The 243,793-nt window shown below is 43.8% G+C and overlaps 5 protein-coding genes across 26 annotated transcripts; 3 read left to right on the top strand and 2 right to left on the bottom strand.

Moving 5' to 3' along the window:
- The first annotated feature begins 9,625 nt into the window (after positions 1 to 9,625).
- Positions 9,626 to 142,927, top strand: CIT (citron rho-interacting serine/threonine kinase). 19 transcript variants are annotated; one of them, XM_020811615.3, is made up of 48 exons: positions 9,626 to 9,709; positions 12,056 to 12,186; positions 13,424 to 13,565; positions 15,473 to 15,648; positions 16,440 to 16,541; positions 17,853 to 17,995; positions 20,673 to 20,766; positions 26,088 to 26,291; positions 27,973 to 28,126; positions 37,070 to 37,250; positions 57,242 to 57,344; positions 58,179 to 58,322; positions 59,164 to 59,283; positions 59,587 to 59,757; positions 60,427 to 60,480; positions 64,749 to 64,802; positions 67,651 to 67,791; positions 68,299 to 68,424; positions 78,374 to 78,469; positions 84,624 to 84,740; positions 86,140 to 86,249; positions 88,588 to 88,762; positions 90,230 to 90,427; positions 94,663 to 94,716; positions 104,485 to 104,682; positions 108,287 to 108,480; positions 110,911 to 111,046; positions 111,694 to 111,798; positions 112,216 to 112,356; positions 112,505 to 112,612; positions 113,271 to 113,388; positions 113,641 to 113,805; positions 117,845 to 117,982; positions 119,239 to 119,419; positions 119,614 to 119,705; positions 120,756 to 120,860; positions 122,942 to 123,111; positions 125,738 to 125,818; positions 126,021 to 126,156; positions 127,125 to 127,264; positions 130,830 to 130,922; positions 131,159 to 131,267; positions 132,456 to 132,584; positions 134,960 to 135,040; positions 136,916 to 136,994; positions 137,121 to 137,300; positions 139,852 to 140,155; positions 140,763 to 142,927. In XM_020811615.3, exons 2-48 carry the CDS (start codon positions 12,094 to 12,096, stop codon positions 140,784 to 140,786), a joined length of 6,159 nt encoding a protein of 2,052 aa, XP_020667274.3. In that variant the 5' UTR covers positions 9,626 to 9,709; positions 12,056 to 12,093; the 3' UTR covers positions 140,787 to 142,927. The 19 variants fall into 19 exon arrangements, 17 of the variants coding, with proteins under 17 accessions (XP_020667274.3, XP_020667271.3, XP_020667269.3 ...); XM_020811612.3 differs by having other exon boundaries at positions 113,226 to 113,388; XM_020811610.3 differs by having other exon boundaries at positions 113,226 to 113,388; positions 139,822 to 140,155.
- Positions 142,928 to 148,486: 5,559 nt separating this feature from the next.
- On the bottom strand, positions 148,487 to 159,548 carry PRKAB1 (protein kinase AMP-activated non-catalytic subunit beta 1). Of its 4 annotated transcripts, XM_078381619.1 has the most exons (9): positions 159,418 to 159,530; positions 156,959 to 157,050; positions 156,284 to 156,455; positions 155,754 to 155,920; positions 153,770 to 153,863; positions 152,326 to 152,440; positions 150,798 to 150,931; positions 149,860 to 149,928; positions 148,487 to 149,684 (listed from the first exon to the last, which is right to left on the bottom strand). In XM_078381619.1, exons 3-9 carry the CDS (start codon positions 156,440 to 156,442, stop codon positions 149,607 to 149,609), a joined length of 816 nt encoding a protein of 271 aa, XP_078237745.1. In that variant the 5' UTR covers positions 156,443 to 156,455; positions 156,959 to 157,050; positions 159,418 to 159,530; the 3' UTR covers positions 148,487 to 149,606. The 4 variants fall into 4 exon arrangements, with proteins under 4 accessions (XP_078237745.1, XP_020667283.3, XP_020667282.3 ...); XM_020811624.3 differs by lacking the exon at positions 156,959 to 157,050 and having other exon boundaries at positions 159,418 to 159,548; XM_020811623.3 differs by lacking the exon at positions 156,959 to 157,050 and having other exon boundaries at positions 156,284 to 156,483; positions 159,418 to 159,539.
- Positions 159,549 to 171,719: 12,171 nt separating this feature from the next.
- On the bottom strand, positions 171,720 to 193,137 carry TMEM233 (transmembrane protein 233). The gene is made up of 3 exons (XM_072983440.2): positions 192,697 to 193,137; positions 183,791 to 183,925; positions 171,720 to 173,125 (listed from the first exon to the last, which is right to left on the bottom strand). Exons 1-3 carry the CDS (start codon positions 192,928 to 192,930, stop codon positions 173,114 to 173,116), a joined length of 381 nt encoding a protein of 126 aa, XP_072839541.2. The 5' UTR covers positions 192,931 to 193,137; the 3' UTR covers positions 171,720 to 173,113.
- Positions 193,138 to 197,061: 3,924 nt separating this feature from the next.
- Positions 197,062 to 206,410, top strand: LOC144584805 (cytochrome c1, heme protein, mitochondrial-like). Its single transcript, XM_078381914.1, has 5 exons — positions 197,062 to 197,072; positions 197,160 to 197,331; positions 197,582 to 197,702; positions 197,930 to 197,992; positions 205,198 to 206,410. The coding sequence occupies exons 1-5, from the start codon at positions 197,062 to 197,064 to the stop codon at positions 206,193 to 206,195; spliced, it is 1,365 nt and encodes a 454-aa protein (XP_078238040.1). The 3' UTR covers positions 206,196 to 206,410.
- A 14,791-nt stretch (positions 206,411 to 221,201) lies between these two features.
- Positions 221,202 to 242,455, top strand: HORMAD2 (HORMA domain containing 2). Its single transcript, XM_072983386.2, has 12 exons — positions 221,202 to 225,685; positions 225,796 to 225,940; positions 226,126 to 226,189; positions 226,420 to 226,456; positions 228,668 to 228,688; positions 230,053 to 230,079; positions 230,764 to 230,831; positions 232,491 to 232,642; positions 233,717 to 233,982; positions 234,633 to 234,738; positions 236,711 to 236,769; positions 240,151 to 242,455. The coding sequence occupies exons 1-12, from the start codon at positions 225,635 to 225,637 to the stop codon at positions 240,256 to 240,258; spliced, it is 1,104 nt and encodes a 367-aa protein (XP_072839487.2). The 5' UTR covers positions 221,202 to 225,634; the 3' UTR covers positions 240,259 to 242,455.
- The last annotated feature ends 1,338 nt before the right edge of the window (positions 242,456 to 243,793 follow it).

Genomic DNA, 243,793 nt, shown 5'->3' with positions numbered 1-243,793 from the left:
GCTGTGTTGGCATTAAGTGGGTCTTTTAAAACCAGCACCACAGAAAAATAACATGTTTGTGAAACAGTAGAACAAATTACCAGCAGGGGAAAATGGTAGGAACAAGCGACCTGAACTAAGTCATAATTGTAGGAACAATAAAAATACATTTCAAAAAAAGTATCTCAGGGCTAAGGGTGACAAAGTCAGCTGCACATAATTACTAATTTGGGGACGTAAATAAAACAATACGTGGGAGGACTCTGACACATTTTTCTGAGACAGGACTATATGCAACTACTTTGGGGGAAAATAGCTTAATTGCACATAGGAAAGCTGGTAAAAAGCTGTGATTCAGAATGCAATCATATCCCTATTCTTCAAACAATTTTCCCTGGAATCATATTTGCTACATCTTAGAAAAATGCAAATGTTTTCAGAGCACAGGTTTCTGTCCTCTGAAGATGCCGGCCACTGGGACTGGCGAAACGTTAGGAAGAACAACCTTCAGAACACGGCCAAAGAGCCTGAAAAACCCACAACAACCATTAGATCCCGGCCGTGAAAGCCTTCGCGAATATATAGAATGTTTTCCAGTTTTTGTTCCTGACTCATGTTTGCTGATTTTTAAATGTTTTTCTATGATGTTTAAAAAGTTAAAGTTTTTGGATTGAAAATTTTAAAATCATCTGCACAATATGTATGGCTTTGAAGAGCACTTAATAAACCCTTTGTAAACCAAATTTGACTTTGTTCTGACTTTTTTGCCCATAGGAACGCATTAATTAGATTTCAATGCATTCCTATGGGAAAACGTGTTTCGCAAGACAAATTGTTCACAAGACAACATTAACTGCGGAATGAATTAAATTTGTCTTGCGAGGCACCACTGTATATGTATCTGAGTGTCTGCAGCTTAAGCCAACTGCTCTTTGCATGTTTGTTCTTTGGAAAAATAAAGTTGGTTTCAAACTACCCTTTTAGGGCTACAAGCTAAATGTTTTTTCTTGTTACTGCTGATTTAAGGAATGGAGCAGATGTGAATTGGAGGAACAGGAAGACAGGGGGGTAATTTTGGTGTTTTGAAGAAGTATTTGGAAAGGCTATTTTAAGAGGGCAAATGTAGTTTCTAGATTTAGAAATCATCATGTACGCAACAGATTTAGTCGACTATAAACTGGACCATTTCAGACCATAGGCAGGGAGAGCCGTTTTGAACCCTCCTCTCCTATAAATGCTGTAATTTAAAAATTGTACATAAGAGAGGAGACCTGTAGCCCAGCTGACTTCCTTCTGTGCTGCATATTGACTTGCAGGGAATTTTTCATAGAAGAAACCAATGTTTCTGTGCACTGAAGCTACTATTTTGACATGGAGTTACCCATCGATTCTCGCTCGGGTCCTGAACTGTTTATGGAATAAATTATTTAGAAATATAACCCACCCTTTGTGTTTCTAAATGGTCCCTTTAGCAGCTTCAGACCCTTGTTAACTTGTTTCCCCTTCACTCTGTTGTGTGTGTGTAGGCATGGTGGCAACTCACACACTACCGCAAAAGAAGGTAAAAGGGAACCACTGAAGTTTATAATATGGCCCATGCTAATTTATATGTACAAATGGGACATGATGATTGTAGTTCAAACAGGATTGCAATATATCTTGCCCCTGTGGAGTAGACTGTCCTGAGATGACCCTCGTGCCCGTTGCACAGTCTGTGATTCAGGTCTGGAGTCACAAGGTCAAGAGCCCTTATGGTTCTTAAACCCAAATTCAATTACGTACTGGTCTCATATGCATTAGACTCATTGAATCAGTGGCTGAATGGTAGGCCAACACTTATATAAATCCCATCGATTCAATGGGTCTGCTTGATTGATTACTGCCAATTGTATCCAGACCTTTGAATCAGATTTAGACCAGACAGCTCTTCAAAGACAAGAGATTCTTTTGTAAAAGAGAATAGGTTGAGCCTTGAATTTTGGACAAGGGAACATTTTGAATATATAACAGCACTTTGAGCAGGTGGATCTGGCTGCCATTTAATTTTCTCAGCTACATTAGGGCCCAGTATAGTCTCATCTATTGGGTGGTGGAAAGCTAAAATGGTGGCTGCCCTCCACTCATAATTCCTTGGCAGGCCTTGGAAAATTCCTTTTAAAACTGATAAATGTAACAGCATGCTGAAAATCATCTGCAAGGTGGTAAGATGATGCTCTGAGACTGAGAGCTGTCCACAAGCGGAACTGATGCACTTAGGTGCAACGAAAACAATTAGGAACATTTGAGTCTTTGTTCCAGCATCACAGAATGATTGAGTTGAATGGGACCCATAAGGTCATCGAGTCCAACCCCCTGCTCAATGCAAGAATCCAAATCAAAGCAGATGGGACATGGGGGGGGTCCACTTTGCTCTTGAATGCCTCCAGCACTGGGGTGCTCATCATCTCCCAAGGTAATTGGTCTCATTTTCTTGCTGCTGTATCAGATAAGACATTTCCCCTGATATTCAGCTGAAATCTGGCCTCCTGTAACTTGAGCCCATTATTATATGTCCTGCACTCTGGGATGATCAAGAACAGATCCTGCCTCTCCTCTGTATTACCTTTCATACAGTGTTATAAACATTTCCTTTCTACATTACGATGCATACATATATACGAAGTGAGAGTGAAATAGCAAGTAAAAATAGCAAAAATTTAAATATGAAGATATATCTCAACCCACTAAAGAACTTTGTTTCAAGAAGTAATCATCTTTTGTGGGTGGTGGGGGCGGCGGGGGGAACCCACACAAAGGATCTTGGCTGAAATCCTGAAACAACTTACTCATGGATACGATCAAAAGGTCACCTGTTGCAAGTATGCACTCTTTTTTTCCCCTTTTGCACAGGACTCTGGCTGGGGCCCAAAGGACCACTTTTCTTGTGCCCAAGGGATTACAGCCTGGCCAGTGGGGATTTTCGAAAAACAGTTTGGCCTTTGAATAGCAAATCATGCCATGTTGAGCTCAAACCCGGCACAAAAGGCATCCTCCCCTCCCAGCCTTTCCATCCTTCCTGTTTAATGTTTAGCACTTTGGCTGAATGGTCTTCTGCAGGCCCTCCTGCTTGATTTAATGGGCCTGGTTGGGAATGTGCATTAATGCCTGCATGGGCAGTTCGACTTTAAGACAGAATGGAGCAGCGGGTCAGGCACCAGACGGGGAGAGAAACCTCCGCCGAGGGCTGTTGTCCTCCGTTCGACAACAGTGAACGTTTTAGCCTCACAATTCTCACCCAAGTATTGTTAGCAAAGCAAAGCACGCTGCTTATGTTCCACCCCATAGTGCTTAAAGCACTCTCTGGACGGTTTACAGTTTCATTACGCAGGCCACCCACGGCCACCACGACCCCGCATGCCGCATATTCAGTTTACTGACCTCAAAAGGACAGATAGCTGAGTCAACCTCGAGCTGGCTATCTGAGTCTGTTGCGACTGAAGTCCGGTCATGAGCAGCGTCTGGGCTGCAGTAATGCATCTTAACCACTGCACCAGGAGAGGCTCCTTGTTAGACTTTAACATCTGCCGGCCTCGGGAAGGATTCAGTATCCGGACAGGTACAGACCAGCATCATTTGGAAAATAAAATGTGAGAACTCCTGTTCTGGACAAGCTTGTTTTTCAGGCAACCCTATCCTGCCACCTACCTCGGATCCTGTGCCATCACTAGTGTGATGTACAATTCGGCTGCCGGGACTGTAGGCTGGACTGGAGGAATCCCAAGCCGGAATTAAGATTGCTGGAAGAAATATCAACAATCTCCGATATGCAGACAATACCACTCTGATGGCAGAAAGTGAGGAGGAACTAAAGAACCTTGTAATGAGGGTGAAAGAGGAGAGTGCAAAAAACGGCCTGAAACTCAACATAAAAAAAAAACTAAGATCATGGCCACTGGCCCCATCACGTCCTTGCAAATAGAAGGGGAAGATATGGAGGCAGTGAGAGATTTTACTTTCTTGGGCTCCATAATCACTGCAGATGGAGACAGCAGCCACGAAATTAAAAGACGCCTGCTTCTTGGGAGGAAAACGATGACAAACCTTGACAGCATCTTAAAAAGCAGAGACATCACCTTGACAACAAAAGTCTGAATAGTCAAAGCTATGGTTTTTCCTGTAGTGATGTATGGAAGTGAGAGCTGGACCATAAAGAAAGCTGGCCGCTGAAGAATTGATGCTTTTGAATTGTGGTGCTGGAGGAGGCTCTTGAGAGTCCCCTGGACTGCAAGGAGAACAAACCTCTCCATTCTGAAGGAAATCAGCCCTGAGTGCTCACTGGAAGGACAGATCCTGAAGCTGAGGTTCCAATACTTTGGCCATCTCATGAGAAGAGAGGACTCCCTGGAAAAGACCTTAATGTTGGGAAAGTGTGAAGGCAAGAGGAGAAGGGGATGACAGAGGATGAGATGGACGGACAGTGTCACCGAAGCAACCAACATGAATCTGACCCAACTCCGGGAGGCAGTGGAAGGTAGGGGGGCCTGGCATGCTCTGGTCCATGGGGTCACGAAGAGTCGGACACGACTAAACGACTAAACAAAACGAATGCCGGCATGCACCCTCTGTTTTAGCCTCAGAGACCAAAATACCTTGGGTTGGCCGCTCTCACCAAGCTTCCACTATGCTGTGTCAGTCCCACTGCATTTAAGGTATGGTGGGGCCGAGCCAGAGGTCGGGTGTTCGATTCTCTAATGTGCCTCCTTGACAGGAGCTGTGCTAAATGACCCACAGGTCCCTTCCAGCTCTGCAGTTCCATCATCATCATCATCATCATGATAGTGCTGCAAATAACCCCAGCCCCTGGACACTTGCCCAAACCTTCTGTTCTTCGCTTGCCTCAATTTTCTCTCATCTCCAATACCTTAATGCCTCCATTTCTTTGGTCTTGGCGTTGTCCTCCCCCCCAACCACCTGTATGTAGTCCAGAGATCTTCCAAATGACTCCACCTTTGCTCATTTGCTGTTCCTTAACCCTGCTGCATCCTCTGAGAAATTTCCAGAAGGTAGCCGTTTAAGTCTTGTGCTGCCTTAAATAATACAAAGTTTTATTTGGCATAAACCTTTTGTCACCTGCAGCCCATTCCTTTAGAGCCATGTCTTTGGTGAAATGGGCTGCACCTTATTAAAGTGTCTGTTGTACGAAACTCCTTCAAATTGCTTATCAACACAACCTCCTGTAACTGAACCTTCATTCCAGTACTCTCTTACTGAAATTAATGCATATTCCTCCACTGTTCGCCGTCGCTTCCACCACCATAAGGATTTGGTTTGTGCTCATGCTCAGTGTCTAATAGTTTTATAGGATTATTGTATAATCGGGATAACACAGGGCATATTGGAAGCTCTTTCAGATATCGCCCATACGTGTGGAATACTGTTTCCAACATCCCAGAGATTACCAACTTGTTTTTAAATACATAACAGCAGAATCCTATGTCTACAAACCTGTATGTCCCTTCAGATCATTAAAATCAATGGATCTTATTCATCAGGAGTCTCATAGCACAGTGGTTAAACCGAAGCACTGCAGCCAAAACTCTGCTTGTGGGTTCAATCCCAGGGAGCCAGCTTGAGGTTCACTCAGCTTTCCATCCTTTTGAGGTCTGTAAATTGAATACCCAGCTTGCTTGGAGGGGGAGGAATGTATAGCCTGCATGATTCAATTGTAAACCATCTAGAGAGTGCTTTAAGCACTGACTACGGGGGTGATATCTAAGGACTAGTTTTTAACTTTCTTGTTTTTGAACCTTTTGCCTTAACCCATTTTTGCCTGAACCACTGGGCCCAATGACTTACACCCTGCCTTCTGCACCTACATATCTGTCTAAGAATCTACATAGACCAGGCTTTTGCCATCACCAAGGGCTGCAGTAGGAGCTGGGTGGGAATCAATTTTCAGTTATGTTGTTACAAGTAGACATACTGTACACCATGGAGTCTTAGCCTTTGGCTATAATTATCTTGGCCTTTGGTACCTGATGTGATGTGAATCATAGAATCAGCTACTCTCTCTTGTTTACTTTTAAAAAATTTATTGATGATCTTCCTTGATCTCTTTGCATGCCTTTGGAAAGATCAAAGAACACAGCTTATTGACAGAATGGGAACGATCATCTAGGTTTTTTTCTTTAGGCACCAGAAGGGTTGCAGGTTGCAGGCTTGTTTAGAGAGGGGATGTCTGCTGGTGAATCAAAAGGATTCGGTTTCTGGGGGTTATTCGTTGGAGTCAGCGCATGCTGGAACCCGATAGCATATTTCTGAAGATCGTCGTTCAGCCAGCCCATCACGTTGCCTTTTTCGCAGAGGCCTGGTTTGAAAAAGCAGACGGCTCCTTCCGTGTTGGTGGAGTTTTCGTTCTCGTCTTTGATGACGACGATCTCCTTCTCTTCCAGATCAAATCCCTCCGCAGGCTCCATATCAGTTTTCTCACCAGGAGATGGATTCTGATCTCCGCCTCTTTCGTTGAGCTTGGAGACATCAACAAAACAGACCAGCTTCCGCTCCTTGTCACTTTTCAGTTTGTCATTGCTGAAGAGATTTACTTTACACAGACTCGCCCGACAGTGTAACCAGTCAATGTCCTGGGCCATCATATTGGAATCGGATTCAGGGTCTTCTTTTTGCTGAAGAGTTGCCATGATCCTGTGAGATTAGTGCCTCTTCTTTCACCTTTCCATGCCCTTCTGATTTCAGGATATGTCTTCCCAAACATAGACACCTGGTTTCTCAGGTAGCAGTGACATCACAGACCTTTAACATCTGAGGTCAGCCGCGTGTCAGCAGTACTGTATTTTTAAAAGGCACGGTGCTTAACCTGTAAAACCTGAGGGGGAATGTTAGCCTTACAGGAGCTTTGGACAAAAATTGCCAACCATTGTCAGCATTGACCGCGCTGGCTGACACTTCGTGGAACTGAAGTCCAAAACATTTAGCAGCCAAAGGTGGTTTTAAACTTTTGGATTAAAGTTGTTGTATGTTGGTGAATTGGGAGTGTCTCCTTTGTCTTTCTTTAAATTAAAAAAAATTGTAGACCACAAACATCTGGCCTATAAGATGTTTAGATAGGTAGTACACATCTGGCCTACAGATATTCAATGTAGACCATAAATAGATGGGCTGCTAATCTGTCTTGGATCCTTGCTTTGGGGGAAAGGTGGGAATAAATAAATACATTTTAAAAAACCTGACACCATGGTTGTAGCTGTAATGGTCTCAGATCCATAATTTTAAGCTGCCTGGTTCTGTTGCTGAGGATGAAATTGAGTTCAAAATAGGGTGGCCACTAAGAAATTACAGCAAAAGGGGATGTGACATGCATATGTCATCAACCAAGTAGACAGAAAAGGCACTAATTTCCATAAAGTGCATGTGCCAATTTATAGATACATTACTTTTACTTTTATTATTTAAAAAGATAACAATACATCTCAACAGAGTGGGGGAAATTGCATCTGGGGAATGTGTGTGCTTGAAATTCCCTCCACAGCCCCAGAGCTGCAAATTAAGGATGGACATCTTCAAGGACTGTGATTTCCCCCCTTCTGATTCTTATCTTTAAATAAGATTAGTCTGGATTGTCCTTCAATTCCTCTTCAAACAGAGGATTGTTGTTCTTGCTGTTGCGGCTGCTGTTATGGCAACCCTAGGAATGAATGAATGAATGATTTCCAAAATGTCCTACCATTAATAGCTCTCCTTAGCTCTCTGAAATTCAAGGTTCTGGTTTCCCTTAAGAAGCCAATCCATCTCATATTCGGCCTTTAGTTTCTGTTAAACTGTAGTCAACAGGTATAGACTTACAGTACCTGTACTGATGAAATTACTGACTCAAAAGAAGTTAATTTAAAATGGTTTGGGCAGTTTGATTCAAGGATGGAAACAAAGCACTTCCTAACTCTTAAATAAATGGTATGATATGACACTGCCTGTCATTTAGGCTCTTAATAAACAGATAAGCATTACTGTCCCAATGTTTTTTCCCTTTCTTCAGTCACACCTCTGTCGGTTTCCAGCTGCACATTTTACCCTGTTTTCCCGAAAATAAGACCTAACCTGAAAATAAGCCCTAGTATGATTTTTCAGGATGCTCGTAATATAAGCCCAACCCCCAAAATAAGCCCTAGTTAAGTGAATCCCCACCCTCCACCATTGTGCAGCAACCAGAAGATGACATGACTGTAAAATAAAACATGCCCTGAAAATAAGCCCTAATGCGTTTTTTGGAGCAAAAATTAATATAAGACCCTGTTTTATTTTCGGGGAAACATGGTATGTTAAAATGCATGTTTTTTTTTTAAAATCTTAAAGGAACAGAAAAAGAACTTGGAAATGCTGCTTTTTTTTTTGGACTACAACTCCCAATGGGTGGGTGGGGATTCTGAGAGTTGTAGTCTAAAATGTAATATTTTTATGCTCTCGGGTTATGATAGCAGTTTCTGGGCAACAAAAGTGAACAGTTCCTGGCTTCTATATTAGTTTCCCAAAGTGATCTGGCTGCCACTGTGGAAAAAAGAAAGATTGTCTAGAGATTGCCCAGGAAATGAAAACAAATATATAAGGATATTGGGGCCACCACCTTGGAAGCCACCTTCACCAGGTTCTGCTTCTTCCTAAGTGTCATCCTCCAGCAGCCACTCCATCAGATTGGAGTTTTTCCAAACTCTGGAGTTTTAATAACAATTTAACGTCATTTCAAACCATTGAGACTGAAAGTCACTATGGTAGAGCAGCCTGGAATTTGGGGGGGGGGGGGGATTGACACTAAAGCTGCCACTAACCCATGAAATTCACTGGGTGATCTTGATTCCAGTCCTGGTCTCTCAACCTGTTCTACCTCACAAGGTTGTTCTGAAGAGAAGCAAGGACAGGATAGGCCAAAAGACTGCCTTTATTTCATAAGAGGAAAGGCCAATGATGAAATAATTAATTAATAAAAATAACATTAAGAACTTGAGAGGAAGGATTCTCGTGTTCTGTGCCTGTTAAAATTGCAAGCCTTTGGGGGGAAAAACCCTTAAAACTGCACTCTCTCTTGCATGCAGCTGAAAATATACTGTATATTTATATATTTATATATTATTTATTATTGGTTCCTTAGCTGCTTTGAAAGCCCCTACAGCCCAATACATAGATGTGCAGTTTTCTATCTTCAGATTTTCCTAATTGTAGCGCCAAAACACGAATCTGTGCGTCTCTAATATCTAATATAAACATTGTAAGGAGATACAACAGATTAGGAAAAAGCGCCATTCATAATGTTTCCCTGTTTGTGAGGGTTCAGGGGGACCGTCCCTGAGCTAAGCAGTTTTAGGATATGAGCTAAGCAGGACACATTATAAAAACAACACTGGTTTTTATTTTATTTTATTAAACACACAAGAGGGGGGGGAAGAAAGAAAGACAGGCTCTTGAATCTGACAGGAAAAAAAATCCGTTAAATCCGTTGGGCTGGCTTTGGACACGCCCCCTTTTTTTGGAGAGGGGAGGAGGAGGAGGAGGAGGAGTCAGAAAGCCGGCTGGGCTTGTAGTCGCAGCCCGGCTCGGAGATTGGCGGAGGCGGGGGAGTCACGTGGCGGGAGAGTCGGCGCCCGATTGGCCGGGGGCGGTCGGTGACGCAACTCCTTGCCTGGTTTGTTCAAACCTTCATGGCGGGAGCGGCTGAGGCGGCGCGCGCGGAGCAGGGCCTGAGGCGGTAGGTTTTGGGTCTGGGCCGGTGGCGTCGCTTCTTCCCTCGTGTTATGGGGCGAAGGAAATGTGTGGCAGCCTTCTGAGGGGGTTGCGGGGAGGGAGGGCCCCCCACCCCAGGCCGTGCTCGAGCCTTAATGGGAGTTTGGTGTTTCTTCTGAGGCGAATGAAGTCCTTGCTCTCTTAAAGATGCCACAGGCTGTAGCGGGCTGACTTTTCTCCTCAGGAGTCTCACCTTTACCGCCGTATTGTTTTCAATCTCCGTCATTTTTGATTTTGTTTTATTTTAATGTTTTTCGGAAATATTTTTTCAGGTGGCTAGGTTGTTAGGGTGGGACAGGTTTATATTTATTAAGGTTTATGTTGGTTTTAATCAGTTTTTATTTATTTATTTATTCATTTATTTATTCATTCATTTACTTACTTACTTACTTACTTTCAATATTTTTTAGCCACACCATTACCAGAAGTATCCAAGTGCAAGGATATCAGGCAAAATCCAAAGGGGGGGGGGAAGGAACAAAACCATGTGATATTTCAAGGATTAACTAATGGATTTTAATGTGAGCTTCTGTGGTCCACATTAAAATGTACAGTAATTGTTAGTCTTTGAGGTGTAATGTGTTTTTGTTATTTTTTCCCCCTTTAAATTTTGCCTGATAGGCTTGCACTTTACCATATTTAGTCTTTAAGGTGCCTTTTTGTTTTGTTCCTCTGGATTTTGCCTGATATTTATTTATCTTTTGGTAACTTGCCTTGAGCACTATCTTTTGGGGGAAAGGTGCTCAAGGCAAGCACCTTTGTGTGCGTCTTGGGAGAAGAGCCAGCCTGTGTGGCCTTGGGCAAGCTGCACAGTTCCAGGGCGCCTCCAGAAGAAGCACATGGCAAATCACTTCTGAGTATTTCTTTACCTGAAAAGGATCGCCATTAGCCCAAATTGACTTGGTGGCACATGTTTTACAGCTGGCTGGAGAGCTCAGTGGTTTAGGTATCTGGCTGTGGACCCAAAGGTCAGGCGTTCCAATTCCTGACTGTGACTCGCAGGAGAGGAGCCAGCCTGTGTGGCCTTGAGCAAGCTGCATAGTCCCAGGATGCCCCCAGAAGAAGGGAACAGGGAAACTCCTGTTCTTGTTGGCCTTCTGCACATCCTTGTCAAGGGTGTGTGTTATGCCATCATTGCTCTCTATTCTTTCCAGAGGGTTGGTGTGTAATGGTTGCAGTGCTGGTTTATACCTCTGTTCCTGTTTAGGCTGGGCAAGAGCCCACAGCTTTGGTGGTCCTTGGAAGACCTACCCCATTTTGGGGACAAGTTTTTGCAAATAACCAATTGGTTTAGCAGCTTTTTGAAGAAGCAGCTGTGTTAATATTTGCAAATGTATCAGGCAAAAAAACAAAACAAAACCCAAAGCAAAACAAACAAGAGACAGAGGCCTAATGGCACCATAAAGTCTCACTTTTAATGTGAGCTTTTGGTGGTCAAGTCTACTTTCTACTGCTTCAGGAGCTGACACACTCTTGTATTCCACACACACCATTCCCCCCTTCCCCTCCAAATCCTTTTCATGTGTTTTGTGACAAAATCACCCACAACTCTAACCTGGAAGGAGAGCATTGGCAGGATGAATGTTCAAAATGGCATGTCTCAGGATAGGGTTCTCCCCCCACCCCCCAGCTGCATGTTTGAGTTGTTCTTTATGTTCCTCTTCCTCTTTTTGGCCAATGCCTTGAAGAGATTGTCTTTCCTCCTTACAACAATCCTGTGAAGTAGGTCAGGCTGAGAAGATGCTCAATGGGTTTCATGGTTGTATGAATTTTTGAATCCAGATCTCTCAAGTCATAGTCCAACATTCCTAGCCACTACACTGGCTCTTAATGGGAACTCACTTTCCTTTTTAACACAGTTATAGTTCGAAATGACATAATTCTTTCTGTAGCCAGCTATAGGCAAGCGAAATGTATTAAAGGAAGTCTGATGAAGCTCCCAGAAAACTCTACCTCTGCCATGTGCACTTTTACAAATTTCTAACCACATTCCTCATCAGATGAGAAGCCAGCTAGAGGTGGATTCAGGAATCTTCCTGATCTTCTGATAAGACATCACAATATTTTTCTAGGACTCAATGTTTTCAGTGAGATTACAAAGGATGCATGGTAGATTATGGAAAGGTCTTAAATGGTGGCTCAGTTTTTCAAAGCACATTTTCCCCTTCCTTGCTGCATGTAACACTGGTTAACTTTCTTTCAAAAGTATAGCTGGCTTTTGTAAAATTATAGGATTCAAAAAGATCACCAAAGATGTTGCAACCTTCTCTTAATATTACTCATTCTAATCAAGTTTTGCAGTGAACCACAGCTTTCATCATAGCTGCCTTTGACTGGTGAAATTTGAAGATGTTGAAGTTTAAGTATGGTGCACGTAACACAACAGAGCAAGGCATGGAGTCCATTGCCAGCCGTGCTTCTAAACTTAATATGCTTTTCCAGGTACTGTACAAATTTATTCTTCTGTTCATATAGTGTAAAATGCATTGGTTTTGCATCAGCACCTACATTTCATGCATTTTGTGCTTCTTACTATGGATTAACAAGTCTTCTAGCCAAATATTTTCTGCCTCTCTGTTCTTTTTTCAAAATAAGAGGTAACGATCTGTAACTGGTGACTTTTGGGACAATCAGGCTCATTGATTGGAGTCATCAGCCACTAGTCTTACTGTATATGTAGGCAACCCAGAGATATTGCTTTGGCAATGAAAGTTGACAAGAGATTATTTTTCCTTAAGTACCTTGGTCTTTTAGATTCAAAAGAAAAAATCCTCCTTCCTTAATCTTTCACCTTATTGTTCAGGCTTAATGAGGAATCCAGTTCCCCAAAACACCAGGAAGACCACAGTTCTCCAGCTCTGTTTTTTTTTTGGGGGGGCGGTTAGGGGGTTGAAGTATTCTACTTTGAGCCTGACCCCTATCTTTGTGAAATGATTTTGGTAAAACTAGTTGCTGGTCAGGCCAATAAACTAAATTCATTGTTTAATCTGCATGTGCACACACACTCTGGAACTATGCCAGAGACATGCCTGTTCTTCAACTCTCATCCTGTCTTTGAAAAAGGTATGGTTCATTTCTGAATAGTCATCTATAATATAAGCAAATCCAATTCCAGTTAGTAGAGGGAAGGAGGTGGAGATAGCGGTGCTGAACATTTTTCATATTTTCCCCTTTCTCATGGGACTGTTATATTTGTATGTAAAATGACCAGTCCAACCTTATAGAGCAGCAGCAATTAGAGATGGCAATGGAAGTATTACATTGCCGTCAAATAATTGTATTTGAAACAGACGTGGAGAATGTGTTGTCTACCAGCATGGTTGATGTGTCAAGGGTGGTGGGATACTTAGTCCAACAATGTTACAGGTACATAAGTTCCTTATCCCTCTTCTAAAATTTGAAAAAGAAGCCAAGCTGTTCTTGATATATATGGTGGCCTGGATAAAACATTTTCCAAAAATAGGAGTGAGCAATGTCCATCAGCCCTGTAGCAGATACCTAGAGATTAATTTGGAACTCTGATTGCCAGGAGAGCTAACAGTAAAGGATGATGGAGATTTTGGACCAGCAGCATTGAGGAGGGCTGCAGGTTGCCCCTCTTTTTGTAAAAACATAGTGTCTGAATCATATGCAGATGTTCTTCAATTTTGGTCTCACAGGCATTTATCTTTGTTATCAGGGAAAGCTACCCTCTATGGTACAGCAGCAGATGTTTCCACTTTCAAGAGAAGGGATTTTGGACACCCTAATGGTGCTTTTTGAAGAATGTGGCAGCCCTGCTTTAATGAAAATGAAGCATGTGGGGAACTTCCTTAAAAAGTGTATGTGTTTTGGTTTTCTTCAAACTTAAAAAGGCGAAAACAATTTTATTCTGGAAGGATGTTGTTCATACTGCAGTAGAGAAAATGAATGTGTTAACATGAAGGTCTATGTCTTCTACTGTATAGAATTTCTTTGTATAAAATTAATACAGTGGACCCTCGACTTACAGACGGCTCAACTTACAGACTTTTCGAGTTACAGACTTCTCTGGCTGCAAAATTTAGATTCGACTGGCAGCCAGAGAATCGACTTACAGACCAGAAAAAAACCAAAATGGAATAAAAATAGAATAAAAACCACTGGTTATGGGATTAATCAGTTTTCAGTGCATTGTAGGTCAATGGAGATTTGACTTACAGACTTTTCGACTTGCAGCCACCATTCCAATACGGATTAATTCCTTAAGTAGAGGGTCCACTGTACCTGATCATTACATGCACAGATATTTCAAAAACAGGTATTTTTTATATGCTTTCTTCCATGCTGAAACGGGAGTAGTTAATCTGGTGCTCTTTGCATGTTCTCGAGTAGAGTTCCCAAAATCCTCTCCTGTAATCCAGGAATTTTCAGAAGGCATCATGTTGGCTATCTGTTCTTTGTATATATGCTAGCTGGTAGCTTACATTTCAAGATGAGCATTTGGCAGCCCAATTTTGTACATGTTTATTCAGAAGTAAGTCCTACTATGTCCACCAGCGTCCATTCCAATGCATTGGATTGCAGCCTCTCGTGTTTCATAGTGTGCATACTTTTTACAATAATTGCCATCTAAAATAAAGATTGATGGCCCTTCTCTGAAGAGGCAGTTTTGAATGTACACTTTGAATCACTAACTGACTCCTGGATGGATACAGAGATTTGCGTGGTATAAATGGTAGGTGCCATTAACCCACCAGCGTTAGGTTACCTATTAGTCTTACCTTTGATTTGAAGGACAGAAAATTGCTTCTGTATTCCATAATGTGCCAGGCTCATTTATGCACTATATAATCAGCCTGACTTATGTTACCATTGCCTCCATTTCATATATTTTTAGCTTAGTGCAGCACAAAGCCTGCAGTTTCCTCCCTTTCTGATTTGAAACCATTGCTTATATAGCAACAAGAGCACTCTATATGGTGTTTTACCAAATAATGGAAGCAAAAGACAGGTTTCTGCTCCAAGAACCTTACAGTCTAAATTTAAAGAGAAGAGACTGGGTAAAGAAGTCAGGAGACCTTTTTTAAATATTTGTATCAGATTGTTGCACGATTTAAAATTATGGATATATAGGAAATACTGTATAGGTAAAGTTCAAACAAATTCAAAATGTTAAAATGATTATTTTTGACCAGAAGTGAGCTACTTCAGTAGTTTTCTACCACCCATTTACTAGATCTTTTTTAGTGTACCTCTAGAAGACAGGAGATAAATGTGCATGAGTGCAGTGGTGCACACTTCAATTTTAATTCATTGGAGAATGAAGACTAAGAACTTAAGAAAAATGGATATGAAAGGGGTGGGGTTGGAGCAGGAATCTGAAGGAAGTACGGGAGGTGATTCCATGGAAACATCCTGAGAGTACATTTTAGAGTGAGGCAACTGAGGAGAAAGGCCTGGGTTGTTCACTTCAGCAGGTGGCATTCAGATAGTTCAGAGGAGTCGGAGTCATGGGTAATGTTCAGAATACAATAGCAGAGAGTTAAATGCCTAGGCTCTGGAAGGCTTTGTGTGTAAAGATAAGGTCTTTGTGCTGGGGTGGGAGGAAAGGGGAAAAAACTCCAGTATGGAAAGAAGGGCCACCAATTTTTCTGGAATCTGAGACAGGTGGACAGCTGATACAGGTGATCTGGGAAGAATGGAGGGGCCATGTTATTGATGAAAAATCCAACATTATTTGTGTACGGTGCCTCTTAATCTTGTGCAGATTCGGGTTCAATATCAGAGTTGCGGGAGCTTCAACCCAGCGTGAAGGATTTTGAAGTCAGGAGCCTGGTGGGATGTGGTCACTTTGCAGAAGTGCAGGTGGTGAGAGAAAAGGCAACTGGTGACGTCTATGCCATGAAGGTGATGAGCAAGGGGATGTTGCTGGCACAGGATAAGGTATGCTCCTTTTCTGATTTTATAACTTTATTGTTGGTGTTACCATTTTAGTAGCAATGAGAAATCTTGCTCAGGATGGGTAGTCATCAGGATATTGGGACTATTTGCCATGGACTGTGAGGCATGGGCATTTTTTTAAAATCAGAAATTCTAAGAAGGGTAACTAATAGTTGAAGAAATGAGCATTTCCTCCTTGCTCAGGATGCAGCAATGACATAGATTCCTGTGCTGCTCAGGAATGGCTGATTAGGGAGAAACTAATACAATTTGTAAGACACTTTACGAAGAAAGACTATAACCTGAAATGGAATTCAAGTGCAACTGTACATTGCAAGAGTGTAGATTGTGCAGATGGTGATTTCCCTGAAGAAAACCCTCCATCCACTTTGGCAATGTTTGCAAGACTTTTAATTCATTAGAAGCTCATTAGGATGCCGGCCAATATAAGCAGAACTGTGTTCTCTTATATTGTCAGTTGTGGATGTTTGATATTTTAATTTTTTGTATGGATCACAAGTATTGTTAGGAGGCATGAATAGACGCCATAAATACTGAAATCTAAACACAGTTTGCACAGTTTTAAAACTTATCTCCAGAAGGACTAGAAACCTGTTGTTAACTGTTGAAAGTTGATGTTTCCTGAAAAGGAATACTAGCTGAAAGTTTTACATGTGGACGATTGATCCTTTTGAAGTTGAAATGCCAATCTGTGCCCACTTTTGTTGTTGTTGTTGTTGTTGTTGTTGTTGTTCTCCTCCAAGGTTTTAAAGGTGATTGATATTTATTTATAGGTATCATTCTTTGAAGAAGAGAGGAATATATTATCCCAGAATACCAACCCTTGGATTCCACAACTGCATTGTGCATTTCAGGACAAAAAGAACCTTTATTTGGTGAGTTTTGTTTTTGCAGGCTTCCAAGTTGGCTGATAGCTTTCACCTTCACCGTCTAAGGAAGTTGTTGGCTACTGAGGACCTTTGGATAGAGTTGGATCATGGTTCATTCACTTCAAAGCAATTACGGAGGCAAATTAAATTAAATGTTAAATCTTTCTGCTAGGAAAGGTGAGAGCCTTCTGCAGAATAGTGAATATTTGAATCCAAAAATGAAGAGTACTTGACAGTTAATTTACATTTTTCAATTATAAGCTGATATTTAAATATTTTTTTAAAAAATAGCTTTAGGAAGAGAGACCGCAAGTTGAAATGGAATGTAGGTATCTTTGTGCCTGTGTGAATAATGCTTCTCCCTGTTTCATCTGTGCACAGTGACATGGAGAGTGAATCTCGGTTTTGTACTTTTCTGTGTGTCTCCTTCATTTTTGCAGAAAGTTAATATTTCAGCTGGGAAGTCCTGTATTGAAACATGCATGGGTGTTTGCAAAGTATTTTGGGAAGGGCAAATGTGTGAGCTAGGTTTCTCTTCCTGATCTCATTACTTTCGGTGATGGAAAGACTGCCTGATCAGGACATGGTTTTTTATTGTTTATATTGTTTTAAATTAATTATTAGATTTACCCCAGAAATGCATGCTTCCACACACTAGAGCAAGACCCCGCACACTGTTTGAGAGAAGAAATCTTGGAGGCTTCAAAGAGCAGCAACATTCTTTTTTTTGTATCCCCAGTCTGTTTAGGGATGGGGTGCCCAGACGTTGTCCAAAGAGCCTAAAGACAAGTGGTGGCCACGTGTAGCTTATGTCTCATGTATATGTCAGTCCTAACCTAGTGGAAAACAAATTGTTGGTTCATCTGTCTTCACAAACAGCTGTTTCCCTTGCCTGCTAAATGCTTCGGTTTGAGTTGATTGGTCAGCAAACAATAATTTTTTCAGTAGTAATTAATTTGCTCAGAAAATAGCACAATGTTGGATCAGGGGTTCCACACCCCACAGCATTAGTTATTTGTTGAAGAGGGTAGTGCCTGTAAGTTTCTTTTGATAGTAGCTGTGCATTCTGATTCCTGTATTTGGCCTGGTGTTAACAAAGGCTTTTCTCCATGATTTCTTGTATTCTTTTGTTAGTGACCTAGAAATATATGGATATTTTTGCTCTTCAGATGTCTGCAAAATATAATATGCTAGAACACAGAAACTGTTCTTTAAATTATTGTTTATTTGCTAATAATGTATGTCTCCCATAGCATAATAACTTTTTAAAAAAACAAATCTTATTTTGTTTATGTGGTGTAACTATTTTGAGTGCAGGTTATGGAATATGAGCCTGGAGGAGATCTACTGTCCTTCTTAAACAGATATGAGGATCAACTTGATGAACATACTGTTCAGTTTTATCTAGCTGAGCTAGTTCTGGCCATTCGGAGTGTCCACCAAATGGGCTATGTGCACCGGTGAGTGAGTTCTTCCCTTTCACAGCTGTATGTGTAAGTAGCAGTAATGAATATATTTGCAAGATGTTGTCAGGAGCATTCTGGGAATTTTAGAATGGTACTTGTTACTACATTTGAAGGCAGAAGCTTGATGTAATTGTAGGATTTCTTTACAGCTTGCCTAGATCCAGACATCTACTTTAGGTATGCTCAAGGATTTTGTCCATGTCCATTGGATTTTAGACTTCAAATGTAAACCCCGGTGTTATATCTAAACCACCATATGTATGGTGTATTTTATGTGACAATTCAGTTAAATAGACCTGAATTGTTAGTTCATCCCCATACTGGGCAATTTGTGACCCTTGAGATGTTGGTGGGTCACAGCTTTTACCATGCTGGTTGACCAGGGCATCTGGGAGTCATGACCTAATAATAGATAGAGCAGCACAAGCCATCCACACACATTTTAGATGGAAAAGGGGTTTGTGGAGATGTGAATTCTTATGATTCTTTTATTGTGGTTGAGGGACTGAGATACACCCTGGTACCGTGGACTCTTCCATGCCTATCTTGCTGCATAGTTCAGGCTTATTCCTGGTTAACAGCAGAGCTCCAATGTAAAATGAATGAATTTGATAATGTAATTGAAACAGTAGTGGGATTATGGTCTTAAATCTCAGAGCATCATTACCTTTGCCCTACTTTGGATTATTTTGGTGTGCCACTAATATTTATCCTGAAAGCAAACTCCCAGATTCTGCTTAATGGAAAATTAAGGTCTGTGCTATGAAATGAGGACTTTCTTGGGAAATAAGGGAAGTTGGAGGAGGGCTCTTTTGACTGCTCAGTTCCCTCACTGAGTTTTGAAAATGTATATTGCAATTATGTTTCTATAATAACACTAAATTTGTATCAAATAAGTGATTTGTTTGGTTTTCAGATACACAGCGTACAGACTTTGTATGCAAAAACTAGGAATATTAAAAAACTTCTTGTTGCAAGAGGAATGTAATGTTTCATTGTAACCTAATAGAGACATAATGTCTTTTTGTTGTTGTTCACTTCATTATACAGTGTAACCCAGTGTATACAAGGTTAAAAATAGGGTATATAGAATAAGCAAGCCAGGCTTATCATCCTTCTCTGATGAGGAAAGCTCAGTAGCTTTACTGTTTGAGGTCCAGAGAATGAATGAAGCTAAAGCAAGAATTGTGATGAGGTAGGTATTCATGTTGATATCCCAGGGTAGATGAATACGAATGTCACCACCATAGATGGCTGGGTCAATTGGACCCTGAACCAGGCTGTCCACTTACCACTTCCAGCACAGCATGCAGGGCTGTCGTTGTTTGTACTGCGCGAATCGCAGAAGGCTGGGGCTTCCCCACCTCCCTGCGCTGCTGACCACCGAGCAGCTGAGCGGGGAGACTCGTCATCCCTCCTCCTTCCCGGACTGGTCAGCAGCGCAGGGAGGTGGGGAAGCCCTGGCTGGGCTGCTTCTGCGATAAGCATGGCATAATGACAATGGCTGCATGTGTCGTGCCACAAGTGGTAGGTGGATGGCTTGGTTCAGGGGTGGTGGTGGTGTTTCACATTGGCTCAGCCACCTCTGGTGGCGATATTTGTATTTGTTTCTCCCGGGAGGCTAACATGAATACCCCATCTCTAATTGTGAACATTGTAGGTGTTCCTATTGGGAGTATATAGAGAAGCCTTGCTTAGAACTTTGCATTGTAGAATGCAGTCTTAACTAGCTCAGAGGGCAGTTGAGTTGGAAATCGACTAGATGAAACTGTGTTGAATCCATACCCCTCCCAGTTTAGGAACACTGGAAGTTACACAGGATTGCCTTGGCTTAGTGGCTGTGTCCCTGGATAGGTGGATGCTTGGATTTGGTGTAATTTGGTTTCTTCTTCACTCTCTTCTTTGCCTCTTTGCCTTCTTTTTGTTTGCTTGACTTTTTGGGGGGCCTTACAGTCAGCAGAGCAGTTCTGCCGGCAGACTCTTGCAGTCGGCCAGTGAAAGGCATTTCATCCAGCAGAAATGGAATTAGGATTGCATGTTATGTGGAGCGGGAAGCGAGTTCCAGGTGACTTACTGAATCACTGGATAGTATGATAGCACTTGCTCCCTCTGCTGGATTGTATCTGTAAAACTCTGTCCATCCCTCCCACCCACCTTTATACCACATCATTAGTGTTATCACTAGAGATGGGCATGAATCTCCAGTTTATTTATTGGCTGAACAGATGTTTGGCGGTTCCCAGCCCCACCTCCTCTGGCAGGCACCCACTCAGAGGCAGCACCCTGGCTTCCCTTTCCTGCCTCCTCTGGGCACTGCCTCCGAGTGAGCTTCCACCAAAGAGGTGGAGCTGGTAACTGCTGAACACCTGTTCATCCAGAGGATGAACAAGTATGAACTGCCAAAGCAGCAGTTTGTGCCCTTCTCTAGTTATTGCTCTCAAGGTGGTTCACAACATACAATAAAACCATACAATAAAAAACACAGTGTAGTAGATACTATAAACATACAAAAAGTACAATAAATTGTGTATTCCTTTGAAGAGCTGCAGTCCAAATTGTTCTGGGAGTTGTGCTCCATTCCCTTAGTTTTTATTATTCTCATGATTTCTGTAGTACATAGTAGGGGAAGTGTTTTTATTCCGATGAAGTGATAAGTGCTGTTTACTTACAGAGACATTAAGCCAGAGAATATCCTCATCGACCGAACAGGACACATCAAACTGGTGGACTTTGGGTCAGCTGCCAAACTGACAGTGGATAAAACGGTATTAAAGTTCATTGGGTTTCCCAAGTAAAATGGAGAAAGTAAACATCTACCATTAATATTGGCTTTTTGTGCTTGTAATTCTGTCTTGTTTTGTATAGACAGATAATGGTATTGGTATTACTGAAAGCTGCTGCAATTGTGAATTACATTTTCTTTCTACATTTATTGTACATGTAGTTCAGTCTATAGAATAATTGTTAGGCACTTCACTTGGTATGGTGTGTAGATTTTTCCTCCCTTTTAAAAGTACATTTTTGACATGACTTATACTATTTGTGCCTGAAGGGGGTTGGCAGTACTTAGCTTGATGCAGTCTTTTTCTTTCCAGTAAAGAGCCATCTAACAAACATGCAGACATACCTTAAAGAAGTTGTCCTCATTTCTGTATTATTTTTATGGTTTAAAACTAGGGCATACATCAAAGAATGGTGGTAGATTGGAATGTGAACTTGGTCCATAGCAGACATACTCACGGTGCATACAAAAAGCCAGAGCAGGCAGGGTCTAGCACTATTTTTCCACTGGTACGATTTTGGAATCCAGTGGAATGGGGGGGGGGTGCAAATTCTTCTCCCCATGTCAGCCTTCTTATGGACCCTGAAAACCTACTGTAATATGGAAAGTTGTGAAACCATTTGGAGGTCATTTTGAGGCAAGTTTGGGGTTCCAAAGAAGGGTAGAAAACAGAAGCACCAGCTTGACATTTGAAGTGAGTCAGTATTTTCCTCAGGAATTGAAATTAGGTGAATGTGATATTTCATTTTTAGGAAACAAGAGGGTGAGACCCTTCACTCTAAATCACATTCAGGCTGAATGGCAAAATGTGAAAATAAAAGTTTTCTGGTCAGGATGGTTTCATTAAACTTGAACTTTAGTTAAAGTTAGTTACATTACCATCCTCATTTTTTGTTTATAATTTTTCACAGTCCTGAAAAGTCACAGACCTGACTCCTTGGGATAAGTCCTGCAATGAAGGATGTTCGTTTTCAGTTGTTTTGCCTGCCTGGCAGCATTAGCTTTTCAGTTGATACACCTACCAGTTCATGTGATCAGGTAGAAAGGTGATTTCCTTTAAGAACTTTCAATTCTGGGTTTTGTTGTTGTTTTTTTGGTAAAAGATAAAACTGTAGTGCAGTTGCATTTGGAAGTAGTCTGAGATGAATTTTTTGCTTTGTGCTAAGGTTAGTTTGAGATAATAATAATTTTATTAGTAGTAGTAAAAGCTGGCTGGATAGTTCAGTCATTAATTAATAATCTTAATAAGAATATTTAACTAGCAAAGTTCAGGACTCCATCATTTGAGAAGCCAATCTCTGAGTGCATGTTTAGAGAATTCAGGTGAGATGTAGGAATTAAACCGAGGTGGGTCCCCAGAGAGTTCTTCCCAGACTATTTTTGCAGTGCTGGACCCCCATTTTATTTGGAGTCAAAAATAAGAATTGCTTCCTGAAACCTCTAGAAGCAGCTTTCTTCTCTAAAGCAAGAGGTGCTCACTCCTTGTTGTAGCAGAAAATCTCCTCCCCTCATCCCAAGTAGCTTTTTCACACCAGAAGTAACTTTCCAGTCACTTTTCATGGAGAAGCTGCTGCAGTTCCTGCAGGATCTTAAGCTGGAAAAATGCTCTTCCAACCTCTGGAGTTTTTCAGCCCATGGCTTCAGAAAATAAGGCCCCTGTGCTGCTGGAAAGCCCACCACAGGTATACGTTTCTTCAGATTTACTGTTTTGGCCTTTCCACCTTCCAATCAGCCTCTAATAGGGCTATCCCTCCATCAGGAGTGAGTGAATCATAGAGGTGATTCCCTTGTGGAGATGCAACAAGAGGACCTGCCTTCTGAAGATGCTCTATGACTCACTTGTCTGGGCTTCCTTTTTCTCCTACTGGAAAGCATGCCCAGAACAATGACTCATGCAGGACGTGACTTCTGAGGACAGGTAGTTCTTAACTATACTTGCCTGATAGCAAACTTTCTGGGGCTGTAAGAGTGTCAGCAATCATCCTGTCCGTTTCCAGCATTCAGAAGTAAGGGTGGATACTTATGTAATCCAATCAGAGCCACCTGCGCACTCAAAAATGTGGTTGACAGATTTGGTTGATCCTAAGATTTGTAGATGGTCAGAAAGAAAATTTTAAAAAAATATCCAGATGAAAACCTTTAAGGGGAGGGGAACAGAAAAACAGTTGGGCACAGAAATGGAATGGAGTATTCTGAAGGAGAACAGCTAAATGACTGGAGCAGGAGCACCTCACTATTACAGTTTGTTGCAGGTATCAGTTGTTTTAACAGAAAAGGGGAGAAATAGATTATCAAAATCTAGGGGATATAAAAATGGTACACAATTAAAAGCAGGAGGAACTGGTGTTATAATTCAAAATATGTATTTAAGTTCAGGCGACAAACTAACTTATTTCTTTTACTGAGTGATAAGGTATTGATCTCCTTGGCCTATGTGACAACTAGACCAAAATTTAAATTAAATGTCTGTAAAAGTGTGATTGTGACTGGAAGATGTTGTGGCTGTAACAGTTTAGGAATAGGTGGAAGCCTCTTCTTTTGACAGAAATCCTCTTATACTGTACTAGGACAGATGCTCCTATGCTGGCAGAACCCCCTTTGGCAAGCAGGGACGTTTGCTAACAAATCTGCTGTTATCACCCACAAATTGTCAGCAAAAGAGCTAAAATGGGAAGTGGGGGAAAGATGCACTAGACTAGAGCAAAGTTATCTAACTTATGCCAGATCCAGACCACCTCCAGGCCAACTTTACTCTGCTGATGCAAAGTGAGGGTAACATTAAGGAATTTCCAACATTCCTAGTAGGGAATGTGTTTGGAATTCGCACAACATCAGCTGGTCTAGTACCAGTTCAGATGGCCATGTGTCATCTTGAGCTATTGCAGCTGTGCTCTGAGAGTGTACATTCGTTACTCATTTACAGCAGTTTAATGTCATGCTTCCATCCTATGGAATTCTGGGATTTGTGGTTCAGAGATATACTTAGAATTCTTTGCTAAAATACTGTTGTGCTATAGTGTGGGGGGCAATAGATATGTTCTCAATTTTTTCCTGTTAAGGAAGAAACAACTATCCATGTTTCGTACTAGTAAAACTGGTTACAGTAAAATGGCATGTTAAGCTAGTTTCTTGATGATTGACCCTCGTGTCAGCAGTAGACTGATGGTGAGAGGCAATAGTTTTAGCCAAAAAAAATCTGAAGTTTCAAGGCCGAGAAGGGTACTAAAGCATTGTTTAGGGGAGCATTAATAATTGCTATTACAGTATTTTGGCCATACTCCCTTCTCTTTCTGTATGCTCATGAAAAAATAGTTCAGAATGTTTAGCTACACTTTTGGTTAGAACTGCTTGTTGCGTTGTTTAGAGCTGAAAGTCTAGTTCATATTTAACTGTAGTTAGTTTTGTCATTGTCATTATGTGCTGTCAATTTGCCTCTGACTGATGGTGGCCCTATTAATGAGCAATTTCCAAAATGTCCTCAGTAGCCCAGTTCATCACTGGGCAAACTCAAGCTTGTGACTTCCTTTATGCAGTCTATTCATCTCATATTTGGTCTTCCTCTTTTTCCGCTGCCCTCAACCTTTCCTATTATTGTTGTGTTTTCAGAGAATCCTGTCTTCTCATGAGGTATCCAAAGTAGGGCAGCCTCAGTTTCAATATTTTGCCTCCAGAGAGAGTTCAGGCTTGATTTGATCTAGGACCCACTTGTTTGTCTTTCTGGCAGTCCGAGGTATCTGCAAAGCTCTCCTCCAGCACCACATTTCAAAGAAATCAATTATTTTCCTATAAACTTTCTTTACTTCCAGCTTTCACACCAATACATAGTGATCTGAAATACAAGAGTGTGGATGATCTTGGCCTTGGTCTCCAGTGACACATCCTTACACTTGACGATCTTTTCTAATTCTTTCATTGCTGTTCTTCCAAGTTTTAGTCTTTTACCTACTTAGAGAATGTAGGTTTTGGAAATTAGTATTTGCACATTTAATTATTTATAGGGGTTTTCATTGAAACTAGTTATGTGGTGTTTTTTATATTGCCATATTTATTCCGAAAGAGAGACTTGTGTCTTTTGATTGGAAGAAACTGAAATAGCAGATAACATTAACAGATCACTGGTGCCAGTCCTATTCTTTGAGTTTAATGTTGGGCCTGCTAATTTAGGAAGCATTTGGGATGGATAATTAAATAGCTGAGGTCTTATGGATGGTGAATAATAGCATTCTTGATTACATTTAGAACTGCTCGCCTTTTATGATGGTAACAAATGCCTCTTGATTGAACTAATATGATTCATACGATTTGCTATAGAAATGAATTCTGGCTTATTACACTTGCATTGATTTTCCTTTTCTAGGCCCAAAATTTTCTTTTTTAACAATGCAAAATTATAATTAAAGTATTATTGCATTCTTTTGCCAGCTTTCTACAAAGCTATTTTTTTTTTGCTTCAACTAGCGACATATGCTAAGTGGTGTTTCAGAAAAGCAATGGTTCCTTCAAATTCTGATTCTCTCCTGGAAGTTTAGCAAGAGCTTCTTTCTCAGCTGCGGTGGGTATGCCTTTCTTAGAGATGTGGAAAATTACTTTATCTGGGCTACCCCTTCTAAAATATCCTAGCCAACCCGGCTATTCATTACTCGTACTGGCTGGGGTATCGAAGAAAAAATTGCCCACTGCAATTAAGCTCAGTTTTCTGAGTCATATCTGCAGTTTCAACCTGCAAACAATGAGGCCACTGTTTCTGAGTATGACACTGTTTATGTTGGTGAATTTTGATGCACCTAGTAATATTTTTTGATATTTTTTACCGAAATTTTTACAGTCCCAATAGCATCTGCTCCCCCCCTTTCCCATTCTTGTTCCTGTTAATTCTATGCTAAATATGCAATCTTTGCATTCTTTACTAGTACATAACATCCACTTGGTCAATGTCCTGTTGAGGTTCTGTAGAGCAGAAAATCCTGCTAATGTAGCAAGGCAAGATTGTACTGTTCACACCATTGTTGCATAAGTGGAGGTCAGGATTCCTTTAATAATAATAATAATTTATTGTCATTGTAAGTATATACACATACAACGAAATTCACAGACACCCAGAGACCAGACACATAGGACTTGCTTTTTTGCTAATTGACCATGGTTTTTTGCATGCTGGCAGAAACTCAGTATGATACTGTCTGTTATCTTCTGTTGATAGTGGCAGACCTTTTAAATTTTGCTTCCAGAAGTAATGTGTCAAATCTTTGATTTCTGGAGTAGATCAGAACCTGAACTTTCATCTATTCTCTTTCTTCTCCCCAGGTGAATGCTAAACTGCCAGTTGGGACTCCAGATTATATGGCCCCAGAGGTGCTAATGGTTTTGAATGGTGATGGCAAGAGTTCGTATGGATCAGAATGTGATTGGTGGTCTCTAGGGGTGGTTGCATATGAAATGATTTATGGAAAATCTCCATTTGCTGAAGGAACTTCAACCAAAACCTTCAATAACATCATGAATTTTCAGGTATAAATGGGGCTTCCCCCCCCCAAGCACAAATGAAACCAGAGCTTTCTTATTTTGCCACATTCAAAGTTTTATTTAATACTGTCCTAAATCTTTCATACATAAGTGTTGCTTAATTTCCATGAATTACTTTCTATTCTATGACTATATTAGCAGTACAATTTTTGGGGTTTAGTTTAATTCGCACTGATCAGCCAATAACAATACCTAATTCAATCATAACTTGAATTTTACCCAAAGCTGTATGTATTTTACAGTTTAAAATCAACAACTCTTGTGTTATAAACTGATATTTTGCAGCATCGAACAGGAAATTTTATTGCCTGTATCTTAATAACACAGATTTTCAAGATTGTTGTTATTTGCATGGTTTAGTCTACTTCTGCTAACCTTGGGAAAGCACAAAAGTCCCATCTTGAAATACTGGAAATTTTTGTAGGGCAGTCCTGTGGTATCTCAGAATTCCTTACTTGTAGGGCAGTCCTGTGGTATCTCAGAATTCTGTACTTTGAAGTTTTCATTTGCATAGGTGCCAGAAAAATTATTTTCTATAAAAAATAGCTAAGATTCTTATTTATTTATATTTATTTATTTATTTTATTTATATCCCGCCTATCTAGTCAATAGACCACACTAGGCGGCTCACAACAGGGGTACAACAATAACTAAAAACGAATTTACAAAGAAGAAAACTTTCAACCATGAAATTATAAACTAAGAAAAAGAAAAAAGGAAAATCAGGATTAGCTAAGGGGGGGTGGGGGGAAGGCCTGCCGAAACATCATTGTCTTTAATTGCTTTTTAAAAATACCCAGCGAGGGGGCCGCGCGAATGTCCGGGGGAAGGTTGTTCCAGAGGCGAGGAGCCACCGCCGAGAAGGCCCGATTTCTTGTCTTCTCCTTCCGGGCCTCCCTCGGCGTTAGGCTCCTCAACCTCACCTCCTGGCTCGCGCGAGTGACATGGGTAGAACTTGGTGGTAGAAGGCGTTCCGCCAAATATCGAGGCCCTAAACCGTTTAGGGCTTTGTACGTGAGCATCAACACCTTGAAGTCGATGCGGAATCGGATGGGCAGCCAGTGCAATGCGGCCAGAGTGGGCGAGATATGTTGGAATTTTCTCACCCCACTAAGGAGTCTGGCCGCCGCGTTCTGCACCACCTGAAGTTTCCGCAGCAGCCTCAAAGGTAGCCCCACGTAGAGCGCATTACAGTAGTCTAATCTTGAGATTACGAGTGCGTGCACCAAAATGGTGAGCGCCCCAACATCAAGATAGGGCCGCAGCTGGGCCACCCGCCTAAGATGGTAAAAGGCGGGAATCTGCAGTCTGAGGCTGTTATTCTGTCGCTTCCTTGCACGCTTATGGACAGTTATGTTTAACTAATTCTTTAACTGCACCGCAACAACATAAAAGTTTATGAATAGAATCCAAATAATTATGTAAATCATCTGTGTGTCTGAAGGAAATACAGACTTGTATAGTTTAACCAGTGGTTTAATTCCTGTTTGCATAATTAAGGAAAGTGTGAAATACAGTTTGCTGTATGGCCTAAGAAGATACAAATTCAAATGGTCCACTGGGTGTCTATAAACTCTTTTGCTTGACTAAAGTAGCTTTTTAGGCAGCAACCTTTCACATTTGAATTCTTTCTACCGAGTGAGATTTATTTTTGTTTGAAATGCAGAGGTTTCTGAAGTTCCCTGAGGATGTGAAAATCAGCAATGAATTTCTTGATCTACTGCAGAGTTTGCTGTGTGGGCAGAAAGAGAGACTAGATTATGAAGGCCTTTGCTCTCATCCATTCTTTTCCGCAATAGAGTGGAATCACATTCATAATGGTGAGTAGCATTTTTCAGTGATGTGATCGATCATGTTAGTTTGTTTGAGCAAGCATAATAAGAACAAAAGAAAACAAATATGTTGTGGCATATTAAAGATTTCAGTGGGTCCCTTTGTGGTTTCTGAAAAAGCTCACACGGAAATAAATATGTTAGCCTCTAGTCTGGCACAATACTTCATTATACACGGGAGTAACATGGTGCTGATAAAATATAATTGGAGTTACCATATTCTCTGATGGAATCCCATCCAAGTACTAGCCAGACGTGGCCCTGGCTAACTTCTAAAATAAGGCAAGGTTATTTATGTTACACTGTTATAGTTCTAACCTCCGGTGAAGGAACTAACTTGAGAAAGACAATTTAGACCCCTTCTTTGGTGCAGACAAAGTAAAATAAAGAACGACAAACTCCCCCCCCCCCACCCGTTAATATAGCTAGCAAACTAGTTCAGGGAAGTTAATAATACTAATGTGTTGTCAAGTCAATTCGGATTTATTTATTTCAAATATTTTACCCCACCTTTCTTCTTAAAAAGGCCTCATATGATTAAAAGACAATATTTAAAGCTAAAAAGTAAGTATACAAATGCTAGGAAGGATCAGATACCCACACAACAAGACTGTAAGGAAAAACAAGACAAAAAATAGATTCAAAGCAGGAAGGCCCAACAGTGTTTAACAATGCCACTCAGGCTATCAGTCACGAGGGGAAGCTGGCCTGCAGAGAAAGGTCTTTGCTTGCTTGCAGAAGGACAGCCAAGATGGAGCCAGTCTGGCCTCCTGTAGAAGAGAGTTCTAAAGTCTGGGAGCAGCCACAGAGAAGGCCCTCTCCTTTGTCCCCGCCAAAGCACCTGTGACGGCAGTAGGACTGAGAGAAAGGCCTCTCCTGATGATCTTAACAGTTAGTAGCAGTTTCCAGGGTTTTATAGGTAGAGAATACTCAGACGGTTTACCATTCCCTTCTTCTGAGGGCATCCTGACCGTGTAGCTTGCCCAAAGCTACATAGGCTGGCTCTATCTTAGGAGGCGCAGTAGGGAAGTAAATTCCCAATCGCTGACCAAAGACCTACACCTCTGAGCTATCCAGCAAGCTAAGGGAAGTCTAGTCTGCAAATATTGTACGAAGCTGCCTGCCAATTCATGTCCCAACTTGTGCAGAACATGGGATGTTATTTTTAAAAGGTGATTAGTTACTGTTACAGTTTTAGGTGGCAAAGTAGGTAGCTGCTTACATAGCTACAATTTTTGAAGAGTAACTCTTTATAGATCAAAATAACATTTTTAATTGTATGGAAAAGAATCCTTTGCTATATGGGCAGCTGACTTGTGATACACAAAGTTGCTTTCTGTCCATCTTGTCTACAACTGTAACAGAACACCAGACACTGGCAGAGCAGAACATGGGGACAGTATGAGCCGGCCCTTGCAACATACGACATTCTTCCTCTTCCACCTAGTGAAGCCACACTCCTCTTGTTGTAAAATAACTAAAAAGTAATCATTTCAGCACAAAAGCAATGCAGTTGGTGTTGGCTCAGTTACAAATGTAACCGAATATACCTTCATTACTTGGGGGCGAGGGGGAGAATAATTTGCAAGCAACTAGTCACTTATGAGCTTCAGAGCTGTTGGATCATGATCTGAAGTCCTTTGTGTTATCTTCCTGATCTCCAGTTCAGTGGATGAGCACAAGAGTGAACTGAACCATGAATCTTTTGTAACTAGGCAATCTAGAGGGCGATTTGCCATTCACAGGAACTGCCCAAACTTAAACCATCATCTGAGACATCTCAGTATCTCCTCTTGCCTTGGTGACTTCAGCAACCTTTTCCCCCCAGTCTACATCTTGTAATACGTTTTTATCTGCTGTTGCTATTTTGTGTGCTTTAATGATTTGTATACTGAATGTGTTTTTTATGACTCAATTCTTTACTCCATATATTAAAGTTTGCAATAAACAGCACTGTTGGGGTTTTTAGTTTGGATAGCAAGTTGGAAATTGTTTTAATAACAATAACAATACTCTAATTTGTAGCATTCAACCAACAGTAAAAAAAAACAGTGTTGTTCTAGCTGTTGTTGGATTGTACTTCCCATAATTCCTCATTGTAGTCACTGTTGGTTGGGATTGATAGGGTGTGGAGTTCAACAGCATCTTGAGGGCTGTACATTCCTCATGTATTGCAGAGAGAGCTGGCGGTAATGCATAACAATTCAGAGCAAGTTTTTGATGCTCTAATCTGTCTCATTGGAACTGACTTGATTAAAAAAAGAAAAGGAATCCAATGAAACAGGACTGCAAAAGCTGGGGAACAAATGCTGCCCCCGTGTAATGTTTGCTGTGGACTCAGTGAATAACAAGGATGCAAAGAAAGCTGTAGTGCTTGGTTCATAACAGGAAAGAAAGCAAGATGGTCAAGGTAGGGAAACCCAGGATGATTTCTATAAACCCAGGTCTCTTGCAGATCAGTGACAGGAACTAGCTCCAAAGCTTGTTTTACTTGAGCCCTCTAATTAGCACAGTGGTTCCCAACCTTGTGTCCCCCAGATGTTCTTGGGCTCAAACTCGCAGAAGCCTTCACCACTAGCTGTGCTGGCCAGGATTTCTGGGAACCACTGGATTAGCAGATAGAGGCAGCACTTTAATTTAAAATCTTGCTTGTCAAGGTGCGGGGAGAGGACCTGTGTCTTGGGAGAGTACACATTTGCAAGAAGAACTGATGTGTTTCGAGACTCATAAAATGTAGTCTCAGACCCCTATGAACTCCATCTAGAAAGCTTGACTGCTGAACACATTTTTATAAGGAAATCAACACATTCTCGTTCTCAAGATCATTTTTGAGACAGAAAGACATAACTCTGAATTACTTGAAGATTGACTAGACTGGGGCAGTGAATGTCTGATCTTCCAGATGTTATTAGATTGCAACTCACACCATCCTTTCCCATCGGCTATGCTGGCTAGGTTTGCAGCACTATACTTTCCCCACACCTGGATTAAGCAAATACATTCAGGAGCCGCTGTGAGGAAGAAATCATTCACTGATCCAAACATTATCAGAACACTGCTCTGGAAGGCTAAAGAGAATGCAGGCTTCTAGTTTTATTCATTTTACTTTTTTGAGGAAAATGCAGAGTTCTAACCTTCTACTGAAGTGTTTTGATTGTAATCGGAACCTTCCATTTAATGCTGTTTTTCCTCTGAAAAGAAATAATCTATATCCCCACACCTAAAGACGATGACTTGCTTTAAAACTAAATTATGCCTTATTGATATTACAAATAAGCTTTAATTATGGTGATTATGAATTTTCTTACATTGGAGTAATGAGGTTGAGGGTAGTCTTTATTGCTTTTGTGGCAATTCAGACTCGTTTGGTCACTTAAACCTATGGTAAAGCACATTTTTCCACTCCTTTCTTTGTACAGTGTAAATGGTGTGTTTAGAGGGGTTAATGTGGCCCAGCCTTAATTGCATTCCTTCCTTTATTTGGCTCCAAACCTTGCAGTTGAACTACTGGTATAATGTTCAGCTTCTCACAGACTTTTGGATAAGGACCTGCCTTTGTCCCAAGGCCTGGGCATCCCTTGGACCTCCGAGATGGACCACAGCTTCCTAGCTTGCCGCAGCAGCCCAAGCTGTTCCCTCTTTTCCTCCTCCTTCTGTTAGCTCCAGAAGCAGCAGTGGCAGAACACACTATGGAACTGTGACATGTTAATTTTCTTATGCCCTGTAAATACCTTAAGCCTCCAATCACCGGTCAGTAAGATTGGAATTGAAACATTTGATTGGGGAGAAAATTGATTATAGACGGGATGCAAAAGTCAGTGCAAGAATGTGTGGCAGAGAAGCCGCTTTTTCCTAAGTTATGAAAATGAAGTAGTGTCAGAAGTGGCCGAACTAAAACCTACCCCATTATGCTGGTGCGACAGATATCTTGGCAGTAGACCTACCTCTCAGTCAAAAGAAAGGGAGGCCTGGTGTATCCTCCTTTCCCAGGAGACCTATCTAGTGGCAATAGGAGTGATGGTGTAGTGATGAGCATTTTTTTTGCTATTGTATCCTATGTCCCCACAAAAAAAGTCCTTAAGGATGCTAACAACATTAACAGCAATTTTAAAATGCAATATTAAAATAGCTGGATTTTGCACCATAGAATTAAACTTTTAATGTGATTTTAAATATTGAAAAAAACATTTACTAGCAAATTAGTACATATTTAAGATGAAGTTAGCAAACACTCAGTTGGTTTAACCTTTATGGAAAAAATGGAATACTGTTTACATACTGATTTGAGCTTACCAGAGCAATGAGGATTTACATTCATTATGCAGCCATGACTGCTTCATAAGGCGAGCCACCTGAAAAAAGATAATTTGAGACTGATATTTTAATGGTCTAGTTTGGTATTGTACTGATTTGTTATTTTATTAATTATATTTATGAAATATAGCATTTTAGTTAGTTCTCTGATGTTAAATCAGAACTGACTTGTAGCAGCCCTAATAGAGCTGCCAAGGATATACAGTATTTAAGAAGTTCCGCTCCTACAGGGAGCTTCCATAGCTGGGCAGGGATTCAAACCCAGACCTGAATCCTAGTCTGTCACTCTCTTCACTACAGGGTACCCTGGCACATTTTTAAAGAGGCAAAATTATAGGACTTAAACCTTACCATGATGGTAAACGTTCTGCAGAAAATGTTCTTGTCCAGTATTAGCACCCCAAACAGCTTGTAGAAATTTGTGTGTGCATGTTGTGGATGATTGTTTCTGTTTATTCTTGCCCTGGTGGCTTCTCTGTTTGAGACATGATCTGTTGTGGCCAGTGCCCTTCATAAGGGCCTCTCCTGGCATTCTCCTTATATACATTTAGATGGCAAGCTAAGACCTCCCTCTATGAGTCAGGGATTTAATCTTAAATGTGTTCAGTTTTTATTATAAGGTGTTTTTTTGTGGTCTTTTTAATGGATCAAAATTTCATTGTTTTAATACAGTTGATTACAATATTTGTTATGTTATTGTCTGTTCTGAAATGTTATGATTGTAAACTACACCAATGGAAATTGCCTATTTGACAATATCCGTTTTTAATGTGAGCTTAATAAACAATTAGGAATTTTGTTTCCTGTATAACAGTGAGTGCAGTATGTTGACCTTTCGTGACAGGAACCACTGTATGTGAGGATAAATTCAGTTGACTGTCCCAACCAGAGTAATGTATATTAAATGTTTTTAATGAGACTTATTTCAGAGCAAATGTATCTAGCAAAAGTGCAATGACCTTTGGTGACTTTATTGCTTCATTAGTTTCAAATGAACATGTTTATGGGACAATCACCATTTGTTTCATTATGTCGTGGGTGTGATTGGAACACACCTAGAGTTTTGGTTTCTTGGTGGGTTTTGGAGGTGGAATAATAAAGAAGTGAGAGAGGCAACCAAAGTAATTTATTCCAACCGGTGGTGGTACCCTCTGAAAGAGGAGTACAAAAACATGGATCAATCACACAGCTTTTATAGCATCTTTGATCAAGAAGTTGGAGGGTAGCAACTAATCCCAGAAATCAGCAAGTTACATTTTGACACTCCCCAAATAAGGCAGGTATGTCCTCCTTATGTCTGCTGTGTCCCAAGCCATGTACACAGGACAGTGGAATGTTTCATAATAAGCATTGCAGGTCATTCCCCTAAAAGGGGAGGTCTGATCGGATTAGACACTGTGGGCAGCCTGTCTGGTTATCCAACTCTGTGTGAGGAGACTGGCTGGACTGGTAGATGCTGCCACTAGTTAGGTTAAAGGGTTACATTTCACAGGGCAATAAAATGCAACACAATTAAGTACTGAGGGATATCAGTCATGGGAATAAAGCCATAGAAATAGAAGCATTGATCAGACAAATATCTCTTTAGACAAATAGAAGTGTTGCAAAATAATTTTTCTGTAACAGTTCTGTTCTCCTCCAATGTTCTTTTAGTGCTTGGTTTTCTTTCTTTGTCTTTCCCTTCCTGTTCTGGCACTGAGGCGCAGTAGTCTAGGAGCATGGAGGAACATCCCGCCACAGAAGATTGTCCAGATTAAGAGTAGTTGAAAGATCTGAGAGCCTTTACTGTCACCAGATTGGTCCCTGATCTTCCAGAGTGTGTGAATTGTGGACACGGATTGCCCAGAGCTGACATTCTGGTTATGGGTGTATGTGTGTGTGTGTGCCAGTTGTAGTTCAAAAAGTAACTTTTCAGAGTTCTGAAATGCCCTGTACTTCCTCCCTTTGACCAGCCTTACCTGATAGGGCAGAGAACCAGTGGCTGCTCCCCATGGGTCTTTGTTCAGTCTATGGCACCTGCCACTGTGAAGAATAGCAATGAAATAAGGATGTCTGTTTGCTTTGAAGCAACAGGCATGCTGATCAAGTACTAGGGTATGACTGGAAGGTGCTCCACAGTATTATGAGATCTGTAGAAAGAGGATAGGTATAAGTTCTTGAATACTTAGTATGTGCCAGGATAGTCAGAGAACTTATGTCCAGACACCAAGAAGAAATGCAGGCTATTTGATGCTGTATTTTATTGTTTAAAAATCATCTACCCAGTCCTTTATGGGGCATATATGCTTCTTGAGCTCTTTGGGTCAAATTATTATTGCATCTTAACCATGCCCTTGGCTGGGCCTTGATGTTATATTTTTCTGTCTTTTAAGGATAATTAGAATGCCATATTAGTTTGTGTCCTTCCTTTTCCTTCCTATGTGATAGAGCTGTCTCTTTCCTTTCTAGCATCAAACATGGATGAGTTTTATGTCTGTAATGGCAGTCATGAATTGCTTTAACCTAGGGCTCATGGTTGGTTTTCAAACCTGGTTAAAGGTAACCATAGTGTCTTTTGAACTAACTCTGTATTCACATTGCCTAAAAGTAGGGGAATGAAATAATCCTCAAGGTTAAAAACATCTGAAAACAATTAATTTGCTACAGGCCTTCTGAATTTCAAGACAATCCAAAGCAAAGATTCATGATTTTATCTTTCCCAGCAACTGACAGAGGAGAAGCACTCCTACATGCTGCTATCTTTGCTATTAGACTTTTGGATGAAAGAAGAATGATGGGGAAACCAAGGGGAATGAGTGCCTTTCGCTCTGATTTGAGTTGCAAGTGAAATATTTCCAGAATCTTTTTTTCTTGGTATGTTTAAAACTCGACTAGAAATGATGTTGGAAGTGATACAGTATTTCTATTGTACATTTTTTTGTTTTTTACGTTTTTTTGCTATGTGGGGTTGCATTTGTTTTACTCTGTATACTGCCTATGAGATCAGATATGGTACAGGATGGCATTTTAAAAACTTAAATAATATTATATCTTAAAATAAAACTGACATCATCTCAGATTCAGGAAAAAAATATCAACTTTGATTTTTAAAATGTGTCAAAATAATTTTATTTCAGTCCTGATATATACATTTTTAATCAAAGCAGTGCATAATATCATTGACTTTCACTCACCCTGCCACTTATTCTTAGTTATCATTAACCTCTGGGAACAGCAGTTTGCTGGTCCATCTCCTTTGCAGCATCAGCATTTTCCATGTGAAATCCTGCCAAAGTATGTGAATTAGGAAGAACCTTTTTGAGGGGGAGTGGAATGTATTAATTCTAGTCACTTGTGCTGGTTTCAAAGCAGCTGAGTTGAGAACCGAAGGGTTAAAACTCTTGCCTGCAAAAGGCTCTGGCAGCCTAGAGGGAGCTCGCAAGCTCCAGCAGTGACTCATTCTGCTTGTATCTGTCAGATAACTATCAGCATCTGTCAGGAATAGAGGGAGGCAGAGTTAAAACTCTGGAGCATGCACAGAGTGAGAAGCAGGGTGCCTGCACTGCAGGGACTGTAATGCTGGTTCCCAGTGCTTCATTTCCTCTCAGCCCTTCAGCTGCGAGAGATCTATACGGAATCCATGGTAACAGCGTTGGCACACGGTACATCCATCAGCTTGTGACGGTGAGCAAGCTGGCTGGAGGGATGTCTGTTTCACAGATCCCTGGCTGATTTGCATTGTGCGACAGCTTCCAGTGATTAAATGCATATTTAAAACCAATGAAGGTGCATGATTTTAGTGAAGGAAGCTCTTGCATGCAGGCAGTCCAGCAAGCGGTTCTGCTGCTGTGCATGGTTAGGGGAAACTTCCATTTGCAGGATTTTGCTGTTGCTGATGCTTTTATCTAAAATTGCAGCAAATGTGGATGGGAAATGAAGCTGAAATGTGGGATGCAAGAGACCGTAGAATGCCAGTTGACAGTTGAGGAAATGATTCCTGTTGTTGCCTATTAGATCAGAGTTGGTAGCATTGAAGCTAGACTGCAGTGGTGTCCCATCAAGAGTGTTCAACAAGCTGTGGGGTGGTGGGTTTATTCCTTCTGAAAGGACTGTTGAGATTTAGCCACTGCAGCACTTCTCCAGGCAAGGTTTAATGTACTAATGGGAGACGAAGGTCCGTAATCTGGGCTAGGTTACCACTGCTGCTGTTCAGCTCACGATTCCGTTCTGTAGGTGCAGAGCATCTGGTTTATTTTGTTAGGCAACATAAATGAATCTTTCATGTTCCAGAAAGATTAGGAGAAAGTGTCCTGTGAAACAGAGAAGATTGGGACTTAACATTTTATATCATGTTTAGATGTTGGCTTATTTTTGTTTTTAAAAGGATCAAAGCTGGTTGAAAAGCAGCAAGAGATGCTCTGCCTGCAGAATGGTGGCCATGTTGGTAATTGAAGGGTTAATCTCTTGTTGCTGTAATAGGTTGGAGAGCAGTGGCTCTGCCTGCTGGTGTTAGCAAGATTAAAGGCAGGAGCTGCAGTGCCATTGAAAATGCTGAATGAGAGGGACTTTGACAGCAAACTGCAGCTAATTTTTTTTTAATTCCTTCTTATACTTTATGTTTTTCGGCAAAATCACCAGCTCCTCCCCCCTTTGTGCCTACTCTCAAGTCTGATGATGACACCTCAAATTTCGATGAACCAGAGAAGAATTCACGAATTGTATCCCCTCTGTGCCAGCTGAACCCTGCAGGCTTCTCAGGAGAAGATTTACCATTTGTGGGGTTCTCCTTCATCAAGGCATTGGGGATAGTCCGATCAGAGTAAGTACAAATTGCTGTCGGGTCATGTTGAATAAGACAAAATTTGTGCTTGCTATATTCGCCTGGGTGGTGGAGCGGGGGGACAGTTTTGACTGGTGTTTTTTCTGTTATAGCAAGATGATTCAGGTTTCTCCTTAGCTGTGATTCATGGTATTGGCTTCCTCCTCCCCTTCCTATTATTAACATAGGGTAGGAAATATTCACTTTTTGAGACCAGTTTTATCAGAATAAAATCTTGGTGAAAATCTGTTTGCTGTGTCCTGCAGGAAAGTGAGTGGTTGTGACTTCATGCATTTATGCGTGTGTGCATGTGTGTGTGTTGGTTTGCATGAATTTAGGAGGCATGTCAGGTACTTTTAGATGTTCAGGATAGGGGTGTGTTCTGCTGGTGTGAATGGGCAAAGTGTGGGACATTGGTAAACCTTGCAGCTGTGCAAGATTGGTCAAGTGAGCCATGGAGGTGTGGAGTTGGTTCATTTTGGGGGTCAACCCATAGCCCATTATGAGAGTGGGAACAAGATACTGACAGACCTCATGGTCAAAAGAGACATGCAGAATGAATGGTGCAGAGGTTCATAGCAATTAGCCACCTTATGGGATGACGGAAGGACCTGTGCAACTGTATTGAGAGAGTACAGTGAAGAGTTATCAGCTGTATAATGATGCCCCTTCTGGCTGGTGGGCCCTTGATTCTTAACTGCTGTTGATCAGAAGAAAGCATTCGCATAACATGCCCAGTTGAAGAATGATCATTGGAGTACTAAAATGGATGAGTAAAAATGTAGGGATTTACTTGCCTTGGGATTCTGTGTATTCAAGGTTCTGTCATTTTTCCATGTTGCAATATCTAGGAAGCGCTGCTAAAGGGGAAAAGTCTACTTAGATTGTGTTTCTGAATTTTGAGTGTGAACTCTTGCCAGTATGTGTGGATGATGATTCGCCTAAAACTGAAGCCTGAACGCCTTGGTTTCTGTCCTGGCACCAATGATGTTCCCAGTGTTATGAGTCAGAAAGGAACCTTAAATAGGCCAGCAATTAAAAGGGAGCTTCTTGACTGCCTGTGGTGTCCTCCTACTTGCAGGTGTCGCTTTTCTTGTGGGGGTGGAAGACAAGGGTACACTAAACAGGAATTCGAGGGTGGTAGTGTTGCCTGTCTATGGAGAAGATAATTCTCTCTCAATTAATTTGGTTTTCTGTTTTGGCCTTGACGCTCCTAAAAAGCATTACAGAACCCCCAAATGTGCCTTCATAAGAGCTAAAGCCCTACAGATGTTGCTGGGCTGCAGTGGCTATCATCCTTCACTATTGGCTATGCTGGTTCGGGCCAGTGTAGTTGTACTTCAGAAACATCTGGAGGGTCACGTATTCCCCACCCTGTAGTTTAGAAGAATGGTGGCAGATGGGAAACCTTGCATTTTTCAATGAAAATCTGCAGAGAGTCAGTAAGTTCCTATCTAATTGATGAGGTATTGGTAAACTAATTCACAGAGGCTACATTTTCTAATAGCTATTTTCTGAAATCTCTGTTAAGAGACATTGTATGTACATGGATATCAGATGCTGGTGACAGAGGGAAGACCATATGTCATTCATGCATAATATACTTTCGTCTTGATTCTGGAAATTTTGAGACAATTCTGATTGTTAGTCCCAACCAGAGTAATTGACTTGTTCAGTGAGGCTTATTGAGTCTTGTTTTATTTATCTTAATTTTAATTTTAGTCTTATAGTTTGAGTGAGTCTATCCCCACAATGGAATTTGGCCCTTCATGTTTCTCTTCAGGTTTTTACCTAAAGATCCCATAGGATCCTTCATTCAAGGGAGCTAAATACATTAAAATGCAAATGCTGAGAATGCTGAAGATTAGGCTAAAAAGAGAAATCAGCTTAACAAATGATTAGTCTTCAAAAGAAATCTAAGAATATGATAAAACTGTCTTCCTAAAAAAGACTTTAAACTGTGTATTCTGAAGTCTTTCCTAGTGTTACTAGAAATGCAACATGATTAAATGTAGCAGGCAAGATTCAGATGTCATTTTTTACCATGGAGACTTTAACCGACTTAAGGCAAGCCATTCTCTTTCACCTTCAGATCCCTATTTGCAATATGTGTCTAAAGGCATTGGCCCACCCATGTAGGGTGGTTGTAACCAAGATTATATAGAAGTGCCCTGAGTATTTGAAAAAGTCTACACAGGTTTTATTTTTAATAATATATAATATGATCTTGTTGAAATACTGGACTGGAAGATAACAAATTAAAGGGCTGAGACTGTCTGCTGAGACACTTGGGCCATTTGAGTTGCATTGGAGGTCCAGAGGCACACCGTAGCAGCATAGAGATTGTATTGTGGTTCATACCTGGAGTCAGTGACAATAGAGGGTGAACAAAACAGTTTTGGCATCATATGATTTTCTGCAGTTTTACTATTGGTGTAAATTGCAGAAGAGATAGTAATGGTATTGTAGTTAACTCTCTTCTGCATGGTTGTTAGGGAATTTCTGGTGGATGCATCAGAATTTTTAGAATGCCTTGGAAATCATTTGTTTGACACTTAAGTTTAGGAAAATGTTCTCTCCTTCTAATTACAAATATTGCCATAGGAGAACATTTTAAAATGTAAGCCAGTCTTCATAAGTGATTGCTGAATTCTATGAGTATAGTAACGGTTACAGAACGATTGGATAACTCAGTTGTTTAGACATCTGGCTGCAGAGGTTTGGGAGTTCGATTCCCTGCTGGGCCTCTTTGACAGGAGCTGGACTTGATGATCCATAGGATCCCATTCTGCAGTTCTAAGATTATTATTATTATTATACAGGACATTCCATATCAGAAGCAGTGAATTAACTAAGCATTTCTTGCTGGATCATAGTATCCACAGGTGATGTCATTAAAAAGTAATTAAACATAATGCGAAGATCAGGCAGATGTGATGATTTGGATAACTGCTCAAGGCAGTTAACAATTACTGTATATATTACAGAACTGTGATTCTGTGTGTATAGCTATGCTTTGAACATATATTGGTTTTATCCCAGTTCAAGTAAAATGGCTTCCTTGGAAGAACTGTAGGAATTGTAGTTTAGTGAGAGTGCTGAACATTCCCTGTTACAGATTCCTAGCCTTCCTCATAGAACTACAGTTCCCAAGGTTCCCTTGGAGAAGAAATGCCTCTCCTGCAGAGTGCACTGCATCTGTACTGTTGATATACCTTGTGTTACTGTCAGGGAACAGTTTGTGGTATGGTAGTTAGTATCTTGGACCTGATTCAGTCATCTGGATCTTCCAGCTACTGTACTAAGATGAAATCAGAGTCCTAACACTGTCCATGGAAATGCCTTATAAGCTTGCCTTTCAAAATAATGAGAGAGGTCATTATCAGAAATTTGTGCATCTGGAGCAAATGATGCTAATTGCCCTTCACATTTCTCGCTCTTGAAAATACTTCCATTATGCGTATTAGACACTGTAAAGATGGCTGTATATTTTATGTGGTAAATAGAAATTGAATTTTACAAAAAAAATTTAGGTATTCCTATTTATGGATGCTTGAATCACTTGGAAATATCAATAGTAAGGTATTTCTGCTTGTTATCAGATATTGCATAATACATTACTTGTCAACTGAGGTGTTTTAGGTGTGTTCCACTACCTCTCTGTGGTAGTATATGTGAAGAACAGAACTGAATGCGGAGATGTGTACATTTCCATTGCTTGGATTTGGATTTACTTACTTACTTGCTTGCTTACTTGCTTGCTTGCTTACTTACTTACTTACTTACTTACTTACTTACTTACTTACTTACTTACTTGTGTGTGTGTTTAGTCGTTTAGTCGTGTCCGACTCTTCGTGACCCCATGGACCAGAGCACGCCAGGCCCTCCTGTCTTCTACTGCCTCCCGGAGTTGTGTCAGGTTCATGTTGGTTGCTTCGCAGACACTGTCCAGCCATCTCATCCTCGGTCGTCCCCTTCTCCTCTTGCCATCACACTTTCCCAACATCAGGGTCTTTTCCAGGGAGTCTTTTCTTCTCATTAGATGGCCAAAGTACTGGAGCCTCAGCTTCAGGATCTGTCCTTCCAGTGAGCACTCAGGGTTGATTTCCTTTAGAACTGATAGGTTTGTTCTCCTTGCAGTCCAGGGGATTCTCAAGAGCCTCCTCCAGCACCACAATTCAAAGGCATCAATTCTTCGGCGGTCTGCTTTCTTTATGGTCCAGCTCTCACTTCCATACATCACGACAGGAAAAACCATAGCTTTGACTATTCGGACTTTTGTTGGCAAGGTGATGTCTCTGCTTTTCAAGATGCTGTCCAGATTTGTCATCGCTTTCCTCCCAAGAAGAAGGCGCCTTTTAATTTCAGGGCTGCTGTCTCCATCTGCAGTGATCATGGAGCCCAGGAAGATAAAATTTGACACTGCCTCCATATCTTCCCCTTCCATTTCCCAGGAGCTGATGGGACCAGTGGCCATGATCTTAGTTTTTTTGATGTTGAGTTTCAGACCGTTTTTTGCACTCTCCTCTTTCACTCTCATTACAAGGTTCTTTAATTCCTCCTCACTTTCTGCCATCAGAGTGGTATCATCTGCATATCGGAGGTTGTTGATATTTCTTCCGGCAATCTTAATTCCGGCTTGGGTTTCTTCCAGTCCAGCCTTCCGCATGGTGTATTCTGCATATAAGTTAAATAAGCTGGGGGACAATATACAGCCTTGCCGTACTCCTTTCCCAATTTTGAACCACTCAGTTGTTCCATGACCAGTTCTAACTGTTGCTTCCTGTCCCACATATAGGTTTCTCAGGAGACAGATAAAGTGGTCAGGCACTCCCATTTCTTTAAGAACTTGCCATAGTTTGCTGTGGTCCACACAGTCAAAGGCTTTCGCATAGTCAATGAAGCAGAAGTAGATATTTTTCTGGAACTCTCTGGCTTTCTCCATAATCCAGCGCAAGTTAGCAATTTGGTCTCGAGTTCCTCTGCCTCTTCGGAATCCAGCTTGTACTTCTGGGAGTTCTCGGTCCACATACTGCTGAAGCCTACCTTGTAGGATTTTGAGCATAACCTTGCTAGCGTGCGAAATGAGTGCAATTGTACGGTAGTTGGAGCATTCTTTGGCACTGCCTTTCTTTGGGATTGGGATGTAGACTGATCTTTTCCAATCCTCTGGCCACTGTTGAGTTTTCCAAACTTGCTGGCATATTGAATGTAGCACCTTAACAGCATCATCTTTCAAGATTTTAAATAGTTCAACTGGAATGCCATCACCTCCACTGGCCTTGTTGTTAGCCAGGCTTTCTAAGGCCCACTTGACTTCGCTCTCCAGGATGTCTGGCTCAAGGTCAGCAACTACATTGTCTGGGTTGTCCGGGATATCCACATCTTTCTGATATAATTCCTCTGTGTATTCTTGCCACCTCTTCTTGACGTCTTCTGCTTCTGTTAGGTCCCTCCCATTTTTGTCTTTTATCATGTTCATCTTTGCGCAAAATGTTCCTCTAATATGTCCAATTTTCCTGAACAGATCTCTGGTCTTTCCTTTTCTGTTATCTTCCTCTATTTCTTTGCATTGTTCATTTAAGAAGGCCCTCTTGTCTCTCCTTGCTATTCTTTGGAAGTCTGAATTCAAGTTTCTGTAACTTTCCCTATCTCCCTTGCATTTTGCTTCCCTTCTCCTCTCTGCTATTTCTAAGGCCTCGTTGGACAGCCACTTTGCTTTCTTGCATTTCCTTTTCTTTGGGATGGTTTTCGTTGCTGCCTCCTGGACAATGTTACGAGCCTCTATCCAAAGTTCTTCAGGCACTCTGTCCACCAAATCTAGTTCCTTAAATCTGTTCTTTACTTCCACTGTGTATTCATAAGGGATTTGGTTTAGATTATACCTGAGTGGCCCAGTGGTTTTTCCTAATCTCTTCAGTCTAAGCTTGAATTTTGCTATGAGAAGCTGATGATCAGAACCGCAGTCAGCTCCAGGTCTTGTTTTTGCTGACTGTATAGAGCTTCTCCATCTTTGGCTGCAGAGAATATAATCAATCTGATTTCGATATTGCCCATCTGGTGATTTCCATGTATAGAGTCGCCTCTTGTGTTGTTGGAAAAGAGTGTTTGTGATGACCAGCTTATTCTCTTGACAAAACTCTATTAGCCTTTGTCCTGCTTCGTTCTGAACTCCAAGGCCAAACTTCCCTGTTGTTCCTTTTATCTCTTGGCTCCCTACTTTAGCATTCCAGTCCCCAAGAATGAGAAGAACATCTTTCTTTGGTGTCAGTTCTAGAAGGTGTTGTAAATCTTCATAGAATTGTTCAATTTCAGTCTCCTCAGCAATGCTGGTTGGTGCATAAACTTGGATTATTGTGATGTTGAATGGTCTGCCTTGGATTCGTATTGACATCATTCTATCATTTTTGAGATTGTATCCCATTACAGCTTTTCCCACTCTTTTGTTGACTATGAGGGCTACTCCATTCCTTCTACGGGATTCTTGTCCACAATAGTAGATATGATAATCATCTGAGCTGAATTCGCCCATTCCTGTCCATTTTAGTTCGCTGATGCCCAGGATGTCGATGTTTATTCTTGCCATCTCCTGTTTGACCACCTCCAGCTTCCCAATGTTCATAGATCTTACATTCCAGGTTCCTATGCAGTATTTTTCTTTGCAGCATTGGATTTTCCTTTCACTTCCAGGCACGTCCACAGCTGAGCGTCCTTTCGGCTTTGGCCCAACCACTTCATTAGCTCTGGAGCTACTTGTACTTGTCCTCCGCTCTTCCTCAGTAGCATGTTGGACGCCTTCCGACCTGAGGGGCCCATCTTCCAGCGTCATATCTTTTAGCCTTTTGTTTCTGATCATGGGGCGTTCTTGGCAAAGATACTGGAGTGGCTTGCCATTTCCTACTCCACTTACTTACTTACTTACTTACTTACTTACTTACTTACTTACTTACTTACTTACTTACTTACTTGGCACTTAAAGTTAGATTATGTGAGATGCTAAATAATTTGTTAGACACAACATCTTTTCTTGTCAGCAGTTTCTTGAATAATACCTATTAGAGAGAATAAGTCTTGAGTAATACTGGTTTAACGCATATCTGAAACAAAAATTTGGCTTCTAGAAAAAGTCATAGTATGAGACATTCAATGCATCTACAATAAATTTGTCAAATTTCAGAACCATGCACGTCGCTTGGTTTATGTTGATCCAAATTGGGTGTAATTTGGTTGGTAGATGCTGTCCATTGACTGAATTGGCAAGGATTGATCCAAGACAGTGTCACCTCTACAATAATGTGAAATGTATATTCTATCCTAAGAGACTATTAATCTAGTGCCAGGAAAAAAGGCTGTACTCACAGAGTCATGTTGGGAGGTGAGGATGAAAGATAGCAATGCTGAAAGTTACTTCTAACACTCAAAAAACAATGTAGAGCTCCTGTAATGTGTATGTCTGTGCACGCGCGCGTATGCCTGTGTGTGCATGCATGAGCAAAGAAACAAAGTGTTCCTTCATACAAAATAAAATAAACCCCTGTGCTTAGAAGAACAGGATGTTAGGAGAAGGACTGACTTGTTAGTTTTTTAGTGCTTAGGTTATCAGATAAATTGAAAAAAAAAAACCACCTCTCTGAACATTTCTGCCCATGGAAGCTAGGAGCAGCACAGTGGACACAGAGTTAGATAGATGAAAGTAGAAACTGGCTTTTGCGTAGTCCAGACAGACTATCAGGAGTTCTGGACTTAGCAGTTACAGGTGTATTAGTTTGCACATGTGGACCATTTCTGTTTTGCTTCTGGTAACAAAACGTCTTGGGCTAGCACTGCCGAGAACTAGGCCATAGAAGAACTGAGATGATGGTAGGTATGTGGGTGGGTATGCACTTACTGGTGTTCTCCTTATAGTGAAAGAACCATCCAATTGATTCAAGCTCTGAGAAAAAATCACATTACTATATCTGTTAATTTATTTAAGTTAATTAAGACCATTGGTTCACAGGGCATAATAAGGTCTACTCTATACATTAAAGGCTGAGGTTCTCCAAGTTTTCAGGCAGGAAAAGCTGGGAAACTTCTGCATGCAAAGTATATTTACAAGTTGACAAGGTGGGATTATTCTCATCTCTTCATCCCTTTCCACAATGTTTGAATAGCATGAGTTTTACAGCTCAAAATTAGGCATAGTGACACAGAGGATGTGTTAGGCCTGTGCATGCTGGTGTCTTTGCACATCTGTGGCATGCAGAAATTACAGCAGATGCATATAAGCTGGGCTTATAGACACCTGGACACTGTTGTGTTTCTGCACCATACACTTAATTTTACCTGATTTTGAAAATATAAAAATTGGCCTGCTGTCAATGACATTCCGTATTATTGTTTGTAACTGAAGTTGATGTGCGAGTTGTCTCCCCCCCCCCCCCCAAGCCTCTGAGAAGATCTTGGGCAACCCTTTGAAGTAGTCTGCTAACTTGTTTTTCAATATCTTTCATCCTCCAAATGGTTGTAAGGGTACTTTAAAAACAATAATCAACAAAGACCTTAAAAAAAATTGAAGCCTGTTAAAATTTTTGAAGACATTTACCAAATTTGTAGCAAAAGTGAATTCAAGTCATTTTCCAAAGATGATAAACAAAAACAAGTTTTCCTTCATGTGTCAACAACACTGAGTTGGCCATGGATTTCAAATGAATGAGCATTTGATGGGAAAGATGAAAATGTCTTTTTCCTAGGAGAAGCTTTAACACAGAGTTGGGTGACGGTGACCAGTCATCCCTCACTTCTCTTTTAATGGCGAGGATTGATAGGAGCTGCAGTTTAATAACGTCTGAAGTTTTTTTTTTTTTATCTTTGCCAGGTAGGATGTGAGCAAGGGCAGGATGGAAGAAAAGCTTACCTGTTGAAGTTGTGGTATCAAATACCCCGGACCACTTTAAGAGGTTAGGTCAGATAGTTTATCTTATCAAAACAGGGAGTCATCTAGCATTTTTCAGACTCAGAAATTTATTATAGCATGAGATTTCATGGTCCGTTTTCTGTGATAACATTGATTGTTATCTTAGAAATTATACTGAACCAAATTTTAAAGTTTTCATGGTTAAAACCAGTATGTTGAATTTCATTTGGAAGCAGATTATCAGGTTCTTTTAAAAATTGGTGTAATGCTATCCAGTTGACTAACACCAGCTGGTTATATTGTGTTGAAGAAGCTAAAGTTGGTGAGCTGTCTTTTCATATAGTTCCATATAAACAACAGGTGCATCTAAGATTCTAAGGCTTTGCCTAAATTGCAGTAAAAAATTAATTGGTCTGAAATGTGTGGCCAAAAAGGGGTAGTACTGTTAAATTGGAGTCATTTCACAAAAAGTTAGTGTCTGGAAAAAAAATTCTCCCCAGGTAGCTTTAAACACTTAGATATTGTACAGAACTACTATTACGTGGGGGAAAAGATTTTGTGGAAACCGAAATGGGCCATTCATCAGCTAGCACTGCACAGTGATGACCTCAATCAGTTTGCTTTTCTGCAGAGTCCTTGATTAGTACTATGTGCTTTGGGAAAGAAATAGGGCAGTCTGTGCTCCAAGGAATTTAATACACTGTTAAAGTCAGTCTTAAGCACATTTGCTGGGAAGAAAGTTCCATAGATTTTTACTGAATTTCCCTCATGAACCAAAAGGCCAAGTTGGAAAAGTTTTCCCTTGAATGTATGCATTTAGAGATACAGTGGTGCCTCGCTTAACGACGATAATCCGTTCCAGGAAAATCGCCATTAAGCGAAAACATCGTAAAGCAAAATTAAAAAAAATGCATTGAAACCCATTCAGTGCGTTCCAATGGGGTAAAAACACCAGCGTCTAGCGAAGATCCTTCATACGGCAGCCATTTTCGCTACCTGTATAGCGAGGAATCTGTCCCTAAACACAACGGGGAGCCATTTTAATTACCTGGTGGCCATTTTGAAACTGCTAATCAGCTGTTAGAAAAACATTGTTTTGCGAAGAATTGGTTCCCGAAGCAGGGAACTGATCATCGCAAAGCAAAATCCCCCCATTTAGACCATCGTTTTGCGATCACAATTGCAATTGCAAAAAGTTTGTCATGAAGCGGATTCGTTGTAATGCAGGGCAATCGTAAAGCGAGGCACCACTGTACTTTTTAATGACTGTCATTGTCCTCAGAACTGAAATGCTTTAAAGTTATTTCAGTTAATAACATAATTTGATGTTAGCTGCCCCAAATGCTCTTGATGTTGTCCATTACAGGGCAAAAATAATCTGATATATGTATGTATACTGGGGACAAAAGGGAAAGAAAGGAAGAGTGGAAGCTGAAGGTTAAATGAGTTTTAAATCTTTCTGCAGGAGGAATGGCAAACAAGAAAGATGTTGCAATTAGTCCAAAGATTAGCCACTATGTAGAAGAGCTTTTAATAGGAGGTATAGAGAGGAAATGATGGAGCCTGGAAATCTTGAAAAGAGGGACCAACATTTGGCAAATAGAAAACTTAATTGGTTTATATTTACAGTTCATCATTTTTACCCTGTGCTCCAGCCAAAAACCCACCTAAAGTAGCTTTCACATAGCAAGAAAAATAGTATCTGTACCATTAAATAGGTGGTGGTAGTAATCGTTTCTTGTCTTTTTGGCTTGTGCTGACTGTGTCCTTGATTGCAATGACAATGCCTCAATTGAAAATAAGAAGTGAAGGAAACAGCTGGAGGAGAGAGTGAAATTATTCAGTGATAGCAGTGGATGCCAATAGTTGAACACCATGGATCCCTTATTGAGCGTGTGACAGATATGAGTCAATAAAGGAAGCAGAAGAGGAATGGACGATTGAGATACCAGGAATATGAGTGAATTACAGTATAGGTGGAAAAGAGATTATAGTAGTTCTAAACTGACTGGAGTTAGTGAATGTGAATTCGATTTATTTATTTATTTATTTATTTATTTATTTATTTATTTATTTATTTATTTATTTATTTATTTATGTGCCGTCCAGACTACCTGAAGGTCTCTGGGCAGCTTACAGCATTTAAAATACAATAAAAAGGCAAAATAAAAGGGCAAAATAATTAAAATGCAATTAAAATATATACTGTAAAAATTGCCATGAGAGCCACAGCTGATATTATTTCAATTAAAATCCTTTTGGAACAGGAAGGTTTTGACCTGGCGCCGAAATGTCATCAGCGTCTGCACCAGACAAATCTCAGTCAGGAGTGCATTCCATAGTCTGGGGGCAGCTGCTGAAAAGGCCCTTTCTCTACAAGCCTTCCCTCTTATCTCCTTAAGGGACGGCTCTTTCAAAAGGGCCCCCTGGGTAGATCTTAACTGCTGGGCAGGTTCATATGGAAGGAGGCGGTCCTTCAGGTATCCAGGGCCCAAGCCGTTGAGAGAGGAGAAATCTGAGCAGAAGTGAGTGAATTCAACTGTGGATAGACTATGGCATTTTTATTCATCTTGAGAGTCTCTGAGCAGCTTGGGAGGAAGTAAGGAAGCCAAGACTAAGGTTTGGTGAGCATAGTTTGGTAAGAGTCCCTAGTTTTAAGAGGCTGTTGAAGATGCTTCTTGTTGGGATGAATAGTCCCAAAGATACAGTGGTGCCTCGCTTAACGGGTGCCCCGTTTAACGACGAATCCGCATAGCGACGAATAAACCATTGCGATGGTTTAGATAGGAAAAAAATCGCTTTGCGATGATCGGTACCCTGTTTCACATACCGATCATCGCATAGCGGTGATTTTCTAACAGCTGATCGGCGGTTCCAAAATGGCCGCCGGGTAAAAAAAAATGGCTGCCCGCTGTGTTTTTGCCTGGATTCCTCGCTTACCGGGCAGAAAAAATGGCCACCGTATGGAGGATTTTCGCTTAAAGGTGAGTTTTAAGCCCATAGGAACGCATTGAAGGGGTTTCAATGCATTCCTGTGGGCTTTTTTAAACTGCATAGCGACGAAATAGCTTTGCACTGATTTTTGCTGCACGGATTATCGTCGCTATGCGGGGCACCACTGTATCTGAAATAATTGTTTAAATAAATCTTAATTTCCTGCTAATTTAGATCTGCTAAACTGTTTTCTCATTTGTATTGCATATATACATTTTAAGAAAGCATAAAGATTAATATAGTAGTTAAAACATACTGGTTCTAGGAACCTAATCCTTCGGCCATGCAACCTTTACACATGACAGACATATTTCTTTAGAAAAAAGAAACAGTTTAAAATATTTTTTTCTAATAAGTCCCAAGGCTACTAACCTATCTCATTTATTAAAAGTAAGTCCTTTTGATTTCCAAAGTGGGGCCAACGTTTGAGTGAATATTTGTAGGGTCAGGCCTAAAATATATATAACTTTCATGGGAAAAGAGCAATTTGAGGTGGGTTTTTCTAGTGAGGTGAAAAAATTAGTTTAGCTGGTAGAATCATAAATATTTGCAATTTGAAAACTGGAACTATTGTACATCTTAGTTATTTAGAGAGCAATAAAGCAAGAAAGAAATCATCCTCTCACCTAGGATTCCTCTTAAAATCAACTCAGTTCTGGTTGTCATTCTCAGAAAATGGCTATCACTAAAAACTATAATACTGTGTACTCTTTGGCAAATTCAGCCTTCCCCATCCTATGGCTCACCTTTTGTAGCCCTGGGTGAAAATCAAGATGGTATCTAAGGTGATTAATTTTCACAGGGGCTCGTGGTAGGCATGGGGAGGAGTCCACTTGGCTCTTGCCACGTATTTGGACACGCTTTGTGGTAGGCTGGGTTTCTGGTCTCTGATACTAGCAGGAAACCTATCATGCTAAATGACTTGTGCCACTTAGAATAGTTAAAGTCTGAATTTGCATTTGTTCTCTATTTTTGTTTCCACATTTTAGAAAACAAGCTTTAGTGTAGACTGTTTGAGAGATGATAATCAAAGGTTGGAGGCTTTTAGCCAAAGCTCCATCCAGGTGCGATCATGGAAGTTTACTTTAGTTTGATCTGCTTCCAGGTATGCTAAGTTTCTGTGCTCAAGAATATCTTCCCTGCCATCTCAAATTGAGTACAGTATTCATTTCTATTGTTCCTTGTCAGTCTGCAGCGGCAAAGCTAGAGCTCAGAAAGAGCAAAACATGGGTATTGGTGTCCTGATGGTCTAACTCTTTGCTGTAAGTTAGAAGTGCTGAAACAGCAGTAGCTGAGCAGCATTTTAGTGGAGGTCCTGCCTTCTAGACTGTGCATATCCAGCAGCTTTTCCTCCCTTAATTCAGCTCTTTTCTTTGTGTTGAAAGAGTGGTATCATTTGGAGATTTCTCCTTATTGTTAGCTGGTAGCTGAATAGTAAACAACTCCCCCCCATATTTCTCACCCCCTTCTCCATCTCTCTCTCTCTCTCTCTCTCTCTCTCTCTCTTTCTTTCTTTCTTTCTTTCTTTCTTTCTTTCTTTCTTTCTTTCTTTCTTTCTTTCTTTCTTTCTTTCTTTCTTTCTTTCTTTCTTTCTTTCTTTCTTTCTTTCTTTCTTTCTTTCTTTCTTTCTTTCTTTCTTTCTTTCTTTCTTTCTTTCTTTCGGCCTAGGTGTGGGCTGTGTCTTCTACCCCTGATTCTATAGACAACACCAAATGTAAATTACTGTAATACTAAAAGAATTTATTTCAGCTAGGGTAGAAGAACAAACACACAAACATGATTGCCTTTAGGACAGCTCCCTTCACCTCCCACAGGTCCTTCACAGGATTTGATAGTCCTCTGGTTGTAGTCGCTGGTGATGCCCCAGTTCTTGTCATCCATAATGGGGTGTTTTGTTGTGTCCAGCCCCTTGTGGCCTGTAGACGGTGGAGATCAAGGGCAACGACGACAATCCCAGGTCTTCCTGTCAGACTGTCCGCCTTTGGTCGAGGGCTGGTGCTCTTGCTGCCTCTTCCTCCTCCAGCATCTCAACTGGGTTGCTGTATGTTCATTGGGTTGAACCTTATATTGTTGTCATCTCTGCTCCCAGTGTTCCTATTTTGCCAAATAGAACATTTTTCCAAGTTTCTTAAAGAAGAAACATTTCCTCTGCATAGTGTTAGCCTGCCCACAATATATATATATATATATATATATATATATATATATATATATATATATATATATAGATAGATAGATAGATAGATAGATAGATAGATAGATAGATAGATAGATAGATAGATAGATAGATAGATAGATATAGATATAGATATAGATATAGATATCTATAGATATATAGATATATACACACACACACACACACATATACATATATATATATATACATACATACACGCACACACACACACCAACAACAACAAAACAAAACAAAGAAACAAAATAAGACTAAAACTATATCTCCTAGTTAGACATGCCTGATTCCCTCTCATACAACTATAATCATTTAAATTAGAATTACATAAAATTGATAACCACCCTAATTAATAATTGCTCTGGGTTATAAAATAAATTCAGTAACACAAACTCTACTCCCTATCCCTCCCTCCCCACTAAACTCAACTAGCCCACCCCCAACTTCCGACTCAGAAAAAGTCTCCTAAGGCAAAAGAGACCCGTTCAAAATTAGGGATTAAAAGAATAAATTAATGTACATTAAATAAATACATTTAAGTTAAATAAATAAGACGTTGGGGCCCTGTCAGCAAAATCAAGTAGTAACTATGGGATGAGCAATTAACCAAGAGGAAACAACATTGAACTAACAAAAGAAACAAACACAAACTGGTATTGCAACTCTCACTCTTCTTAGATTATTTTTTTTTAAAAAATCAGGAGACATCAACTAATAAAATCAGGCTTAGAAAGAGGCTAAAACCAACACTATAAGAAAGCCAGATGGAACTGCAGTCCAATAATTAAAATTAAAGTCCTTAAATCTTTGCCATGCTGACTGTTAATGGTTGAAAGATTCAGTTCATTCTGCTAGTTGTTCCAGCACATAACTTGCCAGATATCTTGTAAACCTCCTGAAAGGTAAAGTTGGAGAAAGAGACAATAAATATTGGAATGTCTGATAACTAAACACTTCTTCAGACATCTCACTGCAGCATAGCTAAGGCTTCGAGGTCTGGAAGGAGGTTAATGATATCAGCCAGGGGTCCAAGAAATATGATAGCTATTGTTCCTCTTAGATACCAGCTGAATTTTGCCCTTGGGTTCTTCAACTCTGCAGTTCACAATGAAGGAAGTAGATCTTCCTCTATTAATTATCCCAAAGGAAGTAGGTTTTCCTATATTAATTATCCCTCTCAGCACTTTCTGACAGTAGGGCTCACACTGGGAAATACAATTCTTTCCCCTCACTCCCGAAACACGTCGTCCTGGGATCCGCTCTACCATCCCTAGGAAAGGGGTTAATTTAAACCCTGTCAGAGGTTGCCAAACCTCCATGAGCTAGTCGAAAGAAGCTTCTGTGAGGGAGGATGGTAGGAGGCAGGCTGCAGAATGTGGGAAGTCAGCATTTTAATAAAGAGAATCAAAAACCCATGAGCAGCAGACAAGACAGTCATGTCATGTTGTCACATTGGGAAAAAAAGAAGTCATTCCAGCATTCAAAGTTTTAAAATAGATTTTGAGCCGGCATAGCAGCAATGAAGCTTAATCCAAATAAGTCGGAGGATGGGAGATAGGTTTTAACAGCATACCTAGGACTGGCGAAAGAAGGGATTTGGTTTCTTTGAGAGTTCCACTTTTGTGGTGCCAGAACTGAAAGGTCTTTGTTCTCAGGTAGAACTGGCCAGGGAGCAGGAGATCTGTAGCTGACCTTGAGCCTCTAGATTCACAAGGGTTTTGGTGATTATTTTTGGCACTGCACAGGTGTCAGAGGTAGACAAGAGTGCACAGCGCACCAGTAGGACCCATGCTATGAGATGTCCAATTTGATCAAGTTGCCACATGATTTAGTTATGCACTGCTTGGATTACTGCAGTGGGCTGTATGTGGGACTGTCTTTGAAGATTGTTTGGAAACGTGGTGGCCTTAAAACGCTGCAGCTAGACTTCCGACAGGCACTGGTAACTAACTCTTCTATTACAAATGATTTATGACAGCTAGTCTGTTTCCAAGCCCGGTTCAATGAGCTGGTTATGACCTATCAAGGCCTATATAGCTTGGCCCCCAAGCTATCTGAGAGACCATCTCAAACCCCCCCCCCCCCCCCAAAAAAAAAGCTTTCTGGCTTTTAAAATATTCTGATGAGGTCCTTCTATTGGTCTCACAGCCTTAAAAGCTTGCTTAGTGAGGGCACAAGACATGGTCTTGTCTGTGGCTGCAAAATGCTCCTGCCTGGGAAGATACCTTTGTTTCTTGCCTTTGTCCTCCCACTAGCAGTTAAAGACATCCTGTTGAGCCAAACCTTTTATTGACTTGGCCAAGTAAGTGTTATTAGGGTATGCTATACCACTTATACCCCTCCTTTCTCCTTAAAAAGGACCTAAGGCAGCGTACATCATTAAAAGAATATTTAAAGCTAAAAACAGTAAGTATAAACATGCTAAAAAGAATCTAACAAAGACTACATTAAAAAGTGATGAACAAAAGAAACACAAAAACACATTCAAAGCATTAAGGCACAATCATCAAAAAGCCCCACTCAGACAGCCAGTGACTAAAAGGATAGCTTGTCTGAAGAGAAGGGTCTTTGTCTGCTTGTGGAAGGACAGTAAAGATGGGGGCTCCTGTGGGAGGGAGTTCCAAAGTCTGGGAGTATGTGGACTATGATTTAAAGTTTTTTAAATTGTACATTGGAAACATGCTAGAGATCTGTCCTTGAATGCATGGTATAAACAAATATGGGATCTTGTGTTATTGAAAAGATTAATCAGAAAAAAATAAGGAATGAAAATAAGATTTTTAATAATTGTATCTCATTCTGGTTTCATTTTATTACTTCTGTCCAGTCATATGAGATTAATATGATGAACTCTTACAAGCAGTGCCTATAGGATATGTGGGATAATATGCTGGAGGTCCTCAGATCCTCTCTGTAAACCCTGTAACACATTTAAACTTAAAATATATCTTTTTATTGATGTATATTTAAAACATGTTGAATTCAAATTTTAAAAATATACCAGGAAGATATGTGACTTGAGGTACCGTGTTTCTCTGAAAATAAGACAGGGTCTTATATTAATTTTTGCTCCAAAAAAGACATTAGGGCTTATTTTCAGGGTATGTTTTATTTTGCAGTCATGTCATCATCTTCTGGTTGCTGCACAAGGGTGGAGGGTGGGGTTTCACTTAACTGGAGCTTATTTTTGGGGTAGGACTTATATTACGAGCATCCTGAAAAATCATACTAGGGCTTATTTTCAGGTTAGGTCTTATTTTCGGGGAAACTGGGTATGTATCTTCCAGCCTGACACAGAGCTTGGAAAATTTACTATGGTGTTGTAGTTAAATAGTAGGGCAGTTTGCAGGGTTTATGTGAATTATAAAACATCAGCTTTAATAATATAATTTAAACAGTAGTTTAGTTACCAGTATTGGGTCCAGATTTTCCTCGTTGGGTTTAGCCATTCTCCCAACTAAGATGGGAAAAAAATGCAAACTAACACCTACAGGGTCTTGTTGAAAAGTTTATTCTGCAGAATAAGGAGTCACAAGAGCTCATGCTCACAAAGAACCGTGTGTCTTAAGAAAAAGACAAAGATGACTTAATTTTTGTACTTCCGCTCTCCAGCTATATGTTGCTCGATTATGTTTTGGGGTGAAATTCCTGCCAGGTGGATTTTCCACCTACAGTCACCTCTCTGTATACATCTCAAAAGCAGTGGGGTCTGCCAGGTCTGTTTCATGTATGATAAGGCCCAAGAAACTGTAATGTTACAAAGCCGCCTAGAGTGGTCGAAAGACCAGATAGGTGGGATAATAAATAAATAAATAAATAAAGCAAGCAAGCCAGCCAGCCAAGACACCTGGGAAGGAAACTGCAGAGATTTTTTCTAAATCATTATCATTGTCCTCTTAGAACTGCAGAGCTGGAAGGAACCCTATGGATCATTGAGTCCATTCCCTGTTAAGGAGGCCCAGTGGGGAATTGAACTCCCAGCCTCATGACTCTGCAGCGAGGTGCCTAAACCACTGAGTTATTCAGCAGCTCATATTCTCACCTTCTAGTGTTCACAAAGCCAGAGATCAAATGATCCTCTATGTCCGATAAGAGGGAGGGAATTGGGCCATGTTAATAAAACCACAGACAAGCTTTTGGGATGCTTCAGACTTCTAAGGGCCCGTTTTATTTGTAGGTAACTCCTGTTTTATCTCTCTAGTGCTAGGCTGGGTAGAAAGGAAAGAGGCTGGTTTCAGTCCTGTTGAGCTTTGTTAAGGTAACAGCAAAACATCTCATTTCTTTCCAAGCCTCTGTGAAGCCCAGAGAAGGTCACAGCCTTTAGCTGCTGTTGCACTGAGCCTTGTCGAGTCCCCAACATCAGAGGTCAGGAAAACCCCTGTAATTTTGGAGGGCTCTTGCCAGATTGAAAACTGCTCACCAGCAGTGAGCTGGTGTTTGTACCTCTGCACGTAGGCAAATGCCCTGGTCTTTTATTAGCATTTTCATCTCGTGCAATCTGGTCTAGTAGTAAACATTTGCTATTAAAGATACCACTAGGTATTTATTTACATGGCTGGATTCCCTCCTTGCTCCAGGGATCTACAACAACTTTATTAATTGCCTAGTTAAATAGGCTTGTGCCGCTCTGAATAGCTTTAGTGTGTGTGTGTGTGGGGGGGCATGGATGTGTTTTGTTTTTTTTTTAAATTGTATGCACTTAAAGAGCAGGAAAGGATTTATTAATATAGCTCCCAGTATGCAAGGTGTGTTTTAATTGATCTTGTTCTAGAAGGAGTATTCAAAGGTTTATACGGCATCTAGTTATAAAAGTACGTTATGGGGTGCTGGGCAAAAAGAGGACTAAGCTCCCTGGAGGAAATGCAATTTATAAAAAATATAATAGGCCAAATCCAGTTGCTACTCACAGCATAAGTATTGGCGCACCCTCCAGCTGTTGATTCAGTGGGTCTGTTCTATCTGGAACTAGCAATTGAAAGCATTTTTAATCTTTCCACTGACTTTTGAAAGGCTAGATTCAACTATTAGATTATGTTTTTAGTATTGTTTTGAAACTGTTTTGAATTGTAACACTTGTGACTTGCCTCCTAGCCTTCAGAGTAAGATTCCGTGTAGGTTCATAGTTGCCAGGACATCCCCATAAAAATTATGCCCCTTTATAAAATGATTTACTGAGGTTGAGAGAGTCAGTGTCTCAGTCAACATGAACCACATCGGAGCAAAAATCCTTTTCCATACCCTGCTTTGACAAAGATATCCTGTTTTTTTAATCGATAGTTTCTTTTGATATCTCAAATGGGAAATGGTGGTTTAAAAATTTAGTGTTTTCAGTGGCATCGGGCACTACATGGTGGGGAATGTGAGTGAGCTGGGAATGCATGGGACATAATTCATTCCTGATCATTCATATTGTCAGATAAGTCTATCCAGATTTTTTTCAAAGGCATCCAGCATATCAAGAAGACATAACCCCCCTTCCTCCATGTAGAGCCTTATCACTTACTCTTCTAAGGCTTTACCAAACTGAATGCAACTTAGAAGAAATGCCTCTAGGTTAAATTGCTCTAATGCACTCTGAATTAGGGTTGCACTTAATGCTCAAGAACTCCATGTGGTATTCTTCTTTTCAACACTTTATTTTTAACTTTTGTTTGGCTTTTAGCCTGCAGTCATCATTAGGAATGTCATGTACTGTGATAGCCATTGTACAAATAATGATATAGCATCTGGTCTCAAAAAGAGATCTTTGCATGGCACTTTAATGGTAACTCAGTGTGAGGTTGGCTATTGTAACTACTGTATTCTTGCATTCATCCTGACTTGCTTCTAAAGGATGTTTTATGAGCTAGACCCCTGTGCCTTCCAGGTTCTGATATGTAAGTAATTTGGAGGTCTTCTTTTGTTTTTAAGGTCTCTTTTGGGTTTGGATTCTCCAGTCAAGATAAACTCCATGGAAAGCAAGCTCCTTCTTAAGAGTAAAGAGCTACAAGACACACAGGATAAGTGCCACAAGGTATTTATTTACATGGCCAGCCTCAATCGTTGCTCCAGGGATCTGCAACCTCTCTGTGCCAAAGGACTTGCCAGACACTGCTGATGGGTTCACGGCTTCGGCGAATTGGTTTCCTCATCAATTAGAGGGAGATGAGTGTAGGCCATGTCTTGTTCTAGATCTGTTAATTTAACAAGAGGAAGCTCTGGATCCTACCTAGACCTTTCCTTGGCCTGATGCTGACTGTGCTTTCCAGGAGGTGCCGTTTCTTCTTGCAATGCTCAGCTGCTTCGGTTCTATTTTGAGTACTACGGAGTCTTTCCCCCCCATGGCCCTTCCATTTCTGCTTATATAACTCTTGCCACTTGATTTTTATCCTGAACATCGTCTAACTGTTGTTGAAAGAAAGCTCACTGGAATACGTTTGAACTCCTCTCTTTGTATTGAGGGACATTGAAGGAGTGTGCCATTTCTCTTTCTGTTCTGTGCTGGACTTGACCTCTGCTCCCTCAGAAGGACATGGGAGGGAGCCCTTCTCTGGTTCAAGATGGATTTGGGATAAAGTTAAAGTGACCTGTCTCTGGGGGAAAAATCAGGTGAAAAAATGATTGTGGCTTCTTTGCTAACTGGGGTTCGAAGAGTGACTGAATGTGAACAAACGGCTTGAATGAATGGGGTGACTTAGAATTACTGCCTTTCCTTGAGAAGGAACTGTGAATTCCCAGGAGCAGAAACAATGGTATTTGCATTTAATAAAAATTCTGGCCTGATCTCTTCTCGAGATGGGCTTCTTCCCATGTTGTGGCATATTGTCCCTTGGAAAGCGCTTTAAAAACCTTTCAATGTTTGTTGCAGATGGAGCAGGAAATGACGCGCTTGCACCGCAGAGTATCAGAGGTGGAGGCTGTACTTAGCCAAAAGGAGGTGGAATTGAAAGCCTCCGAGACGCAGCGATCCCTCCTTGAGCAGGACCTGGCTACCTACATCACAGAATGCAGTGTGAGCCTCTCCCTGTTCCCCTGCAGCCACTCGCCCGCTCCCAGTTTGTCGACCCAAGCTTTTCTGTTTTGTGGCTTTATCAGTAGGGCCTACAGCCAAGGGACCATTAAAAGGGTAGCATTCTGATTAAATAGGGATGGTTAATTTGCCGAGCGCTATAAGTCTGTTACATGGTTTTAATTTATTAATTAGCTAAAGAGTTGACGGCGTGACAGAGCAGGCAAAGGAAGTTCAAAATCAAGTCTTTCAGGCAGAAAATGACAGTTGTATATTATGCTTGCCGTAGTTACTTTCTTCAGGCTCTTTTCTTGATGAAATCCCAAGCAAGGTAGCTACTTCTCAGGGCTTTGTGCAGGACCTTCCCATGCTGATCCTGTACCTTGTGTAGCATTAACAAGTATGAAATGGCTTTGTACTTCAACAGCTGGTTTCCCAGACCCTTTGCGTTAGACTTTCTCCATGACTTCCTAAGGACTCAAATCTTCATCTAAATGGAAGATAGCAGAAGCTGACCTGGAATCTTCCTTTTCTTAATCCATGTGGTCTGCTACTTTGCTAAGGTTCACTTTCGTTCTATGTATTGGTAGGGCTAGTGCTTTTTCAATTTAAGCAGATTTTCAGGTTGCGCTCCTCAAGTAATTTTTGAGTCATAGTATATTTAAATGAAATACAAGTGTGTGCTAGAAGCTGTTGTTTGCTGTTGGAGTAAAAGACAGAAGTTGAACGGAGGCTTATTTAGGAGCTTTGGCTTTCCTGTTTTTTATGGTCTTTGCCTCATGAGGATTTCCTTAATACAGCTGCATGCAAATTGGTCTGTGCATTAAACGTTACACTTTTGCAGAGCTTAAAGCGAAGTCTGGAACAGGCCCGGATGGAAGTATCTCAAGAGGATGATAAGGCACTGCAACTCCTTCATGATATCAGAGAACAGAGCCGGAAGCTTCAGGAAATCAAAGAACAGGTATGTCTGACTGTTGCTTCGAGGTATAGAACAGGGGATAATAGACAGGTTGTTAGCTCATGACAGTCAGTTCTCACACTAGGAAAAGCTACAAAGGTGCTCTTTGAATATAACAACTGTTTGTGACCCTCTGGGATGTTCTTCCTTCACACCTTTTTTGAGATGGTAGGGGACACAGAATAATCTGTCAATATTTCATAGTTTGTATGTATGCTTCTCTCCCATTGTTTTTATTTTCACGATTGGCTTGTTGCCATTTTTGTGTTTTCTGAAGTGTGCAGTACCTCTCTTTTCTCCCACCAGGAGTATCAAGCCCAAGTAGAAGAGATGAGGTTGATGATGAACCAATTAGAAGAGGACCTTATTTCAGCTCGCAGACGTAGTGATCTTTATGAGTCTGAATTGAGAGAGTCCCGACTGGCTGCTGAAGAGTTCAAACGTAAAGCCACAGAATGTCACAACAGGCTCCAGAAGGTAGTTAAGGTCAGGTTTATAGAATTTTCTGTATTAGAATCCATCTTCGCAATCAGACATCCCACGCTTTGCAAACAATGTGTAGAAAATTAGATTAGAAATTTTTTGCATGAGCTTTGATTGCAGAAAACATCGCTGTAACATACCTGGAGTTTGCTTTTTGGTATTGAAAGGAATAATAATTAGGATGAAGTGGAAAATAATCTCTGTGTTGGTGTTGCTTAAAAAAAGCTGAACTGAAAGTTATTAGATTCTGCCCTAGAAAATAATACTTTGCTTTTCGCTTTATTATCACCTACGTTTCCTAGGCTGAATTTTAGGAGACCATGAGAGAAAATTTTGTGTAAATGAATCAAAACCATCTATACTACACATTCTTGTACCCTCTGGAGGAAATAACTCCATTCTCACCACTCTTGTCATTTTCACCTCTTCCTTTCCAATAAACCACTAAATAATAGAGTTTCTGACTGAACATGCAACTGTAGTTTGGAACTAGCAGTTTCATCTTGACCGTTTTAATTTAGTGTGAATATCAGTAATTTTAAAAAGTCATCCACTGAAAACTGTGTTTTAAAATGTTCATTATTTTTTAAAAAAGAGAATTTTGCAACTGCCTGTTTAGATCCTGATACTGAGTTGTAAATTTGTTTTATCTTTACATTAAAGGTTAAAGATCAAGGGAAAACAGAAGTAGGAGAGCTGTATTCCAAGCTGGAGAAGGTATGGTTTCTAAATGCCATTCTTTTTCTTTCTTATTTCACTGCTAGTAAAGTAAAATGGTATTTTAGAAATCTCTTTGTTCTGTGATGTTATTAAAATGGAACTTGGTTAGCTGGTCCCCATGGGACCTGGAACACGTGAGATTAAAGCATCAATATAAAACATACTCTGTTGTAAAGCCTTTGTAATGAAAATTCTGCTGAGCTGATGAAATTTTGTGGCATTGTTAAGAAATGTTGTCTTCTGGGATATGGCTGCCAGCCTTGAGCTATTTGTGAGATTTCATATATTGTAATTTGAAGTACATATTCAGATGATGATGAAAGAATTTTTACACTTGCTCTAGAACAAGAACTGTGTGGTTAAGGCAGAGACACAGACTGGAAAGGTCACTGGGAGAAAGAAATCTAAGATATAGATGGTTAGACAGTAGAGAATCCATATTGGGTGCGTGGCTGAAGGGAGGTGTTCGTCTGAGAAGAGGCAAACTAAGGGGAAAAGGCAAATGTGTAAAGCAGAAATATTGAGGGAAAAGGAAACAGGAAATGGAAAGTTGGGGAAATGAGGCATCAGTGAAAGGAAAGGTATAAGAAAAGACCTACAAGATGTGAAGCTGATAAAATAAAAATGGGATTTTTGGTTTGGTTCTATGATTCAGCTTTAAAACAGAGCCTGGTTTTACAGGTGCCTTATGGCATCTAGAGACATGTGGAGATGTGAGGCAGACAAGTGGGTGCAGTGACTAAACCTGTGAGGAGGCATCGGATGGTTAAAAGGGGCGGGGGAGACACTTGTTTGAGAACCAGATGCTTAAGGAAACGGTGTGAGGTAGGGGCATGGGAGATGATAAGGAAGTGGCCACAGAGAGACTCAGATTGTGGACGGAACGCCAGGACAGAACAGGAAGAGGATGGAGTGAGGTGGGGCGTAAAGAACTGCCACCTGCAGCACCCCATCTACAAAGTCTCCTCTGTTTTTCAAGATTCTGTTGCAGCAGTATAATTGAAGAGGAGTGCTCATTTCTTTGTTATCCCTATTAAGTGTGAAGGGCCTCTTGGCACTTCTGAAGCCTTAGGCTCAGGCATCCCGGTCATGTTCCCTGAGGGAAATGTGAGTGAATTGAAATGCAAGCTTCAGGGCTGCAAGTCAAGCTGCTTTTACATAGTGAAAGGAAGCAACTGAACATTCAGCGTGCCAGGATGAGCTTCGCTTGGCAGATTTTAATGTGTGTGGCTGACCTTGAAGGCACAGCAGTAAGCCCAGTTTAAAAAGTGTCAGACTCTCTGCTGGGTGTGGGATGTGCATGGGAGCATGGGCTTGGAAATCTAGCATTAGTTATATTTGAAACTGCCCAACCAATGTGGAGAATTAGTTCACACAGATGGCTTTTCACTCAGCTTTCTATAGCTACCCATTTTGTTGTTGGTTAAGGCAATAGTTCTCAATACATTTGTTTTGCACTTCAGCTGCCATTGAGTCTCTGACCTTGCTACATACAGTATGTGTCTGGGAGCAGAGGTTCAAAATATACTATCTGTTAAATTTCCAGTTGTGCTAGTTTTAACACAGTGTTGCCCACTAGATGTTGCTGGACTGCATCTCTTTTGAGTCCTTGCCACCAGTTTTGTTGGCTCTCCTTGATGGGAGTTGCAGTCAACAACATCTACAGTGGTGCCTCGCTAGACAGTTACCCCGCATGACAGTTTTTTCGCTAGACATTGACTTTTTGTGATCGCTATAGCGATTCGCAAAACAGTGATTCCTATGGGGGAATTTCACTGGACAATGTTTGGTCCTTGCTTTGCAAACCGATTTTTGCTAGACAACAATTTTGATAGCTCCCTCCGTGCTCGCAAAACGGGTGTTTTCGGGACCTAAGCTTCGCATGACAGCTATTTAAATAGCTGATCAGCCGGTGATTCGCAAAGCGGCTTTCCTATGGCCGATCTTCACTAGACAACGACGATTCTTCCCCATTGGAATGCATTAAACAGGTTTCAATGCTTTCCAATGGGGAAATGCTTTTCGTTAGACAATGATTTCGCTAAACAGCAATTTCAGTGGAACGGATTATCATCGTCTAGCGAGGCACCACTGTACATCTTCTTCTTTCCTCTATGTGAAAGACACCAAGGCTCATTTGTGGATGATAAGTGGATTCATTTCTAGCAGTACAAAAGGATAATTAAGAGTAAGAAATAGTGTTTTTTGTTTCTTTGGCCCTGGCAGAGAACAGTGGGTAGGGTATGTTTTTAATGGGAAAAGAGTCCACAGAGAGATTCATTAAATTCTACTTTATATGTTCAGTGAAATGGTTTAGGAACTGTAGGGCCTGTTTCTTGCTGACTGTATATTTCCCATCTTTGCCTGCCTGGGAAGCCTGTTTGGCTAGAGATCCAGTTAGATGGAAACTGTTCAAGCATGCCCATCTCTTTTCATGCCAACTTCACAGCTGCTGATGGTGGCGTCATTTTCAGAGGGGATGGCCAAGGCTGTGTTCACATTACTCTGTCATCCATTCATTTGAATGAACAAAGGTATTTGTAGTGCCCAAAGTGCAAGGTTGTGATGAAGCTCATCTTCCCTGATGTCACAACAGGGTCGAAAAGACTCAACATCCTCTGCCTTCTTGCCTGCCTCTGCAGATCCTATACAAGAGAAAAAGGGAGCCCCTGAATCTCCAGATGTTGTAGCCCACCTCCCATAATCCCTGAACTTTGGTCAGGCTGGTTGGGGTTGACGGGAGCTGGGTCTCAACCAGAGCTTGGCAGTAATACATTCATAGACCACAGCAGCTGATTGGTTAGAGAATTCTGGGAATTGTAGTCCAAAAAATTATAATATTTCAAAATTCTGGATGGAACATCTTGCTATAGAATGTTGAGGCAGGCAAAAAGGGGAATAGTAAGGAATGGAGGAACAGAAGAAGCTAGATCCAGAGACGTTGAGGTAGGGCTTCAGGAATTACGTTAGAAAAATCAGTGCCCTAAAAGAAGGATTGAATGGGCAGAGAAGAGAGCGCATGGCTAAGGGTTGCAAAGTGTGGAATTAAAAAATAATGCCCTCAAAAGGGATGTTGTTCATTGGCAGATTACATGCCTTGCATGAGGCTGTAAATTCATTCTGTCACACTTGTGTAAAAGGCTGCAGAAGACCTTTCCCTGAAACCCTGGTGATACCAGCCCTTGTTTATAATAATGAGGGAGGTGGATCAAGGCTCTATTAAAGCAGCTTCCCACATATACTATTTGCATGCATCCTTTCCCCGTTTTCTAGGCCTCTCTTATTGCTGTTATATCCCATCAAGTTGCATCTGACTTACAGTGATACTGACAGGGTTTACAAGGTATGTAAGATATTCAGTGTTCCCTCTAAGGTGCGCACACAGCGCTCCACTGGGACTGCTGACGGACAGCTGGCAGCCGGTTTGTTGGCTTTCTGTTTTGGATTAAGCCCTGCCCCTCCGCGTATGCATGGGGCAAGTCTCTTGTGCAGCAGGAATGAAAATTAGAACGTTGGAGATACCCAAAGAGTGGTTTACCAGTACCACCCCCTAGTGAGTTTCCATGACTGAGCAGGAGTTTGAACCTAGGTCTCTTAAGTCTCAGGCTGCTGCTTTAGCCACTAGACCACACTGTCTCTCTCTGGGTGTCTCTAGGCTTATAGTAATAGGATGTTTCTCTTCGAAGATGATTTCTTAGCAGAATGGGCAGGAAGTAAATCTTAATATTCCAGTTTTTGCTATCAAGTTCCCTTTAAAAGCTTTAGACCTTCCCTGCCTTTTTTTGGTTTAAGCATATGGGAAGCGGTCTTTTTCTGAATCAGACTACCGCCTCTCAAGCTCAGCCTGGTCGGCAGTGACTGGCCGAGTTCTCTGAGGTTTCAGATGGGAGTTGTTACAAACCCTGTCCAGAGAGGCCAAGGATTAAATTTGGGATCTAGTGTATGCAAGACATTGATTCTGCCACTGAGCCAGGAAAATGGCTTTGCCTTGAAGATAGAAACCTAGTGCGTTCCCTGCAACATAAAGTGGCCTGCTCTGAGTCAGATCGGGTCTCCTTTTCTTCTCTGTATTCTCTTAAATAATCAGAGGAAAACACTGCTGTAAAGATGTTGGTGCCAACAGTGGAAGGCTGCATATTTATTGCACTGAAATGGAAATAAAAGGAAAATGGAAATTGGGAAATGAGGTTAAACATGGCCTTAAAGCTTTCTTGTGATTCTAGTTGTTTTAAAACTCATTTTATTCCATTTAAATCCCTTTTTAGATCAACGCAGAACAACAGGTCAAAATACAGGAGTTGCAGGAGAAGCTGACAAAGGTAAAGGTTGACATTGGCTGTATTGAAGCATCAGTTGCTTCCTTTTTAAGTTTAACATCAGGGTGGAGAGTCCTTTATATGTCTACGCAGTTTATAAATCTCTTCTTTAGACTTTCCTACAAGTTGTAATGCAGGGGAGGGAGGAACAAGTCCCTTGTGTTCCAAAACATGATTAGTCATTGTACTGTGGATAGGAGAAGGGTGGCAGAGGGGAGGGGGATTGGAATCAGAAATCGTGATGATCTCAGTGCTTTCTCCTCTTCACAACATGTCATCTCATGTTTATTTTTAAATAAGATGCTGAGCCAGAAATGGAATATTGGGTAGGAATTTAACTTTAGAAGGCCAGTTTGGGCATGCTGCACCAGGTGTGAGCTTGCTTCAGCACGGAGGTCCGCATTGCAAAAAGAGAATGAATCCTTAGCAACAGATTGCGACGGCTTAATTTCGATCTAATTTTCATGAATGAGGGTGGGGGTGCTAAGCTGTAACTTGCAGACCATGTTGCATTTATTCCATATCTGTATAGTGCATGAGTGACACCTGCCGCTTGGAAGCATTACAATTTTGGACTGCAGCTCCTAGAATTACACAACCGGCATTGTTACTGGCCACCCTGAGAATCTTTTAGATCATTCTAAAAACCATCTTAAGATGAGCTTAGGAAAAAAAAATGAGCTATTCAGTCTGAATGTCATGACCAGTTTGTGTGCATTACACAGGTTTTTGGGACTTGGGCCAATTAGTCTCTTCCTGTTTAGTCAAGAAGCTTAGTGAGTGGCTCAAAAGAAATCGGTAATCTCTCACAAGGTTTTAAGATTCAGGTGAAATAAGTCCATCTATGGTTCTCATACCTTCATAGAAGGAGAACTTACTTCTCTTGTAAGTTAGAAAATCAAGGATCAGGAATTAGAAATTCTCAGCATCCTTACAGTTTTTGGTATGAATTCCTATGAAACATAAAGTTCCCCTTTGATAACTTGGTAGTATATCATTTGCCTACATCTTAGCAGAGCAAAGTAACTCAAGGAAAATTTGCAGGGATGCACTGGTAAAAAAAAAAATAGAGCTATATGCCTGTAATACATATTTGCTTCCTGTTCTGCAAAGCGATGTTCCCACTTGTATTAGTTCTGATTTGATGACTCTTCATTTGTCCTTTGTTTGCTGTGGGCATGATGACTGCTGTATTAGTAAGGCTTTCTGGTAGAATGAAAGAATGTGAGTCCATTAATTTTGGAGGAGGAGGAACAGCATACTACATGTTAATATGTCATATGACGTAATGGCCAGTACCCTTTTGCAGAGCTCCGTTGGTGCAGCTGGATTGATGTTACCATCAGGAGAGGGTGGCCACTGGTTTTAGGGTTTATTTTTTGAATCGGGGCGGTACACAACTTCATCTGATTGCATAAAGTTAAGAGCAACCTTAAACTAAAAGAGGAACTCTTTGCTGCTGCTGCTGGTGATTTCATTCCTGCTATTCCAATGGAATTTGACCAAACTCCGGGAGGGAGTGGAAGACAGGAGGGCCTGGCGTGCTCTGGTCCATGGGGTCATGAAGAGTCAGACATGACTTAACGACTAAATAACAAAACAACAGCAATTCCAATGGAGCTCCATGAGAGCACGCTGGCTGCTATGTTGTATAAAATAACAGAGCAGATGTGACAGAACATGCTTCTGTAGCTATGCTGGCTGACTGCTGAAAAGTTTATGTCATTTCGGTCTATGTTGGGCATTTCTTTCTTCCTGTGGAAAATTAGTATCAATTATCCACATGGTTGGGCTTGAACGCATTTCCTGGCAATCTTTCAGTGAGCCAAGGATGTTTTATCATGCTTTGCTCAAGATACAATCTGTTTTCACTAGGCTGCATTCCAAAATCAATCGTTCCACCAAGTTGCAAGGAAACAGACCACTCAGTTTTGCTTCACCTTCTCACCCGCCATTCCCTCATTGCTCAAAGCGGCCACTCGTGCCTCTGTCCCAGGGCAGACTGAAGCAGTCCAGTTGCCACATACTGTAGACAGACAAACACCACTGACTAGGACAGGCCCATGACATTTGGGTGCTAATGCTGCAGGAAAACAGAAGATCTTATCATGTGCTCTGCAATTAAGTTAATATTCTCAACAAGGTTTTTTTTTAATAAAGCTGGAAAACAAGAGTGGGTGACATCTTTGTTAGTCTACTAAAATTTCACAGACAGAAGCCAGCTTTTGAGAACTGCAAGACCTTCATCAGGGTGGGCATTACAGAGCTAGGGGTAGTGCAAAAGAAACAAAACATTCCAGTTCCCCCCGCCCCCCCCATGGCCAAATGTGCATGTCACTCTCCTTTATTTCAAGTAAGATGCAAAATCGGGACATTGGGGTGAGCCTAAACCTGGCAGATTTAGGTTTTCACCTCTGGTGACGAGAGAGAAATCTGCCCCCACGTCTTGCCATGTACCACACCCAACATCCGGTCTGATGAAAGGTTGTTCAGGACTCAGAAGCTGATATCTGCATATGAGGTTTTAGGGATGTAATAAATATATCAATCCCCCTTGTTTTCAGGTTATATACAAGGACACATGACTCCCCAGAGCAGTCATATTGATTTGTACATTTGTAGAGTCTCACACCGTTTAACATGAATTTATTTTGTGTATAGTTGTGGGAGTTAATATAAGTGATGTTGTAGCATAAGGTTCAGAGTATGAGAATAATTCAAGGAACAGGACAATGGATGTTGATGTTCCCACAGCAACATGCCAGATTAAACTTAATGAAATGCAGAAACTTTTGTACCTCTAGAAGATGACAAGCACTTATGCTTAGTATTACTCTTCCCATTCTTTCAGGCTATGAAAGCCAGCTCCGAGGCCACTGAACTTCTCCAGAACATACGTCAAGCAAAAGAGAGAGCAGAGAAGGAGCTGGAGAAATTGCAGAACCGGGAAGATTCAAATGAAAGCATGAAAAAGAAATTGCTCGAAGCAGAGGTTAGGAAAATCTTAACTTCTAAGATCATTGCATAATTGGAAGTCCAGCCATTAAAAAAATAAGCTTTTTGTCTGATAAGATTAGCTTGTTATCCAGTTGTGGATTTCTGAACCACAGTTTTTGGTAGCTGGATAAAATGTAAAACTAAGGTGTGAATCTAGCCAGCACTGAAAGCTTTAGAAGTCTTCCTCTTTGCATACGAAAGTGTGGGAGAGAGGACACATAAGCCTGAGGATTAAAGTGATTTGTGGCTGTATCAGTAAATCATGGTTTATTATTACATTTGTACTGGACTGAAATGTGTCAGTTTCTTCTTAAACAATCAACTTGTTTGTTATTTATTTCCTACCTGCGTATAACCTCCAAGGGGAAAAATTATTTGCTTTATCTCTTTGCTTGGATTTATCTGGGCAAAGGGTGCCGAAACGATTGTCGGGAAGTTGTTCCTTCCTGTGTGAATATCAGAGTTCTTTATCCTCAATTCTACTTTCCTGAATGTTGGGCAGGAAAGGCGCCATTCTTTGGAGAACCAAGTGAAGCGTCTGGAGACGGTGGAACGCAGGGAAAACCGGCTGAAAGAAGATATCCAAACTAAATCCCAACAGATCCAGCAGATGGCAGATAAAATTCTGGTGGGTTGTCATTAAAAAAACGATAGACTTTTGTGTGGAGGAGTAAGAGCAGGCGTTGACTCCAAATGACAGGGTGGGAAGTGTTAAATGCAGAAAATGTTTTGTGGTGAAGTTTTTTTTTTTTTTTTAGGAAGGATTGGTGGGTAATACATACCTACTGTTAGTGACAGGTAAAGTCTATGAGAAGATATTCATGCAAATACCTGAGCTGTTAGGTGTTGTGGCTGAAAATATAGTGCTCCTAGTCCTTGTCTGAAGATGTAGGAGGAATTATTTTCTGCCATCGAGGAGAAGAGAGTTCTCCCTCCCTCTTCCTGGTGGTGTCTGGCAGCAAATCAATTTTGCATGCAAAGCTATATAAATAGCAATATTCTGGCCTTGATATAACTTGAATTTGCTGCTCTTGCCAAGGAGCGACTAGAGGCTGTCTTTCCCCAGGAGCTGACACATGGTTAGATCTGTATTATTAGTATCATGCAGACTTCAGATTAACTTAAGCATGCCTAGTCTAATGAAGACTCGGGCGGAGTCAAAGGCAAGGAAAGCCGGTCTAAGAAAATATATTGCTTACCCTTGTTCCAGGATTTTATGGGGATCTTGATGGTCATCCCAATTTCTTGTAGAAACAGGGTCCCTAGTTTGGCTTAGTGGTGCATGAAAAAATACTTCATTTTGTCTATTCTCAGTCTCCCACTATTTAGCATTGTTGGAAAAAGTCTTTCAGGGCTGTTACCCTTCCTTGCAAGGAAGTTGTTCCATCTTATTTTTCTGGTTAATCTTTTCTGCACCTTTTCTACAATATCTTCTCTTTGGAAGGCACTAATCTGAGCAAGGCTGTGTAGCCTGTGATCAGGAGTGCATTTGCATAATTAAAACTAGTGCACCAGCTATGTCCATCTCTTGAGAGATCTCATCTGGCCACTGTCATACACATCCTAATTAATTTGTGAATGGATTACTGTAACGCATTCTAAATGGGGCTGCCAATGATAAGTGTCAGGAAAGTTCAGCAGGTCCAAAATGCAGCAGCCAAATTGCTGACTGGGGCTGGTTACAGGGATCACATAAGCCCCACACCCGGTTACAGCAGCAGCTCTGCTATCTGCCAGTCAGTTTCTGTGCACAATTCAAAGTGCTGTTTTTAACCTATAAAGCCCTAAATGGACTGAGTCTAAGCTATCTCAAAGACCGTATCTCCTATTATGCCTTGGGTGTTAAGCTCATCAGGAGAGGCCTTTTTTTCAGTCCTGCCATATTCACAGGTACAGTGGTGTGCCCCGCATGACGATGATAATTCGTTCCGTGAAAATCACTGTTTAGCGAAATTATCGTGTAGCGAAAACCGTTTCCCCATTGGAATGCATTGAAACCCATTTAATGTGTTCCAGTGGGGAAAATCATTGTCATTTTGCGAAGATTGCCCATAGGGCAGCCATTTTGCGAAGCGCTGATCAGCTGTAAAAATGGCTGTCCTGCGAAACATGGGTCCCGAAAACATAGGGAAGCCATTTTGCAAAGCCGCCGATCAGCTGTAAAAATCGTCGTCTTGCAAAAAAAAAACGGTCCGCGAAGCACGGACCAAATCATTGTCAAGCGAAAATCGCCCATTGGAATCACTGTTTTGCGAATCGCTATAGTGATCGCAAAACCTCATCATCATGCGGATTCGTCGTTTTGTGAGGTTGTCATTTAGCGAGGTACCACTGTATTGTTTCATGCAACACGATACAGGCCCATCCCTGTTGCTCTCCCAGACTCTGGAACTCCCTCCCACAGGAGGCCAGTCTGGCCCCATCTTTACTGTCCCTCCACAAGCCAGCAAAGACTTTTCTCTTCAGGCAAGCTTCCTCTCAGTAACTAGCTACCTGTGTGTGATTTTTAGAGGGGTTGTTGTTATATTTCCCATTTTTGGGTGTTATATTTCTCGGAGTGACTTTTTTTCTTTTTTAATATTTGTATACATATTTGTTCCTAGTTTTAATACTGCCTTTTAATGGTGGAAGGTGCCTCTTAATACTCATTGTTCTTAGCTTTAAACATTTTCTTTTAATTATGTTAACCATCACTGTCTACTCATAGTTTTTATCTTTAAATATTGTCTTTCAGTGTAAGCCACCTTGAGTCCTTTTGGGGAGAAAGGAGGAGCAAAAATATTTTAAATAAATAAATAAACAAACTGGAAGCTATTAGAAATAAAATAGATTACAATAAAACCTCTTCCCCCTTTTAATCTGCTGGTGGCACTGTCAAATCCCCACTAAACGCTGGATTTGATAGGAAAGCTTTCTTCTACATCACTAAGGTGCTCCGTCAGGCTACCACTTGCCATCTAAGAGAGATAAAAATCCAAGTCACTGCAGCAGAATCTTTGGAAATCAAACAAAGCATGTTTTGTAAGTTCTCTTCGACTCTTGTGCTGAGTTCTGTGACAATAAAGGCATTTTGTGTTTCAGAGACTTAAATTAATATGTACCTCTGCCTTCCCAAGATTCCAACTCGTGATTGTATGTAGCCAGTTTGAAGCTGGTGTACCAGCTTGAGTTTCTGCAGTAAAATGAAATGTTTGAACATCTCAATATCCAGAATATCATTATTTGAAAAAGTAACTCCTGTTAAGTAAACTTTACATATTAAAAGAAAGGAAAAATAGTGCATGGACCATTTTGTGATTCCAACAGATGTCTGAACTGACGGTGAGATTAAACTTTTTTGGGTGAGTCAATATTTACTGCTTATATCAGTAGGTTGCAGTTAGAGGCTATTTCTTGACCTCTGTGGTTCAGTGATATTCCAGTTTGAGCAGCTGAGAGCAGATTCAGCTAAGTCTGAGGCAGATTAAGGATAAAGGCACATCTCTGGCCTCACTTTTACAAAGCTTTGAAAAAAAGTTGGAGCCAGGAGTTGAGGGGGCAAGAATCCCTGGGGAAATCAGCCAGCCAGTTTCCTAGAATTTGTATACTGACTTACAAAACCTCTTATGACCTGATGTGTGGAGTGTTCAAAGCTGATGCATACAGTAAAATACAAATAATAATACATGCATGATTTCCATGCTTTTGCCAACAAAAGGAAAGCTTTTTATGCGGAAAATCTAACATTTGAAGTGGTCCTCAAAGAATGAGGTAGGGTTGGTATTGGAAACGGCACAAAGACACATTATAGGCCCATTTTGTGTAATGAACCTCTGAATCATGCTGGGTGGAACAGCCTCAGCACTAGCTCCATAGCAAGAGGGAATTATCATCATAATGTTTAGTTGATGCTAAAAGCATCTTTGTAGTCTGATACAGGAGATGGATCATAGCAATTGCTGATGACAAAAACCAAACAAGGAGTCACATAAGGCCCTGTTACAGCACTCTGCTGGTTGACACTCTGTTGCTGGTCAGTATTTTAACCCATAAAGCCCTAAATGTCTTGTGTCCAAGAAATCACAAAAACTGTATCCCCCTTTATGAGCATTCACAGGTTTTACTATCATTAGGGGAGGCTTTTCTGTTGGTCTCACCATCTTAGCAGGTGCGTCTGGTTGGGACACAGGAGAGGACCCTCACTGTCAATGCACCCAGACTCTGGAACTCCCTCCCACTGGAGGCCGGCCTGGCCTAATATTTGCTGCCTTTCCACAATCAGGCAAAGGCCTTTCTCTTCAGTCAGTTTTTTTCTTAGTGACTAGTGTTTTTTTTAAATGGGAATGCTGTGTTTTTATTGGTTTTTTTATTACATGTGTTTTACTACTGTTTTTATCTACTAGAGTTCAGTTTTTTGAATTATTTTTAGATTTTTAAAATATGGTAATACTAATCATAATATAATAATAGCTTCTAATTTCGTTTCTTTTAATACTGTAAGCCACCTTGGATCCTTTTTAGGAGACAGGTGGCATATAAATTTTGTTGTTGTTTAGTCGTTTAGTCGTGTCCGACTCTTTGTGACCCCATGGACCAGAGCACTCCAGGCCCTCCTGTCTTCCACTGCCTCCCGGAGTTTGGTCAAATTCTTGTTAGCATATAAATACTTATTCAAAAAAACTCAAGCTAAAATATATATTATAAATGGTTACATTTACTGGAACAAAGTGCAGATTTGGAGAGCTGCCCAAACTGGAAAATTCTGTGAGACTGCTACCTGCTTTAAAAGATTAAAAATGGAGACAGGGTCTTGTCTCAAGGCTTGAGTGTGTCACACATTTTTCAGCATTGCTGGATGAGAAAAAAAAAACAGCAGAGCCTGGAACAGTCTTGTAATGCCCAGAATCCATTGCCTGATTAGCTGGTTGACCATGCTAGTTATAGTCTTAAAAAGTTACTTTTCCCGCCTCCAAAGAAATAACCAGAATATCTCCATTGCCTTGATATCAAGGCATCAGGTTAACCTTTTTAAAAGTAAGTTCCAAAGTGGGAATGGTAGAATGTACAGTGGTGCCTCACACAACGATGTTAATTGGTTCCAAAAAAATCAACGTTGTGTGGAACGGATTGCCATCGTTCAGTGAAAATCCCCATAGGAAACATCGTTGAGTGAAACAATGTTTCCTATATTGGAATGTATTGAAGCCGACTCAATACATTTCAGTGCCTTTGCGAAGTCCTTTTTCGCTCCTGTAAAAGTGTCTTACAATGTTTGGAAGCTGTTTTAAATGATTGCAATGAACCCTATGCAAACTGATCTTGGTGTTGTTCTGACACTTCGTTAATTTATGATGATTTTTTTGAATTTTCTCCATTGGAAACCATTGGATGGTCTGTCTAATGGTTTCCAATGGAAAAAACAAAAAATCATCATAAATTAACGAAGTGTCAGAACAACACCAAAATCAGTTTGCATAGGTTTCAGGAGGTGGACTAACCATTGCAATCATTTAAAACAGCTTCCAAACATTGTAAGACACTTTTACAGGAGCAAAAAGGGAGATCGTTGTGTGAAAATCCCCCCATAGGAAACATCGCTGTGTGAGGCAGCAAATTTAACAGAAAAAGGCATCGTTGTGTGAATTCATCGTTGTGTGAGGCACTCGTTGTGCGAGGCACCACTGTATCTTGTTTAAACGGTGAATCAACACTCCTGGGATCTTCACCCAAACCTTTTCTTTTGGCTGGTGGGGAGTTCGAAAGGAGGGCTGGGGGAGGCGCGGGATATCCATCCCTAATTTACAGCGTAGGCTAGGAACTCTGGAGACATCCTTGTGAGTTGGAGCTGCTCGGAGGAGACGGGGCAAGGCCGAGAGTTGTCCTGTTTCCCCACCCTTCTGTTTCGTGGTCTCTCTCCTGTGCAGTCTAGAAATTGATCATCTTACAAAATGCTGCTTAGCCCTCTGTTCTAATCTAATGTTGAGCCACCTTAATGGTTCTTGACGTAACTGAATTGAGCAAAGATCAATAAAGCTCATTATTCTGTTTCTGGAGAGGAAAGGAAAAGTAGCACAGTAGTGTATAGTCTATTCTATATAAATGACTATACTGTAACTGATATTGTGTATTGTAAAAATAATTCATTCATGCAAAATATTTCTGTGCCAGCTAAGGTAAAAAGGTGAAACAATACGATATAGTTAATTAAAACAGCGTGAAACATTGAAGTCTAAATGTAGGAATAAAAAAAAGTTATATATTCAACTAAAAACATGACTTCTTCCAGGTTCCACATGGGAGAAGTCATGTGCAACCTGGAATGGCATTCTGTATGCGTGGAACTGCTTACCAAATGGTTCTCAGTAGGAGGCATCTTCTCCAGTGTAAGCTGTAAATTTCTGTCCCAAAACTAGGCCAGAATTGCAGCTGATTAAAGTAGTAAATACCATTAAGACCATTTGGATTGGAGATTTCCTTCCTCCCTTCCTCCAGATTGGTTCATTGGACAGTGGACTGTAATTATCAAGAGCCACAGAGTCCTCCTCCTCCTCCTCCTCCTCCTCCTCCTCCTCCTCCTCCTCCTCCTCCTCCTCCTCTTCTTCTTCTTCTTCTTCTTCTTCTTCTTCTTCTTCTTCTTCTTCTTCTTCTTCTTCTTCTTCTTCTTCTTCTTCTTCTTCTTCTTCTTCTTCTTCTTCTTCTTCTTCTTCTTCTTCTTCTTCTTCTTATTATTATTATTATTATTATTATTATTATTATGACTTTTAGTAAGGATTTTACTGTAAGTGCATACCTTAAGAGAGGTGTTAAGGAACTCTGAAGACCGTAAAGCCCAGCTCTTGCTCATTTTTAACACCCCAGGATCAGCATGTATCCAATGACCAGTTGGTGGGTCTCAAAATTCCTGAACAACCTGTCCATATCATCAGGATACACAGCTTAAACCTATCCAAAAACACATGAAGATAGAATCCTGGCTATATTTATTCTTTTCTCTAACTATTGAAGTTACAATATCAAAGTAAGAATGAATGTGAGCAACTTTGTCTCCAAGATGTGATGTAAATTGATCACAAAGTTTCCATCTGATCTTGCAAAAAGTTTTGCTAGCTAATATTATGTAGATGCAGATGGAGATGTAGATGTTGATAGAAAGGTAAGATTTCTTAACTGCTGTTATGATAATAAAATGTATGCTAATGTGTTTCCCACTTGCACTTCACTGTGGTTTTTACAAATTTTTGGTGCCTGAATTTTCATTGTTGAATCTGATCAACAGGTTAAACTTGACCAGATGGTCAATTGGTGATAATATAGCTGTCTCTAGCTGTCCCACCCTAGGATCATTATCCTGCCAACCAGTACAGAAAACCAAATCCATCGTATGTGCTACCATATGCACTTTCCTAGGTCCGAGTAGAAACAGACCTGTGATTGCCATAACAGCCACAAAGTTCCACACCACTCCAGTCAAGGCAATACCAGGACATAGGCTGAAGTTGTCCAAGGCTGCATGTTTTGGAGTCTTTGACACCAACTCCACCACCAGTGCTATTAACTGATCTTGGGAGCCTTGGCAATAGGTAGATGGAAGGCCCCAGGATGAATCGATGGCAGGCATTGTTTAAAATGTTCTTTTTAAAAATTCTGCCTGACACACCCTTGAGAACTAGCGCTGATCAGAATCAACAATGTTGAGCCACACGGAGCAGGTAGCTCCCCAAGTTCTTACGTTACTAATAAGCAATACTACTTCCCTGTAAAAGGAAGATTCTGCTTGAACTAGAGCCTGCTTTGGAAAAATATAGGAGCTGGGTGACTGAAAGAGTTGCCAAGTATACATTTGTCTGAGCTTTTTGAAAGTGTAGGTGGATAGTGTCCGTGGCTATGGTAACAGAGACGGGGGCAATTGAGTAGGAGTTGCTGAAGAAGAATTCTTCAAGTGATTTATCTGTGCCCAGAGTTTATATTGACTTTAAACGTAGGGTTCCTTGGCATTGTGGGAGTATCCTATGTGCATATGTGTGTTCTATTGGACATACCTTAGTTTAGGACATAAGTCATATATTTTAACAACATTTTCAAGGGATGCTGTGTTTTGTCTACTGCTTTTATCAGACACACTGGTAGATGATGGATTTCTTCAGGAAATCTTAGAGTGATCTGAAGCTTTTTTCTTACCATGAAATGGTCATCATACACAAACTGTATCTGTCTTGCCTTTCCAACCTTCCCAAGGGGCAGGGGAAGTAATTTGGTTGAAGCTAAAGCTCAGGTTGGAGTGGCAGCCCTGCATCCTCCCCCCCCCCCCCCCGTTTTCCAGATGATGGGTGAGGGCTAGGCTGGTCAGTGAGAGGAAATGAAGACTGTTGGAATCAAGTTTCCAACTATGGGATGGTGATGGCAGCAATGTGTGTTGCTGATGCAGCCCTTGGAAAGGGACATTTAACACACCTTTTTCTTATAGCAGAGTGACCCATAATCTGAAGTGCCTTTGCCTGCCATCTACCCCTTGACCCCTTGAAATTATTAAGCTGCTTAACCTGCAATGAGTCCTGGACCCTCTGTGCACGGCTGGAGAGGAAGCTGAACACATCCAATATGCGTTGGCATCACCTGGCAGGACAAAGTTCCAAATAGTGTAGTCCTGGAACAAGCTGGAATTGTTAGCATGTATACATTACTGAAACAGCGATGTCTACATGGCTTCGGCATGTCGTGAGAATGGCTGATGGTCGGATTCCAAAAAATCTCCTGTATGGAGAATTAGTGCAGGGAAATTTCCCCAGAGGGAGACCACAGCTACGATACAAGGAGATCTGCAAGCGGGATCTGAAGGCTTTAGGAATGGATCTCAACAGATGGGAAACCTTGACATCTGAACATTCAACCTGGAGGTAGGCGGTGCATCACAGCCTCTCCCAATTTGAAGAGACCCTTGTCCAGCAGGCTGAGGCAAAGAGGCAGTCCTGAAAGCAGCAAAATCAGGGAGCTGGATAGGGGACAGATTGTATTTGTCTTCAGCATGGAAGGGATGGTCACTCTCGAATTGGCCTTCTCAGCCACTAGATGCTGTTCCAAGGCCTCCATACAGAGCACGTGGTCATTGTCTCTCGAGACTGAAGGATGCCTACATTACCTTGCAGAGAGTTTTGTGTATTTGTTGTTCCACTTGGACACTAGTTTAATAGAAAGAGTGTCTGAGCTTGTTCTATATGGGAATTCAGTTCTAACATAGTTCCATTCAGAACACATCCTAATCACAAGCAGCTAGAGGTAAAGTGGAATAGTTTTGGTGATCTCCTAGCACCTTTGAAGTAAATGCTAGAGATGACATGGAAGTTCTTGTGTTGGTGCTGTATGGCAACTCTGGTATAGCTATGGGGATGAAGTGGCACAAGATGAAGTTCTAAACTGGGAAGTTGAGCCTGCCTGCCTACCTACCTAATTCTAGAATCAGACACCTTAAAAAATTTCAGCTGTAGTAACTTCCTTCTTTGCTAGAAATGGTGCAGTAGACTTTTGAGAACGAGAGACATGCTTGAGTTGTAGGAAACAGAAGTCATGTGGCTTTTGTGTATAATCTAAAGATAATCTTTGTGTGAGATTTTAGTAGTCTAGTAAAGGTGTCGTCTACTCTTGTCTTTGAATTCTAGGAAAGTATCTCCAGGCATATAATCCTGTTGGTACTCCCAACTAGAGTAGATCTGTTGAATCAATTGGATTTACATAAGTATTGACTTTCCAGTTTGACAGTTAATTCAGCAGTTGGGACTAGCAATTGGATTAAGGCTTTTGATTAAAACTGGTGCTGTGCTGTCTAAATCATATTTGCCACTATGTCCAGCCCTAGATGATTGCTCTCTTCTAAGAAAGAGCTACCTTTTAATCAGCTAAACATTTATATATTCCAAGTCTTCTTGCACTTCCTGGCAGTGAAATATATCTTGACAGTTTCTGTATCCATAGCAGTGTAACCCCACTCCAGGTAACCAGCATTTGCTAGTCTCTCACCAGTGATTGTCCTCTTTGTCTTCATTATTGAAAAACACAAGGAGCAAAAAAAATCACAACACACATATATAATTTTTATGCAACTGTGTGATGTTTGTTTTCCTGTATTTTTTTGTGTTTCCATGATGGTGGTATCCTTTGTATTCAAGAAGGCTGTATGTTTCCTTCTCTGCAGTCTCACTGACGACCTCAAGGTTGTTTCCTGTGCTTTAAAGAAGCCATTCATTTTGAAGATTTACTGATCAGTCAAGTTCATGTGTCTCTGCTGCTGAGTCCACTTTTGACTCAGTGTGATTGGAGAAGAAAGCAGGCAGCCTGGGAAGAGAGATGAAATCTTCTGCTCTCAGAATCTGTACCGTGCCCATTGTCAATATAGTCAGTGAACTTGCTATGTCAGATCTCAGTTGACTTGGGACTTGAGCGATAACAATGAAATGCCCAATCTGGTGTACTTCCGAACTGGCAAGCCAAGTGCCATAGGCTGATAAAAGAAAATGAATATAGCAGCTTGTGTGTGTATGCTTCATGGGTGAGTGTGCGTTGTCTACCCCACATTTCCATTTATACATTTAAATCCTTCCTTCTAGGAACTGGAGGAGAAGCACCGAGAGGCACAACTTGCAGCCCAGCACCTCGAGTTGCATCTGAAACAGAAAGAGCAGATGTATGAAGAAAGGATCAAAGTAAATATACCTTTTGTTATCCTTCAAACACAGCGTGAATTGTTTGGATGAAGGCTTAAGTACTTACAGCTCTTTTAATACTCTGTTTTCTTGACCTTAGTCCTCCATTACTGGAGTATTGCAGTATATGAGCCTGGCTTGTTGGCCTTTGCCCTCCTGTTGTTGCCTGTTGGTTAGGAATATAAAATGGCATGCACAGAGCCAAGTTCCAGAATATTCCCCAGCTAGGCTGTTTAGTAGTAACCACACACATGCCCATCCTTGTGCATATAAAGGTGCCTGTTGGCCAGCAGCCCTCAGTTCCTTTTTCTCCATTTCAGAATGAAATCAGATCTTCTGCAGCTGGTACAAGTTCTTAACATTCTTATTTCTTCTAAGTTACTTCTCCCTTCTGTTATTTTTTTGTCAACCCTGATTTGTTTTTCTTTCCAGTCCTGTCTTTAATTTATTTATTTTCTTTTGGTTCCTGTTTGTGTATGGGTTCCCCCCCCCCCATGACTGTGAGCCTGGCTCAGCTGTATGGCCAATAAGACCTTATCTAAAAAATATATATACAGTGGTGCCTCACTTAACGACGATAATCCATTCCAGGAAAATTGCCGTTAAGTGAAAACATCGTAAAACGAAATTAAAAACCCCATTGAAACGCATTGAAACCCGTTCAGTGCGTTCCAATGGGGTAAAAACTCGCCGTCCAGCAAAGATCCTCCATACGGCAGCCATTTTTGCTGCCTGTATAGTGAGGAATCCATCCCTAAACACAGCGGGGAGGAGCCATTTTAAGCACCTGGCGGCCATTTTGAAACTACCGATCAGCTGTAAAAAAACCACATCGTTTTGCGAAGAATCAGTTCCCGAAGCAGGGAACCGATCATTGCAAAGCGAAAAACCCCTATTTAGACCATCGTTTTGTGATTTCAAAAAGATCGTCGTACAATGATTTCATGAATGCGGGGCAATCGTTAAGCAAGGCACCACTGTATGTCCTGTGTTGGGAGCCAAGCCTCAATTGTTAAGCACTCTAAGTACCTCTTTTGCTCGAGAGAACCTCACTTTTCCCAATCAAGTACCATTCTCATATGGGGAACCTACTTCCATGAATTGAAACCTTCCGTCACTGTGACTTCAGATGGATCTCAAGCTGGCTGGGATGCACAATGATGACATTTTGCCTTCCATCTTGAGAGTCCCCCAGAGACTATTGACTTCACGTCAGGGCAGTAAAACTCCTTGCTATCTTCAAGGTGCTTGGGAATTCCTCCAGTTGTTCTCCAGGGGAAGAACAGTCTACGTCGTTACAGACGATATGATTGGCATACATTGCATAAACGAGCAGGGCAGCACTGTTCATCTGTTCTGTTTTGTCTCACACCATCCCTTTGTTGGTGCTGCGTTCGCAATACTATCCATCCTGTAGCTATTCACCTGAGTGGCGACTGAAGAACTGCATCTGATGCCCTAAGATGATCAGCCTGCATGACTCACAAGTGGGAACTCAACCAAGAGGCTTTTACTTACCTGACAAACACATGGGCTCCCCCAAAATAGATTTTTTGTGTGTCCAGAAGGCCAAATGCCCCCTCTTTTGCCCCAGAGCAGGAGTAGGTAAGGGCCCTCAAGGAGATGATTCTGTGATTCCTTAGAACAAGGGCTTTCTGTACACATTCCTGCTTTTCCCATTAATCCTCTGCACTGTAGCTCACCTTACCAGGTTCAAGACCGAGGCCAATCCTCATCGTAGGGTGGCTCAGGCAACTTTGGTTTGTGACCCTTCTTTAGATTTATTCATCTTCTGAATAGAACAGACTTGTTGTCTCAGGCCTGTGGCTAGATCCTTCACCCGGACCCCCAGTCTCTTTGGTTGGCTGCCTGGAGGAACTCTCATTCTCTCTGATCTAGAATTAACAAAGTAATTCGAGCTGCCAGGAAGCCTTCTACCCACCAATCTTGAGTCCAAATAGATAACTTTTGTACAGTTTGCTTAAGAGCACAATTTTTGGCTATTTTCCTGAGACATTTCTGACATCTTTCACTTTTTTCTCTTCCTGAAAGACAAGGGACTTTCTTACTTGCCTGTTAAGTATATCTCTATCTCGCTGCTATATCAGCTAAGAGATCTAGTCCCATAGACTCCTCTTTCTTATTCACCTACCCAGATCATTCAGAGGTTTTAAAAAGGACTTAAGAATTTGATTCCTCAAGTTCGATCTCCACTACTAGCCTGGTCTCTAACTTGTTTTGTCTCAGCTAATGAAACCTCCCGTTGAGCCTCTTGCAACCTGTATTCTCTGCTTACTCTCTCGTAGTCTTCTTAGTGGCTATTGCTTCTGCCTGACACACATCCAAGTTTTGCACACTTTGTGTTGATTTGCTTTACCTGTCTTTTCAAATGGACAAAGTTGTTCTCTACCCTGACATATCTTTCTCCCCAAGGTGGCTTCAACTTTCCACCTCAACCAAGACATAGTATTGTTGTTCTTTCCCCACAACCCTACCTCACCTTTGAAGCATGCCTTACACGCGCTGGGTGTTAAATGAGCACTCACGTTCTATCTGTCATGCAGTGCTACTCTCTGTAATTCAAACCTCCTTTTCATTTGTTACGGTGGTTCCAGAAAAGCACCCAAATTCATCACAGAGCTGAGCGTATTGGATGACATTGTATCACTTTGTCAGTTAGCAGATTTTCCAACACCTTTAAATTTAAAGGCAAATTTGACAAAAGTTCTTGCTTCCTCTGCTGCAGCATTCAAGGCCATTCCTCTCCACAGTGTCTGCAAAGCTCCCACCTGGTTCCAACCATCTACTTACATCAAGCCTTATTGATTGGATGTGAGAGCCAGAGATGCCATTTGTTGTGGGAGGGCTGTGCCTTCTGCTTTTCATGGATGTGCTCATCTTTGATAAGTTAGCTTGTAGTCTACCTATTTGTGTGATCCACAGAGACCACGAAAAAGGACAGCTGGTTTGCCTAGCTGTAACTGTTCTTTCAGTGATTGTCTGTGGATTCATGCATCCCACCCTCCTCCCTTCAACGTCTAGTTACAGTGGACACTTGACTTACAGATGGCTCGACTTACAGACTTTTCGAGTTATAGACTTCTCTGGCTGCAAAATTTAGGTTCGACTTACAGCCGGAGAATCGACCTACAGACCAGAAAAAAACCAAAATGGAACAAAAATGGCCGGTTACAGATTAATTGGGTTTCAATGCATTGTAGGTCAATGGAGCCATTGATTCTGTAAGTAGAGGATCCACTGTATCTTTCTCTTTGGCAGGTAGAATGAGGGCTGCTGGCCATGGCATGCCTTTATATATGAAAGGATGGGTATAGGCTGGGATACCGCCAAAAAGCCTAGCTGGAGAACATTCCAAAACATGGCTCTGTGCGTGCACGAACCCAGATCCACTCAAAGAGCAGCAGTTACAGATAGACAACCAGTCATTCTTATGTACAGTTTAGACTGTAAAATGCTCATTCTTTAGGGATCCTTTCAATTTAGATGCTTTTTATTTGGTTCCTTGTTTGTTTTCTTTTTTGTGTGTTTATGCAAAAAAAAAATCAGTCAGCTGTTGTGCAATAAACTTCGTTTTATTTTGACTGCATCCGATCCTTAAAGAAAACTAGAGGGAAATCCAATTGCTGGTTCCAACTAGAGTAGACCCATTGAATCAGTTGCTCAATGGAAATCCCATGGATTCGGTGGATCCTCTGTGTATGTGATTTGGAATTGGAGTTTGGTCACATTTTTTGCAAATCCTTTTCATTATCTAACCAGTGGAATTACTTTGGCACTTTTGTTAGTCACTTAACAATATGTAACAAAATAGGCATTGTTTATTAAGTGCCTTTTATTTGCAATAACAGTGATTCCCAAGCAGAGGGGGTCTGCCCCCCACAACTTTTGGGAAGAGGTATGTAATATGCAATTTAACGAAGACAAAACAATTTGGAAAATAGGGATGTAAACAACAATACTGACTGCTTTCTTATCACATAGATTATTGCGAAGCTCTTTCCTCCGCTGAATTTACAAGAGCTTTTTGTTGTTGTTATTGTGTTTAGTCACAATATTTCAAATGAAATTATTAAGAGAGGCACGTCTGAAGGAGGAACATAACATTATTTTCCAATTAAAATGGTGGAGGATAACTTTATTTTTAATTAGAAAGGAGGATGGATGCATAGAAGCTGAGAAACACAGCTGTAACATCACAGGCTTGGCATCATAAGTTTTTTTTACTGTAAAAAGGCAGATACTTTGGTGAAGTAAAGCAAGGAGAGAGAGAGAAGTATGCTCCTGTCACATGCCAGGTGTCACAGAGCAATGACAACTGCCAAGGAATCTAATGACACATCCGTTTCTTCTGCTTTTCAAGATTATTTTTACTGCAAGCTGCTTTAATGAAATTATAGGCACCACTTAAATTAATGGAACCAGAATGAGGCAATTTTAGCTCTTTGTTTCCTCCCCCCCACATACACACACATGATGATGTTAGCAATCTCTGCTCTGAATTTGCACAGTAATGTCACATGTGAAGAAACTTGGGGGCTGCTAGAAACGCCTTCAGTAAAGTGTGACTCAAGATTTAGATTTTTTAAAGCAAAAAAATGCAGTAAAGGGCTGAATGAATACTACATGTCAGGTTGACATTGGCTTGGAAACGAGGAGCTTAATGGAGGTCTATGGTATATTATTTTAGCAGCAGTAGAGTATGGAACCATTAGAGTCCACCATTCATAATCCTCCAGCAAGGGCCACAAAGTATCTTTTTAGTTTCAAAAACACAGATCACATCAGGTTATATGACAGCAAAGAGAAAGACAAACTGTCACAGTTCCATCTCACAGATACTGATCTATCTCTGACTAGCATACATGCTACGTTGATTCACTAGATGTGATCTGAGGCACTGTGGGGACAAAAAGCATTCTTTAGTTATAATATGGTACACGTGATAGATATTCCAAATATAAAGTGACTTTGCTCCTCGCTGGTTTTCCATTTCAGTGGTTTTGTTTGTTCTTAAATACATTTAAAAAAATCTTTAGAAACATGTTGCTTTGCTTCTGCTGGTATACAACTTCTGGATTTATTTGGAAAGGAAAAGTACAGTGTAATAGAAATCTGTATACCAGCTTTGGTGACATTGCATACTTTTCTAGCTGTATCACAGGCTTTTTTTGTAGAGGTGACTCCACCATGAGGCAACTGAAGTGCTGTGGATTTGGGAAACTATTAAACATGGCAGAGCACGAGATACCGTATTTTTCCGTGCATAAGATGCCCCCATGTATAAGACACCCTCCAGTTTTCTAATCCAAAATTAAGAAATCTAAGTAGGGCTTAGCAAGTGCAGGGGAAAAGGGATCAAAGCGCTGCAGGATCGCTTTGATCCCTGCTTTCCCCTCCATTTGTTTTTGTTCTCTCCTCAGCTTGCTTACGTGTATAAGATGACCCACGAGCTTTAGTCTAAAGATTTTAGACAAAAGTATAGTCTTATACACAGAAAAATATGGTAATTCCTGACTCTGCGGGACAGGACCTGCCAGTGATGCACTTGATCAGTTCTTGTTTATTGACATGAGACTTTGGCAGGAAGATGTGTGCTCTAATAGGTTACATCTGCCTTCTGCTCTGCCACACTTAATATTTTTCAAAAGTGTTTCTTGTTAGTTAGGAAAAGAGCATCCCACTAAGATGAATGTAAGAAGCGGCCTCATATTGCATTGGATCACTTGCCTGCACGCTCATGTACTGTGTTCCATGACAAAGACTGAGGCAGTCATCGTCACTTGCTCTTGCTACACAAGTTTTCTTAACCAAAAGTAGCATGGAGTGAGTGTGGGAACTCAGCTTGCTAGCTATGTGCTCTATAACAGCAATTTGAGCACGTGCTTTAAATATAGATGGTGCTACATGACTTCCACCCCAAATCTGGAACTATTGTTTCCAGTCAGTGTAGACAATGCTAAGGTAGATGAATTAGTGGACTTGTTCTGGTGTAAGATGTATTCTGTATGTTTCTGCGACACTTTTTCTACTTTGGGCCCCAAAGTTTTGCAGAACAGTCCTGCTTGGGAACAGTCCCCTTGATAGTGAATAATAATAGACATAGAGTAAGAGGTTCTTGCATCTTTCTCTCTAGGTACTTGATAATCAGATGAAAAAAGATCTTGCGGACAAAGAAGCGCTCGAAAACGTGTTGAGGAAGCATGAGGAAGAAGCCCGTGAAAAGTGCAAGATTCTTGCAGAACAGAAAGCAGTATGTGAAGCATCTGCCAGACATCATAATGTTTGATTCTGATAACCAAGCTTGGCATATAGATACTATTCGTATGTGTATATTGGATGATTCATAAAGATAGTTGGCACCAGGCTATCAGGTTTGACCAGTTAGATTACCTGAAGCTTGCACACCTTTTATGAAAATTGCTCCTAATATACATATTAAGAAAGTAGAATGGCCTGCTATTGTTGCTGGTTCTGTGAAAGCTGACACATTTGAAGTTGCTATGTTGGTGAGACGTTCCTATTGAGCATTCCTGGACTGGGTCAAATTCCAGGGTCCCTTTCCAAAGCTAATTAGCTAGAAGCTTCTGTAAAGATATAAACAAGACTAGTCAGAGATTTTAGGGAAGATATATTGGTGGCAGCCTTCCTGGTTATTCTTGGCATCTAAGATTCAGAAGCCTTCTGCTTCTGGCTAGGGTAATTACATTTAACAATCATGGGCAGTGTCCATTGCTCTATGAATGTAGCTTACCTTGTCAGAAAAGGTGAAGTCATACCCAGTTGTTCCAAGTTAGGTTAACGTGAATGTCTGATAGAAAAAGAACAGCCTTCTGTTACACATGGATGCTGCGCGCACACTGGAACCTTGAAACATCAAGACTTCTGACTGTGGGGAAGAGGCTGCACATATAGAGCATGTTCCTTTTTAGACGATGGAACGGAACTCTCTCCTGAATGGGGCTCTGAAGTCAGTGCCCATCGCCACATCCTGTGACAATGTGGTTTCATAACTTGCTTCTCTTTTGTCAATAAGTACATTCATTTACTTACCATAAGGAGAACTATGCTGGACTAGAACAAATTTTTTTTCTAGTCCAGCCTTTTTCCACAATTGCCAACCCATGAGCTCTCTGTAGGAAGCCGGCAATCAGAAGATGAGTGCAACAGCACCATTGTGTTCATGCTTCCCAGTAATTGAAACTGAGAGGCATCCTGCCTCTGATACTGGAGGTGATATGCAGCCATCATAAGCTGCAGTTAATGACAGTTCTATTATCTGTGAATTTGTCTAATCCCTTTTTAAAGCTCTCCATAGTGAGGAGGAATTTAACTATGGACTATGCAGAGAAGTACTTCCTTTTGTTTGTCTTGAATCTTTACCCATTCAGCTTCATTAGATGGCCCCAGGTGTTCTGAAGAAAAATTTGCCTCTTTCCACTTTCTCCATACCATACAAGATCTTTATATATCACTTTCTTGTCTTCCTCTAGGGAAATAATTGTGGATAGATAATCACTGGTGAAAAGTTAGGTACCATCCTTTTTTTTTTTGAACATCTCTACTAAGCATCTTGTGAAACCCAAGGCTCTCCAGAATAGAGTTTAGAAGCCACTGTTAAGCCATATTAATAGAGAATGCCTTTCTTTCAGATGATCAATGCTATGGATTCCAAGATTAGGTCTCTAGAACAGAGGATAGTTGAATTGTCCGAAGCTAATAAGCTTGCAGCAAACAGCAGCCTGTTCACACAGAGAAACATGTAAGTATAAGAAAGGCTGTTAAGCTGTTTTTTTAATCTCACAGTGCACTAGGGAAGTTTAGAATGTCCACGAACTCTTAGTAAAGCAGCTCCTGTTTGCTTTTCACAAAGATTACTTGTCCTAAGAGAACCTGCTGCCCCCAATTTTTAAAAAAAACCTTGTTCCTGGTAACTATCTTCAGGGTACTTTGCTCCTTTGGATAGTAACAATTGCCAGCCTGATTCATTCCATTCATGTGGAGCACTCGATCAAGCTGTAGTGATCTTTGCCTTTCTCTTTCTTGTTGAATGTCATCTGATTATAATTTTTTTAAAGTTCAAGTTATTTCTGAAAATTCAAGTACTTTCTGAAGAAGGAAATGAGGTGATGGAAATTTGTTCGTGTGCATCAGTCTGGCATCAGATGGGGGAATGATACCTACATCCTTTCTGCTACAGATAATGATCCTTAGTTTTTTTTTTAAAATTAGATTGCTTTGGGCCGGGAGAGACAGAAGGATAACTTTATTCTCCAGATTTTTTTGTTAGGCATGGCGTTTCCCTGATATGCAGGAGCCTTAAATCCGTGGGGACCGATGGAAATGTAAAACGTTTGTTATTTTACCTGTAGTTATGGGGATGGAAATGTTCACTCTTCTCACAACAGAAAGTATGAATTGTTCTTGAAATGAAACAATGGCTCAAATCCTGTTGTGTAACATGAATAGTCATACATTTTGGTCTATTCCTTGCTGGTAAGCAAAGGCCTCCCTGCCATGATTTTCAGAGCTGCATGCACAGGCTGGCTTGGGGCATATGCTAGTACCTCTGAGAATCTCAGTGGGCACTCTATTCACTGTTGAGGAATGGACTGAAATTTATGACTTTGCTTAAGTTACATGTCAGGATTTGGGCCAATATATTGTTTTAGATGTTATTGTTTACTTTATGCCACACAGAATAGTATTACATATCATTTTTATGTTTTTATATTATAAATAATCAAGATAAGAGCTGTTATGATCTCTTACGAAGAAGAACAAGACCAGTCATATAAAAGAATAAGAAGTAAAGTAAGACCCTCTGAGGCTTTTTTTAAAAAAATACATCTTACAAACGTAAAAGTATGTTGTATTTCGTTCCTTTTTTATTTGTAAGCTAATAAGTTAGTTTTGTTTTGTTTTTGTTATATTGAAAATAAAGATACAAAAATAAAATTAATAGTAGATTAGGAGGAGGAAGAAGAAAACTGCCCTGGTCAGCTTTCAGTGTGGATAAAGCTCATATTTCTCAGCCTTCCTTATGACAGAGTACAGTTCTTCCTTGAATTGCATGCGTTTGAGCAGCAGAGGGTCCGAAACGCTGCAGCCAGATTGCTGACTGGGGCTGGTTCCAGGGAACATAGAACTCCCCTGTTACAGCAGGTCCATTGGCTGCTGATCTGTTTCCAGGCACAATTCAAAGTCTGGTTTTTACCTATAAAGCCCCAAATAGCTTGGGTCCAAGCCATCTGAAAGACTGCATCCCTCTCTATGAGTCTGCCCAGGCCTTAAGATGATCACAGTCCCACTACCCTCACAGGTGCACTTGGTGGGGACAGCGAAGAGGGCCTCCTCTGTTGCTGTTCCCAGGGTCTGGGCCTCCCTCCCACTAGAGGCTGGCCCCATCCATGCAGTCCTTCCATAAGCAGGCATGGAATGGCTGGTGGATTGAGAGGGTTTTTTTTTAAAATGGATTGTTGTGTACTGTACTTTTGCTTTAAATGTATTTTTGTATTGATCTTATTTACCGTTTTTAATAGGATACTTGTTTAATTCTTTTTTTAATATTTGTATACTTAGTGTTTTTAGGCTTTAAATGTTGCCTTTTTAATGGTGTTATCTGTCTTGGTTCCTTTTTTTCTATGGAGAAAGGCGGATAAAATTATTTTAGATAAATAATAAATTTTCTGTGTGTCTGATTTTGGAATTTCTAGATTTTGCAGAGGATGGAGGAAAGTCTACTTTCTGGGTGAAGTTTAAAAGAGTCAAACTCTGATTAGAACTGAGCAAGAGAGAATGCTGAAAGCACACTTGAGCTCCTTGTTCTAATTGTGGAATATGTCCATTTTATTCATGGCTAATAGCTGGGAAAAGGCATTGCTGACTGTTCTTGTTACTTCTGGTATTATTACCTCTCACAAATCTGCTTCTTCTTAACTTTAATAAAGTTTTTCAAGGAAACCGTGGGAGATGAAGTTACTCTCAGCTTGTGTATGAGCAGTGCATGATATAGAGAAGAACTGTTTCCATGATCTTCAATGAAAAAAAAATAAACCTTTGCATCAGAGTACATATTTCCTCATTCCCCAAATTTTCAGGAAAGCCCAAGAAGAAATGATTTCTGAGCTCAGGCAGCAGAAATTTTACCTGGAAACTCAAGCAGGAAAATTAGAGGCCCACAACAATAAACTGGAGGAGCAGTTGGAGAAAATCAGTCATCAGGACCACTCTGACAAGACTCGTCTGTTGGAGTTGGAGACCAGGTTGCGAGAGGTAAAAATCTTTTAGATGTGCTCCTGTTAATATTGCTGCAGCTGCTGGTATAATTGGTATTCAACAGCTACTCAATTCGCACCAGCAACAGGGCATCTCGGAAGTCTACCAACACCTTCATGTCCTATGGGGTATGCAGGATGACTATGAATGACTGTCTACAACTTAACCTTCACACGGCCTTTCTCACGAGTCAGCAGTGGGGAGGTGTTGCAACTGATGCAGTTAGAACCCCTCAGCATGGCTTTTATTCCTTTTGCATGGTGTTTTTTTTTTTTTTGCTAAAATTTTGCATCGGCCTGTAAAGAGAGTAACAGGACATCCAATATTTTCCTTATAGGAAATATTTTGGCATTTGCCTCCCTCTGAAGAATAGGTGAAAAGGCATTTTGAGTGACAAATGGCCTGATTAAATGTAAGATGGGTCTCAATACTCAGAGGGATCATACTCTTAACATTAGTAGCCAGAGTATTAGTTAGCAGCTGTGAAAATCATGTATTCCTAATGTTGTTCAACTACTACCTAAGCAGAAAATGGCCAAAAAGAGAAACCTAATGGCCTGCTTAGCAAGGCTTTTATAGCTTATAGTTTGAAATTAGGTCACTTATTTTTATAAACATTCCTTTTCATCTGTGACCTACCCCACCCTCCTGCAAAAAATATACAAACATGTCAAACAGCATCTTTCAAAGATAAATTTGTTAAGGCGTCACTGTTCCATGCTAATAAAGAAAAAAGTGGAAATGAACATTGAGCTGTATATGGATGGAAGGAAATATTCCATGGGTCATAAGTTATCTATTAATTATCTAATTTATCCATGTATTGTCCTGCTGACAACCAACAAACCACAGTTTGTTATGCCAAATTCTGGTATCTTCCCTTTTGTCAGCTCCTATTTCAGGATGGATGGCTAGGAAGACAAACAGTTGTTCTGGGTTCATGAGTACCCAAACAGACACAGCTCAGACAAGGCAGCATTCAGAAGGCAACAGCAAAGCATGGCTTCTAATTGTAATTTGTGAATGCCTATCAAACTGAAGTTTATGGGCACAGTTTGATATTCAACCACTTGTTGGAATTCAGCAAATCCCAGCATGACTTACTGATACATATAAGCGTTGCGCGCGTGCACGCACGCACGCACGCACGCACACACACACACACACACACACACACACACACACACACAGTACTCCAAATGAAGCAATATATTCTTGTATAGTTGAGCAATGTGTTGCATTATGATGCTATTCTAGGAGGAAATCACTAAACATGAGCAGATGGTGAGTATCCCAAAGGCAATTTTTTTTGTGGCATAAACTTTTTGCTGGTTTAAAAAGACCCATAAGATGGGAAACTCGTTCACATTGCCTAGCATCACCTTTCTTGGTGTTTCTGGAAGACGCCAAGCAACCGTGCAGTCTGGATTTGCTAAGTATCAATGCTGTATTTAAACTCTCCAGGTGAGCCTCGAGCACGAGGAGCAAAAACTGGAACTCAAGCGGCAGCTCACGGAATTGCAACTCACTCTCCAGGAGAGAGAATCTCAGATTTCAGGGTTGCAGGCTGCCCGTGCTGCCCTGGAAAGCCAGCTTCGGGAGGCTAAAACTGAGCTGGAGGAGACCACCGCCGAGGCAGAAGAGGAGATTCAAGCTCTGACGGTAAGCTGCAGAATTTTAAGCTGAAATGAGGAGTTGTGCCCCTCAGGATAAAAAGTACGCTGGTCTTCTGCTAGATCGTTTTGAAATGATGATATTGAAATGTATCCTGCATTGCCACCGCTGCTGTTGCTGCTGTTGTTGCTGCTGCTGCTGATCTGGAGATGGCTTCGCTTGACTTTTCCTGCTTCTCTTGGTCTTGTATCTTATTTCATCGTTTGCTGAAAATGCACCCCTTAGCACTTTGCCACTGGCCTGGCTGCCTGCGATACTCTAGGAATGGCAGCCCCAAAAAACAAAACCAGTGGCCTTTTTCCATTTCTGCCAAATGCTTTAATGTTTTTGGGCAAGGGTAGGTCCACAGAGCGGTGACGTTGTTTTTCCTTCTTGTGAATTTCACTGACCAGAATAATGGGAACATCCACAACCGAGTAGAAAGCAGTCATTATTGCCTCCCCTGCTTGAAATGTGCCATGCTCAAGAAACTTTGAAGCAGATTCACTTTCAGATTATGTTTAGATGACAATCTGAGTGGAGAACTGGATCTTCTGACTAGCTAGCTTAAAGGCCACTTGGTTCTGGTAAAATGCCCAAGTTCAGGGTCTTCCAAGCCCTACATCGGGCCTCTGTTCTTTGCCGCAGGTGTGCTACTTAAGAGATCCCTCTTTGTCAGTTGCCTTTGTGGAATGTTATCCAGACAGCAGGTCCATTTCGCGAGAGGGTAGGGGAGAAATATACTTTTGGTGAATGGTCTTTTGAAAGAAAAAGAAAAGTCCTTGTGGAGCTCTGGAACAGATATGAAATGAACGAGTCCTAAATCAAAAAGGCAGAAGCAGATATTAAAGATAGCCTAGAAATGTTTTTTTTTTCAATTTGAGAACTCAGACATTGAAAGAATCTGGTATTTACATCTTGTAAACCAATCCGAAAACAAAGCAAGCCAAAGAACAATCATGGGAGATCAGATAAGTCCTTGCTAGGAAGGTCTTGCATGATCAGGCATAAGGATTTTCTCTTCCAGTTAGCTATGTTTCTGCCCTTGATCTTTTAAACAGAAGAGCTGCCTGTAACTGAAAATCAGTAGCTTATTCCTGAGTCATGCTTTGGTTTCAGAATATAAGTTGTAGTAAGCGCCAATTGTGGCCTGTTCTTACTGTTGCTTGCTGTATACAGTATTCTATCACATCTCCCAGTGCCTTTTGTGTCTATGAGTACACAGCCAAATGTCTCTCAATCACTGAAATACCCTGTTCAAAGATAGAAGTATTCAGAGAGCGTCCATCAAACTGTGATCCCATTATAATCCTGTCCACTGAAAGGTTATACCTCTGGAAATGAATGCCAGCTTCATCTTGTTTTCCTTGAAGAAACGCAGCATAGGGCATAAGACCCTTCCCAAATATCACACATTACTGAGACACAACCACTTACGGTATTTTTCGCACCATAAGACACACTTTTTTCCCACAAAACAGGGGGGGTGGAAAGTCTGTGCGTCTTATGGAGCGAAGAAAACAGATTATATTTTCCTGTTTTCTTCTCCTAAAAAATTGGTGCGTCTTATGGAAAGGTGCGTCTTATGGAGCGAAAAATACGGTAATTTTGCTAACATATTCTGCCTATACATTAATGTATGTTTTTGATTTTGAGGCAGATTGGTTACAGGTAAGTAGTCACTTTGCTTTCATGTTTAAAAACAATTGTTCCTTTAAATATGCTTCCCTGTTTCACAGACATCTGAATGAGGAGCTTCCTCTTTAATATGATACTTTGACGTAAGCATCATACTAAAGGGCTACTGAACTCTTATATTGTAAATGAGCTCCTGGAATAAGTGCACCTTGAACTTGTCCCCTAATGAAAGACGCTAGTCTTTAGTCGTGCTCTGTGTGGTGACTGAGACCTTCTTTTAAAGTATGTGCCCTTTGCCCCTCTGAATTGAACTTAAATGTCTACTGATATGGACTGGTTGTTTTGAAGAAGTCTTGTCACTGGAAAAAGAATATGCTTTGTGGAGTTGGGTCCTCACTTCAACATCTGCTAGATTTGTAGGTTGCGGAAATGATTCCCTCTTGCTTTGGCTGCCAGCTCTTCACTGAAGCGGCTGTCTTCAGTGGCATTTGCATCCAGCTGTGTCGGAAGTGGGTGTTGTGTCTCAGTGGAAGCTAATGAAAGGAACTGGGGCTGCCTTTCATTAGGGAAGACTTTTCTGCATTTGCAGCTGTTCTTTTGGGCTTGGGGGAAATCAGCAGAAGCCTTATGCATGCATTGCTCATGGTGTGGGTATCCTGCCGGGGGGGGGACACGTCATCCTCTTCAGTACTCTAAGATGCCTATAGTTGGATTGCTGCCAATTAGAAAATGCACTATTGTTGGGGAATTAATGAGTGGTGGGTGTCATGCTGTATCCCAGATGTGGTCAACCTGAGGCATGGGTGTTGTAAGAGAAACAGTTGGTAGGCGTTTGTATTAGTTCTGGACGCTGGGGTTCCTGGACAGTGTTATAGCCTAGGGCGATTTTTCACCTGATCTGTTATGCTCCTGCATTTTGTAATGCAGTTTGTTTTTCAAAAAAGCTTGAAAATATAATCACATTGTCTTTTGCATTTATTGTGCTTGAGACCCTGGAAGGCTACTGCCTGTCAAGGCAGACAATAATGAGCTAATTGGGAGAAATAATCTGACATGGTATAAAGCAGCTTCCTATGAAATACAAAGTCCCCCTAAGAGAAGCATGCTGAAAATGCCTGTGGGCTTGGTAGTATGCCAGTTTCTTTTTTTTTTCTTGCTCCTTCCTAGTAGACAGGCTGTTCTCAAATCTGCAAATTTCAGACACAACTACCCCGAGGCATGGAATGGGGCTGGGTGAACAAGTGTGTGTGTTGTCATGCACATTAGACAACTGCTGTCTTGAACGTCTTACTTCTGACACGCTTGCCAGAAAAGGTTGGCCACTGCTTCTCTGTCTGTTCCCATTGAGTGCAAATCAAAATCATTTTTGCTTGTAAAACAGCCTTTCAGATGCGTGGAGATTTTGAGACATCTGGCTTTTATGCTATTAGGGCTTGGCATGCTTTGTAATAATATTTTGCTTGACATTAAAATGATATGGCTGCAAGATTTGTACTTCCTCAAAAGAGTTGCTGTTTCAGTCTAATGATTCCATTGCTTTCATTTTGGATATGGAAGCCAGAGGAATGATGGAAAGGTTCTTGTTTGATCCTTTTTCAGTTGATTGTGGAAGAAAAAGTTCATTTTCTAGTCCATCGCTTGACTTGGGCTGAGCAGCTGTTCTTCCTTCCTTCCTTCCTTCCTTCCTTCCTTCCTTCCTTCCTTCCTTACCTACCTACCTACCTACCTACCTACCTACCTACCTACCTACCTACCTACCTACCTACCTACCTACCTACCTACCTACCTACCTACCTACCTACCTACCTACCTACCTACCTACCTACCTACTGGAGCTGATGGGTTGAATAAAGAAGAACTATGGAGCCATACATGAATACCAGTCTCTCTGCTACAGTTTGAGACTGAAGGGAGAGGATTCGGTGGCTGGAAGATGAACTTCCTCTTTTGTCACACTTAGCTTCTGAAACAAATTAAACAATGCATGCCTTATCATGATTTCCTTAAAACACAATGCTTTGTGTCTTCAAATAAGTTCAATTTTCTTTTTCTAAAGACATATGGTAGTTGATATTGTTGCTCTGAGGAAAAGCCAGGTTGCTAGGTAGGCTTGTGGAAGAAGTGTTTTGGAAAATTTTCCTGACACTTTCTTGTGGGCTTTTCTAACTTGTATGTGTGCAGAAGGTTTAAAATATTGTCTTTTTTTTAAGGTTGCATGAAATAATAGTTCAGATTTAGAAATAAATACACAAGGCAAGCAAGAATATTTTAAAAGGCAAAAGTAAAACTTGAATATTAAGTGGCAACCATCATAAGATAACTTAAAAGGAATGTACTTTGTTAATACAGTATATGGTCTTTGCTAAGCAGCTATGCATAGAAATCTACAGGTAGCTCCAGGAAGGACACTGTAATTTGTAATTCTCAGGATGCCTTAAGTCAATGCAACATCTGGTTCTTTTGTCCTGGTAGCGGTCATATCCTGCAGCATCTGCCTTCTAAACTTCGCTTGCTGGTAGATTGTCCCGCACTTCATTTAGAAACGGCTGTTGGATTCTAAATCTAATGTATGAAAAAATTGATGATCAACTTCTTACCTCCTTTAGGCACATAGAGATGAAATCCAGCGTAAATTTGAAGCCCTTCGTAATAGCTGCACAGTGAGTATTAAATACAGATCATTGAATTATTTTGAAATTAAGGCTGAGGAAAGAAACAATCTAATTTTGATCCTTGGAGACGAGGGTTCATGATATGTCCCTTTGCCTTCAAGGAGTAAGCAGCACCAAGACTGATTGGATTGCTTCTTTAGATCTCAGGTAAATCTCAGCTTAGAGGTTTTAACCTGATTTTAAAATTGACAGTGTTCCTCAATTTTTTTTTTAAAAAGTCAATATGAAAATCTCATTGCAGTGCAGCTAATAAGAATGGTGTAGCAGCTGCAACAAATGCATGCAAAAACATGTACATATGATTTTTCTCCTTCTATTCAGAGGAATTTATCCCAGCACTGTAGTGTAGAAAGGCAGAGGGAGGCACCTAGCTAGGTTAAGATGCCCCTAATATGAAATCTGGCTATGGACAGGGTTGTAGGCAGTGGTAGTGTCAGGTCTCTCGTCTTTGCATAGGAAAATGCCATCAATGCTATCACTTCTGAAATGCGGTGTGAGTGTGCCTTTGCTACAAACACTGATTTTGGCTGAAGCTGCACGAATATCTGTACATTCCTGCTTTGGATCTTAAATTGTATGAAAAATCTGTGTGAAGCAGCTATAAGATTTCCCAAAGAATCATGCAAACTTTCATTTCTGATTTCTTTTTCCTGCCATCAGCATTTTAGTTTCTAAAGTTTAGTTATCTCTTCTGGATGTTGTTAAAGACAGTACATTGTGTTTGTGTGCACGTGTACACACACAATATTTTCTCCAGCATTATGGCTGCAAGATGCAGATAAAGGATGCAGTGTCTTGAAAAAGAATCTCACTGAGTCTCAGTGCAAATACTATGTGTTGAGGAAAAAGTATTTTCAGTTTAAATTTCTTTCCTTTTCTAGCTTTTGATGTTGGAAGTAGTATCAGAACAGCTGAAGAGACTTTTAGAAGTCTCTTAATGGTGTAGTACCAGACAGTTTTTAGAGGCTGTTGGTTGATAGAAGCTTTTATTTCGTTCCTGTCTCGCTATTTCATGTTCTGAGCTTCTTTCCTGACACGAGCATGGGGAAACAGCTGAGGACATCTTCTTTTAGACATGATTTAGTCTGTCTCCCAAGCTTTTAGCTCAAAATATCTTTTCCACCATTTTTTCTTTAAATCATGAACCTTCTTGAAGTTCTCAAGAACTTAGCAAATGTTGGTTTGCACATATATGTTCATCTTTTGACGACTGCACCCTCACAGCAACCATCAAAACCTCTGTATATGGAAAGAGCTATCATGGATACTGTACTGCAGGTGGAATCGTTGTGCAGCTCCATCACTGTGAATGCAGTGCTTTTTCCATGCTCAGATTGAGCCGCCCTTTGTCTAGTGTTTATTTCAAGCCTGGAGAAATCAAGCAATCAGCATGCACGTATCAGCCAGCCCAGCCTGTTGATTAGCTTTCTTTTATTTTTATGAAAGAGACAAATCTCTCATCGTGTAGGTCTGTCACACTGACAAATTTAGAAGAAGAGCTGATACATGCCAAAGGATGATTGGAAGGTTATTCTTGTCCTTTATGCTGTTCATGTTGTACAGAGACACTGGATACTTGTGGAGGTCACCTTGTAAGTACATGGGTCTGTGGGGAAGAAAACAGGGAAGGCAAAGCTTCATGTGTTAGGCAAACAATATGATACTTGGAGTAAGCAGCCCAAAAGGTTTTTTTTTTCCTACTAAGGCTGTCATGACTTCTACACAAAGATTCATAATCTTCCACTCTGGGGAGGGACAAAGCTGTTTTGGTGCCAAAGCCAGAATACTGTTTCCCTTCTTTCAAGCAGACAGAGTGAACTGGACAATCTCTAGCTCTTGACTTAACGTCTAAGCCCCTCTGTGGGCAAGGGATGGTCTTCCTCAACCAGGTTGCTTTGACCAAGGAAACACTTAAGTTCTTGGTTGGTTGGGAGGACGTGAAAATGTGGACTTGAAGTCAAAAGAAAGCAGGAGAATGGGAGGAAAGAAAGACGGCTCTGGGGCCGATTGCTGACTTTAACTCCCCTTGTCCCAAATGGTGGTAGCCCTTAGCAGATTATCCACAGAAATGCAAACCTTGATGAAAAGGTTAAAGTATCTGTTAATAACTGTATGCTGTCAAGTAGATTCTGACTTATGATGACCCTATTGGGATTCTCAAAGTATAAAGTGGTGGTTCTCAGGAATTGCGCAGTTTGCTCAAAGCTATACCAGGTGGTGGGCCATGTAATTCCATCAACCACACAGAATGGAAATTTGAACTCCTAATGACTGGTTTTAAACCAGCTGCTCCCATCCAGTGAACTACATCTGTTCACTTCATTACTCATAGGGGAGGTTTTTCCCCCCGTCCCACCCTTAGCTTCCTCTCACTATTAATGTGAATCCCCTGTGAAAGAGGACTTAATTCCTTGGCCAAAGGACTCTGGAGGAAGAAGACCTCAGAGAGCAAAATAAAAAGGCTTTGGAAGAAAGGCCTATTTTCTTTAATGCGAGTAGATTCTCCAGTGAGCAGTGGATTCTGGAACAATCATCCAAGAAGACACTGTTCCGGGATTCTAAAGTCTTCTTCAGGGAGTTGAGAAGATTTCCGGTGACTTAAGTGGATGGCGTTCATGAGATAGGCAAGAAGTACGTTGCAGCTTCAAAGGACCACCTCCTTTCAGATAACCTTTTCTTTTCACACTTCTGCCTCCAGCAATCCCTATCTCTGTCTCCAGCAGTACTGTATGCAATTTCTGGTTACCATTTCTGTTCTTCCACTTCAGAAGCAATTGTGTTGTTGCAAGGTGTCATTTATTTCGGAGCAGCCAGGATGTTCTGGTCAGATGTTTCTTTCCTGTGGACTCCAGCTATGGGGGTTATTTTTTGTCTTCTTCATGCTCTGTCATCTAAGATCCTGAATCCAGCATCCTAGTTGGGACATGCAAACATATTTCCAAAGCCAAAATCCCAACTGTGTGTGTGTGTGAGAGAGTGTGCATCCACAGGGTGCAACTTCCTAAATCATCAGAACAAGTGAATCAATTCTCTAGTTTTTCTCAGCACACAATCAATTGGCTAAGTTCAGAAGTTGGGTCAGTGGATGTTTGTAATATGTGAGAAAGCAAATAAGTAAAGCAAAGCAATTTATCATCATGTCTCATAAAACAGAATTTAACCTCCTTTTTTAGGTCTGTCATAGCTTTAGCTATACATTCATGTCAACTAGTCTGCTTAATCAATTGCTTGTCTGGTTCATTGCGGCTAACAGAAAAATGTATGTTTTAGTACTGAAAATGTACATGCTGTTCTCTAAACCTTGGCTGCTTTATTTGTTGTAACTGTGTTGATACTGCAGATTGTATTTTTAGGCTTGATTTGTGATGTTTCTTGATTGAGAACAGGGGGTAATATCATGTAGTTATTCACCTAACCGAAAGACTGTTGTAAAAGCTGGGAATGTTTAGTGCTAGTTAAGCATGTACAATTCATTTAATCATAGTGTTCAATATGTACTTAAGAGATATATGTGTAATACTACATAGTACTAGGGACGTGGTGGCGCTGCAGGTTAAACCGCAGAAGCCTCTGTGCTGTAAGGTCTGTAGATCTTCAGCTGTAAGATCGAACCCACGTGAGGGAGTGAGCCCCCGTCACTTGTCCTGCCAACCTAGCGGTTCGAAAGCATGTAAAAATGCGAGTAGATAAATAGGCACCACCTTGGTGGGAAGGTAACAGCATTCTGTGTTTACGTCGCACTGACCATGTGACCATGGATTTGTCTTCGGACAAACTCTGGCTTCTATGGCTTGGGATGAGCTCCTTAGAGTCGAACACGACTGGACAAAAATTGTCAAGGGGAACCTTTACCTTACATAGTACAGTGGTGCCTCACACAACGATGTTAATTGGTTCCAAAAAAATCAACGTTGTGTGAAACATCGTTCTGTGAAACACCATTTCCCATAGGAATGAATTGAAAACCGGTTAATACGTTCCAATTGGAACGGATTGCCATCGCTGAGTGAAAATCCCCATAGGAAACATCGCTGTGTGAAACAATGTTTCCTTCATTGGAATGTATTGAAGCCGACTCAATACATTTCAATGTCTTTGCGAAGTCCTTTTTTGCTCCTGTAAAAGTGTCTTACAATGTTTGGAAGCTGTTTTAAATGATTGCAATGGTTAGCCCACCTCCCGAAACCTATGCAAACTGATTTTGGTGTTGTTCTGACACTTCGTTAATTTATGATGATTTTTTGTTTTCTCCATTGGAAACCATTGGATGGTCTGTCTAATGGTTTCCAATGGAGAAAACAAAAAATCATCATAAATTAACGTAGTGTCAGAACAACACCAAAATCAGTTTGCATAGGTTTCAGGAGGTGGGCTAACCATTGCAATCATTTAAAACGGCTTCCAAACATTGTAAGACACTTTTACAGGAGCGAAAAGGGAGATCGTTGTGTGAAAATCCCCCATAGGAAACATCGCTGTGTGAGGCGGCAAATTTAACAGAAAAAGGCATCGTTGTGTGAATTCATCGTTGTGTGAGGCACCCGTTGTGCGAGGCACCACTGTACTTAAAACTCCTAGGCATGCTTACCTCCAGTGTTTAAGCAATATACTGGGACTGGTTAGGCCTCATCTTGAGTACTGTGTCTGGTTCTGGACACCACACTTTAAGAAGGATATTGACAAACTCAAATAAGTTCAGAGGAGGGCAACAAGGGTGATCCGGGGATTTGGGAACCAAGCCCCCCTATGAGGAAAAACTGAAAGAACTGGGCATGTTTAGCCCTGAGAAAAGAAGACTATGGAGAGATAGGGTAGCACTTTTCAAATACTTGAAAGGTAGTCATACTGAGGAGGGGCAGGATCTGTTCTCAGTGGGCTGATGTTATAGAAAACCAGATTTAAGTTGAATATCAGGGGGAAAAAATTAACAGCAATACAACAATGGAACCAGTTGCTTGGGATGTAGTGAACACTCCAACGCTGGGGGCATTCAAGAGAAAATTGGGCAACCTATTTTGAACAGACTCAGTGGCCTTATAGACCCCTTCTTACTCAATTATTCTATGATTCTGTTTCTATTGGGCAGTACCCGTCATCCAGAACTGAAGGAAATGGTGGCATATAAATAAAATAATAAATAAATAAAATAAATATCCTTCCTCACTTTGAGTTACCCTTTTCATTTTTTGTTTCTTTGCCTGCCTTGGATTCACATGATTTTTTCTTGGTTGGCAGCTGGATGTTCAAGGCAAACCTTGGCCTTTCTGTTTCTGCTGTCCAACTTCCTGGCATTTGAGAAGCACAATGGGCACCTAAACCCTTTCACCCTTTTCCGTTAGTGAGAGGAGGGAAAAACATAAATAAGACAGCATTTCAAGACACAATGTGTGTAAACAACTTAGCCTTGCCCTTCAAACTTAGGCTGATGATTCCAACACTTTGAAGGACGAGTGGGGTTATTGCAACGTAAAGTTGAAGCCTTCCTTAGCCAGAGCGTTGCTATATTTTTCAGTTTCTGTAGAAAAGTGAGCTGTATTCTGCAGATGGTTTATAGATGTACAAAATTTACTGTCTCAGTCCCACATTTGTCATAATTTCTGGGCTAAGAAAAGAACTGCCAACTTCTGTGAAGTTTTCTTGTTGGTAATTTTTACTTGCCACAGATGAGTGGCTATTTACAGCTACGTGATTCAGTCTCTTCATTTATAGTGGGTTGTGTGCAATGATGGAGTCTTCATGGTTTTTTTGTTGTTGTTGTTGTTTTGGCAGACGTGTAAGCATGTGCTGTCCTCTGCAATCTGTAATGTTTAAACAACTTGTCCTTGTTAGTACTATGGGATAACACAGTGGTTCAGGCATTGGCTGGGAGTTCGATTCCCCCGCTGGGACTCCTTGGCAGGGGCTGAATTCAGTCATCCAAAGGGTCCCTTCCACTCTGCAGTTCTAAGATGATGGCAATTACTTTCTTGTGGAAAAAACAGTTTTTGCTTCCCAGCCCAGGGTAAAAATCATATTTTTGAAGCAAACTCTCAAAGTACAATAGCATCTTTTGTTCTCTAAACATACCATCAAAGAAATGGTTCTTTAGAATTTTTCAAAACATATTTACACTTTTAAGAAGAGACTCCGATAAGACAGTGACTTGTCACAAAGTGGGTGTGGTGGTTTTCCTTTCACAGTTTTAGAAACCACCCAGAAAGGGTGAGCAATCACTCAGAAAATTATCTGAAGGTGTCCCCAAGGAAGTAAAGTTATTACTGTTGAGTCGCTGCCCTCATATCAGCAGAAACAGCCCCCCTTTCTGCTCTCTCCATAATTTCAAATTTTGTTTTCCATGTTCGTTGTCAGAAATCAGGAGTATTATTAAAGAACTATGTCTGAAAGTTCATTTGGACGTGCAAAGATAGAGGTTTGGTTCATTGTTTCACGGGATCCTTAAATTGATGTTATTTTGATCCTTGGTTTTCTTACGTTTAAATCAATATATGCTTGGGAAGAAATTATAACACGTGCTGTTTGCTTCCTTAGGTGTTTTGTAAATAATACAATAATGTAGATATAGTTTGATATTTTTTCACATGGTTTTTGAACTTTTACCATAACTGTCATATTTTATACCTTTTCCCACCTTATAAATTGCCCTTTCTGTGGGTGCTTTAAAGACAATGTATAGTAAAACAAAATAAAACCTGGTTTAAAAGTTGAAAAGAAGTCTCAAATCAGTAAAAGCAGACTCAATAAAACAGCATAGTAGTAAGAAGGAAGTAGTACAGCTAATAAAAAAAAAGGTTAAGGAGACAAATGCCTTTGTTAACTAGCAGCTTCATAGCAAGTATTTCATATTTATACAGAAGAAGGATTCCTAGTTATTCAATGTATATTACAGTGGTGCCCCACTTGACGATTACCCCGTTAGATGAGGAAATAGCTTTTTGATGAGTATTTTGCGATTGCTTGACGATTGCTCTGGGAACTGATTTTTCGCTTAACGACGATCAAAACAGCTGATTGTCGGGTCTTCAAAATGGCCACCCGCTGTGCAAAATGGCACCCCGCTGTGTTTTAGGACGGATTCCTCGCTATACAGGCACCAGAAAATGGCCGCCCTATGGAGGATCTTCGCTGGACACGGAGGTATTTCGCCCATTGGAACACATTGAACCGGTTTTCAATGCATTTCAATGGGTTTTTTACTTTCGCTTGACGATGATTTCGTTCTACAGCGATTTTGCTGGAACGGATTATCCTCATCAAGCGAGGCACCACTGTACAGTGTTTGGGACATTATATGAACTGCTGAATAGCTCTGTGGTTTAGGTATCTGGCTATGGAGCCACAGACTGGGAGTTTGATTCTCCATTATGCCTCCTTGGCAGGAGCTGGACTCAACGATCCATAAGGGTCCCTTCCCACTCTGAAGTTCTAAAATGATGATGATTACTCTTCTGCTGTTTGGATTTTCTCCATAACCTGACTTGAATGTTGAAGATAACCCACATGTTCCCTCTGACAGGCAGCGTTGATCTGCTGTGACCTAGAACTTGCTGTCTTTGGGCTGTGAGAAAAATCTATCTGTCTTAGGAAGAGATTGGGGGCTCTTTGATAGATATGGCCTTTTTGGATCAGGCCAGAAGTGGATGTAATCTAGCATTTGCTTCCTGACCAACTTGGCCTGAAACAACTCATAAGCAGAATAGCAATAATCTATGCTCGCTGATTGTGATTCTGCAAATGGACTAAAGTTAACAGAAACGACAAACACCCAGGAGGAAAGCGGTCTCGGCCAACTGTTCTGCTAACCTTTGAAGATCACAAGCAATTGGAAGAACAAAAGAAAAAGCAGCCTTCTCTATACTTTGAAAATCTGTGATTTAATTAGTCAGGGTAGTCCCTGAACTGGTGCAAACTGCTTATGGTTCTATCATGTGTTCACAACTGGCTGTAGCCAGTCGGCCTGACTTATGCTGAAAACCTTATCCGTGCTTAGTGGCACTGATCCTGGACAACATACATACTGTATAGTGGTAGTACATCATCTTAGAACTGCAGAGCTGGAAGGGACCCTTTGGATCATCAGGCCAGACTTGATGATCCATAGGGATCCCTTGCTGATCCCTTCCAGCCCTGCCGTTGTAAGATGACATACTTCCAAGGCTGTACATAAAGTTTCGTTGACTTGGTTTGTAACCCACTGGCATAGCCCTTGAGAGCTCTATGTTACGTTCACGCTGCAACGTGGCAACAGGCTAGGACTTAGAGGAGGCTTTTTCACAGAATGGAAAAGTAAGATATTGGTCTCTTCTCTGGAAGAGAATAAGAGGGGGACCTCAAACAGGGGCCTGAGAGAAAGTATTGACTCCATGAAACATGGCCAGAGCCTTTAGAAGAGAGGCTGTCCTTGGGAGCAAAGAGCCCTCCTAGGGTACTCGGTTGAAATAGCTCAGTCAAGCAACTTGTAAGAAGATACATCAGCCTCTTAGTCAAAGGACTTTGGGCACATTCCATGAAATCAAAGCTCAGCAGTGGGGAGGGTTGTATCTTTTCCTTCCTTTTCTCCCACTGTCTTTCTTTAGCTGCCTGTCGGGAGATGCTTTTAGCTGTATGCCTGTCCCCTGAGGAATGAAAACAATCTTTATGTCCATCCCATTGTACTATAGATTGGTAATTTGGGTCCAACTTTAATTGTTTTGTTCACGGTTCAAGTTGGTTTGCACCCACGGCTTTTTCTTGTTTCACTCTCTCATCCCTACTGCTCCCTTCTTCTTAAACCAGTGCAAAAGAAAAATGCTGCTGGTACCTCTGGTTGTGGGTAAGACCCGTGCAATCAAGTTGGTTGTGCTAGAACCAGAGCAGAGCAGTGTAGCAGTACATTGCATGGTTATGGGTACAGTGGAGTTACAGTACGTAGATATACTGCAGGGATTGTCCTACTAAATGTTAAACCATGCAGTTTCGTTTTAAGCAAACTTGTCTGCATTTGTTTGACTTCTTTCTCTTCAGTCCTGTCGACACCGGCAAGGTTAGTGGAACACAAAGTATTATTTTGGGATGATATGTTTCAGTGCCCAAGGACCAGACGTTTTCTTAAATGCATTGTTCCCTGGTTATTTTTCTGTTGCTCATTTAATGCGTATGTCAGCTTTCTCCCAAGAAGTTGATGCACTGCCAAGCATTTCTCCTCACATTTCACAATGTTGCCCTTACCTCTACTGACAAAAGAATCCTGCCCCTCCTAAATCAGAACATGTTCTCTTTGCAACCTACTGGTTTCCTTTGATTCTGTCCTCTTCCACCACCAACCACCATTACAGAATGACATTGTAGGTAATGATATTTTGTTGAAAGAACTCTCAGATAGAAGTTACAAACATCCCTCTCTTGAAACGTAGCAAGTCTATTCTCCAAAGAGGATCATGCAAGGCTTGGAGACGGAAATCCGTTTGTTTGTGTTGTTTATCTCATTATGGCTGCTCAGGAGAGAGGGCTGTTAATAGCTGACTCCCAGTTTCATGCTCTTATTGCAGTGATATGTTCTCTTATCAAAATAAAGCGTCACATTGCAGTGTAAATGTACACATAACATGAAATACCAGATCTTCAGGCAAGGGCTAAGAGCTAGGCATGGCCCAGGCCACAAGACTGCATAACGAATTTTATAGAAACCCATGTGCCAGGTTTCGGGATTTGACTTTTAAGAAGATTTGGCTAGTCACCATTTATCTTAACATTCTCTGGCTTATTACTATGTTTATTTAGGTGATTAGTGATTTGGAAGAGCAATTGAACCAGCTGACGGAGGACAACGCTGAGCTGAACAATCAGAATTTCTTCCTGTCCAAACAGTTAGATGAGGCTTCTGGGGCAAGCGATGAAGTGGTCCAGCTGCGGAGTGAGGTTGACCATCTTCGCCGTGAGATCACGGAGCGAGAGATGCAGCTCACCAGTCAGAAACAAGTAAGTGTTCAAAATTAAAGTGCAAAAAAAGTACAGTATATAACAAAAGCTTTCATGGCCTGCAGGCTAAAGCCTAAATCCAGTTGCTAGTTCCATACAGAGAAGGCCCATTGAATCAATGCAATTTACTTTTCAGCAGTTGAACTGATTCAACAGTTGATTCCGTTTGGTGTAGTTTGATCTGTTATTTGGATTTAGATGTATCAGACTTCCCCCTGCTTGAAATGTTTACACATCAAATCCTCAACTCCTTTATCCAAATGGAGGACTAGTTGTAAATACTCCTTTACTCCAGAATTCTGTACTTCAGACGTTTATCTCCTGCCCCGAGTTGAAACGCTCCAAACACTCCATTAATGTTCATAGTTCGGGTCTTCATCGGGCAACACAAGTAGAACATACTGACCTTGACCAGGTACAGCCCTGCAAAGTGGAACAGAGGGAATCTCCTTGGACTCCAGCACAAGATACAGCCCAGGTTTCTGAGTACAATTTCAAGCCACACAGGCCACTGTAACGATGCGTCCTCCAGCACTGAAGTGGTTAACCTGGCGGTGGATTGTTGAAGTTCCTAGAGCAGCACTTTAGCTGTTCCTGGTCCTACAGTAGCAGCCACCTTTGTAGCAGTCTAATCATCCTTGACTTTCTTTTGGCTATTTGCCTTCCATACCCTTTCTCTCTGTAAGAGGCTTGTGTGCAGAGTAGGTCCTCTCGTCACTTTACCATTATTCTGAGTATGTTCAAAGTTGATTGACAAGCAGAAGCAAACATGGTTTCTCATATCCAAAGTACCATATTTTTCCGTGTATAAGAGCCCCCCATGTATAAGACCCCCCCCCACTTTTCTAATCCAAAATTAGTGATTGCAAAAAACACGTTGCTATGCGGATTTGTCATTAAATGGTGCACTCATTCAGCGAGGCACCACTGTATAAGACGACCCTCAATTTTTAGTCTAAAGATTTTAGATAAAAGTATAGTCTTATACACTGAAAAGTATGGTAACTAGACATCCTTTCCTGACCTTTCACCACTTGGGTTCTTGAAGACTCAGCTTGACCTCTAGAACTAGGTTGCTGAAGCCAAGCATTTAGCAAAAAGTCCCGTCAAATAGGTTGAGTTATGTGCTCCTTTGCCATCTTCTGCCTCTGTTGGTTAGGATACTAGGCCGTAGCATACTGCCTAGGACTAAAATGCTATTCATTAATACATGGCTTGCCTCTAAGATGTTTTTGGCCACAAAGCAGGTGGTGAAGGCATCCTCTGTTGTCTTTCCCAACTTTTGATACTCAGTGACTCACTTCAATGCTGGGTGGATGGATAGCTAGCTAGCTAGACCATACGTCTTTGCAGGTAGTACATTACTGATATTGTGCAGGAAATGGTTGATAGTAGAGACAAATTTGTCCTGTCTTTTTTTGTTTTTTTAAGCCTTGTGACACAACTTGAAGTCATTTCTATAAATTGAGATAGGGAAGCTGTGGGCTTCCAGGTGTTCTTGTACAGCTTCCAACGTGTTAGTCCATTGGCCGTGGTGACTGGAGCTGATATTATTTAAAATGCAGCAACATCAAGAAAGCCACAGTTGCCTGTTCCTGCCAAAAAATTCATTTATGCATAATGTGGGAAAATAGAGGAGGTTGACCCAGGTAATCTCTCGTAGCAAAACCGGGAAATGTTGGTCTACCCTTACAGCCCAGTATTTTACATCTAGTGGAGTCGTGTGATGAACTGAGTTGCAGACAGCAAAACCCAATGCCTAGTGAAGCTTGCCACTCTTTACTCATAAGGCTCTCTGTTCTTTTTGTGAAACAGATATTTACTTAGCCCTGAATTTAGTGTTGGTCGGGTTCATCGGGCAATCCAATCCAAAGTGGTTTTGGAAACAAGAGAAGGTGATAAAGTTGTTTGCCCATTCTTCCCACATCATTTACAATTTCATAAATTTCTAACATGTTATTTCCATCCCCTCTCCCCCAAAACTAAGAAGGCACAAGCAATTTAGCCTTTCCAAGAAAGGACGGTTTCTCTTGATTAATTGCTCCCTTTCTGTATCTCTTTTGGCAAGACAGTCATGAAACAAAGCAGTGCAAAAGATCTAAAATTGCGTCTGAACCCCCCCCCCCTTTTTTGTTTACATTTTAAGGCATGTGCTCTTTTTAAACTGGAACAGCAGCGCTGGGGAAAAGAATGCTTAACATCCTCCGCTCTAAATTCTAATCCAAATTCTGTCTACCCTTTTCAAAGCTGCAAGACCTGCATTTTGGCTTAAAAAGAAAAAAGAAAGACATGTTCATGGATTATGACATGTACATTATGACATTTTGTTTTGTTTTGCTACAGGCATGGGAGCTTTAGAGCAGGGCAAATAGACCAGGAGCAAAACACCTCTCACATAGATTTAGAGAGAAGAAGAGACATAATCGATGACAACTAATTTTAAGGTTGTATGTGTGGAGTGTGGTGGAATTTAGGAATTTTCATAGTAGAACTAAAGCGTCATATTGTTTTTGTCTTTTTGTTCTATAACATCCTTTGAAGTGTGTCACCCTAAACAATCGGTAATATATTCCAAATGCTACAGATAGAATCTGCTTTGTATGAATTTTTCATGCAAATAGAAATTTTAAAAAATGGACCACACATCTAGCAACGTTCTCTACTTCCTCCTCCATTTTACTTTTTGAAAAGGTACCCATATTAGTCTATCCTAGTATATTCCCCCAAAACAAAAGAAAAATAAAAAACAAAGAAGATAAGAAGCTCACATTAAAATATAGTATGTAGTTTTTAAGACACTGCTTTTTTATCTTCTTTATTTTACTTGGCAAAGTAGTTAAACTACTGTTCTGCAGCCAAAATTGTGCTCACAACCCTGGGTTTAATCCCAGGTAGCCGGATCAAGGTTCACTTAGCCCTCCATCCTTCCGAGGTCAGTAAAAAGAGTACCCAGCTCACTGGGGGAGCAATGTGTAGCCTGCATAATTAACTTGTAAACCTCCCAGAGAGTGCTTGAAGCGCCATGAGATGGTATATAAGCAGCATGCTTTGCTTTTGCTTTACTGTATCATTGTAGCCTATAAAAATATCCTTTTAAAGAAGATGTCTATGCCACTCACCAACTGGGAAAAATACCATAGTGGAGTACAAACTCTGTCGTACAAATGTGAACTACATGCAAATACAGAGGTCAGTAAAACAAAAGAAAGAAGGCTATAAAGACAGTATTAAGATAATCCAGCAGATGTCAAAAAAACTCATCACCTAGTGGACCACCTGGTTTAAAAGTTAATTTGCTTGTTTCCACGGTAACCCTTCTTTGTTGGCTGTAATGCACTCGGTGGGCCAAATAGCCCTGATCTTCCCTTTTCCTCTGTTTTAGCTGCCCATGAGCCCAGGAGAAGAGTGAGTACCACCAGCTGAACTGTCTATGTTCTTATGTTTACTTGGCAAGAGTCAGACTGTGTAGTTTCTTCCATTTAGGAAGCCTAAACGTGAGAAACTTTGATCCCCTTCCATGAATGAGTATGAAGAAGTTTTATTTCAGAACAGTGCAATGATTTCAGGTAGAAATCAGAAAAAGGACTTAAATGTTTGTTTTCAGACAATGGAGGCCTTAAAGACAACCTGCACTATGCTGGAAGAGCAGGTAATGGATCTGGAGGCTCTCAATGATGAACTCCTGGAGAAAGAGCGCCAGTGGGAAGCATGGAGAAGTGTTCTGGGGGATGAAAAGACTCAGTTTGAATGTCGGGTTCGTGAGCTGCAGAGGATGTTGGATACAGAAAAACAAAGCAGGTATGGGTATTGCGTGTACAGTGCAGGAGAACCGTGGAGAGAATTGCCCAGAGACCTTTCGTTCTAGAAATACAGTGGTGCCTCGCAAGATAATGTTAATTCGTTCCGCGAAAAACGCTGTCTTGTGAAAACATCGTCTTGTGAAACGCGGTTCCCCATTGGAATGCATTGAAATCTGTTTAACGCATTCTAATGGAAAAATCGTCATCTTGCGAAAATTGTCCATAGAAAACATTGTCTTGCAAAGCGCAACAGCGATCGCAAAAACCTATCGTCTTGCGGATTAATCGTCCCGCAAGGCAATCGTTTTGCAAGGCACCATTGTATTAAATATATAGTACATATTGGCTGGTAAGAAAGTTCTAGCCCAATAAACAGGTACATCAGGTAACTTCAGCTTTAGGAATGCTGATTGCTGTTTCAGCATTTGCTGTCTTCGTTGATTGGCAGCTGTAGCTACTGGGTTCTGTTGTTTAAAATTTGGTACAGGCATTTCCTAGTATCTCAAATGGGATCTGGCTGGTGCTTCTGAGCCTGGCTAGAAAAACATTGGTCACCATCCGTTGTGCCTTAGTGATATCCAGGTTAGAGATATGCAGCATCCTTTTTGTAGGAATGATTCCCCGTGGAAGAGAGGACCTGACACAAGAAGGTTAACTCCTCCTTACTGAGAAGGCAGGACCAATACACGCTTCCTCTATTAAGTCTGTGAGGACAAAGTCTGTCATCCGTCTTAAATCTGCCTTAGTTTTCAGGCTGTCAGAAACAGCCTCTGGAACAGGTTCATGAGCTGGCTTGCTTACTTGCACGCTTGCTTGCTTTTCCTTCCGAAATTGTTCTTCTTTCTCTTCCCTTCCCAGCTTATTCCATCATGGATTAAGCTGCTGGATCAAGGGGCGCGGAGCAAAGAGGTGACCTCCCATCGTTCTGAGCCAAGTCTTCCTACTTTCTTGTGCTTCTTGCCAGAAGAGCAGAAGGCCGTAGCACAGTCTTTTCCGGCCGAGGCCCATGAATTGTCATTATACCTGTTCAGCCTGGCATGTAGCAGACTGTGCAGCGGAGGGAGGATCTTCTGCATGACTGAGAACCCCTGCCAATCTAAACTATTCCAGGCTGTTTGCCATGTTGGCCAGTGCAGGCAGGCTGTGGCTGTGTGTCTAGGGGAAGACGGTGGTTGGCGGTCTCGATGGTTGACGTGGTCCTGTGATTGTGGTTTCACTCTGCCACCTGCCTGGTCTGCTGTGGCCTCATCAGGCAGCGATGCCCAAGGGCTCTGATGTTCCCCTGATATTTCAGGTTCTTCAGCATATAGACTGGTGGAAAGATAACTTCTGTCGCTCAATGGGAATTCTACTTCATAGGCCCACCAGAATTCAAATGACCGCTAATAACGATTGATAGGAGTGAGGGCCTGTTTTCAGGGCACAGTGGCCCAGGATGTCTGGCCAAGGAAAACTGGGTCAAGCCTGTATCTGCTGGCTGCAACTGCAGGCAGCCCCTTTGGCATTCTAGCATTCTGCAGGCAATGGGCTATTTCATATAATCTAGCCCCAAATCATAAAATGCTTTAATAGCAATGCTAGTTTGAAGTATGCCTGGAAACAAATCAGTCGCTGGGGAAGCTGTTGTAACAAAGGAGTGGCATGTTTCATGTCAAAAGCTCTACTTGAAGTGTGGCCTCAATATAAGGGCCCACACAAAGTTTTTGAATACTTTTCACAGACAGACTTGCCTAAAGTACATTAGTTTCAAAGAGCATATGGTGTCCACCTATATGGTGTGGCTTTACCTAGTGTCTACTCAACTAGGATGCATTCCTGTCCACAGCCAAGACCCAGGCATCCAGGAACGGGACTGAATCCAAATTTGCACCAAACGGACGATCCCATTTTTTGTGCAGGCAGTGCAGGCTAGATTGCTGTCACCTGGTTGGCCTTTCACCTGAAAAGAGTCCCGTTGCCATGCCTAGGTTTAGCTCCACCATTGTTTCCTCTCATTCGGTCTGTTACTGACATTAGCCTCTGTAATGGAAGAATAGCTTCATGGGGATGGGCAGCCCACGGCAGGATGGTCATTTAAGTCCAGCCCTGCTTATAATATAGACTGCTTCGAGGTACAGTTCCCTTTGGAGTAGCCATTTGTATAACAGAAACCCTAATTAGCTGCCAACTGTCTTATTCTGAATCACCATATGGTCCTAGGCTTTGATTCCAGCTTCTTATTGTGGCAACTTGGATCTCTCTCAGTGCAACAGACGTGCTTGTGTGTGTGTGTATCTGCCTGTGCGTATAAGCATGCTGCAGGGAGCATCATGATATAGGGACGATATTCTGAAATGATGACTTTGAAAGCCTGAAGCAGTCCTTTCCTGTTGAAAAAGGCAGTTTCAGAAAAGGGTACAAGGAAGTATGCTAATTATTTTTCATACAGGGTGCGAGCGGATCAGCGTATAACTGAGTCCCGCCAGGTGGTAGAGCTTGCTGTTAAAGAACATAAAGCAGAGATCTTGGCTCTCCAGCAAGCATTAAAGGAGCAAAAACTCAAAGCTGAAAGTCTGTCAGATAAGGTTGGTAACTTAATAGTTTCACACTTTTGCAGTGATTTGAGTTTAATGGGGGGAGGTTTTTTTAAAAACAAACAAACAAACAAACCCATCAGTTGTCCTTGTTTTCTAAGATGATGCCCCTGGTCAATTTGGTCTTCTGCCAAACAGCAGAATCAAAGAGAGAGGTCCCTGTCTGTGTGCCACTTGCAGTCTAAATTTTGGTATTGAGATACACCTGAACGTATCGAAAGCGGGTATAGGTGTATGAAGCTAGGCGTACTCTGACCTTTTTAACTGAGATGGGGAATCGAGGAGGTCAGAGGACACCTTCCTTGAAAAGTCAGGAGAAGGGAAGAAACTTGAAAGTGGAACTAAGCAGGCATAAGGGGCTCAGCAAGGGGGAAGGATGGAAGCCTTTGAAAGAATAGGACTGTTTAGATCAGTGGTGTCCAGCCTTGGCCCTCCAGATGTTCTTAGACTACAGCTCCTAGAAGCCTTCATCACCACCTCTGCTGTCCAGGATTTCTGGGAGTTGAAGTCCAAGGTTGAACACCACTGGTTTAGATCACATGAGAGAGATAGTACTGGAAGAGTACTGGTGATGAGCAAAATACTGGTTAAGAGCATTTCATGCCTAATGTGTCTGTGCATCGGTGCTAAATATCTAGCTGAATGATTTGGAGAAGAAGCACGCCATGCTGGAGATGAATGCTCGCAGTCTGCAACAGAAGCTCGAGACAGAACGTGAACTCAAGCAGAGGCTTCTGGAAGAGGTAATATCCAGGCTACCACGAGATGCCATGTTCCTTTATAGAGAGGGTCTCACAGTTGTACCATGAATGTACCTGTTGTATAGTCATTCCGTCATCCCTGGAGTCTCCTAAACATTGTGATTCTGAGAATTCGGGATGCAGTTGGGTTAGCTACAGGAAGAAAAGGCCTGATTAGATAAGTTCTACCAACACATTCTGCTTAATATGTTGAACAGTTCTGTGATCAAGCCTGGTAGGGGCCTCTGTTTTCCAAAGAGCCAAACACCAACATAGGATATTCAGAAGTCATAGCAGTAGTGACAGAATGGTTATAAGAGAATATGGTTTGCAGTTAAAAGAGGTGTTGAATCATTTAAAAAATTTCTGGATTTTTAAAACCTTATTTTATTTTATTATTTTTGATCTTCTTATCCACAGCAAGCAAAGCTGCAGCAGCAAATGGATTTGCAGAAGAACCATATATTCCGCCTGACTCAAGGCCTGCAAGAGGCTTTAGATAGAGCAGATCTTTTGAAGAATGAGAGGAGTGACCTGGAGTATCAGTTAGAAAATATCCAGGTGAGCAGAAAGCAACTGCTCTTGCATTCTTGATTTTTTTAAAAAAAATTCTGCTCTATATTTTGTAGAATTTCTATTGACTTTTTTTGTTTCAATGGGCATCTGTCATAACACCTGATTTTTCGTTCCGTTTTTCTCATAATTCAAGGTTCTCTTTTCCCATGAAAAGGTGAAAATGGAAGGCACTATTTCACAGCAAACCAAGCTTATTGATTTTCTTCAATCGAAGATGGACCAGCCAGCCAAAAAGAAAAAAGTAAGCATAGCAGATAAATGGATTAACTACTGCCATTAAATATTTCCATATGGTGTAAAAATCTGTGTCTGTGGTTCAAAGAATTATCTGCTGCTAAGACCTCAAATCTCACTTGGTTTGGAGGTCCTTTGATGCTCCTGAAGTACCTTTTTTGCCTATCTCTTATGATTAATTTGTGATATTAAGCCATGCTAAATGACAAACATGCCCTAAAGTAAATGTTATAAAGACAGCATACAGTATTCAGCTGACTACTTGACCTCATAGCAGTCCTTCTCTGATCTAACCAGTACGGAGCCATTGGGAAAAGTGTGTAGAAGTGGTTGCTCAGGATTGTTCGGCCCATTTTGATTAGGATCCTGAGAGAGCCTGATTAGTGAGAGGAGGCAGAGTAGAGATAACAGAAATCACTATCTGTCGAGGAGGATGACAAGCATAAATACCTCGGGAGGGAGGAACGTAACTTTTCCGCATCCCCTTCCCGATATCTTTCTTTACTGAGATAAGGACTGTGATCAGACCCTCTGGTCTGCAATGAGTTGGACTTCACTTCCCCTAGTTTAAACCACCACTTACTAGGAGTTAGGAGCTGTCTGTGTGTTTCTGTTGCTAGGGCCTGTTTAGTCGACGGAAAGAGGACCCTTCTTTACCCACACAGGTTCCTCTGCAGTACAATGAGCTGAAGGTGGCCCTGGAGAAAGAGAAAGCCCGCTCGGCCGAGCTGGAGGAGGCCCTTCAGAAAACCCGCATTGAGCTCAGATCTGCGCGCGAGGAAGGTAGGGGCTGGCTGCTGAAAAGTTGCATCTGAAGAGGAGGGTCGTTTTTAGTCCAAACCCGTGTCTCATATTTTTGTGTCTTCTGTAGCGGTGCAGTGTTTCTTCTCCTTTTCCCCCTCCCCTTGTTTGCTGTTGAGGATCCAAAATAGCAACACCCCCTCGCTGCAGGCTGTAACTCTTAAGGTTACGGTAGAAACCGCGGCTGCTCCTCGTCCCAGGAGGAGTCGACTAACTATTTATGTGTATCTGTAGCTGCCCATAGGAAAATTACAGACCACCCTCACCCATCCACTCCTGCCACGGCCAGGCAGCAGATCATCATGTCTGCCATAGTCCGGTCACCAGAACACCAGCCCACGCCCATCAGTCTGCTTGCGCCTCCCTCAAGTCGCAGAAAGGAGTCTTCCACACCAGAGGGTAAGGCTTCGAGGGGTGGGGTGGGGGGGTGAAGGGTATCTTACACAGAGCAGCTCGCCCATCCCTGATTCTCACCCCATACCCAGTTTTCATGCAGGCCTATGGTAGCCAAGCATGGCAGGTGGGGTCTCATAGACTTTTTAAAGAAGGAATAAGAAAGAGAGAGAGAATAAACATGTAGAAGTAGGAATGTTTCCTGCTCAATGCATCCTTTTGGGTTGTGATCAAAGCCATAAACTGGCACTATTCTATTATTCCAATTTTCTGAAATTCTGATTCCGCTAGTAAGATTGTTTTGGCAACGGTGTGAAATCTGCCTTGAACTTTTTTTTAAAGTGAATCTGAACCACTTCATGCAATGGTTGTTGGATCAGTGATCCAGTGCTTTATTTCCTGATGGACAGATTGATGGATAGATTTGAAAAAGCTTAATTTCTCCTTGAAGATTTCCTGGCCTCCTTTGGCTTAGCCATGTGGAGGAGCATAGCCTGAGAGGATCTAGTGGTCTGGGAAGATGATCTTAGGGAAAGAAGCTCCAACAGATAATGTGGCCCCAAGGCATAGGTTAACATTAGTACCTTGAACCTGACCCAGGGTGCAACTGAAAACAAGTGTAAGTGAGCCAGGACTGGGGAGTTGTGATCAAATCTGGCTCACAACTGCCACCAGCCTGACTGCCACATTTTGGACTGCTGCAGGTTCAGGTTAATCTCAAAGGAAGCCCCACGTAGAGAGCATTGTTGTCAATGCCAATTACATTTCACCTTTCTAAATATTGAATATCTAATTTGCTCTAAATAAATGGAAAAATAACACTAACAAGGACCGCAATCTGTTCCTTCCCAGGTCTTCTCAGAATAAGGTAGTTTCTTTTTCTCCAACAAATTCGCTTTTGCGTAGTTTTATTTTCCAGTAGCAGATTGATACTAGCTCTGTTCACACATCTGCCTAAATTCATGGAAAGTCAGGCTTGAAATAACAAGAACTTTAACTGAGCTGTTCATAGTTTAGTTGCCTTTGATTCTAGTTGGAACAAAAATTGTATTCGTTTCTACTTGGGAAAGATAAAGAATATGAGGGAAGAGGGATTTTTTTGGTGACATCTGGTTTGGTTGGAACAGCTGTCACTAGGATACCTTTTAGACTTTGTTCGTTGAGGCACAGGATAAGCTGAGGAGTTAATAACAAGTCACTTATGCTTTGATTATCTTTACCCTGGAATGTGCAAGAAACATCATTTTACTGCCTTTTTGGAAATAAGCAAACAATCAAAAAGTAACTCCACTGGAGTATCTGATCTTTTTTTATTGTTGAAATCAGATTGGTGCAGGGCTAGAATCCTTAGGACTTTAGTAGTGATCTGATGGTTGCTGTAGGTTTTTCGGGCTGTCTGGCCTTGTTCTGGAGGTTTTCCTTCCTAACGTTTCGCCAGTCTCTGTGGCCGGCACCTTCAGGAGACAGGAGTCAGAATTCTGTCTGTGTTCTAACTCCTGTCCTTTGAAGATGCCGGCCACAGAGACTGGCGAAACGTTAAGAAGAAAAACCTCCAAAACACGGCCAAACAGCCCCCCCCAAAAAAACTTCAACAACCATTAGTAGTGATTCTCTGATACACCTGGGGGTGTATTTCCACATTCCTGATATTTTATGCAAAATGAGAATTCTCACATTTCCACTCGTTAGAACAAATCAAGTGCATGGAAGGGTTATTCCCATTTAAACATCAGAGCTCTGAGTCCCTTCTCCTCTTGCCTAGAATAGGCAGCTTCATCCGAGTGCCATCTTTTTCGTAGCTTTCAAGGAATCCATTCTGGGGCAGCCCTAAGCGCCCTCCATGGTCTCCCTTGATTGTCCATTCTGGGAACCAGAGAAAGGGACCAGTGTTAGACAAGCTGTCCCTCAACTTCAGATTTTCATTCGTACTAAAGAAGATAGTGCTCTGTAGCATCCTTCATCCCCTCCCCTTTCCGGTTGCCAACCAAAGGGTCAGACAAGAGGCCTTCCACACTTTGTCTGTTATTTCACAGCCGCTGATGTGCAGGGGGAAGGCACCCTCTGATCCTGGAGGTCACATCCAGCGGTGTGTTCTCTTTGGTTTCCCTAGAGCAGACCACATACGGCCCACGAGCCGCTCCTGTCCGGCCCGGGGACAGTTTTAAACATCACAACCATTTATAGCTTTTTGTCTAAAGTTGATCAGTTGCTTACCTTTAACATGCCACAAAAAAACCTCTTTAGTATTTGTGAAGATTAACAATTTAAAATAAAAACAGTCATGACATCACTGTTTCATTTTATTTTTAAGTAAAGTCAGTTCGGCCCCCGATCACAGTTTAGATTTTTCATGTGGCCCCCCCCCATAGAAATTAATTGCCCACCCCTGTCCTAGAGCCAGTTGGGCTAATCCCTGTGCCCATATAGAGTGCCACATTCAAGACCATTTCCTTTGGACAGCTATCAACTCTCCAGTGTGTTTGATTTCTCAGTGTTTTCTCTGTAGTGGTTGCTGTCATTTTATGAATGTTTGAAGTACAGCCTGTCCACTTTTAGTGTAGGTCTGTCCCTGTATTTGTCCATGCGAATTAAGTCATGTGGTCTAGAGCTGGTGTACAGTTGTGCTAAAGAGAATGAAATGGGAAAGTCTGCGGTTTTAAAATCTCTCTCCAGTTATGAGTTCTTTGTGTTGCTTTTCAAACAGTTCTGTCTCTTAGCCTCAGACCACCTGCTCCCTGCAGTACGGTGCTAATACTGGCTACCTCACAGGATTTATAAGGATTATTGGATAATTATATGGAATGCTTTGAACCTTTAAATCTTAACAGAAATGCTAATTATTATTTTATCTGAAACTGGCTGGCATGTAATGTTAATTCCAGTGTGCCACAACTAATTTTTTTTGCATATTAGCTTTCCCACCAAACTCTGTGGTGTGTGTGTGTTTGTGTAGATATTTTCTCTCTCTCTAGTGAACAGCGGAGCTGTTATGAGTCCTAATATTGTACAATCAGCACCTCTTTTTACTCTACATCGACTTACTTTTTTATTAACTGTAGAACCAGTGTACTGTACTCTCAACTTCCAGTCCAAACTATGATGGAAATGACTTTCAGTGCATAATTGGGCATCCCTGTTAAAATAACTGCTGTTATATTAAAAGTCATATTGGCTTAAAGATGGAACACATCTAGTTTAAATTCAGGTTAAGCGCCTTTGTTTGCAGTGGCCTTAACGGTCGTGGCCATGCATCCAGAAATAAAAGTGAAATGGGGAAGGCACATGGGTCGGGCGTAGGGACCTGGCTGAATCTCCAGCCCCTGCAGCTCATACTGTTCGGTAGACAGGGATGGGAAGGTCTTCTTTCTGAGTCCCTGAACTGCCAGTCAGAACAGGCAAGATTTAATTAGATGGACTAAGAGTCTGACCCGGTATGAAGCAACCTCATAGACGTACTAAATGCTGCTTATAACATGGGTAAGCCCCATTTGGTACCAAATCTCCATGTTGCTTCCACCACTAGTGTTGTACAGAGCTGCAATTAAGTAATATGGGTCCCTTGTTGGGAGAAATGTGAATAATAATAATAATAATAATAATAATAATAATAATAATAATAATAATAATAATAATAATAATAATAATAATAATAATAATAATAATAATAATAATAATAATAATAATAATAATAATAATAATAATAATAATAATAATAATAATAATAATGCATACCTGCATACCTACCTACCTACCTACGTACCTACCTACCTACCCTGGGCTTATATGGTCTCTGGCTGGGAATGTTTTTTAAAAGGCCACATATTACGTCTTGTTAGAATCTGGTAAGTTAGCACCACATCCTGTTCAAGTGGGCGCTGGACTTCCACTCTAATGGCTATGCTGGTATGCATTTACCATGAGGACTGTTTAAAGTTACCTCTTCGTGTACAGTCTTTTGGCTAGTGCCCATCTAGGCTTGTGGGAATAAAAGCTGATGGTTATCATGCTCTTTTTTTAAAAGGCTCCTACTCACTTCTTTCTGTAGAATTTAATCGGCGTATGAAGGAAAGGATGCACCATAATATTCCTCACCGGTTCAATGTGGGATTGAATATGAGAGCAACAAAATGTGCAGTTTGCTTGGATACGGTGCATTTTGGACGTCAAGCATCTAAATGTCTTGGTAAGAATAAAAGACAGAATAGAAGGAGTCAGAAGGGCTCTACCGGATGAGCAACAGCAGCTAACAGGGTGTCCCTAATCTAGCAATCAAGGAGAACAGGCACATGTCTGCCTTTTCCTTATGCTGTAAGGGAGGTCTGGATGAGTATAAATGAATTGCATTGCACTGCTGAAGAAAAGGACAGAAACTGTATTCCACAGATCATCTCTGCCAATAGGGGCTTCCAAAGATTTCACTTTACAATTATGTCAAAGAGATCCTTCTCTTTGTCAGATCTGTCTGATTTGCAGGCTGGAGCTGAATTACCTTATTTATTATTCTATATCCACAGTAAACACTTTCTCAATTACTGAGAAGTGCTTTAAACTTCATGAATAAAGCTAGTCATTCTTTATTCATGAAGGCATTGCTTTTCTTCTTATGTGGCCAGAATACAACTGAGTCATACAAATAGAAACTAGAAAACACGGCTTGTTCTTATTTTTCACCATGTTATGGTTACCTTCTTAGAAAGAGTGGGGCATCCTATACAGCTGGGAGTTCTAGAACTTGTGGATAATATCATAACGGCACCCCAATCTCAGATGTTATAGGTAAAATCTGTTGGAGTGAATGCAGAGGATTTTTATCGTGGATAATAAATTTGAAATAAGTTCTAGCTGTTGTTCCTTACAGAGGCATCTCACCCTCAATAATTACAGTACAGTGGTGCCCCGCATAGCAACGATAATCGGTGCAGCAAAAATCGCTGCAAAGCAATTTCGTCGCTATGCGGTTTTAAAAAGCCCATAGGAATGTATTGAAACCCCTTCAATGCGTTCCTATGGGCTTAAAACTCACCTTTAAGCGAAAATCCTCCATACGACGGCCATTTTCGCTGCCCGGTAAGCGAGGAATCCAGGCGAAAACACAGCAGGCGGCCATTTTTTTATCCGGTGGCCATTTTGGAAAATCATCACTATGCGATAATTGGTAAGTGAAACGGTATTGATCATTGCAAAGCGATTTTTTCCTATTTAAATCATCGCAATGCAATCACTTTTGCGATCGCAAAAACTTCATCGCTATGCGGATTCGTTGTTAAACGGGCCTCCCGTTAAGCGAGGCACCACTGTATTTCTTGAAATAGCTTTATGATGTTACCTGCTTCTTCAGTCTGATATTTTTAAATGTTTGAGGAGCACGGTTTGTCTTTGGTTATTACCAGATGGGCCACTTTGTTGTTCCTCTCAGGCATCCTCCTTTCCTCCTTTCAGAATGCCAGATGATGTGCCATCCAAAATGTTCAGCCTGCTTGCCAGCGACCTGTGGCTTACCTGCAGAGTACGCCACACATTTCTCGGAAGCCTTCTGCCGAGACAAACTGAACTCCCCGGGTCTGCAGCTGAAAGAACCAAGCAGCTCTCTGCGGCTGGAAGGCTGGATGAAGGTGCCAAGGTACACACGTGAGTCTCTGCCCTGGAACACACCCGCCCCGCAGCTGCAAGAGGGGAGCTGCTGCCTAGAATTTGGTTGACTGCGGAGGCCGTTTCTCATGTTGCTGGTGATATTCCTTAGGACTGGCTGACCATGAGATTCAGAACCTTGGACAGAGCCTCTAATACAATGTTGCCCTCTCTTTGTGTTTTCAGAAATAATAAGCGTGGGCAGCAAGGCTGGGACAGGAAGTACATTGTTCTAGAAGGAACTAAAGTGCTTGTTTATGACACAGAAGCAAGAGAAGGTAACCTTGACATCCGATTAACTTTTTGACGAGGCCTAACCTTTACTATTGATTACCTTTCTTGTCTTCTCTGACGTGGTCCTTCAGTCCATCCCCTTGTTAGAACAAGAGCACTGATCTTTTGTGAGCAGAGTCAGCTGCAGCAGAGTTAACAGACAAATTTGGCCGTCCAGATGACTAAATGGTTAGAAAAGCATGCCTCGCCCATGCAAAGAAATCACTTTCAGGCTTCCTCCTCTTATTGGAAAATAAGAAAGCTAGAATTTATCAGAGAAGGACATTGAGATAACAAAGATAAGAGGCATCCTAGTTTTAATTAACTCAAAGGGAGACACAGAGAGCCACGAGTGCCCTTTGCCTTTTGGGTACAAATACAAGATGCCTCCTCTGTCTTTAAGAGAGAAGTTGAGAGAAATAATAGGAGGAAAGGAAAGGAAAGGAAGCAACTTTTAATAGTCTTTGTAGCAGGAAGGTCAGCAGAGATCAGACGAAGGAAAAGACTATCAAGAGACCCCACCGAGGACCTTCCTACACATGCCAATGCGTGCCTCTTTCTTGCAAGCTCAATTGCACCTGTCACTCCCCACCAGCTTTGTGGAAGCTGGCTTCATATACTGATACACTCCTTTTCAAATATCTCGTTAGGCTCAGAGGCACTTGCACCTCCAACATATAACCCATTTAATAAAAGGATCTGAGAGCATTTGGCACGTATAAATATGGGTGCTGGGTGCTGTACCAGAGGGAAAGCTGGCAAGTTTATAACATGTTCTGTGCAACTGATCGCTCATGGGGAAGATCATTGGTTAGAAATAAGCTACTGTTTCGGAGAAACTTCTGTTCCATTACTGACTTTTTCACTGAGGAATCCTCAGAGTCCTCTCTTCCCCTGGCACCTGCCAGCACAGATTTAAGATTAAGTCTTAACACGTGAAGTGTTTTTTTCCCTACATTTCTTGTGTTTGCTCACAACCTTATTACTTGCCTGTACATTCATTTCCTCTCTATGTTTGTCTCCTGTTTTTTTTTTTTTTTTAATCTTTGCCCAAGCTGGACAGAGGCCTGTGGAAGAGTTTGAGCTGTGTCTTCCAGATGGGGATGTTACTGTCCATGGAGCTGTTGGAGCAACTGAACTTTTAAATACAGCTAAGACAGGTAGGAGAAGTTGCAGTTCTACTGATCTCTTAAGAAACTGTCTACAGACAAATGCTGGCTCTACAGCTTGGAGTCAGGGATGAGCACTGCGCCCTAGAGTCGGACACGACTGGAACCTTTACCTTTACCTATATATTATATCCCAGCATCCTTCAAGGCAGACACGACAAAGGAAAGGCCACTAATAGACAAAGAGATGAAAGTTAAAAGGTAACAGGGTTCATGGAAGGAAGAGACACAGCAGTAGTGATGACCTGCAACGTGTGCGCCATGTTTGTCTTCATGCTTAAGAACAAGGCAGCGTACAAAATGCATCACGAGCAAATTGGTAGCACTATTAGAAGAAAAAGTGAAAGGACTGGAGCACTGAGTGGACAGGTTTAAGGCTACAAGATGTAGAGTACAGAGACAGAACTCTTGAGCATCAGCAGCCAACAGAGGAACTGAAGGTGGAAGAACGGCAAGACAAAGCAGGGGAGGAGAATGCTTGAGGCATTCAAGAGAAAATTAGGCAACCATCGGACAGATTTACTTTGGTTAGGATTCCTGCATGGAGCAGGAGTTGGTGACCTTATGGGAGCACTGCAACTCCATTCTTCTATGGTTTTTTTAGTGGAAGAGGGAAAAAATGGCAAAATTTGCATTTTCATGCAGTAAATGTACAAGGGTCAATAGTCAATGTATGTATTTTGCAGAAACATATATAGCGTGTGCATGCAGTGGAGCAATGTCAGAAGAATAGCTGTGTTTGCCCTTAGTAGCCAGGGCAGTGAAGAAGTCTTGTGACACCTTAAAGACTAATAAGTATGTTGTGGTCAGACTTCCAGGCATCTCGTGAACTGGACTGTACAAAGAGCAGAGTCTGGTTCTTCCTTTTGCTTGCCTTTTGGCTTTTCCTTTGGGGGAGCTTAAAGAGTAGCATTCTTGAAGCAGGATGGACAAGGTTGGAGATGATTATAAGAAATTTTCATTGGTACAGGGTATCAAATCGGGGACCAGTTTTTATTCTGAATTGACCCAGATAACCTCCACAGGGAAAAAAAATGCTGATTCAGCCTGGATGCCCCCACCGCCAATTCCTGACCTTCCCTATTTTTCCTTTGCCCTAGTCTTCGTTTCACTTCGTTCTTGCCTTTCCCCTACTTTAAAATTGTATTAATTTTTATTGTAAATTGTCATTGTTGTAAGCCGCCTAGAGTGGTCCTATGTGATTCAGATAGGCGGGATATAAATAAATAAAATAAATATTCTATATAGCATCCAAGTGAATCAGCTTTGTCTTGGGTGTGACAAGAAAATGCATTTACTCATTCACAGCCTTCACTTCAATAAGGAGTGAGGGCTAGGGGAGAAGAAACAGGCTTCAAGCAACGTGTGAGTTTATGAGGAGCACATCTTGTGCAGCCCAAGAAGAAATGATTGCTCATTCCAGTGAGTGCCTTGTCTATCTTTTGGCAACTGTGCTTGTTTCTTGTTTTGGATCATAGGAGTCTTTGGGCCAGAGTACAAAAATAGCATCTTTTCTCCTCCTGTTAGGGAGTTCCTATTTATAAGGTTCTTTTGATCTGAATATATTTTCCTCTGATGTGTGTGCTCTCTTTTTGGTGCTAATTCTGCAGATGTTTTTTCTGTTGCATGACTTTGGAAGCATGTCGTTTGAGCTGGAGATAAAGTAGTCAAAGCTCGGAATAGTTTAACTGTTTGGGTTTACAATTCCCAGAATCCTCAGCTGCCATTGCCTTTGAGGAATTTGGTGAGTTGTGGTCCAGCACACGTGTGTGTGTATGTGTGCGCGCATGCATGCACACACACACACAGACACACACACAGAAAAAACAACCTTGCAATTTATTGCATAATCTGTTTACAAGTTGCAGTACAGCTTTGCTTGGTTTACAAGTTGCAGTACAGCTCTACAAATTGCAGTACTGGTTATACTATAGGGCCTAATTAGAGGCCCTATAGTATAATCAGTTTTGAGCATTTCAACAGCACATAGTCTAAAAGTGGAGAAATGGTTCCACAAAGAGCCTAGTATATTTCATAATCTTGTTTTTGTATTTTGTTTGGTAACGAACCAGATGTGCCATATATATTAAAGCTGGAGTCTCATCCTCACACCACCTGTTGGCCTGGCCGGACCCTCTATTTACTAGCACCCACTTTTCCTGATAAACAACGCTGGGTCAGTGCTCTAGAGTCCATTGTTGCTGGAGGACGAGTTTCCAGAGAAAAGGCCGAAGCTGATGCTGTAAGTATAAATGGAACAGGAGGTGGAGGGTTAGGGTGTGGCCCTTTTTATATCCTTGTTCAGTTTTCATTTAAAAAGAAGTGTTTGAGCCTTTTACTAAAATCACAAGAAGAAAGGTGAAATATAAACAGTCATGTGACAAACAAACTACACCCTTTTTGAATTCTGTGGTTTTTATGTATCAGGAAATAAAAATAATCTGGTCCTTAGCAGGTCTTAAAATTAGGTAAATACAACCTCAAATGAACAACAACACGTTACATATTACACTGTATTGTGATTTATTTAACAAACATAAAGCCAAAATGGAGATGTCTACAGTGAGAAAGATTATTCACAAGAGGAAAACATTCAAGACAGTTGCCAGTCTTCCCAGGGGTGGACGTCCAAGCGAACTCACTCTGAGGTCAGACCACAATAGTCATAAAAATTGCAAAAAATCCAAGAGTCACATCCAGACTGCAGGCCTCGGTTAGCATGTGAAACGTTAAAGTTCATGACAGTGCAATTAGAAAAAGACTGAACAAGTGTGGCTTGTTTGGAAGGGTTGCCAGGAGAAAGCCTCTTCTCTCTAAAAGGAACATGGCAGCATAGCCCAGGTTTGCCAAGTTGCATCCGGACAAGCCACAAGACTTCTGGAACAACATCCTTTGGACAGACGAGACAAAAATGGAGAGGTTTGGCCATAACGCACAGCGAAAACCAAACACAGCATATCAGCACAAACACCTCCTACCAACAGTCAAGCATGGTAGCGGAGGGGTGATAATTTGGGCTTGTTTTGCAGCCCCAGGACCTGGGCACCTTGCAGTCATTGATCATGAACTCCTCAGTATACCAAAGTATTCTAGAGTCAAAGGGGAGGCCATCTGTCCGACAGCTAAAGCTTGGCCAAAGCTGGGTCGTGCAACAGGACAAGGATCCCAAGCACACCAGCAAATTTACAACAAAATGGCAGAAAAAGAAAAGGATCAAGGTGTTGGCCATGGCCCAGTTCAAGTCCAGACCTCAACCTGATTGAAATGCTGTGACAGGAGCTTACGAGAGCTAAAGCATGCTGCTTATATACCGCCCTATAGTACTTAAAGGACTCGCTGGGCAGTTTACAAATTAATTATGCAGGCTACACATTGCCCGTCCCCTCCACAAGCTGGGTACTCATTTTACCAACCTCGGACGGATAGAAGGCTGAGTCAACCTTGAGCTGGCTACCTGGGATTTAACTCCAGGTCGTGAGCAAAGCACAATGGTTAATCCTATCCATTTGGTCAGGAGATTAGAAAAGATACTTTTTTGGATTTCAGCTCCCAGAACGCTTGCTGGCTAGGGGATTGTGGGAGTTGTAGTCATAAAAAGTGACTTTTCTGAGCTCTGCTTCCCTCTTTCCACATTCTAGATAATTGGTACAAGTCCTCGGGGGTGATTAAGACCACTTGAGTGCTGACAAATATAGTTAACATTTAATTAGAGTTGCCTTAATTAAAATACACAGTAGCTGGTTTCAGACATTCCCTGTTCCTTATTGATTTACAGTCTGCCTCCCAAGCATATGCATAAATGCTCTCTGCTTACACTCCACAAAATTCCTGACCAGGCTCTGAGTCTATAATAATGCTGTAGCTCTGGTCTCAAGGGACTAATATAGAACTATGTTATTAAAAGATTAACTTTGAGCTTTGCGATGTAATTTTATCAGTAAGAGGTGGAAGCCTACTCGCCATGTGTACATAGAATACACATACCAGCTCTTCCAGTCTTGTTCAGGGGTGAAGTGCTCTTTTGGCTTGCAGTAGAAGACATTCACCAGATCTTCTGTCCTTGTGTAAAGCTATGCCCCTGTCTCCCTTAGAGTGCAAATGAGATGCGGAAGGCTAGGGAAGCAGCTTGCATCATTCAGAGACAAAAAGAAAATTGACTTTTAATTTGAGGGCCTGCATGTGTGTCCCTTGGAGAGCAATAGTGGAGAGAAACTGATGTCACGTTGCAGCAGAAAACCCACCACCCGATCCCCAAAGCACTTCCCTCAACAACCTACTGATGCTAGTGATGCCTTTGAATTTTCCTTACAAAAACTCATTCCTCACAACTGCCCCCAGGTGACTGGGAAGGCAGATCTGTGCTCAGTGCTACTAAGCACTGGCTGGAAGGGCTGTGTTTGTGTTTTTTTACTTTTGCAGCCTACGGGAGTGGAGGCCCCCGGTGAGAGCCATCCTCTAGATTTCACTCCAGAAGCATTTTTATACTGCTGTTTTCAGGAGAAAGAGGACGAGCAGCCTTGACATTTTTGTCAGCTGTGCAGAGATTGAGTCACATTTTGGGATCATGGTGACGCAGGATAGAGATCATCTGTGGGATTACACAGGAGCTGACTAAGTTCCCACTGATCTAGTGGGTCTCTTATTTGGGAAGCAGGATGGGATTTCAGTCAAAGAGAACAGGGCACTTTTGTAGTTCTTAATACTGAATTATCTATATTCTTTGCCTTTTTTCAAGTGATGCTTTTGGCAAATATGCCTACTCACTTTAAGGCTAAAGCAGTTTGCATTGTTGTTGCGATTATCGTGTTGTTGCACTGCATTCATCCTTTCTCTCTGTGTGTGTCTCCCTCCTGCCCTTGTATGTACAGAAGTTACTTGGCAATTCTCTCCTGAAGCTTGAGGGAGAAGATCGTTTGGATATCAATTGCACCTTACCTTTCAGTGATCAGGTAAATGGGGTCGTGCTGCATCTTGCTTGGCCAAACCGAACATCAAGCTGTTGGATTTATTAAGGGGTATCTGATTGGCTTTTGGATTTCTCTGCAACATTTTCTTTTGCCGTTGCGTTGGCGATCTTCATGCATGTCTTAAGCACTCCTGTAGCCTCTTCCGTGTACATTTGACAAACGGATTTGTAAACCCCTTTTGTAGGTAGTGCTGGTGGGTGCCGAGGAAGGTCTTTATGCCCTGAATGTGCTGAAGAACTCTTTAACGCACGTCCCTGGAATTGGTGCAGTCTTCCAAGTGCATCTCATTAAGGATCTGGAGAAACTGCTCATGATAGCAGGTAGTTTTCAGGAAAGCATGCAGTGTGTCTTAAGAGAAGACGCATCATTTGCTGGTGGATTTTCCCCACCACCCTCTCACTGCTGGGACTCCTATTCTGGGCTTTTGAGGCTTCACCAGGCAATCCATTCCACATGTGGGCTGGAAGAGTGTTTTTTTTCTTCTTCCAAGAAATGGAAAGAAAGCTGAGATCATCCACCTGGTTTCCATGCATCAGTAAGCCTGGGTGCCAAACAGTACTGCTTGTCTCATTAACATGCAGTGCATTTAGGAATGCTGATCAATCTTTTGTTCAGCAGGTGTGAGTGTCTAAACAAATTATGGGCTTCAAGCTTTGAATGTATCTGGTTTGCTTACTGTGACACACAAGAATGTTGGCTTATCTGTCCTCTAGCAAACCAGAACCAGAACAAAACGAACAGGCCATGGCTTACAGTTCTGTGGCTTGTTAGGAGATAGGATAAGCAAGAACTTTCCATCTCCTACTTGCAAGAATCAAGATGCATAAACATGCCCTCTAATAATTCCTGTGGTCAGTACTGCATTCTGTCCATGTGACATTTCTGCACTCCAGTAAAATCAGAGTGTCTATAGCCCTCTTTCGAACTGCATATGGAATTTATTATCCTTCTGTTCAAAATAATCTACTTTTGCAATACTTTTCTGTACCTTCCCAGAAGGCATAAAAATAAAAGTGTTGAATTATCCATATCATCTTCAGATACGGTTCTTCCAGCCATCTAAATTTCTTCTGATTAATAACAAGTTCCAGGACAGTGTAGACATAAAGTGCTTTGTGGCACTAAATCATAATGATACAGTAGAATCAGTCTGTCTCTCTTGTATACGCTGGGGCTGGGGGAGGGGGAAGATTTGGTCTCTGTTATTTTGTTTTTCGTCTTGGGTTCCTGTTGAGAGATCTTCTGGTCTTCTGAGATGACAGGGTTATTCATTGTGTGTGTTCCTCAGGCGATGAGAGGGCCCTGTGTCTTGTTGACGTTAAGAAAGTGAAGCAGTCTCTAGCCCAATCCCACCTCCCTGCTCAGCCTGATGTCTCGCCAAATGTTTTTGAAGCTGTGAAGGGGTGCCACCTTTTTGCTGCTGGCAAGGTAAGACCTCCAGGCTCTCTCTTAGATGGTAAATGGAAGCTATCTCTGAAACATCAGGTGTGATTATCAAAGGAGTTTTCAAGCCCCACCTCAAGAGGTCATCCATCAGCTATTTAGTTAATACATTTTTTCTCACTGCCCTTTCAGAGCAATGTACAGCATAAAACCAACGTGAAAAGCAGGACAGGGAGGCAGTCCTCACATAAGGAATGTCCAGCAGAAATCGCTTAGCGACGGAGTTTTTGCGATTGCAAAAGCGATCGCTTTGCGATGGTCCCTATGGGTTTTTTCGCTTTGCAATGATCACAGGGAAGCGATCATGGCAAAGCGACCCTTTTTTAACAGCTGATCGGCGGTTTCAAATGGCCGTCGGGAAAACAAAATGGCCGCCTGCTGTTTTTTCTTGCTTAAGAGGCAGCGAAAATGGCAGCGCTATGGAGGATTTTCACTTAAAGGTGAGGTTTTAAGTCCATAGGAACGCATTAATCGCGTTTTAATGCGTTTCTATGAGCTTTTTAATTTCGCTTAGCGATGTTTTCACTTAGCAACGTTTTTTCCGGAACGGATTAACGTCACTAAGCGAGGCACCACTATATTCCTTTAAGATGTATGTAGAAGAAGCCTGGAGAGCTTGGATCATCTGTTTCTGACTGGTGTTGATGGCAGCAAAATATGAGTCATTGATAGCAAGTGGATTTTAAATGAGAAGTTTAATTTCAAACTGTCCCCTCTGAATTCCTTTATTTCTTTAAAACGTTTATAGCCTATCTTATATTGCAAGATTTAACAGCGGGTTACAGAGTCATATAAGAGAAGTTAAAAACAAAACTCTTTAATACAATTAGAAATTCAAACCTTAAAACCAGTGCACTAGAACTTATGCAGGCCAAGACTCTCAATTTCTGGAGGCTCTAACAGAGAAACATGTTTTGACTTGGTGCCAAAATGATGCCACTGTTAGTGCCAGTTGAACCACCAAGGGAAGGGCATTCTGCAGTCAGGATGTGACATTCAAGAAGGCCCTCCCTTGTACCTCCACAGAATGTACAGGTCTCAATAGTGGGAAGTAAAAGAGGACCTTCCCAGCAGCTTTTAGTGACTGAACAGGGTTATATGTAGGGGGAGGCGTTCCTTAAAATATCGAGGTCTCAAACTATTTTGGGCTTTGTAGGTCACGGTCCACTCCTTGAACTCAGAACAAAACCACTTTGGCAGCCAGTGCAAATCCTTCAGAACCCGTGTCCTGTGAACGCCAAAAACAGACACTCCTGTTAGCGGTCTGGCTGCTACCTATTGCACGTGCTGCAGCATCGGTGTCATCCTCAATGGTAGCCCCATGTAGAGTGCATTGCAGTAGTCTAACAGAGGTTACCAGGGCAGAGACTACTGGGGCCAGGTTGTTCCTCTCCAGGAATGGTCAAAGCTGGTGGACCAGTCAAGCCATCCCGAGGCACTCCGGGCCGGTGAACTCATGTGAGCCTCCAATGGCAAAGATGAACTTAGGAGTCCTTCCCCAACAATGCCCCTGCTCCTTCAGGGAGAGCGCGGCTCTTTCCAGGACACCTCACCTGCTCACCTCCTGGACCTGGGGAACTACTGAGCTTGTTGGGATTCGGCTTTGATTTATTGGCTCTCCTCCAGCCCATCACAGCCTCCAGGCTGTTCAGCACCTGCACAGCCTCAGCCAGTCCCAATGATAATGAGAAACAGAGCTGAGTGTTTTGACGGCACTCAAACCCGGTACTCTTTATGACCTCTCCCAGTGGCTTCATACAGATATTAAACAGCATGGGAGATAGAATGGAACCCTGTGGCTCCCCACAGCTTAATCGTCGTGGGGCTGAACAGAAGTGTCCCCCCCCCTCCCCACAAGCTGCCTTTTGAAACCAGTTCTGCAGATAAAATGGAACCCCTGCAATACAGGGCTTGCTGAAGAGGATTTTTATTTTATTTTATTTATTTATTGCATTTATACCCCACCCATCTAGTCAATTGACTACTCTGGGCGGCTTCCAACATATATAATAACAATATAAAATATAACAAAATTTTAGACATCAGTAGATGAGTTATTCAAGATGGAAAAAGATACAAAAGAAAAAAATCAAGTACTAACTGAAGGGAAAGCCTGCCTAAACATCCAAGTTTTCAATTGGTTTTTAAAGATGCTCAGCGAAGGGGCTGCACAAATCTCTGGAGGAAGATTATTCCAGAGGCGAGGCGCTACCACCAAGAAGGGCCAGTTTCTTGTTTTTTCCCTTCCGGGCCTCCCTCGGCGTCAGGCTCCTCAGCCTCACCTCCTGACTCGATCAGGTGATACGGGTAGATTTTGGTGGGAGCAGGCATTCCGCCAAGTATCGAGGCCTGCTTTGGCAGCCAGTATACTTTCTCACCCAAGTAAAGAAACAAACTTGGATACCGTGATCCAAGAGGATGCAGTGGTATGTAGGTCTGGAGTCAGGGCTGAAGAGTTTATTTTCTCCTTAGAGGGTACCACTTTATTCTCTCGCACAAACGTGAATGGTTGCCATTTACACAAGTTACCTTGCACAAGAATTTGCCCTCCAGAGGCCACCTCACTGTTCTTGAAGACCTACCTTCTCCACGGAACCTTTAACAGAACTTTCTAGTTCCTGTGCCAGTCTAAATGTTGCTAACTGAAACAAGCCTGTAGGTACAGCTTCCCTCCTTATTCCTATTGCCTCTTTTCTCTCTTCTTCCTTGATTTCCTTTTATTGAATCTCAGATTGTAAGCCCATCAGGGCAGTGACCCATCTTCTTGAACTGTGCAAAATCCCGTAAAAAATATAAACAACAATTCTAGAGGAGAATAAAAGTGAGCACAGGTTGCTGTCCTCTGAAGATGCCGGCCACAGAGACTGGCGAAACGTTAGGAAGAACAACCTTCAGAACACGGCCAAAGAGCCCGAAAAACCCAGAACAACCATGAGAATAAAAGTATTTATGTGGGTACCCCATCAGATCAGAATCTATCCTGTTCAGTTCCTGAGATAGACCTCCAGAGTTCCTACCGTTTGGAAATAATGTGTGTTATCTTTCTACATAGGTACATTCTGAATAGTGCAGAATTTGACCCTGGGCCCCTATAGACAAACAGGGTCCAATTTTCTTTTTCCAGGACCAGCTTCAGTCTCTACAATCTCCTGAAAATGAAATAGGAACTTGGCCCCGTGTGTGTGTGTGAAGGCCCCGAAGGCCACAGAAATATTGGAAGAGGCACATGCAGCCCCATGAGTTGTTGACCCCTCTTGCTGTAGCGTGACGAAGTTAAGAGCAAAAACAGAGGGCGAATCTTGTCTCTAATGTTGATAATACCCTACTTTGCTCTCCAGGAGAAATAGCCCAGGTGTTTTCCTGGCGTTTGGGAACTGTTGGGTAACCAGGTTCTCAAGCTTAGTTGAAAATTTTATCCATTTATGATGATTTCTCCACAGCCGTGGGAACAGCAAAGCCACGGTTCAGTCGCTGCCATCTCCCTTGTTTGACATGTTCTCTCTCACTGTATAAAACGGTACTAACGTTGTGTCCCCCCCTTCTCATGCAGATTGAGAATGGGCTGTGTATCTGCGCGGCCATGCCCAGCAAACTGGTCGTCCTCCGCTATAACGAGAGCCTCGGCAAGTTTTGCATCAGGAAGGTAATCTTGCTCTGTCCAGGAGTCAGAGACCATTTGTTGAGAGTCGGTCCCTGGGATGGAGAGTCTGGCCGGCCGGCCTCTTTCTCCGTCTCCATTTGCCCTGCTGTGCCAGAACTGCACAAGTGCCCTTGTAATTGCTCAGTGTAAGCTCCTGTCCTGTGTGAAAGTCTGCCTAAAAGAGGCTTGTATGCCTGTGCTTTGTTGTTGTTTATTTGTTATTCCTTTTGCTGTTGCAGGAGATAGAAACTTCAGAGCCCTGCAGCTGTATCCACTTCACTAATTACAGCATCATCGTTGGAACAAACAAGTTTTACGAAATTGAGATGAAGCAGTACACACTGGAAGGTACAGAGCCACTTCCTTCAGGCTCTCGTTCCAGGTGGGAAGGGGTGAGGAAGAGGAGAGCTGTCAGCTTCCTGCCTGTTCTACGTCCATCGGCTGAAGCAAGAGAGAAGCCCGTAGGGTTAGGGCAGGGGTAGTCCAAAGGTAGCAGCTGTCATGATGATGGGATATGTAGTCAGAGAAATGTAAGAGGGAGTCAGACAGGTTCTGTGTGAAGACGATTTGAGAGAACACCCAGTGAAAAATGTGTACTAGTGCTGGCTGAGATCCAACTTGCAAAGTGCAGCCAAGGCACGTTCTTCTTCCTTATCCTAGGTGGTATCTTCTGCAATTGCTCCTGTTAACACAGTGTGTGTGTGTGTCTGTAGCTTAGTGGCAGATCTGCAACTTCACATGCAGAAGGCCCCAGGTTGACTAACATCTCCAGGTAGGAATAGAAATGACTCCCACCTCAACCCCTGAAGGGGTGCTGATGGACTAGATCATTGGTTCCCAACTTTGGATCCCCAGATGTTCTTGGACTGCAGCTCCCAGAAGCCTTCACTACTTGCTGTGCTGGCCAGGGTTTCTGAGAGTTGCAGTCCAAGAACACCTGGGTTACTCAAGGTTTGGGACCACTGGACTAAATGAACAAATGGCCTGATGCAGAGTGAGGCTGCTTCCTAGCAAATCTTAATTTCAGACAAAAGAGCTGCAAAATGCAGCTGCCTCAATTATACACTTGCATTATACACGTGGGGGAAGGCTGACTGGATTGGATTGTGTTCTGTCCACTCCTGTTTTGATGAGGTTAGCCTTGTTGTTCTGTGAAGACAAAAGTGTGCCTGTTGGGAGTTCTGTGTGGATGAAATGATTATCTACTGGTTTTGGAGGTGACTGCACCATTCACTGAATCTAAAAGAAGTCTGTGAATATCTGCTACTTTGTTCTTGAAGGTTTTGGAAGATGGACAGAAATCTGTAGTGTTAGGGTGTTGTATTCACACACATTTACTTGTGGAGAGAGAGACAGCTGCTGGAAAGTATCTTGTTTTTACCTGCCAGAGCAGATGATGAAAGATAGAACAAGACCAAGAAGGCAGGAAAGGATTATAAGGAAATGACTGAATGGTTGCAAGTGGGGAATTCTTTGTTAGTGGCTGGTTGAATGAAATGGGGCTGATGAGAATGGTGTTTGTTCCCTCATCTTTAGAATTCCTGGACAAGAACGACCACACTTTAGCTTCTGCTGTTTTTGCATCATCCACCAACAGCTTTCCAATCAATATCATCCAAGTGAATCCTGCAGGCCAGAGAGAGGAATATCTGCTTTGCTTTCATGGTGAGTTGAGTGTAGAAATAATTCAAATTGTGACATCTGGGTCCCCCATGATAGAAACAGAAAGTCTGATTTTTCCTTATGAAAGGCATTTAGATGTTGACTGCCATTCTCCTTCGTGGTCTCCTTCACACTCGTCACACTGAAGGGTTGCTGTGCATGTACAGAGCTTGCCCAGAACACTCCCAAACTCATTTTTGGAGGTCACCTCGCCCACCCTTCATTGCACATATATAACTGCATCCCACGTGGAACCCTCAGTTCCTTTTTGTCCACCACCAAAGACTCAGAGCTTCTCTGTTTGTTCCATCCCGTGGCTTCTAGCCTGCTTTTCTGAAGATTTCATTGGGGAGACCTCTGAAACACAGGGAAAACAGAAGCTCCACTCCTTTCCCATGAACAGGGAAGATAGGAAGCTCAACCTTCCGGGCAGAAGACTTGACTCAGCAACCGCCTTGGCTGCCTGCATATGCAATGACCTGTTGGCAGTTTCTCTGGGAAAAGTTGGAACCTTTTCTCCAGAACCTCCAACACGATCCACATGCCTCTAGTCTTCTCTTTCATTTAGGACACTCACCACTTAGCAGGTCACCAAATTAACTCAGCATCTCATGTGGCAGATTGTGCCTTGAAGATCATTTTGGAAGCCGTGGCCATCCGCAGGCGCTCCTGGCTCCAGACAATGAGCGTTCCAGAGGACTCTCAGGCCTGTATTGAAGAGGGCCTGTTTAAAGCCAAGACAGATGAGCTTATGGAGCATCTTGTCAGAACACACACCACTGCTAAGTGGATGGGCATCTCAGAGCCATTGTCCATATACAAGTTACACAAGCCTACCTGGAAGAAGTTGCAATACCCGTACCAGAGGCCTTGATCTCCAGCTCCATCTGTCCAACCTTCATCTCATACTAGCTCACCCAAGTGTTCATTCAAACACTCTAAGCAGTTCCTCCTCTTCTGGAAGACAACCTTCATCTTCCACCAAGTTGCATTTGGGACTGTTTCCCCTCTCATCTGTAGACCCCTTTCATTTCGGTTCTCAGCCTCCCACCATTTTTGCACTCTTTAACAATTCGGCACTCCCATCACCTCTCATCACAGTTCTCTCCATTATCGAGGTTAATTGGCCATTGCATTGGCCATTCTACCATTTTTTGCATGACCAATCTGTCTACCCTATTCCATGAAGAAATCTCCCTTCTTCAAAAGGGAGCAATAAAACCCATTCCAAACAGGTGCAGGTTGACATGTTTCTTTTCCCAGTATGTCACAGTTCCAAAGCATGATGGAGGCCATCCCCTTGGCCGGACTGGCTTACAGAGTAGCCACGCGTTCCTCTGTCTCCATGCTGATGGTATGGAGAATGCTGGGCCCCGTGGCCTCCACCACTGCACTCACTCCATGGGCATGTCTCTATCTTCAGCAACATCAGCACTGGTTTCCCAAGATGTTCAATCCTTTAACCCAGCCCAGCTTCATTTGGTTGACATCTCCATCCCAAACGTGATGAAGTCTTCTGTGGTGGACATACATATCCAATCTACCAGCAGGCATGACCTTCCAACAACTATTCCCAATGGTCACAATTATTCGCAGCCAATGTAAGTGGTGCAAAACAGGTGTCAAAGTCTCAGCGAGAAACATCCATTGGAACCCAGCTACCACGTATTGTACCAGCTGCAGCTTCTAAAGTGTCTTATGAAGAGCCCTGCTGAAATATATTAACCCTTCCTCCTCCTCCCCCCCCTCTGTTTTTATACATTTGCATGTCTGCAGACATTGAAAAGCTTTACAGACTTAAAATTAAAGGAATGTTGTTGAAATGGATCCAAGCAAACAAATATAATAATTCTATGTCTAGTAATATAGTACGAGGAATTCTGTTGGGATTATTAGTCATTGTTATGAAAACCTGGCATCCCACCCAGACTGCCTCTGCATTCTGCCAGTGCTACGGGTGCCGCTGGATGGGTTAGGGAGGCAGCCAATTCCTCCAAGGAACAGGGGGGATTATGTATGGGATTCCCTGCAAAGAGTTGTGTCCTGACAGCACTTGGATGTTCTCAAGGACGAAGATGAAAGGGCATTTTCAGCTGATGCTCTGTTCTAGGCTGGTCTTTCCCAAACTGGTAACCTCCGGCTGTTTTGGACTTCCATGATCCTTCATCATTGGCCTCTTAGCTTGGGGCTGATGGGAAACAGCTGGAAGGCACCAAATTGGGGGAAGGCTTTTTCAAGAAGAATTGCTGCCACCTCCAGCAATTGCAGCTGCCTCTGTGTGATAGATAATGGAACTCTGGACTCCTTTCTCCCCTTATTTTTTCTTAAGAATAACAACTGAATTTGATGGGTGATTAATCTTCTTTCCCCCATGACAGAATTTGGTGTCTTTGTCGACTCCTACGGAAGGCGAAGTCGTTCAGATGACCTGAAGTGGAGTCGTCTGCCTTTAGCATTTGGTAAGCCCTGTGCAGTTTCTCCCTAGTTTTGTGGTTGTCGCTGCCTCTTGCCTCAAATGCAGAGGACTGTAGAAACACTAAAACGAATCATCTTTCCTCTTTAGAATCAGATTTTCAACAAGATAGCACTGATATTTGATAATATTATCTTTTAAAAGATAATATGGTGGCTTTGACAGACACCCTCCCCAAAAGATTGAACCAAAATAATTAGTCTTGCAACATGCCAGGAGGTCCAGCCACCTGAGCACTTGAATACTAAATAATAACTAATTTTGTATTGCACTTCCTTTTCTGGTTGTAGTGCATCTCTCTTGAGAGGTTTTGTTTCGTGTTCATAGTGTCGTAAAATGTGGCAGTACAGGGCACAAATGTTTTCAGACATCTTTTGCTCTGTGGATCTGCATAATTTCTGGGTCTACACAATTTATCTGCAATTATAGATTGTCGCTTTGTGTTTCTTCATTTTGGGGAAAGGGAAACGTCGGTTATATGGGTGAATGGGGACTCTAAAGGAACAGGAATACCAACAGAAACTCCCCCTGCCTATATATGAAAGCATTATGTGTACATTGCCATCACAAAGCTGTGAACCAAGAGGACAAGAAACTCTGTACGTGTTTATGTGTAAAAAAATAGAGGAGAGTTTTCAAGAATTTCAGTTCAGTGCTAGTTCCTATGTATTAGGTTCTTCCCTTAGTCAGGCTGTGAATTATGCCATTCTTTCTGCAGCTTTTAAAATCTCTGTTTATCTGAAGGGCAATAGTGTAGACTCTCTGCACGCAGCTTTTTTGGTCTGTGAGAAGGAGCTGTCCAGGACTGGCTTTAAGCCCTTTCAGTCCAGGCAAGAGGAGTGGACTTAGAAGAGCTTAACAGTTCTGCTCCACAAGTTCCTCCCAGTTTTCTTGTCCAGCCTTCGTCCAAACTAGACCTCCTCTTTGCTCTCTCCTCTTTTCTGACCTTTTACATCGCTCTTCCCTTTTCTAACCTTTTATAATATTCCTTTCTTCTCATTTTATCCTTTTTTTGAAAGTCTTCACTCCCCCTCACCCTCACTTTTCTGTCGACTTTGCACTCTTGGGAGATGCATCCTTGGGAGGATGCCAGCCCTATACCTTGTTTCTTTATTTGTTAGTTATGTTTAAATCCCACCTGTCCTCAGGTGGCCTACAGGGCTGTCCTCCTCCCTGCTTCATCTTCATCACCGCCCTCTGAGGAAACCTAGCTGAGAGAGTGATCCACTCCAGGTGACCAGGAGGCATGTCATGGCTTAAGGGACACTTGACCTCAGTCTTTCTAGTCCTCTTCCAGTCACGTACACTACATGGGACTAGCTAGGAACCCAGCCTGGGAAGACACTGGGTTTTGGTTTTTTTTAAGAAGGTAGAGGATAAAAGGACATTTCTTTATATTCTTCGTGGCTTCCCTGCCGCTGGTTCTTTCATGGAGTGGTTTTCTTCTTTCTCCTGCACACCCATGTAGGGGGCAGCAGATAAAACCTGTGGTCATCAGCTACAGTGTTGTCGTGTCTCTCGTTTTTGAGAGTTCAAGGTTTTTCAAGTTGCCTTCCCGTATGTGGCATCTGCTCCCTCTCTCCCCTTTCTAGACCAGCGATGGGGGCAGGTGGGTGGGAGGTATTTTAGTCTGGGAGGTCAGGCTCTCCCACACCCCTTGAGAGTGGAGCCATTCCTCACCATGCAAAGGATCAGGCTCTTCTGAAGGATTTAGCACACCTTTTAGAACAGAAATTTAGGGCAAGATGTTTTTCCTTCCTCCTTCTGAGCCTGTAGCTGAACAAAAGCATCTTCTTCCCTTACACATCCCCCGCCTGGCTCCTGCTAACGTGACATCTTTGTTCTTGGCCTTCTCTTCTAGCCTACAGGGAGCCATATTTGTTTGTGACACACTTCAACTCCCTCGAAGTGATAGAGATTCAAGTGCGAGGCTCTCTTGGGTAAGTCAGCAGGACTTGCTTTCCCTAATTGTGTGAGTCAGGTGGTTCTTCAAGGCTTGGTGTGACTTAAAGTACTCTCTCCTTCTCTTGTGCTCCCCAATCCCCACCCTCTCCCTTCCCCAATAGCACCCCAGCTCGAGCCCACTTGGATATCCCAAGCCCTCGCTACCTGGGCCCCGCAATTTCATCCGGAGCCATTTACCTGGCCTCCTCCTACCAGGACAAACTCCGAGTGATTTGCTGCAAGGGGAACTTGGTAAAGGAATCAAACAACGAACACCACCGAGGATCCTCGGCCACACGCAGGTGAGATGGCAGATTAAGACTCCGAAGGGTACCCGGCCTTTGTCTGAAGAGCTCCTGAAGTTTGAGGCAGGCAGGAGAGAAGCACGACAACAAACGACAGAGGCAAATCATTTCTTTCTTTCTTTCTTTCTTTCTTTCTTTCTTTCTTTCTTTCTTTCTTTCTTTCTTCTTCTTCTTCTTCTTCTTCTTTTTTTGTACTCACGTGTTGTTCTGATTGGGCATGATGATCGGGGCTAAAGTTTTCATCGCGGTTCCAGAATGAAAAATTTAAAAGATGTAAACAATGAACTGAACTAGGAATTTGAGGGACAGGGCTTTTTGTGATCTGAAGCATTCGAGAAGATGGTTTTCTCTTGGGAGAAACCAGGTGTCGTTAGAGGAGGTGGCATCAAAGTTAAAGTAGGTGATAAACAGTGGACACACTGTAGGTGAGGAGGAGACAATTGTGACCCTCTTGGTCGGGGGTCTCCAAAGTATGGCCCATGGGCCATATCTGGCCCGCCTTGCCTTTTATCCAGCCCAGGAAGGTGCACGTTTGGGCATGGGCATTCTTTTTGGCCCTTGAAAATGTGGGGAATATATTATGTGGCCCTCATGGTGAAAATTTGGAGACCCCCCTGCTCTAGGTGATGCTGGACTACAGCTCCCATTTGCCCTCGCCAATGACCTAGTGGTAAGGGATGCTAGGGGCTGTAAACCAGCATCCTCTGAAGGGCCATAGGCTATGCCTGTTACAGACTTTAATTCTAGCTGAAAAGCGAGATGCAAAGGGAGGAAGAGCCGCTTGTTATGATGAACAGGACTTGATAGCCGGTTGAATGTGGGGACCAAAGGAGTGGAAGGATAAAGCCAAGGCACTTTTGTGCTCAGCGGGGCAAGGGATTGTGGCGACCATCAGTAATAGAGAGCAGCTGAAAAAAGCGAAAGCAAAGGTCCAGATTAGGGCATAGTAAGATGGCAGCCCTAATCAGCCACTACTGACCTTCCCGTCTCCGTCCCCGGGGCGTTTGCTGACACGGAAGAGCCCACATGTGGGTGGCGACCTCTCTGCAGGCGTGTCATTCTCCAAAAAGGGGAGGAGCCACACACTTCCCTCTAAGCATGTTGGAACAAAGCAGCTAAAGAATAGCTGGATAAGGCTGAGGAACAAATGCCGAGGAAGGACTAAGGCAAAAACAGGATAGGAGTTGGGGACAGAAGGTTGCCGATTGCTGTCAACATAAAAATAACATTGTGGCCATTGATGAAAACACACCAAGTTTATTCAGATTCATTTATTGTGACTGTAGGTATAAGCGATACACGTATAACCAAAACAAGTAGGTGTATTCTCAAGCAAAAGACTGTTATGTGCAAGGACAGGTTTAAAATCCAGTAGGATTTATAGAGTGGTTTACCAGTTACCTTTTTGTAGCAGTAGCAAGAAAACCATGTTTGTGAGATAGTAAGGGAACATGAATGGTCCAACCCCAACAGAAGGGCGGAAGAGGATTATGAGGGAAGCTAATAAAAGAGGCTGCAGTCACTGGGTACGGACAGAACTACCTAAGAACAGTGGCAGAAATCTGGAGAGGTGCCGGGTGGCAAGCTGGAGGATGCACCTGCAGTTAGCGGCAGTGAAGCTGGCTGAGATGGCAGGGATGAAGGCAGAGTAGACCCCCTTCGAAGGAACAAGGGGACTGAGTTTCGTCTGTTGGTTTTTGGAAGCGAAGACCCGGCCACTAGAATACAGTGGATAACAACCAGATCATAGAGATCTAAGAGGAAGTTGGAGATGTGGGAATAGCTGTAGATCCAAAATTTTGAAGAGGAAGGGAGGTCGGTGTGTAGGTCAGAGGGGAGTATTTTTTAGAAATGGGGCATGCCCGCCCACTGGAAGCCAGCCTGGCCCCATCTTTGCTGTCCTTCTGCAGGCAGGCAAAGACGTTTATTTTGAGTCAGGCTTTTCCTTGGCGACAGATTGGATGGTTGTGCTCCTTTACTTTTTAATATATTTCTCGTATTGATTTTATTTCCCATTTTAATGCAATACTTGTTTAATTCTTTTGTAATATTTGTATACTTACTGTTTTTAAATGTTGTCCTTTTAATGTTGTAAGCCGCCATGGGTCCTTTCAAGGAGAAAGTCGGGGTAAAAATATTTTTAAAAAGTAAATAAATAAACCAGTGTTTGAATAAAGTAGACAAGGATTTGGCAAATTGGTAGCCAAAGGGCAGGACTGGTTAGGATCAGGATGACCCATATCAGGATAAGCCTTTTTGGTAAAATTTTCCCTGCCGTCTATAATGCTTGGGTATATGGTTGAGCAGTCTTCACTAACATGGTACACTCTGGGTTTGAGAGGGCTTTGGTTTCACACTGGCAAAGCTGCACATGAGCAACTTCTTTGCAAAGATTATTCGCCAAGTGTAGCTTTTTAGTCCCGATAACTCTGCCGAGGAGGAAAGACGGTGGGGGGGGGGGGGGAGGGACTGGAACTGTGGTTAATAAACATGTAACTTTAAGATTTTTGTCACTCAGCTGTCCACGTCCATTGTTTTTGAATGACAGCAGCCCGAATAAAAGAGGCCCCCCAACCTACAATGAGCACATAACCAAGCGGGTTGCGTCCAGCCCTGGGCCTCCGGAAGGTCCGAGCCACCCTCGAGAGCCAAGCACACCCCATCGCTATCGAGAGGGAAGGACGGAGCTCCGTAGGGACAAGTCTCCCGGACGGCCGCTCGAGAGGGAGAAATCGCCCGGCCGCGTTCTGAGCACCCGCCGGGAAAGATCTCCTGGGAGGCTGTTTGAGGAGAGCAGCAGGGGACGGATGCAGGTGGGAGGCGCGAGGACCCCCCTCTCCCAAGTCAACAAGGTGAGTAGTGACTGCAGGCTAGGCTGTGCGGGAGTCTCACCCTCTTGGCTGGTGGTGGTGGAGGGAGGGAGGGAGAGCTTGGTCTTCTAGGCCGTTGAGCCACTGGGCCAAAGCATTTCGAACCTGACCAACTCATGAGGACGAGGCTGTCTCATGCCCTGCCCCCACGGCCTTGGTGCTTTAGGAGCTGGAGGGATTTTGCTTGGTAAGCTTTTCAGTCAGCCGCAGAACCGCACAGCTTTGCAGCCACAGCTGCCTTTTAACCCTTGGGAAATCTGTGCTTGAACAAGTATGTTGTGAATCTCCGTCCCCTGGCACTGAAAATCTTCCTCGTTCTACAAATGCGGCAACGTAAGCGGCCGTCTTTCGCTGAGTCAGGCCTCTTTGGATCCTCTCTAGCCGAGCGTTCTCAGGGGCTCCCCGGGGGCTGAGGCAGGAGTTTTTCCTCATTTTGCTTAGAGATCGCTGGTAGTCCCTCTTGGTCTCCCATCCTGTTATTAACTACATCTGGCCCTGTTTAGAGTCCGAAATAGGACAACATGAGATGTATGCAGGCGGCAGGGGTTGCTGTTCTGGAATTCACATGCCCCTTTTTGTTCTGTCGCAGGTCTGGGACCAATCTTCAGTATAAGCTACACAAGCCTGCCCTGACCTTGAACTGCAGGAAGAACCAAGGAAATAGTACTGAGCAGGCCCTCCGCACTTCTTACCTAGTTGCCTAGCCAGCCACCGATCCATAGCGCTGGGCCCGAAATGGTTCTGGCAACAGGATCCAAATCCACCAGGACTCTCGTTGCTTCCAAGGAAACGTGTGCATCTCAGTTTATTTTCCTACCGCTTCCTGCAGTTGGGTTTTCTCTGCTCTCTTCCTCTTTCCCCTTTCCCCTTCCCACTCCCTCTTTTTGGGCACTTTGTACTACCGTTGCTCTTTCAAAGCAGTTCATAAACTTTTTATACTTCGCTTTTAGCCTTCTGCCAGCCCCACTGATGAAGCCCGATGGGATGGGGATCCTCACACCCAAGTCTGAAAAGTGTGGCTTATCAGCATTTGGGGAAAAGATGCTGTATTCTGGAAAGGCCTAGGAACAGTCAAGGCCACCGTGAGTGTGTCTCGGTACCCAGCATCATAAGCTTCTTCTGCAGAGATTGAGAAATAACCTGATCAGTTTATTCCAGCTTCTGCTTCCAAAACCCTTTGGGATTTAATATAGCAGTTAAATGCAGCTCTCTGGTCAGCCGGGTTACAGAGAAGGGAATGTCCTCTTTTAACTCTCCCCAAACATCTCCCGATCCCATAAAGTACGTGGTCACAACCCGCTCCCCTCTTTCTGCATTCAAGCAGTCGCGAGGTGTAAATCCCCCCCCTTGGCCCCTTACCCAGGTTTTCTGCATGGCAGTTCCCTGCATGCTTACTGCAACACCATCATCCTGGCTGCCGTCTTCTTTTCAGTTGCTTTGCTAGATATTGTATCTTGTACCTCCCGTGTTAACTGAGCTGAAGCCTTGATAGCTTATGCTGCAACAGTAAAACCATCCTTGTTTACTGGGGAAACTGGCACTGAAGGAGAACGAGCGATGGTTCTTGATTCCACGGCAACAGAGCTTTGACGAGGCATGATGGCATTCCCATCCTCAGACCGTATCAGATAGGATCCTGTTTTCAGATGCCCTCCCTGAAATGGACGGTGGCCAAGCTTAGGAGACACTCCCTTGCAGCTGGGGTGCAAGCCGCACTCAGCCACTCCTAATAAAGCACCACTATAATGAAAAGAACGAGGGGCGGAAAACCTCAAAAATAAAAGACCCGTGGAGTGGTCTGTTTTTTTGCACGTAGTGGTGGCAACCCACCTCTTGTGACAGTACAGGGAGAGGGCGATTCAACAGCTTTGGCGAATGCCAAACATTTCTCCATCCCTTTTTGAAACAACTGCAAGCCACCCTCTATTTGCTTCTCATTCTTGGGTGTTGCTGAGCGCCAAGGCAGATTTATTTCCAAGTTAGGCTTTGGCCGTTCCAGTTGCTTTAGCTGCATTTCTCTCCAAGCTGGCAAGAACAAACCCGCCCATCTCTCTTGCTTGTTCCTTTTGCCAGCTGGTGCTGCCATCCTGGAGAGATGCCTAAAAATCTCTCTCTAAGCATCAGTGCCCTTTTTGGAGGGTCTTGTGGATAACAGGGTCTGGTCTGTGGTGTCATCGGGCTGTTGTATATCAGATGGTTTGTCAGAAAACATGCTGAGATTTCTGCCTCTGGGCCTGGGTGTCCCGAAAGATACTTTAGGTCTTTGCATCTCATGGAAAAGTCCCCTATGACCTGAAAACTCGGCTTGTCGAGTCCTGAAAGTGTAAATCTTGTGTCTTGTTGTGAAATGCTTCCTGCTATAGAATAGCTCAAAGGACTGTACATATTTACAAGAAACTTTATATTCATAAAAAAACAAAACAAAAAGAAATCAGATCAGTTTCTACTTTTTTATTGTAAAGTGCATTTTTTTCCAACCACTAGCTCTTTATTTTAAGGGCGGTTGTGGAGCGGTTGCCTTCAGCCTCCCCATAACCCTTCAGGTACCCATGGAGAAAATATTGTAACATTAAATTTGCGAGCAGAAGCTTGTTAGCATAAATGAGGCATTATTACCAAATAGGATTTGCCTTCATTACCTTTTTATTCTTGCAGACAAGGGAAAGAAACAACAGAAATAAATTACACACCTGGAAAGTACTGAATTTGTTGTTGAACAATAACCAAATAATAAAAAAAAATTCACTCTTCTGACTGGCATGGTACAGTGACCTTTTCCTTCCTGCAGGAACAGCAGCATGCTAAGGACTTTCTCCATCAGTGTTCCCCCAGAACCATCAGAAGTCACCACTGCCTTTAAAAGGAAAACAAACAAAGAAAGAAAAACCAGGACCTTTTGCTCATTATGTACTAATTTTGTCTTATTCTCAACCATCGTGGGGAGGTGGGGATATAGATAGCTGTCTGGCCTTCTACATCATGGCACTGGTATGTGCTAAACTTCCAGCTCCCAACTCCAGTCCTCTAGTCTGTTAGTCCAGCCCCATTTGTTAAGCCACCTGTCCATTTTAAATGTCAAATAGAGCCTCGATCACACAGTCAGCCCCAACAAGGCAGGTGAATAGAGGTTAAAAGCTCAAGGTTGGAAAGGGAATTCAGTCCATATTTGCTTGAGCATAAATAGAATTTTCTGCGTGGTGGAGACCCTCCTTAATCAAGGCCCCCAGTCTCTTCAATTCTACATTTATTTATGTACGTATTTATTTCATTGATTACTCTGCCTTCCTACCACCAAGCAGTGCTTAAGGTGGTGTACAGTCGTAAAACTTAGTAAAAACAGATGCACCCATAACATAGTTGAGCCCAAATCCTGTTGTGACTCCATCAGTGGACATGTCAGCAGCAAATTGCTGCAAGTTAAGTTAGGATAAGCTTTTGCTGTTGTACACAACAGGTGCGAGGTGGCAAACGCTTCTGCTGACATCTCAACTTGCAGCAGTTTGCTGCTGAAATTAACGCCATGGGTGCTCCCAGCAAGATGCTGGCCAGGAAAGTCAAAGAAAAGAATATAAAAATAAACACAATCATTATTAAAAATTGCACAATAAATAAGTTCAACAGAGGTGAAGAGAATCCTTCCCCAGTTATGGCTGCTCCACATGCCCCTTAAATACGTCCAAGCAGGTCTGAAGTCCAGAGCGTTGGCAGGCACAGAAGAGCAGACTGGACAGTCCCCTTTGTTATTCAGGGACGCTGCTGCTAAGAGTCAATGGACTCTCCCTCCTTCTCCTACCTGGTGCTGGAACCAGGTGTCACTAAAAGGAAAAACCGCCACCATGTAACAATCCAGGCAGTATACTGCAAAACAAGCAACACTTAAGCAAGAGAATGCAAGTTCAGACTACCATGTAAATAAATACCTATATTTTTAAACTAAGCCAGTTTATACAGGGTCTGATGTATTCTTCTACAGGGAGAATGTGTTTCTATTACCAACTGTCAGCTCATAGGAACTGAAATGTTGGCTCCTTATTGAGTTGTGCACCTAACCTCCTCCTGGCCTGCTATGGGCAGGTAAGCAGCCCCCCTCTCCCCAGAGTTTACATATTGCTCATAGTGATGATGCTCTGCATTGAAAACCAAACTGCTTTGACTTCTGTTGTGCCTATTCTTGAATGTATAAATGAACTGCAAGCTTGTTTACAAATGTTCCTTTATTTTTCTTTTTTGTGTGCACAAAATATACTTATTTAAGACTCGCTGCTTCAGTCCTCTCCATGCTGAGAATGGTAAACTTATGATGCTTGGGGAACTGGTGGAGTAAATGCAGTAAGTAATTTTTGAAGAGGTAGGTGTGTTAGTTTTAGAGGTAGAAGACATGACATTGGTATTTGTGATACAGGCTGAAATCAACTAAAATCCAGTTCTGCAGACACACGGAGCGCAGTATTTAGCCACAGGTTACTAATGCATTGTATATGGTTTTGGAAGTGGGGACCAAGTGAAGAGGAATATAGGGCTGGGTCATGAACATTCAAAGGGGCAGTCACATTAACGCAGATGATGAGTGTAAAATAAACAGTCTCTCTTCCTCAACCGATTTGGTACATGAAGGCCACCGCCCCGCATTTTGCCCATTATCACCGCCGCCAGGAGACCGAATTAAACTGTGGAGTTGCTGGGGGAAAGACAGAATAATTATTAATTGTAAACTGCAGAGCACTGCAGACTTAAATAATTTCCTTAATTTTTCAATTTAATTGGCATGTTGCAATTGTGCTTTGGTCTAGGGCCAGTAATTCTTCAGAGGTTTGGGCTGGCAGCCCCTCTCTACTCTGCATTTACTTGACGAAATAAATGGCTAACGTATCTTGAGTCAGTAGTGTGTGCAACGCCAAACTCTTGACTCACTTCACTGGAATGGGTGAGATCCTGGGGTTGAACGTTAGACTAGCAGTCTAGTAGCCCCATGGCTTACTGGAGGTTTAGCACTGTGTTTCCTGCAGTGGGCAAATAAGAAAAGGGACTTGTGCCCCTAAAACTAGAAGGCAAAATGTGCTGCTTCCCAATGCTACAGGAAAGCTAGATAGCTATGGCCTCTACCTTTGCCTAATCCCATTTTTAATGCTACTCAGGCTGGTGGCCATCAGTCCATCTTGAGGGGGTCATCTTATGCTTCTGCTATGCACTGTGTAGTAGTTCTTTGTTTTCTCTTCTGTACATCAGTTTTGTGGGATAATCTCAGAAGAGTGCTGTCCAATTTCTTTCTCAGCTTTTTAAAAAAAAAAGCCCATCAGGATATCAGCCTTTCTTCAATAGGGGTGTTTTTTTTTCAACACTTTAATCATCTGAGAGGCCTCTCCCCAATGGGACCACAAAATACAAGAATGGTATGAACCAGGAATGGACAAGATCCTGCTTCTAGATGTGGTTGGACTGTATCACCCATCATCCCCTTCCAAAATGCTGGAAGTTAAGATTCCAACCACATCTGGAGGGTCACCTTTTACACCCTCAGGTTAGAGTGAGTGGAGACCTGCCAGCTGTGGCCTCTTCTCTGTTTGACTCCTCACACGAGATGCTCCTCAGAAAAGTGCCTATTGCCCAGGGCTAACTTGTGGAAATGAGAGGTGAGAGAGAGACGTCCGACCAGGTAACCATGTTCACCTTGTTTAGCATCCAAAACCAATACATGGTGGCACCTTGAAGACTAAACTAATTTCACTTTTAGTGGATGACAAAACACTTCCTTGCACACTTCTGAGGCAGTCGAAGGAAATGAACAGCAGCCCATGAAAACAAGCAAATAAATCTGTTTGCCATAAAAGTTGCGTGCACAGTACTTGGGGTCTTGGATTTTTTTGTTTGTTTGGTTTTTGCAAGGGAAAGCATGCTGCCGTCTTGACCGCCCCCTTCTTTCGCACGGGCCAATTAAGTTGGGTGGTTGTTTTCAAAAGAGGCTTATTGTGGATTTGCTGGAAAACTTTTTTTTAATCCAAAGACTGAAGAAGAGGGGGGAGGGGACAGATGGCTTTGCCCACTTCCTCCATTTGCCCACCACCATGCTGCAGCTGCAAGGAAATTCATCTCTTCAACAGGAAGGGGAAAAAATCCCTTGCCTAGTGTGTTTAGCACATATGTGAAAGCAGAAGTTTTGTCCCAATGTGTAATTTCTCTAAGGAAGAACTTTCAAAGTTGATACACAATGGGCAAATTCCTATTCCATAACTTTGTTCCTGGCATAACCCGGAACAGGTTAATGTGCACTGATTAAAGACTTCCTTTTCCCCCGGTTCTAGGTTTGGGGGCTGCTTTAAATGTGCTGCTTCCCAACACTACAGGAAAGCTAGACACCTTCCAAAAGAGTCCACCATGGATGTCCTTCATTTGGACCCTCCCACAAACACCTGAACCAATCAGGCACCAACAGAAGATGAAGGTGATGCAAGATAAGGTGGTTCTGAAGATGTACCATCAACCTTGAGGGTGCCTTCAGCCCCAAAGTCCATTTCTTCAAAGAGGACAGTGGCTTCGATGCTGAGAGCATCTCCAGTTTCAAAGAAAAAGAAGCCTGCCAGCTTGGATCTGGCCACTTTTAAGAAATCAAAGCAGAAGCATAAAGAACAGTCAAAAGCTTCAGAGGCTCCTCTGGAATCTCGGTCAGCCAACATCCATCCTTCCAGTAAAGAACAAGATCTTGGCTCAGCTTCAGAAGACAGGACAAAGTTCATGCATCGTCTCCTACTTTTAGTCAGTCTCCAGATTGAAGCCGTTCTGTTCAACACTGCATGCAGTTTCTCCACTGCAAGAGAGCCCACAGCAAAAACAACTCAGGCCAGGGGATGCTCACATGATTGTCCACACCACAGTCTGTTTCTGAAGTCCGAGACAGGAGCCCTCCTTATCACAAGAGTTCTTGCAAAACCTGTCACCAACAGGAGGACACTCTGTTGGAGATGGAAGGTCCCCCACTGGTCTACTATCATACAGTGGCCCCATTTTATCTAGATTCCAAATGGCGTCCCACACTAGAACATGCAGGGAAAATGGACCAACTCTTGTAGAAGTACGTGCCATGCTTCTCCCCTCTGCCTTATTGGTTTGGAAGCCCGGCGGTGAGATCTCCAGAGCGTGACTACAGCCTGGCAACAAAATTGCTAGAGCACGGATGTGGACAGCCCATACCAACAGCCGTGGAACAGGAGCGCTTGGGGTTGAGAACTCTGGGAGAGAGCCATAGGGGCCTCCTCTTCTAAAAGATATATTTCCCAACAAGAGCTGCTGCCTTGAACATTATCAGCCGATTTACTGCAAATCAACGATACACAAGCACAGCCGCTAGTACACGTCTGCCTCCATCATCTAAGCTGTCAACGCTGATGCTTGATTCCGACTCCACGTCAGGATGACTCCGTGCTGTCGGTATCAGAATTGAAGAGGGCAAGAAAGGCACCCAGGACCCCGCCCTCCTGCTGCTGCTTGGAATCGGGAGCACAAAAGTGATTCTCGTCATCAGAGGAGGTCACAACCATCTACAGCCCTTGAGAATCCAACTGAAGATGAGGTTCCCTCCAATCACAACCACAAACATTTGGCCAAACCCACTAAATCTGTGGAAAACGATGCACTTAAGCACAAATTCTTCCCCGTCTGGGAAACGTGTGAAGACCACAAGATGCTCCGCGTCCGCTACAGACTGGCGATTGTCAGGGCCAAGCTGGATGCTACATTTGGCATAGCAATGACCTCTTCTGTAATGGCAGGACGTCCCACCTGCCAGCAAGGGAGCTTGTTGGTCATCCATATGCGTGACTCACGGAGGAGGAGGGCAGGCTGCTTACCTGTAACTGTAATTAACCAAGTGGTCATCAGTGAATTCACACAACCTGCCCATCTTCCCCTCAACCTTCCATGCTACTTAAGACTGTTTCATATACTGCAGTGGCCATTCAGCACATGGACATGAATGGGGGGGGGTGTCACAGAAGCACCACTATGTGGGAATTCAGATGACCTTGCAAAAAAACTGCAGTTGCAAGAAGTAACCCCTCATTCCCAGCCATGACTGATATACCTGAGCCCCCCAAGCTGTTGCACCTGTGTCATTTCTAAAATTACTGACACTACACTATGAGTTCAATAGTTTGTGGAAGGATGAGCTCTTGAAACATTTAGTATGACTACAAGGCAGCTTAGAGGGATGAAGCACGCCTCAGAAAGGCCAGTTTTGCTTGTGCTGTCCAGCAGCAGCACATACGTGATGTCGGTTATAGCACTACCTTGACCACATGAAGTCAGCAGCTGCAAAAGAAATTCGTATCATTCACTTCATTTATTTTCAATAACAAAAAACAAGACCAGTGACATAACAGTCAAAGTGGACATGAAATACCCTTTTCGGCAGTGAGCTGGCAAGGGTGCAGCCACACCCCCTTTGGGCTCAAACGAAGGAGCTGCCTGAAGGATTCCGTGGACTTTTAAGGAAACAGAAAAGGTGCAAAACCATACAGGAAAAGAAAAGAGGGAAAGGCACAAGCTGGCTCCTTACATATTCAGTGCACTGACCTGTTCAATGGCCTCCCTCCCTATGGAATTCTGGATCGATCCCTTGGAGAGCCTGCTCCCAAAGGCTGGGTTGAAGCATCCAGCCCTTGGCGCTTGCAGTCTTTGGGAAAGGCAGCAAGAGGTTTGGGGAGATCCAGCTTTTCTGAAAAGGGTAACAACCATTGATGGGGCTGGTAGGAGCCCAGGGTTTTGGCTGCAGACCGTTCCAGCCTCGTTCATGTTCTGCTACGAATCAGTTAAACCCCACTGCCCTAAATCTAGCCACCCACTTACAATGAACTGCAAGATGGAAAGGCTGCTCCACAACTCTCTCCAGAAGGAGAGAAAACCTGGTTGACTTGGACAGGCTTCAAACTGTTGACTTAACACATGGCTTAAAAAGGCCACTGTTGCTGAGGAAGGCAGCAGCAATGAAAGCCACTGCATATTTGTTTACTCCTCTCCTTATGACCATCGGAATGCAGGAAATAATGTAACTAGTCAGAGGACAGAGCACCCGTTACCATCAGTTCTCAGGCCTCTTCTAGGTGACCCATCCAATTTGTGTATTTTGCTTGAACGGGAGACTCGCCAAGTGTAAAGGTCCTTTTTGGGTTGTTTTTTTCCCTTGTTAGCCCCAAGGAATTCCAGGGCAGTCTGAACGTCACACATTTCATTGCTACCAGAAGTATCTCTGCGTGATGGTCTCCAGAGATGTTCACGGGAGGACAGAAAGAGCAAGCGAGCGAGGCAACCGTTAAAAGAAACTTGGGCTCTTTTAAAGAAACTAAGGAATGATTTCACAGCAAATCTTCTATTGTTCCCCAGGGCAGACTTTGGCTTTGTTCTCTCCACTGCTCCATCAACACTGTCGGTGTCCCGTCACCGTTCATATGGGCTTATACAGCAAGGTGGTCACGTACTTCTTCTTGTAACGATGGGTAGCGCTGAGCACCATCACCCCATCCTGAGGAAGAGTGGGAAGATCGAGTTGGCAGAATGGAGGAGCGGGGAACTGCTATCCCTCTGGATGATTTGGATCACCAGCTCCAAACGTGCAGAGGGCCAAAGCCCCCCCCCCCCGCCGCCTGCCCCCGCTCCACGCAGGATCAAAGGCAGGGGCAAGAGCAGGCCCTTCTTACCTTGATGGAGAGTGCATAGAGGTGGTTCAGCATGACATGATTGGGTTCAGGAAGCAGAGCTGGATCGCACTAAAGACAAGGGGAATGGCAAAGAGACAGTTAAAGACAAGGAAGAGCCTCGTGGTGCAGTAGTTAAACTGCAGTACTGCAGTCAAAATTCTGCTCACAATCCAGGTTCAATCCCAGGTACTTGGCCAGAGGTTCATTCAGTCTTCCATCCTTCTGAGGTCGGTAAAGTGAGTGCCCAGTTTGCTGGGGGAGCAATATGTAAATTGTAAACTGCCCAGAGAGTGCTTTAAGTGTTATGGGGTGGGATATAAGCAACATGCTTTTTGCTTTTAAAGCTGGCCGTTATTTAGAGCAAGGGTGGCAAAGTATGACCCTCCCCACCTGGCTGGGCTGCCAAGACCCACCAACTCTAGGCAGCTTTGCTATAAGGACTGGGGATGATGGGAATTGCTGCACACCACCACCTGAACCGCAGACCCATAAGCCACTCCTTCTTGTGGGCCTGTCAGACGAACATGCAAAAATGATTCTGAGCAGCAATAGTTTCCCAGGTCAAATATTTTCATTTCTTCAAGATTACCTCTACAATACACACCCTGCAGAAAAAAGCTGGTGCATAAGGTCTTAAGAAAGCTAAAACATTTTGGTGTGCATCTAATAACCTTTCAAAGCCAAGTCAAGCATTTGTAGTTTCTGTGCCACTATGTTCCCAGGAAAGAGAGAGGACCACAGTTTTGGACAAACCTGCCATCTCTCACAGAGAGAAGAGGAAGCCGCAAATTTAAAACACAGCATGTCCTTTCAATCTGGAAAGTCTTGCTCTGAAGATTAAAAAAACGGCCTGTTTCCATGAGTGTACTGCTTGAATCTCGCCAGCTCGTCTGACTGGACCGTTTGCCTTCTTTTAAAGAACCCAATGCACTACTCACCGAAATCCCAGTGTCTTTGTTTAGGATCACCTGCAGCAGGTGTGGGGGGAGAATGGGGGGAGACTTGAACCGCTCCTCCGGCTTACAGATGTAGGGCTCCTGGTGGTAGGGCCCAGGCGGAGAACTAGACAGCTCTGCAGGGGGGAAAAGGAAGCAGTGTGGCAGCTGGAGCGTGAACTCCATTAACCTTTTTTTTTTAAAACAAACAAACATTATTTCCTATTTAGTAGTGTCTAGGGTTTGGTGTGTTTTGTTTAATCACAGATTTTAAGCCAGAATTCTATAACAGAGGAAAAGAATGAGGTTCTTTTTTTAAAAGAAAAAGGCCTGGCAATGATTTGGTGAGTTTTAAAACTGGTCCCGTAAGAACAGCGACAAATGCAGGATTGCTATGCATTGGTTTTGAACCCCATTTGCAAGCACAAAGTTTAGGTAGTGCTTAAAATATAGCATCTAACTTTATTTCTGTTATCAAAGCCCAGAACCAGAGAGTGGATATATGTTAACTGTTTTGGCTCAAACAGCCAAATGCAAAGCCATTCCTGATATTTGGAAAATACATTTTGGGATCAGAGCGACAAGTGGGAGCCGAGCTGTTTCACTCAAAGCAAAGAAATTAAGTTCTCCTTCCTTTGAAGTTTGGGCAAAGCCCAAGCCCCCCTCCTCCAGATGTTGAGTTGAAACTCCCAGCATTCACTACCATTGACTATACATTAATGGTTACACTGAAACTAGCGTACTTTGGACATATCAAGGGAAGATGAAGCTCAGCGCAAAAGTCAATAATGCTAGGAAAAGTTGGCAGTAACAGGAAGAGAGGAAGCTCTAACATGAGATGGAATGACTCGATAAAGGATACCACAGCCTTAAGTTGCAAGACTGAGCAGGGCCTATTGAGGACAGGACCTTTCTTATGGTCACTAATTCATGGGATCTCCATAAGTCATCAGAAGCTAGTTGACACGGTACTGGAGTAGGCACACTGTTGAGCGAAGCCAAAGAGAACCTGTATGTCTGGGTGGGTAATCTGCGACTCCTCAGAAGCTGAACTGCAGTTCCCATAATCCTTAACCTTTGGCCACACGCTGTGGCTGATGAGAGTTGCAGTCAACATGGGGAGGGCGCAGTTGCCTATCCTTGCCCTGGATTTGGGGGTGGATGGGTGAAGGAATGCTCTGAAGTTCAAAGAAGAGCTGGAAGCTGTGATCTGCTCGATTGGGCATATAACTGAACTCCAAACACAGGGGGAGTCGCCTTTCTCTTCCCTCACAAGTTATCCGTTAAGCTGCTCACGACAAAACAGGAAAGGCCCTCGGGCTCTGTTTCCGCACAAAGACTCCTGGGCATTCCCTGGGTTACAGACGGGCGACAGTTTTTCCTGTGTTCACCTGACAAGGGAGGACTGTATTCCGTGACGTCTCTTCTGCCAAAAGCAGGGATCCCCTCTAAACCATGAATCACAAGCTGCACCTCTCATCCTGCATGATGGAGATGAACGCGAGTACAGAACCGCATCAGGGACACTCACCCGACACGTCAGAGCACTTTTGGGAGTCCACCATCAACGCGTCAAAAACTTCAAAGTCTGTCTTTTTCACATTAATAATGTTGTTGACAGTCCCCATCTGGCTGGTCACAACAGGCTAAGAAGAAACAGATAAGCGGGTAGAACATGAGCAAGAACAGGAACTCGCATGCTTCTTCTCACTGCAGAGCTTGGCATGCCTAGCCCAGTTTCCATACCTGAGCTTTCCTGAAGCGTTAAGAGGCTGTGTTATCTAGGCCAGGTGTGAGCCCTCCAGATGTGGGACTGAAATTCCCATCAACCTTCACCACTGACTGTGCTACTAGGACTGATGGGAGTTGTAGTCCAACAACATCTGGAGGGCCCGATGTGGTCCGCTTCTGAAATAACAGGGCCTCATTACCCAAAGAGAAGTCAGTATCACTTGTTATTTAAAACCACTTCACACACACCTCAGTGCGACTTTCCAGGGCAGATGAGCCCTTGCAGAATTATTGCCATGGACCAGGGAGAGGGAATCAGCAATCCAGACATTACTGCACTCCATTTCTCATCACCCACAGCTAGCCAATACAGAGACAACAGGAGTTGTCATCAAAACATCTCTGGAAGGGCAGTTTCTTCACTACTGCTCAACGTTCATACCCAAGTATGCGACTTTTCAAGATGACAAAAATATTTGGAGAGTTAAAAAAAAACAGAGCATCCCATCTCTGGGAGTGAGGTATGGTTATCTATTTAAAGGCCTTACAGGAGCAGAAGTGCATCTTTTCCCAGTCATTAAATACACCTTTTTTTTCTAAACTAGAAATGACTTCCTGGTAACTTACTGATTTTATTTATTTATTTATTTAGAATGTTCTTACCCTGCCTTTCTCCTTAAAATGATGTTAGGCGGCTTATGTAATTGAAAGACAACATTTAGAGCGGAAAAGAATGAGTATACAATGGTGGTTTCCATCACTAAAAGACAATACTTAAAGAAAAATGAGTATAAAAAGGCAGTTTACATCATTAAGAGCAATATTAAAGCGCTAAAATGCAAATATTTAAAAGGAGTGCACACATACCACTCGGAGAAATGGTAAACACAAGTATTACTAAAAATGCATTTGAGGAAGTAAGGTTTAACAACCCCTTTTAAAATCCCTCTAAGGCAGCCAGTCACGGACGGACAGGCCCTTTCCTGATGATCTTACCACCTGAGCCGGCTCACAGTAGGAGAAGTAATCTTTGAGACAGCTTGGCCCCAAACAGTTTAGGGATTCATAAGTTAAATACGGGACGGAAGTGGCCCTTCGAGGGCAAAAGGGGCAATTAAACAGGGGGGTGGGGGCCTCCACAGCTATTTAGTCTAGGCATTCACCTGTCAAGCTATCAAGTCCAGAGAAATCAAAGCATGGCAGACCCGGCCCCTCACCGCGGCCATAGGATTGCCAAACGTTACCTCTGAAGGATCATGTGTCCACTGGCCATCCACGTAGAATTTGTACTGGTGTTCACCTTCAGGGAGATCAAGAATTGCTACAAAATTATTCTGGCTGTAAAAAGGAAAGAGAGAGAGACAGTTCTTCCATCATTCTTTCAAGAGGTTCAAAGTATGGCCAGAATTTGAGGAGGTGCCCAGCTGATTCTGCAAACTACCCTTTAAAAAAATTCTACAGAATTCCCATCTTGAAATATAGCCATGGAGAGGCCCAGGCCTCCTCCTGCAAGCAAGAGCAGAGCAATAGCACCGCGGCCCTCCTCCAGGCCGTCCGAAGCCTTTGGCAAAGGGCTGGGTGTATAATGGAAAAGGTAGCCACAGATCATCTCCTGCCCAGGCCCAGTTGCAGATGATAGCTGGGGGAAAAAAAACACCATTCATGTCAAAACAGGTACCCGACACAGGGAAGGTCTGCAGTTAACCCCACAGGCCATGCCTAGAGCAGCTCTTCGAAATGTCACTTTGCAGTCTGCAGTCCTGGGGACTCAAAAGACTGGATCCTCGGTATTGACTGGAATGCAGCTAAACCATGTGATGTGGCTGGTTACCTTTCAGAGAGACCGGCTCTCAATCCCCCAGAGAGGGACAGCTGCCCCCCCAGGAGGTAGCCCCCTCTCCAATGTGGGAGGCGGGAGAGTAACAATCCTCCTTAGGCAGGAATTCCTGCCTAGTCTTTATTCTTATTTATTTAAATGTTTGTCCTGTCCATCTAGTGGCCAGGCTGGTACTTCGGGTGGCTTACAATAAGATAACACAAACATATATTATAATAGTCTACAAGTCTAGAAAAGCCATTCTCAACCTGCTTTGCATGCTGGGTGGGGGGAACATCCCCAAAGTGTTCTTTCTGTTCAGCCTGGCTCAGCCCCTGCTGCTGACAGGCAGCCTCCCAACATAACTCCCAAATTGGAATTCAGCTCCTGGGCTAAAGAAAGGTTCCCCGTTCAGATATGTATCGTAACCCATCATCTACTCATTCCCTCACTCATAAAGAGGGGTGAATTTACATCCAATTAGATGCAACAGTTACATGGGCTCCTGCTAAGGCATATGCAATGTTTCAGTATCTTCCTCATGAGCTACATCCTGAAGATAAAAAATAAAACTGGATCTGTTAATATATCACACCTCATCGGGCATTCATTTTATTTCAGAATTAAAGTTCAATAACTTGAGTGTCATGTTTACACCAAAGTTTCTTTACTAATCCTCCCACTCACAGAAACACTTCAAGGACTTCCAGCTACTGAAAAAGCTTCTGAGATATTTACGTAGTGTACTTTTTAGAGCTTTGCTTACTAACTTTATATCAAACAAGCTGTATCAAATCCCAACTAAATCTAGGCGTGAGAAAAATAAATCAGAAATCCCACATCGCTTGGAGCTTTTCTTGCCTACCAGCTAAAATGGGCACTTAGTGCTGATATTTATTTGCACACCAGGTGTTTTCCAGCTGTCACTCTGTTGTCGATGGTAAGAAGCGTACCATTAAACATGGGGGAAGGCTATGACTCAAAAGCACAGCACCTACTAAGCCTCTGGAATACAGGTCGTCCAGTTCAGTGGGTCTGAGGCCAATCCCCCCTCAGATCTGGCAGATACAGCACCACTCCCAAAGTCAAAACTGTAAGCAGTAAAACATCCGAAAACCTTAATGTGGGGCCAAAATAACTGGGTGGGTGGGGGAGGACTCTATGCATCCCTAACTCCTTGGCAGGGTTTTTTTAAAACGATGGCCATCACTGTATTATAACCCTTAAAAGACAGAATTGGGGTTTTCTACGAAAGAGCTGAGCAAATATCCTTCAAAGCTGTTCGACGGCCGGCAGCGCTTCCTAGGCTCTTCCAACTGGGGTGAGCCTGCGGTTACGTAGACGGAGGATGGGCTGTGGCCCGAAGAGCGAGATCACGCACGAGGCATCACAGAACTGAGCCGTGAACTTACCTCCGTGTCAGAGGAAGTTTGCTCCAGTTATTGAAAGAGCCTGATAAATAGACTTCTTTGCCGCCTCCTGTCCAGCGAAAGACGGTTGGACGGGCCTGAGTGGGGGCTTTATCTTTCACTTCCTCATCGTGCTGCCAGGCCAAGAATTCATCTTTCTCCATGGAGGCCTGAAAACAAGCAACAAACCACCCTCAACCTTGGATGATCTTATTTACAGTATTTATGTACAGTATTTTTAGCCGCACCATTACCAGTGGCTTCTGGGCGTCACTGAAAATTATAAATGAGAGACTTGCAAGGCCCTGATAGGCTTCTTACCTTCCAAAAAGATGAAGCTGGTGGGGATTCAAGGTGGAGACCTGAAGGTAACAGCCCCCCCCCCCAAGCTCCCTCCCCAAGCAGGCCAGGCTGGCTCCCCACCACTGGCTTTCAGGGTCAGGTGTGGGCAAATTCAAGAGACCTGCACACCTGTTTCTGCTTTCAAAGCCATGTTTTCCCAATGATGTGGGCCAACGTCAAGACTCGTATACCTTCATTTCTTCAGAGTGAAACAAGTCCGCATCCTCAGGGCTGTCCATCAAGATCTTTGGCCGCTCTCCGTCTTTCGTTCCCCCAGAGCTGTCTCTCCTGGAAGTCTTGTGGCCTCCCTGGCGCTCCACGCCGGCCCGCTCGCTGCTTGTGTTCCCCATCTCTTTTCAGATTCTGGACGGAAAAAGGTTCAGTCTAAACCCTGCAAGTTACGTGTCAAAACAAACTGGTGTCACAAAATGGATGCAGAGTTGGGCAACAGGCCCTGGCCACAGATCTACAATGTTATTAAGCATGGGAAGAAAGGAAATGATTGGTGGTCTCTGTAAAAAAATGATTTGGTCATGTCACACTGAGCCTGGAAAAAGTGAAACGAGCCAGTGTCACTTTATGCTGGTAAGACGTGGATTCTATGTTTATTGCTAAAAAAATTCTGCTTACAACACTGCATAAAAAAATTACCCAGGTGAAAAAATATATGAAATGAAGTCTACTTTTTAAACACTTTGGAAGTGTAACTAATTACCTTTGCAGCATAAGCATTGATAATCTTTAAAATTAACAGCTAAGAATGTTTAAAATCTTTGATAAAATAATTTAATTAGTATAAAATCATTAATAAAAGAAATATAACCTGGTGGCTAGAGCAATGCTACGGCAGATAAAAATTTAATCACCTTCCAGTAACTGCACTTCTATATACAGCCAGTGGAACGATTTATCTGAACAGTAGGGGAGAATGTTGAAGGCTCTCTTTTTGAGCCTTTCTCTGTCGGAGAGAGCAGTAAGTTAAGTACAAGAGCCTGAACTCAACTAACTGCAACCAAAGATCAATTTCCGTTCTGTCAATGGCACTCCAGCAAGGAAGTCCATGAGGTTACCCTTGAAGCCAGTTGCGCTATCTATGCATAACCCACTTCACAAGGTCATTTTGAGGACAAGTGGAGGCAGGGGGATCATGGCTAGACCATCTTCAGCTGCTTGGTGGAAAAGCAGACTAAAAGGATAAACTCATAATATCAAATTGATTTAAAAATCAGGTGAGGCTGCAGCTGTGTAGCACAAAAGATTCCAGTTGCCACATCTGGCTGAAACGCTGGACAGTGGCTGCGAATCGTAACAGAAAAGGTAGCAATGACCCTTTGGGCACTGTGGAACTCAACCCTAGCCAACCCAATTAAATATGACCGGAGTAGCAGTTTATCAAGATCTGGAGGTTCCTCACCTCTGGGCCTAGATAGGCTTGATTTAACATGAGGCAGCTTCATCTCCATTCACCAAAGCAAAAAAGCAATGTTTACAATTGTGCAGGAAAGAGAGAAAAAGTTTCACAGCATTAGAAAACATATAGCCACGAGAAAAGAGAAAGTAGCCTTCAGATACCTTTTTTTTTAAAGAATGGAGAAACATAGGCAATGCTTGACAAAGACAAACACATCTCCTTTTCCACTAAACAGAACGAGGATGGTGCAGCAGCTAAAGAGGGCCAGATTAGGGCAAGAGAAGACATCCACCTAAAGCCCACTTAGCCAGAAAGCTCACTGTATGAGTTTCAGCTAATCGCTCTCTCTCCCAGAGCTTATTTTGCACTTGTCTTTCATTTTTGCAGAATTATTAGAGACTACTGCTCCGTATGCACTACGTATAGGATCTTTAGGAGGTCCAGTGTCCATCAGCTGGAAAACTGAAGGGCCACCAAGGATTAAAGGAGTGGTTTCTACATGCACTCCAGGGAAACACAGATTTCCCCTTTAAAACAAAGACACACAAAAAGAAGAGCCTAATGAAGGCAGAGCATATTCAAGACATGACCTCCGGGAACCACAAAATGTAGGAAGTTTCAGTTAGGGGAAAGCCAAAATAAAAATGTGGACAGGGGCCATGGACTGGTCTGCTTGAGTGCCTGCAACCTGCGTCAGTGGTGAGCACCTTATGCCCCTCCATACGCCGCTGGATTGCAAGTCCCATCATATTACGCCAGTGGTGGGCTGACGGCAGTTGCAGCCCGCAAACGTCTGGAAGGGCACCCACTTTCCTCCTCCAGGATGCTATATGCCGGAAATGGGCCCAGGTAATTGGCTGCAGCCATGAAGCACCTTTGCTCATGGTGGAGTCAGCTGCAGGTCCATCTTTGCAGAGAGGAAGGCCTGCAAGTCACACACACACACAGAGTTCCAAATCATGCCCTGGTTGTCACGAGGATTAAATGGTGATGGTGGTGGGGAATGACGGAGGCCACCTTGAGCCTCCTGGAGGAGTGAAACAGAATCAACGCCCCCCCCCCAAGCTTGCCGCCTCTGCTAGAGAAGAGCAACAAGGCATCCAGCTGACAAAGGGGTGTGTGTGTGTGTCCTTCTAATCTATAACAGCTTTGGTGACAATATACTGTAGCAGGATCAGGATTCCCTGATTCGTTTTATCTACGGTCTGAAAATATGAAACGTATTAAAAGAAAAATCCTAGAACGATGCATTTCCGAAGGTGAAGTTAACCGAACTGGCCGACAGAGGGAGCCAGAGACCATTAGACTCCTGTATCTATAATCCTTGCTGTATTTTAAAAAAGCGTTCGCTATCATCCGCGGTTTCAGCGGGAGGGTGGCTTGGAACTTACCCCCCTCCTCCCCGCCCGGATACGGGAAACACCCCCCCCCCCATTTACTGCAATGATACCGGAGTGCCGGAGTGCCCTTGGGATTACTCGCCGCCCGAGAGTCTGGAGAGGCCGCCCGGGGCTCCCCCTTCCCTTCTGCCTTTGGCCTTCGGTGACTTCGGCCCCACGCAGGAGGGCCCCCCCACCCGGGGGAACGCTTCAGGGAAAGCTCGCGGGGGCGCCGGTGGCCAAGAGAGGGACCCCCGGGGGAGGTTAAATTTAAAAAAACCCCACATATATTTCCTCCCACCCCACCCCCGCCGCTGTATTCCCGGGAGGAGAGAAACAATAACCGCAGGAATGGCGCGGGAGGGCGGAAGGGGCTGCGCTCTGCACATGCTCCGGAGAAGGTCTCGCTGCCTCGAAAAGATCGCCGCTCACCTTCGCCCAAGGTTACGGGAACGGGGCGGCTCCGAGCCCTCCTTCTCCTCCTCCTCCTCCCCCCCAAGGAAAGCCTCCCTTTCCCTTCCCTTTCCCTTCTCACCGGCCGCCGGGCTTCTTCCTTTCCCCTCCTTCGAGTCTCCCTGGACAACCTCCGCGACTCCCGCCTCCTTCACTCCACCGCCCCTCTGGAGCCACTTCCGTTTCCGGAAAAAGGCCGGAAGGGGCGGGGAGATTCATTGCGCGCATGCGCCTTTTTGCGCCGGCGGCGAGCCGAGGGGGGCGTGGCGGAGGAGGGCGCCGGTTTGCCGGAATTAAAGCGACCGCGACCCCTTTTTTTTAATTAAACCGTGCGCTCCTAGTCCTCGGAAGTTCCGCAGGCGGTTCGAGGCAGTCGAGCGGGAGGGAGAAGGAACTCTGCACATGCTCCGAGCCGAGGCTGGCTAACCTTCCTTTTGGGGGAACTACAACTCCCATAATCGCGGATTATGGGAGTTGGAGTCTAAAACACTCTCTCTCTCTCTCTCTCTCTCACACACACACACACACACACACACACACACACACACACACACACACACACACACACACAAAAGGAGGGAGGCGTTGTCCCCGGAGTCAGAACCTGTAGACCTCGTGGCTGTGCTCAGGATGATGGGCTTTACGATACTGCACGACAGGCAGGGATTCGACAGGGGAAGCTTCTCTCCCTGTGGCAGTCCAGTGGCATTTCTGCCAAAGGGACGGACCAAGGGAGTCACGGACCAAAAGCAGAAGACTTCATCCGTTGAACTTCTGCCTGTCGTGAAGCAAGGCGAGTCATAGCAGCCTTCTTTAAAAAATAATAGGTACTGAGATGACCTGTGAAGCTTTTCTTGTTTTCCGGGGCTCAGCATTTTAGTTTTGCTCAGCTGCCACAGTGGTCTCTCTTTTTGAAATAACTCGTGCAGCTACTCTTCGGTAGTTTTCCAACGTTGACCAGAGACTTTTAGTTATAGGGGCAGAGAAACTGCAAATACCAAAATACTCTAGTTATCATGGTATTCTGAGAGCCATAGTCCAAAAAGTACAGTTGAGCCTCCTTATCCGCGGGATCAGTATCCGCGGATGCACTTATCCGCCGCCCTTAAAATTCTAAATACCCTCCCTGGAAAGATAGATTTCCATGTATTTCTAGGATGTATTTATCAGAACTGGCCACTGGAGGGAGCCAGAGACTACGGAATATATCGCTTTTAATAATTCCACGTTTCCAGGCGTCTCGAAAACCGATCCCCCGCGGATACAACAGTCCTCCTGCCGCCACTCCCGTCTCTGACACTGACCAAAGCCGAACCACCTCCGAGAAGGCCAAGAGAAGGAAAGGAGAAGGTGGAGGTTTCTGTGATGCAGAGAAGAAGAGCCCCCGGGGGGGGGGAGGGTGATGAGGAAAGCAGATGCCAGGCTGGGCAGGAAAACAAACCACATGTTGTTGCACCTGTGCTGGAAACTGATCCCTTGGGAAGCCTCTGGAGGCTAAATCCGACCTGTTCCCCTTCTTCGAGTGACTCCATTTAACAACTTCCCTGGGTGATATTTCACCCTGGAGATGCCTCGGCTCCCACGAACAGCCTGGGAGCACCTATGCAGAGCAGGAAAAGGCGAGGCGGAGGACTGTTGTCTCCAGCGGAATCTCCTCCCCTCCCTGCGACTCGGGTGCTGGGCACCCAGACAGCCTCCGGAGAGAACCAGAGGCTTCAGCAGCCGCTGGCTAAGCAGGCCGAGAGATGATGATCCGCCAGTGGAAGCCCCAGGCATGCACGTGGAGGGGTGAGGGGCAAGGGGTGCAAGAAAAATAACGGAAATAAAAGTGTTCCCAGCCAGTGGGGAGCCTGGAGTGGAACAACCCGCTGTTAAAACAGGCTCTGTTGGGGCAGGAGGGCTGCGGAAGGTGTTGGCTGCTGTTTGCTCCTCAATCTGGCAAGGCAAAGCCCTTTCTGGTGGTGGGAGGGCTTCTGATCGCTGAAAACAAGGTATTTGGCCCACCGATTCCACCTGGCATTTCTCTTTCACCTATTTCTTCCCAGTCATGAGGACTGGAAACATGTTTGCTCTTTTTTGTTGGTCTAAAGACCATCAGCCGGCTCAGTCTGGCAACTAAAGACCACCTTCTGCATCTTTTCTCCCAATGATTTTTGGACGGGGTTTGACGGACGGAAGTTGTGATCTGGGATCCAGGATTGCTCTGGTGCATATTATGGGATGCTCTGGCCTCATGCCTCAACTGCCTTCGTTCTGTGTAGGCTTTATATGGAATGGATTATGGTTACGCTGGAGGCTGTCTCGCAGAAGATGTGTGTTAATTGTTAATGGTGATCGAGTTCAGCCCTCCAAATAGGGACGGCCCAGGCTGTGATTTCTTGCAGAAATCATGGGTTCAGGTGGGCTTTAACCCTGCTCCACAAGCTTCCTCTGCTTCCAAGATACTCTTGGATTTCAATCCGCCCTGGTCAAGAGACCTTGTCGGTGAAGGATGCTGGGCTCTGCCATCCGGCAAGGTACAAAAGGAAAAGGCCTTGTGGTTCAGGATTACACAAATGGAAGAGTAAGGCGATCATTTTATTGAACCCCTTTAAAGAATCATGCAGCTTGCAAGCTTTCGTGGATCGCCTCTTGTGGATCCAGTGGGATTTGATTCCCGAAAGCCTGCAATTTGTACGGTTTTTTTTCTAAAGGGATCCACCTTACTCCAGATCTGGAAAAATTGCCAAGCTCCCGTTCTACAGGATCTCAGGCGAGGAGAGATTGATTCCCACCCATTGCTCTGCTGCCTAGTCCTTTTTATTCACCGATGTCAAGGAATGAACCCAAAACTTTCTGGAATCAAGGCAAGTCCTCAGACCTCTTGCCTCTCCCCGGAAAGGCGTCCTTCTTGAGGTCTGCCCCTGGGGAGGCAGAAAGCCTTACGGTGGGGCTATGGCGTGAATTGTGCAAGGGCAGAGAAACCATAACCACAGGCAGGTTTAAATTCTCTGTCATTCATGCAGGCTTTACCTCCCGATCGATCTGAATCATTTAAGCAAATTCCCTTCTAGCCATGGGGGAGCGAGCCATCTCCCCACAGCGCCCACCCAATTGGGGTCTTATTCTGTCCATCCTAAAGCAGCCACGTACGACCTTCCATGTTACTAACATCTCTCGTCCCGTTGGCCCATTATTTAGATCAGAAAGGGTTTTTTTGTCGTGTTGAGGGTCCTCTGAAGCTCGGGAGGCGGAGGAAGTGCCCCACAGCCTTCTGCATAAATGTCCACCAGCCTCACTCCGTCTCTTATATTTAGCAGCTCTGCTCTAGGGTTACATATCAGGTTTACTCACCCCCCCGAGCTGTTTTGAAGGGCCCAGCTGTCCCAGAGACCCGAAGGAGGCGAATTCGATCCAAGAGCTGACCGCCGCAATTTCGGTGTCCATCTGCCTCTGCCTATAAAATGGAGGAGGAGGACTTGGCTTCGGAGCAGAAAGAGCTTCTGAGGGCTGCTCGGGGTGAAAACATGGAAGGAGGCTGGGAAATGATCTGCCCTTCCTCTCCCAAAACAGGCGTTCAGAGGTCGTGGTGGGATCCGAAGGCCTTTTCCTGCAAGACGCAGGCCAGCTGTTTGTTTGCTTCTGGAGATTTCTGCCCTGCCTTGCCTTCAAGAAGTCCAGAGCGGTGCAAAATTCTCCCCTCGAGCCAGTGTTATCCTCAAAACAGCCCTGCGAGGTAGATTGATCCAAAAGAGAGGCCACTGGCCCAAGGCGACCCGGGGCTCAGAGTGAGCCTGGACCTGCCTTCTTCCCAGTCTTCGTACCACAAAAATAGGCCTTTGTTGTTAGACCCCTAACTCCCCTCAGGGAGCACAGCAAAATGGTGAGGGATGATGGGGGTTGTAGTCCAACCACGGCTAAAAGGCGTTCCTTCCACATCTTTGGTTTCGGTCTTGCTCCATTGTTCTTGTGACAACCCCAGACCTACTGGGATATGCCACAGTTTCACTAAGCTGCCACCAACCATTCCCTATAAGAAGTCACACAGACCAGGGATGGATTTTTAACAAATAAAAGAACAAGGTTTATTAAATAACACACAGGGAAAAATAAAAGGGTCAAGTGAATAAGATACAGTAACGTGGCTTAGTCTCAATCATACACACACACAGTTTGGTTCACACAGAACACTTAACTTGAAGCACAGACCCTGAACCTATCAGTTCTGGCTAACCATACAGACACCTGAACCTATCAGGTTGGTACTGACTGACACACAGTAGTACCCTGTCTGACACACAGACTCCCACTCAAGCTTCTTCTCTCAGCTTTTCCTCCAGCTTCTCCCTAAACTTCTCCACACACGCTCCACATATATATACAGTACAGCCCCTCCTCCTGATGTCCCGCCTTCCACTCCCCATAGGATGGAACTTTCCCTCCAAACCCATGACAGACAGGTAACATCAGTGCTGTATGTAACACCTCCCCTCTTTATAAGTTGTTTTGTAGGGGGAAAGCTAAGGTGCTTTTCACCAAAAAACAACCTGGACCCAAAACAAACAAAAACAGTCATATAATAACATACAATACCATACTTACTTATACTTACACTCTATTAGGCATTTAAACATTTACCATTAACAATACATCAAGTTACCTTTATTTATACAAACCAACATGTTTAATAAACAGACACATTTGACTTTTTGTCATCAAAATATATACATAGTCCATGTTTCTTTCGCCGTCTTCATTCTTCAGGTCTTCTTGACAAGGCGTCAGCAACACAGTTCACTGACCCCCTGACCACCTTCACTTCAAAGTCATAGTCTTGCAGGTTTAAAGCCCACCTCATAAGTTTACTATTGTGGGTTTTCATTGTCTTTAACCATCGCAATGGTGAATGGTCAGTGCACAGAATAAAATGTCTTCCCCAGATGTAAGGCTTGGCCTTCTGGATCGCGTAGACTATGGCCAGGCACTCCTTCTCCACGGTTGCCAAATGTCTCTCACCTTTTTGAAGTTTCCTACTCAGGTAGGACACCGGATGTTGGTCACCATTCTCATCCTCCTGGCACAGAACTGCTCCTACCCCGCTGTTAGACGCATCGGTGTAGATGATGAACTCCCGGTCGAAGTCTGGAGCACGCAGCACTGGATAGTTGATGAGCGCCTCCTTCAACCTCCGGAACGCCTCCTCACAGTCGCTGGTCCACGGGATGCGGTCATCAGTCTTCTTCCTCGTCAGATCGGTCAGCGGAGCCGCAATCTCGCTAAACCTCGGGATGAACTTTCTGTAGTAGCCCACCAACCCAAGAAATGATTTGACTTTTTTCTTGGTGTTGGGTCTGGGCCAATCACGAACTGCTTCTATCTTGGCCTCGAGGGGTTTTATCACTCCTCCCCCTACTATGTGACCCAAGTCTTTTATTTCTGGGCTACCCAGCTGCAGTTTGTTCTCTTTGCAGGGCCTAGGCCAAAGCACTTCCTCCCCTGGGTCAAAGTGCCTCTCTCTAGCTTTGTGGTCATACCAGGCTTTCTTTCTGACCTTTGAGCTTGCAGGGTCTCTGCTGCTAGCTCTAGGTTTCTCTTTAGGTCATTCCTCAAGGTGTCTATGTATGTCACAACGTCTTGTGGGTCATCCTGGGTGATCTGCTCCCAATTTTGTTTGATCAAATCAAGGGGCCCTTTCACCCTTCTCCCAAATAAAAGTTCAAACGGACTGAACCCGGTACTGGCTTGTGGTACTGATCGATAAGCAAACAAAAGGGATTGCAACTTCTGGTCCCAATTGTTTGGATTCTCTGCCAAGTAAGCCCTAATCATGCGCATTAGAGTCCCATTGAACTTCTCAGTTAACCCATTACTTTCAGGGTGATAGGCAGTGGTTTCCTTGTGTTTAATTCCACAGATTTGCCATAACCGTTTCATGAGCTTCGATGTGAACGATGCGCCCAAATCTGTGATTATTTCTGAGGCAAATCCCATCCTGGACATATACCTCACCAAGGCATCTGCCACTGTGTTAGTTTCAATGTTAGTCAAGGGAATGGCTTCAGGGTACCTCGTGGCATGGTCCACAATGGTGAGAATGAACCTGTTCCCCCTCTTTGTGGCCTTGGGCAAAGGTCCCACAATATCCACCCCTATACATTTGAACGGAGTGTCAATCACAGGCAAAGGGCACAACTTTGCTTTGGTCCTGTCGCGGCTATTCCCCTGCCTTTGACACACATCACATTGTTTACAGAACTCCCTGATCTGCTTCCCTATGTCAGGCCAGTAAAAATTCTGTGTGATTCTCTGCTGTGTTTTGTTCACCCCTAAGTGCGCAGCAAACATGTCAGAGTGCCCCCTTTGTAAGATCATGGGGCGATACTTTTCAGGTACCACTAGCTGACTTCGGATCCCATCTCCCCCTTTTGAGATATTCCTCAGGGTCTCTCTATACAAAATCCCCTTTTTCTCTAGAAATCTCACTGGGGTTTCAGGTGTTAGCTGGGCGTCAGTCACCTGTTCAAAACACTTTTGGAGAGTGGCGTCTGCCTTTTGCTCTTGGCCAAATCGGCTGTCTGTGGTTAAGGTTTCCACCACAGCTTCTGAACTCCCCTCTGCTTCCGTCTCTGGCTCATCATTACCCCCCTGAACTGTCCCCGGGGTGGCTTGTGAACGTGTAATCACTAGCACCCGTTTCACATGTTCAGCCAGGTCATTTCCCACGAGCACGGCTGCTGGCAGAGTCGATGAAATCGCTAGCCGCCAAACTCCCCTCCAGCCTTGAAAGTTGACAGGTACCTTCGCTACTGGCAGTGAGATCACCTGCCCCTCAATCCCTGCCACCTTCATGCTCTCATTTGAGATTATATATTCCCTAGGAATAATATCTGGATGGCACAGGGTCACCTGGGAACAAGTGTCCCTCAGCCCCCGATACTGATGGTCAAGTATTCCTACGTCCACCCCTGCGGTTTCAAACAACTGAGAATCTGTTCTCACGAGCAAGCAGCGCTTGACCTCCACAAGAGGACCATTTTCCTCAGCCTGATCAGCAGATGTAACTGTTCCAGATTGAGTAGTCATGGCAACAGGCTCCCTCAGTGACAAGGGGCTTTGCTCTTTCTGGACACAGAACACAGCTTTTGGCTTGGTTCCACTCGAATCCTGAGGCACAATTCCTTTTAGCTGCTTTAATTTCTCACACTCTGAGATTAGATGGCCCTTTCCCTGACAGAAATAACATTTTCTGCTATATTTTGAGTCTTTCTCATCTTGTTTTGGTTTTCCCTCCAAAATCTGAGGTCTTGGTTTCATGTCTGAGGGCTTCCCTTCACCATGGGCCCCTCCCCCTTGCTGGCTTTTCCCTGGTCCCTGAGAGTACTTGCTGTAGGTTTCTTTGGGTTTTCCTACAGATTTCTCCTCACCTAAGGGCTTTCTTATCTGGTAAATAAAATCTGCAATCTCGGCTGCTTCTGCCACAGATTTCGGTTTCCTTTCCCTCACCTGGAATTTCAGTTCCCCATGCAGGACTGAATAGAACTGTTCCAGCGCTATCAAGTCTTTGAGCTGCTGAAAGGTCTCTGTCCCCTCCTGAGATAGCCATTTCTCTAGCAGCCTCACCAATTGGGCCCCCACTTGGGTAAAAGTCTGCTCTGGTTTCTTGGTGATTGACCTGAATCTTTGCCTCAGCTGTTCCGCATTTATCCCATGTCTGGCAAACACCAGTTTTTTAAACTCTGCAAAATCTTTCATCAGTTCCTCTGGCATCTCTGCATAGACTTCTGCAAGGCTGCCACTGATTAAAGATCGCATGATGGTCATCTTCTCAGTTTCCCTTACTGAGAAGTCCACAAACGCTCTTTCCACTAGGGAAAAGAACACCTCAGGACAATCTCCCTTGTGGTACACAGGGAATTTCTTCAGGTCAGCTTTAGACAATTGGCCTCCCTCAGAATCCCTATTGTTATTATTGTTCTGATTCATCAGTTCCAATTTTCTCAACTCAAACGCCATTTTCTCTCTCTCCAATCTTTCTGCTCTTTCCATTCTCTCTCTCTCTAACTCAAATTGCCTCTGTTTCTCTCTTTCCCTTTCCTCCATTTCCCTCACCCTTAGTTCATGCTGTTGGGCTATGAGCAATTTTTTGAGTTCTGGGTTCTGTTCTCCCGTGCTGTCACCCTGCACTGAGCCAAATTCATCCTCAGAACCTTGGTCTACCTGGGGGTCTTTCACTTCACCCATTTCTGCCATTTGGCTTCGAGTCAAGGGCATAATCCCCCCCCCCAGAACAGGCTGCTTTCAAAAGTCAAGCCTCAAAATAAAGCGACCACTTTTTTTTTCTTTTGCCTCAGAACCAGCTTTCTATAGATTACTGCTGTTCTTCAGCACTAACTTGCAACAGTTGCGAGCCAGAGTCTACCCCCCTCTGCTAGGCCTCTCAGCAGGCAGGCTAGATCACTGCTACTACACAGTTTTGCCTCAGCTTTTTTCCCGCCAAAACAGGTGGCCTCAGAGCTCCCTAATCTAGCCCCCAATCTGAGGTTACACGTTCTTCTACTAGCGCACCCCCCCCGTGAGGTACACCTAGAAGATTACCTACGTGCTCTCAGATTGTCCCTGACTAGACCCCCCTTGCTCTGGGCACACTTGCCAAGGCTTTGCTGTACCACTGGACAACTGGACCAGTCGTATCCCACACGCTGGACACCAATCAATGTGACAACCCCAGACCTACTGGGATATGCCACAGTTTCACTAAGCTGCCACCAACCATTCCCTATAAGAAGTCACACAGACCAGGGATGGATTTTTAACAAATAAAAGAACAAGGTTTATTAAATAACACACAGGGAAAAATAAAAGGATCAAGTGAATAAGATACAGTAACGTGGCTTAGTCTCAATCATACATACACACAGTTTGGTTCACACAGAACACTTAACTTGAAGCACAGACCCTGAACCTATCAGTTCTGGCTAACCATACAGACACCTGAACCTATCAGGTTGGTACTGACTGACACACAGTAGTACCCTGTCTGACACACAGACTCCCACTCAAGCTTCTTCTCTCAGCTTTTCCTCCAGCTTCTCCCTAAACTTCTCCACACACGCTCCACATATATATACAGTACAGCCCCTCCTCCTGATGTCCCGCCTTCCACTCCCCATAGGATGGAACTTTCCCTCCAAACCCATGACAGACAGGTAACATCAGTGCTGTATGTAACAGTTCTTAAGGTGGATCATGGTTAAAACTTGAAAGCAAACTCATCCGGGGGGGACTGTTGTGGCCATTTGTGCTTCTAAAGGTACCATGAAACCAGGGGTTGGACTTGAAGATCTGCATCACCTTTAGTCAGCATCACCAAACATCATGTTTCCATCACTCTCAGCTTCCATTCACTCAGTCATCGTAGCCAGCGGTCCTGTTAGCAGGAGGAGAGTCGTCGTTCAATGTGTTTGGAAGGCCATGCAGTTTAAATAAGCGACTGCAAAACTAGATGGTTGAACTAAGTGATGACTTTAGCTTCCATCATCCACCCTGGAGAGGCAACAGTTATAATCCAACCAATGCAGTAGGACTGGGACATCCGTGGATGCTGAAAATCGCGGATAAAGCAAACCCTATACACACACCTTGGAAACCCCTATTTCAGTGGTGGGCATTTAGTATTTTTCAGGCCGCAGGTAAGTGAAAGAGCAGGTGCCGATCCTGTGGATGCCACCGTCCGACTGTACAGCCATAGTAAATGGACAGCTTCGGGCACATTCTGACCTAATGGCTGCACTTACCAAAAGAGTTTAAAAAGCAGGAAGATGTGTTGAGCCATATCACAAAACAAGCTCTTGTGGGTTTTTTTATTTCCACAGGGGAGTCTTTTGTAAAGCTAATGGGTCCCAATGGCCTAAAGGAAACAAGTCACTGAAAAATACTCTGCATAATAGCAGGGTTTGTTCACAGTAATATATTGTTGCTGAAGGGGGGGAAATCATATGTTGTCTTCCATCCCACTACTGCTCTGGTAGGCACAGCAAGCAGGTCAATATTTCCATGCAATGGAAGAGTCTTTTGTGATGATGACTGCCATCCTTCCCTACCAGCTGAACCATCAGAGGGTGGCTGCGAAGTCCCATGCCCGCCTTTGATGGAGGTGTGACTTCATGGAAATGGTGATGCCTAGTGGGTCAGCAACCATTTTGGCCAACTATTTATGGGGAATTAAAACACGATAAAATAAAATACATGCAAGCAAATCCATTGACCCATTTCTGTCAGTCTGGCTCCTTTGGAGATCTTACCCAGTGATCTCCACGACTGTCAGCAGCACCTTTTACCTCTGGCTGGGGGGGAACCCAAAACGGTTGCCATTTGCCAGAGAATTATTTTTTTTTTATTTGGTTGAAATGTGGTGCTGGAGGAGAGCTTTGGAGATACTCTGGACTGCCAGAAAGACAAACCAGTGGGTGCTAGATTAAATCAAGCCTGGACGCTCTCTGGAAGCAAAAAAGTTGAAACGGAGTCTGTCTTACTTTGGGCATATCATGGGAAGGCAGGATTCTCTGGACGAAGCAATAATGCTGGGGTAAAGTGGAAGGCAACAGGAGAAGAGGAAGACCCAATACGAGACGGACTGATTCGCTAAAGGAAGCCACAGGTTTGAGTCTGCAGGAGCTGATCAGGGCAGCTGAGGACACAACATTCTGGAGATATCTCATTCATGAGATTGCCATAAGTCAAGGGTGCCTTGACAACACATAACGACTCAAGTCAGTTTGTGAACTCGATTACTGTTTGTTCACACTGTGTTCACTTTTTTTTTTCACGTCTGCATGCCAGCAGCACCGGAGATGACCCAAGGTTCATTTTAAGCATGCTGAAATCTGTGGCTCGCTCCGATGGTTGCCAAGTATCCCGTTATTTGCCCGTTTGTTCTGCAGGCCCCTCCAGCACGCAGCCTAGGGCCATGCGTGGTTTTTAAGGCACTCCTTTCGTATAACGTAGTGCTGCAGTTAATAAACCGGCGACTCCACAGATGCACCAAGAGTTCACTGGGTAGAGCAGGATGAAGTGGGAATGCAGACTGCACAGGGTGCCTTCAGAGCTAGGCTGCCCCCCCCCGGCGTACCCCTGTTGGAAAACCTGCAGGAAAACGGTAATCTTTCCACTCCTGACAGATTCAGGGGTGGTCATTTTGCAGCAAAAATGGGGTGAGGGCTCCTTAGTCCCCCTGCCCCGCTCACAACGCTCCCAAAATGAAAATCGAAGGAGGCTTCCAGTAACGTTGATTTTTGATTATTATTGTTTTCATTTTCATTTTTCTTACTCTTTTGGTTCATGGGGAGAGATGGAGTAGCCCCCCCCAACCCTGATAGGTCCTAGTGGTGGAAAACTCTCCTCGTACTTCCCCTTGACCAGCCCTGATGCAGAGAGAGTGCTCTCCTTTATCACTTTCTATGTTTCTTCTGTCTCCCCCTGTATCGTCAAATGGAATGGGGTTGAGAGCCCGCTTAGAACTTGGCTTTCTCAAGGCAAGACATTGAAAGTCATTGGATGGGGACTTCCAGCTTCCACATTGTTCAAATTCATTTAAAATCATGGTTTAAAGACAATAACTTTTAGTCTATTTTATTATAAAATTTAGCAGAAATAGTGCAGAATTTTTCTATCTCCCTCCCTTCAATTGGTAACTCCAGTTAAGAGTAGATCACTGAGATTTGTGGTGCGGCTATGGGAGAGGGCCTTCTCTGTGGCTGCTCCTAGACTTTGGAACTCCCTCCCACTGGACGCCAGCCGGGCCCCATCTTGGCTGTCCTTCCCCAAGCAGGTGAAGACCTTTCTCTTCAGGCAGGCTTTCCCTCAGTGACTGGCTATCTGGGAGGGGTTTTTTAATTGAGTGTTGTGCCTTATTCCTTTTAAATGTGTTTTTGGTGTTGGTTTTATTTACTGTTTTTAATATCATACGTAATTGTTTAATTCTTTTTAAATTTTGTATGCTTACTGCTTTTACTGCTGTCTTTTTAATGAAGTCGCCTTCAGTCCTTTTGAGGAGAAAGGCAGGGTGAAAATATTTTAAACAAATAAAAATAAACCAACCTCCTATCCAGCACCCCCTGTGCTAGTGAGAATCTCTGCGTTGCTGGCAAGCCTTGTGTACTGGATTTAGGCCTCGAGTTCGAGATCCAGAAGAGTCCAAACATTCTCCAAATGCCTTTCTACAAAATATGTACAGAACTGCATTGGGCAAATCAGGGAGCAACCAGAATATGGGAATAAAAGCCTTCCTGCATCATCCTCTGGTTTGATCCTCTCGGCGACCCCATTTCTGCCTCTCCCCCACTTTATCATGGGCTGCCAACCTGGATAGAATCAGTAAAAAAACAACACTAAATTTGACCAATGAAATACCAATGAAATACAAACCAAGTTTATTTAGTGTGTATGTGTTGTTGTTTTTCCTTTGCAAACCCATTTAATTCGGTAACATTCACAATTAGACACAAATCAGGCTGTGATGATTGTCTTCCATTCTATTGGGAGAGTTTGTCGAGGCAGTAAGTAAGATTGTTGTCAGTCTCTCCCCCCCCCCCCCCAAAGCTGCTTCTGCTCATCACTTCCTCTCTGACCCACAAGAGAAGCTGCCGTCCAATAGGTAACACATGCCATCTTAGCCATTCATAATAGGACAAGCACAGATATGCAGCAAAGGCACGCTGAGACAGACAGAGGCATTAGGGATGCTGTAGAAAGAGATCAGAAAGCATTCGTACGAAAAACGAGAAACGGTAACGATGGGGAGTCTGTTTTTAGGGGGCGAGGGCAGTCAAGATGGTGTGGAGGTCATGGCAGGAAGAGAGACGGGCAACTCGTTCACGTGAACAAAAGCGGCCGTCTTGGGTGAACCCCAGATTTCGGCAGGCAACAACATTGGCCCACGCCACTCCTTTCTTGAGAGTGAGGACCCCCCCCAGTGGAAACCCATCAGGAGGGAGTGAGAGAGCGAAGGGACCGCAGCGAGTGGAAGATGCCCCTGTTGCGTGGAGATACGTTCCTTGCATGTTTGGAGAGGTACCGTTGTTATGTGAGAAGGCGGCCCCAAGATGTTTTGATGCCTAACGCAAAGGACGAGACTTCTCTCCCTCCCCTTCTGTGTAGAAATGCAGCTTGGCCCGAATCTGTCTTCAGCACTTGATGATGAGACATCATCCTCCCCCAACCCTCAAGGGCAGCAGGCTAGCTCGGGAAGAGGGAGCAAAACTGTCCCCATGGTTTACATCTCTCTCCTCCAGTGCTTGGCTACCACCTCCCGGCAGCCTTGCCTCCCTCTGCCTAACGGAAGGGCCGGCCGACAGGGATGAGGCCAACCAACATGTCCAGCAGTATTTCAGCTCGGCTCTCGCACTCATCGCCAGTCCAGAAAGTTCTGCCAGCTAGCAACTCTGACCTGGGAGACATCGTCCTTCAGAATGGGGGGGGGGGCAATGTGGACGATACAGGGTGAGTGTTGCAGACACAATGTTCAAAATGGCGCCATGAGATGGAAGGGGAAGAAGACACCTTGCTTCTCTATAATGGCATTCCTTTAGACATACGTTTCCAAGGGTGCTCATCCCTCGTCCACTGCACCCCAGCCAAGGATCGTGAGCCGTCTTGTTCTCCCATGGCTCGCTCTGAGCAAAACTCGTCGGATTAAAATTAAACCATCTGGATCGGGATCTTTTTGTTTTCGCTGCCAGGGATCTCCTGCGCCATTCTCTGAGGCTCGAGGATGGTACGCCTTCTTGTTCAAGTCTTGGCCATCAAATGGCATGCTGCATTTGTGTAAAAAATAATGGTTTTTCAAGAGGAGGTGAAGGGAACAGGGTGGGGTGGGGGATAAAACGAATGAGAGAAAGAGAGAGAGAGAGAATTTGATTGCAAATGCTTTAATTATTCATCCTGAAATCTTAATAGGCACATTATTTAATGGTTCTTGTCTCCATTAAATAAACAACCCACTGCATTAGTGTCTGGATGTACTTTTGAATCTGAGAGCATTAAGTTCCCACGGACAGCTATCTCCGCTCTGCCAATGGCATTCTGAATTATACATCAAGGCAATCTCAACAAATCAATAGATCCTCGATTGTCAGGAAACAGCTTGATGTTTACTAATGGCTTTTTAAAAAAAGAGTTTTCATAAAATCTTTCTTTAACCGGGAAAATGCCTTCGGGCACACCCTGGGCTATTACTGGAGTTACAATGATTTGATTTTTGGAACAGGCCATATGTTGACCCGTTCTTCTTGGTGCCTCTCCCTGTATGCAGTGCATGGTTGTTGAAAATGGAGAAGGCGGTAAGGCATGGTGGTAGTGGCAGAAGTGGGGGGGCGTCATGATGGGTGGGGGAAGCACCCAATGAAAGCAATTGCAGCTGGGGGCTCCAGTTTTGGCAGGGATGGGAGACCATTTGGGGTTTCAATCTATGAGAACTATCCAAGGTACTGAAACTCAGACCCCTAAACCACCAAACCCCCCCCACACACACACAAATAACAGAACAGGTTCAGAGCACACCCACCCACACCAGAATTGGAGCCACTGATGGCCACTGGACCAAGGTTGCCAACTGATGAGGAAGTTGGCAACCTCCCCCTTCATCGGGGGAAGGTTGCCAACTGCTCTTGTGCCTTCAGCGGCTCAAACTACCGAAACCAGCCACTGACACCTGCGCTTCAAGCCAAAAGCAGAGCTGCAGAAGAAAACAAAAAAGTGAGTATCATACTATCTTTGTCTGCCAATGACGTTTCTCAGCTCCTTCCGAAACAAACACAGATAATTCCAGGATGGATTTGAAAAGGATGGGAGGATTGGTAGATATAACGTTCCCTTTCTAGTCCTCGAAGGTGGGCGAAGGTGACGCGTGTATGTATTTTTGCTTTCGATGGGTTTCCGCCCCTCTCCCGTTCCATGAACTGGCCATCCCTCGTTGCTAGCATGCCTTCGAGTATATATGCAAAGGGGAACCGGAGGAGGTCCTTCCCAAAGCAGCCAGGTGTCCTCTTTTACAGGGGATGGACCTCTAGCTGGAAGGACTGCCAGAAGATAGTCCTCTTTCTGGAAGTCTCCTGTGTCTGAAGATGTCTGTAACCCAAGTCAAATTTAAAGAGGAAGAACCAGAAAAAGGAAGACGAGGGAGCCCAGGTTTGCTGCGGATGGTCAGCAGACTGAGGTATAAACAGATACAGTGGTGCCTCGCATTACGATGTTAATTCGTTCCAGCGAAATCGCTGTAGAATGAAAACATTGTAAAGCAAAATTAAAAAGCCCATAGAAACACATTAAAACCTGTTTAATGTGTTCCGATGGGCTTAAAACTCACAGCCCAGCGAAGATCCTCCATAGGGTGGTCATTTTCGCTGCCTGTCTTGCAAGAAATCTGTCCCTAAACACAGCGGGGAGCCATTTTATTTACCCGGCGGCCATTTTGAAACCGCCAATCAGCTGTTGGAAAATCATCGTTTTGCGAAGAATCAGTTCCCAAAGCAGGGAACCGATCATCGCAAAGCGAAATTCCCCCATAGGGAACATCGTTTTGCGATCGCAAAAGCAATAGCAAAAAGTTCATCATAATGCGATTTCATCGTTAAACGAAGCTATCGTAATGCGAGGCACCACTGTAGTTTTTCTGGTCTCCATCTTCCCCACTTGGGAGAGAGAGTTTCAGGGATCACTCTCCCCACACCCCCAACCCCATCCTAGTAGCTCCACTGGCTGCCAATCCAGCTCTGGGCAAAATCCAAAGGGATGGTTCTAATCTCTAAAGTCCTAAATACTGTTGATTGAGTCCAAGCTATCTCAAAGATCATGTCTCCCGCTATGAACCAGCTCAGGGGTTAAGATCCTCAGGGGAGGCCTTTCTCTCGGTCCCGCCACCCTCACAGGTGCATCTGGTGGGGACACCGGAGAGAGGTCGTTTTCTGTGGCTGCTCCTTTAGACTCTGGAACTCCCTCCCACTGGAGGCCAGGCTGGCCCCAACTTGGCTTTCCTTCCAGAAGCAGGCAAAGACCGTTCTCTTCAGGCAGGCTTTCCCTTAATTAACCGACTATCTGTGAAAGGTTTTTAAATGAGGTGGTTTGCATTTTGTTGCTTCTAAATCTCTTTTCTAATAACATATAATAATCTTGGAACTGCAGAGCTGGATTGGAACTCACTTGCCAAGGAGGCACAAGTGGGGAATTGAACTCCCAACCACTGGCTCTGCAGCCGGAGACCAAAACCACCTGAGCCATAAGTAATGTTTTGCCCGACATTTTTAATGTAATGTTATTAATGTCATGTTATTATTATTCAGGTGGGGGACCAGCAATTCTGAGGCCGAGCCATTTTTATCTTTTAAAATTAGTTGGTAATTTGAGTGTGCAATGAGACTTGTTCAGGGGAAAATATATATATATATATTTGACAAGAAAAAAAATTGAGAGAAGGGGATCATAGTATCAGATGGACCCATGCAAATAGCAGGAACGGCCTTGTGCAGCCTCAGGTTTTTGAATGGATTTCTTGTGCTCTGTTGCTTTTAAATGGGTGGTGTGGTGTTTTCTTTCACCATTTTTAATATAATACTTGTTTAATCATTTTTTATATTTGTATTCTTACTGTTTTTAGCTTTTAAATATTGTCTTTTTAATTACATATATTGCCTTGGGTCCTTTTCGGGAGAAAGGCGGGGTAAAATATTTGAAATAAATAATTTGAGGCTACCTGCCCCTGCTCTAGATTTATAGTTGAGCTATAAGCTCAGTTGCCCTCAGCTTCCCATGAACACTGGAAACACACAGATTCTTGTTAGGTGTGATTATTAAGAACTTACATACTGCTGAGTAGCTAGAAATAGTCGGCTGTGTGCTGTTTTTATTTCTCCAATGGCCTTAATTCAACTTTAGAAAGAAAACGAAAAGCTTATAGAAGGGGTAGCTGTGTGAGTCTATGCAAGCCTTATAGATGACAACAAAGTAAAAAATAAAAAACAAAAATAAAAAAATTGGTGGCACCTTAAAGACTACCTTTTATAATTTTTAATGGGCACTTTCGTAGACAACTCTGCTTCATCAGACAAAAGTAAAGCGGGATTCTTAGGAAGCCAGATCTAGAACCAATTACAGTGGTGCCTCGCTTAACAGTGATAATCCGTTCCAGGAAAATCGCTGTTAAGCGAAAACATCGTAAAGCGAAAATAAAAAGCCCATTGAAACGCATTGAAAACCGTTCAGTGAGTTCCAGTGGGCTAAAAAACTCACCATCCAGCGAAGATCCTCCATATGGCAGCCATTTTCGGTGCCTGTATAGTGAGGAATCCATCCCTAAACAAAGCAGGTAGCCATTTTAATTACCCGGCTGCCATTTTGAAACCGCGGATTAGCTGTTAAAAAACCATCGTTTTGCGAAGAATCAGTTCCCGAAGCAGGGAACTGATCATCGCAAAGTGGAAAACTCTATTTAGACCATCGTTTTGCGATAGCAAAAGCAATCGCAAAAACATCGTCATGAAGCGGATTCGTCGTAATGCAGGGCAATTGTTAAGCGAGGCACTACTGTATATGATTTTCAGAACCATGGCTTCCAAATTTGTCTGATTAACATCTCCCACAATCTCTGAGGAGCCACGCTGGCTGGAGGATTCTGGGAATTACTGTATAGTTTAAAAAAAAACATATACACACACAGAAAACCCTCCAAGCTTCACCCTATCTACACCTGCTTATCTTCTTGCTTCATCATCTCCCTCTGTTAGTAACCCTCATAAGTGCTTCAGGCTTCCAACGGAACTGATTTTCCACTCCGATTTCTAATACAAACTGAGGTTTCCCACAGATGGACTGAAGTCCAGAATGGCATGTGCTAAGTGCTATTAAATTGCATCTGACTCACAGCAATCATAACAGGATTTTCCGAGTAAGTATTTGAGAAGTGGTTTTAACAGTTCCGCACACCCTCATCACCATCATCATCAACAACAATCTTAATTTTATGGTCACAGGCCTAATAAAACGCATTAAAACCCATTTGAAACAGCATGGACATAAAGCAATAAATATTATAAGACAGAACGGAGGCAAGAATTGTCTTACGTATTCTTTGTCCAAAGACAACAAACTCGGCCGCTAGTTCTGTGTTGGATTTTTTGTGTGTGTCTGCTAAAAAAATATTTCAGATAGCCAACCATGCACTAGGAAATCTCTCATAACAGGGTTAAGGAGTCTGGTACGGTCGTCTCTGTAAAAAGTGCACATGGAAAAAAAAAGGACACGCTCCAGTGTTTCCATTTCTCTGTCACAAGAGGGGCACAATCGATTTGCATTAGGGTACATCGGAACAACATCCCTCTAAAACTGCTCTTGAAAAGACCTGTCAGTATTTTGGGATGAACACCGTTTTCCAGATATTTAGCACTTTGGAAGGATTCAAAGTTTAGACCAAAACACAAAAGTCTTTGAGATGGAATATTGAAAATCAATATCCCTAATCTGCTTTTCTAAGACAGATTTGACTTTCTTGAGCTCAGAGCCATGGAGAAAATCTGCAGATAAACCTAACAGATGCAGTTTAGAAGGAAAGATTTCTAACCAGGAACCAGAGTAGAACGCTTTCTGCAGAAGGTGTAAATATCCCGCAGAACTGTCAGCGTATAAGACTTTAATCCTGTACCGGAAGACGTGCAGCTATGCAGTGCATTCTAGTGATAGGATACCTGTCTCCGGTCACAAACTGGCTTCAGGGACACCTCTTGCCATGCCAAGGATAGAGCTTAAGAATGTTGTAAGAACATTCTCAATATTGGGGTGAAAACCTAGGATCTAGCCTGGAATTCCATGTAGCAGTCGAGATAAGATCTTAAGACTTAAATGGCTGAATGAGTGCAGGTGTAAACTGCCCTTCACTTGGTACAGAAGAAATGAGAAACTGCCTTTCTGATATTCTGAGCTGCCTGTCCAGTTGTGCCTTGCTTGACGATGTTGATTTGTTCCAGAGAAATCGGTGTAGAGCGAAAACATTGTCAAACGAAATTTTAAAAACCCATTGAAACGCATTGAAAACTGTTCAATGCATTCCAATGGGCTGAATACCTGCTCGTCCAGCGAAGATCCTCCATAAGGCGGCCATTTTCGGTGCCTGTAAAGCAAGGAATCCATCCTAAGAAACAGCGGGGGGGGGCATTTTCTTCAGCCGGTGGCCATTTTGAAACCCGATGATCAGCTGTTTGCTGATCGTCGTAAAGCAAAAATAGGTTCCCTTAAACCATCGTTTTGTGATCGCAAAAACCTAATCATATAGCGATTTCCTCGTTAAGCGAGGCAATCATTAAGTGAGGCACCACTGTATTGCAAACCGTCTATGGGGAGCCCCAGAGAGACTGTGGTGGAACCAAATGCCCAGATATTTAAACTGTTTAACTTGATAAATGCATTGACCACCAACTTTCCACTTTTTAAAATACTATGTGCCTTGTTAAAGGCCATACTCTGGTTTGTCTCCAGATTGTATCAACCCACAACACCCTGCAGGAAACGTTTCTCGGGTCCACTCTGGCTTGGATGCTGTTAGTTGACACAGGAAATGTGAATGTAACTATCAGCCCTGCTTGCTCTAATGGGTGAGTTTCAGTTTTTGCAGTGTGACAATGTGGACAGAACGCCGGAAGAGGGTGTACTTACTGTTCTTAGCTTTAAATATTCTCTGAATGATGTGATTTGCCTTGGGTTCTTCTTAAGGAGAAAGGCGGGATTAAAAAAATGTTTTAAATAAATAAATAAATATTTTTAAAACAACAAAAACACTACACTGGGTACATAGGCCAGAGTGACATACCCATATAGCATAATTTTCAGTGGCGATGTTCCACTTTTACCAGAGATACAAGCCACATGTAAATTCATGCAGCTTTCTGTCTCTCTGAATTTCGCATACTCTGGGCTTTGCTCTCATTTCTTGCTCTGTCTTTTACTACTAAAGGTGCAAGACTCCCCCCCCCATCACCTTTTTCTTGTGGCTGCACTAATAGCTTCTGTATATGGCGCATTCACTTTCCTTGATGTCAAACGTGGGACTCTTTGGGTGCCAAGGAAAATCGAGCTTGCAAACTACCCCCCCGGCTGCAAAAAGCAGTTGAGCAGAGAGTGGAAATCGATCCTCTCACTTCCAGTAGCCGTGACCTCATTTCACCGTCCGTACGACAGAATATTCTTATGACTCATGAGCGGGTAGATCTGTTTCCCCGCCTCGAATGTGCTTTTCGAACCAGAGGATGTGCTAGGAAAAGTGCTGCTGGGGTCAGTCAGATGATACTGCTGTAAACCTGGCTGACCTGTTATGGGAGATGAAAACCTGGTTGACCTTCTTAGGCACTTAGGCCTATCCCAACATACTTGGGTTAAGATTATCTGCTGTTTTTCTTGCAGAACGCTATGGCCTAGTGCAGAGCTTGTGGCCAGGAACAGGGAAGTTACTTGTCCACATAGTACAGTTGTGCCCCGCTGGACGATTACCCCGCTCTACGACGAATCCACATTACGTTGATGTTTTTGTGATCGCCTTTACGATCGCAAAACGATGTTTTAAATGGGGGAATTCTGCTTAGCGATGATCGGTTCCCTGCTTCGGGAACCGATTTTTGCTTTACGAAGCTCAAGAAGAAAGTCGTTGCCGTCTTGGCCCCAACGTCTGTAACGGCAACTCAGCACAGAAATCTCGGGCATGGAACTGCGGAGTTGTCACGTCAGGGTGAAAATGGCAGCTGGGCCGTGGAGCTGCTTGTCATTATTTTCATGGGAAAAAAGTTTAAAAGTTAGCACTCTGCTCCGTGTGAGTATTTCACGCACGGTAATTCAATCTGGCAGGATGAGAAGCTGCTGATGTCAATGCACTCACTGGCTAAGAACAGCCAGGATGGGGCTGGGCAGCAACATAGGAACTGACCAGGCTGAGAGGGAGCCGAGGCAAGAGTTATCTTGCGCATAAAATCTCTTAGGGTTGAGAGAGACCCCAGCACAGCACTGGCCTGTGTTCGCTTGTTTGTCAAAGGGGGTCAGAGAATAAGCAGAATGTGATACCAAGGTAATTCACAATCCTGAGCCAAGGAATGCTTGATTCAATACCGTAAATAGATTTTGCATTATTTATCCTTCTAGTAATGGTGAGCAAAGAACTGTTCAGGCGTCAATAGTTTAATCCGCTTGAGTTACGGCAATTCTGGAAAAGTTTCTCCCCCAGATTCTGCGATTTCATTAGAAATCTTTCCTAAGCTTTCACGCTTCCATGACAATCTTCTCAGCCTTAACAGCCTTAAGGAGTTTGCTTTCCCTTTTAAATGAAAATTGAGTGGCGTTCACACTGTGCTCGGGGAGTTCTTATTTATTTATTGAACCGTAAATTGCCATGAGAAAAATGTAACATACTTTCCAGACAATCTTTGTAACTTTAGGGACTAGAAACTTGTTTTTTCGTCTTTTATGAATGTCAGCACTGTGCATTTTGCGAAGACCAAAATGCACAGTACCCATGGGTAGCGTAGATTTACATACCCGTCTGTGACAGGATTAATTAATTAAAATCTTTCAGCTGAATGGACGAAACACCTTAACTGAAAAAAGGATGGAATGGTTTTACATCAGACAAGTATGATGCACCAATTTGGCTGGTTCTTAAAAGGTCCTTTTCTACACAGCTATCTATTTCAACTCAAGCACCTGTCTGGGAAGGCAGACCAAAGAGCTGTTTTGCCTCTCAATGAATCATACCAAAAAGATTGCACGCCCCAGCCCTGTGCCAGAAAGATACGGGACAGCTCTTAAAGGGGAAGGATGGCCCCCTAGGTGGATGCAGTCTTTTTTTTTCTCCATGCCAAACAGTGCTATCAGAGAGCCACACCCCATAACTACATGGCACCGTGGACTGGCTCTTAGGCCAGTTCTCTGTTACAGCGAGCTGCTTCTCGCTTCACCCTGCCTGAATGGAAAGGGTGATCCTTTCCCATCAACATTCTAAATCCGTGAGCACGGTCTCTAGTTCGCCTTAATCTTCTTCTGGCTAAATATACCAACTTCCTTCCCATCTTCCCGGCAGGATTTCCCTTTCAGGCCCTGCATCATCAGAACAACAGCCATGATGAGCTGCGAGTGGCATGACCGGAAACTTTGTGGATGATGCTGCCTCCTCAGGACTTCTCGCCCCGGCTGTGCCAAGAGATGGGAGGGTGGGAAAGAGTTTAGACGTTAAGCTAATCCTGAATAAGTGTAAATACCTAATTTACCTATATTTGGGTTGGGAGGGAAACAATGACATTAATTTTAATTGATGGTTTCAATTTGCATTACACAACACGTAGTTTGGAAATCTTCTGTTTTTGGACTGCAGCTCCCAGAGTCAGGCTGTAGACCAAAAAGTTAAGATTTCCCACCTTCTTGCCCTTTGGTCTCTTGTTTTCTTAGTCTGTACACCGGAGGGTGGGGGGTTGTCTTTATCTTCTTGATAAGAAGACCACTTGGGTTGCCTTCTCGGGGCAGGGTGGACGAGGGATAGAAGGCCCCTTGCTCTTTCTGCAAGGTTTTCATAACTTACCATGGCTAATCATCATCATCATCATCATCATCATCATCATCATCATCATCATCATCATCATCATCATCATCATCATCATCATCATCATCATCATCATCATCATCATCATGTGCTGTCAAGTCAATTCTGGCTCAGGGTGACCCTTTCCAGGGTTTTCTAGGTAATGAGAAATCGAACTCCCAACCTCTGGCTCCACAGAACTCTCACTGAACTATTCAACTGTGGCTAATTGCAGCTAATTGTCAGGATGCACGGGCCTGACTGTGCAGCTGTGATACACCCTCTGCACCTTGGCAATTAGCAGAAACCAGCCATGACAAATTATGTAGAGCCTATGCCAACATCAACTTGGCCAAGAAGATGTTACTAAAGTCAAAGACCAGAACAATCAGGGGATCGACTGGGGTTGGTAACATGCACCCTATGGATGAAATCCAGCCTCTTTGGGATTCAAATGTGCCACCCAGCATTCCCTATTTAAAAAAACTGGAAGAACCCAACATTGGCCCAACATTCTGCCCTCAAGGGGTATTTTGCCATATTTTAAGGGTCTCCGGAACACAGCACCCATGATCTCTCACATCTATCTTGTCCCACAGGACAAGATACAGCCCTCTGTGGTCCAGGTTATTTTTTTCCCCTATTGCTACTAAATCCGGAGATGCTCTATGCTGGTGTAAGGACCAACACCATCATCAAAACAGTATAGCCAGCTCTGTGAAATAATCACAAGAATCCCACGAGGAGAAGATATGAAAATACTGCCAGGCAGATATGTACTGGGGTACTTCTTCTTCTCCATCATCATCATCATCATCATCATCATCATCATCATCATCATCATCATCATCATCATCAGCAGCAGCAGCAGCAGCAGCAGCAGCAGCAGCAGCAGCAGCAGCAGCAGCAGCAGCAGCAGCATGGCACAGTAGCTAGAAGACGTGCCATGAATCAGCCTATGCCATGTTCAAATAATTTTTCCCCACTAGGCACTTATCAGGCACCCTCAAACAAATTTTCCCCTCTTAGCCTCACTGGGTATATGGGGTTAATTATACTCTGCTTTAAAAGCCTGTTGTAAGAACCAATAACAAACCTATCTTTTAACACTCTGATTTCTTGTAAGTTTGGGGGTGGGCCCCCGGAGACTCGCTAGGAACAGATGTAGCTGAAAAGCGGAGCATATCTGGAATGCAGAAATTTTCAATGAAGTGCTCACATGCCAGTTCCAACCTATGGAGACCCTTCCTAGGGGTTTTCAAGGTATAAACATTGGGTTATGCTCTGGGACCACTTGCAGCTTGTCCAGGGCCATACAGGTGGCCGGGCAGGTGACCCCATCAGCGACAACTACCCAGGTACTCTCAGCTGGCCCCTCAGGATTCGAACTCGAGACGGCTCTGTGGCCTGGTGCTGTAATCCAGTGGACCCCAACCTAGGGCCTCCAGATGTTCTTGGACTTCAACTCCAGCCAGTTGTAGTCCAAGAACATCTGGGGACCCAAGGTTGGAAACCACTGTCCTAGAAAGTACTGTATTTTTCAGTGTATAAGACTATACGTTTGTCTAAATCTTTAGACTAAAAATTGAGGGTCGTCTTATACACGGAAGTAAGCTGAGGAGAGAAAAAACCAAGTGGAGGGGAAAGCAGGGATCAAAGCGATCCTGCAGTGCTTTGATCCCTTTCCCCCTACACTTGCTAAGCCCCACTTAGATTTCTTAATTTAGGATTAGAAAAGTGGTGGGCGTCTTATACATGGGGGCATCTTATACATGGAAAAATATGGTAATATTTCTAAACTCTGTCCACTTGATGGACTGAGAGTCAGTCTTAGACTGCAACCCATAACCACCACCTGAAATGACCCGCACGCACTTACCGTGGTGAAGTGGACTACGCAAAGAATCACAATCATCACAAGCCCGATCAGAATAGAGGCAATGGCAACCATTAAGGCAATGTGCCCCAGTCTTTCTGACCCTTCTATGTCTCCATCAGTATAGCTGTTTAATGCCTACAGGAGAAAAAGAAACTGATCAGAAATGCCATTCAGCTTGGGAAGCTGGTATGCCTGTGCTGAAATATCCCCCTCGCGCTGCGTCAGGCGCACCATTTAACTGGCACCACCCTCTCTTGACTGACCTGCATCTCTGCTAGGTTTGGGGTGCGTTTTGATGAAATTCGGACAAAACCACACCCATTTTCCGGCGCACTTGGATGAAGAGGAGCACCAGAGAAAAATGCAGGGGTCGGGAAAATATATACCAGGGAAGTGTACCTTTTTTGATGTACACAAACGTCCATGCAGGAAGTGAAAAAGAAACCCAGGAGGGAACTGGGAGAGACAAAGAATGCTGGAGGGAGGCTCAAAAGCCCGAGGGAAATTCTATTAAACTGCATGACATCCCCCAGCCTTGCTCGTTCCAAGAAGAAGCTCACAAGATTTTTATCTTTGTCTAAAGTTACTTACAAAGGCAGCACTGGAGAGCAATGGGATGGAATGAATGAGTGAGTGCTGGGAATAGATCAATCATTCCACAGCAGACTTAAATGAGCAGTACCTCCTGGACTATAGTCAACGTGAAGCCACTGAGAGATACTTTACTGCGGGAATCCTCAGGCTTGCATACATGGGAGAATGATAAGGTTCACAGAAATACAAAAATACAGTGGTGCCTCGTTTAATGATTGTCTCGCTTAACGAGGAAATCGCTGTACGATGAGGTTTTCGCAATCGCAAAATGATGGTTTAAACGGGTTTTTTCGTTTAACAATGATCAGTTCCCTGCTTCAGGACCCTATTTTCGTTTTACGACGATCAGCAAACAGCAGATTGTTGGGTTTCAAAATGGCCACCGGCTGAAGAAAATGCCCCTCCCGCTGTTTTCTAGGACGGATTCCTTACTTTACAGGCACCAAAAATGGCTGCCGTATGGAGGATCTTCGCTGGATGAGCAGGTATTCAGCCCATTGGAACGCATTGAACGGTTTTCAATGCGTTTCAATGGGTTTTTTATTTCGTTTGACAATGTTTTTGCTCTACAGCGATTTCGCTGGAACGAATTAACATCGTCAAGCGAGGCACCACTGTAGTCCTTAAAAAGACAATTTGGAAGGAAAAACAAAACAAAACAGAGGTGGGGTGGAGCCAGCAATAAAAGATAGCCCAAAGTGTAAGTAACATGCTCAGAAGGTGAGGTACATTGGCTGACAACTGGAAAAGCAAAGCTTTGTTGACGTAGATGCATATCCCCAGCACAACAAAAACCAGCCTGAGAAGACAGAAATTATTTTGACGGATGTCTACGTATCACTCCCCAGGTTGGACCTTGTTTCCATGAAAATTTTTATATTAATTTTGGCTCCAAAAAAGGCACGAGGGCTTATTTTCAGGAGACGTTTTATTTTACAGTCCTGTCATCTTCTTCTGGTTGCTGCACAAGGGTGGAGAGCAGGGTTTCACTTAACTGGGGCTTATTTTCGGAGTAAGGCTTATATGACGAGCATCCTGAAAAATCATACGAGGGCTTATTTTCAGGTTAGGGCTTATTTTCAGGGAAATAGGGTACTAGTTAACACAGTCTTGAGATTGTTTCCTTTCGTTGTGCACACAATCATCTATCATCCAATCTAGTATCTATTTCCATCGCTAAACAGACAAATATATATCAGTCCCTGGAAAAGTTACTTTTTCCAGTACAATTCGCAGCCTCCTTCAGGTGTACAGTAGGGCTGCACGAGAAATGAAGCAGATGAAATCTTAACTTAAAAACGAAGATGGCAAACCTCATTCATTTGAGGCTTTTGACATTTATTTTTTAAAAGATTTACAGGGTGTGAGCCAAACAACACACAAACTTTCCTTTTGCTGTGCTTCTCTAAAGATTGGTTTGCTTATAAAATACAGTGGGGTCTCGATTTACGAACGGTTCGACATACGAACGTTCCGACTTACGAACCTCACTATTGAGAGGGTCCTGTTGTAATCTAATTAGTAAAGAGAAAAACAGAAAAGAGGATGCAGTTCTAAGTGAGCATTAACCTGGGGCTACACAGCTAACCCACCCAGCTGTTAAATTTTTGGTGTTACAAAAGGGCAGTGGGTTGCTGTTTTTTTTTTCCTTATTGGGCCTGGGGTTGGGGAAAGTGGCTTGGGTGTCTGCGGTGCCTGAGGTTGGGGGTTCGATTCCCCTCAGTGCCTCCTGCGAGTAGAGCCAACCTAGGTGGCCATGGGCAAGCTGCACAGTCCTAAGGTGTCCCTTCGGAATGAGGGAACAGTAAACCACTTCTGAGTATTCCTTATATAGAAAACCCTGATATGTCAGAATTGACTGGACAGCACAGGCTTGATTAGATCAATGTGAATCTAATCCTGATTGTGACGGGTGTATATTATCTTACACAGTTATAGAGGTTTGATTCTGATTTCCTTCCATCCTACGGAATCCTGGAATTTACACTCAAGGAAGGCACTTCTAGCTCTAGGGGCTGGATCATTCCCCTGACCTACAGCATAGACATTTAAATAACAGAGTAGATGGCAAACTCAAGGATGCTGTAAAACGCAGGTAAAAGTAGTTTCAAGCCTTGGGAACTATTATTTGTGGAGGTACAATCCAAGACCTTCCCAAGCATGACTAACTCCGGATTTAACCAAAACTGCAATGTATGGTCACAGATGGAGAGATGGCTTGCAAAATATTCTGTGTTTGGCACCCAAATAACTCTGTTGGCCTGGAGCTCTGCACATCTTCACTGGGAAGAGGTCCCCATTTTAATCCTTCCCCCTCAGGGAGCAAAATATTTCTGTCAGCCCTGTTACTGCCCTCCTGTCTTGCTCCTAAACTTCCTGTCAGAACCTGGTCAGCCTCTGTGGGAAAACAGGACGCCATCATACATGGGCCACATCCAGCCGGGCTCTTCTTGGGTCCTGGGGGCTGGCCCAGGAAATGCTGCTGCCTGAGGCAAAGAGCCAGATGCCTGATGCCCCCTTTGTCTCATGCCCAAGGGTGGGAGCCGAGCCCGACAGGCTGTGGGAGAGGCTCCTCCTGCACCAAGAGAAGGGGCCGAGAGGGGTATGCAAGAAAAGAACTAGGCCTCTTTATGGGCAGAGAATCCTTATTAAATTCACAGATGACACAAAATTGGGTGGAATAGCTAATAACGTCTAAGGCAGGAACAGGTATCCCCTGTCTTGAATCAAAAAGATTTCAATAGGCTTGAGCACCGGAAACAACAGCATGAAATTTAACAGGGATAAGTGCAAAGTTCTACACCGAGGGAGGAGGGAACAAAAAGACACTCACAAGATGGGAGATACCTGGCTCAGCAATACTATGAGCATGAAGGATCTTGGAGTTGTTGTAGATCTCAAGCTGAAGATGAGCCAGCAGGTGATTTTGCTCCCAAAAAAAGCCCATGCTATTTTAGGATGTACTAACAGAAGAATAGTCTCCAAATCCCGTGAGGCAGTAGTTCCCCTCTCTTTGGCACTCCTTAGGCTGATCAAGAGCCCTTTGTCCAGTTCTGGACACCATACATTAAGAAGGATGCCCACAAATTGGAACAAGTTAAGAGGAGGGCAACCAGGAGGATCAGGGGACTGGAAACCAAGCCTTTAGCCTTGAGAAAAGAAGAAGACTGGGGGGAGACAGGATAGCACCCTCCAAATCCTTGAAAGGTAGCCCTAGAGAGAAGGGGCAAGATCCGTTCTCCATCATCGCAGAGTGCAGGATGTGTCATAATGGGCTCTAGGTACAGGAGGCTGGATTTGGCTGAGTATCTTCTTAACTGTTAGAGCAGTACGACAATGGAACTGATTGGAGATGATGAGTGCTCCAACGCTGGAGCCATTTAAGAGAAAACTGGACAACCCTCTGTCAGGACTGCCAGGGGGTGTGGGTAAGAAAACCAGCTGCTGCCGGGGCTGGAGCTGTTCCATCTCCTGTAGGATCGGACCCCGGGGGCAATGGTCTCCCTGTCTAATGGCAGAGCCGGCGCTGTGCCTTTTCCTCTTAAGCTCCTCAAGGAAGCTCAGCTAGACAAATTGGAACCTTCTAATCGACTACAGAATCTGAACTCAATCACCCCACCCTGAAGCAAATGAGAGCATCATCCCCCACTCCCATCATCTGCAAGGTGTCTGCCAAAGGAGGGAAATGGGCAGGTCTTTGCACCCAAACTCTCCCAGAGGGAAAGACATTACACCCGGGGCCAGTTTTAAATTAAAAAGCAGGAGGGAGATACCTTCAGTGCTGTGCAGAGAGAATCAGGGGAACCTTTTTAAGTGCTTCCTGGATCCTTTAACAACCTTTGCAGTCTGAAAGCTTTTGCTCTCTAGAGGGATGTGTGGTGAGGAAAAACAACACCACTTTTCCAATCCCCAAACCTGTCAGGATGTGCTGCGGCTGGGAAGGCTCTCTCCATTTCTCCCACCACCAAAGTGATGCACGACAGTTGACTAAATGGACTTTCCTGGGACAGCAGTGGGACTCTCTGATTCTCCAGACACGGACGTGTGCATGCGCACAGGGGCCTGCAGGCAAACCCCCTTCTGCGCTTTCGACACTTATGATCACTCATCAGAAAGCCTCGTGTTTGCTGCAGGGCATGCTGAACCCAGAAAACAAGGAAGCGATCTCTTCTTCTTTTTCATGATGTTTCCCCACATTTATATTTATTTATTTAATTTATATGCCACCCACACTACGCTTACAACATATAAAACACAATAAAAATTCAGAACAATTAAAATGCAATGGCTGGTGGTTACGCCGGCTGGGGACATTTCAGAACGATGGTCCAAAAAGCAAGCCTCTATTAATGTAGTAATAAATAACTGTGTGCTGTCAAGTCAATTCTGAGTCATGGCGGCCCTTCCCAGGTAGAGAGTACTCCAAATTTATGTAATGAAACCTTTAATTCTTTTTTCCTACTAACGTCTCAGAGTGAGATGCTAAATCTGTAAGGGCCAATTAATAAGAAAAGGGGTGGACTGCTGTGGAGAACTTGAAGCTATTCTGCTCTGTGAATCCCTGCACTTCTGCTGCACAGCTCAAAGGATTTAATCAAAAATATAAAACTTCAACTCCTTGAACTCCTATGTCATGACCAGTTCAAAACTCCAGACCGGGAAGATCATGGGGCCAACTGTGGAAAAAGGGGAACCTAAGGAAAGCCACATATCATTTGAAATCTGTTCTTTGGAGGAGCATAAAGGGGCCACCATTACCAAACTGTATGCCTGAGCAGATGGAGAGGCAGGGAAAGAACACCCCGCCCAGATCTAACTGCCGTGCAGAAAAGCAACTTTCCCATGTCTGTGCACAGGACACAAGGCACTCACATCCTTCAGGACCCCTTCAGACAGGGGCCCATTTGAGCCGACGGTTTGAGCCTCTTCTGTTCCAACCGGACCCAGCACCAGCCCCTGGGTTTCCAGAGCTTTTCAGGGCTACTGCAAAGCTGGCTCTGGTCTCCGTTCCCCCCCCCTCTTACACAGTAGTTAGGATGCTAAGCTTCCTTGAGCAGCTGCATTTAAGAACCACCACCACAAAACGAAACTGGGCATGTGTGGGTGTGTTGCGGCATGATTCGCACTGTGGCTGCAGCATGCGGGAAGGTTTAACCCTCTCCTCCTCTCCCATGGCCCTCATTCAGCGTTAGGAGGAAAAGGGACACTTTTTCTACTTCTTGAACTCCTTAAGAATCCCCATGTGCCGATGGGCCTCCAGAGTCCTGTATGTCTGCTTTTAGGGTTTGGGTTCAGCACCCTGGAGAGCTCCTGGAGAGTCCAAACTAAAACCTGGAGCAGAATTTGGACACCAGCCCTCCCAGAACTGGAAGTCGCCAATGTTCCTAGGCAAGAGGGAAAGAGGAAAACCAACTATGAGATGGATCGTCTCCATAAAGGAAACCACGACGTTGAGCTTGCAAGAGCCCAGCAGAGCTGCTAACGAGAGACCTTTCGGAGGTCACTCGTTCATAGGATGACTGCACGTTGGAGGCAACTTGGAGGCCCCAAACACCACCAACAAAGAAAAATTAATTGTGTGTGTGTGTGTGTGTGTGTGTATGTGGGCTGGCTTCCATTCTACATGTCTCTGGGAGCAGTTGGAAGCCTAAATGGTGCTCGCAATTCAGTTTCCATGGTACAGGAGGGTGGTTTTATTGCTGTTGAAGAGGATGCCATCTCCTGTTGACAAGCTTGTAAAACAGAGGTGGGCAGAAAGGATGCTTCCAGGGTCTATTTTGCCTTGATTGGTGTTCATGAGAACTCGGGGAGGTCTTGCAACCAGAGATGGCTGCAAAAGATAGGCCCAAAAGAGCATTAAAGAGCCCTGAGCCCAACAGCAAGGTTTTGAGAACCAGAATCGAACGGCCATTGCCTCTCCCAGGCGCAAATCCACCCTCAGTCACTTTTTCCAAGGAAGCGCCAATTTGTGCTTTTGGACTGCAACTCCCAGAATCCCCCAGGCAGCACTGGATTCCGGAGGCGGCTGTCAGAAAACACACCCCTCTAACTTTTCCTCCAAACTTTCCCCAGTTCATCAGAACAACGGAAGGCGTGAAAAGTTAGGCCGCCATCGTTCGTGTTTTCAAACAATCAATAGAACACGGCCAAAGAGCCCGAAAAACCCACAACAACAATCCATAGATTGTTTTACTTGTGAAGTCTGTATTTGATTTTATTCCCTATGTCTGAAGCAGATGGACCTGATCCATGAACTCTCGTGTCAAAATATAACTTCTAAACTACTGAGCGATTCAGCAAAAAGACAGCGAGGTGATTCCGCCGCTCCCCAAGGACCTGCACACAGCGCTATGCGTGCAAGCCGAGGGCCGCTGCGTCGCTAGCAATGTACTTGCTCTCTCGTACGTTTCTCCGCTTCCTGCTGGTTTCCTCCACCTCGCATCAGGGGGCAAGATGTTTTCCCCTTGCCCTTATGGAAACTGGTGCCCATCTGTGTGCGCACTTCTCCACGTGTTCTTCTCATAGATCATCCCCACCCTCTGCTCCCTCTCCCTTTTGTGACTCCCAAGTGTGTATAGAATGACAGCCTGATCCACTCCCAGTGTACTTCCACCTTGCTCGAGATTAGGTTTATGGATATAAACATGATGGATATAAACATGATGATCATAGGAAGGAAAAGGATGGACGTAGACTTTTGCAGTTCCAAATACACTGGTTTTCATTTAAAATGGAGGAACCGGCAGTAGCCCTTGTCCTCTCTGTGGGACACTGTAGGATTTTAGGGGGAGGGAATTATTTTGGGGTGTCAGTGATGTGCCTCATGTCAGTTATGTCACTGGCAATGATGTGCTTTATGGCTGTATTTGAATTACTGGTCTGAGAGGAACTTTTAAACGACACACATCCCCTCCAGCACACAAAGCATCTCAGACGCACTTTGGGTTCTGTTTTAGTATTTCTATACTGCTGCCAACACACTAGCGCTGAACTGGACACAATTCTCCATCCAAGACCACGTGTCAAACATATATTCATGCAGAGATGCACAAGGACACAGACACGATTTTTTAAAAGCAACAATACCCAAGAACAGGCATCAAAAACAAAAAACAAAAACAAAAACAAGGTTTCACACTTAAAGGAGGAAGGAGGACAAGACCCAGGAACGGATCAGCCAGACCATCCGAACGGGGAGAGAGTGAAGTCTTATTATTGTTAGTGGAGCGATACACAACCTGAAGAGAAAGCTGTGTTACACACTGTTGACTAAACCAGGGGCCCTCCAGGTGTGTTGAACCCACAGCCCCAATCTCCCTAAACTAGTATCATGTGGGCTGGGGAGTGGGTCTGATGGGACTTGTAGTCCATCACAAACTGGATTGGTGGTAGGGAACACAGTTAATTTGTATTTTGGTTTATGTAATTTATGTTTATGTTAGCAGGACCCATGCGGGGGGGGGGGGACACCAGACTTAAGCGGAGATGCCTTAAAGCCTCTCCCAGTTGTTACTATCTTTTGTCCACCTCCAGGAGACCCAAAGACCTGCCTTGGGGAAAAAGGGGAGAGGGGCCCATGGGGAGGTCCCCTCTTCCCTGCAGACAGTTTACAGGGTGGGGGCTAAGCTCTGGAAAGAGACTTTTTTCCCAAAGGAAAGAGGAAGATCTTCTCCTCTGGGCAGAAGGTTTAAAGAGTGTGTAGAGGGGTAGACTTGGGCAAGGAGCGAGCCCCTCTTTTGGACTACAGTTCCCACTATCCCCTAGCCACCTACCTATTTAGAGAAAGAATTGGGAAAATCCTTCCCGTCTCTGCTGCCTCTTGCCAGTATGTGTGTGTTGGGGGGGGGGAGTTCGTGAAAGTGACTTCCTGGGGAATCTCTCAGGACACCCCCCCCAGCCCGCTACACCGCCTTTTTGGGGAGACTCCGGAAGATGTTTTCTTCAGACATATCAGGGGGGGCGGGGTGGGTAAAGAGTGACTTTTTGGGAATAAACCTCTCCGGATCCCCAAGACAGTTCTATTCTCTCGCCCGCCTTAGCCCTCGCCCCCCCTCCTTTTTAGAGAGAATTGGAAATCGCTTGTCTTCTGTACAGTGATTTTGGGGACTACAAATACAAGCATCCCCAAGCCAGCAGGCTGGCCGAGGACGGGAGCGCTCCTCCTTGCCTCTCTCGCCCCCTTTCCGAAGCAGAAACGGACCCTCTGCGGGGCCAGACCAGGCTCGCCCCCCACCCCCTACCCCCCGGACCCCTTCCCAGCCAAGGGTCGCCCCCCTGCGCGCCTCTCCCCCCCCCCCGGCCGCGGGGCTCACCATGACGGACAAGACGAAGGAGACGATGTTGATGGGGTGCGCGGGGCAAAAGCAGGCCAGGATGCTGAGCCACAGGTAGCTTTTGGGGGCGCGGGCCGGGGACCCCCCCGCTGCCGCCTCCTCGTCCTCGTCGGGGCCCCCGGGCGCGACCTCCCCGCCGCCGCCGCCGCCGCTCTTCTCCAGGCCCAGCTTGAGCTCCGAGTAGGCGGGCGGCGGCGACGAAGAACCCTCCATCCTCCGAAGGACGGCGGCGTTGGCGGACCCAAGAAGAAGAAGAAGAAAGGTCCAGGGGTGGAGAATCCTGCCGGATCCCGCGTCGTCCTGGGTTCCAGAAGCCCTAGAAGCGGCGCGATCCCCGGGGGGGGGGGAACGTTGGACGGGGCGGACGACCCTCCTGCAGCGCCCCTCTCGCCCGCCCGCTCGCCCGCCCGCCTTCCCTGACGCCTCCGCTTCGCCCGAGGGGCTTCCCCGAAGGGAGGCGCCAGGCAGACGCGCCCGCCCTGCCCGCCCGAGCCCCGTGGCCGGACCCCGGAGGGGCTGCCGCGGCCGCCAGGGGGCGGGCGAGGGAAGGGAAGGCTGCCAGGGGAGGCGTCTGGTTGGAACAGGGGCGCCCGCTTCCCACCTCACACAGGACTCTTCTTTCCTCGCTTCTTTTCTGCCCCCACCCCACTGGCAAGGGAGACGGAGCCCTTCCTCGCCCGTGTCCCCGGGGCAGCTCAGAGATGGGACAATCCATAGGGGAGGGAAAGCACCAGGGAAGGACCACCTGCCCCGCAGTGCCCCGTGCGGGCTTCTTGGGGAAGAGCCCCGATCCGGAGAGCGCTCGGAGGAGGAAGGAACGGAGCAGCCTCCTTTCCTCAGGCCAGCCCTTGCCTGGCTCTGCCGCCTCTGCCACCCTCTGGGAAGCCCTTCTGCCCTGCTGAGCTGAGCAGCCCCCAAAACAGCTCTCTCTCTCTCTCTCTCTCTCTCTCTCTCTCTCTCTCTCTCTCTCTCTCTCTCTCTCTCTCTCTCTCTCTCTCTCTCTCTCTCTCTCTCTTGAAAGTGGGATCATCCTCAACATTCCCTTCACTGGCCAGCTTTGGAGTCCTGCAGGGCTCTTCATCAGGCTGGGAATGACAGAACGGGGAGGGGGGGCTGCCAAAGAAAGGGGAAGGTCCCCCAACGTGGAGGCTAGGCGAGGAGAGGCAGGAGGTGCCCGGTATCCACGCAGGTGTGGGAACATCGTGGTCTTTCCTGCTCTCACGAGGCGAAGGGATGCCAGTCTCTCGGCCTATACAGAAGCACACAGCCTCTCCTTGTGAGCCACCCCCTCCTTGTGGCTCTGGTGCCCTTTGGATGTTTTTCCGGCTTCTGCTCCTCTCCCCTCGTCCCAAGTTTTGGGCTGCCTGGTCGTGCCTTGCGCTCTCTTTTCCCCCCCTTCCTTCTCATCATCCCTTCCTTCCTTTCTTGGGATATTTTGGTGCTCCAAGAAAGGGTCTGAACCATCATCTTGTGTTCCCCCCCCTCATAAAACAAGCTTTTCTGCTGTATCTCGTGACCTCTCTTTAGCTGTAAAAGACTGTTGTCGTGAACCACAGTCTCTAAAGACATTTCAGAAGAGCCCTGCCAGCTGGCGGAAAATGGGCAGATGCTCATCATCCTACTTCGGGGTGCAGAACGGCAGCTGGGTTCCCCTCCTGCTTGTTCCCAAGGTCTGCCTCTCAACAGATCATGTAGGGGGCAGTCGTTAGAGGAAGACTCTGGAGGCCTGGGTTCAAATCCTCCCCCATCAACAAAACTCAAGGGGTGACCTTGAGCCAGCCTGACAGGCTACCTCGCAGGGTTGTGAGGAACCTAAAGTGGGGGAAGGGAGAGCCGTATTCCCTCGTCTGAGCGCCTTGGAAGGAAAGTGGACTATACATGTAGCCAAGATTGTTCAGAAACGAGATATCTCAGTCGAGGCTGGTAACGGGTGCTAGCCCTCTCCTCCTCTCCTCCGTTCAGGTGGGGAGCCTGCAGCACTGCAGCTCAAAGGCTGTTCACGCAAAGACTATTTGCATTTTTCCACATCCTGAGACTTAGTCTCTCATTCTGACTTCTGATATCCTCAAAACAGCCCTGCAAGGTAGGTCGGGTGGCCTGAGAGCAAATTCCCCAAGGTGACCCAGTGGGTTTCACGGCCCAGAGGGCGAACACACCAGGAGGGAAATGCGAATTCATCTGCATGCATTCACTGTGCTCATATAAAGAGCTGTCCTCCTCCTCCTCCTCCATCATGGAGGGTCCTGTGTCTCTCGAGGAGGCTTTTAAGATCTTCTGGGGAGGCCCTTCTCTTGGTCCCCCCCCGCCTTCCCAAGCTTGTTTGACAAGGACACGAGGCGGGGCCTTCTCGGTGGCTGCTCCCAGGCTTTTGGATGCCCTGCCAGTGTCCCCTGGAATTTATATGGCACTTTTATTGCATTTATAGGCCACTTTTCTCCCTGTAGGGGACCGAAGGCGGCTCCCCACAGATAAAACCAAAAGACAAACACAGATTAAAACAGTGTCTCGATCTCACTTAAATTTATTAAAAACCAAACTTTGAAACAGTTTTTAAAGATTTCAAAGTCCAAAGAAAATGCAGAGGGGGGAACATTTCCTCCAGAATGTGGTTGCCTAGTAATGGGTGTTCTGTTGTGTTCCGTTGTGATCCAGAATCTTTGAGAGGCTGGGCTCAGAGTCCGGTCTTTGTGGAGTCCGTTGGTGGAGGAGGAGGAGGAGGATTTCTTCACAGCTCTCTGAGAGTGAGAGAGAGAAAGAAAGAGAGAGAGAGAGAGAGAGAGAGAGAGAGAGAGAGAGAGAGAAGAAGTCAAAGATCCCCAAAATGTAAGTTGGGGTTGTTAACCTTCATTTTTAGTTCGAATCTCTGGCAAGGACGACAGACTAAGACACAAGACAGCTGATACCAGAATCAATTGTATTAGAGAGGTACAGCTGGGCCCTTCATCTTAAAAGCAGAGAAGGACCCTGAACAAAGAATGCATAGATATTTTATAATGTTCTCACACAAAGGGCAATACAGCAAATCATTCCTTATTGGTCCTTTGGATCCCAAGTTTGGATCCTTCTTTCTGTTGGGTCTGAGAACTTCTTAAAACATGGTCATTGGCTATACCTGAATATCCATACGGTGCCCCATACCCCCTTCTTTGGCCTTAGGTCAAGCTATGCCCAGGATGCGCCAGCACGCCTAAAGAGGTTCTTTAATTCTCCTTATCTTACTAAGATGTTTATTTCCTGGGTCTCAGTATAGTCAGTTTCCTTCCTTACACATCCCATCGTGGACAGAAAAGCTATCTTGTTTGTCTTGTTGTTGTAAATAAAACCTAAATGTTATCTCATTGTGGTGTGATATCTTCCTGTTGCCTAGGTCAGAGGTCACTGTAGCCCATTTGTTTTGAAAAGTAGGAATATTGCTTGAAAGCTGCAAAGTCAGAAAATATCAAGAGAGGCCCAACCTAGTGGAGCAGAGAATACAGTTTCTAGGCAAAGAATACATTTTCATATTATACATATACTAAACAGATACAAAATACATAAAATTATATTAATTATAGAAGGTATCATGCAAATGTATACAACTAAATCAACTGATATAAAGTGATATATTAGCATGTTAAAATGGAGTTTCATCCTGTTCCCCTAAAAGGGTTTTCTCCTGGGGTCTCCCTTCTTCATCCCGTCCCCTCTCCCCCGACCCTTCCAAACCCCCCAGGGATCCCCCCTTCCCCTCCCTCCGGACAGCTTCCCCTCCCCGGTTCCCCTTCAGCCGAGCTCTTTCCTGGCCGGCTTCTGTCCTGGCTGCCAGGGAGGCTCGGAGAGGTCCGGTCCGTGGCCCCTGATGCCCTGGGGTGGCCTATCTGGGTCCATTTGGGGTGGGTGAGTTTGGGATGGCCCAATTCGATGGGTTGGGGGGCCACGCTGGAGCCAAGCCCACTCCTCCCTTCTCTCCCCCCCCGTTTCTCCTCTAGGCTGAGGCGCCTTTTCCCAAAAAGGACGGCCAGGGTCGCCCCCGCGGCTTCTGAGGAACCATCCAAGACCCTCCCCACGGTCCGTCCCTTGACCCCCAGCGCCAGACTCATGATGGTCCAGGAGGCGAGCGGGCATCCACCGCCGCTGAGGCTGTCCCGTCGCCGGAGGGTGCAACCATGCCGAGGTTTGGAGGACTCTGCTGGACTGGCCCCCCTGGAAGAGACGGATTTTGTCTGTGAAGGTCCGGAAGGGACGCTTGGGCAGTGGTCCAGGTGAGCAGGTGCCCTGGGGCGGGGGGGCGGGGAGAAGGGGAGGGGGGCCCTGGGATTCTGCCCCCCATACGAGAAGGCCTCTGGGGGGTGGGAGAAGAGCAGCATGGCTGGAGGGCGGGGGGGGGGTTAGGAGAAGTCTAGCCTCCCTCCTTCTTCCTTCCCTGAGCATCCCTGATCCCCCCCAATCTTTTCACCCCCCAGGGAGAGGGGAGCCGGCCTGCAGCCCCCGCCTAGGGAGGAAGCCCAGCAAGGGACTCCAGAGACCCCACCACATGGAGAAGCTGGCCTGCCTTCCGGCCGTCTCAGCCGGGTGCAGGGGGAGGGACTCCTCCGGCCCCCCAGTCGGAACGAGCAGCTCACCTGGACCATCTTGGTGAGCAAAGGGAGGCAGCGAGGGGGGGGGAGGATGGAGGGCAGGGATCCAGGGCTAGAGGGGGGATCCACAGAAAAGACCAGGCGGGAGGATTCGGGTGTCCCTTCCAGGCGGGACACGGGATTCTCTGTGCCCCCCTCGGAAGGAAGCTTTGGGGGGGAGACTAGGGGGAAAGGAAAGAAGGGAAAGGCACGCAGTTGGGTTGCTGATGGGGCCTCTTCGTCTTTGGTCTTGTCCTTCCCTTCTCCAGAGTGTGATGAAGGAGGCCTTCCCGGTGCCAGGTGTGCCTTCCTCCACCCTCGCCTGTGCCATCCAGGCCCTTCTGAGCCTCAGGTATCCACGACAGAAGTGCGGGCAAGGGTCCTCTGGACGTGTGTGTGTTCACACATGGCCAAGTTCTTTGGGGGGGGGCTGTGATTTCTAATCAGCAGCCGGGGCTGCTTCCCCGTCTCCGGAGCGGCACCCTCTCAGATGCCCTGGGTGTCTTCTTGGCAGGTCTCTTTTTTGGGAGCCCCTCTGCCTTCTAGCCGGGAGGGCAGACGGGACCGGACACCTTCCCACATGGTTTTCCCTCCCTCCCACCCTCTTTTCTCCTCAGGAAGCTGCCTGCTCCTTAAGGGGACCCGGGGCCATTTCCTGCCTGGACTCCTCACTCTCCCACGTAAGTCAATTCCTGGGACGGCAGGGTGGGCAGCCCCTTCCTGGTGGCCGGGTGGCAGACGCCCTGCCAGAAGAGCCACAAGAGACCTGCCGTGGTTCCTCTCCCTCTAGCCCTCGGCCCGCCTTTGCCTTCCCGGGGGTGGGGTGGGGGAACGGACCGCGTTGCAAAGCTGGCCCTCCACCGCATAACGGATGAGGAAGTGGCTCCCTGTGGTCCCCCAAAGTCTTTTGTGCTCTCTTGTCTTTGAAGGGGGATTTAAACCTTCTTCTTAGGCATCCTTCAGTCTCGAGAGACTATGGACTTGGAACAGCATCTAGTGTGGCTGAAAAGGCCAATTCGAGAGTGACCATCCCATCCACACTGAAGACAAATACAATCTGTCCCCTGTCCAGCTCCCTGATTTGGCTGCTTTTGTGACAGCCTCTTTGCCTCGGCCTGCTGGACAAGGGTCTCTTCAAATTGGGAGAGGCCGTGATTCACCGCCTGCCTCCAGGCTGAACGTACAGATGTCAGGGTTTCCCATCCGTTGAGGTCCATTCCTAAGGCCTTCAGATCCCGCTTGCAGATCTCCTAGTATCGCAACTGTGGTCTCCCTCTGGGGCGATTTCCTTGCACTCATTCTCCATACAGGAGATCCTTTGTATCCTTTAACAACCTTTGCAGTCTGAAAGCTTTTGCTCTCTAGAGGGGCGCGTGGTGAGAAAAAAAAAAACACCACTTTGCAAAGAACGCCCGTCTCCATTTCCCTATCAGGCTGAGAGTGGAGATGCTTCCAAAGAGGGAAGGGTCTGGCTGATTCACCCCTGCACTGATCCCCAGCCGGCTTGAGGGAATGCTGGCACACCTCACCCTCCCCTTTCCTTCTCCTTTTTTTCTTTCCACGCAGGAGAACTTGTGCAGAGACTCAGAAGGAAGTGCTTGCAAGGGCGCTAAAGCAAACCAGGGAGAAATGCGGGAGCTCCTGCAGGGAACCGGCTCTGCAAATGACCCTTTGAAATGCTGGATTAAACTCTGAGGAGCGACATTGATTTAAACCAGGAAGAGCCACAGGAATGAAATCTCACAAGATGTCAAGAGATCCTCGGTAGAACAGGAGAGGATGTTGGTTCGTTTCATCACCGAGTGCAGGAATGAAAAGAATAATCCCCACGTGAGATGGTCATGGAAAAGAGGAGGTGACATAACAGGGCTTAGAAATCAAGGACTGATCCAAAAATAAGCCTGCCTTTCTGGGCAAATTCATAAGGGAGGAAAAAATGCCAAATCCGGAACATGAGCCCTGATTCTTAGAAGGCAGCTCACCAGGCAAAGGCCCTCAAGGCAAAAAAAACATTGTGGGATGTGGCAACGTGGTCATAACCTGGATGTGGTCTTTGATACTGTGCTTACAGCCCAATAACTGTGTGGTGTCCATCTGAACCCGAAGTCGGAATATGCAGTCCTGGCCTGTAATAAGCCAACTCCTGGCAGCGATCCGACCATCAGCGTTCCTGAAAACGAGAGTGGACGCTGTCCGTTGAGAATGTTCCTTTGCAAAAGGGCCAGCTCAGTGCGCTAAGGAAGGAAGGAAGGAAGGCAGGCAGGAAATGTCTCTCCTTAGATCTATGACTTGCCTTGAAAGCCCTCTTTGGGTCACCATAAGTCGCTTCTGACTTTATAGCCCGTAACAACAAGACATTGCTGTAAGTCATGGTGTGCTAGAAATGGCCAGGATGGGCCAGTTTTTGCCTGCAAGTGGGTGGATTCTGATCCTGTGGCTTTAACTATTTGGTTGAACCCAGAAGAAGATTGTGCTGTAAATCAGTTTATTGTACGGATGATTCCCTCTAACACTAGCCCATCACAAAGAAACACCAGCTAAAAGCTGTTGGACTGGGAATTCACTGACCTCAGAGCTGCCTCCAATCCCTTGAGCAGACAGGGCCCATTTTTTGGCGGACGGACGGACGGACGGGACTGGTGATGCCATCATGCACATTGGAGCTGGAAGTACAGGTTACTGCTCAGAGTTTCAGGATGTTGGGCATGAACTGGCGGAGTGAGGAAACATTTCCTTTCCAACCCTTCTCCCCATTCCCGTTTCAACCTCCTCATGTACATTTTGTATGAATTCTGCTGGAAGACTGAGAGAGGGAGCGGAGCCGGAATCTCGTTTCCTGCAGGTGTTTCAGCGGCCCTGCTGTTGATCCCTGTGCTGCTGATGGATGACTCTGCCTTGCTGAGCGGAGGAGGGCTCTTTGCTTCAGAGACCTTGTGAATCCCTGTAGCGTCCGTGCTTGTGCTTTCAGTCACTCCTGTTCTTTCCCAACAGCCGGCTGCTGTCTGGGAGGTTGTTGGTGCTAGAAGAAGTGGAAGCTGCCTTTTCCAAAGAACTCTTTCCCTCTCTGTTTTTAGAGTGGGCTTAGTTCTTCTTGCTGCACGTGTGGGAAGGGGTGGGAGGAGTGGGGAAATGGGTTGCCGATCTCAGTTGTTGACCAACGCGGGCCAGCCTGTGGCTTGGAGTGGGAAACCTCTGGACTGCTTTGGCTGGAGAAAGTGTCTGCTTGTTTGCGGGAGGGTGGGAAGGGCAGGCATTGGGCAAGCTACCTGCTTTGGGTTTCTTTAAAAGCCGGCACCTCCAAGTGTAGGAATCTGGAAAACCCCATTTGTTATAAAGGAACTGGTGCCTAAAGATGCTGGTAGTTCTGGAAATCTCCCACTTTTAGCAAGAGTTTACACAGAAGACAGACCATCATCCTTTTGTGCAGATTCAGGTGGTGATGTGTCACTGGCAAGGGTCTCCTTTTCGTGAGATCCCAAACCAAATATGCGACAAATTGTTTGTCTTTTTCTTAAAAAATTTTTAATGTAAAAAGTGGGAGTCAGCTGGAATATGTTGATGCTCTAAAATGGGAACTCCCCTTTTCCCCATTACAGAAATTTCCTAATTTGTGGATATGACGTGGCCAACAAGAGTTTTTAAAAGTTTATATATTAAAATAATTTTTAAATGTTGCTCTGTGAAGGTGCAACTTAGTCCTCATATCTTGGATTTACCCATGGGTAAATCACATCAAAATGTGAAAGGGACACTTTCTAAAGAGAAGTTCGCAGCACATTGAGAACCTCGGAACACCCTATGGATCAAGAGAGTAAGATGAGCCACCTTCTGTCATATATTGTGCTGGAGTTCTCCATATTCTTTATGAACCATACATGGATTGCTCAGAATGCAGTAAAATACAGAGCAAGTGTCCAGGTTCCAAGAGGCTTGTGGAAGAAGGTGGCCAAAGGGTGTGGCTTCTTGGTATTCTCCATTTCGCTAGAGAAAACTCTAATTTTGATTTGGCTTTTTCATAGAAAACGAAATGCTCTAAGAAGGGGCAGCAAAGATGCATGGTGTTTCTCTGAAGGCTACAGTTTGACGTATTGTAGAGGAAGCTGGAACAGGAAGTGAAGAGGCTTCCGTTTCCCATTGAAGGATTCGGGGATGAGTAGGGAGAGAACGACTTTTGGAGGGGAAATAGTTTTTTTGCTGCCTGCATTGCCAGTGTGGTTTTTATGGTACGAACAGATGGTGAAAACAAGGTCTAATATTCTGCAGTTCCTAACGACAGGTGCCAAGAGGTTCTGATACGTGTACAGTATGAATAAATGTTTGCAGCTCTTAGTCTTTTTTGATCAATGAAGCACTTTTTTATTAATATTATTTTTTTCATTGTATGTAACGCAGGAAACTATCTCCACATAGTTGTGTATATATTACCCTTTTCTCCTAAAGAGGAGCGATGTTGCTCCTTTATATTTTTCTTTGTTGTTGTTGTTGGTCAAAAGCAAGACGTAAATACTTTAGAATGGTTAAATATATAAATAAAAAGTGAAATAAAATTTAGAGTTTTGATGAGAGCAGCTGTTGATCTGTTTTCTGCTTTTTACCTGCTCTGTCTTTCACATGTTATACACTCAGAAAACCCACCAGACCTTTAGAGATGGAATGGGCTGCTCTCTGCAAATTTTTCTTATCGCTGCTTTGCCTGGTAGAGAAGGAATGGGGTGGCCCAATCCTTGGGGAAGAGGAACCTCATCCTGGTTTTGTTGGTATGAGAAACACTGATGCTTCTCCCTTCTCTCTCCCCCTCCACTCAGAGAGAGAGGAGTCAAACAGCTTTCCATTCCCCCCCCCCAAAAAAAGTCTTCATTTTAAGTGCTATGACATTTTAAAAAAGTGGTTTTGTCCTTCCTGATAGCCCTAGGGGAGAACATCCAGATTACCTCCAGTTGACTTATTTCCTGCCTCCAACCCTTACCTCTGCTCCTCCTGGAGCCTCTGCTGCAGTCCTTTGCTTTGAGCCTTCTTCCCCGGAGGTTGGCAGGGAAGCCTAGCGGTCTCCTCTGGCAGCCTGTGAAATTCAGAACATTCAAGACAACAAAAGTAGGGCGCTGGTGGACTTGTGTTTTTCCTCTTAGGAAGTCAAGTGCATTCCATAGAGCAGTGGTTCCCAACCTTGGGCCCCCAGATGTTCTTGGATTACAGCTCCTAGATATCCTGTCCAGCACAGTGAGGGAGAAGTGAAGGATTTGGGAGGTTTTAGCCCAAGGATGCCTGGGGACCCCGGGTTGGGGGCCATTGCTATATAGATGATGAACCTATTGTATGGGAATTAAGAGGGCACGCCATGTGGCTCAATGCACGGCAGCACATCCATGAAAAGAGGTTCTCCTGCCCACTGGCGCCTCACGGGTGGGTGGGATCTTTCTATTTCAGAAGTTTCCCTTATGGCCCAGTTCACCATACCCACAACCTTTAGTCCTCATCCAGCTAGCTCTCCAAAGCAAACCAGGTTTAAATAGCCTTAAATAACACAGAATGCTCTTCCTACCACTTTCTAATACCTATATTTCCTATACTTAAATTAGTTCTTAAATAGGAGGTGGAGACCATTCCCGGTTCATTGAGGTTAAGGACCAAACTATTCAATAAGGAAAGGACATGGCAGTGTTTTAAAGTGGCCACATCTATTTCTCAGTCACCCTCCCAGACATCTGCAATAATTCATGTTTTGACATTGCATACTGCAATTTGTTTACCCCTGCGGCAGGCAACCAACAATGTGGTAGGGAATCAAGAAATAAGGGACCAAAGTGATAACAAAGACGTTCTTTAGTGAGTCAAGGCAGGGAGCATATTCCTTATTGGCATACAATACACATTTACTCACTGTACTTACATTTGCTCCTTGGTCTTTAGTTAAAATGATAATCCTATGGGTGAGAAGCAGCTACAGTCATGGCCAAAAATATTAGCACCCTTGCAATTCTGTCAGAAAATTCAACCCTTCTCTCAGAAAATTATTGCAGTTGCAAATTTTTGGTACTCACATGTTCATTTTTTGATTTACATTGGAACAACACACAAACATAGAGAAGAAAAGTCAACTCTAATACAATCCCCCCCACAAACCCAAAAAATGCACTGTCCCAAATTATTGGTACCCTGTCTAAATTATAAGAAATAATTGCTTTTCAAGCATGTGATGCTCCTCTAATTTGTATTTAGACACACCTGTCACAAGTGTGGGCAATGTAGTGATCACACTTGCAACCAATTAAGATGGAGAAAAGTTGATTCAACCTTTGTATTGTGTGTGACACTGCGCATGGAGAAAAGAATGAAGTGTAAAGAGTTGTCTGTGGATTTGAGATTTAAAAAAGTGGAGAAACATCAACAATCTCAAGGCTACAAGTCCATCTCCAGAGATCTTAATATTCCTGTGTCCACTGTATGCAATATCAAGAAGTTTACAGCCCATGGCACTGTAGCTAACCTCCCTAGGCGTGGACGGAAGAGCAAAATTACTGAAAAATTACAACAAAAGGTTGTTCGAATGGTGGATACAGAACCCAGATTAACTTCCCAACAAATTCAAGCTGATCTGCAGACACAGGGTACAGCAGTGTCAGCTCACACTATCCGTTGCCATCTGAATGAAAAGGGACCCTATGGAAGGAGACCCAGGAGGACACCACTGCTGACACAAAGGCATACAAAAGCAAGACTGGAGTATGCCAAAACTTATGTGACAAAACCACAATCCTTCTGGGAGAATGTCCTGTGGACAAATGAGACAAGAGTAGAGCTTTTTGGTCAAGGACATCATGGCACTGTTTACAGAAAAAGAAACAAGGCATTCAAAGAAAAGGACACAGTCCCTACAGTCAAACACGGTGGATGTTCCAAGATGTTTCGGGGTTGCTTTGCTGCTTCTGGCACTGGATGCCTTGACTGTGTGAACAGTATGATGAAATTTGATGATTACCAAAGAATTTTGGGGCGCAATGTGGCCAGTGTCAGAAAGCTGCGTCTCCACCAGAGGTCATGGGTCTTCCAGCAGGACAATGAACTGAAACACACTTTGAAAAGCACTCAGAAATAGTTACAAAGCGCAGGAGAGTTCCCAAAAGGCCAGCAATGAGTCCAGATCTGGATCCCATAGAATAGTGGTCCCCAACCTTGGGCCTCCAGATGTTCTGGGACTTCAGCTCCCAGAAATCCTGGCCAGGAGAAGTGGTAGTGAAGGCTTTTGGGAGTTGTAGTCCAAGAACATCTGGAGGCCCAAGGTTGGGGACCACTGCCATAGAACACCTGTGGAGAGATCTCAAAACAGCTGTTGGGAGAAAGCATCCTTCAAATATGAAGGCCCTGGAGCAGTTTGCAAAAGAAGAGTGGTCCCAAAATTGCAGTAGAGAGGCGTAAGAAACTCATTCATGATTATAGGAAGTGGTTGATTTCAGTTATTTTTTTCCAAAGAGAGTACTAGCAAATATTAGGTTAAGGGTGCCAATAATTTTGGCCAGTGCATTTTTGGCTTTCTGTGTGGGATTGTATCAGATTTGACTTTTCTTATCTGTTCTCTCTCTCTCTCTCTCTCTCTCTCTCTGTGTGTGTTGTTTCAATTTAAACCAAATGAATGAACATGTGAGTACCAAAACATTTGCAACTGCAACATTTTTCTGAGAGAAGGGTTGCATTTGCTGACAGAATTGCAAGGGTGCCCATATTTTGGGCCATGACTGTATCTCCCGCCACCTCTTCCCAGCCTGGATTTCTGTATCCTTGGGACCTTCATTTAGAATCCTCCCGAAGCACAACTCACATCTTTGCGTGCTATAGCTCTGCTCACCGTTGGAGGTTTGCAAACAAACATCTCATGATGTCCAATAACAAGATGGTTCTTGTGAGGTCCCTTCGGTTCCCCGGCCGGGGCGGCGTTGGCGTGGGGTCCCGTCCTCCCTCCCTCCTGGCCGGCGGGCGCCATCTCTACTTTCCCCCCTTTCGCTCTCTCCCTCCTTCTCTCTCTTTCTCTCCCCCTCGCAGGCCGGCGTGGCGTCGCAGCCGGGCCTCTCCCGCGGGAAGAAGGCGGCCCTGACGGTCCTCGGGGCACTGGCGGCCGGCGGGGCGGGCCTGGCCCTGGCCCTCCACACCGCCGTGGGCGCCTTCGAGCTGGGGCTCCACCCGCCCCACTACCCGTGGGAGCACGGCGGCCTCCTCAAGGCCTTCGACCACAGCAGCATCCGGCGTGGCTACGAGGTCTACAAGCAGGTGTGTTCCGCTTGCCATAGCTTGCAGTACATGGCCTTCCGCCACCTCATTGGGGTCATTCACACTGAAGAGGAAGCCAAGGCTCTCGCTGCGGAGATTCAAGTGGAGGACGGACCTGACGACGAGGGCAACATGTTCACGAGGCCCGGCCTGATCTCCGATTACTTCCCTAAACCCTACCCCAACCCCGAGGCAGCAAAGGCGGCAAATAACGGGGCTCTGCCTCCAGACTTAAGCTATATCATAAGAGCCAGGCATGGGGGAGAAGACTACGTGTTCTCCTTGCTGACTGGCTACTGCGACCCACCTGCTGGTGTGAACTTGCGCGGCGAGCTCCATTTCAACCCCTACTTTCCTGGGCAAGCCATTGGCATGGCAGCCCCCCTCTACAATGAGATTTTGGAGTTTGAGGATGGCACCCCTGCCACCCTGTCCCAGATGGCCAAAGACGTCTGCACCTTTCTCTGCTGGGTATCAATGCCGGAGCATGATACACGCAAGCGGATGGCTGTGAAGGCCCTACTGCTAGGAGGCATTTTGTTTCCCCTCTTTTTTTTGTTCAACCAACACAAGCGGACAGTACTCAAGAGCCGGCAGTTGACCTACCAGCCTCACAGAAAGTGACCCGAGAAGGGGCTGTGAATCTCCTTGTGATGCTGGAGCAGCAACGCCTTGTCCTCTGCCCCAGGAATGTACGCAGCGCCCTTCGCCCGTGCATTTGCGGTTATTTAACAGGTTTCCATCCATTCACTAACACACAAGGTCTTAGGAAGAGGACCTTGGGATTCAAGGGTGGCAGGCACCAAATAAATGAGTTTCTTAAACAAAAAAACAAAAAACCAAGATGGTTCTTGTGAAGTCCAATTGAGAAATCCAATAGCCGTGGAAGCATATGGCTATGAGTTAACCAAAAGTTTACAGGACTCAACATTACCCCCAAAGTCGGCACCTAATTATAGTCTAAAATGCATCGATTGCAGCTTGCTGACTTCTACGACAACCGATCTGAGGTTTTATGAAAACAGCTGCAGGAAAGGCTGTGGAGTAAATATGCGTTTCAGACATTTTTCCTATGCCATAGTCAAAAACGAGTGGTGATTATTCTGCCACTGCACTTAGTTTTGAGCTAATTCTTTGTTTGCACACCTCATCACCATGAGAACTGTAAACCAAATGAAACTTCTTAGCCATCAAGATGCCATGACACTCTTTATTTATTTTTTTCTGTGACAGATTAACCCAGCTACCTTCCGGAGAAGTGGTCCCCACACCGCTAGGAATTAAGATTTTTCCAGCATGGCCACTGTTCACCAGCAGATGGCATTCAAACCTGCCTTAAAACATGAACCCAAAGTTTATTTGACAATAGATGGATACATTTTCAGAAAGAGTTTATGAGCTGGGATTTATTTGCAGGAAAACACTCAACACGGATGTTTTTGGGGGGCAAGGATCCCATGAAAAAATCACGAGGATCCATTCTTGACTTCACAATTCTGCCTTTTCCTTTATTCCTAATCTAGAAGAGATCTGTTTACAGCCAGCTCCCTTTTCCTTTCCTACTAAGAATTTCAAGTAGCCGATTTCTACCGTTTAAAAAAACCCCATGAAGAGAAAAACAGTTCAGGGATTTCCAAAGGTGAACGCGTTGCTCATGGGGGTGGGCGGGCAAAGATGTAGTCATGCAGACAGAGCTAATCTTTAAAGGAAGGATAAACATTTTCTCATCCTCAGTGAAAAAAAGGTGCCTTGAAATATGAAGACACTTTGTCCAGAAAATAAACCAAACAAGGCAAAGCTAAAAAATTAAATTTATATTTAATTTTTTAGCTTTGCCTTCTTTGGTTTATTTAATATATAAATAATTCCTACGTAAGAGTGAAAAAACAAGCCCTCTTTCCTCAGCAGAGATGGGCTGCAAATGTTTTAAATAAGATAGATTTAAATAAATTAAGAAGTGTGTGTCTCCATGTATTAATTGTTGGGCATGTGCCTCAAGGTAGAGAGGGAGATAGATGTCATATGTAAAGCTTAGACCTCATTGAAAAGGGATGCCTCAAAACATTAAGACATACTAACCAAAAAATAAAGCAAAACAAAGCATGGTTGTTGTGGGTTTTCCGGGCTGTTTGGCCGTGTTTTGAAGGTTGTTCTTCCTAACTTTTCTCCAGTCTCTGTGGCCGGCATCTTCAGTGCTGTCCTCTGAAGATGCCGGCCACAGAGACTGGAAAAATGTTAGGAAGAACAACCTTCAGAACACAGCCAAAGAGCCCGGAAAACCCACAAAAAACCATTAGATCCCGGCTGTGAAAGCCTTCGCGAATACACAAAACAAAGCAATTAAAAATCAATAAAGAATTACTGCATTAGAGTGAGCAGTAGCATTTGCAAGAAATGTGTGCAAAACTTGTATTTTTTCGGGGGGGGGAAATGTGTATATATATTTTTTGCAGAATACAAAGTGATTTTTAAACACAAAATGCATGTTTTCTGCAAAAACCAATCCAACTACCATGTTTTTCCGAAAATAAGGCAGGGTCTTATATTAATTTTTGCTCCAAAAACTGCATTAGGGCTTATTTTCAGTGGAATGTTTTATTTTACAGTCATGCCATCTTCTCCTGGTTGCTGCACAATTCTGCACAAGGGTGGAGGGCGGGGTTTAACTTAACTGGGGCTTATTTTTGGTGTAGGGCTTATATTACGAGCATCCTGAAAAATCATACTAGGGCTTATTTTCAGGTTAGGTCTTATTTTCGGGGAAACAGGGTAAATGTTTGTTTAAAAAAAGTGGAAAAATGCAAAAAAATTATGCAGAAAATCTCTTTGTTATCTAGCAGGACAGCTTTTGGTTTGTTCTCACTTTTAAAAAATGAAATAAGCAAAGATTTCTATCCCTACTCTCAAGTTCCACCACTTTTGCCATAGAACAAATAGCATGTACTTAGACACTGCAAAAGCTTGCCAGCCAGCTGCAAAAGATGGGACTGCTCTTGTTGGCTGCATCAAAAGCGGCCAAACTCTGGTAACATGAGGGACAAAGCATTTAGACTAGTAAACAAATGGAAAGCCTTTTACACTGAAACAAAACACTGAATTTAATTAAAAGCAATAATGCCAAACCTCAAGAAGCACAAATGCAATAACTAAGGCACCTCTGTCTCATTCCATTCTTCCACGGGCATGCAATCTAAACCTGGGGGGTACTGAATCCTTTCTTGATCTCCTTCTATTGGTCTCTGTTTGTCTGACTTCCAAAATCAAGAAAGCATAAGTTATTATAAAAGGGATCCAAAAGCAGTCCAGTGTGATCTTTATTAACATGCTAACCCATTCCAAAAAATGGATGGAAAAACCGGCAGTCTTTGCCGCCTGGCTCGTCAAGGTGACGATGACACAGTTGGAGATGTCACAGAAGACGATCCAACCGAGGTAGATGAATATGCCAACCGTGTCTTCCTTGCAGATAGAGGAGATGAAGTAGATACTGAGCGGATAAGTGATCGTTGCCAGGGCAATGGCTGCGTAATAGTAATATGGGATAACCCATCCGACGCCAGTCGTTGGATCCGGCTCGACTCTCTCCAGCAGAGACATGGATCTGTTTAGGTGACCAATCTCAAAGATCATGTACAGGTTGTTCATGAAGATCATGTAGATCCCAGCCACGGTTGATCCTACTTTGGGCACCATGCCACAGAAGCCACCTCCACAGAGCAGGATCATTCGTTCTCTAAAACCAACCTGGAAGCCAAAGAACACTGAAAACAGTAGTGCAAGATACATACATACTTTTATTGTTACAGCATCAAGCCATATACATTAAAATTCTAATTAAATACAGAGCTTCAAGTACTAACATATACTGCAAAAAGCCAAATCAAGTAAGCAAAAAGCAATAAAACTACAAAAATAACAATGTAAGACAATGTCTAAGTTTGGCTATCTATTCTGGCTACTAGGGCATGCCACCCAAAATTTCGCTACCAGTGCAAGATACAAAATATGTTTCAGAGCTCTTTTAACTCAACTAGATGGTTAGTTTCTATCTAGAACAAGAGCTCAAATTGAACTTCGGAGGAAAAGACATGAAGCAATGGTGCTGATGCACATTTGAGTGCATGAAGAACCAGGAAATGGGCAATCTCTTCATTTATTTATTTAAACTATTTTTATGTCGCCTTTATCCTCCGAAAGGATCCAAGGCTTTCTCTTTGAAAGATAACCAGCTCCACTGTGGCCCTGATCTGGTTCAGATGCATTCAGGAATCAGCTCCTGTGGGCTCCTTACCCCTGAGAGACTGACTAGAAACGCTGGCAGGTAAATGGCCACAAAACAAGCGCCTATGGAAGAGAAACTTGAGCGCAGACCATCAGGAGGAAGAAAGACTCCTGGCTGAGCCAAACATCGTGTCTTAACACTGCTTGCTCTGAGGAAGCCATTTTCGCTGGAAGGCTAAGGCCCCGCTCCACGATTTGCAACGTGCCGCTTCTTCTCTGAAAAGTGGAGAAAGTATCTGGATGAGCGTGGCTTCTCTTCTTCGGGCCGAAGCCTCTAGCCTCAGAGCCCGAAGCTTCATGGAGGAGCCATACAAAGGACTCCACGGGTTCACACCAGAGCTCAAGAGTGCAGTTGGTTCCAGCGCTGGCCAGGATGAAGCCTCCAGGGAATTCGCAAAAGGGAAAGAAACCAGGGCCGGGCTCCCTCCCCTCCCACACTTTTCTGATGCTTTGAAAATCCCGCCCTTTTGTGGGACCCAAAAAGAGGGATTCCAGGTGACTGATGTGGTTTCCATGGAGGCTTCATCCTGCAAACAGCCCAGAATAGTCCACTGCAGGAAGGGGACGGTGGACAAAATAGAGAGATGGACAGACAGACAATTGGCGTTGCTCTTGCTTTGTGACATATCTGCCAAAGGAGCCTCCTTTCAAAGCCCAGGAGGCTCTTTCTCCAGGAGCTGATGATGTTCACGACGAGGCAAAAGGTTTCAGGGCCTCATTCGGCACAGATCCAGAGAGGAAACGGGCACAACTCCACCCAAAAATGGGGCTTTGAGGGGGTGGCGGTTGTTCTCTCTCTCTCTCTCTCTCTCTCTCTCTCTCTCTCTCTCTCTCTCTCTCTCTCTCTCCGGTATAATTAAAGAAACAGATCGAATAGCCCAAAAGAGCCAAAAAAGTAATTTTCTTGTCCTAATGTGGTGCCTCTGGTTCATTTAATATCTCTCTCTCTCTTTTTTAATTTATTTCTCCTCCCCTCCACCTTGATGTGGAGGCAAAACCCAGAAAAGCCCACCTTTCCCGTCTCCAGAGAGGCTTGATTGACCACCAAGGGTTTCTATTCTCGCCTCCCTGAGGTAAATTCCCTTCTGTGAGGCACATGGGAGGCGGGGCTTGGCTGGGAGAGAGGCGATTGGTGGAAGGGGCTGCCCTTCCCAGGTGCCCCGGAACTTCATTGGCCAATGAGCGGAACGTCTCTCCTGCCTTCCCCCCTCACCTATTTTAGGCGGGAAAGCGGAAGCCATGCCCCCAAAATGGAGAGGAAGGCTTTGCGTCGCCTCCTCAGAGGGCTCTTTGCCCCCCCCCCGGTCACAAACGCGCCTCCCCCGGCCATTTGATCCCTCGAGGTTTCTTTTTTAGAGCTGCTTTCCCTTTGCTTTTCTAAAAAACTGACCCCGAAACCCTAATAATCTGTATTTTCAGAGAGCACAAAAGCCCCCATTCTCTCAGCACAAAAGACTGAATCACGCCTGTATTTGTCTTGACGTTTCTCATTTTAAATAAGAACTTTTTTCAGTTTGCTTAAAATGTGGGGGTTGGCCTTGTGAAAGTCATTTCAATCTGTCAATCAATCAATCAATCAATCAATCAGTCAGTCAGTCAGTCAGTCAGTCAGTCAGTCAATCGATCAGAGTAAAGTCAATAAACAAAGACCTCTCTACTCCGAAATAACTTGTTGGAAATAACGCTAATATTTTAAGAGGTAATAAGGATAATATATGTGAGTAGATTTGTTCCTGCATGGAAGAGAACTGTTTGAGTATTTATTTATTATTGACATCATCTACAGTATAAGTAAAGCCTAGAAGAATTTTAGGAGTATTGGATAATATAAGTTTTTTGAATAAAAACCCTGTATAACAGAGAAGAGACAACAGCTCTTCTGTCGTTCTCATGAGTAAGATTATTTTTAAAGGTAAAAATCAGATTGCCAATGGTTTGAGTGGAAGACCTCCAGGTTTGTAGGTGGCAAATCCTATGCTGGGGGTCACTTATTGTTGAAGAGATTAAACGTGAAGCCCAGTCAGGAGGGACAAATTTGGGGTTCTTGAAGGAGGAGGTCTGACCCTGTGGTCCTCCGGGGCCATCTGCAAATCCGACCCCTCGAAGGAGGACACGGCAGGGTTAGGAGGTCAAAGAAGGGCCCAGTCCCAGGGAGACCCCGCGAGGGCTCCCCCCTCCTCAGCCCCCCCCCCCCAGAGGTCTGCCAAAGTCGGCTTGGTGTCCTCTGGAGAGGAGGAGGAGGAGGCGTTACTGCCCTGAGGTCCCTCCCTGTTTCCCTGCGGCTTGTAAAGCAACACACACATACACACCCTGCCCCAAGTAACACACACCCCTTCTGAGCAGGGCAGGGCCTGAGGCCATCATCCTCCCAGAGGTCTCCTCGGGAGGCCCCGTTCCTGGTTGGAGCTGAACACCCCTGGGGCGGGGGCTGCTCTGGCTGGCTCCCAGCCCCTTGCCTCCACTGCCTTGGCTCTGTCCATGGTGCTGACGCTGCCCTCCGGGTTCCTCATGACTCCTGCCCTGCTCAGACGGGGGTTGTGGCAGGCCTGGCCATCCTCTGTGATTCGCACATTTGCAAAAACACCAGAACAGGGACCCGCAACAACAGGATCAGGGGACTGGACACCAAGCCTTTAGCCTTGAGAAAAGAAGAAGACTGGGGGGAGACAGGATAGCACCCTCCAAATCCTTGAAAGGTAGCCCTAGAGAGAAGGGGCAAGATCCGTTCTCCATCATCGCAGAGTGCAGGATGTGTCATAATGGGCTCTAGGTACAGGAGGCTGGATTTGGCTGAGTATCTTCTTAACTGTTAGAGCAGTACGACAATGGAACTGATTGCCTCTGGAGAGGATGAGTGCTCCAACGCTGGAGCCATTCAAGAGAAAACTGGACAACCCTCTGTCAGGACTGCCAGGGGGTGTGAGTAAGAAAACCAGCTGCTGATGGGGCTGGAGCTGTTCCATCTCCTGTAGGATCTGACCCCGGGGGCAATGGTCTCCCTGTCTAATGGCTGAGCCAGCGCTGTGCCTTTCCCTGTTAAGCTCCTCGAGGAAGCTCACCTAGACAAATTGGAACCTTCTAATCGATTACAGAATCTGAACTCAGTCACCCCACCCTGAAGCAAATGAGAGCATCATCCCCCACTCCCATCATCTGTAAAGTCTCTGTCTCTCCTTCTGGTGGGATCGTCGCCACCACCTCCTTCACTGGCCAGCTTTGGAGTCCTGCAGGGCTCTTCATCAGGCTGGGAATGACAGAGCGGGGGCGGGGTGTGTGGCTGCCAAAGAAAGGGGAAGGTCCCCCAACGTTGAGGCCAGGTGAGGGGAGGCAGGAGGTGTCCAGTACCCACACAGGCGTGGGAAAACCGTGGTCCTTCCCGCTCTCACGAGGTGAAGGGACGCCAGTCTTTTGGCCTATACAGAAGCACGCGGCCTCTCCTTGTGAGCCTTCCCCATCGTTGTGGCTCTTGGTGCTCCTTGGATGTTTCTCCTGCTTCTCTTCCCTCGTCCCAAGTTTTGGGCTGACCGGTCGTGCCTTGTGCTCTTCCCTCCCAACTCATCATCCTACTTCGGGGTGCAGAACGGCAGCTGGTTTACCCTCCTGCTTGTTCCCAAAGTCTGCCTCTCAACAGATCATGTAGGGGGCAGTGGTTAGAGGAAGACTCTGGAGGCCTGGGTTCAAATCCTCCCCCATCAACAAAACTCAAGGGGTGACCTTGAGACAGCCTGACCGACTACCTCGCAGGGTTGTGAGGAACCTAAAGTGGGGGAAGGGAGTGCCGTGTTCCCTCATCTGAGCACCTTGGAAGGAAAGTGGACTATACAGGTAGCCAGGATTGTTCAGAAACGAGATATCTCAGCCGAGGCTGGTAACGGGTGCTAGCCCTCTCCTCCTCTCCTCCTTTCAGGTGGGGAGCCTGCGGCACTGCAGCCCAAAGGCTGTTCACACAAAGACTATTTGCATTTTTCCACATCCTGAGACTTAGTTTCTCATTCTGACTTCTGATATCCTCAAAACAGCCCTGCAAGGTAGGTCGGGTGGCCTGAGAGCAAATTCGCCAAGGTGACCCAGTGGGTTTCATGGCCCAGAGGGCGAACACACCAGGAGGGAAATGCGAATTCACCTGCATGCATTCACTGTGCTCATATAAAGAGCTGTCCTCCTCCTCCTCCATCATGGAGGGTCCTGTGTCTCTCGAGGAGGCTTTTAAGATCTTCTGGGGAGGCCCTTCTCTTGGTCCCCCCCCCGCCTTCCCAAGCTTGTTTGACATGGACACGAGACGGGGCCTTCTTGGTGGCTGCTCCCAGACTTTTGGATGCCCTGCCAGTGTCCCCTGGAATTTATATGGCACTTTTATTGCATTTATAGGCCACTTTTCTCCGGTAGGGGACAGTGGCGGCTCCCCACTGAGAAAACCATAAGACAAACACAGATTAAAACAACTTAATGTTACAATTCATATAGATATTGTTTCTCTGAATATGTGCCTTAGAATCAGCAGTTTCTAATGTTATATATTAGTCTGGGCTAGCATAATAAATCATCAGCTCTACTGAGGACCTGACTTTTATTACTTAAGTACTTTATGGCTCCCAGCTGGCAGAAGTAAACAAGCTGCTTTGGTGGCTATTCTCTTCACGATAGGGAATGTTTTGGTATGTGAGACGTATATTTTGAAACCAGAAAGCATCTTTTGCCCATCAGCTTCGACTTGATAGATGATTTACAGAATATGCAATTTAATATTTTGAACCATCTTAAAGCCCAGTTCTGACCTGTGTATAGAGTTAAGATTTATAAACAAAAAAAGGGGGAACGTTACTTGATGAATATAACAATATGAATTATAAGAATATAACTTTAGGTTTATAAAGTTATAAGTGATCTGGAATTCTTGGCCCGTGCAATGGAGTTAAGATTTATAAAATATAAAAGGGGGGATGTTATTTGATGATTATAACAACCAAATTATAGATTGAGGGGCACACATGTATACATAAAATGGATATGATTTATATACAGTACTGCAAATAATTTTGACTATGTTTGGAGTCAGATGGCAATTAAGAAGTTCCAACTATGCAATCTGAAATGTCTATGCTGAATCCCACCCCCTTCCTTGACCCTTCCAAACCCTACAGAGATTCCCCCCCTCCCCACATCCATCCAGGCAGCTTCTCCTCCCCGGTCCCCCTTCAGCCGAGCTCTTTCCTGGCCGGCTTCTATCCTGGCCGCCAGAGAGGCTCGGAGAGGTCCGGTCTGTGGCCTCTGATGCCCCGGGTGGCCTATCTGGGTCCATTTGGGGGGCGGGTTGGGGGGCAAAGCTGGAGCCAAGGCCACTTCTCCCTTCTGTCTCCTGACCCCCCCCTTTCTCCTCTAGGCTGAAGACGCTGAGGCGGCTTTTCCCAAAACGGACAGCCAGGGTCGTCCCGGGAGAAGAGCCATCCAGGACCCTCCCCGCGGTCCATCCCTCGACCCCCGGCTGCGGAGTCCTGAGGGTCCAAGAAGCGAGCGGGCTTCCGCCACCAAAGAGGCTCTCCAGTCGCCGGAGGGTGCATCCCTTCCCAGCCTCGGAGGGCTCTGCTGGACTGGCCCCCATGGAAGAGCTGGTTTTTGGGACTCCAGAAGCGTCGCCGGTGGGAGAAGCTGTCCTGCCCTTGGGCCGTCTCAGCCGGCTGCAGAGGGAGGGACTCCTCAGGCCCCCCCAGTCACAATGAGCAACTGACCTGGACCATCCTGGTGAGCAAAGGGAGGCCAGGGACAGCGGGTGGGGGAAGGATGGAGCCCCCGGTTTCCATCAAGGGCAGGGATCCAGGGCTGGAGGGGGGATCGACGGAACGGAAGAGGCGGGAGGATTTGGGTGCCCCTTCCAGGCACGGCACGGGGTTTTCTGTGCCCCTCTCGGAAGGAAGTTTGGGGTGAAGACTAGGGGGAAAGGAAAGAGGGGAAAGGCACGCAGGTAGCTGGCGGATGGGGGCTCTTCCTCTTTGGTCCTGCCAGTGCTAATTACTCCACCAGGGACCCTGAGGCGGCCCGTTTCCTAGCCCGGCTTCCTAAGGAGCTGCAATGAGCTCATCCTCTGTGCTAGAGAGTGAAAGTGAGTGAGAGAGAGAGCGAGAGGGAGAGGGAGAAAGTCAAACATCCCCAAGATGTAAGTTGAGTTTTCTCCTGGGGTCTCCGTCTTCATCCCTCCCCCTCCTTGACCCTTCCAACCCCCCCAGGGATCCCCCCTCCCCACGTCCATCCGGGCAGCTTCTCCTCCCCGGTTCCCCTTCAGCCGAGCTCTTTCCTGACCAGCTTCTGTCCTGGCCGCCAGAGAGGCTCGGAGAGGTCCGGTCTGTGGCCTCTGATGCCCCGGGTGGCCTATCCGGGTCCATTTGGGGGGCGGGTTGGGGGGCAAAGCTGGAGCCAAGGCCACTTCTCCCTTCTGTCTCCTGACCCCCCCCTTTCTCCTCTAGGCTGAAGATGCTGAGGCGGCTTTTCCCAAAACGGACAGCCAGGGTCGCCCCGGGAGAAGAGCCATCCAGGACCCTCCCCGCGGTCCATCCCTCGACCCCCGGCTGCGGAGTCCTGAGGGTCCAGGAAGCGAGCGGCTTGGAGAGGTCCGGTCTGTGGCCTCTGATGCCCTGGGTGGCCTATATGGGTCCATTGGCGGGGGCAGGGTTGGGGGGCAAAGCTGGAGCCAAGACCACTTCTCCCTTCTCTCTCTGGACCTCCCCCCGTTTCTCCTCTAGGCTGAGGAAGCTTTTCCCAAAGCGGACGGCCAGGGTTGCCATGGGGGCTTCCGAAGAGCCATCCAGGACCCTCGCCGCGGTCCCTCCCTCAACCCCCAGCTCCAGAGTCCTGAGGGTCCAGGAGGCGAGCGGGCTTCCCCCAAAGAGGCTCTCCTGTTACCGTCGGAGGCTGGAAGATCTTCTCCCTCCACACCCATCCCGAGCCTCGGAGGGTTCCACCAGACTGCCCCCCCCCCGAAGAATCGGCTTTTGGCTGGGAAGGTCCGGGAGGGCCGCTTGGGCAGAGGTTCAGATGAGCATGTGCCCTGGGGCAGGGGGTGCAGGGAGAAGGGGAGGGGGTGTCTGGGATTCTGCCCCCCTGGGATTCTGCCCCCCAACTCCCAGCACCCCCTAGCCATTTGAACCCTTTTAGGGAGAGTTTGTAAAAGAAATGTTGAAGCTGAGGTTGTCCTCATTTGGACACATCATGAGAAGGCAGGATTATCTGTGTCAACTACGTCACTAGCAATGATGTGCTTTATGGCTGTATATGAATTACTGGTCTGAGAGGAACTTTTAAATGACACCCATTCCCTCCAGCACACAAAGCATCTCAGACGCACTTTGGGTTCTGTTTTAGTATTTCTATACTGCTGCCAACACGCTAGCGCTGAACTGGACACAATTCTCCGTCCAAGACCACGTGAGAAACATATATTCATGCAGAGATACACAAGGACACAGACACGATTTTTTAAAAGCAACAATAGCTAAGAACAGGCATAAAATAAATAAATAAATAAATAAATAAATAAATAAATAAATAAATAAATAAATAAATAAATAAATAAATAAATAAATACAAGGTTTCACACTTAAGGGAGGAGGAGGAAAAGACCCAGGAACGGATCGGCCAGACCATCTGAATGGGGAGAGAGTGAAGTCTTATTATTGTTAGTGGAGCGATACACAACCTGAAGGGAAAGCTGTGTTACACACTGTTGACTAAACCCGGCGCCCTCCAGGTATGTTGAACCCACAGCTCCAATCTCCCTAAACTAGTATCATGTGGGCTGGGGAGTGGGTCTGATGGGGCTTGTAGTCCATCACAAACTGGATTGGTGGTGGGGAACACAGTTAATTTGTATTTTGGTTTGTGTAGTTTATGTTTATGTTATAGTTAAAATAAACTAAAAAACTGGATTGGGAGAGGCTCCCTTTCTGCCAGTGCTAATTACTCCACTCGGGACCCTCAGGCGGCCCGTTTCATAGCCCGGCTTCCTAAGGAGTTACACTGAGCTCACCCTCTGTGTGAGAGAGAGAGTGAGTGAGTGAGACAGAAAGCGAGAGAAAGAAAGTTAAACATCCACGCCAAGCCCACTTCTCCCTTCTCTCTCCCGACACTCCCGCTGTTTCTCCTCTAGGCTAAGGAAGCTTTTCCCAAAGCAGACGGCCAGGGTCCCCATGGGGGCTTCCGAAGTGTCATCCGGGACCCTCCCCGCAGTCCCTCCCTCAACCCCCAACTACAGAGTCCTGAGGGTCCAAGAGGCGAGCGGGCTTCCCCCAAATAGTCTCTCCCGTTACCGTCAGAGGCTGGAAGGTCTTCTCCCTCCACACCCATCCCGAGCCTCGGAGGGCTCCACCAGACTGCCCCCCCCCCGAAGAATCGGCTTTTGGCTGGGTCCAGGTGAGCAGGTGCCCTGGGGCGGGGGGGGGCGGGGAGAAGGGGAGGGGGGGCCCTGGGATTCTGCCCCCCATCCGAGAAGGGCTCTGGGGGGTGGGAGAAGAGCAGCATGGCTGGAGGGCTGGGGGGGGGGTTAGGAGAAGTCCAGACTCCCTCCTTCCTCCTTCCCTGAGCATCCCTGATCCTCCCCAATCTTTTCACCCCCCAGGGAGAGGGGAGCCGGCCTGCAGCCCCTGCCTAGGGAGGAAGCCCAGCAAGGGACTCCAGAAACACCACCACAAGGAGAAGCTAGCCTGCCTTCCGGCCATCTCAGCCGGGTGCAGGGGGAGGGACTCCTCAGGCCCCCCAGTCGGAACGAGCAGCTCACCTGGGCCATCCTGGTGACCAAAGGGAGGCCATGGACAGCGGGTGGGGGAAGGATGGAGCCCCCGGTTTCCATCAAGGGCAGGGATCCAGGGCTGGAGAGGGGATCGATGGAAAGGAAGAGGCGGGAGGATTTGGGTGCCCTTTCTAGGCAGGACACGGGGTTTTCTGTGCCCCCCTTGGAAGTTTGGGGGGAAGACTAGGGGGAAAGGAACGAGGGGAAAGGCATGCAGGTGGGTTGCTGATGGGGTCTCTTCGTCTTTGGTTTTGTCCTTCCCTCCTCCAGAGCGTGATGAAGGAGGCCTTCCCAGTGCCAGGTGTGCCTTCCTCCACCCTCGCCTGTGCCATCCAGGCCCTCCTGAGCCTCAGGTATCCAAGAGAGGAGAGCGGACAAGGGTCCTCTGGACGTGTGTGCGTTCACACATGGCCAAGGTTTTTTGGGTGTGTGTGTGTGATTTCTAATCAGCAGCCGGGGCTGCTTCCCCGTCTCCGGAGCGGCACCCTCTCAGATGCCCTGGGGGGTTCGGTGGCACCTTCTCCCTGGCCAGCTGGCTGTCTTCTCGGCAGGTCCCCCTTGAGTGAGCCCCTCTGCCTTCTAGCCGGGAGGGCAGACGGGACCGGACACCTTCCCACATGGTTTTCCCTCCCTCCCACCCTCTTTTCTCCTCAGGAAGCTGCCTGCTCCTTAAGGGGACCCGGGGCCATTTCCTGCCTGGACTCCTCACTCTCCCACGTGAGTCCATTCCTGGGACGGCAGGGTGGGCAGGCCCTTCCTGGTGGCCCGGAGGCCCCAGATCTTGAGGTCTCCTAGCCCAGGGTGAGGAGGTGATGGGACGCAGACGCCCTGCCAGAAGAGCCACAAGAGACCTGCCTTGGTTCCTCTCCCTCGAGCCCTTGTCCTGCATTTGCCCTTCCCGGGGGGGGGGGGGAGAACCAGGTTGCAGAGCTGGCCCTCCACCGCATAACGGATGTGGAAGTGGCCCGTGAGGCCGGGGGGGATGGTTACCCCTATTCTTCCCCTCCAGACCCATTTCTTAGGAAGGGACCCATTGCATGCGTGTAGGTCTTTGGCGAGCTCTTGGGAGAGGAGGAGAGGAGGGCGTGGGTCCGATCAGCCTGGTTCTCGGCCCACGACCCTCCCCGAGAGACGACCCTGGAGCCTCCGCGGGACATGGCAGGGATCCGCCTCCTGTACGACACAGTCGGGAAGGCATACCTGCTGGTCTACGGAAGGAAGGTGAGTGAGCTCTTGAGTGAGAGTGAAAAGGGGGCTGTGTTAATGTTGGGGGATGGGACAGGTGCCATGGAGAAATGTTTCTTTGGGGTGGCAAGCCTGGGGCATCTTCTGCCCCCCTAACCCACTTCCCTCATCCTTCCCCTGGGTGCTTAGGTGCAATCTTAGTAGGATATGGGGTGGGTGGCTGGTGCCTAAGCCAGGAAGGGTCTCTTGCTCTGAGGGCTCCCTGTGGTTCCTCCAAAGTCTTTTGTGCTCTCTTGGCTTTGAAGGGGGATTTCAGCCCTTAGAGGCTTCCTTAACGAAGAGCCCACGGATGAAGTGGGAAGCTGGGAAAGGAAATTGCAATCCTCATAAGTATCGGGACCTCCGAGTCCCCTTCTCCAGCGACCACCGCCCAGAGTCCGGAAGCTCTTCCTGGACGTGTAGAGAAGGGGTTGAGGCTCTGCTAGGCTCAGCCTGCATCCATATCTCCTCAGAAGTCTCCTGAGGACCCAGAAGTTTGTGAAAATTGGAGATGAGTGGAAGGCCTTAGTATTTTTTTTCTTCTTTCTTCCCTCTAGGCGAACTGATTGTGGAGGATCTGGAGTAGACGCAAACGGGACTTTCCTGCCTCCTTCCACAGAAGTCACCATTAAAGGACTGGCTTGGTGTTGACTTTGGCAAAATAGACCTTCGGTTGTAGCAGAAACAGTGCCCTTGAGTGCTGGGTGGCGGTGGTGAATATACAGGACATCTGCCCAGTCCTGGAGTTGGAGGCTTTCATCAAAGTCCGGGCACCCAAGCTGTCACAGTGTGGAAATGTGGTTCACCTTATCTGGCCAACATTTTGCCCCAGTGGGCAGCTTCTTTCCACTCAGCACCCAGTGGACATGTATGGCAAAGAAACAGGATTGTGCCCTTTCTAAGAAGCCCTGGCGCCTTTACTGGGATACAGGAAGAAAAGGGTACCAAGTCTGCAGGAAATAAGAGAGAGAAAGCAAGGACATCTTTGGGGCTGTATTTGTACATGAAAACCAAAGAGACGTCAGCTAATGAAAGCAAAAAAGGCACCTAAGCAAATCTGGATCACAAGCCTATTTAGCCATAATTTTGCACGTGAAATTATCGGATCCCAGCACCGCCGCCGCCGCCCCCCCCCCCCCCGGTGAATTTTGCTTTCTCTCTGGATGAGAATGAGCAAGATTTGGGCCCCAAGAAGACCAAAAACACACACGACATAGTCTATTTTTAATTTAATTATATTTATTCTAGCAACTTCTTTTTTGTCTGTATATTATTTTATGGGAAACTGTAGAAAGGTTTATTTAAAGAAGATAGTACCAGATTAAAAAAAAAATATGTGGTAGTTCAGGCCCTGGAGAAGAACACAGCAGCTAAACATTATCTAGTCGAGATAATATACACAAGGAGCCCCTTCCTTTAAGGTAGGAGTGGAGAGTTGCAGATGATCCAGGTGGTGTATCTGCCACATTTTCCACCACACCTAACCAAGAGCTGCACAAATAGTCATAATACATTTATTGAATTCTAGTTTTGAAAATGACAACTTTTTAGAGCAGAGAATTATACTTCCAGGAAGCCTCTAGCAATATGAATCTTTTTGTGGCCATACAGATTGATTGATTGGTTGGTTGATTTTCTTTTCTTATCTTTAATTCTTTCCTTTCTTCCTTCCAATGGGAGGGCTACATGACCTGCACACAGTCCACATACTGAAAACATCTACAGTACCCTTGATTTAAAAAATGTGCAGGATACATGTTTCTGATCTTAGTCCTACAAAAAGAGGGATGCAGTTTGGTGGCAGCGCACAAAATTTCCATGTAGAAGATCTGAAATTCAAAATGTATACAAGATATTTGTTTCTGAGCTTAGTCCTATAAAAAGAGGGTTGCTTTGGTGATAGAACCCAAAATTTTCATATAGAAGATTCAGGATTCAATCCCTGCCATCTCCAGAGAAAGATGGGGGTGGGAAAATAACAAGATATCCAGAGGTTCTACTAAACATAGTTGCTAATTTCCTCTCTTCAGGTAAAATATTATTAAGATTTTAAATACAAGATGTTAAAGTATTTTAATTGTAAATGTATTTAATAATATAATGAGTTAACTTTTAACATTTGTAAGTGTTCAGAAAGAAAGCTCCCAGCTAAGACCCTGGCAGGAACTCCTTGGGTGGAATTAGGCCTAGCTAAGCCTGCAAGCCTTTCCCATTTGAGCCACATTTAGGGTGTGTGTGCTTGAGTCAAACTCCCAGAACGGAAACTGGGGGTCTCTAGTCCAAGATCTCTGAAAATCCTATTTGTCACTTATGCTTTGAGAGACATCAATACTAATGGTCAGAAAATATCGGGGGGGTGGGAGAGAAAAAACCCACACCAAAAAACAAGAAAAAGGGTTGGGGAGGTAGATATTTTAAAAATAAATGGTAAAAAAAATCGATTCTACTGTCATTGAGACAGAAGGGCAAAAGCTGATTAAAACTGCCAACGGTCTTTCCAGCTTTTGGAATAAAAAAATGGATTAAAGAACACAGTAGGAAGTATGGGAAGAGTATGGGAAGAGAAGTACAGTACTGTACACAACACACCCACAATAGACCAGAGTACTGTATTGGATTCTGTTTCACTACAGAGGATAAAAAAATTATCCTTGGACCATTCATCGCTTTTGGGCACGTTTCAGCAAGCCTCTAAAAAGCAATAATCTGTCCAGAACTGTCCCCCCTTTCCCCCTTACTCCACAGAGGCAGGAAATCTTTGCACCCTCTCCAGTGCAGATGCACTGGGACCTTCCACCAGTAGAGCCCATATCAAGGAACCTAAGCCATGATACAAATACTGAGGGGCAGAAAATGAAGGATCTTTAATATTTCTGTTTATCTGAGCGAGAGATTTCAGCACATGCTTGTTTCTTGCACTGAAGTTCTCAAGTGCTCACTTTTTTTCTCTGGATAAGACACTTTAGGGATACCCAGCCTGCTGTAGCAGATACAGTGACGGACTAGGACTCAGGAGGCCTGGGTTCGAATCCTCACTCGGCCATGGAAACTCATGCGGGGGGGGGGGGGAAGAGGTGTACTGTAAAATCACTCCTTAAATATATAACTTCTTTTTAAAACCTTTATAAGGTTGCTATACTGCTACAGTGGCAGCACGTAACAGCAAAGATGCCTTAAGCATTGTAGAATGCCTTCGTTTGAGAAGGAGAGGTCTTTAATTTCATGTGTACGGTCTTTGTATTTTCATATATTCAGAGTTAAAGGTCAATGCACAGATGAGGTAAAATACAGGATAAAGCTGGAAAAATCTAGGTTCTTTGTTAAAGCCTAGACTCAAAACAGGAGCTGCTTCTTTCCAGATTTTTCTGACACTGTGTGAAGAAAGTGGCCATGGAGGGGTGGGATTATATGGTTTAGGGGGTAGTACCCCCTTCCCAACTTCATACTCCACCCAACCCTAATTTGAAAAAAGAGAGAAAAAAAAAGAATGATAAAACACTAGTAATCTGAATATATTTTAACTACTGTACTAGTTTCCTGCTAGGATTTGTATCCACTGTGGTTGTTTTAATCTATTGATTTGTGTGATGCTGCTGCTGTTACAAATATTATGTTTATGTTATCTTACTATGTGTTTATGTTGACGGCTAGGAAAGATAACTTATCCCTCTGAGGAGTTAGAATCCATTAAATTGAAACAAGAGGTGAACAGGAGAGGTTTTAGTCTTTAAAAGACAGATATTGTTTCTGGTTGCAGGACCTTGGTTTACATGAGAGTTAGAAACAGAAAAATCAAGAAAGAATAAATGGTTAAGCTTATTCCTACAAAGGAACAAGTTTATATTCCTCTTTCAACCCCAAAATAAGTGTTAGACTACAGTACTTTGTATTAGGTATCACACCAAAAATCCCCCTCTCATAATAATTCTTTTCTATTAAAATCTCTTGTTGTTGCTGCTGTTGTTACTCAAAGCACATTGATGTGGGATGATAATGTGAGGGGACAATTATAAGCAGAGATGCTGCAACAGCTGCCCAGAGACCTTTGAGTAGTGTGGGTGGCATATAAATTAATTAAATAAATGAATAAATAAACATGAACCCCAGAATAAGCATCGCTAAGCACCCCTATCTTCAGGAGCCATGGCTCTCTGTGGGATACTGGGAGTTATAGTCCTCCCCCAAAAGTAACATCTACCCAATCTGAGGAACGCTCAGATTAACTAATAAAATAAAATATATATATAAGAAGGGAGAGCTTGGAGTCTTGAAGTCACACATCAGTTCTTAGGAAGCGTTACTGTACATGACTGACTGAGCAGCATATAGCTTTCTTGGTCCCTTTCCCCCCCGCCCCTCACAGCCGTGAGTTTAGCCCTATTTTACTTCTATTTAAATTACTGCCAAGCTTTCCAGAAGGGCTTGGAAACTTTGGTGAAAAAAACACCACAGCTTGTGCGGTTTTTATGTAAATCTGTACTAAGATTGCGTAAAAGGGATGCCTCCTGAGGTAAATCTCACTGAGGGAAAGAAGAAACCTCAGGCAGCAAGAAGGAGCATCTTCTGTGAGGCTGAGCTGGCTGTGAGGGAGAGGCGTTGAGGGAAAGTAAAAGAGCCAAGAAGGGAGGACATCTTGTCAAGTTGCCCAAGGCTTCTCCTCTGCTCAGCAAGGACAATGAGCGGAGGCTGATTTTCCCTCAGATTTTCAACCGCCCGCCATCTCTTTCCCGCCAAACTTCAATGGCCACTTGTTCGGCTGAAGGAGCCTGGCCTCCTTCTCCCCATTGGGAGACCTTGAAGTCCCCCTCCCCCATTGCCACTCCCATATCTATTTATAATATCTATTTGCTAATTTTCTTCTTATAAAACTGAGAGAGGAAGCCTATGCCAGCCCACAAATCTGACTGGAATTCAACTGCTCTGAAATCTTTTTTGAGGCAAGAGAAAGGAAACTGCTTCTTCCTCAGTAATGAGGGAATTGCACTCTGCACCTGCTCAGGGACACTCTTTATCTCTTCCTAATACATTACATGGTTAAGCCTGGCTATTGAAAACACATACCAGGGCTTAGCAGTTGACACACAAAAAATGGACACTGGAGCAAATGAGCTCTTTACCCAAATTATAGAGGGGAAGTATCACCTCTCTTAATTTTAATTTAGGGATTTCAGAGGGAGTTCTGTTCAACCTGTCCCCATCCATCTTAGGGGCTCCGTGTGGTCCAAAATATTTTGTTGCCTGAAAGGAAACAGCAAATATCTCCCGACCATCCAAGCCCTAGTGCATAATATCCCAAATGAGGCAAACTACTACAGCTCATGGGACATATAATCTGACAAACACCTCTCCTTATCTGTAGTGATAAGAATGAAGTAATGACCAATGTAATCGTCAGCAGTTTGCTACTCTTTCATGACACTCGAAATCAGGATGTTGAGGCTGCTTCCTCCCTTTACCTAATGGCAGGGCTGGGGCTAAGCCTTTGGGTGCCCCCCCACCAAAAAAAAAAATCATATCTGAATTTGTGGCCATGCTGAGTAGGGTGACCAGATCTCAAACTTATGGTTCTGAGATTCAAGATTCAAGGTCTCTGGATTTTTAGGATTTAGCCCTCATTCTCTAAGATTAGAGGGCTAAATCCTAAAAATTATTCTCTAAGAGGCTGCTGACCTAGCGACTCTGTAGTTGAACAATTTATACGCTTATAATACCAAGGAGCTAACGTATCTTGCCTTTCCTTCAGCTCCGGACAAGTACGTGGAAAACAGCTGATTAAGATAATATGGCTATGACTCAAGTGTGGCATATAGGGCCAAAGCATAAAACTTCAAAGGTAAAAAATAAAAAAATAAAAAATGACTAGTACTAATATACTGAAGATCCATTACAGGGTATTGATTTGTCCTTTTGAACTAATAGAGAATATGTCTCTGTTTGTTTCAGGAATCCGCTCTGTTTCCTAACAAGATTGCCTCTGAGCAAGAGTCTATGGTTTTGGTCAAAAGATTGCTGGCGATTTCTGTCTCTTGTATAACTTATCTCCGAGGGCTCTTCCCAGAAAACTCTTACGGGACACGCTATTTGGATGGTAATATGTGCAATTTTCGATCCTTTGGCTATTGTCAAAATTTTTAAATTTATATTCAAAGTTTTTTTTTAAATAGTACTGATAACTAGGTATAAAGCCACAAGGTTTAAAGGGACTATTTTGTGCTAGCTGCAAATCAGCTCATAAACACTGTTTAAGCCTTTATCGTTTCATTTCATCCACAGACATGTGTCTAAAAATCCTTCGAGAAGATAAAAGCTGTCAGGGCTCACTACAGATAGTCAAGTGGTAAGAAATAAAATAAGACCAAGAAAATCCCAAAGCCAAGTGGCTATATTCAGCTCCAACTGTGCAGAAATTAAAAAATATATTACAATTTAAATTAATCTGGCATACATTTTGCATCCCAGAGTCCTTTACTTTGTAAGCTATAAGATCTGAACTTCATCTGACAGTTTAGAATTCCTTACTTCTGTACATCTTCTGATACTTATCCATCATCATTTCTGCTCTGGTAGGATTCAGGGTTGCTTTGATGCACTGGAAAAGAACTATGTAAGTATTAATTTAACTTAATTAATATTCAAACTTTGTTTGAGATATCATGGGTTTTATTTTATCCCAAGATCTCAGGGAACAACATATGTAGTAATTAATTGCTCTTCATCCTATACAATTAACAACCATACAAAAGAAAGAAGTCCATCCTAAATTGTATGTTAAAATCTCAGTCTTTACTGCTATACTTTTAGTTGAAGATGATTGATGAAAATAACCAGAAATCAAATTTGCATACCATCATCTTTGCATGTTGTGACTTTAGAAGAAATTAAAGTTTTAAGGCAGACTAGTATTTATATTTTTATCAAGCGATTTTACTCACTCGTTATACATTTGAGTCCCCAAGAAAAGAGAGACCAAATATTACAGAAACTATGGAACTGTTGCATTAATTTCCCATGCGAGCACAGTAATGTTCAAGATTTCACAACAGAGGCTTTTACCACACACAAAGCAAGAAATCTTGAATATTCAGGCTGGGTTTAGAAAAGGAAGAGGCAATATTGGAAATAGATGCTGGATACTGGAACATGCCAAAACGATTTCAAAAGAATATCAGTTTGTGCTTTATAGTTAGACTGAGCTTTATATTTAGCTTGTCTAGGCAGGATAATTAGAGTGGACTGGATCATGCTTGGAGATCACTAATTCAGAGGAGTACCATAAATCAGAAACAACTTGACAGTACAAAACAACAACAGAAGAAGGAATTTCCCCAGATTTGCCTTGCATGACAAAGTGAAATTCTTTTTTCTATATAATTTTAAGCTTTTGGGAGAATAATCCCCCATTCTGGAATAGTGAAAAAGAAGAGGGAAAGGCTTACTGTTAAGTGATTTAATGTGTATGCTCCCATGTACTTAATCAGAATGCCCACATGATGTCAGTAATGTTCTTCACAAACACATTAAACGGCAACAAACTCCTGTTATCAGTTGAATCTAACAAATGTATTAAAACAGAGGCTACATGGAGGAAAGAAAATAATGTAAACTTCCCATGCACTCCAGCAGTCTCCCTGTTACATGACTGCTTGCATAAGCAATATTGCATGCAATGGAAAAGCAGACATTCTACAGGGAGGTTGCTGAACCACGCAACAGACTACTATCCTTGAGCTTTTGTGTCTGGCTGACCTTGTCAAGAGCACTTGACTGCATCTGAGGTTTGAAGGACACGGTTCCTCACCGTTTGGGGACATGCCCACTTCATCAGGTGCATGAAATGCAGCGTGAAATTGTAGTGAAATGTACAAGGGCCGCATGCGGTCCAGGTCGGCTCATAATGTGGCCCAGTGCAATTTTTTATTTTTAAAAAAATTCAAAAATTTCAAGTTACACTGCCGGTGCTTGTGGCCAGAATGCGGCTGGGGCACATCACAACGGTAGGGGGGAGAGAGGGAAGGAAGGAAGGAGTGGGAGGGGAGAGAGGGGTTGTGTGACTGCATTGCGCCATCCCCATCAATAGGTGGACCCCCTCCCAGCCCCATAAAGCCACCAGAGTCGAAGCTGGCAGCCTCTGCTGTCTGAGATCGCAGCTGCCGGTAAGCGCCCTTGGAGCAGGGCTGCAGAGGATGGCTAGGGCTGCCCCCCATGCGGCCCAAACCAAATTTATGTGTGGTCCAAACCAAATTTTCATCTTCTAATGTGGCCCAGGGAAAGTGAAAGGTTGGACACCCCTGCTCTAGATGTCCATCCATGCTTTAAGTTGCCACATTCTTCTTCTTTGCCGCACAGTTACAATACCATTCCTTTAGAAATTATGTGAATTCTGTGTATTCTGTTAATTATGTGAATTCTGTGTGGGAATTTCTTCCCCATACTGCACGATACTGAGTAGGATTTGATCAGGACCAAATGAGGAAATAGTTAAAGGATCCACCTCCTTGCATGGTGTTGTCTCAGGCTCTGATCAAGCGTTCCCCATGGCTGCTAATTATAGTTTTAAATTATATGTATAATATTATGTGTATGAAAATATAGTGTCATGTGATTTTTGGCCTCAGTTGCTTAGACTGAGGCCAAAATTTTGCATTGTTCAAAGATCAAATTTTTGGTGCCCATTCAGATAAAGAGAGGGACCCAGACTTCCTCTCCCCCCCCCCAACCCTGAACTCTGGGGAATAGCACCAGCTTAAGGAAAACAATGGCTACATTTTAAAATGAAATGCAGATTGTTGACAGTTCCTTTGTTTTTGTTTTCCAGCTGCGTATGGCTATCTTGGCAGTAAGTAGCAAAAGGAAACCAATGTGTAGATAATTTCCTCTTCTTTGGAAAGAGTATAGCATAGAGTCATAAAATCAGAGATCTAGGGAGCTGGAAGGGACCCCCAAGGATCATTGAGTCCAGCCTCTTGTCAATGGCAGGAAATCCACATCTTAAAACATGACTGACCATCTGTGCTTAAAAATCTCCAGTGAAGGAGAGCTGCTGCCTCTCCACTCACACCAAGCACTCTGTGTGTGTCAGTGGAATCGATTGGATTTGCTCCATCCAATCTGAAATTTTACCTCCTTACTGCAACCAAGATTTGAAGGTGGAGGTAGCTTTATAATGTTTTTTCCTACCCCCACTATAACTACTTTAAACTAGTAGTAGATATAGAGCAATGTTTCACATACAGGAGCCAAGGCTTAGTCTCTTCCATCTTCAGGCAGAGCTGGAAAAGACCTCCGCCTTAAACCCTGGAAAATGTCTACCATCAGTGTAGGCACTGATAAACTGACTGAACCATTGAACTGCATATGGCAGCTTCCCATATTCTTTTGAACGTATTGTGCCAGTTCCACAAATGGCATAATTTCAGGCCTATACTGGGGCAATGAGTGGATTCAACATCCTACTGACGATGGTATGTTTTGATTTTCATCATATTGTAATTCCCTACTATGTATCTTCATTAAAAAGGAACGTATGAATATTAAGTGAAATGAAAACTGAATTAATCTAAAACATCACTGTTATCCTGAGCCAGCCAACGACTTCAGTGTTGCTTGCCTATATGAAATCCTTAATCATCTCTCGATTGTTTTGGAGTGGAAAAAGAGGATACCAGGATTCCTTTTTATCATCTTGAGATTTTTTGCATGAGTAAAATTATCTTCCCTTATTTTGCCCTCTGTTTTGGTTTAAAGTTTTAATCTCCCAGTTCCCCCTTTGCAAGCATTTGGGAAAACTGGTCATGAGAAAGGATTCTCCTTGTAGAATTCAGCCTATTTTTGTCACATAGTGGTCAAAAAAGAAAACTATTCCATAACTTTGCATTAGAAACCATTGTGGTGTGTTATAATAAATCCAGTCATATACACTTAGCTTGTCCAAGGCCATACAAGTTGACTCACCTCTTACATGGAATAGCAAGGAATTGATCTGCAAATAAGTACACAACTCTCTGAGCTATCCAACCAGACTTAATTTTCCAGAACCTAACTTCATTATGGAGTCCCAGACTGGAACAAATATGAGCAATTTTCTGTTCAGATTTCTGAGAACCACAAAGTATTCTGGAGCCTAGAATGCAGAATGCTTTGTTTCATCTTACTGTGACAACTCAAAAGGCAACACTAACACAATCTATTTTCTTAAAACAGATATATACAAATCCCAAAGACCCTGAGGTAAGAGAAAGTGACAAAGTATAAATGACAAGTAAATCTGTTTTTGTGTTCATGTCAGCCAGGATTGGTTTCCAATCAAATGTAAATCAAATTAAGGAACCCATTTTAGATTGTGATAGTAAACAACCCAGCCACCACATCCAGCTAGTGAATACCTATTTGCTTCTTTCAGTACAAGCAGCCTCTCACATATTTCTGCCCTGTTTAATTGATTTGTTTTCTCATATATTACATAGTTACTTGTCACTTCCAATACCATTTAAGCTACCTCCGCTCTATAGTAAGCACTGAATGTACCTGTCAGATAGAATTAATGTAGCCTAATAAAAGGTCTCAGTACAAGTGGGAATGCATGTTATTTAGTGAACAAACCCAGGATTTCCTATATAACATACAGCAAACGTAAAAAATGGAGCTGTCCTTAACATAGCACATTAAGGATATCTAAGGACAGTGATCAATTGAATGAGTGAGGGAAATTTCAAGAGACTGTGCACTTGTTTTGACACTAAAAGGTTGTAAAGCAGTTTCTGAAATCTCATGTGGGAACTGGATTGTGGTCAGAACCTCCCTTGCAGAGAACGCTCCAGACATTTTGCTCCCCCTGCCATCCCTAGCATCTGTTATGGTTGCCTCATCCTGCCCTTTTGATGGCCAGAAGTCTTTTTCCTTTCCATCCTGCAGTGCATGACTGAATTCTACCAGTTCAGGTTCAAGTATTTGAAGAATGGACCTCATATGGACTTTGTTCGGTAAATCTCTTAGTTTAAGTTAGGCTAATTCTTTCAATTTACCGGTAACTTCTGGAAAATGCACACTGAGTAAATTCTTGGAATATGGACAACTATTACATGTGCGGGCTTTTATTTTATTTTACTTTGTACTGTTTCTGTGGTGCATTTATTGTGCTTTTGCACAACAAGCCTATGGATGATACCATATATTTCTACAAAATTCAAACTGAAACTGTGTGTCTTCTTCCAACAGCACAAATTTAGAATAGAACAGAATGGAATAGAATAGAATTTTATTATACAGTATTATATTATTCTTGATTATTTTTCATAAATCATTTGAAAAGTTTTCAATCATGATTTGTGAGGAGAGAAAACTGGTCATGCAATTTCTCTCTTTCTCTTGTGGATGGCAAGATGAGCCACATGGTTCTTTAGACATTAGTTCTGTTGTAAGTAAATGGTTCTTACAGACTTGGCACATTCTCTCCAATAGCAGTCCATCTGCTTCTGCGTTAGACCCTTATTCTTTAGATGGGACTCTCGGAGACTTAAGTTCAGAGTTCTGGCAAATGATTATTCATAATACTTTACGTGGAGGTGATGCTTTTTCATAGTCATGGATTTAGTCTTGATGACACATTTTGTATTCTAGGCATCTGTCTTTTCTCCTCCAACCTGCCTTTCTTCTTTATCTATCTTGATTAAAGTAGTGAAAACACTCTGTGGGCTTTTTTTTATTTTTCCAGTAAAATGTGTCATTGGGTGTTCTATATTTGCCATTGGCCTCAGTGATGTTGTTTGTTCTTGCTAGAAACCCTTTTCCTGCCATTGTGGTTTCTATTGTAGCTGAGAACGTACTATCCTAGCTGTCTAAAACGGCTGCTTGCATAGCCAGCATATACACGCACTGGCTTTTACCACTGTAACTACACTGTTCAGTGTGGCAAGTTCATTCTGACACAATGGCCATCTTTTGTAGTCCCATCACAGCAGGTAGCTGGAGTTTTCAGGTTGTTCTGCATTACACAGTTTCTATAGGATGCTTTCTATTCCAGAAGACTAGCTGTCACATATTGAAGCAGCTGGAGTCTCCATATCAAAAGAACTACCAATCGGAACAACCTATTTGAGTGAGCAGTGTAGTGTTGGAATTATGAATTCATTCAAATCATGGCTCTGCTAACATGAAGACAAAATGGAAAAAGCCCCTGATAATGACTGCTTAGTTCACACAACTAGAGCTGCAGCCTCACATGAGTTTGAGCCGTTCACATCGCATTGCTATTACGAATATTCTCTTCAGATTAGCAGCTATACCTGAAAAGCGGAGCTGGCCTGACTGGCAGTTACACCATATCTTGTAAATGACATGCTACTTATGTATATACTTACAATGACAATAAATTATATTATTATTACTTTAGGTGCAGAATCATAAGGCTTTCTCATATTTTGCACTTGCATACATTGCAGTGCTACTCAGGCTTAGCATCTCTTGCGTGTGATTGGTGCATCTATTTTCTGATACAATGGGTTACAGGATGATAATGGGGTTTGGTACCACCATTTTCCCAGTAGCGGTTGAGGCTGTCTCCTTTTTAGTTAGTTTTATGGCTTAACACTGAACCATATGGACTAGGATAGGTTCCGACTTCTGTCTTGTTTTGGTGCTAGCACTCAGGTGAGCTCTACAAATGGAGCAAGCAGTGAAGAAGTTAAGGAAGCCAGCATCCTGCTGATCCGCAAACTTTACATCTTAATGCAGCATCTTGGACCACTGCCTAATGATATAACACTGACCATGAAACTGTTCTATTACAAAGATGGTGAGTAGTGAAGGTTCTCCTGGTTTGTTCCCTTTGCCCGGTCATAGTACATGTTTCCCAGGATTAACATCCAACTAAAAAAAGAGAGGAAAGCTGCTGTCAGAAGGTATGTCAAGACAATTAGATGGGAACCAAACTGGTAGTCAAGGTGAGAAGCAGAGGGGTATGGACGAATAATGCGACCATCGCCCAGCATGTAAAGCAAATGTTGAAGGACTAAGCCAGAGTCAGTGGTTCAGAAGAGTCAGAAAAGCAATCCTTAGCTTGCTTTTATGGCAGGTTACTAATAATCATCATGTGCTGTCAAATCAATTCTGACTTATGGCAACCCTTTCCAGGATTTTCCAGGTAGAGAATATGCAGAAGTGGTTTCCCTTTCTTCTGGAGGTGCCCTAGGGCTACAGCGCAGTTTGCCCAAGGCCACACATGCTGGCTCTCTTCCCAAAAGAGACAATGGGGAATCGAACTTCCATTCATACCTAAACCACTGAGTTATCCCGAGAGCATTACTTTTCTGTCAAGTTACTCTGGTAATACAGAGTAAGGCAAATAGGCTGGATTGCCAGCAATCATTCCTCAGGAGCCTTGAGATGAGAAGCAGGCCAACTCCATGCGTTCTCTTGAGAGAAATTTCCTTTTGGTTGCTTCTCTCCCTGAATTATTTGCAGTGAAACTTGCCACTTGATGACGTACCTGAATTTGCCCGTTTCCCTTTTCCCTCTCCTCTTCCTTTTTTCCTTTTGTGCCATGTCTTTTACCTTGTGAGGCTGGAATTGGAAGCAGGGTCAAGCCTGTTTGTTAGTGGTTTTGTAAAAACAACTTTAAGAAAGATTTTAGCTGAAGACGGAAGGAAAAATGTTATAAATGAAGAAATAAAAATATGTGTTGCAAAGAGGTACAAAAAGGACAGGGGCTAACTGATTAAGCCACAGGACTCAATGAACTGACCACTGTTGAGGTTTGCTCCCTCTAAACCACCTAGCCTTCTGCTTCCTCCAGAATACTGTATTTGCTGTATTTTCTTGCAAGCCCTATAACTAACACACAGGATTTTGTGAATGTAATCTCTTGCAGTCACACCTAACAATTACCAGCCCCCTGGTTTTAAAGAAGGCAATGACTCAGACTCCCTGCTGTTTGATGGTGACCCCGTGAATCTCAAAGTAGGGGCGGTCTCTACCGGGTTTCATGTCCTGAAAGTGAGAGTGACAACTGAGAGCAAACGGATGGGGATGCTGGAGAGCAATTTAGTTGAGGAGAATGGTCCCACCGAGATCTCCCACCAGGGATTAGACTTTGATGAGGAAGAAGAGGAGAGCAGCACCGAAGCACAGGAGCAGGTCATTTGAAACATAATTTCCCTGTGTCTGTTGTTTGTACTTGCAGTGAGAGATCTGTCAAATACATCGGCATAGATTTAGAACGGATTTTTGTGGCTGTGGCCAACCTTTCATCCCTGCCTGAAGACAGGCTATCCTATGTAACACACATCTCCCTCTGTGCCACCCAAGAAACATCTGTTGTTATGCTGGGAAGTTCTTTCCAACACAGCATACCCAGCTGTTTGGTTTAGATTTGTATACACTCTACTGGTTGGAAATAGCATGGGTCTGTGGCAGGACCTGTCTTGATAGTTATTCTACCTTGTCATGAAACCTGCACCACTCTACTTCTGTGGAGATGACTAGACATTTCTAGCAGAAAATTCTCCATACCACCACTAAGTTTAGGGAAAGCCTTAATACTTGTAGTTAAATCCAGGAGAAATCTGCCCTGTAGCTGTGATTATACCGTATGTACTTGTAGTCCCGTGGCTTCTTTGGCGAGTTCCATGCTTTCATAATCTTATATAAAAGGACCTGAAAGTCTAATACTTAAAATAAGTGAATAGTTGTTAAATCTCTGTACTGAATTGAATGAAGAACTGTAAATTCTGTATTGTAAATGCTTCTGTATAGAATATAATTCTGTATTGCAAACTGTTTTACAGCACAACTGTGAGGCATCCTGTGTAAAGGTCGATAAAAAGAGAAAGCATAAAAGGATTGCAGAGTCAGATAAGAAACACATTTCACCCTTGCATCCAAAGAAAACAGGTAAAGGCTCTTCTTTTTTTATAAAAGTTGAGAAATTTATATTTTGCCTATTTCTGGCATTGTTTTTCAGCTAATTCAGCTGCTTGTTTCCGCCTGCTGGTTGATTGGGGAGTTTCCCAGATCAGATGTGGGTAACTGCCGCTGCCCCCCTGTGACCAACAGGAGTTCTCCCCCAATTCACCACCTGTTCGGGATGGTTTTAACCCCATGGGGGGGGGTCCCAAACAGATCAGACCTCAGCCCAGGGACGGAACTCCGTTTTCCTGCTGCTGCCTCGTCACAGGATCAAGCCAGAAGCAGGAGTAGGCTTTTATGTGGCCAGCATCTTCCTAAAGAAATAATATTGAACATTTCTAGTGTTTTTATAATATTAATTTGCAAACATGCACATTCAAGAGGAGGAACTAGGCAAAACCCCAGGTGGGCAGGCTTCCCTAAAGCAGCATCAGTTCCTCAAGAGCAGAAACATGTCCTCAAAGCACCTCAAGGACCTTCTGCTCAGATGGTTGGGTCAGCCAGCCTCTCTTCTTTTCTCCCCCTCTACCCTGTTTTTTTCGACGTTCAGTTTGTTCTTCCCCTTCGCTTCTCTCCTCAAATTGAACATGCAACACAGAAGTTTCAGGCAGACCCTGGTTGATCATACCAATAATTGTGTTACTCATCAGTGGTTAAGGCAATTGAGCAAGCTATTAAACGAGTGCTTTTATGTGGATGTCTCTAAGTTTACAAACCAAAATACAATTGCACAACCTATATTCTTGAACATATTATTTATTAACGAATATTATCACCGTTTGCAAAAGGTCCAGCATTAAAAGAGATATATTTTAATGAATAACCCATTTACTTGGACATTGGGGCTCTTGGCCAGGCAATTTACAACTTTTTCTCCTTGCTTGCCTATATCAATTTGAATAACCCACAACAGTTGAGTTGCTTTGTAGATGTTGATTGTGCTAATAAACTGGCACTAGCAGCAGCACCACTACTTCCTCATGGACAAAAGTACTGTACATAGAATATTTTCAGTAAAGGGATTCCTGAGTTTGTTGACAAGAGGAGAAATGGTGCCACCTAAAGGCTCTCTCAATAAACAGTATTCTAGTACGGAAATGAAAATAGGAATTAGGCAGTTTATAAACATGTTAGATTGACAGCTCATAGTACTGCTAACTAAAAAGCACTGGGAACAGGGTTTTGTTTTTTCTTTCTTTCTCTCCTTAATGAAAATTTATGTGGTTAAAAAAAAAAGCAGTTGGAAAATATATTGTCCTTTCGCTTTCCTGTGAAATTCTGTGAATGAAAGAAACAAGGCAACTATGTTATAAAATCTTTATCCTGAAGCCCACACATATGTCAGACGTCCGCTATACACTGAAGCATTTTGAGAATTGCCCTTTGTCTTTGAGTTCATATTCCACTGAGGTATAGATTCTCTGGATAGACTCAGGTTAGGTGTTATACCTGGGTCACTTTTGGTAGTGGAGAAAATAAAGTACTACTTTTTAAAAGGACAAACTAGATCCAAATGGTAAAATGATCTGAGTATCAACATCCCAGCCTTAATTATAATTGCTTAGAAAGAAGTCCCCTTGATTCCGATTAAATCTCATTGAATGGGACGACCAGTTCACTAAACAGGAAGGATGTCCATGCACAAACGCTGTAAATGTCATTTCCCTTGCACAGTGGCCGGTTATGTGAGCCATCTCAAACAGAATTTTGCCTTTGTGTTTGTTATTTTTGAATGGAAAGTATTCCTAAATTTGCCTTTATTCGTTGGTAATGTTGCTTAGGTGATCTTGGTCTTGGTCTCCACTGACACATCCTTACACCTGAGGATCTTTTCTAGTTCCTCCATTGGTGATAACTCTGTTATTTTTCAAGGATCTTTTTAAAATTCTTCAACAATTCTTTAATTATAATTTTTTTTTAAATTGGCGTATCTGAGATGATAATGTTAATGTTTCAGAAACGTCTAGCAAGTCTGGAATAGGAGAAAGAGCGCCTTCCGTTAAGTCATGTCACCAGGTTAGTGCCACTTCATGGTAAATAAAACAAAGTTCCATAAGCAAATTCCATGCAGGCAACATATTTATTACAACAAATGCAATTTAAACAAAACTGGGATAAAATATCATGGCCGATTATCCAATTTGGGAGAAGAAATTCAATCCAATAGTTACAAAGATTTGTTTTTAACTTTAGGAAAACCAGAACTGTTCTTTGGTGAGTAGAGAACAAAAGTAAGCCTTAATAGTTTTCTACCAGTATAGCAGAGGTGACTCACTAGGACACTAGAAATCTCCCCCAATATGAATGTATATAATAGAATCTTTATGTATCAGGAAAGAGACTGCCATGCGTGTAGGTAAGCCCTATAAGGGTCATTCAGTGGGTAATCTGGGAAGAGCAAGAGCTTTGCTAGAAGTTTCAGTCTTTCCTCCTCTTGCATTCTTGTCTCTGTCGCATTCTTCCTTGAATCAGCAGTCTGGATCTGCTGACTCATTGAACTCACATTGAGCAGTGGTCATCATTAAAATGCCCCGACTCATGCTTTCCCTGGATCTGTACTTGACAAATCAGAATAGGAATCAAAAGTATGTCAGTATTTGGGAGTGGATTCCTGTTCCCAAGCAGCAGCCCCTTCACATCCCAGTCTCTGTGTGAGTAATAAGAACACAGAGGTCGGTGCCTGATCCACCTGTGCCCTTCCGGTGGCACTCCAACCCATTTCTTGCCTGGGTTTGTGGTGGTATTTGTGCCTGCATCTCCATGAAGAAAATACATTTCCACAAATGGAAAAAAAGGCAAATGGCTGTAAACTGGAGTGACAGTACAGGGTACACAACATGGTTAATTTGTGGGACTTTGTTAAGATTTTACTTTTGCCCACTCTTCTGGCAGTTGCACAAAGTCCAGCGAGCACAAAGTCCAGGTGGGTTATGCACCACCACAAAGAAAAGGTGAAGGAGGGAGGGATGAAAGGCAGACCCCGTCACACAAACTCTGACCTGGCCAATAGAAGAGGAATGTGAGCACTTACCCACACTTTCACACACAGAGAATCTTATGTTGTAAGCCGCCCAGAGACCTTCGGGTAGTGTGGGCAGCATACAAGTTAAATAAATAAATAAATAGTAATCTAACTAAGTTAGATAATGGCAGTGTGGGGGGAGGGGCAAAGAAAATTCTAGAATATGAATTCTAGTTAGCTATGAAAATGCAGATTTTTCATTTTGCACTGGTGGAGCCACGGCTAGGGCATGTATTCTGCATGAGGCCTCATTTTTGCCTCTTGTCTTTGGTCAAGAACTTTTAACGTCCCTGACTTTTTTTTGGGGGGAACACAAGAACACAATGGAACACAAATGATTTATAAGAGTGTTGCTCTTCTTCATGAACAACCAGCAGACAGATATTTGCTATGTCCTAAAATTGTACAAATGCTCTGATTTCATCCATTTGTGTACATTTGTATACCCCTGGTCCTTTCTTTATGGTGCCAAGTTCATTACTTTCCACCCCCAAAAATAAACCTTTGGGTTCTTGGGTCCATCTTTTCAGTGAGGAAACGGCTTCCTGCTTTGAAGAAACACTTGACCCTTGGGCAGGGTCATTTGGACTACTTCAGGGAAAAAGGAAGCAGATCACTAGACAAAAACAGCACATTTGCCTGGAAATGCCATCATTTTGTGGATGATTCATTCATTCTCTTCCATATCAAAGGGACTTTCCCTTCCTACTGTCTCACTAGGAAGTAGATAAACTGAACAGATAAGCCCATAGCTTTGTAGACTCAGAAGGATAGCAATGAAAGAAAACCACAGTCCAACACTGTGGCTGAGAAACTATGGTTCAGATTGTACAAACTTCAGCAAAATTTAAGCAACTGAGGCCAGAAACAAAACAGCATTTTATAGTTGAGTCTCTGTCTTCTTCCTTCATAACTTAGCATAACCCCCAAGTTGAGTTACTGTAATTTAGCCATTAAAGTCCTTTTATTATCTTTATTAATATATTTGTTTATTTGTTGATTGTTAACATGTTTAGTTGCTAATTCTGTTGTTTTTGTTTCAAAATAGTGGCAGAGTTTATTTCCTTCTTGCTCCCCACCCTACTGCTTCCACCATTCCCCCCCACATAGTTAGCACTAACAGAAACCTATGGGAAAAGTTTGTCTATCTGAAAATCCCTGTACTGTTAGGCCAGGGTTAGAAACATTTGCTTTCTAACCATTTGAGGTTTCCTGTCTTTCTAAAAAATTGTTTTACTTTCTGGCGAAGGTAAAATAATGTTTATGTATCATCTAGAGGAAAGAACTTGGGCCTTGAAAATAACATTTCTGCAAAGGAAATGTGGTTGTTGTGGTTGCAGTGCTTCACTACGTATACTTGTATAAAACTGCAAACTGTGGGCCAAGAAGCTTCCATGGGAAGAATCAGTGTAGAACATGGCTGTATAAGGTTTCATGTAGTATATCTAAGCCTCGCCATTTTGAATGTCTTAGACATTTAAGCTGACCTTTGGAGATGAAATATATCTCTTCGTCTTATAATTCATTGTTAGATAGTTCTGTGGTGGGGAAAACGTCAGCTTATGGCCAAGAACATGCAAGAGTGACCTGCTGCAGTGTTACATGGAAGTGGTGCCATAGCAGTGAGGGCCACACAGTTTTCTTAGAAATGGACTACAATGCCTGTCCTCATGAGATCCAAGGGAATGCAGAGGAGAGGGTATGTGACTGGTGTGTCTAACCTGGGACCCAAATAAAGTGCACGGCCTTTGCTCACCTCCAGGCTGGGTTACATAATAACGTGTTGCCTTATATAGGTGACTCCTCATGAAGTCAGTCCAGAAGCTTCATCTAGTAGAGCATTTGACAGCTAGGATTGTGACTTGTCTGAGTTACAGCAGTTCTGAAAGAATTACCATTGGCTGCTTATTTTCTTCCAAATCCAATTCAAACTGCTGCTGCTTACCTTTCGAGCCCTAAACAACTGGGCCTAAATGCTAAATACTTTTAGGTAGCCACAGGGTTGAGCCCTTTCAAATCCCTTCAGCAAAAAAGAGCATTATGAGGTGCAAAGCAGAGGACTTTTTTGCAGTGGCACCTCAACTCTAAAATATATTGTTGAGTGATATTACATTTTTTTTAACTGCTAGATGACTATGTTTCCATTTGCCTGGAAATTTTATATGGTTTTAGTGGGTTGATTAATTTTTCTTTTGTACTGCTCCTTCTTATTTTGTGACTGGATTTTGCAACACTTTATTGGTGTAGTCTCTTATCTGCATAATCTCCATGGTACCTGTTTTTGCAAATGAAGAGCAGGACAGAAAAGTTTAAACTTAATCAGTAAAATCTACAATTTCATTATTCTTTTCTCGTTTTTTTGGTGATACTTGCAGGGATGGAAACAGGATTTTGTGTCTAGCCAGGAGGAGGGAAGTATTCTGATAAAGAAGAGGAAAGTCAGCACACCAGTTGATCTGATTACTGCAGTTCACAAATTATGATGACCACAAGATGTTGAGCTTTAGCATCCTTCCTGTAGAACGTATTTTCTGTTTTAGTTAACGCTTCATACTCAGAACATATCGATATTTTTAAGTGCCTATATTCAATTTCCTGTTTCAAATTACAGTATGTTTGGCACAGAAAAATCAAGAAAACGTATGTCTGAATAGTGTGCCTCTTCCATGATGTTATACTGTCAGTTTTTATGCCACAGTGCTGGAAAATCTTCCATGTTTTCCTTAAATGAAATTTCCATTTATTTCAATTTAGACTTTCTCTGTCTTCTGATTAAGTGCCATTCTGAATGTCATGTTCTGGAAACAAAAGTTGGTCAGTTAATGGGAGGACACCCATTAACAGCCTAGATCCCATTTCCTATAAATATCTAGCCCTCATTTCTTCAAGCATGTGAAAGTTCCAGATGCTGCTGCTGTTTAATGGCTTTCTTCAGAGGAAGAACATTCTGGAGGGTTGAACTGTTTTGGTTCTTTTTTAAAAAATACAGTGTATTTATAAATATGCAGAGAACAACTGAGCAGCACTAAGAAATAGGCTTATCTTTAAACTGTTTTCCCCAAGATGCCAACATGAATTTATAGTCCTCCAAAGAATGCTTCTTGCAAAAAAGCCAAACATCCCTCATTTCTCCATTGTATATCCGCTGTAAACTGTGGATCCCTTTTCACATCTAGGTGAGATACATACATACCAAAAAGCACTACGTCCTCAAGGTGCAGAATGTCCATTTTCACTCGGAAGTACAGTAAGCACCATGACTAGGTAGTACCAAGAGACACGCATCCAGAAGCGTCCAAAGATAAGTTCAGTTGAGGATTTTGTCTGCAAGTGAGCCATTCCACATGGAAATAGCAGGGAAATATGAGGGACAGCCATTGAGAAACCTATAATGCATGGCACACATACAGAAAACCTGGAAATAATCAGATTTCAGGAAGAACACTCATTCAGAGACCAAGCGTTGAATAAGAAGAAGCTGATATTTGTATTTCCTGAGGATGAAATTCTCTGTCATCACAATGGATTTCCTGTCCTTGAGAACAACTAGAGTTCTTTGTTTGAGGAACACCAGCAATATAGCTGTGCAGCAGTTCACATGGATGCACTTTTGCCTTGACTTTCAGCTTCAAAATTTCAGGAGAGTTCATCACACAAGGTAATATTCTCTTGAATGTGGAAGGCAGTCTCCCCCCCCCCCGCTTCATGGTATGAAACAGGAAACAAGTGTCTGTATATGTGAAATGCTGAATGGGCAATATAATTGTCTAAGGGGTTTAAAGTCTGAATCCAGCCACCAGGGTCTACGTAGACCCTTGATCTGATCCAGCAGGGCCCATCCAATTCACTGCTGATCTAGTAGAGAATGTTATTGTAATTCTCCTCCGTACTAAACTGCTCCCAAATAAAGTAACATTTCAAATCTGGCTTCTGTCTGCCCAGGCATGGAAGTCTTGCTCCTGTGGTGATAATTCTCAGAATTACCTTCAGCTAATCCCACAACCAGTTTCACGGAGGCATGGTTATTATTACCCTCTGGGCAATAATACACATAGCTGTAAAAATGGAAAAAAAAAAAAACCAAGAAGTTGTAACACATGCTAGTAAAGCTGTTTTATAAGAAAAGTCATATAAACTCTCCCCTTTCATCTGTCTCCAATGATAAAATTATAGTCAGCAGGAGTGACATGACCGCTGACCACGAATCCTGTGTGATGCAAATTAAGGTCTTCTACAGGTTTGATCAGGAAACGGGTGAGCAAAGGGGAACTTTTTTTGTGGTCACCTTCGACTATGAATATAGTCCCTTATGGCAACCCTTCGCGGAAACCTCACATCTCCATTCATAAATGTTTCATACTTCCCTAAATACCCAGGTATTGCTGATCAAGTGAAAGCAGCACCTCACTGAGACTTTTGCTGGGAAAAGCATCGAAAGGAGCTAAAAACCCTGCAAGCCACTTCCTTACACCTTGCATGAGCAACAGGCAAATATGACTGTATCGTCTGCTGCTGAGAACCTTTCTACTGATTTACAGAATTGCTCATTGTGATTGAAAACTTTTGCTTTTGGTCAGAGACCATCATTGCCACCCCCAGGCTTGGAAAAGAGGCCTGTACATGGAACCCAGAATTGATTGTAATTCTTGTAAACAGCAATAAATATGCAAAGGCAGGCAATGCCTCTGTCTGTATCTTTAATTGTGGTACAAAAGGGGATTTCACCCCTTACCTATATTTGCCAGAGATGTCTCCTCTGCCCAACTTTCACTCTTTCAGGAGCCTAGTCTATCCTTCCTACTTTGGGCCAACTCAACTGTATTTGACATTTCCATTTCTCAGTGAGTAACCAGACTTCCCCAAGATCTCTGGTGTACGTAAGGCATCCGTGGCTTCGCCCACCTGGTTCCCACCCACCACTACCTAACCGGGCACCACTGGACAAGATTGATTCACCACCGCACAACTCTTTCATTGGTTTCAGTTCTTCCACAATATTGTAGTCATAAAATAGCTGTGACATAGGTCTGGCAGTTGTACCCTTGCATGAAGCCCTATATGAGAGATCATGATAAATTGACAACAAGGAAGCACTCCTAGTAGGCCCATGGCCGGTGGGGAGTTTTTTCCAGTAATATTAGAGGCCACTCCCCAAGTTTTCAAATTTTACTTAACAAAAAACTCCAAAGAGGATTCTTTCACTGTTTTCTTTATGGGGTTTTTAGGCACATCAGGGAGACAATACAGTATTCTATTCAGTTTCTTAGTACATCTCTGATTCCTGGTGATGGCAAATGACTGCAAACATATTTGATTTGCACTGACTTTTAAAAATTAAAACTATTTTAATTGTTTTGTACATTAATCAACATTAATGTTGATTCTGACTTCTGTGGATTCTCCCTGTATCCTTTTCTAGACAACACCCATAATGCCTTGAAAGTCTGCAATAATGGAAGTGCAGAATTCAGCAAATACCCTTAGTCTACACATTACAGGTAGTTAATTAATGATGGGAGCATGAGGTTATGTTCCCTGGAATCTGATGGTGAGAGGCCCTCCTTCTGCCAGTCTGCAAGCCGCCCCTCCTCCACGCAAATATTTTCTGGTCGTATACTTGGCCCTTATTCCCAAATCATTATTTTATGCAGGCTCGCCAGTATTTTGAGGAGACGTCCCCTACCCCAATATGGAGGGGGAGACAGGTAGCCCTCTCTGCTTAGATCACAAGCTGCTGGTGCTTCTATGCTAATGCTGTTTTCCATATTTATGAATGACCAGTTACAGCCCCTTTACTGACAGAATAGACTCCATTGATCTGGGGGAGGAAAGGGGGTTTGGTCTGCTCTATTTGGCCTGTTCTTAACATGGAGAAATCAGCACCCAAAAGTCTTCATTCAGCACAAGCTAAACTTATGCCATTATCTACCGACCCCTGTGCTCCACATTGCTGTAAAAGCATACAAGAAAAGGGAAATTAAAGACGTTGGTAACCATGCCCTGTGTGAACCATTTACA

Source organism: Pogona vitticeps, chromosome 14 (assembly GCF_051106095.1).
Source record: "Pogona vitticeps strain Pit_001003342236 chromosome 14, PviZW2.1, whole genome shotgun sequence".
Classification (NCBI taxonomy): Eukaryota; Metazoa; Chordata; class Lepidosauria; order Squamata; family Agamidae; genus Pogona; species Pogona vitticeps.
Note: the sequence above shows the minus strand (reverse complement) of the source record. Positions and strands in the feature narration are given on the sequence as shown.

Bases quoted from the DNA above. Each gene is read 5' to 3' on its own strand.
- CIT (XM_020811607.3), top strand. From the start codon at position 12,094: ATGTTGAAGTTTAAGTATGGTGCACGTAACACAACAGAGCAAGGCATG. The intron at 16,542-17,852 runs GTGAGTTTTGTT...TTTTGAGTGCAG, and splicing joins ACAAAAAGAACCTTTATTTG to GTTATGGAATATGAGCCTGG. The intron at 68,425-78,373 runs GTGGGTTGTCAT...CCTTCCTTCTAG, and splicing joins AGATGGCAGATAAAATTCTG to GAACTGGAGGAGAAGCACCG.
- PRKAB1 (XM_020811624.3), bottom strand. From the start codon at position 156,442: ATGGGGAACACAAGCAGCGAGCGGGCCGGCGTGGAGCGCCAGGGAGGC. The intron at 149,929-150,797 runs GTGAGTAGTGCA...CCTTGTCTTTAG, and splicing joins ACAAAGACACTGGGATTTCG to TGCGATCCAGCTCTGCTTCC. The intron at 149,685-149,859 runs GTAAGAAGGGCC...ACTCTTCCTCAG, and splicing joins TCTATGCACTCTCCATCAAG to GATGGGGTGATGGTGCTCAG.
- TMEM233 (XM_072983440.2), bottom strand. From the start codon at position 192,930: ATGGAGGGTTCTTCGTCGCCGCCGCCCGCCTACTCGGAGCTCAAGCTG. The intron at 183,926-192,696 runs GTGAGCCCCGCG...TTTCTCCTGTAG, and splicing joins CCTTCGTCTTGTCCGTCATG to GCATTAAACAGCTATACTGA.
- LOC144584805 (XM_078381914.1), top strand. The intron at 197,703-197,929 runs GTGTGTGTGTTC...TTTTCTCCTCAG, and splicing joins CGGGCAAGGGTCCTCTGGAC to GAAGCTGCCTGCTCCTTAAG. The intron at 197,993-205,197 runs GTAAGTCAATTC...TCCAATAACAAG, and splicing joins TGGACTCCTCACTCTCCCAC to ATGGTTCTTGTGAGGTCCCT.
- HORMAD2 (XM_072983386.2), top strand. From the start codon at position 225,635: ATGGCTATGACTCAAGTGTGGCATATAGGGCCAAAGCATAAAACTTCA. The intron at 225,941-226,125 runs GTAATATGTGCA...TTTCATCCACAG, and splicing joins CGGGACACGCTATTTGGATG to ACATGTGTCTAAAAATCCTT. The intron at 228,689-230,052 runs GTAAGTAGCAAA...TTCTTAAAACAG, and splicing joins TGCGTATGGCTATCTTGGCA to ATATATACAAATCCCAAAGA.